General features: G+C 43.2%; 5 protein-coding genes, 1 non-coding gene and 1 pseudogene across 6 annotated transcripts; 3 read left to right on the forward strand and 4 right to left on the reverse strand.

The window, feature by feature from the left end:
* Positions 1–6741: 6741 nt before the first annotated feature.
* Qdpr (quinoid dihydropteridine reductase) lies at positions 6742–27672 on the reverse strand. The gene is made up of 7 exons (XM_076864540.1): positions 27450–27672; positions 24915–25007; positions 21115–21211; positions 18217–18357; positions 12019–12127; positions 10237–10320; positions 6742–7439 (listed from the first exon to the last, which is right to left on the reverse strand). Exons 1-7 carry the CDS (start codon positions 27546–27548, stop codon positions 7334–7336), a joined length of 729 nt encoding a protein of 242 aa, XP_076720655.1. The 5' UTR covers positions 27549–27672; the 3' UTR covers positions 6742–7333.
* Positions 27673–32050: 4378 nt separating this feature from the next.
* Clrn2 (clarin 2) lies at positions 32051–41248 on the forward strand. The gene is made up of 3 exons (XM_076865086.1): positions 32051–32426; positions 38013–38192; positions 40539–41248. The coding sequence occupies exons 1-3, from the start codon at positions 32174–32176 to the stop codon at positions 40802–40804; spliced, it is 699 nt and encodes a 232-aa protein (XP_076721201.1). The 5' UTR covers positions 32051–32173; the 3' UTR covers positions 40805–41248.
* A 36000-nt stretch (positions 41249–77248) lies between these two features.
* On the reverse strand, positions 77249–77329 carry LOC143406584 (small nucleolar RNA SNORD103/SNORD85). Its single transcript, XR_013092230.1, has one exon. It is a non-coding gene; the product is annotated as a small nucleolar RNA SNORD103/SNORD85 (small nucleolar RNA).
* Positions 77330–81363: 4034 nt separating this feature from the next.
* On the forward strand, positions 81364–112265 carry Lap3 (leucine aminopeptidase 3). Its single transcript, XM_076864592.1, has 13 exons — positions 81364–81516; positions 84643–84758; positions 86032–86086; positions 86472–86577; positions 87668–87827; positions 89074–89238; positions 92230–92388; positions 96917–97041; positions 104299–104387; positions 106059–106161; positions 108960–109039; positions 111176–111285; positions 111700–112265. The coding sequence occupies exons 1-13, from the start codon at positions 81415–81417 to the stop codon at positions 111887–111889; spliced, it is 1560 nt and encodes a 519-aa protein (XP_076720707.1). The 5' UTR covers positions 81364–81414; the 3' UTR covers positions 111890–112265.
* A 3840-nt stretch (positions 112266–116105) lies between these two features.
* Positions 116106–122512, forward strand: Med28 (mediator complex subunit 28). Its single transcript, XM_076864217.1, has 4 exons — positions 116106–116280; positions 117057–117123; positions 118515–118627; positions 120328–122512. The coding sequence occupies exons 1-4, from the start codon at positions 116122–116124 to the stop codon at positions 120523–120525; spliced, it is 537 nt and encodes a 178-aa protein (XP_076720332.1). The 5' UTR covers positions 116106–116121; the 3' UTR covers positions 120526–122512.
* Positions 122513–124869: 2357 nt separating this feature from the next.
* On the reverse strand, positions 124870–239968 carry Fam184b (family with sequence similarity 184 member B). Its single transcript, XM_076864700.2, has 18 exons — positions 239822–239968; positions 188977–189732; positions 188137–188272; positions 186660–186787; positions 185942–186148; positions 174214–174324; positions 172719–172826; positions 155904–156007; positions 151737–151866; positions 150341–150553; positions 145416–145569; positions 143838–144001; positions 135334–135506; positions 133015–133161; positions 131065–131182; positions 129790–129894; positions 127828–128027; positions 124870–125910 (listed from the first exon to the last, which is right to left on the reverse strand). The coding sequence occupies exons 1-18, from the start codon at positions 239966–239968 to the stop codon at positions 125817–125819; spliced, it is 3195 nt and encodes a 1064-aa protein (XP_076720815.2). The 3' UTR covers positions 124870–125816.
* LOC143406652 (U6 spliceosomal RNA) lies at positions 228063–228163 on the reverse strand (annotated as a pseudogene).
* Positions 239969–243793: the final 3825 nt, after the last annotated feature.

Consider the following 243793-nt stretch of genomic DNA (forward strand, 5'->3'; position numbering starts at 1 on the left):
AGTCCACTCAATGGCAGCCTCGTTTAGTCCAAAGCACTATGTTTCTGGGCCACACTGGGTCCAGTCTCTTGAGTCACTCTGCTGCAATCCTAGGGCACAAAGATGACAAGCGGAGCTTGCCCGGGGTCTGAAGCTCCCAGACCATCAGGGAAGCATATGATTCAAAGTCAAGCAGTTCCCACCCCCTCAAGGAGGACCACACCCTCCTTTCCCCTCCAGGGCACTCTGCCCACTCAGACTTCATCATACTACAGGCACCGTGCCTTGTGCTGGAGAGACCAGGGTGAGCTGGGGACAAACAGGCAAGGAGCACTGCTCCCAGCTCCTGCAGCTCACAGGCTGATGGGGGCCGACAGGCCACAGCCACAGGAGCGATGGTAAAACTGCTGTTCTGGAAAGTTCTATGGAAGCTTGGCGTATAGGATCTGACTTAGAGCACCAGGAAAGGCTTTCCCCATAAGTGATGCTCGAGCTGTGGGACGGGAAGGTAACGGGGCAGTGGGACAGAGGGAGGAGGCACGTAGAGCCCCTTTGGCGTGGTGGTGGGTTGGGGGAGACAACAGAAAAGGGCAGCCTCCCAGACCACATTCCTCTCCTGCCTCGTAGTCAAAACTTCAGTGAACGCTCAAGAGGAGGGTTACCTTCTACACCTAGGATTTAGTTGCTTATAGCATTTTACAGGGCAGCAAAGCTACGTAAAATCTCATTTCCCAGAAGCTGGGGGCCACAGAGGCAAAGAAAATGGGGAAGGGGAGGGGAGGGAGCATCCGTCACCCATGGAGCTGTCATGGAGCTTCGGCTGTGCCTGGATCAGAAACTGCTGGTGTAGTTCGCGGTCTGTTTTTTAACATCCAGAGTTAGAGCAGATCAGCATTTCTTTAGTCCAAAGGAAATTTCCAAGTGCAAACTCTGGAAAAGGTGGTAAAGAGATTGGCGTTGTCCTTCCAGGAGGGGGCCCTGGCTCTGCCACTGTTGTACTTTGGATGTGAGGTGGCCCCTAAAAGCTCCTGTGTTCATGGATTGGATTGTGAGCACTGTAACCCAATCCTAGCTTGAATGGACTGACTGGGTGGCAGCTGTAGGCAGGTGGAGTATGGCTGGAGGAGGTGGGTCACTGGGGGTGTGCCCCCTGGAAGGGGGCATCTGCCCTACAGCCCCTTCTCCCTCCTCCTGCTTCCTGACCCCACTGTGAGCTGAGCAGCTTCCCTCCACTGGGCCCTTCCACAACTTCCTGGGCACCACACCCCTGTGTAAGCAGGGTGCCCCAGGGTCTCTTCCCAAAAGAGTTTTCATTTTCACACCTCGGAGCCTGCAAGGAGTATTGTCTTGCTGATTCCTAAAATCCCTCAAGGCATCTTTTCTATTATCTCTGAACAAAATACTTAGTTTTTCTTTAGTGAAGGTAATCTCTTCTGAATCCTATTTTCCTTGGTCCCAGTTTTACATGTGCTTTTCTGACCAAACTTTAAGTTTTTAAAATCTTTCTTCTCTGCCTCTGCTTCCCACTGTCACAGTAAACCTGGCTAAAAGCCAGCAGCAATACCCATGCCACAGTTCGATTGCTGTTCTGCCTGGAAATTTTCTCCACCAAACTAATTAGTCCATCATCTTTAAATGCAGCTGCAGTCTCAAGACATGGGCAAAGCACAGACAAGTTCTTTGTCAGAATGCAATATGAATGGCCTCTAATCCAATTCCCAATAGAGCCCTGGTTCAGGAGCAGTCGTTACTGTCCACATTACTATTGGCATTCTGGTCTTCTGACCTTCCACCAAAATCACCCATAAAGCTATGCTCACAACATTTGAGCGTTTTTCCAGCCTGTATCATCAAATATGTTTTCAAACTCCTCCCACAAATCAGTTGTAAAGGCTTCGGAACCACATGGTCAGGTTAGTCACAGCAACGACCCCACTCCTCCTCACCACCTGTATTTGATGAAGGATGGCTGCTGTGCATATTCAAATTTGTGGTTTCGTGGAAGAGGTAGTACCCAGTTCAGGATGGGCAGGTCAGGTCACGTGGCAACTTGGCATTCAACTTTTCACTAAGCTAGGGGCAGGCCAAGAGCAGTTCTCAAAGGAAGGGAAGTTGTATGCAGTTGACATTTTAGACCTTGCTCCAAAATCCCAATGGCACTTGAGGTATCAGTGGCAGATAGAGATGCTGCCTGGAGCCTTTGGCAGCCCCCACAGGTGAATCACAGCGGATGCCATTGGGATTTAAATTTAGCCTCATAGCCCTGCAGTACTTGCATCTCTTAGTAGGAACACACAGGAAAGTTAACTTCTCCAAGTCTGTCTCTTTGTCCACCCGTTCCACATTCACTGAACACCAAGTGTGTACAGAAGCAAAATGAAAAAATAATGCTTCAAGGAGTAAGGAGAATCTGATCTTCATCTTTTCTCTCCTTTAAGTTCGTAACCAATCCAAAAAGGTTAAGAACCAAGACAAAAAAAAAAGACAAGGAACAATAAATCAGTTCTACAAGGAAAGGGTAGAAAAGCAAGACCCATACAGCCCAAAGCCCATGCAGTGGACTTGCCCCTGGTCAAGTCTGCATTCCCATCGGTCTCCATTTCCACTCACTCCAATCGGAGGAGTCCATTCTCTTCCCCAAGGTGGAAGAGCAAGTGAGGAACTCCTCAAGAGAGGAAGATATTCCTGCAAAAACCTTCCCTTCCTGGAGAATGAAGATGTGAGTATTTTAAGATAGATGAAGAAGAGGCACCAAGAAGAATGTGCATAAAACTCCATGCTCAGAGCAGATGATCTATGCATGTCCCTTGTCATTACCACCCGAGGGACCAAGGTGTGCAATATCATGCCACATGTAATATGTCCCCCGCAAAGCATAGTTTGGAGCAGGGCTAAGGAATCCCACGAACTTTGGTGTAAATTCTGGCTTTCTTCTATTCTAGCTATAGCTTTTGGAGAAATAATAGTGAATTTCTCATGACCTTAACTTCCTCATCAGTCTACCTCATCCAGTGTCTCTGTCTAGGTTCCCTAGAACAGTCATAAGCAAAAGTTTAGGTCCTCAATGAAAATCATTAAATCGTTGATGTTTTGGGGATAGGGTTGTGGCTCAGCGGTAGAGCGCTTGCCTAGGACATGAAAGGCCCTGGGTTCGATCATCAGCACCACATAAAAATAAATAAAATAAAGGTATAAATTTTTTTTTTTTTAAAGTTTATGTTTCAAGAGGCACCACTGAAAAGAGGTGAAAACACAACTTGCAGACTAGGAGAGAATTTTGCATAGCTGAAAAGGGTCTTATGTGGATAATATTTATATAAAAATATTAGGATTCAATAATAGGAAGACAACACCATTAAAAATGGGCAAAGGATCTTGTTATAGTTTGGATACGAGGTGTTCCCCCCAAGAGCTCCTATATTAGGCAATGCAGAAATGTTCAGAAGTGAAATGTTAGATTATAAGAGCTGTAACCTAATCAGTGAGTCAGTCCACTTCGTGGATTAATCATTTAAATGGACTACTGAGCGGTAACTGTAGGCTGATGGGACACTGTTGAAGGAAGGTCGCTGGGGGCATGCCTTGGACTGAATCTTGGCCCCAGCTCCTTGCTGCCGTGAGCAGAGCCGCTTTTCTCCACCATGCTATCCATGTTTTGCCTCACCTTAGGCAAAAAGGCAATGCAGTCAGTCAACCGTGGACTGAACCTCTGAAACCATGAACTCAAATAAACTTTTCCTCCTCTAAGTTGTTCTTGTTAGGTATTTTGATTACAGTGATAAAAAGCTAACACGGATCTCAGCAGACATTTCACCAAAGGAGATATGCAAATGCCAAAAGCACAATCAAAACCACAATGATGTACCACTTTACATCAATTAGCATGGCTACAATAAAAAAGACAGACAACATGTGTAGGTCTGGGGATGTAAAAACTGGAACCCTCATATGCTCCTGGTGGGAGTATTAAATGGTGCTGCTACTTGGGAAACCATTCTAGCACTTGCTAAAATGGTTAAACATCTAATACACAATAATTCTACTACTAGGTATATACCCAAGAGAAATAAACATATGTCCAAACAAGTTAGCAGACATGTGCTCACAGCAGCATAATTCATAATGGCCAAAAGCAAAAAGAATTGTCTCATCAATGGATGGTTGGATAGATATCTGTACAAAGGAATATTGTTTGGCAATAAAACCAAAATATGCTACTACATGGAGGAACTTTATCATTTTTCCATATGTTGATGCAAAGACAAGAAATAATAACCAAAATTTTCTGAGCATTTCCATGCGCAAATCCCTGTACTTGCATTCATTTGCTTCATCCTTGGAGATCACCGACATTATTATCCTCATTTCCCCTTTGAGACAGGCATATACACCAGTTGTCATACAGCAAGTAGGTGGAAAAGCCAAGTTCAAATGCACGTAGTCTTCCACCATCTCTCTATTACTCTGACCTACTCCTAGAATTAGGTTAGACTCAAAGTGAAAGTTTCCAAGAAAAAGTTGCAATTGTTTAATGGAACAGACAACAGTGGCTCCCTCCCAGTCCTCTGCAGCCCCAGGACATGCAACAGCTGTAACTGTTGCCAGAAACTGTGTGCACCCTCAGCTTCTAGGAATGTGCAGGCTGACCACACCAGTGATAGCAGTTGAGGAGATGCAGAAGCCACAATCTGCAATAGGGCACAGGATGAGAACCGAGGGGCAAGTATGCTTCAGGCAAGCTCAGGTGGAGAGAACCTGAAAATTCAAAAGTCAGGCTTAAAATTACATTTCAGATCAGCTACCCAAGAAATGATTTAAGCAAAAAGCAGGTCCAAAACCAGGTAGATTTTTCTAGATTCTGGCCAAGGATAGAGTATCTAACAAAGTATCTAAACTGAGTTAAAGAGTGTCTGCACATAATCCCTCTCCTCCCAGGCCCTCTAAAGCCCACTCAAATCTTTGTCCTCCCACTACCCCTGAAAATGCTCGTCAGGATCATGACCCCCCATGACAAGGACAGTGGTCAGTTTCAGCTTCCATCCTACTTCTCAGCCACATTCAGCCTTGCTGTTCACCATCTTCTCTTAACATACTTTACCCCCTGACACCACATCCTTAGTTTATGCCTTATTGGTTCTTCCTCATCAGTGTCTCCTATGGCTTGGATATGGTTTGGGTATGTCTCTCAAGGGTTCATGTGTTAAAACGTAAGCCCCCATCACCAGATGCAGGTCCTAACCTCAGAACTGTGAGCTAAATCAACCTCTTTTCTTCATACAGTTACCCAGCCCCAGGTATTTCTTTATAGTAGCACAAATGGACTATTACAGCATCCTCTATTAATTTTTCTCTTCTTCCTAATCTTCTAGAGAACTCAGTCCTTGATCTTCTTCTCTTCTCGGCACATATTTAGTGAGTGCATTTCCAGTTACCAGGTTTATTTCCTCTATGCTCCAAAGCCACCCCTCCTTACCTTCTCTGTGATAACTAAGCTGGCCTCTGGAAGCAGTTTCCCTGCATAGCAGACATGATGTTGAGTTTTGCTGATAAAAACACACCTCAATCATTACTTACTAGGTCTAGTTTCTAAGTAGAATAAACACTATCAGCTTTCCTGAACCTAACTGTACCCTGAGCAAGTCACATAGGGGACTGTTTCCTCAACTAAATAATGGAGCCATCCATCCTAGGTATTCATTTGTTTTACTTTTCAGTGCTGGGGATGAAGCCCAGGGTACTGCACACACTAGGGAAGTGCTTCGCCACTGAGCTATACCCCAGCCCCATCCTAGATATTCTGAGGATGAGATGGAGGACTGGACACGTGAGAACCTATGTTACTTATACAGGTGCTGTCAACTGCTGGATCCGAGTTCCAGTTCCAGGTGTGATGCTCTCCAGCTGGGGGACCTTGAACAAGCAGTCCTACCTTTCTGGGAGCTCCCAGATTCTTTCCTGTCATACTTAGATAAAACCACCCTGAAGAATAACAACAAGAATAAAAAAAATTCTAAATTTTTTTTTTAAACTCAAAAAGTTAGGCAAAGAAATTACCATAATACCAAGTAACAGTGTCTGAACACTTGTACATGAATGTTCATGGCAGCAATACTCACAGCAGCCAACAGGACAGACAGCCCAATGACAAAACTGCAGTTCACACAATGCCGTACAATAAGGTCTTCAGAGGAGCTCACGGAGGGCAGTGGAAAGGAACTGCTGAAAGGCCCCGGGATTTTATTTTGGAGATGAATATATTTGGGGCCTAGAGGCAGCAGCTGTACAACCTGTGGGTGTGTGAATGCCACTGGATTGCTCAGCTTGACTTTAATTTAATACGTTTGGTTAATTTTATGAGAATTTCACTTCATTAAAAAGAAGAAAACACAGAGTACGGGCCTTTACCCACAGCAGCCATCTGGTGACAGGGGCTCTGGGCTCAGTCCTGGCACTTACTGGCAACAATGGTAATCGTCTCTCTGGACCAATTTCCTCATCTGCAAAATGACTACATTGGATTACACCATGAGTTCCCAACCAGGTGGGCCCAAGCCAGTCACCTGAAGAGCCACTACTAGAGGCACAAGGCCATGCCCCCACCCTCTGAGTCAGATGTGCCCAAGAGAGACAGCTACTGTGTGGAAAAAACCACTCGTCCCCTTTGAGAACAGCAGATAAAAGCCCTCAGGCAGCCTGTGATTCCAGCACACTGTCTATGACAACTGCATGTGACGCTCAGTTTGGTTAAAGAAGACAACACAGTAAATGAAGTGCATTTATTAGGAGAAAACACTCCAAAGACTCACCAGTAGTTATCTTGCACACTTAGCCCTAGGCCAGGGCACACTTGACAACTGTATAAGTACAGGACACCATGACAGAGTCCAGGGGATTTTGCTGACACCACAAAAGTAGTTTTAAGGCAGTTTAATTCAAGGTCACAAAAACTACATCTATGACATAAAACAATAAGTGACATTCAAAAATAACTCAGCCCTGAAAATGACCCAATATCAAGAAATCACTGATCTAGTGGAGGCAGCAGCCTCTGTCAGGAACAGACGAGTGACTCAAGAGCAATCCAGCAAACGCTGACGTAGACGGGCTGTTCCGAGACCGTCTGTGCAGTCGGCACAGACTGGCAGTGCTATTTGCAGGCCCCGATCACGTGTTATTTCACATACACATATTACACAGTCCAGGGAGAGCAAATGAATGTTAGGTGAGAGGAAAACCAGGACTCGCTATCTCGTACCACACACAGGGTTACAGAAAACACAGGGCCAGACACGGTCACACTGAGACAGGTTAGTGACTTTTATGGCAGGCCCCTCCCAGGCACTAAAGATGAAGATTAAAAATACGCTGGGGTGAGCTCCGTCTTTCCTTCTGTGGTCACCACCTGGATTAGACTTCCTGAGCTGGGTCGGTTTTTCCCCGTGATCCAGTCATGGAAGGTTCTAGAACAAAGAAGAAAAGCTTTACATTTTCAAAACAAAAGTCTGGGCATGCTCATGTTCACATCAGTGGCTGCAGGGAGGGTGACATACAGCAGCAGCTGTGAAAGGGCCCCAGGGAGTTCAGTCTCTGGTTCATTCTAACTTCTGAGTGACAATATTTGATGTGACTTTAACATTCATTTTTGTATTTTTCTGCACTGTTGAAATTTTTTATAAGGGTGATGTTATCTTAAGTGAATAAAAAGGACTTTAGTTAATTTAAGAAAAAGACACATGTACAACAGGGGCATCCTCAGTATCTGCAGGGAACTAGTTCCAGGATTCCTGAGGATACCAAAATCCAAAGAGGCTCAAGCCCTTCATATAAAATGACACAGCATTTGCATGTAACCTACACACATCCTCCCAGGCACTTTAGATCACCTCTAGACACCTAACACAATATAAATCTATGTAAACAATTGTCACACCAAATGGTCAGGGAATAAAGACAAGTTAAAAATCTGCACGTGTTCAGCACAGAAGCAAATATTCCTCCAATATTTTCAACCCAAGGTTGGTTGATTCCAAGTATGCAGAAGCCACAGATACGGAGGGAACCAATTGAATTTTACACCTTGGAAATTAATTCTATTTTTTTAAGCAAATATCGTGAAGCACACCCACAGCTGTGCCAAGCAATGAAAAAAGAGATACAAAACCAGACTATTACAATAAAACGCTGAGAGCCACAACAAGAGCAGGCAACAACTGCACTGGGGAGAGGGGCACCTGAGCCTGCTGCAGCAGCCAGGAGGAACCTCTCTGGGAGACACAACTGCAAGAATTCTATGAATTCACAGGGAATAGCCACAACTAGGTGACATTTTTAAAAACAAAACATTGACACTAGAGTACAGCATCCACTTTGATGGCTCACCAGCTGGTCCTCCAGACCTCCTTAGAAAGCACTGAGAGGTTCTAGGGACACTCTCGTGCCAACCTATAACCTTCTAGACTAGATCTGGTGGTCAGCTATAGGTCATCCGAGCTCCTTCTCTGAGGGCTCAATGAGCCAAGAGAAGTCCAGGCTCAGAAATCAGAGCCTGCAAAACTCCCTAAAAACTACAACGTTGTGGTCCTCTGTCCTGGAGCAGGCAGAGCACAGCCCCACTGGGGAAGACCGGTCACACTGGAGGTGTATAGGTTCCCGTGCTCATTGTACATGTCTCTGATTGTCTGTCTTCTTAATTTGGAGTGGATGAGAGAGAACCTTACCATGGATGCTAAGGAAGCAATGTGCTCACAGACATTTCAAAGCAAATTTCACACCAGCTCATCCAGCGAGTTTTCAAATACTGTAAATGGCTGAATATGATTTCTAGACTAAGGATGCCTGAGACAGCCCTTCCTCTGGGGTCTGTGGCTCAGCACAAATTCACACATGGGAGCCCAGATATTCCATCTAGAGTCAGGGTCCTAGATCAATGTCTCTCTCAAGTGCTGTTGGGAGCCCTGGCTTTAAAAAAAAAAAAAAAAAAAATCAGTCAGCGGGGAATATAGCTCAGTGGTAGAGGGCCCATTTAGCAGGTCTGAGGCCCTACATTTGATCCCCAGCACTGTCAAAAAAAGGAATTCAAATGCAATCATAATTCAAAGCTTGATCTGTTCCGCTACTTTGAACTTTTTTCTTTTTATAAACAAAGCATTAAGCATGATTCCCAGCACAGGCAGAAACAACTGTCAACATACCATTTATTAAGACTACAGGTTTGGGGGCCACACTGCCTGGGTCTTATTTCTGGCTCTGTTCTGTGACCTCAGGCAAGTTACTCACTCCCACAATGTCCCCAAGTCCCCAAGCCTTAAATGAGGAAAGAGTCTGCCGTGAGCGTTAAGTAATTGCAATGCAGTGTTCAGAGGGCTGTTTGGCACATAACCAGTGCAATGTAGGTTCTTGTTGCAAACATAAAATGCAAACCCCAAATGTATTCCAATTTAATTTAAATGAGCCTGAAACATTAGGCCAGAAGCACATTCACACTGTGCAAACATCTCTACAACCACCGGAGCATCTAATATGCCAGCTCTGCTGGGCGAGGTCTCAGCCTCCACCTGCTGGGCCCACCGGCTCCATGAGAGAGGGGATTAGATCCCCCTGCGCCCAGGGCTGAGCACGGTACCTGACCCTAGTTAGGGCTCAGTGAATACAGGATTATGAAACAGCGGGGTCTGAGAAACTGAGATGGGAAAAGCAAGAAGAGCAAATCAACCCCTTCTCTAGTGAGCTCTCAAATGCCACCACGTTCACAAACAGGTGGACAGATTTCAGCTTTCTGCAGGTCTATGGCTCGACAGACTGAGAATGTCATCCCAGACCTTCCACCCAGAGTCTCACTGCTACACAGCTGTCCCTGGTCACATCGGCAATGACAGTACAGGAGCTAAGGTCTATTTGCTAAGGGTCCAACACTGTGCCAGGGGCTCAGCACACACCACCACGTTTCATCCTCTGAACCATCAACATGGGCCTCGCCACACAGCCAGACAAACTGAGGCCCAATGCATTAACTCACATTTTCAGCTTAGCGGAAAGTGGCTGGGGGATCAGAATTCACTATAAACCCCTCCACTATTGCTCAGCTCCCAACCCACCTACCCTGAGATTTGGGCTGAAGTGTCACATATCCCCAGAGGCCCAGTGACCTCCCAAGACCACCCTTGGATTACTGATGAACTGACAGAGCATGGGCTTATCCTTTAGCACATAAAAGGCAGAGACTGGGGGCTTAGTTAGTGCCATCTCTGAAATACTCACTCGACTAGGAATTCTAAGGGTGTCCAGGAGCTGAAGTCAGCCTCCGGCATTGATTTCCTGTTCATCGGTGTATCCAGGGTGACCCTGTAACACAGAAAGAGAGATAAGCGTGTCATTTGTGCATCACCTTTATAGCAGGTTCCCAGGCCTCCTGGGCAGGAAAAGGCAAACATGCACCATTACCACCCCGAGCCTCTGGCACCAACAGACATCCATGGGAGAGATCAGAGAGACCAGGAAGCTGTCCACTCTAACAAAAGTCACACCTGAGCGTAACTCTTTCAAGCTGTCTGCCACTCACCCTTGGGGCAGACAAGAACAAAATGGGAAGAGCCACATCCTGCCTTCCTTTTAAAGACAGTCCTTATGGGAGTGAATCGCTTTGTGAAGTCTCCACACGCTCCCTGAAGGGTGGCAGACTCATTTCCAAGGATTCAAGTGGAATGACATTCCTTCAAACATGAGAATACTAAAATATTAAAGTATAAGTCTACTCTCCATGAAATCTTTGGATTTTTTTGGCCTCAGGAATCATTCAAAATAGCTGCCAGATGTTCACAGAGTCACAAAACCTCACAACTGAGAGGGAACTGGAAAGGGGGTCCCTGGGCAGCCTCAGTGTCCCTTCCTAGGACCAGAGGAGAAGCAGGCCAGTTGGTGCTGGAATCCCTGCAGGAGAAGGAACATGCCACCGCCAAGGCAGCTGCCACCACATGGGACACTGACTGGGGACCTCCTTCCTGATCACAGCCCACAGCTGCCACATTCCCCCCAACCCTCCTTCACTCTGCCACCCATGCACGGCCCCCAGCTTCACACACACACACACACTCACACACTGACCTCCTGACAACATGAACATGGGGCTACATATGGTAAAACAGAACGTGTAAACTACTTTTAAAGGAAGCAGGAAGCGGAGAAAGATGGGGGGAAAATGAAACCAAGAAAAGAAGAGGACAGACCCGTCCCACCAGCTAATCAACCACTCTGGACACCCTGATCTAATCCATCAGCTGAAGATGTACTGCTACAGGCTGAATGCCACCCCCTGCCTACTGCCACCCAGCCCTGGTTCACAGGTTGAAATACCATCTGCAGGTGGTATTAGGAGACGGGCCCGTCAGTATTGGTGTGTATGGTAAAGAAAGAGAATAAATCCGTGCAAACTATAACAATTGAGGCCAGAAGGAAAAACAGCAGTGCACTTGGCTTAGCCAGAAATAATGGCTTAACTAAATGCTCTGGTGACACTTAGTTGAGTATAGAGAGTGGGAGAAGGGAAAGGGGACCATGGGATAGAGGTGAGTCCAACGAAGTTTTTAAGAAGCTTACTTTTCATTTACCTCAAAAGTTGGTAAGTGATGAACAATTGATAGATCCAGGGGCAGAAAAAAGAGAGAGAGAGAGAGAGACACCCTTCAGGAGACGATCAGGTCATGAGAGCTCCCTCAACATGTATGAGATTAGAGGCTTGAGGGAGCCCTGTTGTCCTTCCACCATGTGACCTCACAGAGAATGCACCATCTATGAGCAATAAGCTCTCACCAGACATCAAACCGGCAGGCAACTTGAGTCTGGTCTTCCCAGCCTCCGGAACTGTGAGCAATAAACTTCTGTTGCTTATAAATCACCCAGCCTAAGATACTTTGTTATAGCAGCAGGAACAGACCAAGACAAGGGTCTCTGGTGAATTTTGGAATCTGAGACAACCATCAGCTCCTGGCACTGGACAGAGGTGGGCAGAAGTAAATGGCAGTCAGGAAACCCCCAAGCACTTACGGGAGTACAGCGATGGCAGCAGCCCCGGGTGGCATGCCGCTATTCTTGCCCGCGAGGCTCTGGCAGAGCTGATGGACAGCACCCTTGGCCATGCCGTAGCCAATCATTCCTGGGAAATGGGGAGAAAAAACGGCTCAGTTTGGCTTCCAGAGTGACCACAGTACACGTGATCTCCTTTGTGCATCTCTGTTTCCTTAAAATTTTATCAATAGCCGCATCTGGCCGCCTCCTTCAGGCAGGGCACCTCACCCACACACTCACACTGCAAACAGACAGCGAGCAAAGAGAAAGAGGGGACAGGTCAGGCTGTAGCCTCTGGCCAGGTTCCAGGAACACAGGCCTCCTAGAGACTCCCAGGTGTCATTGCCAATTCTTCTTCCCCAGCTGTAATAAAAAGCAGTAGGAAGGGTCCTGGACCTGGAATTCAAATAGTGGGGCTCTCACTCCTATTTTACCAACAACTACAACATCACAGACCCCCTGGGCCTGTTTTTCCATCTGTAAATGGAAGTAGCGACTCAGATCTCTATTTATTCACAAGGCTAAGGACCAAAGGAGACCATATCCACAAAAGGCCTCAGGAACCAGAGGGCACATGGTGCCCAGGGACTGCCCATCTGACGGTGGCGGGGAGTGCAACTTCGTGAGGGGGCACCAGCTACCCCCTTGCCTGGGAGATGCTCTGCTGGGGGCCGGGGCAGACAGGATGCCCTCCAGGCCAGCTCTCCACTACTCACATCATCCTGCAGGCACGCATTGGAAGGTATCTACAGCCTGTCTCCTCACCAGAGATGGGACAGCAGCCTGCACTCCTTCTGCGCAACTGTCAATTCTGGTCCCGACGTTATTTCTTTAGTGTCACTGGGCCCACCTGCCATCACTCCACTGCCTACAAAGCCAGAGTCTGGGAAGCAGCTGCCAGGGGCTGCCACTCCCAGACACGGAAACCCCCCTGAACCCATCCCATTACCGAGCCTCTTCTACGTGTGAATTCACAGATCTAGTGTTAGGAACACAAAGAAACTCCCGGCTCCGAGGAGGAGTCCCACAGCCCACGGAAAAGAACCTAGGTCCCAAGTCAGAGCTTGGGACCCAGGTGTGGTTCCTCACCACTGTGACTCAGGTGAGTGTCAGCGGTCCCTTCAGCCTCCAGTTCATCCCCACCAAATGTAATACTAATGCCCACGTCACTAGGCACTTACACAAAAAGGCATCTTACATCTCAAGCAGGTTCCTTCACTCCCAGAGCTCCCAAGGGAGGGATCTTAACTATTTAACAGTGTAGCCCCAATCCAAAGAGTGGCATTCAATAAGGACTGAAATTACTGTAATCAGAAAAGGGCAACAGGTGAGGGTGGAGAACAGGGCTTAATCAAGGGACCAGTCCTCAAAAAAGTGTGTGAAGTTGAACGAAGCTCTGCTTAGGAGCTCTGCTTCATTAAAACTGTGCAAACGTTTCCCACTACCCTTGGTTTCTCAGTATTCCAGACTAACTTTGAAAGAACAATCTATGAGAAAGTGAAAAAAAGCAAGGCACCAAAATGCCTCTATAAAGCCATGGAACTATTGTTTTAAACATGTGAATGCACCTGGCGTTGTGTGGGTGCACACAGAATACGCACAGGATGCTTCCAGAAGGGTGCAGGAGAGGCGCGACTGGCAGAGCCGGGGAGGGAGAGCGGCAGGACCAGGGGCTGCGTGGGAGGGACTCTTCCTGCTCACTGTACTTCTTTCAACTCCATGTGGATGTTTGCTACATGCATTGGTTAGTTTTCCAATTAAAAAGCTGATTAATAAAATTGTTTAAATAAAAACTAAAGCAACTTCTTATCTTTCTCCTTAAGTTCTACATATTTCACTGCATAATTGTCACAGATTTTATGCCAAAATCTTTAGCAAAAAAGTGGTGCGTCCACAATGTGAAGCTTTAAAAGAAAATTGTGCCAGTATTACTCAAAAATCATTTATTACTAAACTACCTTTGGTACAAGTAGGATGCACAGGATCCTCATGAACATAATTAATGCAGAAGTGATGATTATGTGGTAAAATAGGTTCTTTTCAAATTCCTAGATCCTGATCAAATCAGCTCCCTCCCCAAAACCTCCCAGAGCTGGGGTTCCCTTTCCCCTTTGCTCTCCTCAGAGCATTTTGCTTAGACCTCAACTAAGCAAAGCAAAGCAGTGTCCCATGCTCAGCCACCAGCACCCTGACTCTCAATACAAAGACCAAGTCAATGGATCGATGCAGTACCCACACCAATCTGATACTTACTAGCCACTCACTACTTACTGGCTGAGTGGTCTTAGACAAGTCACCTAGCATCACTGAACTTTGGTTTTCTCACCTGCATGCAAGGGATAACAATTGCACCTACTTTAGAGGTACCTCTGCAGACAGCATGACATTAAGTACATGCAGAGCTTGACCCAATAAGCCTAACACTGGAAGATAGATGCCTAAAAAAATTAGACTTTTTTTTCAAACAAATTTACTGAGATGAACTGATGTACCATAAGCTGTACAATGTGAGAGGCACACCACCTGAGCCAATTATGTATTAGCCTATGCATCATGCTACCTTTAAGTCTTTCTTCCCTCCCACTATTTAATGAGGTTTGCTGCCTGAAGCAAGATATGCCTTTTATGAGGGGAGGTCTGTTTGCCCCACAGACATGTGGCAGGAATGTGTGCTCGCCCCTGCACCCAACGGCAGCTGCTCACTGGATCCTGTCACAGCAACAATGAGCACGGGTGATCCCGTCACACCTCCCCCTTCAGAAAGCTACCATTCCTTCCAGACCTCAGCAGCCTCCCTAAAAACCCCAGCACCGCATGTACTGCTAGTGCCACCGCTGAGGGGCAGCCGGGCCCAGGGGGAGGGACACCACAGCCCAGCCAGGAACCAACCACCAACCAGCCTCCACAACCACCAAGAATTGCAAAAGAGGGTCAAGGTCTCAAAAAGTACTCAGAAGCACAAGGAGAGTGTTTCACCATCCTGCGCTTCTCTGTTTAATCAGGGATCAGGAAGCCAACAGTGAATTAAAAACATGACCAACTCAGCAAAGTCCCAAGAGAGGGAATCTGGGGAAGGGAAGAAAGCAACAAGCAACCCTAATGGCTGAGCCCTACAGAACACCACCTTTGGGCACACAAAGTGGGTAAGAGCTCATCTGCAAAATGCAAAAGTGTACCTCACAAAGAAGAAAAACACTGTCTTCCAAATTATACAATCATCAGTGTAATTCCTACGAAGACTCCAATCACTGCACAGTGATCCATCATTTTAGTAGATTTATCCTCCAATAAATAGCCCTCAAATACAACCCTGGAAAGAGGGGGAACACTTACTCAGTATCTCTCCAAAAGAAAAAAAAAATTCATGATTGAACAGATCTTCTTGGGCTTAAGGGACTATTAAGCTTGATTCATCATTTATTTTCAAAGTATAAATAGATTTCCCCAATCTTTTTTTTTTTTTTTTTTTTTTTTGTCGGGGAGATATCTGAACAAAGTTGAAAGACATCATGACTCTCCAGGCATGGATACCCATGACTGTAACACCCGCTACTTGGGAGACTGAAGCAGGAGATCATAAGTCCAAGGCCAACTTGGGAAACTTAGTAAGACTCTCTCTGAAAATAAAAAGAAAAATTAAAAAAGGGCTGGAGACATAGCTTAGCTTGCCTATCATGAATGAGGCCTTCAGTTCCATCCCCAGTACAACAACAACAAAAAGATCTCATGCCTCAAATTAGCTTAACATCTAACCTAAGAGTTTAGAGATAAATTCATGACTGTTGTAAGCAGGAGTCATTGGGCAAAAGTAAGCTTGGAGCGTGCACTAAGAGTTCATTCACACTGTTATGGACTTGCTGCAATACCCTCTGAGCCATTTACCTCCATCAAGACGTATACAAGTCACAACCACCACATACAGGAGAAGCATTACTTATCCTCATTTTACAGATAACAAGGCTCAAAGTGGTCAAGAAACCTGTCAAATATGTAATGGTGAGAAAGTGTGAGAGTCACCACAGAAGACCAGTGTAGATGCTTTCAGGGTTTGGAGGCACATCAAGAAGGATATAGATGTTTCTCAATTTATGATGGGCCACATCCTGATAAACCCAGGCCACATCCTGTTTCAACTGAAACAGCAAGTTGAAAACGCATCTAGCAAAGAGCATGGCTTAGTCTCACCTGCCTTAAATATGTTCAAATATTTCCATGAGCTATAATCAGGCAAAATCATCTAACACAGAGCTTATCTCATGTAAGTTGTTGAATATTGTACTGAAAGTGAACACCTGAATAACAGGTATGCCTTCTCATACTGCAAAGTCAAAAAATTGGAAAACTGAATTACTATTGAAAGTCGGGGACCATCTGAACTTATAAACCAAAGGAAAAGAGAGAGGACTGCTTTGTCCTTTAGAAAAATTAAGTCTTTCAGTCCTAGGGTTTTGTTTCTAAATGTCAAACTATTATTCATTCTGTGTTTACTTTTTAGTACCTCTGGCCTATGTCACCTTTAATAAAATCAGACCTCAACCAAACATCTAACATCTCCACAGATTTAATTATAACAACAGCCATGAACTTGTACCAGTCATATGCTCTGGGAAATGTAATAAGAAAATGAGTGGCAAGCAATCGCTACTTAAGCCTGACATGGTGGCACACTCCCAGCAGCTCGGGAGGCTGAGGCAGGAGGATCATGAGTTCAAAGCCAGCCTCAGCAAAAGCAAGGCACTAAGCAACTCAGTGAGACCCTGTCTCTATTTTAAAAGACAAAATAGGACTGGGGATGTGGCTCCGTGGTCAAGTGCCCCTGAGTTCAATCCCTGGTACCAAAATAAGAAAAAGGAAGAAGAAAAAGAAATCACTAATTAATAAGGGCCTCATTGTTCAGTGAGTTACATTAAAATTGAGAAGGTGCCCCAGGTCTCCATCATTAGATCCAAAAAACTTCCCTTAAAAAAAAAACACAACAACCAGGAGTTTAGGGGGCACTTTCTTCCCCTCTGTGCACTTTAGCCTATTTCAAGGGGAGTGCATCCCCCAAGTTTACATGTTGAGGTCCTAATCAGCCGTCCTCCCCCAGAATGTGACTATACTTGGAAAGAGTCATGAAGGAAGTAATTAAGTTAAAGTGAGGTCATTAGGGTGGGAACCCAGACCAAGGTGACCCTCCTAAGGAGAGGAAATTAGCACAAACTCATGGAAGATGGTGAGCACACAGGTAAAAGGCAGCCACCTGTAAGCCAAGGAGAGGCCTCAGGAGAAACCGACACTACCAACATCTTGACTGCAGACTTCTAGCTCGAGAACGGCAAAAAAAATGAATTTCTATTGTTTAAGCCACCCAGTGTGTGGCAGTCCCAGCAAATGAATACAGGAAATAACAAATGCAAAGAACGCTGGGGTCTGCACAATGGAATGGAAACAGCACACAATTCGGAAAGGGTCCGAGTTTTTGTTCCAAGCAAGTTTGCATCTTTACTGCATAAACCTAGACTTAACTCCCGAACTTATATATTCAAACAGCAAACAGTGATACCTACCCCAAGATTAAATGAGAATATATCTGAAAGGCAAAGAGTAAATATAATAAGCTCTACCATTTGATGTGTACCTAGTAAGACCTTCCGTGTACTGGTCTCACCCATGCTGGACACTATCCACCCTTCAACAGCTCTACAGCTTTACAGTGACTCTTCAAGTTGGATATTACTGTCACTGTAGTACAACTAGGGAAACAACAACAGAAATTTGGTCAGAGAAAACAGAATGGGGAATCTACTCCTAGCCTCTCATTCCAGAGTCCTCACCACTTCTAGCTGCCAAGCTCCTTCTCTGGGACGAGTGACCACGTGCAATGATAATATCATTGCATTATCAACTAGCGAATACCCACCACACCATTCACTCCTGGGTGGACCACCCCTAAATGGACCAGATAGGGGTGCCAGACTAGTATTCCTTAGGCAGTGTGACATGAGGACAAATGCAAATGAAAAGATCAGGACCCCTCCCACTACAGAGTCAGGAATAAAAGGAAGTAAAATCCATCCAACCTTAAAGCACCTGAGAGCATAAAGGGCTTTAGTAGTCCTCATCCCATGAAGTGTTCAGCAGCCCCAGCATGCAATGCCAACATTCCCATTTCACAGCTGGAAAATAAAGGCTTACCCGGAGTCCCATCCAGGGCGGCCTTGGCACCAGCCAAGGTCAAGAGGCCTCCTTCTTTGAGGTGCTTGGTGGCTAGATGGCTGGAGATGGTTGATGTCCACATGCTCTGCTTCCACATCAGGTCGCAGTTTTTAAAGAGAGCTGAGCAGAAAAACATGTGGGCTCAGTTTCCCAGAGAAGAAAGTCAAAGGAGAGCTCAACATACCAAGCCCTAACTCAAGGAGTCCCTACAGCCCCCTGGTCCCCTGTCTGCATCTACAACAGGGTCTAATACCAACAGCACAGGGCTGGGTAGTCAGAGAGGCAGGCACAGGCTCAAACCCGGGCATGTGACCACCAAGTCTCAGCTTCCTCATCTGCTAACCAGGAAAATTTTAGCCATTAAATTTTAGCAAGTTGGGGCTGGGGATGTGACTCAAGCGGTAGCGTGCTCGCCTGGCATGCGTGCAGCCCAGGTTCGATCCTCAGCACCACATACAAACAAAGTTGTTGTGTCCGCCGAGAACTAAAAAATAAATATTAAAATTCTCTCTCTCTCTCTCTCTCTCTCTCTCTCTCTCTCTCTCTCTATTAAAAAAAAAAATTAGCAAGTAAATCTGGAGTCACCAGACTGCCACACTGGCATTAATTCAAAGATTGTTTTATTTTACAAAAGGCATTAGATTTAAAACAAGAACCTATATGACTATGTGGGCTTTTATCCATGATGAAAATCCGAGGGATGTTACCATATGGCCATAAAGAGGGCTTTGGCAGAGCTACATTGTTTGTGGCTGAAAGGTTACTGTCAGCTAAAGCTCCCAAAGGGAACTGAAATGACAACCCTGTCACACATGTTTTAGCCTCCTGCCAGATAGGCAGGAGGGACAAGTGGTAACGTGTCACCCCACCAAGGGGCAACTAACAGGACACATGGAACCCCATGATCCAGAAAGAATGCCCTCCTCATAGAGGGATCGGCAGGTGCAAACCAGGTGTTGCATTTTCCTACTAAAAAACACTAGGAAAAAATGTGCTGGACCCATATTTATTATTTCTTGCTTCCAAAATACACCCAAGGTCATCAGGCTATGTTGCCAACCTAACTATCCCAAAAAACACAAAATCTCACATTTAAATGTGGCTCACAGAATTTCAATTCCTCTTTAAATGACTTTAGCTAATACGTTTAAAGGGGATGTTAAAATTAGTAAACTACCACTTTCCAGTTGCCAACATATGGCTTTAGGCAGGGATCACCAACGGGTGCTTAAAATCACGGGAGACGCAGTTCTATATATAATTTGATGGGTCATGTACTCTTTGCAAACATGAAAACGTGGAAGTCAGGCACTTACCCCCTTAACCAAGCATTAAATCTGGCATTGACAGGGGCAGGGCCACCTGACACATTGGGCTTTCGTGTGATGTAATACTCAGTGCACGACATCATTCAAGAACTCCCACCTCAAAAATGTTTAACCTGAATCTTATCAAGTCTCTAGATCTAACTTCCAGTTCACAAGGAAACAGCAGGGACAGAGGAACACGTCAAATGATATCGTGGAGGAAACAACAGAGTTCAGAACATGGGACATTCTATTTCTGAAAACTGCCTGCGACTCGACAAAAAGTCTCATGGGAGTAGGGGAAGAATTCTGCATGAAGAGACTAAAAACAGCAACAGTTTGCAACTTGACATCATTAACTATAGAATTACTGTCAATCTTCATAGGTACAATGGTGCTGGGATAATGTAGGAAAACAGGCTCACCGTTGGAAAAGGTGCCTGCTGAGGTGAGGTGACATGTACTTTCCCTCCAATGGTTAACAAAAAAGCCATACACAAAGTGCAGGCATGCAAGAAAGCAGGAGAGCGTTAAGTTTGGCAAACATTAACAACTGCTGAGTCTACTTGGAGGGCGTAATGACTATTCCATGAAGCAATTTAGAGCCTCTTTATAACACTAAGGAGCTCCCTCAAAAGCAGCAATTAATAAAGAAAAAGGAAGTTTCCTAATTTTACCATCTCTTTTATACTAAACAAAGCCATTTAAAGAGGAATTGAAGTTCTGTGAGCCACATTTAAACATGAGACTGGTATTTTGTGCAGTAATCGGGTTGGTGAAATAGCCTTGTGTGCATTTTCTGTGTGTGTGTGAAAAATGTTCCTAATAAAAAGTTGAAAAATGTAATCGAATGCAGCAAAAGATCAAATCTGAGTTCTTTGGACCTGCAGAAAAATCTCTCAAGTTCATGCACATCCCCCAATTCCTGAATAGAATCAACTCTGAGAATTTGGGCAGAAACAGCTTATTTCATTCTGCCTCTATTTTGAGTTTCAAACTCAATGTCTACCTTCCCTCTCTCCCTCTGTGGGACATTTTCTCTTCATCTCTAAAAGACAGGTGTTAATCACTACCTGAGAGTGCTGTGGTCTGAATGTGTCCCCAAAAAGTTTACCTGTTGGAAACTTTGACCTCAGTGCAAAAGTAAAGAGGGTTGAGACATTTAAAAGTGATGATGTCCTCATGAGCGGATTAATGTCATTATTGCAGGAGTTTATTTACTGATAAAGGGATGAACTCCTGTCCCCCCACCCCCCTCCCTCCTGCTCCCTTGCCTATTGCCTTCCACCATGGGATCATGCATCAAGAAGGCCCTCACCAGATACCAAGTCTCAGCTTTGGACCTTCCATCCTCCAGAACCGTAAGAAATAAATTTCTGATCTTTATAACTGACCCACTCTCAGGCATTCTTGTTGTAGCAGCACGAAATGGACTAAGTCACAGAGCTACTGTAAAGATTCTGGGAGACACACAGAAAAACAGCTGGTCTGGCATCTCGCCAACACCTGATCCACATCAGCTGGACAAAGAGCAGAGTGGTATGAATGATTAACTCGGAAAAGAACTCACACTTGGATTTGGCGTTGCCCCCAGCCCATCCTCCAGCAACACAGAGAATGGCGTCTACCTTGTCTTCACCCAGGAGCTTTCCAACCTCAGCAGTCACCTTGAGCAAGGGAACAAGCAGATACATGAGCTATAGGGCAGCCTGAGATAGTCTGTATCCTGACAGTTGTCTTGGTTTCTCTTCCTCTTCCTTTTAAGCTAGTTTATAGTGCTGGCTATCAACACAGGACACCAGACAGAAAGACTCACCTCTGAGGGGTGTTTTGAATAGAGAAGCCCAATTACATTTCAGTGGGATTTTCATTAAGCAATCTAGAGCCTCCATATAATATTTAAAAAGGTAGGGACAGCTTCCCCCAAACAAAACAATGAAAAAAGAAAAGGAGAACAAGGTTTCTCCCTAGGTTTCATGGCCCATAGCTAACATTCTGGCGAACTCCTCTCCAGACTTTCTTTGCAAATCATGGAATCATAATCTGAGAAGAAAATCAATTCTACTCTGTTCCCAGTTAATAAGCCCTTTAACTGCAACTCACAGAAAATGTTAAAGAAAAATTAAGCACAAGAAAAAAAGACAGTCAAGGTAAAATGTTGGTAAATACTGATTACATGGGGTTCATTTTAATGATCCACATTTGTTTGAAATTCGAAAGCACAAAAAATATATTCATGCCCCCTTGTTTCAATTTATTAAAAGAACAGTCTGGCAAGACAGGCCACTCTGGCCAGGAACCATGACTCTTCCTGAGTTCTCTAGAATGGCTGAGGGGATGCCTCCCGAGTGCTCATTAACGTCAATCTTCTGAGGATTTACATCAGGACCCAGGGTTTCTCCAGCATCACCTCCGTCTATTACCTCTTCCCAGGCAATTTCTGTGGGCTCAACTGCTCCTTCAATCGCCAGTGGAAACCAATCTTCCCTCCCCTACATGCCTCACCTTTCATTTTTCAGAAGTTTCCCAAATCTCCCTTGGCCTCCACCTAACCTGATGCATCTTTTGTTGACCTTCCTCCTGTGGCTCTGAGTTGCCCCTTGGCCCCTCTCTCCTCTCTGAAGCTGTGTCCAGAGCTCAGAGTCCATCTGCTTGCCAGAAACTGGATCAGCTCCCTGACATCTGCACATGCACAGACCCCATACCTAACCCAGCACAGTCTACATTTTAGGGACACATGGAGCCAGCAATCATGACCTGTATGACTTCTTTTCCTTTTTAAAGCATCTACATTTCACGTTTACAATAAAATTTAAATGAGACTATTTTAAATTCCCTCCACTTAAATTTTGGCTCTGTGCCCAAGAATCTTCTATACACTTACTGTCTTTTAAATCTTGTCACTAGTTGAATTTCCTACCCATTAGCCAATTTTACATGTCTCAGGATTGAATTTCTTCTTGTGGAGCTTTAAAACCAAAAACTGACTATCATGCTGTTGATCCAGAAATAAATAATTTTAAAAGCTGAGCCATAAAAATTAAGGCATTCCTCAGTCTCTTACAGATGCATTCTATAGTCAAGTTTCAGGTGGGGACAACAGCCACATTCAAAAACCCACAGGGACTTCAGAACCTGCAGATAGCAGGAACTGACTGCAGAGACCCACACCCAAAAGACCCTCTGTCTGCCAAGCCCTGGCACTGCCCTTCCATTTTGTTTTTTAATTACTTTGTTCATATGAAGTAGTTTGCTCTGGGGAAACTCAGCACAATGGCTAAAAACACAGTCATTAAACTAATCCCATTTCCCAGGTTCAAATTCTGACTATGCCACCTCCTACCTGTTTGACCTTGAGCAAATACCAAAGGTCCTTCTGTGCCTCATTTCCCCATTTCTAAAAGGGAGATAAAATTAGAAACTTTGTTTTGAGGGTATTATGGAGACTAGATGTATTAAAGTAAATAATGCACTTAGAATAGTGCCTAGCAACTAAAGAAGCCAGGTCAACTTTATTATTATACTCATTAAGTTCAATTTGTAACATATAAGTAGAGCAAACATTAGGACCATATTAAGAAAAATAAGAACAATGAAAACACAGTCCACCATCCATCCATGGGCTACACATCTGATTCAACAAACCTTGGAAAGAAAATTTTCAAAGGGAAAAACTACATCTGTAATAAACACATATAGACTTTTTTCTTATCATTATAACCTAAACAATACAGTACAACACATATTAACATAGCACCAGCATTGTATTAGTTCTCATAAGTAGTCTAGAGAGGGTACAAAGTATACAGGAAGCATGTAGGTTACTAAAAATGCTATACTACTCTATATAAAGGACTTGAGCATCCGAACATTTTAATAACCACAGAAAGTTCAGGAACCACCTCCCCATAGGTATCAAGAGATGACTATGTTCCACAGTAAGTCATCCGGCTTTTAATTCTATCCTACATCAATTTGATACACTAGAAAGAGCAAATGAGCTGCAAGTTATGCTCAATTTTACTCTTAAATATTTTAGAATTACATGTTTGGAGAAACGGATTGGTGGTGAACTTAAAAATATATTAACTACATTGTGAAACTATCAACAATTTCTTCTTTTTGCTTATCTGTATTTTTTGCATCAAATACACATCACCTTAAAAATTCTTTAAATTTTTTGTCAAAATGGCCAAGAATCAGAAAACATCCATCAGTTGTAAGACCATCAAGGAGAGCACAACTACATGAAAAGGAAAGATGGGAGCTGAGGTTGTGGCTCAGTGGTAGAGCACTTGCCTGGCATGTGTGAGGCACTGGGTTCTATTCTCAGCACCGCATATGAATAAATAAAATAAAGTCCATTGACAACTAAAAAATATTTTTAAAAAAAGGAAAAGGTGACCCACTTAGAAGCCACATTAGTGTCAGGACCCATGTCCCTGATTCCACCAGGAACTAGCTTGTTGACCACGGCACTTAGTGTCTGAAACCCAGTGTTCCCAGCAATAACATGATCCTCTCACCTGCCTCATGAGTGGTTGTGAAAACACAGTACACCGCACAGGATGACCTGGAGATTTCCTGAGGCATCAGGGCTGACCACCAGCATGAGACATTAAACAGAGTCCTCCAGGCAGCTCGAAAGGGCTCCTCCAGAAAGGAAGAGCTGCCTAAGAGCATCTAAGACATTTATACCAAGACATCCCTGCAGTTAACAGTGCTGTCTTACTAAAACTAAATTGAGGAGAAAAGGGAGCATTTTACAGTTTACCTATATACTTATATAACTGTGTTCAGTTTGTTTTATGATATGTATATAGTTTTTTAATTTAACATATCCTATGTTAACATTCATGCTTTGAACTAGATAACTTCACATTGTAGAATGTATACCAAAAATCAGCTTTGTAGACAAAGATATTCACCACACCATTCTTGATAAATAATAAGAAACAAAATGAAAATCTGCAAAAAACTGAAGTGTACAATAAATAGAAATAAGTAAACTGGGGCCAATCAACAATATGAAAAAGTTCACATACCAAAGGTTTTTTTTTTAAGTGCTGAGGAATTTAAATTACAGAAGAAATTTGAAAGAAAAATTAAAAAGCTGATCCTAGTACAAAAAAATACAAAACTACCCCAACTTTCATAAGTAATACTATGGTTTGCATAGGAAAGACAAGAAAACAGGCCACAATGAGCCACTCAGACATGGATTATATAATTAACTTCGTATTTTATCACTTTGTTCAAATTTTCCTCCATAAGCACAAATGGCTTTCTTTCATAATTATAGAAATAATGATTATAAAAAAAAAAAATATACACAGTAAGGGGCTTCCCTGGGGATGTTTCTGGAGTTACCTGGGCAGCCTGCTCGGTAAAGGAGTCCGTCATCCTAACAACGACACTAGCACTGGCCTCCTCATTCTCCACCACATCGATGCTGGCAACCCACTAGGGAGAAGAAAATAGTTTTGATTAGAGACACCAAGTTACTCCCTTAAAGATCCACATCCACACCCAGAAATGAGGGGAGACAAAAAAAAAAAAAAAAAAAGAGGCTCACAGGATGAGGATCCCTGATCTAAAATTCTTGTTTCAGATTTTGGAGATTTTCAGATTTTAGAATATTAGCACACACATAATATATCTTGGGATGGCCCAAGTCAAAATATAAATGTACTTACATTTCATACATACCTTACACCCAAAGCCTCCAGGTAATCTTACATAATATATTTAATAATTTTGTACATGCCGCAAAGTTTCATGGTGTGGTATTTTTCAGCTGGGGTATCACGCTGACCCTCAAAAAGTTTTGGATTTGGGAGCATTTCAGATTTTTTGCTATAAGGATGCTCAACACTTAAATGAAAACCCAGTAGAGAAGCAACTGACCTCTCCCAGGGACTTGTGACTTTGGCCCCAGATTTCACCTCCTCCGTGTGCATTTTCCCTCCAAACACTTCCCCTCCTTCTCTATACTTCTAGAGACACCAGGAGTCAGCAAATCTTCTGTAAAGGCCAGATAGTAATCATTTCAGGCTTTGCTGGCATATGGTCTCTGTCACAAGCACTCAAATCTGTTATGATAGCAGCAGAACACAGCCGGCTACAGACAATAGGGACATGAAGGAGCATGGCTGTGTTCCAATGAATCTTCAGATGCTGAAATATGAATTTCATATAATTTCCACATCACAAAATATTGTTCTTATGATTTTTTTTAACCATTTGAAAATGTAAAACCCTTTCTAGCTCTCAGACTGTACAACAGCATGTGGCTGACCAGATTTCTCCCGTGGAGGCCACTAGTTTGGAGGATGCATGTCTATGGCAGAGAGGTTTGGGAGTTGGACAGATCACGGTGGATGCTGGTTCTGCCACTGAGAGGCTTTTTCAGCCTCAAACACCACAGCCATTCCTCACCCACACAAAGTGGGACGTATGACTGACAAGGTTAGTGTAAGAATTACATAAAATGGAGGATGCTAAGTCTCCAGGCACAGGTGACACAGGTTTCTTACTCAGAAAGCTCCAGGATCCTTCAGTCTGAAGGCCCCAGAATTCAGTGTCTCTACCTTAAGCTGTGACCACAGAATCATTCAACAATTCTCATTACTTGTACTCCAAAAGCCACGGGGAATACTGAGACAAAAAAGACTCCCTCCCAGCCCTCTCTAAGAGCCAACAAGGAAAGGGGAAAAAGACAGAGTCAGAGGCAAATTAGTTGGTCAGACTCCAACAGAGGGGGAGGTAAACTAAAGTGTCCCCTGCCAAGTGAAAGCACAACCCTCCCAGTCTGCAACAACAAGACACTAATAGGATCCACCTCACTAAAGTTACAGGGAGGACTAAAGGAAATTAGCAATCTGGGAGCTCTGATGTGTAGGGCACAGTGTCTAACCCCCAGCAGACATTCCTTCAATGCTGCCATCTAAACCTCCATCTCCGCAGACCTAGGAAGACACCCTAACCAGTCTTCCCAGGTTCTGAGCAGGTGGGTGACAGGAGGGAAAGGTGTGTTTGGAATCCTTTAGAAGCTTATTCCAAGTTTTGAGAGAGAAGAAAACCCTGGGACCCTCCCTCTGATCCAAGGGACTCCCTTACCCAGGCTATTGCCTCTGCTAACTAAACTCCGGGAAGGTGCCCCACAACTTCAGGACAGACTTTTGAGCATGTGGCAGCTGCAGAGAAGACCCATGTGCTGAGCAGATGGCTCAAAAGTCCCTGCCCCTCCCACCATTAGCCCTGTTGCATCTGCCACTCTCTGAGACAGGATACTTGACTACGAAAAGTAGTTGAAATATTCTTTGTTAAAAAGCTAGCTGTAGCTGCGGGCTGTCTTCAAATTGGCAGGTCCAAAGGAGCTAAAGGAACAGGGGTGGTAATAGTAACATCAAAAATAACTGGCATTTAAATAGCTTTTGGCAGTGTGTCAGATAAGTTACCTGCAACAACACCAATTATCTCATTTACTCCTCAAAACTCCCCCGAGGGGTAAACACCATCAGTAATCTCATTTTATTTAAGGGGAAACTGAGGTTGGCAGGCGTTAAGTAATCAATTCACGGTTGTGGGCCTAGTAACCAGAGGCAACAGGCAGTCTAATTCTAGAGGCTTCCTTCTACATTCTCTCACCCCGGCTCCTCTTCCTCCCCCTCTGGAACTGATCTGGACTTTCTGGGCCAGGTGAGAGTCTAAAGGGCAGCCTCACCACCACCTCCTGGCACTGGGGACTGCATGTCTGCAAGACAGAGACCTGCAGACCTGTGTGCGCACGTGCAGGCACCCGCGTCCCAGGTGCACAGGGGTCCTGGCTTCCTCCTGGCTGCCCTCTCTGCTGCACAAGCAGCCCTGGGCCCGGTCCCCACAGTGCCCGGCCGGCCACATTACCCAGTTGCGGGCCCGGAAGGCCTGCACGCATCGCGAGCCCAGCGCGCCCCTGCCGCCGTACACCAGCACCCGGCGCGCCTCGCCCGCCGCCGCCGCCATGCCGCTGCTCCCCGCCGGCGCCGCTGTTCCCTAGGCCCGGACTGAGCGCCGCGCGGGGTACCGCCGCCTAGCCCTCCACCAAGGCAGGCGAGCTCGGCCGCCCGGGACCTGCGCCTGCGGCCACGCCCACATCCACCACGCCCCGGGGGCGGAGACACCGGCAAAGCCCCGCCTTCCGGCCGTCTGTCACTCAGGAGGGTCCAGCCCCGGACAGTGGAGCACAGCGTGGAGGATCTAGAGCGCGCGTGGCGGCAGATCGCTGTTGCACGAGGAGCTGGAAATCCATTGCAAAACAAACCTCTTAAAATACATTATTTATCTAAGTAAGAGTGCGGACTCTGCCTGCCCCACTGTTCCAAAGCTGTGTGGCCTAAGCGACTTCCTTTCTGACTCCATGCCTCAGTTTCCTCGGGAGTGAATTGGGAAGAATATTCTGTTTCCCCGGGGTTTGGGGAAGGATTGCAAAAGGTAATGCTGTTAGCAAACCCAGGTTGGGAAGCACATCCTTGGAAAAAACAGGAGAGGAAGGAAGAAAGGTTTTATTCGGTGACCAAAGGAAAAAAGAAGGAGCTGTCTCGCTGACAAATCAACTTCTCAACTCTAGAGGGTGGAGGACTTGTAGGGTACAAATAATAAGATCGAGAAGCTAACACGGCGAGGAATATTCACGTCTTTTCTGGGAATAGGTGGAGCTCTCCCAGGAACCCAGGGCCCACGGTTTTCCGTTCCTTTCATGGTTTAGTGTTTCTGGCCCTGGTGGCAGGTAGCTGTATTTAGCCCTCAAGCCGGGATAAAGACTGGGGAGTCCATGTCAAGTAAACCCTGTATTATAGTTTTGATCAAAACAGTTCTCAAAATGATCAACATGTCTCCATACAGTGCTGAGTGGAATCTGTCCCAAAGGCAAAGAAGGCAAGGAAGGAGACAGGTGCCTAGTCTTTTCATCCAGTTCCAGTGCCTGTCCGACTCTGCAGGCCCGAGGGAAGAGTTGTTTTCCGCACAAGTGGCCTTCAGTCTCTGAAGAGTAACCCAAGTAGTTGCTGTCATCATAACCCACAGTCAGAGGTGTCATCTGCAATAAAGCTAGTGAGAAACTATTAATATTTTGTCCAGCCATGCAGTCTGCAAAATTAATCATTTTCAAGCCAGCTAAGAGAGGTGTCATTTACATTTTTCTCCATGACAATACTATAGTACTTAGAGGAATATATGGTATAGTTAAGTGGTAGGAGCTCAATAAATGTCAATGCCAGTAAGTGACTCCTGTGTGATGGTTCATTTTATTCCGCCAAACAATCCCATGACCCAGGAGAAAATTTGAACCCAGATCTTCAACAGCCAGGATTTGCTTAAGTACACCTCCAATCAGCACACCATGGGCTCCTTGGGCATCCTGTGTTATCCATAGAAATGATGATCCATTTCCTGGAAATGATTGCTTAATCCCTAAAGCACCAAAAGTTAAGAAGTTCACTATTTAGGGGAAAAAAAAAGTGATACCACATTGGAATATTACTCAGCATTAAAAGAGAATAAAATCATGGCATTTGCAGATAAATGGATGGAGTTGGAGAATATCATGCTAAGCGAAGTAAGCCAATCCCCCCAAAAAAAAACAAAGGCCAAATGTTCTCTCTGCTAAGTGGATGCTGCTCCGGATGGGCCGGTGGAGGAGAGCGTGGGGAAAATGGAGGAACTTTGACTGGGCAAAGGGGATGGAGGGGAGGGGAGGGGTATGAGGGCAGGAAAGATGGTGGAATGAGATGGACATTATTACCCAAGGTACACGTATGACTGCACATATGGTGTGACACTACATCATGTACAAAGAAATGAAAAGTTTGGCTGCAATTGTGTATAATGAATCAAAATGCATTCTGTTGTCATATATACCTAATTAAAATAAATAAATAATTTCAAGGTATTTATTTTTTAGTTGTATTTGGACACAATACCTTTATTTCACTTATTTATTTTTATGTGGTGCTGAGGATCAAATCCAGTTCTCACACGTGCAAGGCAATTGCTCTACCGCTGAGCCACAACCCCAGCCCAATAAATAATTTTTTAAAAGTGATACAAGGGTGTTACGCATATCCTGCTTTCTGAAAGCATATTTAATATTAAAATAATAATGTTAGCTAACATTGTGAATCATTTATTAAAGTTCCAAGAAGTCTTCTTTTTTATTTTTTATTTGTTCTTTTTAGTTATACATGACAGTAGAATTATTTTGACAGATTATACATACATAGAGTACAACTTTCCATTCTTAGGGATGTATGTGATATGGGATTACTTTTGTCTTGTATTCATAGATGATCATAGGAAAGTAATGTCAGATTCATTCTACTGTTTTTCCTATTTCCATTCCCTTCCCTTCCCCTCATTCCCCTTTGTCTAATCCTATGAACTTCTATTCTATCTTCCCACCCCACCCCCCACTCCTTATTGTGAGTTAGCATCACACATCAGAGAGAATATTTGGCCTTTGGTTTTTTGGTATTGGCTTATTTCACTTAGTGTGATATTCTCCATTTCCAACCATTTGCCAGCAAATGCCATAATTTCATTTTCTCTTTATGGCTGAGTAATATTCCATTGCCAAGCAGTCTTCTTAAACCTTTTTTATGTACTATGTCATTTATTACCAGAAACATGTTTGTTATTTCAAGGTCATTGTGTTGTAGATGAGCTGTTATATTTCAAAGACCTGAATTACAATCCCAGTGCTCACGACCAGTTTGCCTATGATGGAAATGACTAAAACAGCATCCTCTCCTCCCTAACACAAAGGGTTATTGGAGCTTCACAGATGATGGAACGTGTGGTAAAGCCACATGCAAGCTTCTGAAATGTTCTTCTTTACATTCATTGTAGAGCAGCCACTGATGTGAGTCCCCAATACGAAGAAGCAAGCTGTTACTTCTATAGCACATCCCTCTGCCACCCCCTCACTCCATGGGGTGCACCTTCCTGAGGCCCCTCCAGGTTTTTGTGACCAAATAAGAAAATTTGCTGTGCCATTTATGCCCTATTTTGTTCCCTGAGGTATTGATAGAGTGGCTGTTGCCAGTCACATGTGACATTAAGTTGACATTCACAGTACCATAAAAGTCAAAATTTTAAAAGCCCAGATGCCCTTTAATAGATGAATGGATAAAAAAAAAATGTGGCATTGATACACAATGGAGAATTACACAGCACTAAAAAATGACACAATCATGGAATTTGCAGGGAAATGGATGGCATTAGAGGAGATTATGCTAAGTGAAGCTAGCCAATCCCTAAAAAACAAATTCCAAATGTTTTCTTTGATATAATGAGAGCAACTAAGAACAGAGCAGGGAGGAAGAGCAGGAGGAAAAGATTAACATTAAACAGAGACATGAGGTGGGAGGGAAAGGGAGAGAAAAGGGAAATTGCATGGAAATGGAAGGAGACCCTCATTGTTATACAAAATTACATATAAGAGGTTGTGAGGAGAATGGGGAAAACAAACAAGGGAGAGAATTAAATTACAGCAGATGGGGTAGAGAGAGAAGATGGGAGGGGAGGGGAGGGGGATAGTAGAGGATAGGAAAGGTAGCAGAATACAACAGACACTAGTTTGGCATTATGAAAAAATGTGGATGTGTAACCGATGTGATTCTGCAATCTGTATTTGGGGTAAAAATGGGAGTTCATAATCCACTTGAATCTAATGTATGAAATATGATATGTCAAGAGCTTTGTAATGTTTTGAACAACCAATAAAAAAATAAAAAATAAAACAACTGGAATTGAGTGCAAAAAATAAAAAATAAAAAGCAACAGAAGACAGGAAGTAAATAATAATTCATTCCTAGTGTCTACAGGTTAAAAGAAAAAGAGAGATCTCCATTTTTAAATACCCCAGTAGTATAACCACTACTTGCTGACATATTAAACACACACACATACACACTTCTCTGTCACATTTCATATGACATGGAGGAAGGAGAGAGGAATGTGAAGTATCAGGGTCCACAAATAGATTCATGTTGCAATTTTACCCTTTTCAGTTTCACCCAGGGATAAATCTGTAACGCCCCAATTTACACATTTTAGTTAAAGCCTCAAGAAACCGGTCGTTTGCTGATGTTTTTAACGGTTCTGGGGATCTGACAGCAGTGACATTTTAGAGAAAGAAATGCCAGGGCACACATCAAAGAGATCGACATTTGATACCGTGCCCTGTTGGCAACGGGCAAGTGCTCATTCTTCCATTTTTGTTTTTCTTCTACCGAATGCATTTTTTGAGACTGGTGAGCATCTCTTCATGGTCAAGTCTGCCTGGTTTTGCTGGTTATTAACTTCTCCCGTCACTAGGAAGTCCAAACGAGGGTTGTTTAAATACTTGAACGGAGGAACAATTAAACCCTGTGCTGAAATACTAGTCTGGTGGAGAGATAGGGTTACTCCCCTCAGTAACACACTCCACTGCACCCAGAAGACGTCTGCATGTGGTTGTAACAGCACCGGCTGTGGAGGCCGGCACTGAGGAGGACGAAGGGATGGACTCAAAATCTTGAAATGGTGTCCAGAAGATGTCAACAACCCCAGATGTCACCGGGAGGCCCTGGGGATGACCTGCACCCTCCAGCATGCCTGGATGGTTCAAAAAGGCATGGTACGGGCTGGCCTCTTTCCTCAGCTTCTCCTCCTTCCTGCTGATCATCGTCGGCCTAGCGGTGCCCCACTGGCTGAGTGGGAAAATCCTGTGTCAAACTGGAGTGGATCTGGTCAACGCCACGGATCCAGAGCTCGTCAAATTCATTGGGGACATTTACTACGGGCTCTTCCGAGGGTGTAAGGTGCGGCAGTGCGGTCTCGGGGGCCGCCGGTCCCAATTCACCAGTGAGTATATTGGGGGCATAAAAACTGACTAAGATGCTTATTATTTCTTTTCATTTGTGAGGGTGCTCATGTGTGCATGTGGAATTTGACTGATGTCTCAGTCTCGGGGGTAATGTCAAAGCCTGCAGTGCGCCAGAAGTTTCATTCAATACCAGAAAGAGACTCGCTTTCTTCCTTTAAAAAAAAAACATAGAGGCATAGAGAAACATTACAAATAGGAATTTGCATATTTTTGTAGTTTATCTCTACTAATAATGCTAATTAAATTTTTAATATTCAATATTAAAATATTGGGTCAAAAACATGGGTCAAACATTCCATCAAAGGCTTCGCCTGGCTTGTCTTTTTTAAGCCTTACAACCAACTTATAAAGAAAGAATCATTAATATTTCTATTCTGCGGAGGAGTATTCTGAGGCTTGGAGAGTTACATACCTGGCCTGAAGTCATTCAGCCAGGAAACAGCAGAACCAGGGGCCAGAAGCATGTCACATGACTCTGGTGCCCTCGACAATTACTTGCGGGTGTAGACCATCTGCAGAAATGAGCCTTGAGGAAATGTGGCAACTGCTTCCACATCAGTGTATATCCAAGCTTCCCAGCCTCAGGAAAAAGCAAGGGGCCTCTGCACATGGATTATGGGATCAGACTCCCCGGGGTTTGTGGCACAGTGGCTGTTTACTGGTGGGGACACCTAGGCAGGGCGCTTGACGGCTCACAGGGAACGTGAGCAGACGCTGGCACTGGCCTGAGTTCAGCCTGGGATCAGAGCCACCCAGGATGTCAACAAAGCAGTCCTCTAAGTCATGAAGCCAGGAATCTAATCTGGCTTAAGAACCGTCCTCCAGGAAGGAAAACCAAAAAAAGACAATATTCTACAAACCTTTAGAATCCAAAAATTAGATTGCCGATGAGAATGGCGGCCCGCAAAACCATCACTAATCGGCCCTGTGCTGGTGCACGAGCATCAGGAACTTTATTTAGTGCTTGATTTTTGTATTTCAGGATTGTCACAGTGTTTAGAAACCTGGCCAGGGCACATATCCTACCCTGTGTAAAGAGGAAAAGCTGGCAACACTGACAATTATAATACAAATTGCTGTCCTTTATATACACGAAGAAAAGACATGTTTCTTATGTTTAGTTAGGAAACATCTCTGAGCATATTTTTATTAACTCAGCAATTAAATTGGACCCGCACATGGGAAAAAGAGATGCATTAAAAATATAACCTAAAACCAGATAGGGCAGTGCACACCTATAATCCCAGCTACTTGACAGACTGAGGCAGGAGAATTGCAAGTTCAAGGCCAGCCTTGGCAACTTAGTGAGACCCACTCTCTAAGTAAAATAAAAATGGCTGTGAACATGGCTCAGTGATAGAGCACTAGCCTAGTATGCTCAAGACCTTGGATTCAGCCCCAGTATTAATGAATCGTAACCTAAAAGGTTTACAAATACAAAGAAATTAGAATAAAGGAAGTGTTAAAAGGGGACCATGAAGATTTTATGCTGTGCTTGATTCTGAACTGCATCCCCTGGCTGCAAAGGATGCCATTGGGACCATCAGTGAAACTGGAATAGATGTGACCAACCGGGCCTCACGTGCCACTGGGGTCTTAAAGATAAGGCCCCACCGTTCCAGGCCACAGAAATTCAAACTGCCAAAGTTATAAGCCATAGTGCTCACTTATGAGCACTTGCTGTTTGCTCTCTGGAGGAACTCAAATCAATGTTCCCTTCCGTGCTGTCTCTTCCTTCTCAGAGAGACAGACACCCTTGGGCCTCAGGCCTCTGGGTTCCTCTAACAGGGTCTGGTCCCTCAGGCATCCAAACTGAGTGAGATGCACAAGGGATGCTGTTTATCTCTGGCTGTGAGTATCCTGAGTGTGCAGCTATTGAGAATGTCTGGTTTCCTGCTGCCCTCCCCCCTCCTCCCAGAGGAGGGGGCTTTCAAGGTTGGAAGTGATTCTCTTTGAAATCTTTCATGGGAACCTGGGGCAGGCTCCTCCTGTGATTAGCTGACTTTACCTCTGCACTTCAGGGACCCTGCGTACATTATCATGTCCTCTGGCGCAAATCTAGTTTCCTTTAGATTTACAGCCCTTTATCCCAGCACAATGTAGCCCCGAGGCAGCTGCGGGGTGTATTAGACTCACTCTCCCACCTCTGACTTGAAGTCAGGATTTACCAACCTCTGCCACTCCATGTTGATCTGTGGAAAAATATCCCTGTTTGCAAGGCCTTGCACAAATCAGGGAAGAGGAGTCTGGGAAAGCGCTCTGTAAGCTGTGATCAGGGAGTTTTTACTGGGTCTCATTTACAAACAGCGTCCTTTCTCACCATCACAGAGGTCTCCCAGGGACCGCCCAAGAGAAACACTTCCCTATCCAGCACAGGGAAAACCCAATTACTATTCATCACAAAAGGTGAAGGTCTCCTTTTATACCTAGACCTTCTGAAACCCAAACAAGTTAGCCTGCTCTTGGGTGGCTAGGGAAAGAAAGAGAGAAACATTAACAGTGTCCACACATTCAACTGTGTTAAGGATTTCCTGACCAGATGCTGCTAGGAAGCCAGGGACAAGTCAATCGGACAAGTGCTTCCCCTCCAGGATCTGGACAAGTGCCCCCCGTCCAGGACCTCGCAGAGGAAGTGTGAATGAGGCACAGGGCACCCTGGGATCTCAGGCTTTTTTCTGAGGTTCATTTCCTTCCATCTTGGTGCACTAGAAGAAAGACTTTAGCACGCTCATTTTGTGAAGAGAATTAATTGAGGATCAAAGAAATCGATACATGAAATAATTTCTGTAAAAGCACTTAACATAATAGGTGTGCTGTGGTTTTTAGTTCTTGGGTTACCTCCCTTCTTCCTACCCCTGAAGTGTTTCTCCAGCAGCCAAGACCTGCTTATTTGTCTTGCTGGGACTAAATAGGCTGTCACACTTCACCGGGATCAGGAGCAGACAAATTATCTAAACTTCAGGTACTGATAGAATGATTAATTGATTCTGGCATTCAAGCGAGCCAACTCTAATATGTACAAAATAAGAACATTTATTCCAATGCAAAATAAAACCTCTCGAATTCAAGCTACGCTATTATTAACATTGTCAACCTTTATTTACCCAAGTTTCCTGACTTTTCAGTGATGAGCTCTACAGCAGAATGATTTAGGCAGCCCTTGCTGGCTGTGTGCGTGCCCTTGGCAAAGCTGCTTAACTTCCTTGAGTTTCAATTTCCTTATCTGTAAGAGTGAGAGAGAGGGTAGCTGTGCACAGTAAAAAGAAAATGTGTATTCAGTGCCTGCACCGTTTGCACCTGATCGAGGTAGCTGTTGTCATTTGTGACTGTGGATCATCTGTGTTTATGTCACGCATTGCAGGCTGGAAAGCTAAATTTCAGAGACACCCAAAACTCTTAGAAATGGGACAGACATGAAGGCAAGTGAGCAGCAGCTTTGGGGGGCAGCACTTGTGACAGGAACACAGGTCGAGTCACCCTCAAAGACAGACGGAAAGAACGGATGCCCTGAAACTCCAGAGGAGAGACTCAGTTTCCACCTAGTGAGTGACACGTGGAAAATAAGTAAGCTTTCAAGACACCGGGACATCTGAGCCCAGGCATGTGTCACGTGAATGTGGGCATTAGATGAGATTCACCCTTTGCCAATGAAGAACTGTTTTTAAATATAATTAATACACTTCCTACGATGGAGGCCTAAGTTCAGGCTCTCTCCCTCCCTCTCCCCGTCCCTCCATATGTCCAAAATCCCCTCCCTCATCATCTAATATGCTTACTTCTCAGTTTTTTAGTAAATTAATATGGATATGGGCTGGGATCATCGTGTGTATGATTAGTTTTGTTTTTTTTTTTTTAAGCTATATTGCATGGTTGTTCCTTAATTTATTAAACCAGTCTCCCGTGGATTCACACGTTGGTTTCTCTCCCGTCTTTTGCTGTTGTGATGAACATCCCACCTTCGCTGCTTTAAGCACCTGTAGAAATGTGCCTGGAAAATAGATTCCTGGAAGTGAAATTGCTTTAACAGATGCTGCCAAATTGCCCTCTTACCGGGATGGAAAATCAACATCCCTACAGCATTTGAGAGTAGGGAGAATTAGCAAATATTTTATACGTGGCCATCTGACAGGTGACTCTTCTCTGTGGGAAGGATTCGGTGAGGATTGATTACTAAGCAGGTCGTGTGTCCTAAGGATTGCATGATCAAGAAAGGGGACAACAGAACAATTAGGTAATCAAGGGTGAGCGACCATTTTAGGAATACAAAGATCCTGAGGAGTTGAAAGGGTGAAAAAAATAAAATCTAAAGGAAGGGAGGTGGAGGGAAGGAAGGTGCCTTAGAAGACCAACTCCCTGAAAGGAGCTCAGCTTCCCAGGTCGAGTTCCCCAGGTCAGTGAGACAACAATACACGGAAACACAAAACGGAAAGAAAGTTCAATCAGAACTAGGGATGCAAGCTTGGAGTATAGACCAAGGGGGTAGAAAGGAGAGCACAAAGCTGGGTTCTCAGGCTTGGCTAATGGCAGCCTTGGTGAATAAGGGGAGGCAGGCGGCCAGCAAGGGTGGAAGGAGTGAGAGTAGAACCAGGAAGGCCTTGGGTCTTGGTCCCTGGAGGGATAGGGCTGGGGAGGGCTGGCCAGTTGAATCAGAGGCTCCCTGCTGGGCCCAGGCTCCCCCAGGAGGTACTCAGCTGAACCCTGGAATGGTTGCAGAGAAATAGGCATGCTCAGGCGTCCTTTCATTGTCCTTTATAATTAGTAAAAACTGACTTGGATTTCTTTATATCATATAGTACTCAGTCTAAAACCCTGTGTAGATTTTAGAGGCGCATTGCCCCAAGACAAGAACCTTCGTGTCTCTGACCCTGTGGGTAAAGGACTTGGTAAGATGATCCTCATTTCATTACCACAAGGACTGAATGAGGTGATGGGTACAAAACGCTCAGCCCGTGACTTTGCTCAGCCAAAGCTGATCACCCTCAACTCATAGTCAATCATCACTCTCTCTTGTACTGATGAAGAAACTGAGGTTCTGAGAGGCCACGTGACCCTCCCAAGTCAGAGGGTAAAAGTGACAACAGCGCCCACTGCTGCCATTGTTGGGAAGCTGTCCTCCCAGGCAACCTTTGAAGAGCTCCTGGCGGTAAGTACGGGTGGCACATAGACAGGAAACAAATAGAAAGGAATCTCTCACTAAACCATCCTGCCACACTCACACGGAGAATTCATATTTTCATAAAATATTGTGCAACTGCAAGGATTAAGTGTCCTTCGTCCTTGGGGGCAATGAGATCCACCTTGCCCTGGGGTGGGCTCCTGTGCCTCAGGGCACAGCAGGTCTCAGAGCTGCAAGGTCAGGGATGTTGTGGTCACTCCAAGGAAGAGAAGATTGCTGGTCACCTGACAACTGGGGACTTGGGGGCCAGGGTTTCACCCAGGAAGCCCCTGTTCTGGAAAACCCAGCGCGGGCCGTCTTCTCCGTCAAAGCCAGGTGGGAGGCAGCTTGGGCTTTCTGAAAGGCACCAAGCTCCGACTGAAATACCAGCTGTGTCCTCTCCCCGCAGTCTTCCCGCACCTGGTGAAGGAGCTCAACACGGGCCTCCACGTGACGGTTCTGCTGCTCCTCTTCCTGGCCTTGGCCCTGGCTCTGGTCAGCATGGGCTTTGCTGTCCTCAACATGGTCCAGGTCCCCTACCGGGCGGTCAACGGCCCTGGAGGCATCTGCCTGTGGAATGTCCTGGCAGGTAAGATGCCCCATGGGGACAGAAATTCAGGTCCACACCATCACCAGGCGGGCTCCACACGGCTGGGCGAAAAGAGTGGAGGAATTTAAATGTCTACCTTCAACCTTCAGCTGTCACTCGGTGGCCAGGAAATGCCCTTTTTACTAAAAGTCCCTGAGGCTTTCAAAATAAAGAACCGTGTTGTTAGAATAGTCTTCACTTAGAGCAGCGAGGGGAGGTCAGGGTGAAGGGGAAGGTAGAGGATGGAGAGCTGGGGCCAGGAGAGGTGGGCATGGTGAGGGGTCAGAAGGTGGCCACCGCTGCAGCTGGGCCTGCAAGGAGCCAGCACAAATGACAGCAGAGAGGGCCAGGGGAGCACCAGAGCCATCTGTGAAAGGCTGTTCCTTCCAGGGTCCAGCAGAGAAAGGAGCAGTAAGTGCCAGTGTCTAGGGCACCCGCCCCCAGGACACCCCCCTCTCCTCCTCAGACACCGTCTCCGTTCCACGCCCTGATGCTAGATGCCAATCGCGGAGCGTCCACTAAGTGCCAGGCATGGGCCTGGGGATTTCCCACACCTTATTCAAGTCTCAGAATCCCTGTGAGGAGGTTTGTCAGACCCGTATTTACCAATGAAGAGCCTGTAAATTACACTCAGAGAAGCTAAAACCCACACAGCGATGAGTAGGAGGAGTGGCATTGCAACCCAAGATGACTGATTCTAAGTCCTTTGACTTTTCGTTGATCAGTGGTCTTATTCCCAAACCAAAAACTTTTCCAAGACAACAGCGTGTGTGTTTGTGGGAGTGTGTGTGAATCTATTGATACACAGAAGTGGATCCACATTTAATTATGCCCTTAACAAATCATCTGTAATGAAAGTAACAAAGTCCCTCAAAACAAGGGCTAATAAAACCATTATGGCAATAACCCCTCACCACCTTTACTTAAGACAAAGTGACCGTCAAGTATAATGTGTTATTTTATCAAATATTATAATGTAGTATCAAGAATCAATTATTAGGGCTGGGGATATAGCTCAGTTGGTACAGTGCTTGATTCACATGTACAAGGTCCTGGGTTCAGTCCCCAGCACCACACACACAAAAAAAAAAATCAGTAATTTTGTATTTTCCTATCCTTCAGGTGCTGACTCCCTGTAGAATTATCTGTGCACATGCTTACCCACGTCTAGACCTAAGGTATCCTGTTCCTCTCTGTATGCACATGGCTGGCATATAAAAAGTTCTCAATCCTGCTTAGTAAATAAATGATTATCTCTGTCAATTTCCCTCCTCAAAGAGACGGGACTCTCAAAATCTACTGATGAGAGTATAAAAAGCAACCAGTTGGACAAAACTGTAGCGTCCAAAGCCATAAAAACATGAACAACTCCACATAAGGTTTTGTGCTAAGGAAATAACAGAACAAGAGCATAGGATGTACATAAAATAATGTTTACTGCAACAACTTATAATATCAAAACTGGAAGCCATCTGGATTTCCAGAAATAAGGTCATACTTAAACATATTAAAGTGTGTGTCCAGAATAAAATACTCTGCACCTATTTCAAAATTGTGCTGCAACAGGACATTTAACAATATGGAAAAATGTTCAAGTGAAGGGAAAAAATTCAAATTTAAAATCCAAGTAAGAGCACCATAATACCAATTGTATGAAGGGGAAAGAAACATGGCCAAATATACTAATGTGTTCAAAGTGTTTATTCCTGGCTTTTAGGATAAAAGTAAACCTGTGTTTTCCATGACCACAGATGTCACTGGTGTCCAGATTCTCTCCTTGGTGCGGATGTAATAACCTCATAAAAGCAGAATAAATGCATTTTTGAAAATATTAATTTAAATCAGAACAGGGAAGGAGATACCCAGTGAGAGAAAGAGAGGAAAAGACAGAGACCCAAGAACATCAAAGTTTCAAGCAAGTGATAAGGAGGTAAATGAGGTTGGGAATTTTGGATTTTTCCCTCCCTACTTTCCCCATTCTATGGCCTTCAGCAGCTGAGAACCTAACAGTTCAGACCCGGGAAAAACCCACCTGCAGAATCCCCTCCCCAGCTCCTCCCACCAGCCCTCAGCTCCATACAGAAATCCAGATGTTCAGAGGCCGAACTTCTCCAGATGTGATCCCTGAGAAAGAATGCTCCTTCTCACATGGGCCACCTGTCACCTTAAGCTGGGTGGGTTTGCTGCCGCTTTGTTAAAACAAATTAAAATTTGTGTTGCTCTAATAGTCTTTTAGACCCAAAGCAAGTTTGTTACCCACGGCACAGAAATGCCACTTCACACAGAGTCTTTAGGACTGCGAGGAGCCGTGGTGACTGATGACTCAGGGCGGGTTTTGGGTTTCAGGTGGAGTGGTGGCCTTGGCCATCGCCAGCTTCATGGCCGCGGTGAGATTTCACCACCTGACCGAGCGAGTCGCCAACTTCCAGGAGAAGCTCTTCCAGTTTGTCGTGGTGGAGGAGCGGTACGAAGAGTCCTTCTGGATCTGCGTGGCCAGTGCGTCAGCCCATGCGGCCAACTTGGTTGTGGTGGCCATCAGTCAAATTCCCCTCCCCGAGATCAAGACCAAAATTGAAGAGGCCACAGTCACTGCTGAGGACATCTTGTACTGAAGGCCCCTCCTGCTCACGCCCTTCCTAAATCGGTCCCCCAGTGGGAGGGGGACCTCAGGTTTTGCAGACTTCCCATACTGTAGTGTCCCTGTTCTTGGTGGTAGGAAGGGTGTGGAAGGAGTAACCTGGGGTGGAGGGCTCTGGTTCTGGGAAGTAAGGCTTCCTGGCAATGTTTCCCCCAAACACTGAGTCTCTTTCAGGCCTCTGGAGTTGGGCTTGGAGACATGACCACTTGCCGTCTGTGTGTGACATTGGACAATTCACTTAGTGTCTATTTTTCAATTTCCTCATCTGTAAAACTTCATAAGTTTGTTATGAGTTTTATATGAATGATGGTGTAGGGGGCAGAGCACTCTAGAAATCCAGGGTACCATATACTCTAGTAAGTGTCCATAGACCCTTGGTCCATCCCACACAGTATTTGGGGGGTGTCTGAAGAGGAATATAATAATAACGTCCTGGTCTTTGAGAAACACCTAATCTTCCTACATGACAGTAATTAGCAATGATAACACTAAGAATGAAAATTTCTAATTTTTGAGTGGCTACTATGTTCTGGACATTGTTCTAAGAGTTTTGCACACATTAACTTGTTAGATCCTCTGCAAACTCAGGTGGTAGGTGCTATTGTAGCCCATTTGACAGATAAAAGAACTAAGATGTGGAGAAGCTGGGTGACTTGTTGAGGTCAGAATTAAGTCCAGGAGGCCTGGAACCAGGATCTGTACTTTTTTTTTTTTTTTAGAAAGAACAAGAGATGGGGGCCCTGGCAGGAGAGAGTTTTTTTTTTTTTTTTTTTTTTAAGAGAGAGTGAGGGGGAGAGAGAGAGAATTTTCTAATATTTATTTTTCAGTTTTTCGGCGGACACAACATCTTTGTTTTGTATGTGGTGCTGAGGATCGAACCCGGGCCGCACGCATGCCAGGCGAGCTCGCTACCACTTGAGCCACATCCCCAGCCCAGGATCTGTACTTTTAACCACTTTGCTAACCTGTTATGGATAGAGGAGCAATCGCAATGCACTATGATAAGTGCTGAAATCAGACAGGTATAAAGGACCCAGCAAGGCATGTGGCATGAAGAAAGTGTCACAGAGCCAACATCTGATCTGCACTGTGAAAGATGAGTGGACTGCTTCCAGTGGTAAAGAAGCAAGGTTGGCGAGGGGCACTGCAGCTTGCGTCAGTACAGAGGATCCGAGGCACAGGCATGAAATTCCAAGAAGGGCACAGAGGCACGTGAATGCTCAGTGGGATGAGAACGCTGCTCTAATTGGAGAAACTCGGTTGCTTTGTGTTGGGCTTTCCTAAGAAATGCTGTGATGATTTATTTCATGTGTCCACTTGGCCAGAACATGGTCCCTGGATATTTGGTCATACACTATCATCGATATTTTTCTGAAGATATCTTCTGATGAGATTCACATTTAAATCTTACCTTCCATAATGTGGGTGAGCCTCATCCAATCAGTAGAAGGCCTTAATGGAAGAAAGACTGACCTCTGGGTGGGGCGGGGAGGACTCTGCTAGCACACTACCTCAGCACTTGAACTGTAACTCTTCCCCAAGTCCCCAGCCTATCTGCACACCCTGCAGATTCTGGACTTGCCAGCTTCCACAACCATTGAACCAACTCCTAACCACCACCCCTTTTCCCTCTCTTTCCCCATTTCTCCCTCCACCCATCCCTCTCTCCCTGTCCAGTTCCTTGGTATCTTCTAGGGATTAATTCTAAGATCTCTGTCAGATACCAAAATGCACGGATGATCAAATCCCCTGTATAAAATGGCATAGTGTCTGCATGTAACCTATATAATCCTCTTATGTAAAAAATCATTTCTTGATCACCCGTAAAAAATGCATAAAACAATGTAAATGCTATGTAAATACTTGTTATATTATTAAGGGAATCATGACAAGAAAAAATTGACCTGATAATGGTACATGTTAATTATCCTAGGCCTAACCATATTATTGATCCTCCGTTGGTTGAATCTGTGTATGCAGAACATGGACATGGAGGGCCATCTGCACATGTGCACATACACACGCACACACATACACACATACAGTCATCCTATATGGCTCCATTTCTCTGGAGAACCCTAGCTAATACAGGTACCCAACCCACCCATTGTTCTGTGACACCAGTTGGGTTGAATCCTTTCCCAGGCCCCCTGTCTTCATGCCAAATAAACATCACCTAAACCTGCCTCCAAATAACCAATCTAAAAGGACACCTGATTTGGTGGCTTCAGGAAGTTTCCTTAGCACCTCTCTGTGCTAAATGCTTATAATTCCCTGCTGGGCCCATCTGTCCCGGTCCCAGCACAGCTTCAGTATTTTTTGTGGACTAATTCAGATGGCATGTGGTTAGAAGGAAGTTAATGTGATAGGAGAGCAACAAAGGATAGCAACAGCACCATGCTGCCTGAAAACATAAAGAAATGTCAGCATCATATTCCAGTTGAACACAAAGTACAGCTGATGGGTTTTAAAAAAACATAAGTACACAAGAATCTCACAATAGTTTACATTCTAAGGATGTAAGGATCTTGGCACATTTATTCCTTCAACAAGTGTTGACACAATTCACAAGAGCTAAACTGTGGAACCAGTCTAGATGCCCTTCAATGGATGAATGGATAAAAAAATTGTGACATATATACACAATGGAATATTACTCAGCAATAAAAGAGAATAAAATCATGGCATTTGCAGGTAAATGGATGGAGTTAGAGAAGATCATGCTAAGTGAAGTTAGTCAATCCCAAAAAACCAAATGCTGAATCTTTTCTGTGATATAAGGAGGCTGATTCAGAGTGGGATAGGGAGGGGGAGCATGGGAGGAATAGACAAACTCTAGATAGGGCAGAGGGGTTGGAAGGGAAGGGAGGGGACATGGGGTTAGAAATGATGGTGGAATGTGATAATCATTATTATCCAAAGTACAGGTATAAAGATACGAATTGGTGTGAATATACAATGTATATAATCAAAGATATGAAAAATTGTGCTCTAGGGGCTGGGGTTGTGGCTCAGAGATAAAGCGCATGTGAGGCCCGGGGTTTGATTCTCAGCACCACATTAAAAAAAATAAAGGTATTGACAACTACAACTAATATATATATATAAAAATTGTGCTCTATATGTGTAATAAGAATGGTAATGCATTCGACTATAATATCTAAATAAAAAATAACAATGACAACAACAACAAAAAAAACAAGTGTTGAGCCAGGAGAAGTGGCACATGCCTGCAATGCCAATTACTTGGAAGGCGGAGGCCAGAGAATCTCAACTTTGAGGCCAGCCTCAGCAACTTAGTGAAATCTTGTCTCAAAATTTAAAAATAAGAAGGGCTAGGGATGTAGCTCAGTGATATAGCACTTGTCTAGCATGTGTGAGAAGCTGGGTTTAATTCCCCATATTGCACACACACACACACAGAGTCTCATAATTGATCCAAGAGCTCAGAGTAGAGCAGTTAACAAATAACAAATCCTTGTCCTTCGGAGAGTCATGCTCTGAGCAGCTGGGTTGGCTCACGCAGAGGTAGCTTGTGATGAAGCTGCTGAGAAAATGAGCAGGGCTGTAGGCTTGGACCTGTCACTGCCCTGAGCTGTGTGCAGACTGTCACTGAGAAAAGGAGGCCTGGTAAACTCAATTTTGCTTCTAAGAGTGGAGTTGGCGACGTGTGCCAAGGAGTCAAAGCACAGGCCTTTGTACCTGTGGGTGTGTCTCTAGTGACAAAGTCCACAGCCTTTGAAAGGGTTTCATCAGCGTCAGTGACACCTTGAAGTCTCAAACCATGATCCATCAGGTAGCAACCACAATGTCCCTGGAGAGACTCAGGTTCCGTCTGGAAGCCCATCTCTCGGGGACACCATGGAACCGATTCCTAAATAGAATTTAGCAGAGAGTGAGGGAGAAGGGAGATTAAACATCTGGGTCACAGAAATCACTTGCATTATTAGTCAAGTGCACAGAGAAAATGTAGCCCCTTGTTTTGACCATGATTAATTCGGTCACTTTACGAGTAAATAAATGCCCAATCCAGTTTAAATGTAACCCAACCTAGCCACACACGGTGCATATGCCTGTAATCCCAGAGTTCAAAACCAGCCTCAGCAATGGTGAGAGGCTTAGCAAATCAGTGAGTCCCTGTCTCTAAATAAAATACAAAATAGGGCTGGGAATGTGGCTTAGTGGTTGAGTGCCCCTGAGTTCAAAAAAAAAAAAAAAAAAATTAACCCAACCTTATCATTGACACCATCCCTCCAGTGATGGTCAGTCTCTCTGGGATAAAATGGCTGCTCCTCAGATGACCTCCCTGGCCTACCTTCTCTTGAAAATTGTTCTAGTCCTGTAGAGGAGGGAGACCCACATGTGTCCTGATTTCCCATAAGGGTCCCCAGGCCTCCTGCTGGTTCTGGGAGGCACACACACTGGCTCTTTGGTTCTCCATCCACCTGACTGCTCCCAGTCTTGCCAGCCTTGCAGGAACAGTCTGAGGTTGGAATCATTTGTGAAATGTTCTTTTGAAATTGGTCAGAGCCCAGTCATGGCCTGGATCCCATTGGCTGGAAGCCCTGGAGTGACCACCAGGTCCTGTCCAGCTCACCTGTCCATCATTCTACCCCCAGCTCTGTTGCAGGGTCACCTCACCCCTGCCTCGCAGCCTAGGAGACCCTCCCAGTCCCGGTCTTAACGCAGCATCCTGCTCCATGGAGTGGGGGCCGCCTCTCCATTTCCTCTTAGCAAGTGATTCACACCTCTTATTCCTTCCCCCAATTCCTTTCCGCTAAGAGAAAATAATCCAGATATGACATAAATTCCATTTTAAAAGTGGGAGGCTGCCCCAAGGCCTTTTGCAAATGACTGTGAAAGTGACACCCCACCCAGAGTGGATGCAAATATGGGTATAATCTAGGCAATAGTCTCCCAGCTTATGTGAACTGTGCCCTCAAGGATGCCCCCACATAGAGGTGGCACCTGCCTGATGCTCACAGACGCATCTCATGACCCAACAGTGCCCCAACCCTTCCAGCCCACTAGTCTGTGTAGAGTTCAAATGCTAAATTTAGGATTATTTTATGACATTGATTGATTTTCACATGTCCTTTGTTTCTTTGCCTTTTCCAGCTTCTAGGGGCCACTACTGCTCAGGGTCCCTTCTGACAATCAGAGGACTCCAGCTTCTCTTTCTGTCATGCAGATACTATCTCTGATGCTCCTGTCAGCCTCTTACAAGGGCCTGTGGTTTTGTTCCACCCACCCACACCATCTAGGATATTTTGGAGGGACATTCTTCCCACCTGCCACAATAGAGCTACTCAAACCAGTATTTCTTTTCCTAACAATATTCCTAAAAAGCAGATAACATTTAGATATAAAACTAATAAACAAAAATTTGTATTAATCGCTAATCATTAATAATAGATTAACATTGCAATTTAAAAAATACTTGCTAGGATTGGAATGCTCATCTACTTCAGATACTGGTATATTATGCCAGGAGCTTCCTTGGAAGCTATAGAGGGAGACTAGGAGAGGCCCAGGGAGTCTCAGAGGAGGAGCAGAGACCTGATGTCAGGTTGTGACAAGGGACAAATCCACATGGGGGACAGAGCCACCAGGAACATCCCAGATGGCCTTTCTACACATGAAAGATTCCTCTCCATCCTCGTCACTCTTCTTTTAGTTGTGGTTGTTCAACTAAGAAACCCGTGTAACTCTGACATAGCTGAAATTCTTGCCCAATAAATGGGGTGTTCTGCTCTGCCTTGCTCACAGGATGTCATCCCCTCTGCCGCAGTGTCAACAGTGTGGACAAACACAGCCACCAGGTGACAGAGGTAAGGCTCCACCCTTGCTGAGAGCCTGCATGTGCCGGTTTGCACCAGGTGTTCCACGTGTGTGTCTCCCTTCATCCTTTTAAAAACCCTGTTAAGAGCTCCTCCTCTTGTTCTCCATTTTTTGTGAGTTAAAAAAATGGGAAACAACGTGTTCCCCTTTGTAAAATAAAGAAATTGCATGAGGTGGCCTCTAATTTTCCTTCCCACTCTAACATTTTAGGATGCTTGAACACTACATAAAATATCCCATTTATAATGAATAGAGCACCTACTGTATGCCAGGCACTAAGCCAGGGGTTTCCATCTATGCCACTGGGTAGTGTGCGATCACCCATGTGATTGGTGATGCTAAGTTCATATTGAAAATTCAACATTGTGAGGATTCCAAGCATCCATCCCCCTACATTTTGACTATACATGCATTCTGTGATAGTCATGGCAGAGTTCTTGGTTTATGTTAGTTTAGATGCAAAGTGTCCCCCTAAAGCTCACATGTGAGACAATGCAAGAGGTTCCAGAGGAGAAATGGGTTGTGAGTGGGTTGTGTCTTAACCCAATCAGTGATTAATCCCCTGCTAGGGATTAACTGAGTGGTAATCGAAGTGGTAGGGTGTGGCTGGAGGAGGTAGGGGGGGTGTGACTTTGGAGTACATATTTTTATCAGGCAAATGGAGACATCTCTCTCTGCTTTCTGATCATCATGTGAGCTGCTTCCCTCTGCCATAGTCTTCCACCATCATGTTCTGCCTCATCTGGAGCCCCAAAGAATGGAGCCGACCTTCTACGGACTAAGACCTCTGAAACTGTGAGCCCCTCAAATAAACTTTTCTTCCCTAAAATTATACCGGTCAGATCATTTAGTCACAGCAGTGAAAAAGCTGACTAAAACAGTTTAATAAAACAAATATTTTTAAAATATATAGCATGTAATTATTTGTTCTAGTGTTTTTTGTTTGGGGAAAAATAATAAGTAACAGTGACAAATGACCATGGGACATTAGCAATTTTTCTTTTGCCATTTGCTCTTGGGGAAGAGCACGCTGGATGTACTACATTCCTTTTTCTTCTCTCATAACAATCTCTCAACCAGGGAGATCTCACCAGGGTAGAGGCAGGCAGGAGCCCAAAGGATACGTTCTGCTAGAAAGGAGAGGGTGGCAGGTTGGCCTTCGAGAACACCCTCAACCCTGCTGTGCTCACCTGGGTTCCACCTGGATTGGCCCACCTGAGAGATGGCTCCCTAGGTGCCTGCTCTTTCTTGGATGTATTGTCAGGAGTCGTTTTTGTTTCCCAAACGAACTACTCAATGTCTTACATTTTTATTATTATTATTATTTCGTAGTTGTAGATGGACAGAATGTCTTTATTTTATTCGTTTATCTTTAGGTGGTTTTGAGGATCAAACCCAGTGTCTCAAGCATGCTAGGCAGGTGCCCTGCCACTGAGTCACAACCCCAGCCCTTACATTTAAAAGTAAAGTTCCTTGTGCTGAATAATCAGCTGAGCCACTTAAAACACCTGCTTTTAAGGGTCCTGCCATGCTAGTACTTTCTTATGATGGGGGCGGGGGGAGGAATCCTTGAAAATGGAGGGATCGCGAGCCTTCACTTGTCTTCTAAGTGGGCTGCCTCTTCACCAAGAAGGCCTCACCTCTTTTTCTGTTGTCACTCTGGTGACATCAGTAAGGCACTTGGAATTTGTTAAACTGTCAAAAATACTGTTCTGTAGCTTAGAAAGGAAAAGTAGAAACGCTCTTATCCCAATACTCCAACGTTTTCAATAGCTTTAGTAAGATACGATTTCCACACCATAAACCTGGGCCATTTAAAAGGTGCAGCTCAGCAGTTTTCGGCATATTTACAGGGGTGCACAACATCATCAGTTTCAGAACACGTTCATCACCCCCACAGGACACCCGGGGCCCATCGGCAGTTTGCTGTTCTCCTCACTGCTCAGGCAGCAACGAGCCCACTTTCTGTCTCTGAAGATGTGTCTGGATACTTTGTAGAAACAGAATCGTGCACTATGTGGCATTTATGACTGTTTTCATTCAGCCTAACGTTTTCGAGGTTCATCCAGGCTGTGATATGATAGAGCAACACTTCAACATATTTTCTATGCCATCCTTGGTGTTCCTTGACCCAGATGGATTCCAATTTTATTTGAAGAATTCTGCATTCTTCAAATAAAAATATCAAGCCTATTTATGTCATGTCGTTGGTGGCTCTATCAGTATGGAGTCCCATGACATCCCCCTGCAGTGGAAATTTCCAGTCTTGTCATTTCAGACAATGCCTGAGCCTCTCTGTTTTCTTCTCATGCCATTGTGAGAGATGATTCTGTTTACAAAATCTGAGCCAAAGGATGACATGTGACAATGACTGCTTTATTACTCCAACGTTCCCTCTTGCAGCTAAATGAAGGTTTTATCCTGGAGAATCTGTGAGCCCCACCTGCAGAGCTGACCAGCCACAGCAGTTGACCTCCTCATCTGGTTCTCCCTAGAAGAGGTGGAAGTCATCACCATTGTTCTCCACAAAGGGCAGCTGTGACAAGACAAAGCAGACCAGCTTCAAGGGCAGCCTAGTTCATTACCATCAGCACTTCCTCCTCACATCCTCCATGGTAAACAAACACGGGTCTGTTTTTGCTTTAGTTTTCATTGGGAAACATGTGGAATGTATTTAAAAGCAGAGGGACTCCAAGAATGCAGCCATGGACTTGATACCAGCACCCACGATGGCTGACTCAGCCAGACTTGCTTCACCTGTTCCTCCGCCTCCGCTCAACTGCCTCCTCCAACAAAAGTCTCTTCATGGACATATTCCCAGATATTTGTTTGCTTGCCCCCTGCCCTGTCCTCCCATAGATAGGACTGTTTCCATTTTCAACAGATATTTTTGGGAGCATTACTCAACGTCCAGCATGACCCTGAGTCCTGGGGATACAAAGATGAATATGACATTGTTTGGAGCCAGAAACACAAAACATCCCATTGGATTATGACAAAAGGTTGGCGGCTGGACAAAGCCAGTCCTGACACAGCCTCGCTCAGGCGGTGGAGGGCTTCTAAATAAATTTATTAATAGAAATCATGTGTTGGGGTGAGCATACGTTTCAAGCAGGGAACATGGGAGTGCTCAGGTGATATTGTTTTCAAGGTCAGACGGGGCTACTACAGTGAGCTTAGCATTGCCAAAATGTGAAAGCAGGGCTAAGCCTCCGCCCTGGATCAGATGTACTGGCTCCAGCCATTACTGTAATACTGCAAAGTCACCAAGATAGCTGTTCTGTTTCCACATAGCCACTCTTCTCCCCTGAGGCCAGGCCCACAACCTGCTTGGAAGGGGAAGGAGGAAGGTGGGTGCAGGATTGTAAACTGGCATCTCTATAAGTTACTGCCAGCTTCACGTATGAGTTACATACAAATATGTAAGTGCATGATAACCAGCCATGAATGGGAAGAGCCTTACCCCAGCCCTGGTCAGTTGGGGCAGCGAGTTCCTAACATCAGACCTGGATCAGCATCTTCTTAACAGACTGCTCTCACAGTAGCTCCTCACAATCTTCCCACCAACTTGCTGGTCCTCCTGGCTGGGAGCCAGAGCCTGATCTGCCTGAAAGACAAAGGACCCCATTCACTGTGCATTTTGAAGAATGAGGAAAAGGTGAGTGAGCAGGTGAGGGCAAAGGTCTCTGGGAAGGCAGGAGTGTAGGTGGGGCCTCCAGGCAGGAACAGTAGGTGTGAAGGCTTCCTTTGTCCTGATAAGGAATTTGGGCTTCACTGAGATAAGACACCTGGGGTTCCTGGACCGTGAGAAATAACAGGATAATAATACCCTCCTGTCTACTAGAAGGCTTGTTGAGAAAGCAAATGAAAATAATGCTGTTGGTGGGAAACTCCTTGAAAACTATATAAAAGCAACATTCTTAAAAGAAAAATGTATAATTATTTATAAACTGTTCCTGAATACCAATTTGTCTCAAAAAGGGAAAATTTTTTTCTCTAGGTTTGATCTGTTTATAAAATTCTGGATATGGTAATAAAATGTATCCAAATCTTTCTTTTTGTTTTATTCTGCTTGTTACTAAAGTTTGTGACTATTTGGTGGCAGTTTTCCATTTCTGGAAATTTAATCACACTGGCTTATAATCTTGTCTTGTGTGAAAAGGGACCACTATTTGTTTAAGATTTCTTAACAGTAGGAATCTAAGTTGTTTCATTTCAAATAATTAGAAATTAGAAAAGTAATGAGCTTTGAGTTCTTTGGATAGTGTTGTTTTTATTGTTAGGATAGTTAGAGAGTAGCTTCAGGACTACATTATGTAACAGTATCACAAATGTGTTATAACAATCAAAGCCCTGATGCAAAATACTTTGTGAAGGAGGCTTCCAGGGTCAACACTACTGAAAACTGAAGTCGCACCACCACCTTTGCCCACTAGGGGGCAGCCGTCTACCGGCCAAACCTCACTGAGTCCCAAGGGCTGGGGGGACGCTGGTTGGATCAGGGACTTACAACTCAAGTCTTTTCATGATTTTCTATTGCGTTGTCTCTCTGTAATTGATTTATTTTTTATATTTTTTTAATATTTTATTTTTTATTTGTAGTTGGACACAATACCTTTATTTTTATTTATTTATTTTTTTAGAGAGAGTGAGGGAGAGAGAGAGAGAGAATTTTAATATTTATTTTTTAGTTTTCGGCGGACACAACATCTTTGTTTGTATGTGGTGCTGAGGCTCGAACCAGGGCCGCACGCATGCCAGGCGAGCGCGCTACCGCTTGAGCCACATCCCCAGCCCCTCTGTAATTGATTTATACAACATTTCTTTATTCTGGATACGAGTCTGTCGCTGATTAAATGGATTATAAATTTTCCTACATTTTGACTCTTAATGTCTTTTTTTTTTTAATAGAAATTCTTAGTTAAATTGGATTCATCAATCTTTATGGTTAGTAGTGTTGGTTGGGTTTAATATTTTTGTACCCTATTTAAGAAATTTTTGCCCAATTTCATCAAAATCTGCCCCAAGTTCATAAAAATAGCCCCCTTTGTTACCTTCTTGAAGTTTTGTTGTCTTACCTTTCACATTGAGCTGGAAGTTATTTTTGTGGGATTAAGTCTCACTTTTCCCGCACAGATGTCCAGCTCACCACAGCCCATGATTTCAGATCATTGGACTTTTTTTTTTTTTAACATCCTTTTAGTATAATTAGTACATCAACCATACTGGAATATATTTGAAATATTAGGAGATTTTACTAGAATTCTAGCCACGATTCCCTGAGTCCACACACATTTAAATTTGAATTCTGCCTCTAGTGGAGAAGGGGAAATTCACCGATGTTCCACCACAGAGCTTTCCAAACTGGTGTCAAGAGAAATTTGTTAGTGGGGAAGGCGAAGTTCAGAAATAAATATGGAAATTAAAATAATAAATTGCCACACAAATGCATTTATTCAAACCGGGAAGTGTTCTTTCTTTCCTTAGGAGTCTGCTAACCCTTTAATTTTCTAACACGTCCTGCAGCAGCATGCAGCTGGCTGGTGGCAGGGCCCTTTCCTCTAACATGTCCTATGGTCCTTCTCTTATTAGTAGAGGGGAGAAGCCCTGGGGTTCCTCTCACTGCCCCTATAAAGCCACCTGCTTGGCCTCACTGTGTGCCTCTTCCGGTTCCTGGATGCATCCTCCGCCCAGGGTGACCCTTCACTAACCTTGACCCCTCCCTGCTTCCTGTGGAGCTGGACTCCAGTGAATCTTGCCCCTTCCCTACGACATTTGAACGTGTGTCACATCCATGTGTCACATCGCCCCCACCTTTCAACAAGGCCACAGGGATCATAAAATTGTACAGCCCCTCTGGAAAAGGGTTTCAGAGTTTCTTAAAAAGCTAAGTATATAATATTTATCTGTCAGTCTAGACGCCTGGGCATTCATCTTAGAGAAGTGAAAACTCAGGTCCACACAAAGCCACCCACAAATGTTGATAGAGACTCTATTGGGAGAAGCCAAAACCCCAAAACAAGTAAAATGTCCTTTAATGGGTGAATGGCTAAAAAGAAAAAAGAAACCCATGATGATTTACCCAAACCATGGAATACAACTCCATGGTAAGAAGGGATGAGCTACTACTGGTGCATACGACAGCGGGGTGGAGCTCAACTACCTGTGCAAGTGGGAAAGGTCAGTCTCAAAAAGTGGCATAGCGCACAATCCCATTTATGTCACTTTCTAGAAAAGACAGCACTGGAAATGGAGAGCAAATTAGTAGTTGCCAGATGTCGGGACAGGGGATGAGCTACAGCTGCCAGGGTAGTGCCAGGAGGTCTCTGGGGAGGGAGCAGACCGGCACTGGTTTATAGTGTGACAACACAAACCTGCACTTGATAAAATAACTAAGAGCCACAGAACACACTAGTCAGTGTCCTCCCCCTGGTTTTGCTTTTTATCACTGTTATCCGCATGTACAAGCAACGTGGGAAACTCTGTGAAGGGTAAAAGGAAACTGTCTTTTCTTTCCAACTTCTGTGAACTGATAATTTTTTCAAATTATTATTTGTGTACAATGAACAAAACACACCATCTTTCCTAGATCTCACATTCCACTGCAAGTACAACATCTTCCATCACTTTTTTTTAGTGAAATATATTGAAAATATTTTCTTTTCTCCGTTTCCCCCTTATCTGCCAACTTTTCTGTGCCTTCATTTATTCATCAAATATTTATTAAGTGCCTTTGTGTTGTAGGCATTATTCTAGGTTCTTAGGACACAACCACGAGCAAAAATCTTTCCCCCTAGTGTAGCTTACACGTGAGAAAAGGTAGGAAGGACGGACAACAAACAAAGTAAATAAATAAAACAGTAATGTTAAACAGTGACCCATTACATAAATTACAAAAAATGGGAAATAAGGGCAGAGCTTGCGTGGGGCGTGTGACTTAAAGTATCAGCTAACGCCTCCCCAAAAGGTGAGGTTGAGCAAAGATCTGAGGGAAGCAAAGAAGTGCATTTGGCAAGAAATCTGAGAGCCTAGTTCCTGGCACAGCAAATAGCAAGTGCAAAGGCCCCGTGGCGAGAAATTTCTTGGCTTTTCCAAGAAACAGCAAGGTGAGCAGTGTTTTAGGAGCAGAGAGAGTAGTAGGTGAAGCCCAGTAGGTAACTGGTTGTACATTAGAGAAACCAGATTGCCCCAGAACCTTGTCGGACACTGGAAACCTGCACAGTGAGTTGGGAAGGCCTTGGTGACTTTTGAACAGAGGAGTGACATGATGTAACCCACGTCTTTTACAGAGTCTGTTGAGGATGGAGTAGACCTTTGGACTTGCTCTTGGCAAGGCAAACAATAACTTCCACGTGGCACAGTCTGTGGGCTCTTCTCCGTCTCTCTTGCCGCTGCTGGGCCTTTTGGCAGCCTGGGTCCTGGTTGACACACTTTCTTCCCCTCCTTGTTGCATAAGAGCTGCACTTTCTCAAGGTCACACAGGTGTTCAAGTCCTCCAAGCACAAGACTCCTCTTGGGTAATCTTTTCCTGTTCCCTGGTTTCACTCCAGCCATGTGCAAATGCTTCCAAAATCAGCATCGTGGTGGGGGTGATTCGTCCCAGCTGCGGACACAGCAGCTGTGCAGTGCATATTTCCCTCAGGTGCCCAGGGTGCCTCAAACTCCACTGGTGCAGATGGAGCCATCTTCCCTGCTGCCTCGTTCCTAACCAAGGCATGGATTTTCTCCTCCTGGGGCCTCCTCTCTGTTAACAGCAGAACCTCCACCGTGTCACTTGAGCTGGAAGTCTAGAGGCATCTTTGAATCTTCCCTTTCCTTCGTTCCTCAAATCCAGTCCATCACCAAGTCTACTTTCCGACTCTCTTGGGTGATTTTCCACGTCTCTTCTTTGCTCCTGCCACCATCTAGTTCGAGCCACCAACAGCTCTCCCCCACATGTCCCAAGCCCTCAACCACTAGACCCTGCTTACCTGTCCAGTCCACTGTGCCCTGGCTGCCCACCTGCAGGGCGAACATCCACCCTCTCTCAGTTCTTGAAAGCCCAGCCACCTTCTTGGCCTGTTCACCAGCCCTCACCCCTGCTCACCGTTGGGTCCAGCCTCAGTGTGAGTCCTCGGGAGAGCTTTCGAAGCCATGAGCCAAAATGAATCTTTACTCCTTTTAAGTTGATTATCTCAGGTATTTTTTGGTCACAGTGATAGAAAACTGATGAGTACGGGAAACCTGCAGAGTATTTATTAAAGGAATGGGATCATGTAACTCAGGACACTTTTCCCTGTCTCTTTCACTGCTGTATCCCCTGAATCGAGATCCATGCCAGACGCAAAGCAGACATTCAGTAAATCCTTGTTGAATAAATAAATGGGCCCACATGGTGGAATTCCACACCAGGGGCCTGAGGAGTAATAAGTATTTGGTGTCTGACACAGTCACATAGATAACCAGACTCTTAATTCTTAATAGAGCAATCATGAGACCATATTGCACAGGAATGAAAAATTATAATCACAGGAAAATATCTCAATAGATCTTTACATTTGTAAAGATCTATGGGTAAATCCATCTTCCCCACCCTCTTCTTTCTAAAGGGTGAAAAATTGGAGATGTTCCAGATTTGGGGTCCCTGAGCCCAGCTGGGGTAGGAAGAGGCACCTAACTGAGAACAGGGAAATTAGGTGAAAAGCTATCCACTGGATCAAAGCACATTCCTCATGACCTGCTCCAAAAAAACAAGCAGGCTACTGAGGGACAAACAAGACAAGTTGATCCTCTGGCGCTTAGGAAGGCAGCCTCAGAAAAAGGCTGTGGGTTCTGACGTCTAGGGATGCACTAGTGAAATGACTGTGTTCCACCGAGTCATTGTAGGTGGACAGCTGCTAATTGTCAGGCTCTTCCCATGAGCCAAGAAGGTCTCCTTAGTCTGGGGATCCAGCTCAGAGGTGGAGCACCCCCCAGCATGCAGGAGCCCCTGGAGGTTCAACCCATAGTATGGAAAAAAAGTCAATGGTAGAAATCTATGTGAAACTGATATGCAGCCTGCATTTTGTGCATAGTAGATTCTTAATATATTACAGCTATTTCCGTCCCACTCAGAAGACAAATTGGTGAGTGATTTTGCAAGTGAGATTTCTTCTAACTGGAATATATCTGCTAGGACTGCTTTATGAAAAAACAAATTTCAAAGCTTCACACATTATTTTAGAACATTGAGCTCAAATTTGCACATAGCAGTGAATTTACTCAGAATGTGTAACATAGAGTGCAATTACATTGATTTAAATAACATTAACTGTCGGAGACCAGCTCCAACAGGGGGTCTCAGGAGAGGAACGAATGGTGAGGAGTTGGCGAAAGGGGGTGGAGAAACAACCCAGACACCAAAGTGAAGGTGCTGAATCCCCATCTTTACTTGTGAAGTTCATCATATATACTTTTCATTTTGGCAGGTTCATAGTACTTTGTGGTTACAAAACAAGAATCATTATTCAAAGAAACAAAATATTACCTAGCTACAATTAGATAAGAAGAATGTCTCTTGGCTTAGACATAAGCAAGCATTTTTACTTTCAGTTCGCGTTTTGCTTTGAGCTGTTTCTGCTTAGTTAACTTTTAATAATAGTTCGAAATGTCCCAAACTATTGGCCTATACCTTGTCTATTCTTTCTTGACTTACTGACTGGAACCGGTGCCATGGTTACGGCAAGTGGTTGACTTGTTATTAATTTTAATCAAACAAGAGCAAGAGCACAAACCATTGTGCACAGGAACAAGAACAAGTTGCCCAGTACTAAGCACTAATCTGTCTTCTTAACATTAATTCTTCTTCTCTAGATTTTAATTTAATTTCTCAAAAACTTCCTTGACTGTTTTTCCTACAGAGGGTTTTTCATTAAACATTAACAATTTACGTTCCACAGCTGAATCATTGCATTTAGAGCAAACAGATCTATTCTTTAGAAGTAGTTGCATTAATCGGGAAAGTCACGTTTTTTTCCCTCATACTTAATGGTCATATGAGAAGTCGCAACTATACTTATTAAAGGAATACAGAAACAAACCAGCCCATTCCCAGAAACATACTGCGCTCCTCCAGAGGATGGACGCCTTGCGCCATCCACCTCAGTAGGGCCTTGCCATTGCCTGAGTCAGGGGAGGGGCGCAGCAAAATAACAACTACTGTTTCCAGCCCCTCCTGAAAAACTCAAAGGTGCATCAAAATAAGCTACTTTTTCTTACCTTATTTATTTATTTTTATGTGGTGCTGAGGTTCAAACCCAGTGCCTCATATATGTGAGGCAAGCGCTCTGCCACTGAACCACAATCCCAGTTCCAGTAAGCTACTTTTAACACCTAAAAATTATACCAGCCATAGGTTACATGTAAGCATGAAGTTTCTACAAGTGTTCAGAATGTATTTCTTCAGTGTTACATACACCTAAAACGACCTCATACACAAAAGCAAAGATAAAATTCAAATTACAAACAAACACGCTAACTTTCACCATATAGAGTAGAAAAATGCAAAGTTTAATATACTCCTTTTTTTAAAAAATATTTATTTATTTTTTTAGTTAAAGGCAGACACAACATCTTTGTTGGTATGTGGTGCTGAGGATCGAACCCGGGCCGCACGCATGCCAGACGAGCGCACTACCGCTTGAGCCACATCCCCAGCCCTACTATACTCCTTGAATTCCTTTTCACTTCCAGATTCACTCTGCTGACGGTAAGATAAAAAATTAGATTTTCATGTTTAAGTAAGAAAAATCTTCACAGAATTCATCAAACATTAGATCAAGCACATATGGGTTTCCAGACAATTTAATTCTCCAAGAATTGATATTTCTCCTTTGGAGACCTTTCTCTTCTCCAATCATTGTTCTGCAAAAGAGTAGATCAGTTGTTCTAATAGCCCCAGAAACTGTTCCAAATTCACTCTACTTGCTTTGTTAGGGTTTAGAATGACCTAATGTAAGAACTAATATTCTAATGCAAGATTAAAACTCAGAATAAAAAAGGCAGTTATTAGAAAACACATATGCTCAGGTGTTTCTCTTCTACTGGCGGAGGGGTTAGAGCTGGGAAATCCATCCTTTATCGATATGGAGGCTGACACTGTACCAGGCTCCAATAATAACATGAAAAAACTGTGAGATGGAAAAAGAGCTGACAGGCGAGCTGCTGTGATATGGGGCTATGCAGAACCTCATATTGGTCGACAGGATTAAAAGAGCATGAACGAGAGTTCTCTTCTGAGTCTTGAGATGAAGTAGTGAAGACAAGTAAATTGTATCATTTGTACCATTCATGACAAGGACAAAGTCCAATTTGCTGCTTTAATGTCAACACAGATTTTCAGATTTCTTTGCCTTATGCTTTCCTGAGATTTCTGAAAATTCTGTGATTTAGGAATTAAAACTACTAACTCTAGGGCTCAATAGGCCAGGCTCCAAATCCCTCCTCCAAGAGTTAGAGCTGGGCCTTGGGCAGGGTGCTTGAATCTCCAAGATACACAAATTTATTAAGATTAGATGTGAAGCTGAGCATGGTGCCCCACACCTGTAATCCCAGCAATTTGGGAGGCTGAGACAGGAGGATCACAAGTCCCAGGCCAGACTAAGCAATCTAATGAGACCCTCAGCAACTGAGTGAGAAACTATCTCACAATAAAAAATAAACAGGGCTTGAGATGCAGCTCAATGGCAAAGTTTCCCTGGGTTCAATCCCAAGTATAAAAAAAAAAAGAAAGGAAAAAAGGAGAAGATTAGATTTGACAGCATGCGATAGTAACTGAGATGTACCAGGACTCATGCTCCCATATTAAAGAAGGGTAGAGGTTGATGTCTAGGACTCTCTGGCACATCTATGGAGCTGCTCTCTCACCCCTAGGGTGTAGCTATGGACGCTCCATTCATTATATCTACACTCCACTTGGCAGAATGATGGAAAAGCCCAAAATGTTGGTTTCTGGCTTCTTCCTGGCGGGAAAAGTCCAGGAAGATGGTCTACTTCTGTGTTTGTGTGTATGGTCTGGGGATGAAACTCAGGTCCTCACACATGTTAGGCAAGTGCTCTACCACTGAACTACTTCCCAGCCATGTTTTTTTTTTTTTCTTTTTTTTTTTTTTTTGCGGAGCAGGGGTGATACTGGGGGTTGAACTCAGGGGCACTTGATCACCAAGCCACATCCCCAGCCCTATTTTGTATTTTATTTAGAGACAGGGTCTCACTGAGTTGCTTAGCGCCTCGCCATTGCTGAGGCTGGCTTTGAACTCACGATTCTCCTGTCTCAGCCTCCTGGGCTGCTGGGATTAAAAGTGTGCTTCACCACGCCTGGCCAGCCTCTTTTTTAAAATTTTATTTTTTGCAGGTTCTCCCTAAGTTGCCCAGGTTGACCTTGAACTTGGAATCATCCTGCTTCTCACCCTCCTGGGGAGCTGGGATCCTAGGCATGTGCCACTGGGTGGGCCTCTACCCTTTCTGTGATTTGCACATTCATTCATTTGTTAAATAACATTTATTGGAGGTCATTGATTTGGACTAAGGTCCTACACTAGTCCCAACAGACCAAACCAAAGAGGGGTCACTTATACAAAAGTTCTGTCACCAGTTCAGTGGGTCCTTTAGCTCATAAAGGATAGAAATCAAACATGACTAACAAAGAGAGGGCTAAGGAGAATTATTTACCACGTTGATTCGCCCAGCAAGGTGGCTACCCCATGGGCAGAATGGCAAGGACACCAAGGGGTGAGCAGCACAGATACATTTTGCATCAAAGATTAACATACTCATAAACTACATCCTGCCTGTGCCAGTTTGCACACAATCAAAAATGCTTTAGATCTCCTCACTGGGCGTGACTTTTAACATGTAAATGCATTTAAATAAGGGTTTTGGTTTCTTTCCAGCAAGCAGTCCTGGTCCCATCTGCCCCACACTGGTTGGATTTCTCCTGTTGTCCTGAACCACGATGTGGTGGGAGGAGGTCCTCCTGCCATTATCTCAAGAACAGAACATGCCACGCTTCTCGGTTCAACTGTCACAACTTAAACTTAGCCCTTTAGCCTCATATTCCTCCTCCCCAAGCCACTTCCGAGAAATCAGGATAGAGAGAGAAAATAGCAAATCCTCCAGCAGGCCCATTTTAGCCAGCATGATAAGCAAGTCCCCTCCGCTTTGACCTAGTTTCAAAGCAACTTTGAAACAACCAATCTACTCCTGTTTCTGCTCTCCTCAGTCCTTTGCTGTGTACAAAATCAACTTCCTTTGTTCAGCTCATTGGAAAACTCATACTATATTACAGAATGAGGCTGTGTCCAATTCTAGAATTACAAATAAGAACCCATTAAGATCTTTAAGTGGGACATGGCAGAGCACACCTGTAACCCCAGTGATTGAGGAGGCTGAGGCAGGAGGATGACAAGTTCAAGGCCAGCCTCAGCAATTTAGCAAGACTCTCAGTAACTAACTAAGAATCTGTCTCAAAGTAAAATATAAAAATAAAAAATAAAGGACTGGGGATGTAACTTAGTGGTAAAGTACCCCTGGGTTCAATCCCTAGTATGCCAAAAAAAAAAAATTTTTTTTTTTTTTAGAAATATACAACATTAAGTTAAATTTGCTGTGAATTTGTCTTTTGATACATTCAACAAAAATTTTTTGAGCACATACTCTGTATCAGTTGTAAGACGCCGCACCGCACTTCGAATAGGAGACACCACACGACACAGATCACCGGAGAGGTTCCGCTTTTTTACCAAAGGCTGTGTGTTTATATAGGTCTAAGGAGAGGTCGCAGGGCTGAGGTAGATAACGGGTCGCCCGTTTATTGGCAAGCTCTTCCGTATGTCAGTTCTGGAGCCCAAGAAGTTAATTCTTATTGGGGCCAAGGCTTCCCACCCGCAGAATTTGAACATTAGCGCCGGCGGGAATGTTTCGCACCAGTGAAAGAAAAAAAAGAGGAGAAAGAGGGTCGTTAGGCGCCATGTTGGGGTTTTTCTCTGGGGTGCTGCTGCCGTTATATGTTTTCCCAATATCAGTAAATGTAACAGAAACTGGAAATACAATCATGTCCTCTTGGTCCATAGAATGTCAAAAGAACCCTAAGAATAATTTTTTTTAAGAAATTATCTCTTTTTTTTTTTTTAAGAGAGAGAGAGAGAGAGAGGACAGAGAATTTTAATATTTATTTTTTAGTTTTCGGCGGACACAACATCTTTGTTTGTGGTGCTGAGGATCGAACCCGGGCCGCACCCATGCCAAGCGAGCGCGCTACCGCTTGAGCCACATCCCCAGCCCTAAGAATAATTTAAATGCCATAGTAATAAGCCTTGTAAGAGATAAATGTAAGGTGTTAAAAATCATTGGCAAAGAGGACCTGATCTGGGGGCACTGGGAAATAAAATTTCTCTGGGAAATTAAATCTGGGCAGGGACCTGAAAGATGAGTAGTAATTACTCTGGGCAGAAATTGCTTGGTGTTTAAGTATACAATCTCCCTTTCTTTGTTAATTTTATTTATTTACTTTTAAAAGACACATTTATTCAGCACCATGATCACACTATTACATTTAGCAATCAACAGCATGGGTGCAAAAGAAAAAGTCTACCCTAAAACCCTTTGTTGGAATGCTTCATACTTTCCACAGAACAGAAACTAAAATAAACTGTTATTCAATTAGTCACAGATACAGGCCTCAAGGCTTTTCTGCCCATACTCTGTGCATTGTCTAAACCATGACTCTTTGTAGCAGCTTGGTTCTGCCACCCCTGTGCGTGGCTGAGTTCACAAATGTGTTGAAACCTGCAGCTTCCCTGGCTCTCCTCTCCTGCTAAGCTTTGTTTCCTGGCCGTTTAGTTAAAACCTTCCACCATGCCATAGCCACTGTTGCTGCTGGAACCGCCAAGCCACCTTGGTTTCATGGTTTGGCCAAGTATTGATCTCCCCACCTTCAGGTCCAGAGCTTCTGACTCCAAAGTTTCCGCCCTTCATGGGTCTGAAATTTGATGTCTGATTGTTGTAGTTGCCAAAACCATTGTAGCTTCCACCACCTCCAAAATTGCTTCCGCCATTACCAAAGCCATTGTAGCCCTCCCTGCTGCCACCAAAGCCACCGCGACCACTGAAGTTCCCTCCAAGACCAAAATTGTCATTTTCACCAAAACCACCTTCATGACCACCACCAAAGTTTCCAGAACTGCTTCGACCTTTGGCTAGATGGAGCACTGGCCGTCTCCTGCTTTGACAGGGCTTTCCTCACTTCACAGCTGTGGCCGTTCACACTGTGGTGTTTCTGAATGACAATCTTATCCACAGAGTCCTGGGCGTCAAAAGTTACAAAAGCAAAGCCTCTCTTCTTTCCATTGCCTCAGTCAGTCATGATTTCAGTAACTTCAATTTTCTCATGCTTGAAGGTGATGTTCTTCAGAGACTTCCTTAATGCCACCAGCAAAGATCTTTTTCTCGGTTAAGTGGGCCCCTGGTCTTTGGGAATCCTCTCTGGAGACAGCTCTTTGGTTCCACATCTCTTCCATCCACCTCGTGTGGTCTTGCATTCATGGCTCATCCACTTCTCCACAGTGACATAAGTGACAGGCCCAAAGCCCCTGGAGCGCTTGGTGTTTGGGTCTGTCATTCCCACACAGTGCAGTCCATCTTGCTGCCTCCTCTCTAGGAACAAAGTGCTGTTCCTCCCAGGGCCCTGCTGCCTGGTCTTCCCTGGTGACTCCCATGGCAAGGCTCAGTGGGCAGAAGAGCTCAGACTCTGCTCCCGGTAGTCACAACAGGTGCTGCTTGCTGGACAGTTTGGTGTGGCGGACAGGTCTCCAAGGACACATACCATGGCATGGTGATAAAAAGTGCTGTCCATCCTGTTGCCCCAGGTTGGTACTGACTATTCCCCTGGGGAGGGGAAAATGGCCTGTCTGAGATGCTGGCCTCCCTCTGGCCATTCTGAGGACAGGCCTGTGATGTCCCTGGTGTCCCAGGGCTCCCTGACAATGGCAGGGAGGTGTGCAGGGAGGATCACCGGGTCCAGATCCCTTTCAGACCTCAAATAAGCTCTTTTTTCACTCCATGGCAACCATCAGTGGCGTTGCTGAAAAACAAAACTGCTGGATTTTTTTTTTTTTCCGACAATGAAACACAAAGGTTCAGGGAAAAATATGGAAAACAGTGTTGTGTGCCCTGGTTGGCGGCACCTCTGTTTGAAAGTGCAATGTTGCAGACCCAAATGACTCGGGCTGAATGGCACAGTTAAGGTTGAGGCAGGTTTGCAAGGTCCTCTGTAGCAGCCATCTGGGAAGCCAAGCAGCAAGCCGCAGCTCAGGAACTGCCTTGGGGACATTTGAACCCTGCAAACCCAATGGAACTGCAAGGGTCTGAAAGTCCCCTGCAGCTTATTGGAGTCTGAGGCACGTAGAATCTGCCACTGGGGTGCACTGACTGTTGGGTTTGGAACACGTACATTGCCAGAGATGCCCCTTTTTAATAATGATTCCTGCCCACCATCAGGAACTGGTAGAGGCAGGGCATCTTATATCCAGAGCACCACATAGAATGCTGTGACCTAACCTGCCCATCCTCACTCTAGTACTTATGAATCTTACCAGAAAAATTAAACAGGTTTAAGAGAGCTTGATCTTCAAGTGGAAATAAATGGTCCATCTAAGATGAGGCCTGGTCAGGACCCCAGGAACCAGCAGGCTCCACAGACAAATAGTTACCTTATCAGAAGGGACCAAGAGACTCACAGAGGATGCTGTATTCCTCTGGTGACTACCCGGGGTTCAAGATTCAAAGATGTGCCTGCTGACAGTATGGCCAGGTTTATGGATGATTCTGTGAAACTAAAAGCAGACAGGTCCCCTGGACTATGGCTACCCTCTGGCCACCAGGTACCTATCTTTTGATGGAGACTGGATATGAACAACCCATCCAATGGGACAAATTGCAGGCCTGATGAAGGCCACCCTGGCCAATCCTCCCACCATGCCTTGCTACATCCTGCCAATTCATGGCCCAAAGTCCCCCCATCTGGTCAGAAGAATGGCGAAGGAATGACTGGGCTATTAAGGGACCCCCGATGTTGGGACAAAGACTACAGGAGAAGCTCGCTGCCTGGGAAGAACGAGTATATGTCACCCACCTGGGTGTTCACAAAAAAGGAAACTCTGAAATAGAACATGAACAGAACTCTGATGCCAAGCAGGCCTGTGCCCATGAGGATCCACAGTCACTCACTTGACACACCAGTGGACCAGACAAGGACGTCTACTTCAGATGTGACCAGGGGCCACGGGCTGTGGGGTGATCCTAGAAGATGTCAAGACATAGGGTGCTGTACAACCATGCTATATTTGCCCACGGACCCAAATTATCCCCAGAGGAGCCCTGAGTCACAATACGAGGACACGCCCAGTCTGGCAGATGGACCACCCTGGGCCCCTGACCCCAGCCAGGGGGCTATCAGTGGTGCCTCTCTGCCATTTCCCCTGCCCGGGCTAGAGCATTGCCATTCCAGCCCGTCATGGGCGTGGGAACTGTCAGAGCCGCCCTTGGACAGGGCCTATGTCATGATTTTGGATGTCTCAGGAGACTGCACTCTGACCTTAGAGGTCTTCACTGCCCAAGTAGCATGACAGCGGGGGCGCTTCCCCGGAGGAAGCTGGACGTTCCACACCCTGTCAGGAGCAGGCCAGCAGAGCCACTGAATGGTGGATGTCCAACCCACATGACACGGGGGGCCCACTGGACATTCAGCACTGACCCCAGTAAAGGGAAATGTGGCACCACAGCACCTAGGGGGACATGCTGAGGCGGGTGGGATGAGGCGTGCCGGCAGCCACCTCCTAGGCTGCACCTGCTACATCCCAGTCTCAGGTAACGACCATCCACTTTCTTCTTCCCCATTAGAGCACGGCCTTGGGGGGGCCTGTGGTTCAGGCCACCAACCACAGTACCCCAGACAGGGTCCCCAACCCGAATCTGGAGGCCAGGTTTACCCTGAGCGCCTCCTTTAATGGGGTTTTATGGGAGTGAAGAACCGGGACCAAGAAGCACCTTTAATGGCTCTGGGGCATCTGGTTATCCCATTTGTGTGGACAATGTTATCGGACACATCAAGGTTGTACAGGATGCAGCCTCCCTTCCTGGACTGCATGTGAGTGAGGTCAAAAGGTCAGGGCCAAACAACAAGGGCAATGGGTGTCCTGAGGAGACCTGGATAGCCTGGGTTGTGGTACCTGGGCAGCTGGCACCCAAGATAAAGACAGAACACCTCTGGCCACAGGAGGGGTACAGGCATCTAATCTCTCCTCTTGTTCCTTCAAAACACCCAGTGGTGCCTGGATTGAGAAAGGTGGGGGTGGGGGTGAGCACAGCCGCCTGGCAGGGAGAGAGTTAAAGCGTGCTGTATTCAGAGCCTGCACCCCAGACCCAGGAAGTCCTCAAGTGGCCAGTCATCTGGCAGCCACTGACAATTCTGATTGAAGGGTGAGCCCCTCAGTATGGGTTCACACACACAGGATGCCTAATAGCCCATGCGAGAGGCTTACCTTGAAAACAGACATAAAACTTTTAAAAACAGTCATAAAATCAGAGATGTACTCCCAACACTGACATGGATGTGGCTGTTTCCTAACCCGTGGTTAGAGCAGACACAAGCTGGGTACAATCAGACTCCTAGCAAGTCTCTCTGACCAGAGTGACCTTTGTGGGGAGTACTGGCCTGCAGAGTGCCTGTCACCCTCAGGTGGGGCGTGCTGTTTGGGATTCTTGGGTCCTCAGGTATTTGACTCTCAGGGACCACGCTCTAAATTGGAAAGGCCACTCACTCTGACACATCACAGGGTTGCCTGAGGCACCCTGCCAGGGTGGGGAGAGCTGACCTCTGGCTCTACTCTGACAGTCTATGCTGTCCTCCCACCCAGCATAGGTGCACATGACATGGGGGAAAAAAATGGCGCACCACTTGACCTTGACTAAGCAGAGATACCTACTATTACTGCCCCAGGTATTCAAGATGAAGAGGACTCAGTAACTATCCTCGGTGGTGGTGGATCTCTCAGTTGTCCTTGATGACCTGCTGGCAGTAGGGGCAGTGTCTGGGTCACTGTCAACACCTTGACTGTGTACATCAATAATTCAGGAAAGGTAGGAATCAGCCTGGAGGAGCTCCAGCTCCAACAGGATGATGGTCAGCTGTCCACCTGCACTTCCCTGACCTGATCACTCTTTACCTCTTTAGCTGGCTCAACTCTGGTAGTTAGGGTTCCTGGAGGAGGATTATCCTCCAAGCAGGACTGACCATCCCCCAGGATCTGGTCTTCCTAGTAATCCTGATGAAGTGCTGTCTCTAAATGACTGAGAGATTCTTGGAGCAAGCCATATCCAGAGGGGTGGCTCCAGGGCCTCCATTAGGCCCCCTGCTGCCTGCAAGTTCTGGGTGGGCCATGGTCCTGCCAGACTGGGTAGATTCTATCTGCTGTTTCAGCAGCAAGGTGAGGTTGGGGTGGGCTGTTGGGAAAGTGTGTGAAGCCTTTTGACTCTCAGGGACCACATAGGAATGGGCCTTGGGCCTGGAACACTTTCTAATCAAGAGATAAAAGAGCCACACCCTGGGCCCGGTTTGGCCTTGGGTGGGAACACCAGCTCCCTTGCAGGCTCAGGGTGTGCTTTGTCCTAGTTAAGCATATGCATCAGTGGCCCTCAGGCATGATCCTACTCTCAGAGTTTCAGACTCAGGGCCTGGGGAGGAGATTAGATAAGGTCATTCTGCTATAGCAGGAGGAGGGTGCATGGAAGCCAATTGACCAGTTGCTGCAGGGGGTTTTCCTTGGCAAATCTAACTCCAAGATGCAGCTGGCAGAAGTGCTTCTGGTGATAGGCTGCAGATGCCCCCTGCTCAACACTACGTATGCTAGAACAGAAATAGAGAAGTCCGAGCTCTGACAACTTTGTGGAGTGGCAGTACCTGCCTTAATCTTCTTTCTACTAGAGAAGATAGTCTCTAATGTGTTTAAGACTGTTTAAGAATTTCTTAAACAATGCACAAAAGACTATATAATAGTAAAAAAAAAAAAAATATATATATATATATATATATATATATATATATATATATATAGTACTGAACTGTATTAAAATGCACTTTTTTAACACAAAAACATACAGATAGACACACACACACATACACACACACATGCATGCATGTATGCACATGCCACTAACTGGAAGTATGTTATATATAAATATACTAGACTGGCAAACTTATTTAGTATATGTAAGAAACTATAAACCAATTTTAAGAGATAAATTACTTGTATTACTCATGATTCTTTAGAAAAACCAAAACAACAGGATAGATACAGATCTACAGAAAAAAAAAATAAGGAAATTTATTATGAGAAATTAGCTCATGAGACTATAGGGACTGAGAAGTCACAGAGTCTGTCTACTGCAAGCCGGAGACCCAGGAAAGCTGGCCTAGTCTAATCTTCTTTACTAAGTCCACTGATTCAACTGCTAATCTCTTCCAGACACATCTTCACAGTCACACTCAGAAATAAGGTTTCATGAGCTATCGGATATACCTTAGCCCAGTCAAGTTGACACATACAATTAACCATCGCAATACCAAAAGATGAATAGGTAAAAGGCATTAGCTAGCAGACATTACCAAAGAATAAGTAGAAATTATGAATAATCTATGAGAAGATGCACAGCCTCCCTAGTTAAAATTGCAATTGTTATGCTCGAATTAAGGACCCCCAAAAGACCACCAGAGACCAAGATCCATGTAAACAGCAAAAAGGTGTTTATTGTGAGCTAGCTCCATCCTCCGCGTGTGCACACAGCAACTGGTGACGCTGAGAGGCCCCGAGCCCAGGGTTTGCAGCAGTTTTATACATTCTTTGGAGAAAGCAGGGACTCCCACATACATCATAGCATCTCTTAGCAAATCATCACACACCTCGGGAAAATCAAATAACAACTCTAAAACATGATTAGCACATTCACTGGTGGAAACAAGTTGGGTAGGGGTGATTGGTTAGTACAAGAGGGGGATTCATTTGAACTGATTGGTTTAAGCCAAGAGGGGTGTTCATGCTGAACTACTTGGTTTCCCAACACCATAAACTACTGGGAGGGTCATCTGGCATCCCAGGTATTTCCCTGTCTCATGCTGATTGGTGGCTGCTAGGGGATGGCTATGGATCCCCACCTAGCCTGACTGAGTCAGGGACACCTGGCCCAGCAGATCTCTCCAATTATTTGTATATAAACCACTTAGCAGGGTGGGAATGTGCCTAGGAGTGCTCTGTGGGTCTTTCTAAGGACAAAGGTCATGTCCCTTCCTTGGACAGGCTTTGCTCTGAGGTAGAGGCTGGTTTTTCACAATGGAATACCACTTCACATCCACTAGATTGGAAAGATAAAGTCTAACAAAGTCAAGGAATGAGACAAATGTGGTAAAATGGGAATGCCTACAGGTGCAGGGAAAGCATCTCAGTACTGTCTCATAAGGTCAAGGACCCATACCCTACCTCCCAGCAATTGACTCTTACTTTTCCTTCTACAAGTATTTTTGAACTTGTGAATCAGGACACATGTTTAATTAATTTTTTTAAATTTTTATTGTTGGTTGTTCAAAATATTACATAGTTCTTGATATATCATATTTCACACTTTGATTCAAGTGGGTTATTAACTCCCATTTTTACCCTGTATACAGATTGCAGAATCACATTGGTTACACATCCATTGATTTACCTATTGCCATACTAGTGTCTGTTGTATTCTGGTGCCTTTCCTATTAATTAATTAATTTATTTATTTTTGGCGATGTCATAGTGAAACTGGATTTTCTGCTCCCTCTGATTTCCTCGGCAGGCCAGAACTGCTAGTGCTACCACCCAGCGGCAGCTCCACCAGCCTTTTCTTCCTGGGTTCCTGTCTCTCCAAGAATGAAATCCATGGAGATCAGAGAGTGAATGTGAAAGTAATATTTATTTGAGCTCTCACCAAGCAAGAGGTGCCATGAGAGCAGGCTGTCACTTAATGCTAGTCTAGAGGTTTTTGTGGCTACTCTTGGGGACGTGGTTTGATATTTATGCTAATCAGGTATTGGGAAATGCTAAGGCCATTGGTCTGGCCTGCAACATCCTGATTGATTTGCCCTTTTAGTTGTTGTGTTTGAGTTTTCTGTAGCCATTGCTCAGGTCCACCCCATTGTCTCTTTTCCCACCTCTCTGGGACAAAGAAGTAGGTGGAAATATTTGGAATGTGTCTGCAGGGCAATCCGATTCTGTGGAGCAACCTGTACCTTCTGTCCTACTGAGAGAAGCCTTTTGGGATGTCCATTGCCTTAACTGCCTGACTATGTTTTACTATCTGACTATCCTGTCTATTGAATTATTTGGAATTAAAAGTAGAAGCCATCCAAATGTCCATTGACAGAAAATGGAGCCACACAAAACTACACACAACAGAATATTACACATAGGTGAAAATGATCCACCTAAACTTGCGTGGGGGCTGGGGATTGGCTCAAGCGGTAGCGCGCTCGCCTGGCATGCGTGCGGCCCGGGTTCGATCCTCAACACCACATGAAAAACCAGCCTCTACCTCGAGCAAAGCCTGTCCAAGGAAGGGACATGACCTTAGTCCTTGGAAAAACCCACAGAGCACTCCTAAGCACATTCCCACCCTGCTAAGTTGTTTATCTACAAATAACAGGAGAGATCTGTGGCGCCAAGTGTCCCTGACTCAGTCAGGCTAGGTGGGGATCCATAGCAGCCCCCTAGCAGCCACCAATCAGCATGAGACAGGGAAATACCTAGGATGCCAGATAACCCTCCCAGTGGTTTATGGTGGTTGATAACATGTTGGGAAACCATGTAGTTCAGCACATACACCCCTCTTGGCTTAAACCAATCAGTTCAAATGAATACCCCTTTTGTACTGACCAATCACCCCTACCCAACTTGTTCCCACCAGTGAATGTGCTAATCATGTTTTAGAGTTGTTATTTGATTTTCCCGCGGTGTGTGATGATTTGCTATGATGTATGGGAAGTCCCTGCCCTCTCCAAAGAATGTATAAAACTGCTGCAAACCCTGGGCTCGGGGCCTCTCAGCGTCACCAGTTGCTGTGTGTGCGTGCGGAGGACCGAGCTAGCTCGCAATAAACACCTCTTTGCTGCTTGCATCAATCTTGGGTCTCTGGTGGTCTTTGGGGGTCCCGAATTCGAGCATAACACACATACAAACAAAGATGTTGTGTCCGCCGATAACTATAAAATAAATATTAAAAAATTCTCTCTCTCTTAAAAAAAAATTCTTTGAACTTGCGTAGAATAACATGGATGAATCTTAGGAATAAAATACTAAGGGAAAAATGTCACCGAAAAACTATATCCAGTATAAATGCCCTTTAATAAAGCTCAGAAACATGATGAGAAAGCAATGATTGGTGACTTCAGTGGTAATGGTAATTTCTAGTCTGGGTTTAAGTAGTGGTTTCACGGGTATCTGATTTACTAATATGCTTTAGAAGTAGCATACACATGATAATTATTCTTCTGATCTATGAAACAACATCTTTCAAAATAGTTTCTAACCATTTACCCCCTAAACCATTTACCCCTCTGGCTGTTTTTCAGCTGCCTTCCCATTTGTTTTCTATGTGTGGCTATCAAATTCCTCATCGGGAAATAAAGGACTGTGGTCCTCTTTCAGATGTGATGGCTTCCCAGCACCTCTTGCACACTCTCTTACATTTAGGAGATGTTCCAACTTGGGAGCCCCAGGGCCCTGGTAGAAAACTGAAGACTCATTTCCCAGTGGGTTGCCCAGCCCAAGGCTCCATGGATCCTTGGGGAGATTTTGATTAGGGGAGAGCAATCTGAGGAGGGAGATTCTTGTGGGATCAGAGCTCCTAGTGGGGTAGAAGCAGAGGCTCCTGTTATTCAGAGGTGGCAGTGGCCTTGACACAGAATTTGTAGGGCAGAAATGCTGGGGCGTCAGCTGTGGCAAAGGAAGCCAGAGTGGAGGAGAGCAAGGCTCCCATCAGATCAGTCCTGAAGCCCTCTAGCCAGTTGCTGGACGCTCTGCCTCAAGTCTTCCCTCTGATCCTCAAAACACCCTTTCAGAAAACTCCATCCCTGCTGAACCAACAAGGGGTGGCATCTGCAAGCTGCTGTCTCCTCCAACTACCTTGGACAGACTTTCCTGCTGTTGTAACAGCCACAAAGACTGCCACCCTGTTCCAGATTAGCTTTACTTTGTGAAATTGTCCATTGTAAAGGGACAATTCATTTCCCCCAACATTGTAACTTCTTTTGAAAGAGCACAAAACAAAACCACTCTTTAAATGGCTGAGATATACCACTATTGTCAACTATTCTAGGAAAAGGGGACAAAAACCAAAATGAAACAAAACAAAAATTTGTCCCAGACCCTCGAATCAGTAGATGTCTTTTAGTTTTTTTTAGAACCCAGAAGAGCTGGTGGTTTTCAAATAACATCAAAATATAGGCCAAGGACTTGCTAATCCTGTTCTCTAATTAAAAGAATAATGTTTAACTTGCATGAATATAATGTGTTTATCTAAAGGATCTTAGGAGAAGAGAGGAAGGTCCTTTGTAATGGCAAGAATGTTCTGACAGGGGCTGGGGATGTGGCTCAAGTGGTAGCGCGCTCACCTGGCATGCGTGCGGCCCGGGTTCGATCCTCAGCACCACATACAAACAAAGATGTTGTGTCCGCCGAAAACTAAAAAATAAATATTAAAAAATTCTCTCTCTCTCTCACTCTCTCTCTAAAAAAAAAAAAAAAATGTTCTGACTGAAGAGAAAGAAAAACATTCCCTGAAGACAGCTGTACAGCAAGAGGCCAGATTTAGCAAAGCACTCTCCCATAACTAACCACTCTCCTCTTTTCCTCCTCATGTCAACCTTTCCAGTTACCTGAATTCTTTGAAAATTGTCACCAGGATGAAAACCCAGCCATTTTCCTGATCAGCTAGTTGATCATAACAAAACATGATTTCCTTCCCACCAACCCAGTCTGTCAATACTGGCTGTCATGCAGTGAACAGAACTAACATTGGATCATTTTTGAACAATCGTTCTGCATTTCACAAACTGAGATCCAACCTGTTCCTGGTATTAGGGATACAAAATATAAAATTATATACATACACATATGAACACACACACACCAACACATTTCACACCCTCAAGGACCACCACGTGTCATCAGAAAGGTGGTGCTGGAGACCACTCTTGGTTAATGGGACATCCACTCATGTCCCTTTCCCTCCTCGCCTGCTTCTGTTACAGGAGCCAAGAAAGGTCAACACCCATCCCACGCAGCAAAGTGCAGCCATGTGACCCAGTTCTGGCCAACAAGAAATGGGTGGAAGTCTGCTGGTCGGGGCTTTATAGAAATTTTTTGCTCTTTTCACCAAAGACAGATGAGGGTGGGAGCCATGACTTCCTCCATCCTGCTGCCTTGGGTGTGACTGTGATCCCTGCACCCTCATGCTACCAAGGAGCACAGGCCAGCCAAGAGCTGGGACAGCTGGCGCTGCACAAGCAGTTGAACGAATCAACTGGGGGTGGACAAAGCCCGTCTCTGGACTTGCTGCCTTGTGAGAAATGGAGGCTGCTATTAGTTTACATCACTGTTAATCAAAACGTTCTGCTACTTGCAGTTGAAAACATTCATAACTTAGAGAAAAATTACAAAGAGCAGTAGGTGTTGTAAACATGTTAAGGAAGGGCCTCTGTCTTGACCAACACAGTAGAAACTTCCATGTCCGTGTGCGCCTTACTCTGGGGAGCACTGGAAACTCTTGAGCACCCAATCACAGCAAAATTCTTTCCTCTGCTGGCGCCATTAATGTTACAAAGCTGAGATCAATGGCCAAGTGCCTAATGCCAGAGCTGTGTGAAGGAACTGTCCACACAGGTACCTCCCAGCACACTCATTCATATTATAAGGGCAGGGCCAGCCTCACGGGCAGGCGGCTCATGTAGCTCCACAGGTTCCCGCACCTACAAGTGTTCTGTGCTTGGTTTAATACTCTGCTATTAGCACCTGAAATTCTTAGTTTTAAACACAGGGCCTCATGTTTGTTTGTTTTTTTTTAAAAAAACAATGGATCTTTTTCTTTCTTTCTTTTTTTTTTTTTTTGAGAGAGAGAGAGAGAATTTTTTAATATTTATTTTTTAGTTTTCGGCGGACACAACATCTTTGTTTGCATGTGGTGCTGAGGATCGAACCCGGGCCACATGCATGCCAGGCGAGCATGCTACCGCTTGATACACATCCCCAGCCCAGGGCCTCATGTTTTTGTTCCAGCCTCTGCAAATTACATAACCGGATCTGTAAAGAGATGCTAAAATATGAGTACAATAGTATCCATGATTTCACTTTCATGGTTTTAGCTAACCAAGATCTGAAAATATTAAATAGAAACTTCCAGAAATAAACAGTTCATAACTTTTAAATGACTTTTATTATGGTATATTGTTATAATTATTCTACTTATTATGTAATATTGCTAATCTCTTACTGTGCCTAATTCATATATCAAAGTTTATCATAGGTATGTTTGGATAGGGGAAAAAAACAGTATATATAGGGTTTGCTGCTAACCTGCCCTCTGTTTCAGACATATACTGGGGGTCTTGAAATGTATTTACTGTGGATAAGGGGCACTACTGTAGACCAAATCAGACATGTGGTACCAATTAACTCAATTTCCCTCACCTCCATCCTCATATATTTGTTGAAATATAAATTGACTTCTTCCTACTGAAGCACATACATGGTACCCTCACATGAAAACCACACTCTCCTCATGATGCTGACTTGGCCCTGGGGGTGGTTTTTTATTATGAATGTACAAGGATAAAGAAGCAGCTCCCTATCTTAAAAACAGCCTGTTTGACAGTTTCTTGGTCTGTAGCCTCCCTGGGAAAAAAAAACAAATAATGCTGCTACATGACGTACCTTATTATCTAATCTCTAACTCTCTACGCTTCACAAGAGTTTGCTCAGTCTGGTAAGGAAAAATTAAACCCAAGTGAGAAAAAGAAACATACAAATTATGAAATGTATTACTAGCTTGAAACCATGGCAAAGGAGTGAAGAGCATATTTTGAGCAAAACCGCGTAAAGTCATCTGTGTATATTAGTTAGAATTCAAGTTCAGCTACTGTACCAAAGATCAAAAATAGTGGCCCAATAAGAGACATGTCTGCTTCTTTAAGTGACAGCTAAGACATAGCTGTTTAGAGGTTAGTCACTGGCCCATTTATGTTACAAAGCTGAGACCCGCTGGTGACTCGGTTCCTTAGTCCATGGTTTAAAATGCTGGGGCTCTGGCTCCCCCCATCATGTCTACCTTCCAGAGAGAGAGAGGAGCAGAGGAGGAGCAAGGCTCACACTCCCATTTTTTGGAAATCTTTAGGTTTCTTCCAAAGCACTCTCAGTTCTCCTCTAGCCGCTGGTTGCTCCTTCTTCCTCCTGGGCTTGTTCTTCCTCCTTGTTCCAGCGTCTTGGTGTGAAAGGCCGTTGAGCTCAATTCTTGGGTCTTTGCCTCTTCTCTCCACTCTGTCTACCCTCTTTCATTTCATGGCTTCAGCGGTCATCTTCATACATGACTCCCAAATTTTTATCTCCATCCCAGAACTTTCTCCTGAACTCCAGACTCATTTATCAAGCTGCTTCCTTCACATTGCCCTAGGTTGACTAGCAGGTGTGGATACCCCGACCTCCCTCTGCAGACCCGCGTGTCCTTGGCCTTCCCCGTCGACACCATCCTGGTCCTCTCCACACTGATGGCAACTTCCTCCTCATGGTCACGAGGGCCAAAAAGTGGAATTGTCTTTAAGTCATCCCTCAAGCCCAACTTCTAGTCTATGAAGAAGGTCCCACAGCTTACCTAGCAGACACCCGGAATCTGATCCGGCTCCCGGCTTCCCTCCGAACACGGCAGTCTGACCCTCATCTAGAGCATCACCGTAGCCTAACTGGTCCTTTCCACCTTGTCCTCCACAGACTATTCTCCACCCAGTGGCCTGAGTAATACTTTCCAAGGCAGATCACGAGTCCCCCTCCGTTCAAAACCCTCTAAGTTGCCAACTGCGCTTAAAGTAAACGTGGAGTCCTCGGAGTGGCTGTGAGTCCTACCTGGTCACCCCTCCCTGTCTCCATTTGTCCATGAATTTACTTCTCCTGCTCCCTTTCATCCCTCGAGGAGCTGTGCAGCCTCCTCCCTGTTCCTCAAGTGTACCGGCAAGCTCCTGCCTCGGGCCTTGGCACCGGCTGTTCCCCAGGCCTGGAAGCTCTTTTCCCAGATCAACTGGGTTTCATGCTCCCCAGATCCCCACTGACTGCTCCCCGCAGCTTCTTGCTCTCTTTTTATCCAGCAATTATCACCTTCTGACATACCATACAGTGTAGCTGTTCTTGTGTGTGTGTGTCCCCCACTTGTGATTCCCCAGAAGCAAGGATCTTGATACCTCTTATTCACTGATGCACCCTGAGTGGCCACAGCCATTCCTGACTTTTAGTAAGTGTTAAACAGATACTTTTAAATGAACTCATGGATGAAGCAGGACCTTGCCTTGAAAGCTGCACATGCGCACTTTACTTCCACTCCTTCCCATTACCTGAAACCTAGTCATTCTAGAAAAAAGTCAGGAAGTATAGTTTTTAATTAAGTAATGATGTGCCTTGCTGAATCTCCCATTGCTAGAGGAATAGGAAGACTCATTTTGGGGTATAGCTCACACTCTCAATATTTTCCTAAGCAAGTGTGACTGAATAACATTTTCTTTTCTTTTCTTTTTTTTAGAAAGAGAGAGAATTTTAATATTTATTTTTTAGTTTTCGGCGGACACAACATCTTTGTATGTGGTGCTGAGGATCGAACCCGGGACGCACGCATGCCAGGCGAGCGCGCTACTGCTTGAGCCATATCCCCAGCCCCTGAATAACATTTTCTACTTATGATTTGGTGGAAAGAGATTGCAAAAGTAAAAGGATGGGGCTGGGGATGCAGCTCAGTGGCAGAGCAGATGCCTAACATGCATAAGGCCCTGGGTTCAATCCTCAGCACTGCAAAAAATAAAAATAAATAAATAAAACTAAAAATAAAATGAGATTTTAGAAAAGTTAAGAGTATACCATAGTTAATACATATACTGACTCCCTTAATCTGAACACAAGAAAGAGATATGTGGGCTGGGGATGTGGCTCAAGCGGTAGCGCGCTCGCCTGGCTTGCGTGTGGCCTGGGTTTGATACTCAGCACCACATACAAACAAAGATGAGTGTCCACCGAAAACTAAAAAATAAATATTAAAATTCTCTTTCTCTCTCTCTCTCTCTCTCTCTCTCTCTCTTTAAAAAAAAAAGTGTTTAGCCTTTCCAGGTGAATTTAAAAAAAAAAAAAGAAAGAGATATGTACAATTTTTGCTACTTGAAAATGTTTCTCCCTGCCTTCTGTAAATAAATGACAACGTTTAATTTTATATATATATATTTATTTATTTATTTTAGGTGTAGATGGAGACAACACAATGCCTTTATTTTTATGTGGTGCTGAGGATCGAACCCGGGTCCTGCCCATGCTAGGCAAGCATTCTACTGCTGAGACACAATCTCAGCCCCCCAACGTTTAATTTTTTTTTAATTAACTAATTTATTCATTTATTTTGGTACCAGGGATTGAACCCAAGGGTGTTTAACAACTGAGCCACATACCCAGCCCTTTTTATTTTTTAATTTTGAGATAGGGTGTCACTAGGTTGCTTATACCTCACTTAGTTGCTAAGGCTGGCTTTGAACCTGCAATCCTCCTGCCACAGTCTCCTGAGCTGCTAGGATTACAGGCATGCACCACCAAGCCTGGTCAACATTTAAAATCTATCTGCTAGAAGCAGCGTTGGATCATTAGCCTGTCCAGGGGTCTGCAATGTGATGTGACTGATATTCATCAATGTTGATGTGACAATTCCCTTCTTTCCTCTCTGATGACTCTCCACTCTGCCTCTCCCTGGGATTCTTCCATTACTTGATGTTAGGTGACTTCTTTAGCTTTTTCCATTCCCTTGCTTATCTTGCTTGTGATGCTCACTTAGGGAAACTATCCCATCTGTTGGCTGTAGAACTCACCCTGTGCAAGTCTGCATCTTCATCTCAAGCCCTCACTGGACATCTTTTTCCCACTTGCTTCCCCTTCAATGTCCCATTCCTGAAGTATGTAATAGCCACTCCCAAATAGCTTGCCTTCACAGCATCTCCCTTCTAAGCAGTAAGGAGGGGTTAGGGCCCTAAACACTGCACTTGGGTATGTCTCCCACACCCACAGGCTTTATCTAGCTGATTCCACCTTTCATTTCTCAAATGGAGTCAGCTATCAAGTTCCATCAGAAAGTCATGCCTCCAGCTAGCTTATTAGAAGATAACCTTTCCAAAAATTTAAAATCCTGACTCTGATAGAGAAATAAAAATGAACACGTCAAAGATTTTATTTCACTCATGAAGGAATTGAGAAACTAACGTGACTCCATTTAAAAAAAATAAAGATTCTCATTACCGAACTCTGTTCTCAGTGAGAGCAAGTGGGTCATCATTGCCAAAAAATAAATAAATAACAGCAGCTTCTATCTCAAGGCCTGTCCTAAGGAAGAGGGCATGACCCTTGTCCTTGGAAAAACCCACAGAGCACTCCTAAGCACATACCCACCCTGCTGAGTTGTTTGTCTGTAAATAACAGGAGTGGTCTGAGGCGCCAGGTGTCCCTGACTCAGTTAGGTGAGGACCCATAGCAACCCCCCTAGCAACTTCCAATCAGCATGAGACAGGGAAAATACCTGGAATGCCAGATGACCCCCCAGTAGTTTATGGTGGTTGATAACATGTTGGGAAACCATGTAGTTTAGCACGTACACCCCTTGTGGCCTAAACCAATCAGTTCAAAGGAATTCCTCTCTTGTATTAACCAATCACCCCTACCCAAATTGTTCCCGCCCGCCGCCATTGAATGTGCTAATCAATGTTAAGAGTTGTTGTTTGATTTTCCTGCAGTATGGAATGATTTGCTGTGTGATGTTGTGACGCATAGAGTATCCCCCCAAACCTATAAAATCTCACTGAACAAAGGACCAGGACTCACTCCCTGGGACCGCTGCATCGCGAAGGGTTGTGAGTCCAGGCTCCAGCTTGCAATAAAGACTCTTGTGTGCTTGCATCGGATTCGGCTCCCGGAGGTCTATTGGGGTCCCACGAATCTGGCATAACAGAATCAAATAGTTGTTATGCTGGGTTCAAAAGAGAATTCTACAATCCCTAAAAAACAAATGCCAAATGTCATCTCTGATATAAGGAGAACAACTAAGAACAGAGCAGGGAGGAAGAGCATGAGAAGAAGATCACCATTAAACAGGGACGAGAAGAGGGAGGGAAAGAGAGAGAGAAGGGAAATTGCATGGTAAAGGAAGGAGTCCCTCATTGTTATACAAAATTACATATAAGAGGAAGTGAGGGGAAAGGGGAAAAAAAACAAGAGAGAGAAATGAATTACAGTAGATGGGGTAGAGAGAGAAGATGGGAGGGGAGGGGAGGGGAGGGGGGATAGTAGAGGATAGGAAGGGCAGCAGAATACAACAGACACTAGTATGGCAGTATGTAAAAAAGTGGATGTGGAACCGATGTGAATCTGCAATATGTATACGGGGTAAAAATGGGAGTTCATAATCTGTTTGAATCAAATGTATGAAATATGATATGTCAAGAGCTTTGTAATGTTTTGAACAACTAATAATTAAAAAAAAAAGAGAATTCTAATAGTGGATATAATCAACTACTGAAATCAACAGGCAAAAGGAGACAAACTGGTTTTTCTCTTCCCTGGACAGAAATGTCCATCAATTGTACATTGTCCCAGCTTCTACAAAGAGCATCACTGGCTCCTTGTTGACTCCCACATCCACAATAAACTTCACTTCCTGCCTTTCAAGATCCTGTTTAACCCAGCATCATCCTGTTTATATCCACCTTTTATTCTAGGCAGTTCTAACATCTCCACCCCAAGCCAAGCCTAAACCTTCCCACATGCTCTTCCTGATATTATGGCCCTCAATCATCTATGTCCTTCTCATTCTGCTGGCTCATTTGGAGCTGTGTGTGTGCATGTTTATTATCTGAAAGCCACAAGCAACACCAATTCTTTAATTACCAACGCTACCTTCACTAGACCTTGATCATGCATTCTTTCAAACATCTTCTGAGCACCTCACATAGCAACTAGGCACAATCTAGACACTAAATCTAGGAACTGAATATCCCAAGATGAAAGCCAAGGCCCCAAGATGCCTGGGGGGAGGGTGGGGCAAAGAGAATAAGGTGACTACACTTTGAGGCAGGCTCCTTTGGGAGCACAGGGAGGCACATAACCTAGTTGTGGAAGGTCAGGAAAGTTTCCTGGAAGATATGGCACTGGTCAAGCAACGCAGTAGACACAGAAAGAACTCGAGCAGATGTGTTAGTCACCTTTCATCTCCATGACAAATACCTGAGATAACCATAGGAGGAAAGACTTATTTTGGCTCATAGTTTCAGGGGTTTCAGGCCATGGTCACTTGGCTCTGTCATTTTAGGCCATACCATGGTAGCAGCAATTAGTTGAAGAGATCTATTCACCTCATGGCAATCAGGACAGAACCAGGGGCCCAATATCCCCTCAAAACCACACACCCAGTGACTAACTTCTTCCCACCAGGCCCCATCTCCTAAAGGGTCCACCAACTCCCAATAGCCCCGAAGGCTAGAGGCCAGGCATTTGACACACAGGTCTTGACACACAGGCCTCGGGGGACACTCCAGGTTCAAGCCATTACATATACCCTCATATAATTGTATAAGTCTTTTTTTAAAAATTTTTTTTAAAGAGAGAGAGAGAATTTTTTTAATATTTATTTTTTAGTTTTCGGTGGACACAACATCTTTTATTTTTATGTGGTACTGAGGATCGAACCCAGCACCCTAAGCATGCCAGGCAAGTGCGCTACCGCTTAAGCCACATCCCCAGCCCAACTGTATATGTCTTATTAAAATTTCTTTCTTAAAACTATCTTATGTTTACTAGATAATTAAGGATAGCAGAATATGACAACCCAAAATACATCACTTTGACATAAAGATTATTTTGAGCCAAAGGCTGTTGAAAAACAACAAATGCAAAAGGGCTCTCTGGCCTCACCTTTTCTTTCTGAAAGTGAGTTAAAACTCACTTGTGAATGATGCTCCCCCCATGCCAGGAGGAAGAGAACACTATGGCCAGAGATAAGGAGTCGAGCAAAGAGAAATCTGCATCATCTAACCTTGTGGAATTAATCCTACGTTCCTTTGGCTTCCATGTATATTTAATTGTTTTTCACAATGATTACTTTGTGCAACCTGCAATATAAGTACTGAATTACTTTTCAGGTCCTCATTTCCCTGTGAGGTCTCCCAGGTATATGCAAATTTTTAAATAAAATTTATATGCTTTTTTCTTGTTTGTCTTATGCCAATTTAATTATAAGGCCCAGTTTAAGACCCTAAAAAAGTAAGTTTTCTTATTTTATAATGAAGTCCTTGGGGATAGGGACACTGTTATAGATACCATTTTACCCCTCGTTTTTTTAACAGAAAAACACAGTAAAAAGCACCTTGAAAACTTGGGGTTTGCTGGATGATCCCACTTTAACTACATAGACGCTGGAAGTTCTAGCCAACAACCAGTCCAATCCTGCCCAGTCTTCCAGATAGGGTGATCAAATCTCCGCTCTGCCTATGTCCAACCCTCAGGCAGTGGAACAGATGTATTTCCTTGTGGCAACAGAGACTTTGGAAGTCTGCTCGCTTTGCTGATGTGTCCCTTCCCTCCACCTGCTCCCAGAGTTGAAATCAAAGATTCAGCTAAAATTATGATCAGATACTAGCTTAATATTAAAGCTGTCTTTTGTATCCCTCTTTGTGCTTTCCTGGGTTCCCAGAGTTGTATGCAGTCGTGTATTTTTTTTTTAAGTGAAATTTTTAAAACGCTTTAAAAAACTAAAGCTATATTAAAACATTAGGTCCTATTTTCAAAAACAGGATTTGGGTTAACTGCCTTACAGTGTTGCATCCTTGGATCAAATGAAAGTTCACAAGCAAGGACAGCAATAAAAATAACTCAGAGCCAGTGTCTTCCCCTTCCAGTTGAGTGTAGTGCAACCGTGACAACCCGCACTTCGCGGGGGTTCCCTAATAGCTTTGCAGCGCTCGCTCCGCCTCCAGGCCGCCTCTCGAGGGACGTCACATGCAGCTCCGCCCCTCTACAGAGGCCTGTCGGGATCCTAAAGCCGGGTCTAGGACCCTCCTGTCTTGGTCCCAGGGACCATGACAATAGTTCAGTGCTCTTTCCAATACTAAGCCGGTCCCCGGTACCGCTCACTGTTCCAGCGCGCTCCCGCCGGGTCCAGGGCGCACCCACTCACCCGGCCCCCCGGCGCGCGCCGGCTCGGCCCAGCCGCAGCCCGGAGGCGCGCACCAGGCCGCGCGCCGAGAGCCCCGCCCCCTTGCACCTGTCCGGCTCCCATGCGCGCGCCCGGCGACCCCGGTGGACCCGCCCCCAGGCGCGCGCCGTCCCTCCCTGCGCCACGTGCTCGCTGGAGGGCGGCGCAAGGGGCAGCGCTGAAAAGATGTTCTTGCTGCCTCTTCCGGCAGCCGGGCGAGTTGCTCTCCGGCGTCTGGGAGTGAGTTGTCTTCGGGGCCGGAGTCTTGCCACCGCCGACATGACGAAGGTGAGAGGCGGCAGTTGCTCCCAGGCCACCGCGGGAGGACTGCCTGCGGGCGACCAGGGTGAGGGGCAGGGCGGGCCCGGGCCGTGGCGTGTGCGGCTTCTGCTCCAAGTTACACAAATCGACTAAAATAAAAAGTTCCCTCCTTTTGCAGGATCGGCCTTGGCAGGGGCTGGGGTGGGGTCGCCGGTGCCCCCTTCCCCGGAGATTTCCCAGTCTGCTGTCTTCTGATGGCGCGATCTTCCTTCTTGTCTGGGGAGTGCCTGGTTCTGAACCCTGGGAAAGAGAATAGCTGAGGCTACCATTTACCGATCGCACTTTACTGAGCCTTCTCCCTCTCACTGAGCTTCAAAAATGACATGCGCTTATTTCATTCATCATCGTTTTTTTTTTTTTTTTTTTAGTTCTGGACGTGACCTAAGAAGGGATGGTGACATTATTGTCCCAAATGTCAGCAGAGGTCCCAGAGTCAGCCAGCCTCAGGGCCTGGGCTGCACACCAAGACCTCCTTGCTGCAGTCAAGGGTCAGAAAACAGGGCCTCTGGGAGCAATTTCCCTGAACTTGTTTCTAGAGGAAACAGAGATCCTCTCTAGGGAAAGGGGCGCTGCAGAGAGACGCGTTATTTCGTGAAATTAAAAGAAAAGCATTTTCCAGAAGAAAAGGCTGCTCCACCTAATTGGGCCCTGAGAAATTAGAGTGAGCCTTTATATTAGGCAATTCAGGTCTGAAACATCTGGAAAGAGGAGTGGCTCAATGGAAGGGGCACAAGCTTGGGAGTTATGCCGGAGGATCAGAAAGAAATGACTCTCCCAGGTGAAGAATTCTCTAGATGGGGCTTGAGACAGGTCTCCTGGAGGTATCAACAGATGACAGAGGGACCACACATTTCCTCAGTGCTCTTTCCAATACTAAGCCTGTAACAGTGACCTGTCTCCTAGGCTCTCCATTTGGTCTGTGGGAGTGTGCAGCCTTAGGAAGGTGAGAACCTGGCAGAGTTATCAATGACAAGGAAAGTGTATTTTCTTTGGTGAGAAAGACAGGGCGGTATTTAATCTAAGTACCTATGTGGCTTTGTGGAAGGACCAAGGACAGGAAGAAGTTATCTGGATTTTCACACGGTTCTACCATCCCGGGGCTAGTGTGTCCCACTAGGTTTCAGTTTCCTTATCTTGTTAAGTGGGAAGTATAGTGCAATAGTGCATGCATGTTCTTTTTACCTCAGAGTGGCCCTAAGGCAAACGAAATTTTTTTTTTTTAATATATATAAAGTCTTTGTAAAAGCGAAAAGCACTGGGTTTACTTCATTCTTTGAGTTTTGGGGCCCAGGGGCTTGTAAAGATGAAGAAATATTGCCACCAAGTGCTTGGCAGAACCCTCTGATCTGCCCCTCCTTTAAGTTGCTTACTTCTTGTCTTTCAGTCTGAGTTGATCAGAGTACCATGAATACAGGTTGAACATCCCTTATTCAAAAGTCTGAAATCTGAAATTTTCCATAATCCCTTCAAGTTATGTGTATATGAAACAAGTGAATGTCAGGTTTAGACTTGGGTCCCATTCTTGAGATGTCTTAAATATTAAAAAACAAACAAAAATAGCAAAAATCTTGTGTGGTAGCTCATGCCTGTTACTCTGCTCTGGAGGCTGAAGCAGGAAATCCCAATTTTGAGGCCAACCTGAGCAATATAGACTGTGTCTTAAAAAATAAAAAGGGATGGGTTATAGCTCAGTGGTAAACGCTTGCTTAGCACGTGGGAGGCCCTGGGTTCCATCCCAGATACTGAAAAAAAGCAAAAGAAATCTGAAGTCAGAAACACTTCTGGTCCCAAGCATTTCAGATAAGGGATGCTCAACCTGTAATGGCAGAATGTCTAAGATTTGCATCTGATGGTTATAGGAGAGGAAAAACAGACTCTCTTCTGCCCTCAGTTCCATGGTTGAGTCTAAGAAAGTAGGCTTGACACTGACCTAAGGTACATGCAATTTAATTTGATATTTTTACATGTACATAGGATCCTGCAGAAGAAAATGAAGACCTGGAGAAGCATTAGGCCCAAAAGCTTTTTATCTTTTCCTTTTTCCTTTTCTGGTACTAAGAATTGAACCCAGGGATGCTTTACCACTGAGCTGCATCTCAATGCCTTTTTACATTTTTATTTTGAAATAGAGTATTGCTCAGTTGCCAGGCTGGCCTTGAACTTGTGATCCTCAGCCTCTAGAATAGCTAGGATTACAGGCTTGGGCCACTGAACCTTGCAGTTTTATACCTTTTTAAACAAAGAAAAATGAAGCGTGGGGGTATGACAAGAGGAAGGAGGTTGGCCTTTGTCTTGTCATTTGGGATAGGCACTGGGAAATATATTGGGGTGCTAATGGAAGATAAGGCGTATTTCAGCAGGTTTGTTTGTATAGATTCATTTTGGCATTAACTTCCAGCCGGTGGTGATGAGAATGCTCTCCCTAGTTTAGTGAGGGCACCTCTCTTATGGGAAATTTTATGCCCTGCTTTTAGGTAAGAAAGGGGGATTTTTGAGAGCCCTGCCTACATTGTCTGTCTCTCAGCTGCCAACAGCTCAAAGTAATTTATATGCCAGGGCAGCATATTATGGAATAACATATTCAGAAGCCCTTCAGGGTCTAACTTGGTGACAACTGGATTTTTTTTTTTTTTAAACCCCTTTCTTTCTGGGGCTGGGGATGTGGCTCAAGCGGCAACGCGCTCGCCTGGCACGCGCGGGGTGCTGGGTTCGATCCTCAGCACCACATAAAAATAAAATAAAGATGTTGTGTCCACCGAAAACTAAAATATTTAAATAAATAAATAAATGAATAAATAAGTAAATAAATAAACCTCTTTCTGCTTTGTGTGAAAGCAGAGTTCTTTCCTGGGGGTGACCATGTAAGACAAGGCATGGGACCCAGAGTCTCTGTAGGAATTTGAATCACTGAGGCAAGTGGAGTGCATATATTGGCCATGGCTGCTGCTTTTTTGGTTTTGTTTTTCCGTCTTCATGGAGGGCACAGTTTTGGTGGAATTATGTGTTCCTTCTGGAATTTCTGGAACTCGGGACTCCTGAACCCCGCTGAGGCATCTACTCCAATTATACTCATCTTTTTTACTTTGTTCTCAGGGCCTTGTTTTAGGAATCTATTCCAGAGACAGAGAAGAGGATGTGCCACAGTTTACGAGTGCAGGAGAGAACTTTGATAAATTGGTGGCTGGAAAGCTGAGAGAGATTTTGAATGTGTAAGTATTACCTGGGGGTCCCAGTTCCTAAAAGTTCCCAAATCAAAGGGGGATATTTTTCTGTGATGTACTGTAGGTAGAAACACCCGGGCCAGGAAATTCTTGGTGGAAGTGAAAGTGCAAGTCTGGAAGCCCTTTGTCACTTTGCCTTTCAGTATGGGTGGGTCTGCAGTTCTGGGAAGTCAGATGGTTTCCAGCCCAATCACAGACCTAGTGTGGAGGACAAATCCTGAAGGATCTGGAAAGTACCAGATTTCCTCAACCCACCTTCTTGGCTCAAATTAACTTTCCTTATTCCCTCCCTTCCCACCAGCCTCTCTGTGTCCTTTAACTAATAGTTAAAAAGCAGCATAAAGGTTCTACCTTTTTATTTTGTGCCTGGAGCTTGAAGGCTTCTCAAAAGTTAAAAGTACAACTGGATTACCCAAAGATGTGGTAAGAATGCAGACTGTAATTCAGTAAGTCTGGGAGGGGCCTGTGATTCCCACCACTCTTAGATTAGCTAGGGTCTGTAGCAACTAGAGAGACATTGGAGCTGCTGGTTCCTTTTGGCAAAAACAGAAGTGTCATTAAAAGCCACTGCAGCTTCATACTATTCAGATTATAGATAAGCCTGTTTGAATCTACTAGATGCAGTCTAATAATTAATTAATGGATGTGTTACAGAATCTGCAGCTCCTCTTAGCTAATTAGTCCTTCACCAGTAGCCAGAACCTTCTCATGTGCTTAAGTCATTAATCCAAAAGCCAACTGCTATAGTACAGATCTCCCGACTGTCAAACCACAGCACTTGTCATGCCCCTGGCTGTACTTGAGTATGCCTTTTATAAGAAACTGCCCTGTCTCCCATCTGTAGATAAGCCCTCACTGACATCCTCTAAACCAGGCATAACTGCTGTCAAGTCAGCCACTCGGGTACCATGGTGTTGTGTTGGTGTGCTGTGTCGTTTAGTAGAAAGGTTGGAGAGTCTTTCAGTCCAGCCATCATCCAGTGCTCAGATCCCCTGTGCAGCGGCGCCAGCATTGCTTCCATTGCTTTAAGTAAATTTGTATTAACTCTAATCTGAAAGTTTGCTATAGTTTTTGAGCTAGAGTTAGAAGTACTGCATCTAGGAAATCCGAGCTGAGAACGTTCTGTAAAAGTACAATGAAACAACGTCCACAAAAGCAGTTAGCAGAATATTATGATAATACTAAAGGTATGCATATATTACTTTCCAGGCAAACAGAGCAAACTGAAAATTTCCAAAACAATTATTTCTTTTTGGTTTAGATCTGGACCACCTCTGAAGGCAGGCAAAACCCGAACCTTTTATGGTCTGCATCAGGTATGAGATGATGATGATGTGCCTTGTGAACCCTCAGTAAGATCACCTCTGGGTGCCTTGTACCGTAGCTGCCCAGTCATGCTAAGAATTTTGTATTGGATTATATAGTTTTATTCCAACGTTAAGCAGAACTATCATTTAAGACTATAAAGAGGCGTATCACTGTCTACTGCCGGTCTTGTGTTCCTCAGTCTGAAGGCTTTGTCCAGCATGGCTCTGTCTTACATAGAATTGTTTGCAGGATTATCCTCACTCTTGTCTATCAGACACACCTTGTAAAAGGTTCCGAACATAAAGTGATAGTGCGGGAGCTCAGTGAGTCTCTCTGCTGGAAATGAGCACTTTCAAGAAACACAGTGGCTGATGGTGTGTTTCTGTGGAACAGGACTTCCCCAGCGTGGTGGTAGTCGGCCTAGGCAAAAGGTCAGCTGGCGTCGATGACCAGGAGAACTGGCATGAAGGCAAAGAAAACATCAGAGTTGCTGTCGCAGGTTACTTTACTTTTTAAGTTTAATACTGGTCAAGGTTCTGGAGTCCGTTCTTTAAGACTGTCTCTTCTCCTTCTTTTGTCCTTTCTCCATCTCTACCCTTATCACATTTGCACAGAAGTAATTCACCTTAACAAACTCAATTTCCATTTTTTGAATGTTTGCCTCTAAGAAGGATATAGAGATTAGCTTATGAAATTTTTGTTTTTAATATTTCTCCATAGTTAACATTTCTCAAATACTTAATATTGGAGGTTTTACTGTGATCTGTTCACTTTGGCCTTAGAACTGTATTTTACCAGAAATTTCGGCATTGGATTTTTTTCCTCTTTGTAATTCTCCCCTGGTGTTGCCCAACTTTTAAGTAACAAGGAGTTAGTTATCTATGTACAACTTGGAGAAAATGGGAGTAGAGTGTGGGGTGCTCATTCATCACTCTCAAAAGCTGTGTGCTGGTCCCAGTTTTTCGGGTGGATGGCTTGAAAGAGTTGAGGTGGACGCTGTTGAGTCACCTCAGCTGAGCAGCAGTGAGAGCCTTCACCTCAGAGACTGTGGCTGAGGTCTTTGAGATCCATGCTGAAGCAGCAGGAATGGGCTTGATTAACACCTGGCCCTGTGTGTATCATAAATGCTTGTTAAACTTACTTTCAAAGTTTATGTTAAGGGTTCTCTCATAATTTTTATATGAGAGTTTTTGCTGACATGATCTTAATAAAATGCTGTGTTAATAATGGACTTTGCTCAGGTGCAATCTCATGGTCATCTTTTCTCTGTCCCTCTTAACTGGGGAAGCCCTGGTGGTTGGGAAGCTTCGTCTGGAAGCACTGATGGTCAGAAATGACCCTGGTACTTGCTGCTTCTCTCTGAGGGGTCTCCCCATGTGAGGAGCCCTGTGGTGATCTGAGGGCCTGTGCCCGGCACTGCCTGTGAGGTGCGCCCCGGCCTCGTTTTAAGAGGAGGAAATGGAGGACTAGAGTTGTCACACTGGGGTTGGAAGCCCGGTGCTTCCTCAGCACACTGCCCACACACTGCCTTCTGCTCCTCCAGTGTCTCTCGCTGACTTCCGTTCTCTGGTTCCTCTGTCCTTCTGCAGCTGGGTGCAGGCAGATTCAGGACCTGGAGCTCTCTTCCGTGGAGGTGGATCCCTGTGGAGATGCTCAGGCGGCCGCAGAAGGAGCGGTGCTCGGTCTCTATGAATACGATGACCTAAAGCAGAAAAAGAAGATGGCAGTGTCCGCGAAGCTCCACGGAAGGTGAGGGGGCAAACCGAGGTACGGTGGTGCTGTCCGGTGTCCGACAGTGTGGTCTTTTGGACGGGAGCCGCCTGCTTCTCAGTGTCCGGCGCTGCTGTGTGCTCTGTCCGTAACCTTCCCACGGCCCCAGCCATTTTAATGTGTGATAACTGTCCCCAGGCTCTGCTCTAGCCTTTGTCATGTGCTCCTGCACGCTTGCTGGACACTGGGAATCTGTAATGCGGAGGAGTAGGGAGGAAGGAACGACATGCAGATGTGTCCCAGTGGGTTTCAGTTCAGATCATTTCCATTGAGTTGGCATCCGCCAGCATTGGACTGATGCCAGAGCTACGTGGGTGTAGGGAACTGGTTTTTGGCCCTGTGGTCTGGCACGGGGGTGGCTCAGTGGATCATTGAACACCTCCTGCATTTCAGTCTTAGAACCTGGGAGACAAGGTCACTGCTGGGAGAGAAGAACAGAGACCTTAGGTATGGGGAGCCGTGAGGGCAGGGGTGACCCTGACACAGCTGGTGCTGGAGAAAAGGGCTCTGTAGTGGTCAGCCTGGTTTGAGTCTTGGCTCTGCCGCTTAACTCACAGTGACCTCGGTTAAGGAGTTGAAATCTCTGGGGAGTTGTACTCTTAACCCAGAGACAAAGTGTGAAGTGTGTCATGTGACGCATGGTGACCCACTGAGCTGTCAACTGTTCTTTTACCCATCTCCACACTGTTAGCTCTTGTGCACAAGAAGAGCTAGGATCATGAACCACGGGCCCACGTGTGTTCTTTTCTAAAGCTGATCCTTACTATCGGGGACTTCGTTGGGATTTAGAGCCCTGACCCAGGTGAAAGAAGGTGGCAGAGCCTCAGTTCCACATCCAGGTGGTTGCTTTGCCTGCTTGGTGATTAGCACTTGGGACTGCGCTATCTGCAATGCAGGGAAGGAGAACAAAACAGAAAGCCCCTCCCTCAGTTTCTCTGGTAGATTTTTAGCTTCAAAGACCCATCTGTGCAGCCCCTTTCTGTTTAGGGAGGATTCTGAAGTGGACTGCCTGGCCAAGTGTCCCCAGGCCCTCACCAGGGCCTGTTCTCTAGCTCTTCACTGTACCGCCAGCTGCCTGGGTCACGTCACAGAGAACAGACCAGGTCCTGTGTGTCAGCCAGTTTCCATCTGTTGTCCTCCTCTTGTTTGATGTGGGATAAGAGCCTCTCCTGGCCACAGGTCAGTGTTGTGGGTCACTGACCAGCAGCTCTGCTTTCTTCTGCAGTGGGGATGAGGAGGCCTGGCAGAAAGGAGTCCTCTTTGCTTCTGGGCAGAACTTGGCCCGCCAGCTGATGGAAACTCCAGCCAATGAGATGACACCAACCAGATTTGCCGAGATTATTGAGAAGAATCTCAGAAGTGCTAGTAGTAAAACAGAGGTCCACATCAGGTAATTCAGGATTACATCGTAGACTTTGGGATGCTACACGCAGGAGCCTTTGAGATCCTAATTCCAGCTCCCTCTCCATTCAGAGCACTAACTGAAGACCATAGAGGCCAGATAACCACCAGCAGCCCCACAAGCTGGGACAGGGCTCATTTGAGATTCCTTGTGTCTGTCTTTCCTTGCCTGTGAGAGACTACTGCGACTTTCTACTCATGTTGAGGTGTCCACGTTTTATATCAGCTTTGTTTAGACAGAATTCACATGCCACATAAAGTGATAGTGATTTGTAGTATATTCAGAGTGGGCTACCATGACTAAGTCAAGAACACTTTTATGACCCCCAGAGGAAACCCTTTACCATTAGCAATCACTCTTCATTTCCCTGTCCCCTGAAGCCATCAGTTGACAGACTTTGGAGGTTATTTCCACCTTTTGGGTAAAATCTGATCATTGTGAACAAGTTTCTGTGTGGACTTGTTTTATTTCTCTTGGGTCTGTAGCAAAAATGTAATCGCTGGACCAAATGGTAACTCTGATCAACTTTTCGAGGAACATACTTATTTACTTTCTTGTTTTGGTGAGTTCTTCCTATCTTTATTTTTTGACACAAGTGAAGAATGTATTATTCCTTACTAGTTATTGAATGAGAATTTGTGCCTCGTGGAGTCCCTTGACTGGACTGCAGGATGGTGCTCCCAGGCCTGCTGAGAGCCGTGATCAGCACTGGGCTATTAACGTCCAGCTCCTCCAGCTTCTGGAATCTCCTGGAATCTCCCCACAGCCCTGTATGCAGCCCAAGTTTGAGTGTTTGGGGATTTATGATTAAAATAAGCTGACAGATATTTGCTTGGTTTAAAGAATTCTTCACTATCAAAGTAGTTTCTCAGGTTTAAAAGAATTCTTCACTAGTTAATTGTGATTAGAATTCATCTTTTTCAAAAAAGTCCCTATGGTCTAGACAGTGAAGAAAACATTGTAGGGCTGAGGTTATGGCTCAATGGTAGAGCAGCTGCCTAGCATGCATGACCTCCTGCCCCGTGTGATACTTTAAGAGCTTATATATTACACTTTTAAACATACTTTTGAGCTTTTCTAAATTATTTTGAAATAAAGGTTCGATCCTCAGCACACATAAAAGCAAAATAAAGGTATTGTGTCCAACTAAAAAAAAATATGTTAAAAAGAAAGAAAACGTTGTATAGAAAGCCCAGGACTTAGAGCTTGCTAGAACAGAAAGGTTCATATAAGTTTAACCTGCCACAGTGCATAGCCTCTGTTGAGGGGTTGTGGCAGACTGTTCCTTGTCTTACAAGAGAAGACACCAGAGGTACTTCATATCAGAAAATACTGGCAATGCTATCACACAACAGTGACAGCACCTCCACCGTGCCAGGAAGTTTGGCAAATGAGTGTACAGTGGTGCTCCTTGTCCTCAAAGAAGGGAGGATCTCATTGGAAGGACCAGGTTGGGGAAGGGAGGATGGGGAGGCCTGCTGAAGAACATGCAGCCTAAGCAGAGCCCTGATGGTTGCTCAGGAGTTAACCAACGAGAATGGGGCTGGGCATTTCAGGTGGGGAAGCAGGTGAACCGTGGCCCCTTGGGAATAGCAAGGCTTATGGATGAGCAAAGGCAAGAGTTGATCAAGATGCGTGTGTGGGTGGCAAATGACTCATTAAACTGAGACATAGCTGCACCACACCTTGTCCAGTGTAGGTGGGTCTCCATTAAAGAAACAAAGACAGACAATTCTTCCAGAAGGGCCGGACTTAATGAAACATCAAGTCCTGAGTTTATGACTAACATGCCTTTATGGTACAGCCTTGTTTCTTTTGACACAAGTTTATTTATTTTTTAAAAATTATTTTTCCTTTGACATTTTTGGCAATCCTAGTTTTATACTTCTGACAAATGGTTGGGCAAGTGCCGGAATATTCCTTGGAAAGGATTGCTGCTGGTTTGTCTGTGGCAGTGGAGGCCTCATTACTGTGGCCAGAAATCAACACAAAGCCCTTTGTACCTTTAGCCTAGAAAGTGGCAATATGGTGTCAATTTTCTAGTTTGCACTGAGAAATGTTTCTTTTCATTAGTCTCATCAATCCTGTGCTAATTAAATAAGAATTAACTTATTTTCCTACTTTAGAGACATCTCAAATGTCAGTTACAGCTGTGAGAAATAGTGTGACATTGTTGAAAAGAGAACTCCAGCATTTCTTTCTTTCTTTTTTTTTTTTTAAGAATTTTAATATTTATTTATTTAGTTATTTTTAGTTTTCGGCGGACACAACATCTTTGTTTTTGTATATGGTGCTGAGGATCGAACCCAGGCCGCACGCATGCCAGACGAGCGCGCTACCGCTTGAGCCACATCCCCAGCCCCCAGCATTTCTAAAAGAGCAAATAAGTAGGTTATTTTACTCCAGGAAGAGTAGTATAGCTTTGTTAGGTTTTTGTTAGTTGGTTGATTTGGGGAGGGGGCATTTTTAGAAATACCAAAAATAATGAGCATCTTAGCTCTTTTTATGCACCCTTGTAGTCTCAGGGCCTTGCTAGTCTCATCTTTTATAAATTAAATCTTTAGAAACATCCGAGTAGGTTGGGGGAGCGTTTTTATTTATTGACTTTACATTATTACCTGAACTGTATTAGTTATCATGTATAAATTCTCCTAAGAATGCTAAAGTCTTTTGATTGAGGAATGCTTAACTTTATGTAGATGAGCAAATTGGCTCAGGATCAAGTGACTTGCCCAAGAATATACAGGAAACAAATGATCAGATGTGATAATCAAAGCCTTACTGTGTGTGATTTGTTTTCCTTGAACTCAGGGCCTCATGCTTGGGAGTGAGTGCTCTATCCCTGAACTATACCTCCTTCCCCATGTGATACTTTAAGAGCTTATATATTACATTTTTAATCATACTTTTGAGCTTTTCTGAATTATTTTGAAATAAAGGTAACCGTATATGTGCTTTTATCCCCTTTCTACCCTATAGACCCAAGTCTTGGATTGAGGAACAGGAAATGGGTTCATTCCTAAGTGTAGCCAAAGGGTCCGAGGAGCCTCCAGTCTTCTTGGAAATCCACTACAAAGGCAGCCCCGACGCGGGGGAGCCGCCCCTGGTGTTCGTTGGGAAGGGAATCACTTTTGACAGGTACTCGAGGAGGGTATCTGAGCTTTGTATTTTGGTGAATGTTTTGTGTGCTCTTTTTAGAGCTTAATTTGATTCATAAGCATGGTATTTGGTCATATTATGCTCCCAGTTATGAAATGCTCATGTGTGTTAGTCATAGGCATTTTACATATATTGGCTCAGTCTTACCCCTATAAGCTGGCTATCATGGCCATTCTATAGTAGCCAGCTTATAGGGGAACCATGACTCAGAGATAGTAAGTATTTGTTCAGAGACCCATAACTAAGAATTAGAGCCAGAGTGAAAATCAGGTCTCTCTTTAAAATATCTTCAAATCTCTGTGTCCCACTCTGATTCTCCCTTGCAAGGCTTACTGCACAGACAGTGCAGCTGCCGCCGCCATCCCCTGCCTTCCCTTGGCTTGCTTCTGTTGCTTCCTGCTGCAGAACAGTCCACTCCCATTAATCTGACTGAACCATAAGTTCCTTAGAAGTGGAAGCCACCTCGGGTTATTCCAGCCAATAAGGGGCTGAATTATTAGAAGTGGAAGCCACCTCGGGTTATTCCAGCCAATAAGGGGCTGAATTGGAGAAGACAGTGTATTTTGGTATTTCCTATGGGAATCATCTGCCACAGAATATGACTGTCAGGGATGCTGGTGACTGTGAAGCATAAAAAGAGTGAGTTGGCCAGAAAACTAGGTTAAATAAACCAAATGAGGTTTGTTTTTGTTTTCTTTAGCTACAGAACTTTTCAGGGCACAGAATGTCACATTTTCTGAATTTTCTTGTGTAAGAATCTTGTTTCTGGAAGTCATGTTCCAGAAATTGGAGAATGCTGCTGAAGAACAACAACAAAAAAACAAATTCCCCAGTACATTTTTGCAACCATTCAGAAACTCCATGTAAAACATGAATGTTCTGTTCTCTCTTTTGTGTTTGTATTTTCATTTCCTTTGGTGCTGAAATCAAACCCAGAACCTCTCATGTGCTAAGCATATACTCTACTACTAACTCACCTCCAGCTTCAACTTCTCTTCTTTAAACATTGATCTCCAAACGCTTTTCATTGTGTAGCCCATCAGAAAAAGATTTCAAGATATGTACATATATTTATGGTGTACGCAAATGCTACACCATTTTATATATACTTAAGTATATATAAAACACGACAGCAAATAAAATTAGGAAAAAACCCTGTCTCAAAATAAAAGTTTTTTAAAAGGCTGGGGATGTAGCTCAGTGGTAAAGCACCCCTGGGTTCAATCCCCAGTACCCCCCCCCAAAAAAAAACTTGCTAATTGTAGTGGTTTTATACTATCAAGTGTTAATGGTTTTAGGGAGATATTTATGTTCAGGGTGAGATTTATTGTTAATTTAAATCCATATTTGTATTTTTTGCTAAAAATATTCAGCAAGATCCTTTGGTTTAGAGAAGTCTTCCTTGCAGAAGCATCAGATTTAACTTAAGATGTGAAAGAGCAGGAGGAATTAGTTCAGTAGGAACTAGGGATGAGTATTAGGGCAGGGGAACATGGGAAGGCTGCAGAGTAGGAAGCTGTGTCAACTCTGGATACTGAAAGAATGTCAGTGTGGCTCTGCACCAGAGCAGGCTGGGAAGATGGGTGAGATGCGCTGGATACTTAGGCAGGATCTATTATTCTGGGCCTCAAAAAGGTTTCTGGCAGAGGGAATGACAGTATATATGCAGTAAAATTCACCCTCTAAGTGTTTGGCTAAGTGAGCTTTAACAGAAGAATCCAACAGGGACCAATACTGAGAAGATAAAACATTCCCTTCACCCCCAAACTCTCTTGTGCTTCTGCAGTTATCCCCCCCCCCCGTCCCCACCGCTCCAGGCTGCCAATTATCTTTCTGTTACTGTAGATTAGTTTTGCCTGTTCCAGAAATTTATATAGATGGCCTCTGTGCTGTCTAAGCCCAATATCTTCAGTATTTATCCATTTCATCAGTCACATCAGTAATTTGTTCCTTTTCATTGCTGTTTAGTACCATTGTATAGAAATACCCAAATTTGCTTATCCATTTATCTGTTGATGGAAATTTGAGTTGTTTCCAGTTTTAGGCTATTGGGAATGAAGCCAAGATCATCTGAAAGCTTTTGTGTAGCCACATGTTTTCCTTTCTCCAGTGAGGTTCAGGTTCAAAGGACATTCTTTCCTATGACCAAAGTGGTCATCCCAGTTTGCATTCCTGTCCTCAGCTGACAGGACTCACATCTTCTGCTCCTTTCCCTTCTTGACATGATCCATCATTCCACTTGTGATGCTGCCACAGGGGATGCAGTGATACTTCTTTGAGGTTTACTTTGCATTTCTGTAATGATTGATGATGTCGAGCATGTCTTTGACTTGTTTTTTTGACCATCAACCTATCTTCTTTAGTGAGGTGTTTAAATCTTTTACCCTTTTTGATAGGGTATTTTCCTTAAAAGTTATAAGTTTTTTTAAAAGTATATATATATATATTCTGAATATAAGTCTTTTATCAGATGTTATTTGGTTAGGAATATTTTTTTCCCAGTGAAATGAACTTTGCATTTTCATTTTTTTAGTAATATCTTATGAAGAACAAGTTTTGATTTGATGAAGTATACGTTCAGTTTTTTGTAGTTCATGCTTTCTTTTGCCCTAAAACAGTATTGCCCATGCCAAAATCTATTTTTTTTGTCAATAAGACATTATAGTTTTGTTTTGTTTTTTTTTTTTTTTAGAGAGAGAGAGAAGAGATGAGAGAGAGAGAGAGAGAGAGAATTTTTTAATATTTATTTTTTAGTTATCGGCGGACACAACATCTTTGTTTGTACGTGGTGCTGAGAATCGAACCCGGGCCGCATGCATGCCAGGCGAGCGCGCTACCACTTGAGCCACATCCCCAGCCCAAGACATTATGGTTTTTAAGTCAATTTTAGCTTTTTAGGCTATGTTCCACTTTGAATTTCTGTATATGGTGAAAAAGGCCTGAGGTTTTCCTCCCCCGCCTGCCTGCCCTCACTATATAGTCATTTATTTCAGCACAGTTAGTTGACAGTACATGAACTACCATTCCATCATAGACATGGGACTACCTTAGCATCTTAGGACAAAATCAGTTAATCATGTAGTTTGAGATCTATCTCTGGACTCTGCATCTAGTCACTGGTACCCTGTGACTAAGCATCTTGATTCCTGTAGCTTTGAGTAGGCTTTAATGAAATCTAGGATGATTTTGAAAAGATAGCAAAGATGAGTCCTGATCCTTGGTTGGTGGCTACTTTGGGACTAGTCGTAGGCATAGGAAGCAAAACTCCCAGAAAACACCTTGGGCTAAGAGTGGCAGGTGGAAGGAAGTATAAATGCAAACCATCTCATTAGCAAGTGTTTCTGAGGTAAGTGAGAATTAGTACCTGATTTCCAAGCAAGCAGACCTCAGAGAAGGGAATAGAAACTTCTCCAGAGTCACCAAGACAAGTCAGTAGATGGCAGAAGTTGAACACCCTGGCTGTGTGCATGGCTTGTGGAACAAGTTGCTTCACAAGATGGGAAGCAGAAGTCACTGGTTGGTTAGGAGGCTGCCTTGCTAATTGCTAATTAAAACTCAGCTCTTATATTTAATGCTGTCTCAGGGGCTTTGTGTAGGTCCCTCCCTGATTCCTGTGCCTCAGGTTGTATTTTGCCATCAGCAGGCTAGAACACACCTGTACAGGTGTCAGATGGCAAGATTATACCTCTGTCATGTGGGTTTGAGAAGAATGCTCCCAGTCCTATCTGAACTTGTTAGCTTTCTTTAATAGCCTGTGAACTTTGGTTTGTTAAGTTGATCCATTCATAAAATCTGCTGAAAAGACAATCTTTGTAGGTATCAGCAGTTAATGAGTGTTAGTCAGGTTTATGTCACCATGATCAATATATCTGACAAGAACAATTTAGAAGAGGAAAAGTTATTTTTGGCTCATGATTTCAGAGGTTAGTCCATGGTCAGTGGACTCCATTACTCTGGGTCCCCTGTAAGGTGGAACATCGTGGCAGAGGGCTGTAGTGGAAGGAAGCTGCTCAGGACATGGTGGCCCAGAAGCAGAGAGAGGGAAGAGAAGGGGCCACTGGAAAGACCTACCTTTCCAGGACACTCCCCAGTGACCCACCTTCTCCAGCAACATCCAACCTGCTTACAATCACTACCCAGTCCATTCAAAGTAGGATGGACTGATTAGGTTACAGCTCTTGCAATCCTGTCATTTTTACCTCTGAATATTCATACATTAACACAGGAACTTTGGGGGGACACCTTCTATTCAAAACATAATAATGAGATGAAACAGACAGCACTGATATTATGACATGGAAACATTTATAGTAGTACTGCTTAAATTTCATTCAAATATAAATTAATTGAGGTATGATACCTATCTAGAATTATTTTGTATCTTTTATAAAGTCTACAACATTAAAATAATTCAACATTGAGATTCTAAGTTGAGAAATATGAGTTTCTTTGGCAGGTGTGTGGTGCTTTTATATGGTTATGTTGCAGCTGTCCTTTTCCTTCACAGTGGTGGCATCTCCATCAAGCCTTCTGCAAGCATGGACCTCATGAGGGCCGACATGGGAGGAGCTGCCACAATTTGTTCAGCCATTGTGTCTGCTGCGAAGCTCAATTTGCCTATTAATATCATAGGTGAGTGGGGCAAGGGATTGTATCTCTGAGATTCTGGAACCCAGCAGATGCTTGAACTGAGACAACAAACATGGCTTTCTCTGATCTGAAAAGATCAAGAGACAATTTTTAAATAGCTTGATGAAAAGCTAAGTGTTTTATATCCAAGCTGATTCAGCTAAATGTGTTTTGCAACTAATAGCTGTAACTGGAATTGATTTTTACTTCTGCAAAAAGTGGTTAGCAGTCAAGGGCATGTATATCAAGTTTGTGGTTTACTCCAGTGGAAACTGCTCAGTAGTCAGGTCAAAGGGCACTCTTGGCTCATTTACAGATGGTCTCATAGGATTGTGGCCAATTAAATGCCTGATACACAGAAATTGCCTGGTACAGAAAAAGCATTTAGTACAATGGCACCTCTTAGCATTACAGAATGCCAGCTTCCACAGCCGGTGATGCTGAGAGTGTGTAGCATTACTAATACCAAGTTTTGAGAAGAAGAGGGGGGAGGCTCAGGTTACCTGACTTAGCCAGTGTCTCATCTATTGCATGGCGAAGGTAGAATGCAAGTGTGTCTGACGTACATGTGTGTGATCTTTTTTTTTTTTTTTTTTTTATGTGCTGAATATTTTAGCATGTCTCATCAGAGCTGGTGACCTAATGCTGGGTTCACAAAATCCAGCTATTCCAATAACTTAAGAAAACATGCAAACACACAGAAGTACCTTTTCAAAATCCAGGAATGGCCCTGTGACCTTAATGGTCCATGGAAAAAGAGAGAGCTACTGAATTCTTTATTCTTATATAGGGGACACACAGGGGAGGTTCCATGGAACATTCCATCCCCAAAAGGGCAGAGGGGTAGGATTACAAAGGAACAGGTGAGCGTAACTCAACCCCATTGGGTAATGCCTCATTATCCAAGAGGAGTTAGGGGGCACAATAATTGTTCAGTATCTCTTGCTCAGGACTTGAGGGTGTGTATTTCCAGAGGGGTTCCCTTTCTTTGAAAAAAATAGGTGATGAGTTGCTATCACGGTCTTGAATTCTTGTTCTGAAGGCATGACATCCTATGATTACAATCAAGACAGAATTAATAGCAAAGAGAACAGTATAATAATATACCATGCAGAATGTTTTAGTATATTTCCAGGATTAAAACCATTTAACTCTAGAAGTATTTGATCAGCTAGAGGTAGGATCCAAAAAAAACACAAAAAACAAAAAACATCAATCTTACTTTTTTGTATATCTTGAATATGATGATATAACTCCAAAAGATCCAAGCGGTTATTATTGTTCGGCCAAATACCTAATAAATGTTTTTTAGGGCTGGGGATGTGGCTCAAGTGGTAGTGCGCTTGCCTGGCATGCATGCGGCCAGGGTTCGATCCTCAGCATCACATACAAACAAAGATGTTATGTCCGCCGATAACTAAAAAATAAAATATTAAAAATTAAAAAATAAATAAAAAAATAAATGTTTTTTAACTTTCTCCTAATCCCATTGAGAAGCATTGTATTTGGCAGCAGTAACACATGCATATTTATAATTGGCATGACATTTTAGCCTTTCCTTGAATTTTAAAGTAGAAAGCTCGGGGCTGGGGATGTGGCTCAAGCGGTAGCGTGCTTGTCTGGCTTGTGTGCGGCCCGGGTTCGATCCTCAGCACCACATACAACAAAGATATTGTGTCCACCGAAAACTAAAAAATAAATAAATATTAAAAAAAAATAAAGTAGAAAGCTCATTTCCAATATTTATGACAGTAGCTTCTAAACATTTAGCTTAATTTCAATTATTTCATCAATATTGATCTGATTATGAAGAGCTTTGGAAGTGTTCTGAGCCAAAATATTAAGAAAATCTGCATGCTGAATATTTTGAGATATGGCCACCCAAGATGTGACCGTGGAAGCAATAAATGAAACTAAGCCAGCCACCCCTAAAATTACAAGTTCAAGAGCTAGCTTAGGTCTAATCAACTGGGCATATATTTGTTGTAAGACTTGAAAACCAGCATCAGCAAACCATGGCCCTGAGATTTTAGCTGGCAATAAGACAGCAGAGGGTTGGTGAAGCATCAGTGTTCCCTTCCTTCTGTTATATCTGATGATACAATTAGTTAAATATCGCTACAAGATATTTATCATCTTTTCTTTCGACTTTCACATCTCTAGTAATTAAAACAAAAAGGGATTGAACAGGCTTGCAAGCCGTAACAAGAACCTTCCTTACAATTTCTGCCTACAAAGTCAGGTAAACGCTTGTTAGTAAAATGTAAAAATTCTGAGGCTGCAATCAAACACCAAACATTTTTCTTGATACCACCTTTGCTGAAGGTCAAGGTGTTACTAACAAATCTTTCAGGGGTCATGGCAGCACCCTTGTGTAATTGTTTTTTGTCAATCCTAGGAGACCAGTCTAAAATACACCACTATTTCTAGATACCTTATGCTGTATTGGCAAGGTATTTATACAATCCATCCATTTAGGGAATGTGCTAATTTCTATTGCAGAACGGTTAGGACAGTGAGGTATATTAGTGGATGTTCTGCTGAAATGATTGGCTTGTTATTAGACAGTCCCATTTTAATAACTGTTCTAATATATGGCTTTGAGTCCCCAAGGCCAGTACGATTAGCTAGTCTAGGCCCTCCAACTGCTGTCTTTTCCTCAAAGACACTTTTAGACAGGCAGCCCGTTTATTGTTCATTGTGGGATCACCACATAGGTAGCTGACCACTATAGCCAGAATAATTAACTCCATTCCCATGGATGGGAGTAATATGGGTGTCTGTAAATCCTCCCATCATGTATGAGTCATTAGTAAATACTGGGATGGATTCTCTAGTACACACCTCTGAGTGTACTAAAGGTGGATCTAGAAATATGTCTATTAAGTTTCTCCCTGTGTCCCAGTTGCCTGGCAGCTCAACAGAGCTAGTATTGCTGCAAGCATCATAGCTGGAGACTTAGTTCTTCCTTGCTGCTGGATCATCCGCTCAGTCTGCAGCCTCAGATTTTTCAACATCTTCCATGAGGGTAGCTTCACTTTTGGGTCTCTCTGGGCCATTTTCTTTCCCCTCATCCTTTGAAGTTTCGTCTTGATGGGAGGAGTCAGGGCTGACATCTCTGGATCGATCCTCAGTTGTTTGAACCTTGGCTTTAGGTCCTTGTCTTAAACAGTAAAAATTACTAGGTAAACAATGACCTTTTTTAATAAAAATAATTCAACTTCAATGTTTCAGTAGGTTTTTATCATGTCAATATATGGGCAAAATTTTGGTTCATATCAGTATAATAAAATCGGGGGGTGGGGGTAAGGCCTGAAACATTGTAAAACTGATCATTTATATATTTATAGTCAATCCAGCTGCATACAAGTCTGTCTTCTGATTACTTTGGCCTTTTATCTCACTTTCTAGATGATCATGTAAAGATTCCTTTATTAAGGAAATCTTTTTTATCATAAAAGTCTTAAACATATAATGATTCTTTTATTTTATCCAAACATGATTTCTTTTTTCCTCCAAACTCTTTCCTTTCTGTTGAAGCATCTTCTATTCCTTTTCTAGAATTCTTTGGTTATACCTTGGAACAATTTCTATAAATCTTAGTAAACAAATTATTGTACATTCATGAGAAGAAATATCTCAATGAAAATATAGTTAAAGCCCTTGGACATTTCTGTTGACAGAATTATATCTGTTTATCATCTTATAAAAGTTTGTACAATAATTTGAGAATTAGAGATTACTTGATGGTTGTATTATCGCTATCTGTAACTATAAACGGCAGAGTATCAGATAAATGCATGTATAAAAGATATACGTTATGTGTTTTCTATTGAAAAACATTTGGAAGCAAATGGACACATATTAAACAAATAGACATTTTAATTATCCTATGGATTAAAGAGTATAGATTATTTAAGTAACTGGAAAAATATATTAAGAATAAAATGTTTAGTTTATAATTATCTTATGAAACCATATAGTTCTTAAAAATATTTGGATCCATTTTAAATTATTTTTAACTAGGAGTGTACTCTTACATGTGACATCACGTGATGTAGTGAAATAAGATCCTTGCGTATATTTTACTTATTTTTGTAATTACATAGTTAGAATTGAAAAGGAAGGATTTCTTGGCCATCACAGGAACATTGTGAGAAAATTGTCTTAAGTTGCCGCCTTGTTACTGTGATGAGCAAAATGCATCCTCACAGTGTCCAAAAGTAAAACATAAGCAAGCATGTATCTCTTATCTCTTATAAGTGTTACATTATTTCTGCAATTTTCTTTAATAATATAACCATAAAGAATTTCTAAGGGGGGCTGGGGTTGTGGCTCAAGCGGTAGCGTGCTTGCCTGGCATGCATGCGGCCCAGGTTCGATTCTCAGCACCACAAACAAAGATGTTGTGTCCGCCGAAAACTAAAAAAAAATAAATATTAAAAAAAATTAAAAAAAAAAAAAGAATTTCTAAGGGAACATGGGATAAAAATCAAGATTATTTAACTTTGAGAACACATTAGGATTAGGGCAGCAACATAGAAACCTGTTGAACTATATTTTGCCTGAAAAAGAAATCTTTCGTTAGTATTGACAAGTGGACATTTTTAAGTAACATGCAGGCTCTGCAGCCCCGTTCACTAGCCTGCAGAAAGTTAGCAATTATAGGTTAGTTAGAAACTACAGGTTAATAATTGGGAGGCTGGCCCAGAAGTCCTGCTTGCCTGACAGTGGAAGGACAAATGGGAAACCTATGAAAAATGTGGGAGGTGGGACTTATCCGCCATGTTATCCTGGCCTTGTGGCTGGAGAGTTTAGTTTGCCTGAAATTTGGGGGGTTTTATTTCATGCATTGTTTTTCTGACCCCAGCAGTCCTGGTTGTATTTCTCCATGCTGGGCAGCACGTGCGCATAGCCTTGCGTGGTGCACAAGGCCTTCCCGTGAGCGGTCGCCTTAGTAACCAGGGAAGCTAGAGTTGGTCGGGTTTGTGGGAAGTAATGAAGGCCCACTTTGGTTGTCCGCATCTTTGCCTGTCCCGTGGCCGCATCTCCTCCCGCGGTGAAAGTCGCTGGAGATGGGCTGGCCCCGCGTTCAGCCGCTGCCATGCCTGCGCCCCAGGCCAATTAGCATTTGACCGTTGCCGCGCCAGTGTCCCCCGCTTGAGTTCCCCCCGCTGGAGCGGGTTTGCGCCTGGGAGAAGGCGCATGCATGGCTGCGCCCGCGGGCGGGCAAGCCTAGGAAGCCAGCGCCAGACCTTCCGAGTAGGTTGCACTCTGTCGGATCTCTAAAGTGGGGTCACAAACCAGTAATGTGTCCCTTCCCTGCCATCAACTCCACCGGGAAGCCACGTGTTGCTCCCAGCATTTCCCCAGGTGTTTGGATTTTGACCGATCTGTTTGTGTTTTCCCGCTTGGAATCTCTCCAGGGCAGCGCCACGTGGGGGCTCCTGAGGATGTTCCTACAGAACCCAGGATTCCTGGGAGAGCCGGCAGCTTGTTGGGCAGCAGTAGTGGTGTCCTCATCTCCTTGAACCCTTGTTGCAGCACGGTCAGCATTTTGTCCCTTCAGGCCGTGTTGCACTGGGCTGCTCTGCTTGTACCTCGTCATTGCAAATGTCCTTGCAGCCGCCTGGGCATCCCGCCAATCCCGCTGCAGAGTCCCAGGCGGACTCCCAGGCGGCAGCAATTGGGATCCCGCCTCTGGGAATCGCGCCAGCTTTAGCGCTCTCCGGAGAGGCGGAGAGCTATGGGTGGTTCCCGTCCTGTAGCTCTTCCTTGTAGGTGCGAGCACTCCAAAAATAAAAAATTTTTAAACCCCCAAACTGGGTCCCAGTGGTAGATGCCGGTGCCAGCGGGCCCCAGGGCAGCCTGCATTTGGCTAGACCAGGCCCCCAAAGGGGCAGAACTAGCTGGTGGCTCCACAGGGAACAGTAGCCAGAGCCCTGTATCTGCTGAACAGCTGGGCCATAGCTCACCTGATTTGATCCTTGGTAAGGATGTAATGAGAGAGGCTCAGCAGATCCACTAGTTCAATTTAAATTGCCCAAACAATTCCAGAAAGTAATAATAAAACAAAAATTTAAAAAAAAACAAAAAACACTTTTGCTCTTTTAGAAGTGGAAAACTTCTAGAATTTTAATGTCCCATAGTGAAAACAATTTTATTTTCTCTCCCTCCATTTTCTAAATATTAATTCCCAGTACATAAATCCAAAAATTCTTATCTAAAACGTTTCAAAACACAAAAATTCCACAATAGTTTCACAGTCATAAAAAAACCTGCTTACGAGAGAGGGCTACCCTTTAACCCTATACATCTTATCAACTACCCTAAAACAATCCAAGCTGTGCCTCCATTTATTACAGTCTATCAGAGTTGGTGACCTAATGCTGGGTTCACAAAATTTGGCTATTCCCAATAACTTAAGAAAACGGCAAAGAAAGTACGCAAACACACAGAAGTACCTTTTCAAAATCCGGGTCAGCTGTGTGACCTTAGGGATCCCTCGAAAGAGAGAGCTATTGGAATTCTTCTTATATAGGAGGCACACAAGGGGAAGTTCCATGGAATATTCCATCCCCAAAAGGGCAAAGGGGTAGGATTACCAAGTAACAGGTGAATGTAACTCAACCCCACCAGGTGCTGCCTACTCCTGGAGCCACACCTCATTATCCCAGTGGTGGTAAAGTTATTGCGGGGCCCCATAATTGTTCGATATCTCTTGCTCAGGACTTAAGGGCGTGTATTTCCAGAGCAGCTCCCAATATCTAAGAAAAAGGACATTCTGTAATGACAATACTCTTACCTTTTCCAAGAGAGAATATAATAACCTAATTCAAATGTCCCAATTACCTAAAAAAAGTATATTTTGCTTATATTTAGTTTTTATTAATCTAGGAGCTAATAAAAAAAACCCGACATTGCATTGGGTTGCCATGTCTCTTTAGTTTTCTCTGTCAAGAATTCTTTTTCTGCCCTGTTTTCTTTTATGGCACTGGCAGTGTTGAAGAGTCTTGGTTGGTATGATCTTCCACAGTTTGCAGTTATTTTTTCTCCATTGAAATCAAGTCAGGCCTGTGCTAAGAATGCTATAAAGGTGGCATGTACTTCCTGCTGTTGATGAACATATGTCATTGGTGTCATTGGTGATAGGAAATTTGGTTGGGCATGCTTCTGGTGGCTCACCAGTGGCCTCCTGTCCCATGGGTGGTGTGTTTGGACCCAGTATAACCATATTCTCTCAAATATTTTTTCCAATAGGTTTGGCTCCTCTTTGTGAAAATATGCCCAGTGGCAAGGCCAACAAGCCTGGAGATGTTGTTAGAGCCAAGAACGGGAAGACTATCCAGGTTTGTGACTGGAGGGTGCACCATTCCCTAACATGTTTCTAGGGAACCCCATTGTGGCCACCTAACTGTAGTGTGACTGGAAGCAGGGCCCCACCTCTCTGGGGAGGGTGGTATCTTCCGTGCAGAGTAGTTTTTCATGCAGAGTCATTGTATTTCTCAATGAGAATTTTTAAGAGTGTTTTTCCTGCCTTGATTATTCCTCTCACTTCCTGTATGCTGTACACGCAAATTACCATGAATCTGTAGCCAGGCTTGCAGAGTTTGGCAAAGCAGTAAATGTGGGCTATTTTCTGGGTATATCTGTGCCACGAAAACATTTTCCAATTCTAAAGGTTCAGGTGGGAAACACTGTCTTGCATCATGGGCTCTGCACTGTGGGGACCTGGCAGCAAGCAGCAGGTCCCCATGGTGTGGGCCTGCATGCTTGCACTCACTGCCCATGATGGTGGGGCCTCTACTAAAAAGAAGGCAGTACAGTTAGGAAGGGTTGCCAAAGAATCTCGGCCCGAAGATCCAGAGCTGCTTAGCTGTATCTTTCTTAGGTACTTAGCCTATTTGTTTTCAGAAATCTTTTTATTTTCCCCCTCATTAAATGAGTTATAACAGTTGCTAGTAAAATGGAAAGGCATTTTTATACTTATTTCAGCTTCCCATGTCATCAGCCCTAAGTTACTAGCTGTGATACAGGGGTTAATGAATTTTATTTGCTTTCCAGATTAGACTGAATAATATTAGGAATAATCAAGGCAGGAACAACACTCTTAAATAGTGTTTTCACTATTATATAAGTACACTTTTTTTTTTCTTTTGCAGTACTGGGGATTAAACCCAGAGCCTCACACATGCTAAGCAAGTACTATACCACTGAGCCTCATCCCCAGCCTTTTTATTTTTTATTTTTGAGATAGGGTCTCGTATGTTTCCCAGGCAGTCCTACAACTTTTAATCCCTCTCCCTCAACCTTCTGAGTAGCTGGGATTATAGGCATGCATGTACCAGGGTGCCCAGCACAAACCTGTTTTTGAATCTTGATGACATGTCATCCAAGCCTTTTCTCACTTTTATATCCAATTCTGGTGTATAATTGCCTGGTTTTTATATTCATTACTCCTATAGTCCCCTTTTTAAAAAAATTTTTAGTTTATTTGTTCCAATTGGTTATACATGACAGCAGAATTCTCTTTGACTCATTGTACACAAATGGAGCACAAATTTTCACTTCTCTGGTTGTACACGAAGTAGGGTCCCACCATTCATGCAATCTACATGTGCCTAGGGTAATGATGTCTGTCTCATTCCACCATCTTTCCTATCCCTATGGCCCCTCCCTTCCCTACCTTTGCCCAATCCAAAGTGCTTCCACTTATCTCATGTCCCTCCCCATTATGGATTAACATCCACTTATCAGAGAAAACATTTGGCCTTTGATTTTTTGGGGATTGGCTTACTTCACTTAGCATGATTTCCTCTAACTCCATCCATTTACCTGTAAATGCCATAATTTTATTCTCTTTTATTGCTGAGTAATACTCCATTGTATATATGTACCACAGTTTCTTTATCCATTCATCTATTGAAGGGCATCTAGGTAGGTTCCACAGTTTGGCTATTGTGAGTTGTGCTGCCCAAAACATCGATGTCTCACTCCTTTTTTGATCTCCCTCTTGGCAGGTTGATAACACCGATGCTGAGGGGAGGCTCATCCTGGCCGATGCGCTCTGTTACGCGCACACCTTTAATCCAAAACTCATCATCAATGCAGCCACCTTAACAGGTCAGACCCCTTCTGTTTTTGTTGGAAGGAAGCTATGATCCCAATTATCATGTTAAATATTTATGTCTTATCATTTTCTATTTAAGTGAAGGTACTACATTTTTGTTTGAGGTTAAGGTTCATCTTTTCTGAGAAATTTAAAAACGGATGAAAAACTTTTATGAAGTTGATAGAAATGTTTTGGAGACAAGTGACTACATTTGTAAAATACCATTAACTTGAAAAGTATGGTATTGAAGACTATAATGTGAACCCCCAATCCCGTCATAGAGATGGAGCATAGACATAGAGTAAGCACCACTTGTCACAGTGCCATATGAACGGTGTTGACACAATCAGCAGGCATTAACACCTCTTATGTGCTGGGACTGTGTTGATGACTGAGGATGCAGCTTTGGGGCAGAACATAAGTGAGGCCTGTAGTCTAGTGGAAACAGTGCAGTAACTAGACATTCACACTGAGGGTTTAAAGTGGCAGGCGACAAGCACAAGGAAGTGGAATTAAAGGAAGCCTGAGGGAGCCTATATGGTTTGGGGATTTGATCAGGTCAGCATGTGCAGGGCCTCTTATCCTAAGAAAGGTGACTTGAGCCTGGGGTCTGAGTGGAGAAGAGGTGAACAGAGAGTGCATTGTGCACAGAGGCCATGTTGTGGGGTGCTGGGGGGCAGAAGTGTTCAGGTTGAAGTATGCTGTGTGGCTTGTGAGGCAGATGCTGCGGTAGGTAGCATATTACAGGGGGAGTCAGTGCATCAGGAAGCTACCAAGGAGGGCTAAGTACAGGGATGATTTGGTTGGATCTGCACCCTGTAAGTTTTCCCAGCATGCACTGTGAAGAATGGGCTGTAGAAGGACTCCAGGAGAAATGTGCCAACCAGTGAGGCCTATGGGCTGGGTTGTGGTTGTTGAGTTTTGTGGATGTGGATATAGGTGTGTGCTAAGGATGAATGATACAGTATCTGCAGTTGGTTTCAAAATAATGTTAGGTGTGGGGTTCTGGTGAAACAAGTTTGCCAGGAGTTGATAATTGTTGATGTGGGGTAATGGGTAATTAGGTGTCAGTTATATTATTTTCCTTGTTTTTGTATATATTTGAAAATTTCAAAAATAAATTTATTGGTTTTTTAAAAAGTGATTACTGTAGTTCAGGTGGTAGATGATAATGGCAATAGCTGTAATGGAAGGAGAGATTTACGAAGCGACTGGGAGGTAGTGATGAAGCTTGAAGGAGCAAATGACACAGACCAATTGAATTTACCCCAATGTCATGTAGAATCACAGGAATTTATATGGGCCATCGCTTTCAAATAGTGATTTGTAATTTATGGTTCTTTACTATTAACTAATAACCAATGGCATTTACCGTAACTTCATGGGAAAAAATGTACAATCCAACACCCCAGTGACACAGAGCAACCCCATACTAAAAAGCACTACTGCTTTCCCTGGAAAGGAATCAGTTTAAATCATTGTGGTACTGTGCAGAACTGCTGAGGGCCACCAGATCAACAATGATATGTGGGTCTAACTAGGTTCTCTAAATCAGAGATATGTACCAGTATTTTTCCACATGCATGCATATGGGATCCCTCAGTGTATGTCATGCAACCACTATTAACCCTGACTGCAAAGAAACATAAGAAAATGGGAAGTTTTACTATATAGTTAAATAAAATTTGTCAAGCAGCATACATACTAGTATTTTGAAGTTTCAGTTTTCCTTGGGGGAAATGCTGATGAGCAGTTTGATGCAAAGCCACAGGTAGGGATTAAGGGGACACCTGGACAAACCTCACATTGCAGAGAGCAGATGCCACCTTGTGAAACTATGGAACCTCTGCCAACTCCAGTGCTTATGTCCTCTAACGTTCCAGGGCCCTAGTGTTGGCAGTGACAGGCTCAGTGCTGTGTACCTTGACTTTCCATGTGGTGTCCCATTTCTGAAAGACAGTGTTGCTCTTTGCTTTTGATAGCTACTTACTGAGCTCCATTATGCCAAGCAGTGTGCTAGACCCTGAGTCTATGGTCAGAATCAGAGACCTTCCCTGGCCCAGAAGTTACAGACGGGACCAGGCAAATAACAAATGGGACTGCTGGAGCTAAGCATCCAAGAGGGCAGCACTAAGCTGCTGTCCCTGGTTGTGTACCTAGAAAACAGAAAGCTTGTTTTCAACTTGTTTTTTTACGAATGTAAATTAATTTTTAAAAAGAAGTCAGCCAATAGGACACAAGTTTGTTGGAGAAGGAAATTAGATGAAATAAATGATACAATAACAACAACTGTTTCTGTTTTTTACAAAAGGCAGCAGAGCCAGATATTTACCAATATGTGTTTAAAAGTACTAAAAAGTCAAGAGATGCGTCTGTGCCTTTAGTATGTAATTATGATACCTCCATCCAAAGGACTGTTCCAAAAGCATTAAAGATACTTTCAAACATTTTTTTATAAAAGAGGAATAAATATTAAAGTATAAAAGGATGAACACATTCTTGTACACATATAGTATGATCTTAAATACTAAAAAAAAGTCTGGAATACCAAAATTGGTAACAATTATCCATGGTGATATTTTATGGTATTTCTTTTCCTTTTCTGCATTTTCCTTAATAATTATAGGTGAATTCTGGTTTGAGAGACATAAAAATATATTAAATATGGAACTGATTTCCTAAGCTTACCTTTCTTACAATGAGAGAGCCATTAAGTAGGGTTTTAGTCCACAGTTTTGTTCTGAGTGGCAGAGGAGCCCACTTGGTCTGGACAGGAGAATGGAATTGACCTGAGAGTTGTTTCTCACAGGTGCCATGGACATAGCCTTGGGGTCAGGTGCCACTGGGGTCTTTACCAACTCATCCTGGCTGTGGAACAAACTATTTGAGGTGGGTATAATATTCATAGACCTAAATTATAAGGATGATGAATCAATTATTGTAACCCTTGAATGATATAGTTGTTCACATCCTGTGCTAAAAGTAATTTTTATGCTGTGGGTTTGCCTTTGAATTGAAAATGGACCAGAGCAACAAACTTGATTGAGTGGCTTCACGTTTTCTACAGATGTCCCTAAATGATGGGCATAATACCACCACCTTCTTCAGTGGCCTCAGAATGAATTAAAAATAACATACAAATAATATGGCTGTGGTTGAGAATCCTTGAGGTAGAAAAGGGTATGAGAGCAGCTTTGTGAAGAAAGGAAGGCCTTCTGATGAATGCATGTGGAGTGGATCAGCCTGTTGTGTAGGTGGACTCACAGTCTTCTCCCATCCCATCACCACCAGCACACATGCACATGTGTGCACACACACAGTCAGTCACCGCCATCAGTTTCCACCTGCTAGCACCCTGTTAATCTAACCTAGCCTGTCTCGAGGTAGCATGTGACCCTGTGACCTCTTGGAGACATCCAGCTCTTGGCTTCTGTGATAATCTTCTCTTCTGGTTTCCTTCTGACCCTGGTGCTTCAGTCTCCCTTGGTAGCTGTTGTTCTTTGTCCACTTCTGACTGGTGTTCAGTCCTTGGCCACATGTTCTTATGCTTATGGGGAAGCTCATCTGTTTCAATGGCTCCCATTTGCATCTTTCCATTGATAGCTCTGTCTCTTCCTGTGTTCCAAAGTCCATCTGACAGCTCATTCATCCTTTTAGCAAGTAGTTAAAGGGAACTTAATTATGGGAAAAAACACAAAATGTCTCTGAACATATTTGTTAAGTTGATTTAAGGTCCTACACTTAGTTTTCACCCTCCGCTGCTTCCCCTGCATAGCTGTCTTCTCATCATTTGTGAAGCCTGCCCTCTCAACCTCTGTAAAATTCCTCTCTGTTTTCTCCTTCCAGGCTGGGCCAGAACCTCTCCTCTGGCCTCCCATGATCCACAGTCCCTCCCTCTCATCATGGCATCACAAGATTGGACTTTTTTTTTTTTTAAGAGAGAGAGAGAGAGAATTTTTTAATATTTATTTTTTAGTTTTTGGCGGGCACAACATCTTTGTTTGTATGTGGTGCTGAGGATCGAACCCGTGCCGCACGCATGCCAGGCGAGCGCGCTACCACTTGAGCCACATCCCCAGCCCAATATTGAACTTTTTAAAAATCAAAGTTATATGTGCATAACTTTGATTTTTAAATAGTCATAAATAAATAGTCAGCAACTTACAGTCTATTTTCCTGGAGTCAGCCATTTTCATCCTTTGGCTGATACATCTGATACATACTCATGTCCTACACAGGCTGATCTGACTCCATAGCTTATATTGCTGCTTCTTGACTTTCCACTTTTGAGTCTTTGACTTCTTGCAGTAGTGAGTTAAACAATGTTTATGTGTACATTTCTCCTGCTAGCCTGTGGGCTCTTTGATGGCTCTAATATTTCAGTACACTTAGTGGTGTGCAGAAATTCAATTAATGATGAAAGGAAAGAGAGAAGGAAGAAGACAGAAATAGACAGAAAAAAGGATTGGAGGGCAGGAGGGAAGTCACCCTGTGTCAGGGACATTAAAGTGGGTCCAGGTGTGCATTTCCCCAGTACACTGAGGTGACCAGCCTCACAGAAACTCTTTCATTCTACTCAAACCTACGAAACCTGTTTCCAACACAGAATACCAGATTATTAATTGAGACTTTAGCAAATTCCTTGCAGATCTGTGGGATTTTTCATAACATTGCTATATAATCACCGCAGTACTGGGGATTGAACCTAAGTGGCAAGTGGCGCTACACCATTGAGCTATTCTCGCCACACATCACCACCTGCTTCTTTTTTGAGACAGGGTCTCCCTGAGTTGCCAAGGCTAACTGCAAACTTTGATCTTCTCATGCTTCAGCCTCCTGAGTAGTTGGGATTATAGGCATGTACCACCACACTCAGCTATAATTCTTAAATAATCAGTAATGACCACTGTTCTGAAACCTGTTTTATAGTTTCATGCTTTAGATTAAAGGTTAGAAAAGCTTCTTCCTTCAAGCACACCATGAATTTTCTAGAACCTAACTTAAGAGTGTCATCTTTCTTTTTAGGCCAGCATTGAAACAGGGGACCGTGTTTGGAGGATGCCTCTCTTTGAACATTATACAAGACAAGTTATAGATTGTCAGCTTGCTGATGTTAACAACATTGGAAAATATCGGTATGGAAAACAAGCTAGATGTTCATTTTTACAATCATCCTTGTTGCCTAAGAATCACTATTTTCAATTTTATCATCTTTACACAAAATTTTAATCTCTGATTTCCTTTGCTTGTAAGTTTAGTTCTAATGTCTACAGTTTTCAAGGTATTTCTCCAACAGGTTCTTAGTATTTCTCACATTTTCACATTTGCTTATATTTTACATGTAAACAAATGATAAGGAAAAGATGTGGAAAATATTGGAAGGTGTTACATAGGAGAAAGGAATCCAAAATTTTTTCTTTACTGCTGAAGTTACTGGTTAACTTCATAATTGGTCCTGTAACTTTGACTCTTGCTCTCTGGTCATAGAACCTATTTGGCAAGAATTGATGAAATCGTTCATGCACCTTGACGTAGGCTTTCTCTTTTAGGTCTGCAGGGGCATGTACAGCTGCAGCGTTCCTGAAGGAATTTGTGACTCATCCTAAGTGGGCACATTTGGACATAGCAGGTGTGATGACCAACAAAGATGAGGTCCCATACCTGCGGAAAGGCATGACCGGGAGGCCCACAAGGACTCTGATTGAGTTCTTACTGCGCTTCAGCCAAGACAGTGCTTAGCTCAGACACTCGGAAATGCCTTCATTTGTCTGAAATTGGACAGTGGAGCTTGAAAATACTTTTGGATGAATAAAAATCTTTTAAAGGCAACAAAAGATGGTATTTAAAACTATAAAACTAAATGAAATTTGTATGCCTTGATTTTTCATTTTATGCAAAGATTTATAAAAGTAAAGCTAATATCTTTTTGGCAAGATTTTTAAGATATTCTACACATCATGATCAGTTTTTTTTTAAAACTTCCTGATCACTTTTTAAAGTATTTGTTTTTCATTGAGAAGAAAAATTGCACTTCAGATTTGTGATGCTAGAAATGCAGCAAATTAAGTTACTATGCAATTGTGAGAAACAATAAATCCAAGTTTTGGTGTTCTGATTTGGCTCTGATATTTACTTACGGTAACTTTACCACAACAGAACTTGTCTCTTTGGCCTAATAACATAAACTGAGTAATTAAATTGGGGCATAGTGATGGAAATATTCAATGCTATCAATCACTTTGGGACACTCGGTGAGTGAGCTTATTAGTTTGTGAAACAGGCCTGGCCTGTGGTTTCCAAAATGAATCAATCATAATAGTATTAACCAAGTATCAACTTCACCAATATGCCAGGCACTGTTCTAAGGGTTTTCATATATTGTTACTGAATCCTCTTAATAACCCAGTGAGGTGGGTGCTATTATCCCTTTTAGATGAGGAAGGTGAGGCATGAGACAGGTAAAATGTCAGTGATGTCAAGGAACAAAGGGTTAAACTCGGTGGCTTCCAGAGCTGGCATGCTTAACTAGTATATTGTAATGCTTGCTTTCAGTTCAGTGACTTGAACAGATATGGAATTTATTTGAAAGCAAGAAACCAGATGAAAGGGACAATAAATGAGTATCTATTTGTTAACCTCGTGGGACTACCACCAGTCAATAGAATTCCATTTGTGCAGACTTAGAACAAAAGGTCTTCCCATTACTTTTGTGTAAGATGGATCAAATTATCCATGAATGAATTATCCCTTTTTAAGGAAAAAAAAAAAAAACTTGGAAACTATTTGACAGAAAAAACTGTTGAGGACAGTTATTTTTAACTTTAAAAATGTTTGTCAGGTAAGACGATATTATGTACCTAAACTGGTTTATAAAGAGGGAATGGAAATGAGTGTACACATTTGTGGTATATTTTAGACTTGAAAGCAGGCAGAGAAGTGAGTAAACAGGGGTTCATTTCCCTTGGGTATCCTTGTTCAGGAGCTACTTCATCAGGAAAGATGGACTCAGAGAGTGGGAACTATTGGCTTATGAAGGAAACGAGAAACACCCCTGAGTGAGTCAGAAATGGCTAGTAAGGCTTTGGTAGAAGGCTTTCTCATAGTCCCAGGTAGCTGATGTGGTTGAAGGCAACATTAAATTGAGGAAAGAAAGCAGGACAAAAGGGATGCAACTGCAGTTTACAGATCTGAAGGAGTTTTCACTGAAGTCTCATATATACTCTGATTATGTCAATCAGAGTAAGCCATAGCTACTGCAATGGAAGGGGGGGGTATACAGAGATTAGCTGGCTGTGTTGCTATTCTAACAGAAGAAGGGGAAGGAGGTAAAGAGACAATTTTATGAACTCTAAAGTTGATCGTGGATTAGACTCCAGATTTGCAAAGTCGAGCATCTATATACTCCCAACACAGCACAGAGCACAAGAATCCATCACTGACACTCTGTAAACCCTTGCTATAAAGGGAGAGTGTGTTAAGTATGATGAGGGTAGGTACCATACCTCTCCAGTTTATTGCTAAATCTCTGCTCATGTTACTTGACTCAAACCACTGATAAGTGTCCATATTGGTTGAATGAATAGATGAGAAAGGATACAGTGTGGTAAGAGATGAACTTGATGGAATCTTGGGAGTGCTTGGCAGTTAAAGGTTTTAAGATTACAGCAGAGTAAATTCCTAGATGTCCTCATACTCTTCAAGGTCGTAGGCTGGGGAGAAGAGTAGTTCTGGAACCATTCTCTTACCACCTGGTAGCAGATCAATCAGATGGAATTAGCCTGACCATTTCTTTGGGGCTCTTCTTGTGTAATGGGCCATATTCTACAGCGGTAGCTCTGCTGTTTAAGAGCTGTGAGCTTCTCCCCTCACTGTGGTCCTAGGGAAATAAGAGCTTAAACCCTATCTTCAAATTACATCAGGCATTCAATTCCCAACTAGATTTCTACCCCCTGAATATCTCATGGAGTTTAGCTGATTATATATCTTACCACCTATCTAAGTGCCCCAATACAAGATAGCACTTTCTTTCTACTCTTCTAAATCACTGCCTCACTGGTCTCCAGAAACCTCTGGTGTGAATCCCAGACAACTACCATTGATGTTGTTCTCAGGCAACTTATATGGCCCTTAGGTAAACTGGATATTAAAGGAATTTGCTAAAAAGCAAAATAATGACAAACTTCTTACCATTTTTTTTTATTTTGCAGAAGTTATAGTTTTAACAAAAACTTCATGTTAATATGTAATGGGTTTATTATTTTTAGTGAATTGGTATTTTTTAAAATTCTCAATTTTAATAGACAAATATTAGCAGACAATACACAAAAAATAAACACTTGGGATCCTCAATAATTTTTAGACATGTAAAGGTGTCCTGAGAATAAAGTAAGATTTTCAGACTAGATCCTCCTAGTCTTTTCTTTTGATTCTTTCTATCAGCAAATACTTATCACCTCTATCTTTGCCAAGCACAGTTGGAAACAGTTGAATATTGGGGACAGGATAAATAAGACCAGCTGGCTCTGATGCCAGGAGAAGAGGGGGAAAGGAGGAGAAAAGTCTGCAATTTAGTCAATAAAAAATTATATGAACAAGTTAATTTCAGATTATGTTTAAATGATGTAAAGAAATTTAAACAGAAGAGTCTGGGAGTTCTGGGTCTAATTTAAACTGGGAGGCTGACTTTGATTAAAGCCTAACAGGCAAAGGACTTTTCTCTGACCTTTTCTACCCTGGCCCTGTTGGGCTTCCTGTGTTTCCTTAAATATGCCAGTCAGGCAGGATCCTTCTGTCCAGAAAGCTCTCCTAACTCTTCAATCATTCCAATTCAGGTCTTCCCCATCACTCATCTCAAAGAACACCACTCCATTACCAGTTATCCCCTCACACGGCTTAATTTTTTCCCTAATATTTACCTTTATATTGATATATATGTATATTTACGTGTTTCTCTTTCTCCAGAAATTTGGGGTAATTGCTGTAACCCCTAGACCATAAAGTAGTGCCTGAGACACGGAGAGTTCTGTATGTTCGATGGTAACCAAAATGAAGGCTTTTAAAATAAACAACAAACGAGTCAAAAAGCAATTGTTGAGATTATCACAGTGACTCCCTCTTCGAAGCTACTATATATATCCCAAAACAATGCCAGGCACACAGGTAGCCTCCACAATGGCAGTGGCTTCTCTTACCTGACTCATTCCCGGTATAACCCACGACTGGATGAGCATTGGAGACAGTGAACTCTCAGTAACTGCTGGGGAGTGCAGGGGTGACTCATTCTACCTAGGGGCAAACTGAGCTGGGAGGGAGGACGTGACTCGGCCCAAGTCCTTCCGCTCAGGTCGCAGGGTTCCACGGGGAACTCGACCTCTCCCGCGGGCTGCTCCACCGGGGTTAGCCATCCATTATCGCCTTGTAACGGGTTCACTTGATGCTTTGACTATTTCCCCTGTGGCTTCTGAATCCCTTGCTTTTTTTTTTTTTTTTTTTCCCAACCTTCTTCTGCTCCCTGATCTTCTTTTCCCTAACATTCCCCACTTTTCCCCTGGACTTCTCCTCCCTGATCTTCTCCTCGCTGATCTTCTTCTTAATCTAATTTTCTCTGAATCACCTCTTTAAAAGTCCCCTGTTCCTACTGATGGGCAGAATCCCAGCCTTTGGGACAAGAGTCCCCTATGTTTCTCCTTTGCTAGCAGAGTAATAAGCCTTTTTGTCAAAACCATGTCCCCCTTATTGGCTTGCTCTCAGGGACAAGGACAGAGCTTTCTGCAACAAACTTAACAAAGACAAGGAAAAGTAAGGGGTCACCCGCGGCAGCGGGAAAGAGCCCCAAACTGGAGAACGCAGCATCCAGTTTCCCCGCGCCCAACCCACACGCCCCAGCGGCCGCCCTGTCACGTGGCCACGCACGACCAGTGGCCGGAGCCGCTCCGCGCAGGCGCAGTGGGCGGCGACCCGCCACCCCAGACATGGCGGCTCCGCTGGGTGGGATGTTCTCCGGGCAGCCGCCGGGCCCTCCACAACCCCCGCCGGGACTCCCGGGCCAGGCTTCCCTTCTTCAGGCAGCGCCTGGCGCGCCGAGGACTTCTAGCAGCACCTTGGTGGACGAGCTGGAGTCGTCGTTCGAGGTAAACCGAGACTTGGAGTCTTCGTCCCCAGCCCTCCCTTCGTCCCTCAAAATGCGAGCTGCGCGTCGGCCGATATTTCATTCCTCCGTCCAACACCCAGTTACAAATGGGAAGTTAGGCTCGTAGATCGTGAGTCACCTGCTGAGCCCACGCTGTGAGGGTGGCCGGTACTCTGCTTGGCTGGCGGAGGCACGTCGCCTTAAAATTTTGCCAGGGACCAAGCGCGGACCCTTCCAGGCTCCCGCGGGCTGTCCCCATCTCTGTGCCCTAGTCGCTTCCCTTCCGAGCGCCAACTTTCCAGGAGCTCCCCTCTGACACTGCCTCCGTTTTCTTTCAAGACTCAGTTTTAAGGTCACGATTTCTTTGGAACTTTTCCTTTTTCCTTGTGACCTAACCCTCCCAGAGGCATCTGCTTGCCGGCCTCCCTTTTCTATTTGGGTGCCGCCCCATGAGATCTGTGGCTTTCCCCAGGGTGCAAGGGGTTTATTGAGATCCTGCCCTGTGAATGTGGGAGGGAACCTGGGAGACCATGGAGTTCCATTGCCTTGTTTTACTGGTGGAGAAACTGAAGCTCAGAGTGCGGGTGGAAGGAAAGAGACCAAATGGTGATGCCAGCTAGTTGGGACTCAGTTTACCGAGTATTTTCATTGGCATATGTTGTCGTCGCATGTGCACCAACTCGTTGAATGACCACAGAAGAAGTTAGGTCTTACTCAGAAGTAAGATTTTTTGGTGTGCAGATGCCATCTTTTTCTTTTCTGATGTTTTGATCCCAGGCTTGCTTTGCTTCTCTCGTGAGTCAGGATTATGTCAATGGCACCGATCAGGAAGAAATTCGAACTGGTAAGAATTCCCTCTTTGTAGACAGTGTTCCTGCCTTCAGCAAGATTCCTTATTGCTGATTTTACACTTCGTCTGTTTCAGTCCTGTGTATATCCTAAGAGAACTATTCTGGGGAATAAGATATATACAGATAGTCCTTATAAACTGCTGAGGTTTTTTTGTTTGTTTGTTTTATTAACTGAGATGTGTGTCATTAAGAATGAACCATTTGGGGCTGCGGATGTGGCTCAAGCGGTAGCGCGCTAGCCTGGCATGCGTGGGGCCCGGGTTCGATCCTCAGCACCACATACCAACAAAGATGTGTCTACGGAGAACTAACAATAAATAAATAAATAAATAAATATTAAAAAAAAAAAAAAGAATGAACCATTTTTTAAATATATATATTTTTTTTAGTTTTAAGTAGACACAATATCTTTATTTTTTATTTTTATGTGGTATTGAGGATCGAACCCAGCGCCCCGCGCATGTCATGCAAGCGCTCTACCGCTTGAACCACATCCCCAGCCCAAGAATGAACCATTTTTAATGATCTTTTCATATTGGTACCAGGAAAAGAATATTGTGAATTGCTTTTTTTAAAAGTCCACAAGTTGTGATTATCTTTTATTTTTTCCCTCCCTGGTATTTGGTATTCGGGATTGAACCCAGTAGGGCCCTACCACTGAACTACTTACCCAGTCTTTTTTATTTTGAAATAGGGTCTTGCTTAGTTGACAAGACTGGCCCCAAACTTGCAGTCCTTCTGACTCAGTTTCCCTAGTTGCTGGAAATGTGCCACCACTTCTAACTAGATTGATATTATCTTTTGAACAGGTGATATAGAAAAAAAATCTTTTTGTGTTTGTCCTTCACCCCAGTGTTGTGTCTCCAGAAGAGTCCGTTCTGAGTTTTTTGTACCATATTTTAAATTTCTGTTTTAACTAGAAATCATGATGATCCCTGAATCTCCATATTCTTAATTAGAAGTCCTCATGGCATTCATATTGTGTAATGTTTCTTTTTCTCCTGATGAAAGCACAAATTATATTTAAAAAAAATTTTTTTCCCTAATATTGGTGCTCTAACTGAACTACATCCCCAGCCCTTTTTATTTTTAATTTTGAGACAGCGTCTCACTGGGTTGCCTAGACTGGCCTTGAAATTCATGTCCTCCTCCTGTCTCAGCCTCCCTGCTGGGATTACAGGCACACACTGCCTCACCCACCTTACAAATTATCTGCTATTCAATATTGCTTAACACCTGGGAAATTTTAAGTTAATATTGCTACAGCTAAGATTAAAATCCCAGATTACATCTATAAGAAGGGGCTTTTTTAATGTATCTGACTATTCATTTATGTGGAAGATATATATGTTTAAATGTTTTTCTTTTTCTTTTTTTTTTTAAGGTGTTGATCAGTGTATCCAGAAGTTTCTGGATATTGCAAGACAGACAGAATGCTTTTTTCTACAAAAAAGATTGCAGTTGTCTGTTCAGAAACCTGAGCAAGTTATCAAAGAGGTACAAATTCGATTTTTCCTCAACTTTTAGGAAGAACACTTGGTCTTATGAGTCCATCTATGCTTTAATGTGAAACACACCTGTGAATTGTATTTTATAGATCAATATGAAATGGTACTGGTTGTACCATTTATGACATCCTGGACAGAAAGGGCCACCAGGAGTAGGAGTGGAGAGCAGATCTTTAGAGTAGCTCTGCCTACTTCTTTCACACACTGGCTTTCACAGTAAATTTTTCTTTCTTTCTTTTTCTTTTTTTTTTTTTTTTTTTTTTTGTTTTTTTAGTAAGTGTTTTCTTTTTCTTTCTTTTTTTTTTTTTTTTGAGAATTTTAATATTTCTTTTTTAGTATTTGGCGGACACAACATCTTTGTTTGTATGTGGTGCTGAGGATCGAACCTGGGCCGCATGCATGCCAGGCGAGCGCGCTACCGCTTGAGTCACATCCCCAGCCCCAGTAAATGTTTTCTTAAAGAGAAAGTTCTGCCTTGTGAAAAGCCATTAATATAGGTAGAGACCCATTTTGGACAGGCACTGTGAACATTTGCCTTGCCCTGTGCCTCACACATAGAAAGGGATCTGTTTAAATTTGTTCAAAGAACCAAAAAGTAAATGGTCTGCAGAGTTCTTTAAAACTTAGGATTTTGGTGGGTCTTAGTGATTCTAGACTGGGGCATTTGGAAATATGTTGGGGTTGCCACAAGGACTAGGAAGCTTTAATGACAATGAATGATCCAACCAGGACCTGTCTCCTCTATGTGGAGGATTGTGGAATCCTCCCACCCTAACTCAGCCTTTGGTGCTCCCGATGAGAAACACTAAAATGAAGTTATCAGGTTTTGATAGTTTTAAAAAAGTATCTCCCAGAAGCTGACCAGTTAATCAGAAAGGTTCTTTTTTTGTTACGATACTGGCTGTTGAGAAGGAGAATTATAAGATAATGACGTTCTTATTAGTCTATTGTGCTAACTTATTTCCTGATAAAAATACTTGAATAACAATGCAGGTGTGGTTAAGTCTGGGCCTTAATAAAAGATATAATGCTGGTGTTTGTAAAAATCTCTTAATCTGCAATTTTAACATTTTGTAATCTGAAATTACAGACAGTGGTATGGATTTTTTTTGTGTGTGGTACTGGGGATTACTGAGCTATATCCCTGCCTCCTTGCTCCCACCTTTTTTTTTTTTTATTTTAAGATTGAGATAGGGTCTTGCTAAGTTGCTCAGTAGACCTCTAACTTGTGATCTTCCTGTCTCAGCCTCCCTGGTAGCTGGGTTTATAGATGTGCACCACAGCACCTGGTTTGATGGGGATTCCTACAAGCAATTGCTGATGTGTTTGTCATTCTTAATATTTTCTAATCTTAGCTGTAGTCTTGGACATGGCTGCTAGATTACTGGGGAACAGGATGAGAAAGTATTCTTTTTTTTTTTTTTTTTTTTACAGTAGCTCTGGGTTGCTTTTTAAATTTTATGACTTTTGTTGATTTAACAAGATGATTAAAAATAAAAGCTCTGATTATTAGGTGGTCAGCTTCACTGAAAGAGTTGCTTTAAATTAGTCAAACTGTGGAGCCAAGTAGAGGAATGGGCTGATATGGTTTAATGGTTTTGAATTTGTTTCCTGGTGCTCCTCACTAATCAGGAACTTTATTATTTTCCCTGCATTTCCTCTGACTTACTCCATCCCTTTCATCTGTAGGACGTCTCAGAACTAAGGAATGAGTTGCAGCGGAAAGATGCGCTGGTGCAGAAGCACTTGACAAAGCTGAGGCATTGGCAGCAGGTGCTGGAGGACATCAATGTGCAGCACAAAAAGCCGGCTGAGGTCCCTCAGGGCTCCTTGGCCTACCTGGAGCAGGCATCTGCCAACATCCCTGCGCCTATGAAGCAGACCTGAGAGAGGTCTGGCCTACAAGATAGCCTCCTGCAGACAGTTCCTCCAGACCTCTCTGTGTGGACGTGGCATTTTAGAACAGCTATTTGCTAGAGAATGAGTTGGTGTTAATTTTATCTCCACCTAAAAATTTCCCCAATTTTTATGAGCTGTTAATTACTTAGTACTTTATAAAGTGCTTGGTAGACAAAGTGAGGTTTTGTTTTGTTTGTTTTGTCTGTAGCAAAGTTTAGACTATTAGTTTTCCACAGATTTTATTTTCTTGGCTTTTTGCTTGTTTTTAAAATTTTAGGTAGATTATATATAGTCCCCCCCCCCCCCCCCCCGTTGTTAGTTTGTTATGATCTGAGGGGGAAAATTAAAGTACTCCTAGAATTCTGGGAGAAGGAATTTGGTTTTTGGTTTTTTATGATTACTACATATCCATGGTAGTAGAGAAAAATACGTAAATTTGCTATCTCAAGACTTTGAACTACCTCAAGAAGAGGAATCTAATGCTACATTTGTAATGCTTCCATAGCAGTACAGAGTGCAGATATTTTGTAAATATGTCAGAAAAAAGGGTTCAAGTATGCTAGATTAGCAGAGATCCTTAAGTTGATGCTGCCTTTTGTTTGGGTGAGTGTATGTGTTGTGTGGTGTTTGCTGTGTTGAGGGAGCTGTGTTGGGAGCACGACATGCTGGAGGCCTCGTAGTAATGAACCAGTGTGAGTAACAGCAGACTCAGTCTCCCTAGCATGACAGCTGGACACAAGTGATGGACAAGGGGTCAAAGCTTGGTCTGATTCTTTTTCTTTTGAGTTTTGTTTTGTTTGCTTGTGTTTTTATTTTACTTTTTGGAGAAAAGGCAGTTTACATGAAGGAAGGTTTTGTTCAGTGGATTTGATTCCAAGAGCCTAGGGCTTTGGGGTGGAGGTGACCTGCAGAGTGATCCCCAGCTCCTTCACCTCCACAGAGAGCATGTGGATCCTCTGTGGGGAAGGTATTTTGCCCTCTTGTCAGAAGAGGTTTTCTATTCTCTGTTTTACGCAACTCTTAGATTATATCTCTCAGCCAATACAAACACTCCTCTGTTTTCTGAATAGTCAGTAGGTCTGTGGCTGTGTCTTGGTTCATTTTGTCCTTTCCAACCCTGAAGATCCCTCCCCATGCGCCTCGATATCCACTTATGTTCCTGGTGTGGCCTGGATGCCATCTGGTCCACAAAGCCTCCACTCCATTCCAGGGAACAGGGCTTTTATTCCTTCCACTGTCTTGTGGGTTAGTGAATGGTATCTTTTTTTGTGCCCCTTGCTGCATTGTAGGCTCATGGGAAATGGGTATTACTCCCCTGGAATATACAGGAACATGTATTTTGTACTCACTTTATGTATACATATTACTCATTTTGTTTGTGACCTGTGAGGATGATACTTGGCTTGTGGACCTATGACCTGTGATGACTAGCCTGAGGCCAGCGTATCTCCCCTTGGTTGGTGTGTATAAGTCAAAACTTAAAAGTTATGTTTTATTCTTAGGGTTTTAACCTGGTCATCTCATGCCAGATAGAAGCTCTGATTGGCAGCTTTAGGTTTCTTGATTAAAAACCTAAATAAATCCCCAGTGTGATGGCACATACCTGTAATCCCAGTGGCTCAGGAGGCTGAGGCAGGAGGATTGCAAGTTCAAAGCCAGCCTCAACAAAAGCCAGGTGCTAAGCAATTCAGTGAGATCCTGTCTCTAAACAAAATACAAAAATAGGGCTGGGGATGTGGCTTGAATGCCCCTGAGTTCAATCCTTGGTATCCCCCCCCAACATCCCCCACAAAATAAACTAAGTTTGAGGCAGTCTTTCAATGATAAAAGTGTTTTTGGTGAAAAGATCAGAAACTATTCTACTTGGTGCTTAATGAAAATGTTTTGAATGAATGTAAATACAAGTTACTGTCATTTCTTTATATTAATTCAGAAGTTATCCGTCAAATAAATAATGATTTTCCAATATTGTCAATTTGTTAACATCTTTTTTTAATGACGCTTTGCTGACTGCTGAACATAGGAATTCTTTGCGCTGCTGTGTCCTTCAGGGAGAAACCAGAGTTCATGCTCCAGGACTTCCTTTGTCTTTCCACCCCATAGACAACCCTTCCCGCCTCTTCAGGGCTTTCCCCTCCTGTCCCAGTTGCTGCAGTGCCTGCATGTTCTAGGTCCTAGATCAGTCACCTACAAGGCAGACAGCTGAGAGCTAGTGGAAGACAGTAGATCAAAACAGTGTCACAGGAGACTGGGGGTGAGGCTTGTTGGTAGAGCACCAGCCCAGCATGTGTGAGGCCCTGGGTTCAGTCCCCAGTACTACTAAAAACAAAAGCAATATTGGATCCTGGGGTAGAGTTATGGGTAATGGTGGAGGTAATTGCCACCCTTAGAAATCTATAAGATACTGAAGGCAGTCCCTGTCACAGCTGTTTAATTTGCCAGCTGATGAGGGCCACAACCAAGTTAAGATGGCGCCTGGCAGTATACTAGGAGGAGTGGTTTCTGAGCCAACGCCGGCGAGCCATTAAGATGATAGAGATTCCTTAATGACTGACTGCTGTGTCTAGATTATGTCAGTTAAGTTAAGCTGTGTGTAATCATTAAGATGATGAGGATTCCTTATTGGTTGACTGCTGTATCTAGTTTATGTTAATTAAGGTAAGCTGTGTGTAATTAGTTAAGTATATATACTTCTGCTGTCCTGCAATAAAGCGGCTCCTGATGTATCAACCTTCGCTTGTCACTGCTCCCCACCTCCCGTTATTTTGCCCAGCCAGACTGCGGCAGCCTCACCCTGCCTCACCTTTACAGAGTCCACAAGGATCCTGGAGAGTGACTGTTGACCAAGAATCTGAACCACATTGACTGTGGCAATAATGCTGGAGCAGTTAAGGGCCCAGGTCTGTGGTCTGCAGCAACTGATGGGTTGAATCTGTTCTTTTCTACCCCCAGTTAAGAAAACAGTTTGCATTCCACCAGAGCCCCAGGAACATGGAACTCTTCAGCCTCTGGTCATAATACAGCCTGAAAAGATTTAGCATCAAACCTGAATCAGTCCGAGTCTCTCAATAGCCATTGTTACCTATAGGCCATTACCATCACCTCTAGGGCTGCTCTTGAGAGACTGGTGGAATCAGATGACACCACCTCAAACAGATGGAATTATATCTAGCATATCTGTTTTGTTACTATAATTGGCTCCCAAAAGGTGAAAATTTCATTTTCTGCTGGTAAAAATAACAAATTACTAGAAACTTTTGGGATGGTTTATTTTGTAAAAAACTAAAAGTTTATTTATGTATCTTTAGATGCCTTACTTCAATATGCAAGGAAATAGTCTCAAAAAACTAATAGAAAAATGTAAAAATTTGGTTAACAAAGGCATAGTTATTTCAGGGTAGAATCTATAAATTTAACAAGTTCTTTCACTTGAAGTAAGAAAGGAGTCAAAAACAGATGTAGTAGCAACATAATTTTGTCCCTGCAAAAGTATTATGCTGAGTCAGAGGACAGTAGTATATAGTGCAGTCTGCTTTGTTAGTTATTAGGAGTTGCACAGGGTTGTGATAATGTTTCAACTCAGAAGTATAACCACCTGTGTATAATTTTTTTCTAAGTCACAAAACAAAACACAATGCTTATGGCCAAGATCTGAATGTTGTTTTCCTAAAGTTCATTTGCTGGAACTTAATACTCACGTGAGACAAGTTCAGTTTCCCTAATCCAAAAGTTTTTGTGCACTGACCTGACACTGCAAATGGAAAATTCCACCCCTGGCATGTAGTCAAAATGCAGGTGTACTAAAAATAATGTATAAAATTACCCAGCAGGCTGTTTAAGGTGTGTATGAAACAAAAGAATTTCATCTTTAGACTTGGGTTCCATCCCCCAAATCTCATATATATGCAAGTACTCCAAAATCTCGAGTTCTTTTTTTGAATCCAGGGCTTTGCACGTAAGTGTATGCTCTACCACTGAGCCACACTTGCTGAGCTCAGTGGTAGAGCACTTCCCAGCATTGTGACAACAAAATCCTATTAGCTTCTTGTTTTGTTTCAATAGTAAATTTTGCCTTTAAATGTTGAGTTTCAATTTTACTTGCATTTCTCTCAAACTGATGTGTGTGAAGTATGTTACTGGCCACTTTTTATTTGTTGATGCTCTGACTGAGCTTAAAGTGAATTTCCTACTTTTCAACTCTGTCTTCATCCAGTTTTACCTTTTTAAGGAAAAGCAATACCAGCACAACCATTCTTACTGCCCAGTTGTTTAAAGTTTTATTCAAAGAGCAAAGATTTGACAGTGCATAGAGTTAACATCTGTTTAGGCCACTTACTGGGCCAGCACCAAAGGACTGAGAAAATATTTTGCCCACTAAAATTTGCATTGAGTCTTTGTCAAGTCACATTGCTCTGCAGAGGGTAGATAATGCATGTGGACTGAGAGCAAGGTCAGCACCGTGAGCAGCCATTCCCAGTGCCCTTTGATCTACTGAGAGTCCATGCAAAGGGGCAGCAACACATCATGAGGCAAATGGCCCAAACCCAAAGACCAGGGATTCCGGAGATCTTTGACTTCAGAGATCAGATGGGCTAGAAACTTTCAAAAATAACAAGTTGACAGGACAGTCATTGAAACAGATGTTTGGTGGGGCAAGGCACAGCTACTCACAGAAAATTCCAATTCTTGATGGGTGTCTTCACTCATTGTTTAATCTTGCAAAGCCCCTTCTGAGGTAGGTGTTAACCCCTCTGTAATCTGCTGCCTGTCCTAGACCCAGGAAGTCAGAACATGCAACCTACGCATGCTGTGGTTCATTCCTAATGGGTCGATTTTTTTTCTTTTTAATTGACTTTCCTGTTTTGAACTTTATTTTTATTCCTCTTCCTATTGAGGTTGGATGTGTATTTTGGAATAATATCATTTTACATAAAAAGCAGCTTTTCAAGTGAAGATGACTAGCATCCTAAGGAAAAATGAAACCACTTTTAAAATAGACCACGGAAACCACAAAGTCTGCCAGCCCACAAAGTGGAGTACCATGTCACGGACACTGGAAATACAAATGGTGTAGGTCACTGGAACATTAACAACATTTTCCTATGGGTGCTTTTTAATAACATTGGTTTGATTTATCTTTAATATCAAGATTTTTTAGTGAACCTGTGTCACAATGAAACAGTATGAAATGTTTTGGTTGGTTGGTTGGTTGTAGTTCACTCCTTCAGACGTTTTAAGTGGTTTTCTAACAGCCTCTCTGAGGTATCTCAAGGCTGAGTTTAGAAGGAGAAGTACTTGGTAAACCACTCCTGGTGTGGGGAGCCCTGTTTCTGCTGGGCTTCTTTGGCTTGGGCTGTTTCACCATCTTGTGTCCTAAAAACAAACAGAAGTTTCTCGTGTGATTTTTGAAATTATTCAGTAGGCAGTGGAATGCTCCCTTACCTTTCCAAGGGAACATTCCAGCCGGAGACCACCTCTTCCTGGCTGGAAACAGGTTGTAAGGAATGGGGTGGTGAGGGAAAGTCCAGTTCCTATTTTGAAAACAAGGTTCTCCATTGTTTGCTTCTCCATTGTGTCCTTAAATCTAGTGGTTACTACAGTAATGAGGTGTATTTTGCAACATTTATTATTTCAGACATGAATTAGGTAAGTTTAATTGTAAAAAAGTATAAAAAAGGTCAGCAGAACATTGTGAGCACTACCAGCTGTCTAGTGAATTCTAGCATCTCAGCGAGGCCTTGAAATTACCTACAGGATTGAAAAGGAGAAACCGTAGTCACCAATCCCAGTACACCTGGCTCACCAGTCTATGCATTTGTGAAGCTTCAAGTAAAACAACAGAAGAGCTTTAAACAGAAGTGGATTTGTGGTGGCAGGTACCCGGGATTGAACTCGGGCATTCAACCATTGAGCCACATCCCCAGCCCTATTTTGTCTTTTATTTAGAGACAGGGTCTCACTGAGTTTTTTAGCGCCCGGCTTTTGCTGAGGCTGGCTTTGAACTCAGGATCCTCCTACCTCAGCCTCCCAAGCCTCTGGGATTACAGACCTGCGTCACCATGTCCAGCCCAGAAGTGTACATTAATGAGGAAAAAAACCATGGCCAGAGTCAAAGACTGGCCTTGGTGGTTAACAGGTATTTGGGGGCTCTGGGCCTGGGCTTCCACAGCTGGGAAACAGGCTGGACCCATACAGGGAAAGCAAGGGGCTCCTTCCAGCGCCACACTCAAAAGCTCTCAGTCTCTCCATCTGTCCAGTCAGCCCTGGGGCAGCAGGCAGGCAGGGCTTCTGGGACAGGACATTTTAGATGGGGCCCTTCCTGAAATGCAAACTTTAAGCCCAGAATTTAAAGTGTGCCTTTTGAATGGAAGACTGGAGAGGAAGGAGAATTAGTAAACACAGGAAGATCAGAAGTGTGTGAAAGATTTCAGAAGCAAGAAACAAGGGAAGATAAGGAAGGTGCATCTGATCATTATGCACAATCAATCAAACTCACAGATTTAGAGGCCTTAAAACTCCAAAATAATACAATAAATCCTGGGAAATAGCCTTAATAAGAGTGAAATTATACTGAGCCCTTTTGTGCCTGGCGTTTGTTAAACATGTCCTATGGGTTAATTCCTTTAGTGTCACATCAGTCTGATGATGCAGGTACTAACTATATGATTTCCATTTTCATAGTGGGAATATAGGGAACCAGAGAGGTCAAGTGACTGGCCAGGGCTACACAGCTAAGAAACATGAGGACCAGATTTTAAATACAGACCTCAAAGCCAGGTGAAGAGAGTCTATCTTCTATGTAACCCACACCAAAGTTCTCAGCTAAGTGATTCCATTAAAAAAGGTTTTCTGGGTTAGCTCGGTGGCACACACCTGTAATCCCAGCAGCTTGGGAGGCTGAGGCAGGAGGATTGCAAGTTCAAAACCAGCCTCAGCAATGGCAAGGTGCTAAGCAACTCAGTGAGACAAAATAGGGCTGGGGATGTGGCTCAGTGGTTGAGTGCTCCTGAGTTCAATACTGGGTAACATCCCCCCACACTCCCCAAAAAGAAGGACCTTCTGGAATTTTATACCAGAAATAGTACCCCTTCCAAAGAATGACATAATTCCCCTCTCTTACACAATCTTCCTGTTTGGCTAATTGTTATTTCTGCAAGACAGGGCTGGTTTTGCTACTCTGTATTTGCCCAAATGTGGAGTATTTAGCATGTGCCAGAAAGAATCCCTAATTCCACACTCCCCACCCTGCCCCATTCATGGAAAAATGCAATAAGGCCTCTGCACCCCTACCTTGTGGCAGTCTTAGCATCTAGAGACTGGGTGGGTTTGTAAGGCCGGCTACAACTGGGGCTTGGGTCCAAGCTGGGTGACTTGGTCAATGGAGGCGCGTTAAGTCTGGAGCTCAGATCCCCACTGAGGAAGTTCTTGGCGTAGGAGGCGAGGTTTGGCACGCTCACCACTCGACTCGGCACCTCCTCCATCCTCTTTTTCTGTTTGTATTGGAGGGAAGTTCTGTTAGTGCTTCCCACAAAAGGCTTTATTGTAAAGGTAAAGAAGGGACACCCAACCAAAGCGATAACGGGAAAAGAGGCAACAAGTTTCATGATATGCTTGCATGTTACTCTTAAATATTTTTATTTATTATTTATTTTTGAAGTTCTGGGGACAAAAGTCAGGGCCTCAAAAATGTTGGGCAAGTGCTTTACCACTGAGCTACACCTTAGCTCTTTAAATCTCCTTTCTTCACTTTATTTTATGTTTTTTTTTTTTTTTAGAAAGAGAGAGAATTTTTAATATTTATTTTTTAGTTTTCGGCGGACACAACATCTTTGTTTGTATGTGGTGCTGAGGATCGAACCCGGGCCGCACGCATGCCAGGCGAGCGCGCTACCGCTTGAGCCACATCCCCAGCCCTATTTTATGTTTTAAAGAACATGTAAGTCCACAGTTTTCTTTATCCAAAATTTCTGGAGAAGACGTGTAATACTTTTTAAGAGCTTAGCGACCATGTACCACCCCACATTAGCTGGACACACCCTGTACTCAAATATATTAATATCTCCTTAGTGAAATTTATATTTTGTTACAGTAAGGATATAAGTAAGGATATAGATAAGATCTTATCAGTTCAGGTCAGTTTAGGTTTATTGTTTTGTGAGCTGTAAAAAAATACTAATTCTTTAGAAGTGTTAGGATATTGTGATAGCAGATAAGAGACTTGGATATGAACAGGCTCATCACTACATATTCCAAAAACATCATAAAAAAATAAAGAAGGGGCTGGGGTTGTGGCTCAGGAGTAGAGTGCTCTCCTAGTACGTGTGAGGCACTGGGTTTGAGCCTCACATCACATGTAAATAAAGCTTTTATGTCCATCTACAACTAAGAAATATTTAAGAAAAAGTAAAGAAAGCAGTAGAAAATTCCCACTATTTCCCCTCTCTCCCATGACCCAGATAGGACTATTATTAATAGTTGTTGAGAGCCACAGCCGAAGGGGCCCCAGCAAACTTCTAGCTGCCAGCAAACTTCCAGACTGCCGGCTGATGATTGGCTCACAGCGGCCCCAGCAACATCTAGCTGATTGGCTCCTCTGCAGTGATGCTCATTGGAGATGCTCATTGAGCTGTTTCCCTGCCCTTTCAGACTACCAGCTGATGATTGGCTCACAGCGGCCCCAGCAACATCTAGCAACATCTAGCTGATTGGCTCCTCTGCGGTGATGCTCATTGGGCTGTTTCCCTGCCCTTTCAGACCACGGAGCTCCTCATTGGGGGACTTTTTTGGCTCCGCCCATGCGACCCAGCCAATCGGCCTCAAGAGCAGGAGGACTGTGGGAGGTGAAGAGGCTGGTGGGTGTGAGAGTGGCTAGGGGGAAGCCAGTGGTGGCAGTTGGGCTCTGAGGGTTTTTTCCTGAGGAGCTGTTTTGTTTGGCATGTGTGGTTCTAAAAATAAAATTAGTTTCTTTTGACAAGTGGCTCCTGAATTGTGCCCAGCCAGACTGTGGGCAAATAGTGACACATATTTGAAAATACAAAGGCTCATGGGAAGTAAAAACCACACATAATCTGCCCAAGCCAGATGTAAAAGCTGTTTGTTAGGACAGTGGACCATTTCCTGTGGGTCTTTTGCCAATGCCTCCTCCTCTCAGTGTACACCAGCCCAGTGCACATCAACTAGCTGCAGTTTCCTTTAGGAGGAAAGAAATCAACAAAGCTGTATGATGCATTAAAATCCGTAGATCCACCTTACCTTCATGGAAGGTGTCAAATACCCTGGGTGAGGATTGAAAGAAAAGGACCGATTCCGATGGGACATCGTGCTAGGAAACGCTGCGTAGTGAAACCTTCTCTCTTCCTGGAAAACCAATACAAGAAGTCTAAATGGGCCTGAGCATATAGCACTGGGCCTGACTTGAAAGAAGATATCTGGGAGGGCAGGACACAGAGAAGGCAAGGCCAGGGGAGGGAGGGCAGTCGGCAATTAAGCTACCAGCCACTGGAGCTGTAGGGAATGCCCTTTATTTCCAGGGTCCTTCAGGGAAGGAAAGAGCAAATTTATACCAAGCAAGTATTCTCAGCGTTTAAAATCTAATGCAGAGAAAGAATACCCTTGAATGCCCAAGAGATCTCGGCTCCTTTCCTCACTACCGCTTATTTCACATTTGTATCATAGATGTATACACAAAAGTAAAGAGGGCACATAAGATCCATCACCCACTTCAGCAATTATAACTGTAATGGGCCAAGGTGGATTATTATGTATGTCATCTACTTTTTTCTCTCCAGCTATATTATTCTTATAGCAAATTCCAGTTGTTATTTAATTTCATCTGTAAAAACTTCAATATGTATTTCAAAGATTAAGGATTCTTTTTTTTTTCTAACAAAAATGATAACCACAATATCCCACACTTAGCAAGTGAGTCATAATTCCTTATTAATATAATCTTCAGTCATTGGTCAAAGTTGGAAGACACATAGAAGTGAGGCAGGTGATCAGGAATAAATGAAGGGAAGGGGCATCTAAAGAAATGACCATCAGGCCTTGGTGGCTTTAGGATATAGAATCAGAGGGAGTTGGAAATAACTTACCTTCAAAGGATCAAGGGAATTTTTTTTTTAACTAAGAAACAGATGGTTATTTTTACAACAGGAAGATCAATAATAGAAATTCTCTTGATACTACAAAAAACTGAACTAATATTCAACATGAAGCAAATGCCATTGGACTTGGGAGCAGACTTGTGCAGAGGCTGGCACAGGGCCACTTGTTGAGTTAGGTGCAGAACCCAGGACCCCATCTTGGGAATAGAGTGGGTTTTCTTTGCCTCCTGTTTTCCTCTACTACTATTTTTAATTAGTGAGTAATTCTGTTTAAGAAAGGATTCTTTGCAAATCAAGATTTTAGGCACTTTTAGAGAAAGGCCGGCACCCAGTGGGGGTTGCTCCTGGACAGCTCTGCAGTGCCCCACCAGGTACATGGGCACGGGGCCTGCTGCTGTCTGCGGGGCCCTGGCAGTCTCACCGTGAGCTGCTTGATGATCTCCTCTCTCTCCTTGAGGCGGGTCTGCAAACGGCCTATGAGCTGCAAGTCCTCAGGCCTGGACGCTCCCTTTCCTGGCTTCTCTCCCGCATCTTTCAGTCTGTCCAAAGCAGGCAGTTAGTCCCCTTTATGGTGATTACTCAACGGGAGGGATGCCCAGTGGACACCAGGTGGATGCTGGCATGTGCTGAGCCTGGCCAGCTGAGGTAGGACAGCAGCAGAGGCTGGCACAGGGTCACTCGTGAGTTAGGTGGAGAACCCAGACCCCATCTCCCAGTATGTCCCCTGTCAGTTCTCCCAAGGCTGCAGGGCAAGGAACTAAAGATCCATGGGTGCACATAAAAGCTGCACTCAGCCAGGCTTCAAGAGACTGGGATGTAGCTGGGGCAAGAGGTCTGAGCAGGAAAATGCCACTACCCACTGGGAGGCCAGCAGGTCCCCTGGATGCTGACATGGCTCTGGTGCCATCTGCTGGCAGACAGGTGCAGCACGAGCCAGTCTTCTGAAGCCAGATTCTCCCGTGGTGAGGGGAGAGGGGAGAGGGGAGAGGGAGGTTTGGGGCTGCAGAGGACCCCTAAGGCCTGGGGCTTTGGGATGAGCTGACCTGGGCTCTAATCCTGATGCTACTTTTTCCTTCTTATGTTACCCTGAGCATAGTATTTCAACCATGGGGTGGTTGTGAGAATTCAATGAAGTAATGGATACCCAGCACATGACAAGTGCCCATTAGATAGATGGTGGCTGGAAAAACCTTTCAGTGAAGCTTTTGGATGATTCTTTTTGCACTGGAGACAGTGGAGACCAGTTTCTAAGAGTGCAGGCTAAGGGCCAGACAGATGACCTCTTTATTTACTTAGTGCTATATAATTTTGGGCAAATGGATTCACCTACCTGCACCTGCATTATAGTAATATCCTCCTAAATGGAGTCCCTATCAATCACCCCAGACCCCTAGCCTCATCTTTCAGCAACCAGAAGTGACTTTTTTTTTTTAGTATTTATTTTTCAGGTGTAGTTGGACACAATACGTTTATTTATTTATTTTTATGTGGTACTGAGGATCGAACCTAGTGCCTCGCATGTGCTAGATGAGCGCTCCACCACTGAGTCACAACCCCAGCCCTAAAAGTGACTCTTTTAAAAGGTAAATCAGACCATTCCCGGGGCTTCCCTGAGGACTATAAACACATCAAGTTCCTTCCAGTAAAGGGCAGATCTCAGCCAGCCACTCCCTAGCACTCACTCTCACTCCATTCACCCAAACCAGCCAACTGACTCTTCCCAGTCATGTGACACAGGCCCCGGGGCCTTTGTACTTGTTCCTTCAGACTGGCTCTCAGATGATCCTTGTCACTCTGTACACTTATCTTGTCTTCTAGAACTTCCACTACCTGCTATGAAGTTAAGTATTTGCCTATTTCTTATCCGAATGCCCACCTGGAACTTGTGAGCACCATGAAAGCATAGTCTTTTGTTCCCGCTTACAACTTTTGAGATTAAAATTGTGCACAGAACACAGAGGCCCTTAACAAATACTTGTTGAATGAATAAATGAATGCATGTAGACATGCACGAGGGACTGTGTTTTCTTCTTCTGAGGGGTGAGGGAGGACAGTTTCCCCATTGTGAACATTAAATGAGATGATATGTGTTCGAATAGGGCAAACACTCACAAAAACGTAGCCCAGGTCCTTCTGATGTTTTTTTCCAAGTGTAAGGGGTAAACCAGGCCCATGAAACAGTGCTCATTTTCACGGATAACCGTGCCCTGCAGCCTTAGAAGATGAAGAGCCATCATCCTCATCTGCCAGGAATGGAGAGGTTTTCTAGCAGGAAAAACTAGGAAAACCTAGGGACCCAGGATGAGTTGGTCCCTTCATAAATGGTACATCTGCTAGTGTCTCCCTCTCTGGGGCCCAGGGTCTTCCTTACTCAGCTTCCAGGGCTGCCAGCCTGGCCTGGAGCCGGGCCTGGGCTCCACTGAAATCAGCCACCATGGCCTGCATCTCCTTCCTGTGTTCCTGGCGAAGCGTCTCCACCTCCCTGGTCCTCTGGGCTTGCTGGTCCTCCTCCAGCATCCTGGGTAGACAGAAGCACAGCCAGGCTCACTCCAGCTCCAGGGATAGCCAGCCCCTCCACACTCCACTGAGTGGGATGGTTTAGGTGACCCTGGGTAGAGGGAGGTTATGAATCTAAGATCAAAACACTCATGAGAGGAGTTGGGTCTGAACTGTAGGGTCCACAGGTTCCTTTGCAGCTCTCTCCCACTCCAGCATCCATGAAGGAGACCCTGAGCAGGAGGCAGGCTTCAGAGGAAAGGGGTGAGGAACAGACCTGGAGGAGAGCCCAGGAAACATTCCCCTCACTTGGAGCAGCTGGGAAGACCCAGTGCCCTGGGACTCTGAGACTTGGAGATCCCCAGTCCAGATGGAAAGGCAGCGTGGGATGGAGTAAGAGCAGCACCTGGGGCCAGGCTGCCTGCATCCATGGCCTCCTCCCCACTAGCTGTGTGACCTCAAGCAAGCTACTTCTAATCTGTGTTCTGCTAACTGGAGGTGACAGTGGCACCTACTTTATGGGGGTCATTGCCAGGAGGACTTGCATTAATACATGTCTAGAACAGTCCATGGCACAAAACCCATGTTCAACTATTAGCTACCATTTGCCTAAAACTAAGGTGGAGTATTAAGGGATCCCCAGGTGAGCCATGGAGGTAATTCACTCTCATAAAGGACATGCAAACTTCCATGTAATTGTACTTACTCCCAGGAGAGGATCTCTTCCTTTCCTCACTGGAAGGGAGGTAGGCCCAGAGTGATTCAGAGTCCCAACCCCGGCCCAACCTCCTTATTCTGGCCTCTTGCCCAGGGTCACTTGGTGAGGCACTGTCTGAATCTAAGGTGTCCCACCAGGTGGGCTCGTGGCCATCCCTCAGATGAGCCTCAGGTCTGCTGCTCACTTGGGGGCAGGTCTCAGGACCATAGCCCAGTTGGGGCCTGAGTTACTTCACAGCCACAGGAGCCTGGTTGGAACCCTCCTCCCCTCACCGTGAGCCGAGGACTCAGAGTGACGCCCCTCTCCTGGTGGCAGCTTCCCTCCCCTGGGCATTAGAACAACTGGGGCCTCTTTCCACATCCAGATTCCAGGGCCCTTCCTCAGCTCTACTGCAATGAGGGGAGGCCAGAGTGGGTGTTTTTAGCAGAGCTCTCTTGGAGGCATCTCTGTCTGAGAACCCATGTTACCCAGAGCTACCTGAGGCTACAGGACATCTCTCCCTTGGTTAATCTCAGTCAATGCTTCTGCCTGGAAAAGGGGGATTCATCCCTTGTCCTGAGGAACTCCAGAACCTTTGGAAAATTCCCTCACCCTATCTGTTTATTGCAGGAAGAGGGAAACGAAGGACTTACACTCAAGATGGATATGGTGACTCTGCAGCAGCAACTCCTTTAGTACTGAAAATCTATTTAATTATACTCCGGCCCCAATGAATCGGAACCAGTAGGGATAGAACCCAGTAATATATGCTCAACAAAGGTTCCAGGAGATTTTATTTTATTTTTTCCAGTGCCAGAGGTTCAGCTCAGGATCTTGTGCCTGATAGGAACGTGCTCTGTACCACTTTTTTTGGAAAGATTAATTGATAAAGTTCATTCTTAAAGAAAGAAATAAAAAGTCTTGCTAAAAGTCCTATTAAAGAAATTGGATTTGTATTAAAAACTTTCCAACAGGGATAAAACGGCAGTGAATTGAGGATTGATAAGTTAGTTACTAACCTCCACAAAGAACCAACACAGGGCTTCCTCCATGCTGGCCCGAACCACCTCTGCACACACCTCGCTGCACCCTACCAATGCCCCAGCCACAGCGGTGGTACTCCATTTTTCGGATGAGGACCCAGTCGGGAGAAATCAGCTGACTCATCAATGTCACAGTTAAAGTGCACAGCACTGTTTGAATTATTCCACCATACTTTCTCCAAAGGCCTGATCTGAGAACACTTTGGGGGTCTTCTAGGTATGAGTCTAGGTCTGATGAATTCCGTGGTTTGCAGTGACATGGGGTTCCCTCTCCTATGGGGCAAATTCTATTTAGAGATCTAGGATTCCCAGAACACCAGTACCTTGCAGGGGTCAAAGGAGTAACATCCCGGATGTGTTAAGGTATTAAGGAGTCTTTTTGGAGGGCGGGGGCGTTTCCCATCTCCCGCCCTGAGCCGCATCCGAGGGGCCGTTAAGCCGGGCTCTGACCCACCTCTGCTGCTCACGGAGCTGCAGCACCTCCTGCTGGTGCTGCTCGGCCTCGGCGCGCAGTCGCAGCAAGGCGTCCCTGAGCTGAGCGCTCTCCTCCCGCGGCCCGCAGCCCTCGCTCTGCCCCTGCTCGGCGACGCCCGGCGGGGAGCCGGCCTGGCCCGGGCCGCCCCCATCCTAGAGAAGCAAACCAAAACCGGTGCTTTTAGGGGTTGCAAAGGTGGACAAGGCACCACAGGCCAATGCGCTGCAGCGAGGATGGAGCCCCGTGCGTGCCCGCCCAGCCTGCAGCCCCCACCCAGGTGCTTTGGGAGTTGGCCAGGTGTGGCCTGCAAAGAGTTTAAAACTGGTGAACCGCGAATGTAGCTCACATCCAAACAAGCAAGGCACTTACTTCACCTGTTGCCTGCTGCTTGCCTTTGCCATTCCCTCCACCTGGAGGCCTCCCCACCTAAGCTTTACTGCCTAAGGGCCTAACCGGGCGCAGCAGTCTGGAGTGCCAACGGGAAGCTCTCCAGGAGCTCGAGGGTGGAGCGGTCTGGGTGTGCAGGAGAAGCTCCCCCCCACTCCCAGCCGCGTGGCCCTCCCCCTGCCACCCAGGGTCAGCTGGATAGAAGAGGGGGCAAGCATGACAGGCTGGAGTTCACAGGCTCCGACGACAAAGGGATGGTGCGGATGCCAAGGGACCCGCTGGGAACGTGGCTGGAGACACAGGCTGTAGCCAGTGGAGGCTTTTCAATGTCAGTCTGGGGGCATTTGGAGCTTACTCCAACGGGAGCCACTGAAGGCTTTTCACCAAGTAGTTCTGGGCTTTTAACCAAATACCCAAAGCCTAGCAAAGGGCTGAAGGAGAGGGCCTGGACTGTTAGGAGGTCCCTGTGCTACCTGGTTGGAATAGGAGTTAAGGACATGCAGGGAAGGGGCTGATGGGCAAGGTCCAGGCAGAAAGTTGGACCTCAATGAAAACAGCCAGGTGTAGATGGGGAGTCTATCTGGGGACGGGTTCTGAGAAATTCTCATGCATATCCCAAGGAGTAACCCAGACTAGTAGTCTGGGATGGGAGGTGTCTGGCTGCTGGGAGCCATCAGCCAAGTAGGTATGACAAATTCCTTGCCAGCTTACTCCCATGCTGTCTAGTGGAAGGACTTCTGAAAGGTGACCTTGCTCAAGGACCAGGGCAGGATCCGTGTTTAGGGTGTTCCCCCTTTAGAATAGGGCAGTTTAGCATAATAGGAGAGTAGGGTGTTTCCCCTTTAGAATAGGGTGGTTTAGTAATAGGAGATTAGGGTGTTCCTCTTTTGGAATAGGGCGTATCCTGCTGCTGAGTTCCTCTTGAGTGCTTAGGGTCAGACAGTATTTTTTGAGAGACAGAAGCCCATGCGGTGTGGATTTAGGCAGGAGAGGATTTGGGCAGAGAACGGAGTGGATTTGGGAAGAGAACGTGGATTCCCCCAGATCGTGTTTGTAGACGGCCGGTGTGAGTTCGGGAATAAAGAATTGCTGTTTGAATCTACAAGCTGTGTGGAGACTCGTGATTTGTGCCCAGCGAGAGACTGCGGCATCTGGTGGCCCGTACGCGGAACGTCTGAAACTTGGAGGTAAGTGAAATTGCTCGCCCCTGAGGGAAGGCGAGAGAATGGGTGACCATTTCAGAAAACAATGTGTTCTTCTTTTGATTTATTTTGTTTTTCTTTCAAGCTGCCTATCCCTAGAAATTTCTCAGGCAAACTGGAAAAAATGGTTGACTAAAGGTTTGAAGTTTGTCGGCCCTGAGGAAGAGAAAATTGATACAACGATTTTTTATTCTGTTTTTGCTTCATTCAGTTTCGGTTTTGTTTTGTGTTATCTTATTGGGTTGCGTTATCTTTATAGTAGATTAAAACAAACTGAAAAGATGTTAAGTAAATTGTTAGAGGTTCAGAACATGGTGAAAGACATTTTAGATCAAGCAAAAGAGAAGGTCTCTCCAGCTAGTCAGACAGAGGAAGAAAATTTAAAGGAAAAGGGGTTGTTAGGAAAAAGGCCACAACAGGAGGCTGTTACTAACTCCGTTTTATCACAAGAGGCTTTAATTCAACCAACAGCCCCACCGATAGAGACAGCTGAGTGGCCCTCAAACCCCGTAGTTGATAATTGGGATCCTGAGACAGGACCTCGAAGATTAGCATGCCCTGTACTTGAGCAGGCAGGAGGGCAGCGAATTCACCGTGCTTTAGATTTTAAAACAGTGAAGCAGTTAAAGGAGGCTGTAACAACCTATGGTCCCCAAGCTCCCTTCACGGTGAGCATGGTCGAGTCCATTACTAACTTGGACATGACACCAGCAGATTGGGCTAGCATGTGTAAATCTGTGCTAAATGGAGGACAATATTTGTTATGGAAGGTTGCCAATGAGGAATTTTGTGCAGAGACAGCTAGGAGAAATGCAGCAGCCGGTTACCCTCAAAGAAATTTAGAAATGTTGCTAGGAAAAGGACCTTATGAGGGTCAGCGGCAACAAATTGAATATGATCCTGCTATATATGCACAAATTGCTGCAGACGCAGTTAGGGCATGGAAGACTTTACAAGGACATGGAGATTTACAAGGTCAGCTATCTAAGGTAATACAGAGAGCTAATGAACCTTACGCTGACTTTGTAGATAGGCTAATTCAAACGGCTGCCAAAATTTTTGGGGATACGGAACAAGCAATGCCATTAATAAAACAACTGGCTTATGACCAAGCAAATCGTTGCTGCAGAGAGGTTATTAGACCATGGAGACATGAAGATTTAAACACATATATTAAATTATGTAGAGATATTAATGAACAAGGGCAAGTCTTGGCAGCTGCAGTACAACAGGCTTTAGATACCAGGCCAAAAACATGCTATGATTGTGAACAAACAGGACATTTTAAAAGGAGTTGCCCCATAGGAGGAGGATTTAACAAAACTAGGTATCAAAGAAATAGAATACCGGGTATTTGCCCACGATGCCGTAGAGGGAGACATTGGGCTAATGAATGCCGTTCTCAAACTACCATAGAGGGTACTCCCTTACCAAAAAACGGAAAAGGACCAGGTATTTACCCACGATACCGTGGAGAAAGGCATCAGGCTCCGTTGCCAAAAAACGGACAGCCGGGCCCAATGCTCCGGGGCCCACAACCACAAATATACGGGGCAGTGGAGGAACCCAGCAACACCATCAGAGTAGTGCCCAGGACACATTGTCCATTAAATCCCTCATCAGACAAACCCGAGGGAGCGCAGGGTTGGACATCTGCGCCTCTGCCAGAGCAGTACTAACTCCAGAGATGGGAGTTCAAATCATTCCCACAGGAGTAAAAGGACCTCTTCCCCAAGGGACAGTAGGCTTATTATTGGGACGTAGTTCATCTACATTAAAAGGACTTATGATAAGTCCCGGGGTAATTGATCCCGATTATGTAGGTGAAATAAAAATTATAGCTAGTTCTCCAAGAGGTATATCAGTAATTTCACCTGGAGACAGAATAGCACAGTTGTTAATAATACCCAGCCTACATAATAAATTTCCTAGTCATAGTGTAAAAAGAGGTTCCAGGGGATTAGGCTCCACAGGTGTAGATTGGGCTATGTTGTCTTTAAATTTAGATTCTCGCCCAATGTTAAAACTAAATATTCAAGGACACGACTTTAATGGGCTACTGGACACAGGTGCAGACCTTAGCATCATATCTAGTAAGGAATGGCCAAAACATTGGCCATTACAACAAGCCACTCAAACGCTTCGAGGCCTAGGAGTGGCTACTAATCCCCATAGAAGTGCAATGATATTAGATTGGAAGGATCCTGAAGGTTGTGAGGGAACTATACAGCCCTATGTATTGGATCATCTTCCTATAAATTTATGGGGACGAGATGTCCTAGATCAATTAGGTTTGACATTAACAAATAACATCAATCCTAATGCGCCCACTACTAGGGCTAGACAAGGTTTTAGGAAAGAAAAAAGATTAGGAAAACAAGGACAAGGTATAGCAGCACCAATTCAAATAGATCAAGGAACAGACAGACATGGGTTGGATTTTCAGAAAGGGCCACTGAGACAATCAAAATTACTTGGAAATCAGAAAGACCAGTGTGGGTTCCTCAGTGGCCCCTGACTAAAGAAAAGATACAAGTAGCCCATGATCTGGTCAAACAACAATTAGCGGAAGGACATATACAACCTTCCATATCTCCCCATAATACTCCCATTTTTGTCATTAAAAAGAAATCTGGTAAATGGAGATTATTGCAAGATTTAAGAGCCATTAATAATGAAATGGTTATTATGGGACCTGCTCAATCAGGGATTCCTCAATTGTCTGCTTTGCCAAAAACCTGGCATGTTTTAGCCATAGATATTAAAGATTGTTTTTTTTCAATTCCAATTCATCCCGAGGATAGTCCACGTTTTGCATTTACTATCCCTGCATTAAATCATGAAGGTCCTGATCAGAGATATGAATGGAAAGTACTCCCTCAAGGGATGGCTAACAGTCCAACTATGTGTCAAATATATGTTAATAAAGCAATCCAGCCACTTAGAAATCAAAATCCTGAACTACAAATATTTCACTATATGGATGATGTATTATTGGCACATAAAGATAAAAACATATTGCTGGAATGTTATGCCATACTTACAAACTTATTAAAAAATTATAATCTAGAGATAGCAATAGATAAAGTACAATTAAATTTTCCAATTAATTATTTAGGAGTTCTATTATCCTCAACCATGGTCCGTCCACCAAAAATTCAAATACGAGTAGATCAACTCAAGTCACTTAACGACTTTCAAAAGTTATTGGGAGACATAAATTGGATAAGGCCTTATCTAGGCATACCAACAGGAGAGTTGGGACCTTTATTTGATATTCTAAAAGGTCCATCAGATCCAAACTCACCTCGCATGTTAACTCCTGAAGCAAGAAAGGCATTGAAAATTATTGAAACATATATGGAAAATATACATTTGGATAGAATTGATATAAGTTTGCCTTTATTATTTATTGTACTACCAACAAAAAATATTCCTACAGGAGTATTTTGGCAAGAAGGTCCATTATTGTGGATACATTTATCTTATTCTCCTAACACTATTCTTACTAGGTATCCTGAGGCTGTAGGACAATTAATACTCAAAGGAATAAAAGCAGCGAAGGGAGTGTTTGGAATTTCTCCCAATAAAATTATTACTCCATATACTATGGATCAAATTGATGAGTTAGCTAATGAGTTAAATACTTGGGCAATAATCATGTGTAAATCTAATGTTTCATTTGATAATCACTTACCATCTAATCCTTTGTTGTCTTTTTGGTCTAAGCATCCTGTAGTTTTTCCAAAAATGACAAGAAAAACCCCTATCATGAATGCTCCAAATATATTCACTGATGGGTCAAATAATGGTACAGCAGCAGTAGTTACCCCTGATCAAACTTTTACATTTTTAGTACCCAAACAATCAGCTCAAAAGGTAGAGCTTAATGCAGTATTACAAGCTTTTTTAATGTTTAAAGATTCTGTATTTAATTTATTTTCTGATAGTCAGTATGTAGTTAATGCTATAGTATCTCTTGAAGATGCTGGTAGGATTTCCCCTTCTTCTACTGTTTTCTCTTTGTTTTCCACTATACAAAGTCTAATCTGGGACAGAAAAGATCCATTCTTTATAGGACATATTAGAGCACATACAGGATTGCCTGGAGCCCTTAGTTTGGGCAACGATTTAGCAGATAAAACTACACATGACATACATATTTTCTCTACACTAGAAGAAGCTATGAATTTTCATAAAAAATTCCATGTTAATGCTAATACTTTACAAAAGCGTTTTAAAATAACTAAAGAACAAGCCAGACATATAATAAAACAATGTCAAAATTGTGTGACCTTTTTACCACAAGTTAATCTTGGAGTCAATCCTAGAGGACTGATACCTAACCATATTTGGCAGATGGACGTCACACACTTGCCAGAATTTGGAAAATTAAAATATTTACATGTTACAATTGATACTTCTTCCGGATTTTTGATGGGCTCCCTTCATGCCGGAGAAAAAACTAAAGATGTTATAGCTCATTGCTTACAAAATTTTGCCACTGTGGGTGTTCCTAAACAGTTAAAAACCGATAACGGTCCTGGCTATACCTCTACCTCTTTTAAACAATTTTGCTCATCATTTGGTATTACTCATATAACAGGAATTCCATACAATCCACAGGGACAAGGCATAGTTGAAAGAGCTCATCAAACTATTAAAACGTACTTATTAAAGCAAAAAGAGGGAATTGGAAAGGGGTATATATCCCCCAAAGATAAACTTAAAATAACACTTTTTACTCTAAACTTTTTAAATTTGGATTCATCAGGACTTAGTGCTGCAGAAAGGCATATGTATCCAAAAAATGTGCATAAGCCTAAAGTTCTTTGGAAAGATATTCTAACAGGACAATGGAAAGGTCCAGACCCAGTGATTGTCTGGAGTCGGGGCTCTGTTTGTGTGTTTCCACAGGGAGAACAGCAGCCGATTTGGATTCCAGAAAGACTAACTAAAGCAATTTCTACGAATCGAAAAGAAGATGATTTGACTCAAATCCATAACAGCTGATATCCAGAACTCCAGCTTGGCCATTCTTACATCTGCAACAGTGATTAACAAGGATGCTTTTTTCAATATCTATTTTATTATTGCATTTTTCCACATCATAAGGTTCTATTTTTATTTTTTGAGCTCACACAAACCTAGGTTAATGTTTTTCTGATCAGTTTTATTTTTTTTTGACTATAGAGTTTTTAAACATTGCAATGGAGATTTCACCTAGGTAAAGCTACAAGGCCTTTATTATTATCTTATGTGTTGTACGTTTGTTTGCACATTTGTGTTTTGTGTTATATGTCTGTGTGTGCGTATGTTCATATTTCATATATGAGGAGCGCTCATGAGAAAATGGATCCGAATTATTTACTTTTTATTCACGTGATTTAAATGGCTTAATTTAAATTAGGTAAACAGCTGTTAAAGATTGTTTTTAAAGGTGCTTAACATATCTGCTTGTTTACTAATTTAAATCAGGTAAACAGCTGTTAAGGATTGTTTTTTAAGTAGGTTAACAGATCTGTTTGTTTACTTTCACCTTTCCTTTTCATTATATTTAATAATTCTTTTCAGGTTAATGTCTTTTTAGCATCATTGCCAGAATTCCTATCTTCATCCCAATGAATATAACTCAACAAGTATGCTCAATCAAGGAGTCAACTTACTTTGGGAGGAAACGGACTTTGGGAGGAGACGGACAGATTGATAGATTCCTCCCCTTTGAACTGCTTACAGAACTTGCCTGGACTATGTAACTACGTTTAGTGCAGCAAATTGTGGTAATGCTGGCATATCTTTGCTGATGGTGTCACCAGTGATCTTTGCTGATGGTGTCACCAATGATGCAATTTTTCCAAAGGAACTGTCAATTGGCTTGGTGTCGTGGCATTTCTGTATCCTCCTCCCTTCTGCTAGTGATGGTCTAAATTTGGGGGCCAATGGCTATATGCTGGACCGGCAGTCAGTGACGGGTATGATCCAGTTGCAGTGGTATCAACCTAAGACAGGAGGCTGACGCCTAAAGGTCAGTTTTCCAATGACGGGTAAGAGCCATATGTTGAACTGGACAACCTACCAGGCACGGTCCTTAAGCCACATTACTTGTTGTTTAATTAATCAGAAGGGGGGAGATGCTGGGAGCCATCAGCCAAGTAGGTATGACAAATTCCTTGCCAGCTTACTCCCATGCTGTCTAGTGGAAGGACTTCTGAAAGGTGACCTTGCTCAAGGACCAGGGCAGGATCCGTGTTTAGGGTGTTCCCCCTTTAGAATAGGGCAGTTTAGCATAATAGGAGAGTAGGGTGTTTCCCCTTTAGAATAGGGTGGTTTAGTAATAGGAGATTAGGGTGTTCCTCTTTTGGAATAGGGCGTATCCTGCTGCTGAGTTCCTCTTGAGTGCTTAGGGTCAGACAGTATTTTTTTGAGAGACAGAAGCCCATGCGGTGTGGATTTAGGCAGGAGAGGATTTGGGCAGAGAACGGAGTGGATTTGGGAAGAGAACGTGGATTCCCCCAGAACATGTTTGTAGACGGCCGGTGTGAGTTCGGGAATAAAGAATTGCTGTTTGAATCTACAAGCTGTGTGGAGACTCGTGATTTGTGCCCAGCGAGAGACTGCGGCATCTGGCACCACACCCTGAGATGCCACTGTGCCTGAATTACAAATAATGTGCAGCACTTAAGCACTATTTTTTGCTTTTCAAAGATGAAAGTCAGTTCATCAAGTATCCCCCCAGATCCAGGGAGGAGAAGGGTCTTGCCATTTCAGGCAGGGGAATGAGCCAGTCAGTACCAGTGCCTGTTGTCCATGGGCTCATGCTGTGGCCCAAATGCTGCTCCAGGAGGGCAGAATGGGGTAGAGTGGGGTGGGCTATGGTGGGGCAGAGGCACTGACCTCTATGATGATGGCAGGGTCCTTGCTGTCTCCTGTGCATGGGCCAGTGGCCTGCCGTCTGCCCAAGCTGCCCAGAGCCTTCAGCTGAGCCTGCAGTGCCTCCAGCTCCTTCTGGTGCTCAGAGCACACAGCTCGCTGCTCTGATAGCTCCTGCCCCAGGGATTCTGCAGAAAGAAGAGCAGCAAAAGGTCACGGTCATGGCTGAAGTCTGTCCTGCAGGGACAGTCTTTGGGGTGGGGTTGAGTGGGTAGCTGCTGAAGGCTTCAGGCTGAGTCCCCTGAACTTATTCCAAGACAACAGAAACATAGTAACATGTATGGAGCACTAAATATGCTGTAAACCCTTTGAGAACTGTTCTCATTTAAGCCCCACAACCATCTTCTCTGGTGCATATTACCCCCCCCCCCCCCCCCCCCCCCCCCGCACATCCTCTGCTCCCATTCATCCAAGCTCCATTTATGATGAACATCCCAGGGTAAGTTGCCCAGAGCCACACAGCTAAGTGGTGAGTGGGGATTCGTCTTTACTCTGAACCCCCTGCTTGGACACTGCTCATTGGTAGGTTGGGTAGCAGGTTAGAGTCGAATGGCTGAGCCCAGAGCCCAATCCTGAGGGAGCAGTTGGTCTCAGCACACATCAGTAAGCCACAGGAAGAACAAGGAATTATCAAAGGACCCAGGGACTTCCTCTGGGGTCAGTGGTCTCAAGTTGAAAAGCTTGAAGTTTATATCAACTCTTGAGACAAAGCATTTGCAGGTTCTCCATCCCACGGGCCTGGGGTCTTAATTGGATCATGGAGGCAGGAGATGGTGTGTCATCCCAATAGGATCGGGACCAAAACCAGGAGAAATTTACTCATTTAAATCAGTATTGGAGGGCTGGGGATGTGGCTCAAGAGGTAGCACGCTCGCCTGGCATGTGTGCGGCCCCGGTTCGATCCTCAGCACCACATACAAACAAAGATGTTGTGTCCGCCAAATACTAAAAAATAAATATTAAAATTCTCTCTCTCTCTCTACCTCTCTCTTTAAAAAAAAAATAAATCAGTATTGGAGCTGGACTGGGAAGTTTGGCTTCAGAATTCTTCACTGCCTCCATTAACTTTCAGAATCCTTTTGAGAGTGGTTTTTGATGTGGAAACAGATGAGGGGCTGAATATCACGTTGAGAGCACACAAAGGAAGACGAGGAAAGACTGGATAAACCTTCAGTGAGAGGCTGAGGCAATCCCATAAAACCATGGGAAAGCTCAGAGATCTGACTTACATTCGATATTAATAATGATGTTAATATCTATATTCCCTGGGCTCCTATTATATGCAAGACACTCCTATTATATAGAATTAATATTTCGTTTAATTCTATATAACTACTCTATGAGGTAGGGACAATTGTGACTCCATTTTATAGAACAGGAAAACGAGGCTCAAGGTGGTCCACCCTAAGTGGCACAGCTGTTGGAGGCAGAGCAAGGTTGTTGCTCTGGCCTGCATGCCTTTAGGCCTGAGTCCCTGCTGGCCACTGGTTTCACGTGGCCCTGCAGATGACCAGGCACTTGAAGGCTGCAGGTGGGATGTACCTAGCAGCAGAGCTTGCTGTGCCTGCATCCTCTCACGCTCCTCTTGCAGCTCTTGCCTGGCCTTTTCCTCCAAGGCCTGGAGCTCCAGCCGGTGGGCCTGGTGTTGGATCTGGAGACTGTGGCTGGATTCTTTCTTCAAGCGCTCCTCTATGGCCTATGGGCAGAAGCAGGAGGAAGGAGGCATAAAAATGGGCATTCATTACTCAATTGTGGAAGGCTTGTTAGGCTACAGGGGATGCTCTAGCAATGGACTGGCCATTTTGTACCACATGAACTCACCCCCATCCACAGCTGATTGGACCAGAGAAGATAACTGTTGCAAGGGGGCCCAATCAGAATTCTTTCATTGGAAATTTAGTGTTAGGACACGGAGGAGGAAGGGAATGAGACAAAGGGACAGGTACAGACACTGACTGGGTGGCTACAGATTTAACACACTCAGAAGCACTGAATTGTTATGGTGTGGACATGAGGTGTCTCCAAAAAGCTCCTGTGGATGCAGGAATAATCAGAGGTAAAATGATTAGACTATGAGAGCTATAACCTAATCAGTCCAACTTAGTTCAAATGGACGGCCTGGGTGCTAACCATAGGCAGGTAGGGTCTGGCTGGAGGTGTGCCCTGGGAGGGTGCATCTTTCTGTGACCCTTTCTCCTCCTCTCTCTGCTTCCTCACCCCATCACGAGCCAAGCAGATTTCCTGTGCTAGCCCCTTCTGCCATGATATACTGTCTCTGTACACTGTGGGCCCAGAGCAATGGAATCAGCCCATTTATGTACTGAGACCTCTGAAACCATGAGCCCCAAATAAACTTTCCCTCCTTTCAGTTGTTCTGTTCAGGTATTTTGGTCACAGCAATGCAAAAGCTGACTAAAACACTATCTTCTATCTTTCCCAGGATGAGTGGGCAGAGGCACCTGTGGTAGGTACAGAAATGACCACTAAGATGTTCATGTCTGAATCTCTGGAAACCAAGTATGTTACCTTTCATGGTAAAATAAACTTGGCAGATGTGATTAGGTTCAGGATCTTGAAAAGAGATTATTCTGAATTATCCTGTGGGCCTTAAACACAAGAGTCATTATAAAAGGGATACAGGGGTTTTGTGGTGGAATTGAGGAGAGAGAGGGAGAGAGATGTGAAGATGCCTTTGATGATGCAGGATGGGGCCAGGAACCAAGGAAAGCAGGCAGCCCCTGGGAGCTGGAAAAGGCCAAGAAACAGACTCTCCCTAGAGCCTACTGAAGGGACTCGGCTCTGCCAACACCTTGATTTTCAGATTTCTGACCTCCACAACTGTCAGGTAACAGGTTTGTTTTGTGTTAAGTCCCAAGTTTGTGGTAATTTGTTAATAGCAGCAATAAGAAACAAATACAGTTTCTGCTGTGTTCTTTCTTTTTGCAACCCAGAGAGTTCCAGTTAAAACAGGAAGCTAGGGCTATTAGAGATGACTTGGCTTTCTTTAAGTCACACAGAAGAGATGCAGGAGTTTTAACCCCAACACCTTTTAATAAAGGAAGAAACCGTCTTAGAAAGTAAAGGATCTGCCTGAAGACAGGTAGGGGGTGTGACCCCTGGGGGGCAGAATCCATGAGTCTCTTGTTGGGGAGAACTCAGCCATCTTCCAGTCAAGCTACTGAACCCAGCAGGAACTCAGAGCCCGCTCTCCCAGGCTCTGTCTCTGCTACTCCCCAGCAGCAGCAAGAGGATGTCTTATTCCATGGGAAACTCCGTCTTGTAGTGGCAAGCCTGCCAATGAGAAGACAGAAAAGCCTCCTGGCCTCTTGCTTTCAAACCATCTGACTTCCCTCCTTTGGCACTTACACTTGCTGCAAGGCTCAGAAAATGCTGATCGGTAATTTTTATGTCCAGGGAAGTGGGAACACACAGGGTTGTAAAAGAGGGAGGCAATCTACATCCTGGGAACAAATCTTTACTCCTCACACTTCAGATAGAGCCCTAATTTCCAGAATATACAAAGAACTCAAAAAATTAAACAATAAGACAACAAATAACCCAATCAGCAAATGGGCCAAGGGCCTGAACAGACACTTCTCAGAAGAAGACATACAGTCAATTAATAAGTACATGAAAAAATGCTCACCTTCTCTAGCAGTCAGAGAAATGCAAATCAAAACCACCCTAAGATACCATCTCACTCCAGTAAGATTGGCAGCCATTAGGAAGTCAAACAACAATAAGTGCTGGCGAGGATGTGGGGAAAAGGGTTCACTTGTACATTGCTGGTGGGACTGCAAAATGGTGCGGCCAATATAGAAAGCAGTATGGAGATTCCTGGGAAAGCTGTGAATGGAACCACCATTTGACCCAGCTATCGCCCTCCTCGGACTATTCCCTGAGGACCTTAAAAGAGCATGCTATAGGGATACTGCCACATCCATGTTCATAGCAGCACAATTCACAATAGCCAGACTGTGGAACCAACCTAGATGCCCTTCAATAGATGAATGGATAAAAAAAATGTGGCATCTATACACAATGGAGTATTATGCAGCACTAAAAAATGACAAAATCATTGAATTTTCAGGGAAATGGATGGCATTGGAGCAGATTATGCTAAGTGAAGCTAGCCAATCCTTAAAAAACAAATGCCAAATGTCTTCTTTGATTTAAGGAGAGCAACTAAGAACTGAACAGAGGGAAAGAGCATGAGGAAAATATTAACATTAAACTGAGACGAGTGATAGGAGGGAAAGGGAGAGAGAAGGGAAAGTGCATGGAAACGGAAGGACACCCTCATTTTTATACAAATCACATATACAAGGTTGTGAGGGGAAAGGGGGGAAGGGAGAGAATGGAACAACAACAGATGAGGTAGAGAGGGAAGATGAGAGGGGAGGGGAGGGGGGATAGTAGGGGATAGGAAAGTCAGCAGAATACAACAGTCACTAAAATGGTATTATGTAAACATTGTGAATGTGTAACTGATGTGATTCTGCAATCTGTATTTGGGGTAAAAATGGAAATGCATAACTCATTTGAATCAAATGTATGGAAGATGAAAAAATAAATAAATAATTAAAAAAAAAAAAGAGGGAGGCAATCTCTAACTCTGTGACCATGTCCCTGTCTCTAGGGACAGCAGGGATTCAGGTCAGCTGCCCACTGTCTTGCAGAGAAGCCCCTGACAGTGATGACCACTCAGGGTGCTGCACCCAGACTTTGTATCACATCAGACACTCATCTCCGGTGAGTGCTCCAGTCTCCATGGGAATTTTATTTGTCCTTTTTGTGGTCACTCTGGGGCTTCCCAAGGGTCCTGATTCCATCTGTCTTTCACATCCCGTACTGTATAAAGTCTCCTTTCTCTGTGCTCCCCAAATACTCTGGACAACTCTCATGGCTCTGGTCTGCTAAATTACAGCAGTCTGTTTTAGTGGCTACCTGTGCCCTTGGTGCTGAGTCCTAGGAGGACAGGGTGTTAATCATCTGTTATCTTCCACGCTCAGCACCATGGTAGCTCACAACCACGGCCTGATAAGTATCTGTAGAATAAATAAATGAGTAGCAAGAGTGGACCTTTTAAAAACTGAGCTCTTAGCCATGTCTTAATAAGTACTTTACATGTATTATGTCTTTTAATCTTCTCAAACATGCCATTTGATACATACTATTATCTATCATTTTATAAATGAGGAGACTGAGACCCACACAAAGGAGCTAGGTGACCTGCCCTGGCTCACACCTTGTAAGTGGTTAGGTCCAGAGCTTGAACCCAGATGGGGTTACTCTTAATTACTAGTCTGCACCAGCAATGCTGGATGTTGGCTCCTTCCAATCAGAATCAGCACTTAACCTCTTTGGTCTCATTTTGGAACCATCCCCATGCAGACTGAAGCTGCAATGAAGATCCCTGAATCTGGTTCTAGAGTTTCCAAGCACTAGGACTTGGAGCCTGTGATGAGCAGAGTACCCTTTCCTCTGCCCTGGCTGGGCCTCAGATCCTTCTTCATGTGCCTCCCAGAACCCCTGGAGCTCTTCCCTTACAGGTGAGCAAAGCCTCAGGCTTCCTTGCCTCTGTAGTGGTTTAGGGTCTCTGCAGCCCCCAGGGGAGGGGAGAAGTCCTGACAAACATGAAAGCCAGAGCTACCCATCAGCGGGTAGACTTAGAGGGTCTCACTGACCAGACTGTTCTGTCAATTGCAAACCAAATTGGAAAAAGATAAAAAAATAAAAGAAGTAAGGGAACTTTTTTCCTTGAGTACCTGGTAAATGTCAGGCAGTCCAGCGCATTATCTCCCTTCCTTCCTTCCTTCCTTCCTTTCTTTCTTTCCTCCTTCTTTCCTTCCTTCCTTCCTTCCTTCCTTCCTCCCTCTCTTTCTTTCTTTCTTAAAGGTTGTTTTGCTTTTTTATCAGGGCAATATGGACATATATTACAAAGAACCTAAAAGTTAGAGGTGGAAGGTGCTAGATGAAATGTGCCTAGATGGCCTGATGGATTCAACATCATTTGGGCTGACCACCACCTGGCAGCTTCCCACAGCCTTGGGGGAGCTCTTGATGCTAAGCTGATCCTTCTCAGCGTGGAGCTCCCCTCCCCCCTTTAACTGCTGGCCTGGGCTCACATTCCCAGCATGCGCCATGTGTGACATTGCTCAAGTCAGGAAAGCAAGTTGTTCTTACCAGGACACATGCGTTAGGAGAAAGTGGCACCAGAAGCCTAAAGGACCAAGTCTGAGTCCCTGCCTTGCTCCTTACTACTATGTGACCTTCTGCAAGTCACTGAATTTCTCTGGGCCCCTTTCCTTGTATGGAAAAGGTAATAGGATAATAGTGACCTTGTGTGATCACGTGGGTGCTGGAGATAATGGACAAAAGGCACCGGGCGTCAGGTGGTGCGCAACAGGGGCTGACATGGCAGGGGCCTGAGAACTGCACGGCTCCGCTCACGCAGTTGCCCCTACCTTGAGCTCCTGCGTCTTGGCCTTGTCCAAGGCTCGCAGGGCGCGCTGGTGGGAGGCCTCGAGCTGGGCCTTGGCGGCCTGGCTCTGCTGGAGGCTGTCCTGGAGCTCCCGCCGCAGCCGCTCGCGCTCCTGGTCCGACAGCTGCTGGAGCTCGCGCAGGTCCTCCCTGTAGCTGCTGGTGCACTGCTCCAGGGCCCGCTGCATCTGCGAGACCTGCCCGCCAGCGCGCGCCTCAGGACGGCCGCCCCTGCCCTCCCGGCTGTCCCCCTAACCAGAGCTTTCTGAGTAGTCTCACTAGCTGAGCCTCCTGTCTGGGGCAACTCGGAGGAGTGGAAATGCCAGCCGAAGAAGAAGAACCCGGTGGCAAGTCCTCCAGGGCAGGGGCAGAGGGCTCTGCTAGAGCCACCCATGAGGGAAAGTGAGGATGTTCTGGGACACAAACCCTCTAAGAGAAATCAGGAGGGACCAGAACATTCTCCCCGCACAGAGGCCTCCCTCACCTCCCTCAGGGGCTTGATTCTCGATCTTGCTTCTTCCTGAGGCTTTTCCTCATGAGTCATTTAGAGTGGCCTCCAAGCCCCTCCACCCTGCCCTGCTCCTTTCCTAAAGACCCATCTCCTTCTAAGGTACTGCAGGATTTGCTTATTTCTTACTCTAGTACTTTCTGTCTATTCCAAACTCCTCTGCTAAAGCACAAAACACAATTGTCCCTCTGTATCTGCAGGGGACTAGATCCAGCACATCTGTGGATACCACATAAAATAGTGCCGAATGTGCATCTAATCTGGGCACATCCTCCTGCATACTTTAAGCCATCCCTGCATTCCTTACAATACACAATAGCATGTAAATGCAATGAATAAGGGCAACTATGTAAACAGTTGTCAAACTCTATTGTTTAGAAAATATCAAGAAATAAAAGTCTGTACATGTGCAGTACAGAAGTAGTTTTTACCCTTAATTATTTTCTATCTGTATTTGATTAAATTCAAGGTTGCAGAAACCAAGGATATGGAGGGTGGTATATTGTATGTTCCCGCCACTGTTGCTAATGCGTGTGTGCCTTATATATGAAATTCCAGGAGTTTTATCTGGAATGTTCACTGTACACTGATGTATCAACAGTGTGTCTATGAGCACAGTAGGGGATTTTGGGGGCCAGTACGAGGGAGTGAACCCAGGGCCTGGCACATGCACCATGATTGCTCTACCACTAACTTTTGAATAGGGCAGAGTTTGAATAAATAAATTAACAAAACCAAGAATCCTGCCTCGTCCTGGACTCTAATGCCCTCTCCAGCTTGAATGGCAGCCTGCCCTAGTGCTTTCCCAGAGTTGTCTGAAGAAGGAGGCAGGTCTCACTCCATGGGAAGTCCCCACAGGGCTGCCCTTCTACCTGGGCTTGCAGCCTGGCCTTCTGGCTTTGCCAATCCTCCTGAAGATGCTGGATTTCAGGTGCCTTTTCCTTCAGCAAAGAGCCCAGTGGAAGTCGTGGGTCACTTCTCTCCTTGAGGGGCATTTCAATCCTTGGAAGACATGAAGATCACATCACTAAAGATCCTAGGGCTCAGAATGACACAGCACACCATCTCAGCCACTCTGCCTAGAGGAGGTGGCTCCGGTAGTAGTTGGTATGGGTGAAAAACATCTTGTCTTTCAAAAAGCAATCTGACATAGACATCCTAAATGTTACTGCACAGGATTCTGCAGGAACTACCTGATACCCATTTTAATGGATACTTAATAAATGATGACTGACCGTCAGAATGTTTGAGAGCTTAGAGTTCTTTTGGGGGTCCCCGGGAGCTCCAAAAGAGAGGTTTCTATGGTCTAAAGGTTTTCACAACTTTTCCTTCATATGAAAGAAAATGAAACAACCACACAGTACTTTACGCTTTTCAAAGCATGCTCATAACTTATACTGGCTGTCCCCAGGTATAAATTGACGGATTATAAAGAAGCCTCTACATATGAAAGCATGAACCAAAATGGCTATTGAAAGCCACAATAGTTTCTTCATTCAAGATAAGACGCTGATGAATGCCTTTGAGGGAGACCCTCCCCCATTCCCAGCTTCCTCAGTTCTGAATTTTTGATCTACTGAGAAATTCACATGTTTGGATTGGGCTGCTAAGTGTTTGTCTGTTTGACAATGTACAAGGATGGCCTAGGGTGATGATTTGCTTCCCCTGGCAAGGACTTTAGGCCAGAGGACCAGAGTTCAGGGGTTTAGGGGCCTGGGCTGTGATGGAGGACATAGGAAGAGGTCTCTGCTTAAGAGGGCCCAGCAAAGGGTCTCAGGTGGGGGGTTAAAGAGGAGACAGTCAACAGGGACCCTGAAAGGAAGAGCAGGGTGGTGGGAGCAGCAGCACAGCCACGTGGCTAAGACCTTGGGTGCTAGGGTTGAACTGCCCAGCATCACATTCCAGGGCTACTATGTCCCAGTTGTCCCAGTTATGTGACCTTGAGTGAGATCTTCAAACTATTTGGACCTGAGCTGCCTCATCTATAATAGGGGCCGACAATTGTATCTTTTACTTGGATTGTGATATGGCTAAATAGATTTAATATCTACAAAGTACTTAAAACAGTGTTTGCTACACAGTAAGCATTATATGAAGAACTAATTAAATATTTAAAAAGAGAAGTTCTATTTCTTTGCATTCTAGTTCTCTTAGGTTATCTTCAAGCTTTTTGAAGATGTACTAAATACAGTTTAAGGAGCAAAAACAGGGCATATCTGGATCTGAAACAAACCTAGGTTAGGAGAAGGCTGGAAAGGCAGAGAGGACAGCCCAGAGCAAGAGTGACAGGTGGCCCCCATGGCCACTGTGTGGAGCAGGTGAGCTCTCCTGGTAAATCCTGGGGAGGGGACTGGACTTCCTCCCAGGACATGGGCTCATGTATTATTATTTAAATGTTTTATTGAAGTAAAATCTACATATAGTGAAATGCAAGTGTATAATTTAGTGAATTTTAACAAATATATACAACCATGAAATTAACATCTCAGTCAAATGATAGAGCATTCAGATCTTTCCATTTATTGGGAAAGTTACTTAGGCAAGTTACTTTGTACTTTTCTATTCCTCAGAAATCTTCCAAATGAAGTACTTTAATAATGGGATCTACATTTGTTTTTTTTTTTTTTTTTTTTTGTGATGGTAGGGATTAAACCCAGGGCCTTGTGCATGCAAGGCAAGCACTCTACCAACTGAGCTATAATCCCTGCCCAATAATGGGATCTACATTTGAAGATTAAATAGATTCATGCTTTAAATGTGCTTATCATACTTCACCATTCAAAAACATTATTATTTCACCATTATTATTATTCCCTGGAATACCACAAGTGGCAATTTCCCTTTCTGTACTCATTCCACTGCCTCCAATTCCCTCTCATCCTAAGGAACTGGTCCCATCTCGCCATCCCACTGTCCTGCCATCTTGCACAAAGCAGGCACAGCTGACTGACCTTACCCTTTAAATTAGAATGTGACCTGCTGTCCCTCACTTCATGTCAAAGCCAATGGACAAGCTGCTGTTCTCTTAAGAGCCGCTGTGCCCAGAAGGTCAGTTGTCTGTTCCCAGTTCTCATGCCTCCTGGGAATAACTCCAGAACATGCAAAAAGGAGTCCCACTTCTTTTATATTGCTTAGCTTTTCTACCCACCCCCCTCCAAAAAAAAAAAAAAGTCTGTGGGAACAGTCTCCAGGGCCTGGCCTCCCTAATCCCTAATTCTTCTGTAGTTGGGTGTCCTTCCTCAGTGACATAGCCTCAACAGGAGAAAGAGAAGGCTGCTGTGACCACAACATGCTGCTGGTCTGCCCAGCATCCTGTCATGGGAAAGCCTGTCCCCCTTCAGTGGTGACCCTGTTTAGTCCATGGGGTTGGGTACAGCTGGCCCTGGGGAAGGGCATATGACACATGCCTGGCCAAACAAAGTGGGATGGTAAGAATGGCTGTCTTGAAGATACAGGTCACCCAGATGGACCCACTAGGTACCTCTTTGAAATTTCTGCCAGCGTTCTCAGGGAAAGAGAGCTTTCTCTCCCTCCAATATCAGGAGTTCTACACAGAATAAGGTTTATGGCTGCCAGAGACTAAGTGGCAGAGCCAGGATTTAACCTGGAGGCCTGACTCTAGAGTCTGTCCTTGTTAACTGTTTTGCTCATGTGCTCCTAGAGACTGACACAGAAGCTAGAGAGTGTATGGGACTCTTCTGAGCCGGGGAGTTCACTGGACTGTCTCAAGTGAACTGTCAATCATCTAGAGAACTTCTAGATGGCAGGAGCATACAGGTCATCTGCCAGGACCCCACACATGTCGTGTGTTAGTACAGGGCAGTGGGACATAACTGTGGTGTCCTCAGAAATACCTGGGACATGTTCTAAAAATAACATGATTGAGAGGTACCCTAGACTCTGTGTATCAGAATCTTATGAGATGCTGTAACAGACTGTTTCATGTTGTATCTACTCAGAAAATACTCACTGTCCTCTTCCCCTGCTTGTTGTGGCTATTATAGGTTACATTGTATCTCCCCAAATTCCTATGTTGAAGCCTTAATTGCCAATTTGATACTAGTTGTGATGGAGCATTTGGAAGTAATTAGGTCACAAGGGTGGATCCCTCATCATAGGATTAGTGCCCTTATAGGAATAGACGTGGGAAATTGATCTCTCTCTCCCTCCCCACTCTCCTATTTGAGAAGATGGAAAAGATGGTCATCTGTAAAGAGTGTCCCAATCAGGCACTGTATGGTTGGTACTTTGATCTTGAATTTCCCACCTTTTAATATAAAATAAATAAATTTCTCCTCAGCCACCCAGCTATGATATATTGTTAAAGCAGCCCACTGGACTAAGATGCATAAAAGTAAATGCTTCTCTGCTCATTAATGTGAGTTGTGGTCCCACGACTTATGCTGGCCCATGGAACAAGTGTGGAATAGAATGCAATTCTTAAAGTACTTATCTTTAAGAGGCATTGCATGTTCCTCTTAGCCCTTTTGAGCTCTTTCCCTTAACCATGACAATAACCTGGCCTCAATAGGGCTAATCCCTCAGTCTGGGTCCCAGGATGAGAAGGCACATGGAACAAACTTGAACTCTAGTCTGTAGGAAAGCAGTAGCACCTAACCCTCAGCTAGCACCAACTGTACATAAGCCCCTAAGAGCCTGGATGAATCAAGAATAAAGATAGCTCACCTATAAAATCACTGATATCTGAGGATGCTTGTTATAGCAGCAACAGCTGACTAGTACAGGTGATGCAGAGGGGCATTTCCCCCCAAGGAAAAAACTCCCTACCTTTCCAGGACTGGATCTTGGGGAGGCTTCCTAATCTCTCTGAGCTTAAACTATACCATGACCTCTCTGGGTTGGTGTGGTAATTGGCTATGTAAAGGCCATAGCTATGCCTTTGCAACACACAAGATATGTCTGTTCCCTCCCTGAGCATGGTGCAAAGAGCAGGGATAAATACTTGAGGACAGAGGGAATGAATGAATGCCTCCTTCCAAATCTGAGTCCTCATCCGTTAGAGCGCTCAGGGTCTGTACCTTTCTTCTTCATCGCTGCTGGTTCCTTCTTCAGCTGCTAACTTATCTTGATACTCTTCTCTGGGCAGTGTCTGGGAGGGCTCCTTCTGCTCTGAACATGGATCCTAAGGCAAAAGACAATGACACAAAGAGATTAAGCACAGTTCCCTGATTTCACCTGGCTTCCTCAACCAGAGAGCAGAGGAGACAGAGCCCCCCCGAGATCCACTGTCTGTGCCCAGCTCAGAGGCCTGGAAGGACGAGGCCATGACCCCACAATGGCTGGAACAGTGCCTGGTTCTGACCTTGGCAGTGCTTATGCTTGCGTCCTGTTTTGCATTCTACCAAGCAATTCATATAGCAGGCGGGACTCGAGTTGGAGAGAATGATAACTGGCCCAGGGTCCACCCTCACAGTCGTAGAACTGTGGGACTAGTCTGACCTTAACCACTTCAGCCTGCAGAGGGATCCCTGCTGGGCCTGATTTGTGGGGCTGTGGTGAGGATCCCAGTACACTACTGACCCTCGGCCAGGGGTCAGTAAAAGTGAGCAACTTAGTCTTGGTCGTCAGGCCCATCGTGTAGATTGTGGTGTGCTGCACCTGCTCACATAGGGTCAGAAAACAGGGAACTTGCTGAAAGGCCAAAAGCATTGAGAAATGGGACCCGGGTGGAGAATCAGAAATGATGGGGGAACAAAGAGGTTTCAGAATTTTCACTCAGTTGAATTTTCTCATTTTCTCATTCTCTCCTTTCCACAGAGACATAAGGGTACAAAAGACTTTTTAATTTTATACTTGTAATGGTAACCACTGTCCATGGAAAACAGTACGTTAAGACAGGGTAGGAGCAGATTTGTTGATGTCAGATCTCAGCAGTGATAAACTACAACCTGGATTTCTCACTAATCAGGAAGTGTGACCTTGAACCAGCATCTTCCCTTTCCTGAATACACTCACCAACTATAAATGAACTGGTTAGCTTGCACATGTGATTTTCAAACTATATGAAACCTTGGGGGACAGGGGTCTTGGGGTCACTTAGGTGGGAAGGGGCAGAGCTGAGCTCGAGGGTGGGACCTTGAGCTCCCAACCCCACTTGACCTGCAACAAAATGGTTTGGTGCCTTTCCACATACTGAAGTGTCTACACGTCAACAATGCTGAGGCCAACAGTGACATTCACATTGCACAGTGCTCAATCCTCCAGCCTCAGCTGGTTGGACCTCTCAGCAGGATTGGGGTATCTGGCTTCTGGGTCTCCTTTGTCCCACCAGCACCTCCTTCTCAGTTTCCTTCAATAATACTCCCTCCTCTTCTGCCCCAGGCCTCAGAATCTCATCTAGTCCCATGGCATTAAATGCCACACGGATATTGGTGACACATGGTTATTTATGACAAATTTACTTTTCTATTTCCAACCTTTCCCTCAGTATTCAGACGTGTATATCCAACTGTCTTTAATGTTGAATAAACCCCTCCAATTGTGACACGTCCAGACTCCAAACAACCGGACCTGCCTCAGGGCTTGCACAGGCTGATCCCTCTGCCTGAAATGCTCTTTGCTCTGCTGCTTACATTCTTTGCTTCCTCACTTTAGTCTCTGATTTTGGACTGTAGCAGCAGGCTCCCTGTGATCAAATCCCAGTTCTTATTGGTGATGCAATCTTGGGAAAATTACTCAGGTTGTCACCAGAGTTAAATGAACCAATACGTATAAAGACCCCAGGATAGTATTAGGTGCATAGCAAGCACTCACGTTAATGTTCTATGAGATTATTGCTCCCTGACCACTTTCTCTAAAATACTACCCCTTGCAGTCTCTCTTCCCACCTTGCTGTATGTTTTTCCCAAAATACATCACATAGCCTGATGTTATTTGTCTACTTATTTGTTCTCAGCTTCCCTCACTGAAAGGTGAGCCCCATAGGGCAAGGACTCTGCTCTGTCCACCAGTTTCCCTGATGCCTAGAACAACGTGTGGCTTGTAGGAATCACTCAGCAAACACCAAATGAATAATCCCAGATATGTCATGGGTCCCTCCAGGAGAGCAGGAGGACCCTGAGTGACTCTGAGCCCACCTTATGTCCTCTGCAGTGAATGGCCTCCATGTATTTCGTGTATGTGAGAAGTCTCCCAGGCCAGTGGCATTCCACCCGAGCCCTCATCTTCCCCTCTGGGATGAATGTGTCCTGGGTCAACTCATCTAAGGCAAATGTAGTCTAAGCAAACAACTTCACAAGTCACCTGCTATAAATACATGTTCTGTATAAACCTGGAGAACTTGCCTGGTGGAGTTGGAGACAACAGCAAATCAGAATAGCATGCATACCACTGTGCTGTAAATACATATAAGATGTGCAATTGATCACATGCAGGTTTCAAATTTGGTTACACAGAATTCTTGGTTATGTTGTCAAAACAGGTCTAATTCCAGTAATCACATCAAACATGAACTGATAAAGTTCAACATGTCAACCTATCCTGATGAAAGAAAATCATTCATTAAAAAGTTCTAATAGTGAACCTATAGGCATCTAACAACAGAGCCCAAAAACATAAGGCAAAATGATCAAAATTGTAAGGGAAAACTTTATAATTATTATGGGAGATTTTTTAATACACATCTCTCAGAAACTGATACACTAAACTGACAAAATGATCTAGGATAAGAAGATATGAAAAACAATATTAATAAACTGAATCTTATAGCTAAAAAGAACTACTAGTTTTTAACTTTTATATGGTGCATGGTATGTTAGGCCCTTAACTGTATGAAAAAGATACTATCATCCAGTTTAAAGGTGATAAAACTGAGGCAGGAGAAGATATACAATTTGCTGCAGAGACTATAATACAGAGCAAAGATTCAAATTATATATATATAAAATATCTTCATAACCAAATCAAGAATATATACTTTCTTTCCATCAGATAAGGAACATTTTAAAAACTGACCCCACATTAAGCTTCAGAGTGAATCTAAAGACAGTTGAATGTATTGATATTCTATAGACTGTGCTATCTGATGACAATGCAATAAAATTAAAGAGCAATAAGAAAGTAGATTAAAGGGTTGGGGTTGTGCTCAGTAGTTAAGCACTCGCCTAGCATGTGCACACCCTGGGTTTGATCCTCAGCACCACATAAAAATAAAAAAAGGTATTGTGTCCAACTACAAATATATATATATATATATATATATATATATATATATATATAGAGAGAGAGAGAGAGAGAGAGAGAGAGAGAGAAGGTTAAAAACAAGATAAGCTTCAAAACCCTGAGACATAGATAAAGATATACAGAGGGCAATTTATAGACAAGCATATTTGTTGGAAAACATTCAAGAAGTTAGAAAAAGATCAATGGAATAAACCCAAAGTAAGTAGAAGGAAAGAGATATGAAAGACAAAATAAATGAAACAGAAAAAACAGAAAAAATAATAAATCTGATCAACACATCTGAAGGGTTTTTGGAAAAAAAAAAAAAAAAAAAAACAAACACACATCAAACCTCTGGCAGGCCTGATCAAGGAAAAGGGAAGAAAGAACCGAGAGCAACATGAATAATGGACAAGGATCTCATGACAGAACAGAGATTAAAAAGAATTCCAAATGTACTCTGAGCTGCACGGAGATGTGAAAGGGAGTCTGCAGGATGTAATTTCCGGCCTGATTTATTAACCACTGCTATATTTAAAGGAGCCCTGGGCAGAAGTCCAGAAACAGGAGTGAGGTGAAAACTCCAAGAGCTGATTCATCAGGTACCAACAGCAGCTCCCAGCTACATCACGTTTGCCTATTTCCATACATTGTCTCAGGTTTGCTCAGGACGTTGTGAGGGGGAAAGGAAAGGCCTGTCATCCTCCTTTACATTTGGGGAACTACGTTTGGAGATGTGCAGTGATTTGTCCCAGGCCACAGGAGGTGGCATGAGGAGTAGACCCCTCTATTCTCAGACTCCCATCCATGTCATTCCATGTCACTAAACAGGCACTCGGGTGTGCCATGTAGGCATGATCCCCAGCTGCTAGCATCAGGGCCTAACTGGATGTAAGTTCAAAATATTTTGTGCAAATATGCTGTTAAGAAATATCTACAAAGAGGAGACTCAAAACCAACCAGAGAAAAATGACATCAGTGATGCGGTAGAAGGAAGCCCCAGACCCTCTTGCCCCCACAAAACATCAATTCAGCAATGATTCATGAACAAATTCCCTATGTGAGAAATCAGAAGCTAGAAAAAAAGGCTCCTATACCCTGAGAAAATGCAAAACCAAACTCATCAATGCTGGTAGGGATATTTAGAACTCCTTCTTTCCAGAGTTATTGCCCCCGATACAGCTCAGGCTCCTTTAAATACAGCAGGGGTCATACAGTGGCCCAGAAATTACATCCTGCAGATTCCCTTTCACAGTCTTCATGGCGGCTTGGAAAACACTAAGAGCTGATTCATCAGGCACCGACATTAGCTCCCAGCTACATCACATGTAGAGTACATTTGGAATTCTTTTGAATCTCTGGTCTGTCATGGGACATTTGTCCATTATTCATGTCGCTCTCAGTTCCTCTTTCCCTTTTCCTTGATCAGGGCTGCCAGAAGTTTGATGTATTTTTTTTCAGAAAGCTAGTTTTCAAATGTGTTGGTCAGATTTATTTATTTTTCTTTTGTCTTTCATATCTCTTTCCTTCTACTAACTTTGGGTTTATTCCATTGATGTTTTTCTAATGTCTTCAATGTTTCCTGATAAATCAGTTTAAGTCTATAAACATACCTGGCAAGATAAAAACATTATATTTCCCTGATATAATAAGAAAGATGCCCTCAGTTTCCAACTTCACCCAGGAGAGGGAAGGGGTTAGTCTGCATGCCAGGCACCCCAACTTTACTAAGGAGGCTCCCTAGAAAACTGGCTTCCATCTGACCAATCGTGGAACTCTGGCAGGCCTACTACAGTCTAGCTACCCAGGGGAAAATTGGAGGCAGAGGCTTAGACGGCCAGATACGTAGCTCTCCCTTGGCTAAGAACAGAGTGAACAAACAAAATTCAAAGCTGCCTGCTTTTTGTAGGGAGAGAAAGAGTTGGTAGATGCCCTCATTCTTACAATGCTGATTAACAGGGGATTCTCTGGTATAGCCAGTTTGTAAAGACTGCAAGTACCTGCCTTTTCTACAGGGCAGACAGGAGGTGGCATGAGGAGTAGACCCCTCTATTCCCTTACTCCCATCCATGTCATTCCATGTCACTACACAGGCACTCGGGTATGCCATGTAGGCATGATTCCCAGCTGCTAGCATCAGGGCCTAACTGAATGTGAGTTCAAAATATTTTGTGCAAATATGCTGTTAGGGATATTTAGGGCAAACAGTCCCAAATAAAAGAACAAGCTAAACCTCTGCATGGTTGACCCTAATGAAACAGAATTATATAATTTACCTGACAGAATTAAAACTATCTATCAAGAAGATGCTCACTAACATATGAAAAAAAAATGAATGAACACAGTGAGAAATTCAACAAAGAGACAGAAAATGAACATATTTTAAAAGTGCCAAAGAGAAATAATGTAGCTGAAGAACACAATAATTGAATTGAAAAATTCACTAGAGGAGTTCAACAGATGATTAAGCAAAAGAAAGGATTGATGAACTCAAAGGTCATTGGGAATATGCAGTCACAGAAGCACAATTAAAAAGAAGTGAAAAAGTTAAAAAAAAATGCTTAAGAGAATTATGGGAATCATCAAGTGGGCCAAGGTATGCATATGAGAGTTCCAGAAGAGAGGGAGGGAGGGGGAGAGAGAGAGAGAGGGAGGGAGAGAGAGAGAGAGAGAGAGAGAGACAGACAGACAGACAGACAGACACAAAGGACCAGAAAGCCCATTAAAAGAAATAATGGTTAAAGAGCTGGGGGATAAAATGGACATCCAGATCAAAGAACCTAAAGAACACTATATAAGATGAATCCAAAGAAGTCCACAGTGAGACACATTATAATCAAATTGTCAAAGGTCCAAGACATGGAATTTTCAATAGCAGCGAAAGAAAAGCTACTTGTCACATATGAGAGAATCCGCATAAGAAAATAAGTGTATTTTTCAGCAGAAGTCTTCTTTTTTTCAGGTGTATGTGTACACAATGTCTTTGTTTTATTTAATGTGGTGCTGAGAATCAAACCCAGTGCCTTACACATGGGAGGCAAGCGCTCAACCACTAAGCTACAACCCCAGCTCCTCAGCAGAAATCTTGAAGGCTAGAAGGGAGTGGGATGATAATACTCAAAGTAGTAAAATAGGGTGGGGCGGGAAACCTGCAAACCAAGAATACTATACCCAGCACAACTTGCCTTTGAAAATGGAGAGATAATTTCCCAGCTAAATAAAGCAGATGGACTATATGTGTCTTTCAAGAAATGAAGAAATGAAGAAATTAGAGGGCTGGGGATGCAGCTCAGTGATAGAACACTTGCCTAACATGCATGAGGCCCTGACTGATCCCCAGAACTGAAAAAAAAAAAAAAAGAAAGAAAGAAAAATGAAATTAAAATATAACTTGGGATAGACAAAATTTCCAAAAGCAATACTATGGAGAAGAGTTCATAGGTATTAAAAAAAAAAAAAAAACTTCATTAAAAAAGAAGGATCTCGCGGCACAATTCACAATAGCAAGACTGTGGAACCAACCTAGATGTCCTTCAATAGATGAATGGATAAAAAAATGTGGCATTTATACACAATGGAGTATTACTCTGCATTAAAAATGACAAAATCATAGAATTTGCAGGGAAATGGATGGCATTAGAGCAGATTATGCTAAGTGAAGCCAGCCAATCCCTTAAAAACAAATGCCAAATGTCTTCTTTGATATAAGGAGAGTAACTAAGAACAGAGTAGGGAAGAAGAGCATGAGAAGAAGATTAACATTAAACAGGGACGGGAGGTGGGAGGGAAAGGGAGAGAGAAGGGAAATTGCATGGAAATGGAAGGAGACCCTCAGGGGTATACAAAATTACATACAAGAGGAAGTGAGGGGAAAGGGAAAAAAATACAAGGGGGAGAAATGAATTACAGTAGAGGGGGTAGAGAGAGAAGAGGGGAGGGGAAGGGGGAGGGGGGATAGTAGAGGATAGGAAAGGCAGCAGAATACAACAGACACTAGTATGGCAATATGTAAATCAATGGATGTGTAACTGATGTGATTCTGCAATCTGTATACGGGGTAAAAATGGGAGTTCATAACCCACTTGAATCAAAGTGTGAAATATGATATATCAAGAACTATGTAATGTTTTGAACGACCAACAATAAAAATTAAAAGAAAAAAAAAGAAGGATCTCCATCATTGTACTGTCATGTGTAACTAATTAAAATAAAATAAAAAAATTATACATTCAAAAAAAAAGAGAAGGATCTCAAGTAAACAACCTAAGAGCTACTGAAAGAAAAACAAACTAAGCCCAAAGATAGTAGAAGGAAAAATATGTTAAAGCAAAATAATTAAAATTGAAAACTGAAAAAAAAAATCAATGAAACCATGAATTGTATTTGTTCCTTTCTTTCATTTTTTTTTTTTTGGCACTGGGAATTGGACCCAGGGGTGCTTAACCACTGAGTCACACCCCCAAACCATTTTTTTAAATTTTGAGACAGGGCTCTCTGAGTTGCTTAGGGCCTGGCTAAGTTGCTGAAGCTGGTCTTGAACTTGTGATCCTCCTGCCCCAGCTTCCTGAGCTGCTGGGATGATAGGCGTAAGCCACCATGCCTGACTGAGTTGTTTCTTTTAGACAAAATAGCCAAAACTAAGAGAGAAGACTCTAATAAAATTAGAAGTGAAAGGAAATACTACAACTGATGCTACAAAAATAAAGATTATAAGAGACCATTATGAGCAACAAACTTGATAACTAAGCAGAAGGGATAAATTAGAAAATTTGAATGGACCAATAGGAAATAAGAAGGTTGAACTATTATGCAAAATCTTCTCAACAAAGAAAATTACAGGACCAAATGGCTTTATGGGTGGATTCTACAAAATATTCAAAAAATTTAAAGAATCCTTCTTAAACCCTTGCCACAAAAACAAAAATAAAAAAGCAAAAATAAAAACACTTTCAAAATCATTTTATGTGACAAATATTACCCTGATTCCAAAGGCAGACAAACACACCTTGAGAAAGCTACAGGTTCCCTGGTGAACATAAATACAAAAAAATCCTTAACAAAATATAGCAATCCGAATCTAACAGCATATTTACAGGCATATACATCCTGACCAAAAAGAATTTTTCCTAGGATGCAAGAATTGTTCATTATACAAAAGTCAGTTAATGTGACACATCATATTAATAAAGGATAAAAATCACAAAATAGTCCCAATAGATTTGGTACAAGCATTTGACAAAATCTAATGCCATCTCATTGAGAAAAAACTCAACAAACTAGGAGTAGAAGAAATGAACACAACATAAGAAAGCCCACATATGGCAATCCCACCACTAATATCATACTAAATGGTGAAAAATAAAAGCTTTTCCTATAAGAGCAGAATCAAGACAAGGATGCCCACTTTCACCACTTCAAACATAGTATTAGAAATCCTAGCTATAGCAATTAGTCAAGAAAATTAAAAAAGGAAAAGAAGAAGGCATTCAAACTAGAAAGGAAAAAGCAAAACTGTCACTGTTTGCAGATAACATGAAATTATATATAGAAAACCCTAATTAAGATGCCATAAAAATTGTTAAAACTAGCTGGGCATGGTGGCAGATACCTGTAATTCAAGTGACTTGGGAAACTGAGGCAGGAGGATCACAAGTTCAAGGTTTGCCTTGGGAACTCAGCAGTACCCTGTCTCAAAATTAAGATAAGGGCTAGGGATGTAGCATGCCTGGATTCAATCCCCAGTACAATTAAAAAACAATTATTAGAACCAGTAAACAAATTTAGTAAAGTTTCAGGGTACAGAATCAACCTACAAATATTAGTTGTATTTCTATACATTAACAATTGAACTGTCTAATAGGGAATCTGGTAAACAGTTCCACTGACAATGGCACCAAAAAGAATAAAATATCTAGGTATAAATTTAATCAAGGAGGTGAAAGCCTTCTATATGCAAAACTATAAACGCTGGTGAAATAAATTTAAAAAGGTACAAAAAAAATCTGCGATCATGGTTTGGGATACCTAATATTGTTAAAGTGTCCACACAACCCCCAAAACTACAGATTCAATGCAATCCTTATAAAAATACTATTTTTTACAGAAGCAGAAAAAACAATTCTCAAAATTCATATGGAACCATCAAAGACTGTGAATAGCTAAGTCAATCTTTTAAAAATTCTTTTTAGATATACATGACAGTATATTTTGACATATTATATATGCATGAAACAATAGATCAATGAAATAGAATTAAGTTCCGAGAAGTAAATTCATAATTTATAATCAACCAATTTTTCAACAAGGGTGCCAGGAAAACAATAGGGAAACAAATGGTGTTTGGAAAATTACATATTCATTTGCAAAAAAATGAAATTTGATTTTTTATAATATACTATATATAAAAATCAATTCACAATGGATTAAATACTTAAATGTGATGGCTCAAATGATAAAACTCCTAGAAGAAAATATACAGAAAAAGCTTCATAATGTTGGTCTTAGCAACACTTTCATGTATTTCAAGTATATGACACCAAAGTAAGGAAGCAAAAACCACATATGAATATGGCATAATGAATCCCACTAGTATGTATAATTATAATGCACCAACAAAAATAAGTTTAAAAAATTAAAAAAATAAACTGGTGGGATTCTATCAAACTAAAACTTCTTCACAGCAAAGGTAACAACCAACAGAGTAAATAGACACCTAAAAAAATGGAGAAAATATTTTCTGAATATGTAACACATATATATTACTACAGCCAAACACTGTAAGATTAAAAAAAAAAAAACTAATAACTCAAATTTTAAAATAGGCTCAGGACTTGAATAGACATTTCTCCAAAGAAAACATAAATGATCAACAGATACATTAAAAGGAGATGGACATTACTAATCATCAGGGAAATACAAATTAAAACCACAGTGAGATATCACCTCACACCTGTCAAGATGGCCATTCCAAAATAGGTACGTGTGAGGATGTGGAAAAGCTGGAACCCTTGTACACTATTGTCGAGAATGCACAATGATGTAGCTAATAAAGAAAACAGTATGGAGGTTCCTGAAAAAAATAAAATAGAACTACTGTATCATCCAGCAATCTTATTTCTGGGCATTTATCCCAAAGAATTGAAATCAGTATTAAATTATACTAGCATTACTGTGTTCAATGCAGCACTGTTTACTGTAGCCAATATATGAAACAACTTAAATGTCCATTGACAGTTGAATGGGTTAAAACATGTGGTATGTACATATAGTGTAATACTATTTATCTTTTAAAAAGTAGGAAATTCTGCAATATGCAAACAACATGGATGAGCCTTGAGGACATTATACCAAGTGAAATAAACTAGCCACAGAAAGAGAAACAGTGTATCATTCCATGTAGATGAGGTATCTGAACTGATCAAATTCATGGAATCAGAGTAGAATGACAGTCTCTAGGGGCTCAGGTGAGATGGAAGTGGGGCTTTACTATCAAAAGACATGAAGTTTCAGTCAAGCAAGATGGGATCTGCTGTGCAACCCTGTACCTATGGTCAACTGCACTGTATCGTACACTTGAAACTTTCCTTAAGATGGTAGATCTCTTTTGTTGTGGTTCTTGCCACAATAAAATAAAACAAAGTAAGTAAAAAATAAACCTGAGAAATGAAGGTTGTTGAGTTTTCTCCAGTTGAACAGGGAAATGAATGCCACAGTCCTTTTTCTGTTCTTTTCCAGCCTCCAGGACACCAGAGACAAGGAAGTCCGTTACGGTTGGGATGTGTTTTGCCCATAAGGACAGCCTTTATTGTTTCCAACCTTTATTGTCAGAAGCTAGTTCCCGAGTTAGGCAATATGGGAAAGAGTGGACACGCTAACAGGTGGGGTCTAGTGGGAGGTCCTTACACCTGAGTGCTGCCCTGAGAAGGAAATACTCATTCTCTGAAGTGAATTCTTGAGAGCGACAGCCTAATCCCTGAGTCTCTCTGGCTTCCTGTTTCATGATGCACTTTCTTCCTCCTGCATACGGTCCTGCCACCTCTCATATGGCCTTCAACGGAGTTTGAGCCATGCTGTTTGGAGTTTCAACCTCCAAAATAATTTTATCTTTATTATTTTCTTTATAAAGTTAGCTTACTTCATTGTAGCTAACACAAAAGAGACTAATACAAAGTCTTTCCCAAAGAAAGAGAAGATTACTCGCTCCCACTGACACCAAGTCGTTAGAAAGAGATCCCAGTGACCTAAATTATCCTCCAGCCAAGGCTCATTTTGGAAGGGGTTCCTAATCTAACCTTTTAATTACTGAGACCCAAAATGGTACCCTCAGTTCCATTCATTCTATAGTCATGTCTCAGTTTTTGTAAAAGGAGAGGTTAAACGTCTGCCACGTGTAGATATGTTAGATGCTAGAAGGATAAAGATTAATAAGATATAGTTCTTGACTTCAACTGCCTTATGGGCCAGCAATTGGAAGAGATGCCTGGCCTGACAATTCCGTCAGACCACACAAATGACAACAAAAAATTATCTCTTCTCTTTGACTTTGTGCACCTGGTATTTCAGGTCAAAATATATCATTCAAAAGATGCTACAGTGCCATTTTATTATTTCATAAATGAACTTGACCCTGGAGATAATAAACAGTTGGCTGAATGACTACTTTCAAGCCCAGTAATGCTGATTCAATTATCTGCTTCTCTGAACTCTAACTAGAATAGACTCCCCTGCTACCTTTTTTTTTTTTTTTTTTTAAATCACAGGGAGCCTTCTAATAAAAATAACCCTGAGCTACTCCCAGAGTTTCTCATGTCGTCCACCCTTGACTCAGACTCTTGGGTTCTTCATCAGGCATTCTGCTGAGATTCAGTCCAATGCTCTCTCTCCAGTCCTAAAGTGCCCTGAGTATAAATAGTGTGCACAGAAAAATAAATAGATCCATTTCTCTAAACCATCTACCACAAAAGGCTCCTCCTAACTCCTCCCAAGCAAATAGTTGGTTATTTTAAACCTAGGTTCACATTAGATCTCCATCTTTCATCTTTCAGTCATTTTAAACTCATCTGGATTGTTTCTATTTTAAAGAAACACCCACTACCAGGAAATCTCATGGCAGGAAACATTCAAAGTCATTTTCAAGTTCAGTTCATAATCTTCCAGAGGTAGCATTCTGTACATCTTAAAATAGAGCACCTAACGTAATGGAGTTTTGCTGAAATGATTGCAGGGGATGGTAATAGATATTATAAAGACACCTTACATTTATAGAAGCTTGAATGGTTTTGAGAAGTGCTGTCATATGCTCTCTTTTGTTCATTACCACGAGTCTCTGTGGTAGGGAGACAGGGTTTACTGCTGCCATGGCTCAGGGCACAGGCTCTGGTGCCTCTCTTCAAGCCTCAGTTTCCCTGTCTGTAAAGTGAAGAAGATAATACTAATATCTGCCTTGCAGGGTTGTGGAGGTGGTACCCCACGGACTTTCTTTTTCCTTTTAAGGAAGGTGTAAGCAGACACATCCATGAAAACTTCCACCCCTCTCTGTCTCTATGTCAGTATGACCCAGGTACAAAAGGAGTCTTCTAGAAAAAGGTTTTCTTTCAGAATTATGAAGACCAAAATGGCTTTCTGCAAACCAATGAATGACACTGGGAATCTAAGAAAATTGGGGGACTGGACATAAGAAACAAGAACAAAAGGTTCAATGAGGTCCCAGCTAACTTTGGAGGAGACAGAGCCACACCCAGGTTTGGCAACCCTCTCTGCATATTCAGGGAGTGGCGCGAAAATTCTGTCCTCAATTGCTGTTATTATTTTTATCTCTCTTGACTCACTGAAGTGCTTTAGTAGGACAGCATAGAGCCTGAGCTCAAACCCCCTTAAGTCTTTGAACAAATTTAAATCTTATAGCCCCCAACCCAGCAAGAACATCACAGGGAGGCTGTTACTGAGCACCCTGTTCTGGTGGCCCTGACACCCCAGCAGATCAACCTTTAGATTGTTCAAGCCCCTAACCTCCTTGGCCTAACGTCTACCCCTGTCTCCTCCTGCAGGGTTGCAAGTCTGCTGCACTCAGGGTGCTGCTCACACATCATCCAGGGTGAGGCACAGCTGCCTGGCAGGAGGCTGCCCCAAATATTTGAAGTAAACTGTAAGTTTCTGACTGGCAAAGTTTATAACTCACTATGTTGGTGTGCTGCTTGTGGCAGGAGTCATCTCAATGGGAGGCAAGATATCAAAATTGAACACTCACATGCCACTGGACCCAGCAAGTTCCACAACAGAAAGAGTTAGTGACTCATGCCGAGTGCCATATGCTTACTCATTTAGCTCTCACAAACCCTCTGAGATAGGTGGTATCCCATTTTACAGATGAGAAGGTTGGAGCAAAGAGCTGTTAAAATATTTGTCTAAGGTTATCCATTAAGCAAGAATCCAGGCATTGCTGTTCACTGGCGAATGTGCCCATCTACTATACTATACCCTCTACAGTGCTATCCACTGAAGTATGATCTGCAACAGGGAAACAATCTAAATGCCCACCAGAAAGGAAAGACTGAATACATTGTGGCTATTCTGTACACAGGATAATTAGACAGTTTTTTTTTTCTTTAAAATGAAGTTGTGTGGAAGTTTACCTGTTATAATTTCCAAATATGAGATTTAATTTAAAAAAAGCAGAGCACAGAAAAATATGCCCTTATTTATGGGAAAATACTCATAATTATGCCTGTAAATATATAGTATAGCTCTAAAAGGGCATTTAAGAAATAAAACAGAACAAAACAAGTAGTTTTCCGGGGACAGGAAGCATGCGGAAGGGTAGATACTTTTCTATGTATATCTTTGAATTCTGTACTATGTACATGGATTACTTATTGGAAAAGGGAACTTAATTTGAAGGAAATTTCAGTACCTGCAAATTGCATAATAGTTACCTAAATGAAAACACAGCACATGTTTAATTCTATACTAAATGTACACATCGTTTTAAAGTTATTTGTTTATGCATATTTATCTAGTATTCAGCTCAGAGGCTGGTACATTCCAAATATTCCACAAATGGCCCTGGAATAAATGAGTAATGTGAATATTGTATTGAACCAAGCAAGCCTTGGATTTGTTAAGGTCCCTCCTGCAACTCCGTGTAGGAGGAGTCTACACTTCTCTCTAGACATTGAGCTCAGCAAGGGACCAGATGAGGGCTGCTCTCATGGTTCAGCAACCTGAGGTCCTTTACGTGCATGTGTGTCTTGGGCTTCCCCAGGATTTGCTGTTTCGGTGCAGCATTAGTTTTCCAATGGAGGTAATTTTGCTCCTGGAGACATCTGGCCATGTCTAGGGTCATTTTTGGTTGAGTCAGTTTGTTAGGGGCGGGGTCTACTAGCATCTGGTGAGTAGAGACCGGGAATGCTGCTAAACACCCTACGATGCACAGCATAGCACCCACGCCCAAGAATGATCCACTACGAAAAGGCAAGTGCTAAAGCTGAGAGGCCCTGAGCTGCAGTGACAGTGCTGGCTCAAGGACAACCTGACCTTGACAGTGAGACCCTTGATCAGTAGCCCTGGAACATACCCAGAGCGTCCACGAGTTTGTGCTCCCTCCTAAAAACACAGCCTGCCATCCATCCTTCCTGGGCTGCCCTGTGTTCACTCTCCAGTATACCGGCCTTGCTTTAAATCCAATCTCATCAGTGAGGCCCCAGCCAACTCTGGCCCCTCCTCCTGCAGCAGTCACTCTGAGGAGCTAAGAGATACTAGAATATTTGAGAAACAACTTTTCTGAGAAATCCCACACAAAGCAGTGCAGAGTTCAGCTGCCCCTGGAGCCAGGAGGTATTGTCTTGAACGCTAGCTCAGGAGGCTGGTTCTTAAGAAATGGAAAGAGAATGAAAATATCTGCATGTTTGTCAGGCCGAATCTTCAGAAAGGATGGTGAGGGACTCAGGTCCGGAAGGGAACACCCCTGCCAAAGAAGACGCCTATGTTCCTTGAGGCTCCTCCAGGCTCACACAGGGGTGAGGGTGCTACTGAAGGACTCTCCTCCGGTTTGGTGTCAGAAGGAACCCCAGGGAGTCCTGGCCACTCTCCTTAACCCTGAGACACACAGTTGGGGGCTATTGTATCTGAAAGGCATACTGGTTGTATTATCTCTCTCACAGTGAGATGAGGGACAAGAGTCAGTAGTCCTGGCTCAACTCTATCTCTAGTGACATAGGAAAGTCACCTAACTACTCACCTTTGGTTCCCCCTATGTAAAATGGGTACACTGCAGGTTTGTTGTAAAACTCCAATGAAATTATGGATGGGAACAGTGTCCTATCACTGACCAGTTCCCATATAAATATTAATTATTATAAAATCTATGTGCATTAGATTTTTGGCTCACTTCTTCCCTGGTGAGTAAGTGCTTGCGTAGGGATCATCCTAGGAGGGCATGCCATGGGAACTGTCATAGAACTGGGCCTGAGCCCTGGAAGACTGGGGTCAGTGGTGAGGAATTACATTTCCTAAGGACACTGAGCTGTACAGACATGGGTGATTAAGAGATCGAGGAGGCTAACATGGGAAGATTCAGACTCAGCAACGTTAGTATATTCCTACCTAAAGTCTGAAGTGGGCTGAACTTTTGGGGCAGCAATAAAATGAGTAAAATTTAAGGCAGTGGGTTTTTTATGACTTGTACTGCCAAAAATAGGAACCAAAAGGGTTATTTAAGCCAGATTACTCAAACACCAACTTTGAGGGGACTATTTACATCTCTGACATCACACAATGGATGTCAGTGAGTGTCCATGAAGCATCTGTTGTGGATTGGGTTATGCCCCCAGGAAGATGTGAAGTCCTAAGTCCTGGTACATGTGAATGTGACCTTATTTGGGTACAGTCTATATGGATATCATACATTAAGATGAGGTTGTACTGGATTAAGGTGGGTCCTGGATCCAATGATTGATGTCCCTATAAGAAAGAAGAAGACCCAGTTGTATAGGAAAGGAGGCCATGAGGCCATTGATGACAGGCAGAGGTTGGAGGGCTGGGTTTGCCAGCCAAGGAGCACCGAGGATTGCCAGCAGCCAGCCACCAGGAGGTGGGGGAGATGCCTGGGTCAAGCAACCCTTATAGCTTCCGGGGAAACCAACTCTACTAACACCTTGATTTCAGATGTCTGGTGTCCAGAACCATGAGAAAAAAACTTTCTACTGTTTAGGTCAACAAATATGTGGTGATTCATTATGGAAGTCCTAGGAAAATAACAGCTCACCATGAACAGGACATTCAGAAGCCAGTTTCTACCATCCAGAAGCTTCTCTGAAAGGCACCTTCACATGGGAAGGCTACCATGAGAGTAGACGGGATCCAGGATCTTGGGGTTGGTGGAGAGAAGCTGTTACTGTGGCTAATGTTGGGCAGAGTCAAAAGCCCCTCCTATCTGCCAGGCAGACTGCTCTCAGACAAGATTAATCTGACCAGCCTTTTTCTTTTTTAGGCCACAAAAGATAATTACTCCAAACTCTATTTCCTTCATGGTTTTTGCAAATGGATTTTGTGGTGACTTCCCTCCCCCTCAGGCGCTTGGCAGTGCTGAGAGGGGACATGCAGCCCGTGAACATCAGCATGTGTCACTGAGGATGTGGAAATATCCTTAATTATGACAGAAAAAAACTAAAGGTTACCTGGGTCTCCAAAATACTGCAGTGCTGGCAGTCGGATTCCTGGGGGCTTTCCTCTGCTCTTCGGGGAGTTACCTTGTGCTGTTGGATAAATTCTTCCAGCCTTAAAACCTGAAATGGAAGACAAGAAACGCGAGGTGATGAAATGAAGTCCTCCCACCTGCATATGGTTATTAATTTTGGAATCAATTCTGAATCTCTATGATGTGGCCCAGGTGTCCCATTCAGAATAACGGGGCTGGTCTCATATGCATATATGAAGCCACCTTAAGACCAGCAGGGTAAAGTAGCCCAGGTACAATATGAAGATTGGCATCAGGGCTCAACAGGAAGGGAGGAAGTAAAAAACAGGAGTGAGCAGTAGCAGGAAGGGAGGGAAGGGGGAGAAATGGGCCTCTTTTCCGTGCAGCTTCACCTTAGCCTGGGTTAGGATAGAAGCCTCTTTACAGAGACTTTTCACCACAACCCATTGCTTGATAGGTCAAGTCTCAGGCATGGCATGCTCATTGGTTTTAAATGATAATTTCAGAAATATAAAAAAAAAAGCTAGAGAAGAATATAATCAGCACCATATGCTCATGGCTCAGTTGAAGAAGTAAAAGCACAATGCAGTTGTGACCTCTTACATCTTCCTGATCCAGCATCCTCCCCCACTTCTCCTCTGTCACCCTCATTCATTCTTTGGATTGACCTCCATGGATATGTACTTCTAAAGAATCTACATTCTTTTGCCCATGGCTTCTTTTATATAAGTTCCCTATAGTACATGCTGGTCTAGCAACTAAGAGGCACTGCAACAAGAAAAGAGAAAGAAAAACAATTTTCCCAGAGGTTGTGGTGCATGGCCAGGGCTGAGGAACCAGTCCATGGCCCCTGGGGATGGCAGGAGACACGGATCTCATCTGGGAGGGTGAGGGAGAGTAGAGAAAGAAAAACCTCTTTCTATTTTTTTGGTCTAATCAGGCTCAGAAATGGCCCTAGGGACCATGTTTTAAACCTCTTCTGCTAGTTCTTCTATACCCTTAAGGGCTCATAAAAACATTTTCATTTCTTTTAAAATGAGAAGGAAAAAAAAAAACACAGCCTGGACTATTTCATCTTGCAATCAACACAATCATAAAGGATGAATGTCATTCTTTATAAAGGAAGGCATCCAGGAAGGCACAGGTGCCTCGGGCCCACAGAAGTGATAATGGTGCCCTGGAGCTGGGGAGACTGCAGATGCGCCACTGCTGGCACTAGAGTCGGCCAGCTGCCTCCTGTGTCCTTCTTTTATGTGAGAAGTTACAGGCCTCTTTGTTTAAGCCTCTATAAATCAGGCTTCTGTTACTTGCAGTTAAATTTATGCCCCTAAGACAGTCTTCCTGGCCCAGTGCCCTCCTCTTTATTCTGAGGATATAAGGAGGTGGGGCCAGTTCCTGACACTCCTGGCGTCTCAGCCAGAAACTTCCAGGAGCCAAATCATCATCCCCAAGCATTGCATTTTGTGGGGGTTTACCTCAAGCAGAGAGTTCTGAAGCTTCACATTTAGGGCTGTTTTCTCTTCCTCCAGCTGCCTGATTTCCTTTTCTGATTTCTTCTTCACCTCTTCCAACTGTGCTTCTACTTCCTAAGCAGTGATTAGAAGGATATTAGCTACCCCAGGCATGAAAATAGGACCCTTACTTGTCCACACCCTGACGTATTTCCAAGGGGATCAAAGAAGATTAGTCAGAAAACACTGTCAGAACATGAACCAGAAGTGTACAAGAGGTCAAAAGAAAACATGCCTTGAATCATATCAAAATGTACGATATATATGAGGGTGGGCTAAGATGGGGTAGACACTTGATGGTTTTCTAGCATCAAATAAGAAAAGAAACTGTTCATTGCTAACAAAAGTCTCAGTATCGCATAAGTCAAAAACCCAACTACATTCTCAGATGAGGGGAAATGTTAAAAGTAAAACAGAATCTCTCCATCTCAACAGTATTCGATTCATACATTGGTCAGAATGATGGGTTCACAGGGCTGACTCCCAGGTGGTCCCTCCCGACAGCCTGTGAGCCTCAGTACAGATTGGATCTAGATGAAGGGAAATTCTGGATGAATGTCATCACCCATCTTAGTACATTCTTACCTTGTTGTGACTTGCTGTGTTACTTACATGCTTAGCAGTAAGTGCTCACAGGCAGTGAGCACCAGCTATGGCCAGCTGGAGCCTACTATGCCAGCATGCCCCAGAGGCATGGTGAGCCAGGTCTAAGGCTGGGCAGGGTGTGCCGAACTGTTGCACTGGGAACAGCCTGGGCCAGAGGCCTGCTTCACACACTGTTGCAGCCCAGAACCCCCAAGCATCCATGATCAGACTTCAACCTCCTGTTTTCCAAGAAGCAGTAGGAAAATGGAAGTGGAGCAAATCTGAATGGGATTGCAGGACTAACCAATAGCACTGGTACTCTTCCAAACCTGATTAGCATAGATTCAAACTGATAGCATTTTCCCAAGTGCTAAATAAACCCCTAGATTAACACACTCAAGCAGCAACCCCTATTGGGTTCCCTCCTGCCCTATGAGAGTTGTCTCTTTTCTTCCCACACAAATAAATCCTACTCTTTTGTACTCACTCTTCCTTGTTCATGGATTTCATTCTTCAAATTCATCCAAAAAGAACTTGGAAAGAAGTTGATGGAAAGCTTCTGGGATCTGCTGCACCACTGGAGGGCATAGCCTGCCACTACGACACACCCCTTAGGGTAGTGAAGGAGAATCCGGCTTTGCTGGTTGCCACCCTCAGAGCTGAGACCAGTAGGCCTTCCCTGCCCTGATTAGCTGCTAACAGCATACCACACTTTCTTGGCTGCAGAGGCCTACAGTTATGAAGACCCCAGAAGCTCACTTCCAATTTTTTTCCAGGTTCTTGTCTTATGAATTCAAAGAATTAAATACACAGATGAGGAAGAGCGAGTGCAAAAGAGTAGGATTGATTCATGTGGTAAGAAAAGAAACAGAGCTCTTAGAGGGCTAGAGGAGACCCAACAGGAGTTGCCACTTGTTTGTTTAGGGGTTTATATGGCACTTGGGTCAACACTATTGGTCCAAATTTATGCTAATAGAGTTTGGAAAGTATCATTGCTATTGGTCCACATTTATGCCAATCAGGATTTGGAAAAGTATCAACACTGTTGGTTAGCCCTGCAATCCCATTTAGGTCGGGTCCACTTCTGTTTTCCCACTACTCCTTGGGAAGCAGGAGGTTGAGGTTTTTGGATTGTGGATGCTTGGGGTTCTGGGCTATGGCACTATGTGGAGTGGCATCTACCCCTGGATACTGCCAGTGTGACAGGTCAGCAAACCCTGGCTTGCCTCAGCTTGGCTCACTGTGCCTCAGGCCCACACTGGCACAGTGGGCTCACATAGTCACAGTCAGTGCTTGCCAAAGCTGCCCCAGCTGGCTCAGACCAACACTCCACTGCTCCAGGACCAGGGCTTAGATTCACTATCAGGTGCAAGGCATGGTTCTTGGAGTAAAAGGAAGCAAAGTTCCTATGTGCCAAGGAGCTTAAATTTAAGTTAAAAAAAAAAGTCAATAAGTACAGTATGACAAACACTATGTTGGATGGAGAAATAAAAAAAAGCAGAGAAAGGCTAGGAACAAAATCAAGCAAACTATATTGTTATTGTGTGTATATAAGAGTACGTAACAACAAACCCCATTATTATATATAATTATAATGCATCAATAAAACACAAAGTAGGGAAGGAACTATGCAGTATTGAGGAGGGGTTAAAATTTAGATAATTTGGTCAGAGAAAGTGACTTTTGAGTAAAATCCTGTGTTAATGAAATGCTAGTCAAGTAGATGTCCGGGTGTGAGCTTTGCAGGACCTGCCAAGACCCTGGCACATTCTCAGGACAGAGGGGAAGGCCACTATGGCTGGACTGGAGAGAAGGAGAGGGAAAGTGGTAGGGGATGAAGTTAGAGGGACATTGTGCAAGGCCTTACATATCTTGGCAAGATTTACAAGAAAAATGAAGGTCATGCAATATCTGGGCAGAGGAGTGACATGGTTCAAATTATATTTAACCAGATCACTGCCAGTTTCTATCCTGCGGACACATGATGAAAAGGGTAGTATGGGAGGAGCAGCAGGGGCAGTGGGAAGGCAGCAAGGAAGCTGCTGTAATAACTGAGGGGACAGCTGGCGGTGCCTGGACCCAGGGCCCCAGGGTGGGTAGTGGGCAGTGGCAGAGCTCTGGGTAGATTTGAAATGTAGAGTGACATGACCTGCTGAAAAGAGAGGCACCTGCCATAGTTTGTACCAGGAATGTTCCCCAAAGGCCCACGGGTTAAAGACTTAGTACTCAGCTGGGCTTTATTGGGAGGTGGTGGAAACTTAAGAGATGGGATCTGTGGGAAGTCCTTAGGTCACTGGGGACATGCCCCTGAGAGGGATTGTGGGACCCTAGCCCTCCCCTTCCTCTCTCTCACTTCCAGCTATGCGGGGTGAGCAGCTTGGTTCCACTAAGTGCTCCTGCCATGGTGTGCGGCCCCACTACAGCCCCAACACACGAGCCAAAATAAATCTCCTCTTTTTATAGGTTGACTACCTGAGGTATTTTGATATGGTTATGCAAAGCTGGCTAACACTGCATCAAAGAGGACACCACTGGTTTTGACCTGAGCAAGGGGAGAATGGTGTATCCATTGACTAAGATGGAGAACAAGAGAGAAGGAGAAGGTTTGGAGAGTCTGAAGAGTTTATTTGCATGTGTTCAGTTTGAGACATTTGCTAGATATCAAAGTAGATAGTTGGATATACAGGTCTACGTTATGAGGAGAGTTCTAAGTTGGCTATACATTCAGGAGTAAAGCGTCTGTTTGGAGGAGAAGAGGTAGAGAGAGAACATAACGGAAAGTACAAGAGGTTTAATAAGGTTTAAGAATTAAGCCCAGGGTCACCCCAGCATTTCCTATGAATCTGAGGCTATGGTATCTGACAGCATCTCTTCTATGCTGCCAATTGATTATGGACCTTTATGATCTAATTTAGAGTAGATAAACACAGTAATTGTGGCTGACATTTACTGAATGCATATATTTAGTGGGCACTTTACAGATGATCTATCTCTTCAACCTTTATGAAAAACTCCTGTTTTAGGTTCTACTACTAAATCTTATTATAAAGATATAAAATGGAGCTTAGAGATGTTCAATGACTTGCCCAAGGTCATGCAGTCAGTAAATTTAGAGGTCAAGATTTGAACTTGGGAAAGGCTTGCTTGGCTGTGCTTCTTTCCTGATTTCTTATGGAAAATGTGGCACCCAGTATAGAGGCATGCCCAACTGAAAGGTTTTTTGATTCCAGAGAAGCTGAGAGGGTTCCCAGAGGCAGGACCCTGATGCTTCTCAAAGCAGGGTGGAGAAGCTGCTTGAACTGGACTCTGTTCTGTTTCATAGCGGTGAAGGGCATTTGAGCCAAAATACAGGAAACTGTGGGCGAAAGTCTATATAACTGGGGCTGCTCTGGGATCAAACGGAAACCTGTCATTTATTCATTCAGCTAACCACTATTAACTGAATAGCTACCATATGCCAATTACCATGATAAAGGGCTAGGGATAAGGTCAGTGTGTTCAGATAAATGACTAACAATTGGCTTTCTAAACAAATAAAAATAAAAACAAATCATTGCATTTGGTGATTCTCATGGTATGAGTCCTCTTACTGTGGCCAATGTCAAATTACTACAATGACCTTACTGAACACAAATTTGGGATCAGATATGACAACTGCCTTTCATGATCCATTGTTACCTGGCTCCAACACACTGCTGGACATAGTCATGAACAACACATCTCAGTGAAAAATGCACTGTGAACAGCAATTAAGTACTGCCATTACAGTTTTTATAGATTAAGAAATGAAGACAGTGTGATAAGAGCTATGCTAATGGAGGGGCAGGGGTGCCATGTAGGAGACCCCAGCAGCACTAGGATGGACAGGGAAGACTTGTAGAAAGTCTTATATTTAAACTGGGAATATTAGATTACTGAGATCAGTAGGTCAATAAGTACTTGACAGGTGAATTTGGGAGTGGGAAGATAAAGCCATGAATAAAGGCCCAGAGGGAAAGAACATGGAATGAATGAAGGCTGGAGTGGAGAGGTGTGGAATGAGGCAGGGGAGGCCAACAGGAGTCTGTCTCTGGGGGGTCTTATAAACCATGTTAAGGAATTGGAACTCCACTGTGGAAATGATAGGGAGTTGTTGAATCGCTCGAGACCAAGGGTGAGTTTTCAAAAGATTCTGTTGTGGGAGGAACAGACAAACTCTAGATAGGGCAGAGGGGTGGGAGGGGAAGGAAGAAGGCAGGGGGTTAGCAAAATGATGGAATGTGATGGACATCATTATCCAAAGTACATGTATGAAGACATGAGTTGGTGTCAACATACTTTATATACAAACAGAGATACGAAAAATTGTGCTCTATATGTGTAATAAGAATTGTAATGCATTCCACTGTCATACATTTAAAAAATAAAATCAATTAAATATTTTTAAAAATAAATAAAAATAAAAGATTCTGCTGGAATGGAGACTGGATTTCATGAAGTAGAGAACTGCAGACAGACAGGTATTACCTGGTCCATCAAGAGATGAAGCTGACTAGGTCAGGAACCACTGAGGACAGAGGGATGTGGAGATACTCCAGGACCATCAGAATAGGACAGAATTCATAGACTTGAAGACTGATTACATGTTAGGGGTGAGAGAGAAGTCATGTTTGCTTCCCTGGATTCTGATTTGAATATCCAAAAAATGTGCTGTTGATCATTTGAACGACATTTTTACATTTTCTGTGGGGCGAAGCCTAGCCCAGGCCAATAACCCTGGGGTGGCCCTTAGCATTGTCCCTGAGTCACATGATAAGATTATTAAGTCACGTGACAGAGATGTACAGCACCAAGGCACATATAGTCTCTTAAGGAAACCTGAAACCCTTATGCAGAGCTTTTCGTTTGGGGGAGTTCATTTCATAAAAACAATGTCTATCATCCTTTGATACCTAACAAGTTGAGATAACTTAAGCAGCCATCAGAACCTCCCAGCAAAAAATTCTGATTTTTAAAAATTTCATTAATAGCCAGGCTTGGTGTCCCTGCTTGTAATCCCAGCAGCTTGGGAGGCTGAGGCAGGAGGATTGAGAGTTAAAAGCCAGTCTCTGCAAAAGCCAGGTGCTAAGTAATTCAGTGAGACTCTGTCTCTAAATAAAGTACAAAATAGGGCCGGGGATGTGGCTCAGTGGTCAAGTGCCCCAGAGTTCAATCCCTGATACTGTCTTCCCCCTCCCCTGCAAAATTTCATTAATTACTTCTCATCTACCAAAGCTCTGTATTAAACAAAAGTTTGGTTTAAGATGCTTTCTGATCCAGATATTAACTCTGCCAAGACATGCCCATTGTAACAGTACATGAAAATACCCTACCACGGTGATTTTTGGTGAAAAGGAATGGCTATTTCTATCTTCTCACAGCACAACTTCCAGGTCACAGTTACCTTGACAAATAGACCTAAAGTGAAAAAAAAAATCCCCTACAAATAGATATAACTGATTTTATCAATAGTTTTTGTTATAAATAAGCTTTGCTTTAGGTGCAGAATCATGTGGGTTACTGTCAGAAAACAAAATTTCTGAGTCATCTGAAAAACACAGGCTAGTAAGAAGCATGTTCATGTACAGTTCAGCTCAGAGTGAGCAAGAGGATTTCAACAGGAAGTGTTAATGCTCTTCCAACTGCAGAGGAGAGAAAAAACCACCACCAAGTCAAGGAAAGAGATGAATGCTATCAAATATATGAATTGCTGCACCCTGGAGAAAAGGGCTCTCTATAAGCCTCTGATTTACAGCATTGATAGAGTATTTCCATAAAGCCTCTTTGCACTGAACTCTCATATAGGCACAGGAAATAGACTTTCTTGCACTCACAATGGGGATTAATGCCAACCTAATTTCTGGAGGGAGCAAACGGTATTCAAATCATAGCATTCCATCCCTGGCTCCCCAAACTCATTTCCTTCTCACATACAAAATATACTCTATCCAAATAATCCCAAAGTCTTATTCCAGCATTGACTCTAAGGTCCAAATTCTCAACTGTGACTCGAAGCAAACTCCTGGCTGTAAGTCTGTAAAATCTGAACAAATCATCTACTTCCATTATACCACAGAGGGATAGGCACAGGATATACATACCCATTCAAAAGGGAGGAATAGGCAAGTCAAAAGAATTAACGGGCCTATAGCAAATGCAAAATCTATCAGGGTAGACATTGCATCTATTTTTTTTAAAAAAACAATTTTTAGTTGTCAATGGACCTTTATTTTATTTATTATATGCAGTGCTGATAATCAAACCCAGTGCCTCACAAATGCTAGGCAAGTGCTACACCACTGAGCCCCAGCCCAGTCCCAGACATTATCTTAAAGCTCCAACTCTCGCATTCTGTGTATACCAGGTGGAAGACAAGGCCACGTGAGGCAGCTCTGCCCCGTGGCTTTGCTGCTTGCAGAGCAAGTGGCTGCTCTGTATGTAAACCTGTGGCTTCTCAAGGCTGCCACTGCACACTGCTGGTGGCTATACCTTCCCGGATCTCAAAAGCAGCGGTCCCACTCCCATGCTCCACAGGACATTTTAGTGGAGAATCTCTGCAATGGCTCCACGCCTGCACAGACCTTTCCTTTGAAATCTCAGCATCTCAAGAAGCTGTCATAGCATAGCTCCTGATCCTGCGCACATTCAGGATCAGCACCTTGTGGACACCAGGGACTGCACCTGGGATCCCTTCAGAGTAGTGGCACCAGCTGTGCCTGCACCTATTTGAACCACAGCTGGAGTGACCAAGGAGTGCTTTGTTGGAAAGCAGGAAGCAGAATCCCGAGGGGGGCCTGGGCAGCAAGCCATGGAAAGATCCCCCGGCCTGTTCACTGAGTCGGTTCTGCTCTTCTAAGCTTCTTGGCTGTGATGGAAGAGGTAGCCTGGCAGACATGTCAGATGCCCTCCAGTCCTCCTTCCCATTGTCCTGATGAGGAGCAGCTGGGTGGCTTCCTTCTATCTACGCTAATCCCTCACAGGCAGATGCAGGGCCTCTCCCTTACCTGTTTTTTCTTTGTTCGTTCCCTAGCCAAGCTGCAAAGTTTTCACATATTTTCATTCTGCTTCCCTTTGAATTTCACCTTCCACCTTCTGGTCACGCCCTTGCTCCTGATGCCCACAGTTCAAAGTAACCAAGCAGCAACATCAATGCTTTGTTATTTAGATATTTCCTCTGCCAGAAATCCCACTTCATCACTTTTAAATCTGGTTGTCAATAAAGTTCCTGGGTGTGGACACAGTTCTGTCAAATTCTTTGCAATGATGTGACAAGAGAGACTTTCACTTCAATTTCCAAAGGAATATTCCTCATTTCCATCAGCAATCTGTTATGATCACTTATCCAATGCTAAATATTCTAGCTCTTCCCTAGTCACCTGGTCTTCCTCTGAATCCTCCCCACAAACAGCCATTATGTTCCATTTACAGGGTTCTAAACAATTTCTAGCTGCCTCTCCAAATTTTTCCAGTGTCTTACCACTAACTCACTCCAAAGCCACATCCACATTTTCGGGTATTCATTTTAGCAACAGTCCCACTTCTCAGTACCAATTTTCTGTATGAATCTGTTTTCCCTTGCTATAATGGGACATCTGAGGCTAAGTGCTGCAGTTGGAATGCTGAATGTTCCCCAAGGCCCATGTGGTAAAGGCTTGGCTCCTAGGGTGATGCTGTTGGGAGGTGGCAGAACCCTCAAGAGAAGGGGCCTAGTGGAGACCTAAAGGTAGTGTTCAGATTCCTGGGGGCATGCCCTCAAAGGGGATTGTGGGACCCTGACTTCTTTTCTTTTGCTTCCTGGCAGTGAGGTGAGCAGTCTTCCCTACCACATACTTCTGGTCATCACCATCAACACCTCGACAGAGGCCCAAAACAATGGGTTTTCCTGTTCTTAGACTGGAACCTCCCAAACCATGAGCCAAAATAAACATTTCTTCTTTACAATATAAATTAACTATCTCAAGTATTGTGTTATAATAACTGAAAGCTGACTAACACACCAGGTAATATATAAAGAAAAAACATTTACTTAGCTCACACTTTTGGAGTCTGAAAGTCCAAGATCAGGCTGCCATATTGATTTGTCCTCTGGCTACATCACACCATAGTGATGGCATCATGGTGAGATCATGTGCAAGAGGGAGATATCATATGGCAAGGAGGAAGCCAGAGAGTGGGGAAGAGCCAGTTACTCTAATAACCCTGTTGTGAGGACCTATGAGAACTACATCAATTCCTTCTAAGAGTAGTACCCCCAATTACCCAATCACCTTGCATGAGGCTCTACCACCAAAAGTCACCACCACCTCACAACACCACTGCTGCACTGAGAACCAAGTGTCCAGCATATGGGGAACACATTCAAACTACATTCAAACCTTAGAAATTTTAAGGGAACAACAAATGAGCCATCAGAGAAAATTACAAGCAGAGACCTCAGATGGGGTTTAAAGGGAAAACATTCTAACCTTTTTCAAGAAGAAAAAGTATTTGTTCATAATGCATTTATAATAAAGTTTGTGATGCATGCAGCCAGTATACATAGTCTCAAATGTCACTCAGAATCAGTCATTAGCAATAACACCAACATTAATCTTGATCAACACATGTAGCAAGGCTTAATTAGCACTAAAGCAAATGCTACTCTAGATTTCTCTTAAGCTTAAAAATAAGTCTAGAAATGCTAACTTTTATGACACACACACACACACACACACACACACACACACATATATATATATATATATATATTCTCCATGATAAAAGATAAGTCTAAAAAGCTGTTTCACAAGTAATTTAGTCAAAATGAAACTCAACACAAAAGGCTGACCACAAAATACAGATTAACATTTCAATGACCAGCATTCGATGAAAGATTACTAAACATGCAAAGCAGTGACTGTGACTATAATCAGAAGAAAAATCAGCAATAGAAAAAGATTCAAAATTATAAAAATGAGGACTTTAAATGAGCAATTATAAATATGCTCAAGATTTTTTAAAAATAAACATTATTGGGGCTGGGGTTGTGGCTCAGTGGTAGAGTGCTTGCCTAGCATGCTTGAGGCACTGAGTTCAATCCTCCACACCACATAAATGTAAAATAAAGATATTATGTCCACTTAAAAAACTAAAAAATAAATATTTAAAAAGTAAACATTATGAGAAGACAAAGAAAACTGTACATAAGAACAGAAAGAAATTAAATCTGGTTGTCAATAAAGTTCCTGGGTGTGGACACAGTTCTGTCAAATTCTAGAGCTGAAATATATGATATCTGATGTGAAAAATGTACTGAATTAGCTTAAAAAAGAGTAGATGATGCAGAAAACAACATGAGTAAATTTGAAGACAGTGCAATAGAAACTATCAAATTGAAGCACAGAGAGAGAAGGAATCTGAAAACAGACAGGGCCTTGAGACTGTGGGACAATATCAGAAGAGGGCAGAGCAGAAAAAATGGAGAAATGATTCCAAATTTCCAAACTGCATGAAAACTCTAAACACACAAGTTCAAAGAAATGTGAGCAGAAACAAAACAAAACAAAACCCATTGAGTTTTATACAATCAGTGTCAGATTTGGCCATCAGGTTACTAGAGCAACCTGTAATCTGGAAGAGCAACTGTCCTTCCTGCCAACTGTAACTAAGGATGGAATAAGCACTAGACTCTTTGTCTGAAGAAGGGAGTTGTGCAACTGGTCACACCTCACAGGAAGATAAATGCTTCTAATACGGTTGTCTACCCTTCCCAGGGCTTGGGACCAAGGGCTCTGTCCGGTTAGAATTGCCAGGTTTGAATTGTAGCTCCAACACTCAATATCTGTGTGACCTAATACATCACATCTTTGAATCTCAATTTCTTCACTTCTAAAATGGGAACATGAGCACCACTTTTATAATATTGCTAGAAGAATTCAGTGTGTTTAAGTATTAAGTAGAAAGTATAGTGGGTATTAGGCAATATTTTTATTTTACATGTCGTTACCCAAAGCACATAATAATTAAGAATAGCTATTGAGCTTTCACTACATATTGTATACTGAACTAAGGGTTCATAAGTAATATAATATTTAATCTACATAACAAACCCTTAAAGTATTTATCACTGTTTTAGAGTTCAGCTCTCACAGAGATTAAGTGACCTGTTCAGATTTACACAGCTTGTGGAAGAGAAAAGACTTAGGCCCAGGAGTAGCCTGGGTCTTTCATGAGACCATGTATTTATTCAGTTCATATGTGTTATGTACTTTACTACTCCTAGCTACCACAAAAAACTGCATCCCACAGAGATACAGACTATATCTCAGTGTACACTTGGTGCTGGAACTGTACCTTCTTGGCTTATAAAGAGGTTTTCTCAGAAGCGTTAAACAAGCATTCACCCACATTCATAATATATTGATCTACACTTCGTTCTTTTCCTAAAATCTCCACATATGTTGTTGCTTTTCCTGGCAAACAGGAGAGATGAGGCTTCACAAGCCTTCTCTGCAGAAAGCTGCCTCTGCTGAGGAGGGAGGTGGAGCCGCAGAGCCTGTCTTCCCTCACAGGACCCATCAGGACCCAGGCACTGGGAGATGCTGTACTTTTTCAAATAAATCCTCTCATTTATTCCCCAAAGTACTGTAAGATGTTGTTATTATCATCATCCATCTCACAGATGAGAAAATTCAGGCATGCAGAATTTCCCTCTGGAAGGGCCCAGATTAAGCAGCTCTCCTTGGGTGGCTGGGTGGGGATTTAGATCTAGGTAGCCTTTGAGGCCTGAGTTTTGGTTATTGGAATTTCTGGTTTTTTTCTGGGTGAGCAAAGATGAATTCCCCTAAATTCAATGCTCACTGGAAACAAGTGCATCCCATGTCATCAACTCCAGGTCCCACTGTCTCACAGTCTCAGGGGCATCTCCTGGTGAGGCCAAAGACCCTGACCTCCCTGTGGGCAGGGTCTGTGTATTTCATCTGTGTGCTTAGGGTGCACACAGCAGGAGCTCAGTCAATGTTTGGGCAAGGAAAGAAGAAACTCAAGAGGAAAGGAAGGAGGTGTAAGAAAGGGAAAGACGGGGACTTACAGCTGTGGAAGAGGGTCTCACCTTCTGCAGCTTCTTTCTTTCAGCCTCCACGGACGATCGAACAGCTTTGATTTCCACCGTATGCTTCTTCACCATGTCTTCCAGGCGCTTCACCAGCTGGTCTTTGAGGTGTTTCTTCTCCTCTTCAGTCTGATGTTTGATTTTACGAAGGTCCTCTTCATATTGTTGCTTCACATATTCTGTCTCAACACTTGCCTCTCTCTTAGTCTATTGAAAGAAATGGGAGTTTGCGCAATTATCCAGGGAATTATCACTTCTCTTTCATGCAACTCTTGCAACATTTAAATATGCATATATCAGAAAGGGAATAAATTTTACAAAACTAGATATTTGTCAGACTTCACTTTGTCAATATTGGAGAGGGCCTCTTTGGAAGGGTGTATCTTTTGCAAATGGGATCAGATGTTCCAGTCCATACTACAGCAGCTTCTAAAGAACGCTTGTTTGTTTTGATTGGGAATATGGAGTAGAATCCTAAACAATTTTCAGTTTCCCAGAAGCTGGCATAAAAGCTGGGAAAATGCTACTACATGTCCCAGTGTCCTACTTCCAAATGACAAGGGGTTGACAGAAAGCTGGCTAAAACTCCATTCTTGTTTCTTCTACTCTTGAAATCATGGATGTGATGATTCCAAGTGGTTGGGGAATGACTTCTACCTGAAATTCATGCCAGTAAACCCTCCTGTGACTTTCCCCTCCTGTAGGGTTCAGACACTACCTGTGTATCTGTGCTTCCTTTGGTGCGGGGACATTCCTTGGGACAGTTTTGATCCTGCTGAGGATGAAGACTGTGGACCTCCAAGTCATTCACTTCCCCCAGAACTTCATTCTCAGGCTTCATGTCATCTGCAAGCATGAGTTTCAACATCATCTGGGATGCTCTAGACTTTGCCCTTGTGTCCAGGACAGGTCCTGCATTCTGCTATTCAACCGTTTTGGTGACTACTCCTCTACTTAATCCTTGCTCCGTGCTCTGCTCATAAACCCAGTGATTCTCATCTTTGCTCAAGAAGCATGCTGAGCTTAATTAATTGCTATGCTTTCCCTTCCTAAACAAGTAATCTGATTTTTTTATTGCACTTTTTATTAGTTAAAAATATTAAGCATGGGGCTGGGGATGTGGCTCAAGCGGTAGCGCGCTCGCCTGGCATACGTGCAGCCCGGGTTCGATCCTCAGCACCACATACAAACAAAGATGTTGTGTCTGCCGAAAACTAAAAAATAAATATTAAAAATTCTCTCTCTCTCCCTCTCTCTCTCTCACTCTCTCTTTAAAAAGAAAAAAAAATTGAGCATGTTGCCCAACATAGGTACATTCAATGAGAACTTAAAGGATGAGAAAAAAATAATTATAATAACAACTGCTAACTTTTCCCTCCCCTGATACCTGAGCATATTTGCCCTATATTTGAGCATCTCTGTTCTAAACCTTCAGCACTCTTTTGGTTCTAATTTATGTATCTTCCTTCTCACATTTCAGCCTGCGGTAATTTCTTCTATTCAGACACCTTATTCCCCTGCTCCCTGGGTCACGCCCCTGATGCCATGGGCTGTGGTGTAACATTCCCATAAGCTCCTGAAGGCAGAGCCCATGTTTTCTGCCTGTTATCAAGCTGGTCAAGCTGCAGGTATTCAGGAACTTTTTGGTGAGAGAGCCTAATGAAAGGCACTTGGAGTCAAATATTCTTAGCTACACATACCTGCTTTATTATCGAACATTTGGCTGACTTTGTACTAGCTTTCTGAGCCTCATTTTTTTTTCATCTGCAATATGAAAGAATGGAAAACCTATCTTACAAAGTTATTGGGAAGACACAATAATGTAATTGTATGAAATGATGTTCAAAGTACAAAGTTCTGTCTAAACATGGAGGGGGAAGCCTGAGCCAAGAAGGGAACAGGCACTCAGATGGGTCAGATGGGGAACTATTTGGAGGCAAAGTCTTTTCACATCACAACTTTTAGGTGTCTGGCTTGTGCCAGCTCTAGGTGAAGCAGCTCTAGTTGTCAGCTCAGCCTAACTCTAGGTGTCACCTGTGCCCTGGCAGGGAGTAGACTCATCCACCTGAAAAGTCAGATGAAACAGCCCTGCCCCTTCCCCCTGCTCCCTCCGCAGTCTCATGGCTGCCAGAAGAACCAGGCTGACCTAGTGGCTAACTGCCAATCTTTAAGGAACTTGTTCCAGGGCATCTCACCAGTTTTCTGGGGCACATGACACTCCTGTAGCATCAGTCTGTCTTTGGCAACTGTCAACTTCTCCCCAAGTTTTTTTGCAGTGCTCTTCAGCTCTGAGTTCTCCTGGCGAGCCTCCCTCAGCTGCACATCCAGGTCCTAAACAGACAGTATGGGTCTCAGTTTCTGTATAAAGACACGTTCTGGGTGCAGGACGGTCATCAGATCTGAAAGGTGGGTAAGTGCACGCAGGAGCCCTGAGTCTCTGGAATTAGTGGCTTAGGGTTCATCAAATGCCTACTCATCCTCTGACTGACTGTTAGTTAATCTTTTTCTAGTAAGGATTAAATGAGATTAAGCGTCTGGTACAGAAGAAAATGCTCAGGAAGTATTAGAAATATTAGTGACTGCTACTTCTTAAAAATGGGGCTCTGCGTTTTTGTAGGGCTCACCAGCTGACTCATCAATGGAACACAAATGTACTGAGGATTTTAGGAGACTCACGTTGTTATGGAATAAACCCAGGCTTTAGAGTTAGGTTGTCCTGAGTTCAAAAACATTCACTGCATGTTCAGGGAGGCCAGTCTTTAAACTTCTCAATTTCAGTCTTGTTATCTTCATCTGTAACCTGAAAGTCTTTAAGTTCTCAGAGCTGAAGGACTAAGTCTAGCTCATCATGCATCCTCTGCCCATAGTCCTGGGCCCATCACCCTTAGGTGTTTAATAAATAATGAACTTTAATAGAGATAACAGTGCTCACTCTGGTAGAAATCAAGTACCCAGCACAGTACCTTACACACAGTAGGTGTTCAAAATCGGCAGCCTATTAGCCCTGGGGGAGGTATGAAGAGAGGCCACTTTACCTGAATCCTTTCCTTCAGCTTCTGGGCATACTTCTTCAGGTCACTTATCTTGCGACCCCTGTGCTCCAGGTCCCCTTCCAGCTTCCTGACCTGGGCCTGCAAGGCCGACTCCTGGACCTGGAAGTTCTTGCGGAGATCGGCCTCCTTCTCCTGCCACTGCCACAGGGCCTCGCTCACCGACTGCTGCATGGCCTGGCGGATGGCCTCGTTCTCCCGCTCGTAGGTGGCCTGCAGCTCCTCGGCCTTGCGGGAGTAGTCCTGGCTCAGCTGCTGGTTCTCCGCTCGCAGCCGCTCCACCTCCAGCAGCACCTCCTGCATCTCGGCGTCCGGGTCCGGCTCGGCCTTGGTCTCGGGGCTCTCCTGGGATCGCCGGCTCCACTGGGGGCCCTCGTGGCTCAGGTGCCGGAGCCGCTTCTCGTAGTCGGCCTTGAGCTCCAGCATCTCCTTGGAGAGCGTCAGGACGCGCTCAGCGTGCTCGGCCTCCACCCGCAGCTCCCGCTCTCTGGTCTCCACCCTGCACGTGGCCGACTCGGCCTGCGCCTCCTGAGTCAGCCTCTTCTGCAGCTCCAGGGCGCTCTCCAGGGCCTGGATGCGCTGCAGAAGGGCCTCCTCGTCGTCGCTGTTCCTGCCCTGTTCCTGCAGGACCCTCGCCTTGGTCTGGGCCACCGCGCTCTCCAGCTCCTCCTGGTGCGCTTCCCGCAGCGCCTCCAGGCTCGCCTCCGCCTCATCCTGGCGGGTGTTGAGGGCATAAATGACCTGCAAGCAAACAGCAGAGCCCAGTTAGGACAGGGGAGCTGGGTGCGTGGGAGGGCGGCTGTGACCAGAGACGCTATTCCTCTACACTGGGGACTGGGTAGAATGGCACAAGGAGGGCCTGGGAAGATTTGGGTGGCGGCCGCTTATTGAAAACTGTAGAGAACAGGGAAGTGGCACAGGGAGGTGGTGGAAGCGAGGCCATCAAGTGACACTGCCCAAAGTTCTCTGAGAGGGAAATCCACAGGGGACTTTGAGAGGACAGCAGGAATCTAGGGGAGTTTTAAAGCAGAGGGGTGATGTGATCTTCTTTGTTCCAAAGGAACACGTAGGAATGCAAAACACCAACAACACCTTAGAAAACCCAGCCCACAGTATTCTCCACAGGTACAGGAAGAAGATTGGAGAAAACTCCACATGGAGGGACCCTCCTGAGCCTGACAAAACGTATCTGTAAAAAATCCAGTTGGCATCACACTTCTCCCCCCTCATTGAAAGACTTTTCCCAGACCAGGAACCAGACAAGGATGTTGGCCTTTTCTACTTCTAAAACAAAAGGGGAAAAGTACTATTTGCTGTGTGGAGAATGGGATGAAGGAACCCAGGAACACAGCGGGAAGCCCAGATCCAGGATGATTCCCAGGATGTTGGCTCCAGCAACAGGTAGCTGTTTACTGAGATGGGAAAGACTAGGTGGAATAGATATGGAGAAGAAAATCAAGGATTCTCTTTGGATGTATTAAGTTTGATATGCCTCTAGACATCCCAGTGGAGAAGGCACCACAGCAAGTGGGTACATTGGTTCCCTTGGGTATTTAAAATGCTGTCCTGTGCCACAGTCATTCACATTGGTTTACCTTTAGCCTTGGTTGGTGGCTGGTGTTTCCTTATTCATGAGTCTGTCTACTGAACTAGACTATAATGTCATTGTCAGATTCCTACTAGTGTCTAATCCATGGTTTTCACACTGTATCCGCGTGGCCCTGAGTTCCTTGGAGGTTACAGGTCATTTCAGGAGTCCGGTGGAAACTAAGCAGGTGAGAACCCCCTCTTCAAGCAGAGGAGGATAGCATTTGCACTGGGGATTCTCCGACACGTAGTTTGGAAAAAAAACCAAAAATTTTTCTGTTACTTTCTTAAAAAGTTGAAAGTGATGCACAGGAATTTAGGCATTTATAACATAGAGAACAGATCAATTAGAAATAGTCAATGAGAGAAAGCTGTGCATGCGTGTGTGTGTGTGTGCATGTATAAAATTAATATTCTTAAATATTCAGAGAAGTTCAGTAAAAGGTCATAAATAAGAAGGTGTGATTAACCCGAAGCACACCTGCATGTATAAAATGAATATTTAAGAAGACCAAAGAGCACCACTAGAGGTGACATGTGTTATAGATTTAACAATATTTTGAGACTGCAGAGATTGAAGGAAGAGTAACATACCTCCAGGAAACAGCCTAATGTCTTATTTTCCATTGTCTCCATGTGATGTAGCTCTTGGTTTATTGTGTGTCTTCCACAACAGAATGTAAGCTCCATGAAAGAGGAGCTTGGTCTTCTCTGTTCATCACTCTTGGTCCCCAGTGCCCAGCTCAAGGTGGACACTCCAAAAAGATTTAAATAGGGAAGGAAAAGGGTAGATGAAACTTTCAAGGTGTAAGATGAGCTTGGCATCTTGTGAAGCCTTGGGAGAATAAGCATCAGATAAAGAATCATGAATCTGACATCTTCCATGCAGGGACCAGGGAAACTAGCCTTTTTGCCCTCCCAGGAAGACACCACGATGAAATGAAGTTTCGTCTCTAGAACTCCTCTGCATCACTCTGTGCACGGAATTCAGCCAACTTCTGGTGTTTTCTATGGCTTCCTAGTGATTACCATCCAAGAGCGTGTCTGGAGCTAAGTAAATGTTGAATTTGGTACCATGTTGGTTATAATTTGTATTAATAATAAATACCATTTTTTATAGAATCTATCATGTGCCTTGTACAGGGACAGAAACCATATATCCACTCATGATTTCAGAAAATTCCTATGGCAACTCTGTAATTTAGTGTTTTTCTTCCTGTTCTAAGAATGAGAATTGCACTTTCAGAGAAGTTCAGTAAAAGGTCATAATTAAGAAGGTGTGATTAACCCGAAGCACATGCTCACCACACAGGATCTCACTGCATCTTGCTGCCTCATTCAGTCATTTATTTATTCATGAATTCACTGTACATCTTGAATGGGCCAAGTTCTGTGCTGGTCACTGGAGGTAATTTCTGCTCAATAAGACAATTAGATTTGTGACCTCAAAAATACAATTCAGGGTTTTGGTTGTGGCTCAGTGGTAGAGTGCTTGCCTCACGTATGTGAGGCACTGGGTTTGATCCTCAGTACACATAAAAAAACAAGTAAACAAAACAAAGTTATTGTGTCCATCTACAAATAAAGATATTTTTAAAATACAATTCAGGACTAGGGTTGTGGCTCAGTGGTAGAGTGCATGCCTAGCGTGTGTGAGGCACTGGATTCAATCTTCAGCACCACATAAAAATAAATAAATAAAATAAAGGTATTGTGTTCATATATAACTAAAAATATTTTTAAAAATACAATTCAGTGAGACAGACTAGAAAATGGAAAGTTTAAATGCTTTCTTATAAATGCTCTGAGAGGATTCAGCACCAGTTACTATGGAAACACAGAGGCAAGGTCTGGTAGGAGAGAAGAGTTACTGGAAAAAGCAAGCCTTCCCCCTTTTTCATTTGGGTGGTCAATCCCCTTTTGCATGTCAGTTTCTGCTTAGGTAAGAACAGTAGCACTTCTGCATGTTGCTGCATAGTACTTGGTATGAAATTGAATGCACAGTATATTCATATTAAGTATCTATAATGGGATTGTTGCAAGTTATCATAGTTACTGCAGGGCTCAGACATTGAGCAGAAACTACATTCCTAGCCCCCTGCATTAAGCAGGACCATAGCTTAGCAGTTGCCAGTTGAATTCATTCAGGTGGATGGAGTAATGCGTGTTATCTTGGGGTCAACACAGACATTAAGGTTAAGAAGGATGTGTATCCTTCACACAGCCTCTTTACCTATCTGCAGACAATGGAGAGGACTTAGAGGAAGATTAAGTTCAAGATGGAAGGCATCTGAGCCCTGAATACCCGGTAGGGCTGCCCTCTACTGGGAGGACCTGAGCCAGATATAAATTACCATGCTGAGACTCTGACTTGCTGTTATCTGTTATCACATCTGTTAGTTACCCCAACATGTTGGCGGTCCACAAGACTACCCTAGGATTTGTGACTCACTAGAGGAATCACAAGATTCAGCATAAAGTCATACATATGGCTATGATTTATTATAGCAAAGGACACAAAGCAAAATCAGCTAAGGGTAAGAGTGCATGGAGTGGAATCTGGACAGCAAGCCAGGGGTAAGTGTTATGGGCCTGGCCATATAGGCAATGCAAACAGGCTCCATTTTAGCCTGAGACTCCATGTCATGTAAGAAATGCTTCCCCCATGGGAACACTCCAGCTCTGTACCTATCAACAGTTGCTTATCATAGCATGTTTGGCAACACAAAATGGCAATTCTTATACAATGTAAAATTGTTCTATCTTTGGTTCCCATTTTTCTTGTGCTATGTACCCTGACAGAGATTGATTGTCTAGACGTTAGTAACAATTCTTTAACTTGTACTCAAGTAGAGTCCTTTTGAGGCCCACTTCCCTTCTGCTTGCTTGCTGCTATGCCAACCTGGAAAGTCTTGTGGGAAATACCAATGTACCCATTACATCGTTTCGCTAACTGCTCAATTCAGCTTCTGTACCTCTGCTTGCTTCCTGCTTCACCAGCCTGGATGTGGTTTTTGCGGGTTTTGCCTTTAAAGACCCTGAAATGCTCAGGCTAGGTGTTGTTCCTCGCAGTTAAGTGTTCTGGGGGAGCAGTCTCTGCGAAGGCTGACTAAATAGAGTGTCTCTCCAATTTGGACAAAATGGATTTGGTACATTTTCTGAGAGGTCTGCCCTATAATAGTAAACTTCCCTTTCAATGGAGTTAATTCACCTATGAAGGAGTTGCAACAGTGCCAGAAGCCATCCATGACCCATATGTGAACTGTGCTTGAACTAAAACGATGTTGAAGCCATTAGGCAGGAAAGCCTGATACTGGGAACTCCTAGCAGCAACCCTGCTGGTTTGAGAATGCCGGGTTCATGTGGCTTCCTACCCAGCTCCACCACAAGTTCAGCACAGCATCAGAGATGGGGCGGTCCGCTGGAGCCACACAGCCTCTTAGAGATGGGTGTGGCTTGCCAAAATGCCAATCAACATGTTTATTCCAAGACCCCTGCCACACCCAGAAGCAAAAATCCTCCCACTGAAACCTTATCTGTGCCTTTGATGTACTCACCTTTAAATAAAGAATCAGGACTGGAAGACCTATCAGGGGCTCTGCTTTTAACTAATTTCTGGCTCTGTCTCTATTTATTAGTTAATTATTTCAGACTTTTTATTTCCCAAGCAGCTCACACCTCCTGAGCAGGAACCTACCACGGCAGGGTGCTGACCATCCCACAGTATGACAACACAGGAAACTTGTCAAAGACTTAGCACCCAGGGATTTTACTGGAGGATCCTCAGCCAGGCAACCTCTACTTGGCATGTGTCCAATTTCCAAATTCCCAGAAGGAAAGCAGGTACTTTGCACAAACCATGTTTTTTTGCACATTTTAGGCATAATGAGAAACCCTTGTTAGTTTAAGTAGTGGGATTCCTCTGGAAATTGAATAATTTCCCAGATGCTAACTGAGGGCCAACCTTATAGGCAACCTGTTCTAAAATTCCCTATTCCTTTGTCCTCATAGAAGTGATTTCAATTCTCTACCATGTTTCTTGAGACCCTGACTCTAATTCTTGGCCCACTCCTATACTCCTAGCATAAATTATTGTTTCTTGCTTTTTGTAGGAGAAATGATTAAGAGCTTGGGTTACAGAGTGGAGTACCAGCTTCTTTGTCTTCTAGCTAGAGATTTTAGGCAGGTGATTCAAACTTGGTGGAGCCCAGTTCTTTGTCTTTAAAATGGGAGTAACAATAGCATCAACCTTCTAGGATTGAACTGAGAGCTAAATAAGGTAATGCACAGGAATATCTTCTATCCAATGCCTATATAATGAACACCACCTCCTATCCTATCCTAACCTACCCTATCCAGAGAGAAAAGATTTGAGACACTTAATTGTGGGTTGGCAAAAAGCCAGAGTATTTGGTAGCATTTAGTCTATTGTAGGATCAGAATCCAGGCTGCTGTGGTTAAGAGAAAATGGAATTTAGGGAAGGGGTGATCATAAGGGAAGAAGGACAGAGAGAGTAGATGGCTAGATAGGCAAACAAGACCAAAGTGGGAGTAAGAGTAGGGGGGAAAACTGAGATGAGAGAAAGGCCAATGAAAAGAGTTCAGAAGAAAAAAAGATACAAAAACAAAATGGTACAATTCCAGGCAAATGAGTTTTATTTTAAACAATTGAGAAAATATATAAGGAATTTCACTTCTTTTATAAGGCATTTCTTATCTCCTGTTTTACCTGTTGTAGTCTGTGATGCTATAGCAAAATACCACAAATGGGTAATTATAAATAATAGAAATTTATTTAAAGTTCTGGAGGCTAAGAGTCCAATATCAAGGTTCTGGCAGATTTGGTGTCTGGTAAGGGTTGTTCATTACTTCCAAGATAGTGCCTCGTTGCTTTGTCCTATGTGGCAGAAGGGACAAACATGCCTGCACATAGTGGAAGGGCAGAAAGGGCCAAACAAACTCCCTCAAATCCTTTTATAAGGGTCCATATCCCACGCAGGAGAGTGGAGCCCTCATCTCCTAATTAACTCCCTATTAACATTACCACGTTGGGGATCAAGTTTCATCTTAAATTTTGGAGAGACAAACATTCAAACCACAGTTGCTCCCTGCTGATACAGAAAGTTATACCATTCATCTGTCTTCTCAGGAAATTTTGGACCATTTGGAAAAAGCGGTTATGGCTCTTTCATGTCATATTATGGACATTTAGGCACAGTGAATTAGAGTGAGAGCTTCCTAAGCATGGGGAACTCAGCTCACGGTTTTTGTAGCTCCTTGTGCACGTAGCACAATGCCTGGCCTGATCCACACTCCTAGGTGTTTACCATTGGCTTGAAGAAGGATGCTGGGCCACATAGTGTAGATCCCATTTGCCCCTGTAAGGATGTCACACATACAGATGTATGCATACAGATGCTGTCTGCTAGCTGTGGCCTTGCATGCTATGTAATCTTATTGGGCCTCAGTTTCATCATTTGTACAATGGGAAGAGTAAAGTTTCTGTTTTATAAAGTAACTGAAGGGTTAAATGAGGTAATACTCGAAGCATGTGGTATGGTGCCTGGCTCACAGCAAGAACCTATAGAACCAAACTCTTCCTATTATGGTTGTTCATGGGGCACATTCAGCCCAATGGAGATTTCTGTGGCAACAGCATTTCTTATGAGGAAGGCTGAGGTCCTCAGCATTCCTTGTAATGGAAGTTGCTGATGTACCAAGTATCTGTTTCTCTCTTCATCCTTAGAAATAGAGTCCTAGCTTTTCTGTGGGTGGGTTGTCACATGTCACAGCCTCTTTTCCAGCTCAGAGTGGCCGTGTGACCAAGATCTGGTCAGGTGGATATAAAAAATGTCATTACTTCTTCTAAAATGATTCTTTTATTTCCAGGCAGTCATCTTGGACCATCGGCTAAGGTTGATTTGAATGTGGTATAAGAGGAGCCAGGGTCTCTGCACAGTAGAAAGCAACACCTACCCTGGACTCATTCCAAATGAACTTTCATTTTGGTTTTTGCCATATCCATCTCTATAACACTTATCTTTTAAATGCTCAAGTTATTGTACTTCTCTGAGCCTCAGTTTTCTCGTCTGTAAAATGGAGATAACCCATACCGGGTTTCTGGGACAATCAAATAGAATTTCATTGCTAAAGTGGCACATAGTAGGTACTCATTACATGTTTCTTCCTTCTCTCCTCTCACTCCATCCCCTCAAAAGGAAAACTCCTTGGATTTCAGAGACACAATCTCCACAACCTGCTCTGAACACTGTTGAGCACATTCTGAGCCACCCTTCTGGGCGGGGTGCCTCAGGGGTCACGTGGCAACCTTCCCCTGCCATCTGGTTGCCTGCTACTACTACACTAAAGTATCAAAGAAAAGAGTTCAGGCTTCATTTGCAAATCCACTTCCTCAGGGAAGGCTGACCAGCATCTATCAAGGGACATAAATAATTTAGCAGCCAAGAGAAATACTGAGAAAGCTGGGAGGTCTTCCCAGGAGTTTTACAAATCCACTGAAGATAGTTTGACTCCAGAGAGAATTTTAGCACGGAGCCTGTTGGGGTCTTTGAGGTTGAGCATTATAGACTTAACTAGACTACAAGCATCAGATCCTAAAAAAAGTTTCCATCAAGTTTAGCAACACGAGTTAGAATTGAAATGAAAAGGGGACAAAAAGGCAATTCTATGTGCTGAGTATGCAGAGTATGACATTCACTGGGCCAGGCAATTTATGTTTTTTCAATTACTCATGTAACACTTTTACAAATTGGACATTCTTACATTTGATCCTATTTTGCAGAGGGGTTAACTTCACATCTAGGGGCCACATTGCTTTAGAGCCTGCTAAACCTGGGCACACATTGTAGCCCCACCTCTTTCTAGCTATGGTAATTTGAGTAAGTTTTTGAGCCTCTCTGAGCCTCAGTTGCCTTATTTATGACATGGGGGAGCAGTGTGCACCTCTTAGCTCTCCTTGGAGATTAAATGGCATAATGAACCTAAAACCCGTTACGGCATCCCAGCACACATTTGCCTACCTTCTCCCCACCCCCTTCATTCATCTTCCTTGCCATGGCTCCTCCCACTTGGTGGATGGCATTTCTTTTACTTCTCTAATGATGTTGAACTTGCATTGGCCAAGACAAAAGGAATGGACTGGTTGCAAGCAGAGCCTTTAAATGTGTTTGTGTGTGTGTTTTGGATTGTCCTCCTGTGCTTTCACTATTTGTCACAAGAAAAGTGTGTGCAGCATAGTCACTGGTCCCAGAACAAGAGACACATGCAGTAGCCTGGACCCCAACTGGAAGTCTAGAATTAGCGTGGTTTAGTCAAACACAGCCGGGAGCAGCTGAACAGAGCCAACCAGAGCATGAAATGAGTCACCGTTGTCAAAGCCACTGAGACTTGAGAGTTGATTGTTACCCAGGATTATTGCAGGAAAATATGCCTAATACACAAAGAAAGATCAAGAATAACATAATCAATACATTTAAGGGTATTTGGAGTTCTGAAGAGGCACAAGTAAACATAGGGGAAAAGATCACATTACTCAAGTAATTCCCTTTTCTCCTGTGTCACCATTAATGGGTCAGCCCCATCAATATATAAGTGTGCTGTGATTTTTATCATTACCAAAAATACTTCTTTTGATCCCAACTCCCCCATTTTCCTTCACCACTTTATAGCAACTTCTCAAATGCTTTTATACCCACTGTCACTAGTTTGTCTCCAGTTCCTCTCTCTTGAATCTTCTCCAATCAGCCTTTCACTTCAATTAATCTTCCCAAATAGCCCATCAAGATCACAACTGACCTCCACATTACTAAAACAAGAGTCAAGTTTCAGGCTTCACTGGTTCAACTTTTTGGCAGCATTGACCTAATAAATCATTTCCTGCTGCTTAAAATATTGTCTTTACTTGGCTTCTAGAATACACTACCTTTCTACTGACCACTGCCCACTGCCTTCCATCTCTTTGGTTATTTAGTTCCTCCTCATTCTCATCCTTCAAATAGGAGTGCCCCAAAGCTTAGGTCTTGGACTGTTTATCTTCTCTATAAACATTCCCTTGGGATCTCAACCAATCCCATGATTTTATGCATGTTTCATTTTCTACTGACTCTCAGATTTGTTTGACCAGGTCAGACCTGTCACTTGAACACCAAACTCATATATCCTGTTGTATACCAATATCTACACTTTGATATCCAACACGCTTCTCAAATTGAATTCTGGATATTTCTGTCCAAACATGCTCTTCCCACAATAGTCCCCATCTCATTCCACAGCAACTCCTTTCTTCCCATTGCTTAGGTAAAAATTTTGGAGTCCCCCAATAAACTCATGAAAAGATACACAACATCTCTCATCCTTAGAGAAAAGTAAACCAAAGCCACAATGTTTTAGCACTTCACACCCATTAAGATGAATGTCGTTTAAAAAAGAGAAAACAAATGCTGGGGAGGACAGGGAGCGTCTTGTGAATTGCTGGGGATGGGGGTGGGGGGGTGTAAAACAATGCAGCCACTGTGGAAAATGATACATACAATTACCATATGATCTGGCAGTTCTACTGATTTTCTCTTCTTCTATAATATGAGTTATCTGCAGGAGGGGGTTTTTGTCTGCTGAGTTCACCACTAGATCCCAGAACAGTACCTGGAATGTGCAAGGATTCTGTAAATATAAATTTACGTTTTGCAAATATAAATATTTGTTGAATGAATAAAATATCATTTCATCCTAGCAGAAATGTTATCAGAGTGCAGAGAATACTTGGGTTAGGTTAGAAAGATGAGCAAATGTCAGTCATGTAGAAGGAGTCTGAGGAAAAGACAGGTTGGGAGCAGAATAAGACCAGGAAGTAAAACAGGCATACAGTAGACCGTGGGGGTACATGCAAAGGCTGTCCTTTTAGCTCTAACCAGGAGAGGGGAGAACAGTATGATACAATGCTGGACAGGTGGGCAGGGGTCGGACATTCCAGGTTAGGGATTAGGCTTTATTCTCTTCATGTAGCACTTGGTGCCCACGCAGACGCCCAGGCTTTGTACCAGAGATCCTGATGTGGGTAGGTCTTTGGGCTTTCCAGAGATCTGCATTTTTTTTTTTTTTAGAGAATGAGAGAGAGAGAGAGAATTTTTTTTTAATATTTATATTTTAGTTCTCGGCGGACACAACATCTTTGTTTGTATGTGGTGCTGAGGATCGAACCCGGGCCGCACGCATGCCAGGCGAGCGCGCCACCGCTTGAGCCACATCCCCAGCCCTGCATTTTTATATTCAGTTGCAAGAGATCTCAGCGTCTGAAAGCCACATGGGTGTGTACAATGGGAAACCTGTGGTGCATGTTCCAGGCAGGAAGTCTTTCTTTCTTTCTCACAAGGTTTGTGCCCTTTCTAGCAACTAAAACTCTCCATTTCTTAAGTTTTGGGACTGTGCCCTGGCTGCAAAGTACGGTCTGGGTATAATGGAAGCTGGAAGAGAACTTAGGGGAGTAAGAAAGCTGGATTACAGCCGGGGAAAAGGTATGGGCTTTGAGAGCTGTAGACAAGAAGGAGCGGCAGGCCAGTGATTCTCAGGTATGGGATAGAGGACAAGGAAGAATTCAGAAAATAATTTTGCCCTGCCTGGCGGCAGGGTAGCTACACACCCCTACTCAGAAACATGGCATCCGGAGGCACCAGACCATAGAAAGGCCACGGTCACTGCTTTGGATTCTTCGTTGGGCTCAGAGAGGAACTTCAATGTTTGGGAATCTCCTGAAAGCAGCCCAGAGGGGCAGAGGTCATGTGGTTGCTGCCTCTTCCTTTATAGAAACAAGTTGGACAGGACCCAGACCAGGCTGGGCTCACACAAATGAGCTTGGAATGGATTTCTAGACAGATCCAAGAAGCTAATTAAAATCTCATCATTGCCCATCAGAGAGCTGTTGCTAGGTGCCTCACTGCATGTGGCACTGAATTGTGAGACATAAGCTCCTGAGTAATTGGAATCCAACTGTCTCCCAAAGCAATGTAGACTGGGGCTCAGCTGAAAGGTGAGGGCAGTCCCTCAGGAAGGCTTTTAATTTCAGCTTCTCCAATACTCACACAGGGACACAGACCTGCCTTCATTTTGAGTAGTTTTACAGGCTTTAGAAGATGTGGGGACTGGAAGGGGACCATATTGTCTGTCTCAAACCTCAAGTCACTTGTCTAGAGCTTTATATGGAAAACTCCGTTGATTAGCCAACCTGCTCAATACATATGCATATGTGTGAACGATACTTCTTGTGTTGGTCAGTTTTTCAACTCTGTGACCAAAATACCTGACAGGAACAATTTAGAGCAAAAAAGTGCATTTTGGCTTATGGTTTCAGAAGTCTAGTCTGTGGTAGGCTGACCCTATTGCTCTGGACCCAAGACAAGGCAGAAAGGCCTGGTAGAGGAGTTGCTGCTCCATTCATGGCAGCCAGGAAGCAGAAAGAGAAAGAGGAAGGGGCCACAGGAAAGATGAATCCCGGGCAGGGCACAGCCCAGTGACCCACCTCCTCCAGCCACACCCCACCTACCTGCCTACAGGTATCTACCAGTTAGTCCATGAAAATTAGGATGGACTAGTTAGGTTACAGCTCTCGTAATCTAATAATTTTGCCTCTATTCTTACATTAACACAGGAACTTTTGGGGGACACCTCATATCCAAACCATGATACTATTTTATGAATGAAAATAAAGAAAAGTTAATACTTCTCCTTGAAACTATTTTGGCAGACAAGCAATCCAAGCAGGAATATCAAAACCTATAACCACATGCATAGAAACAGAATTGTATGATTGCAAAAGCAGACATAATGGTTCTGCAAATTCACCCGTTTAGATTACAATTTTATATACTTAAATTCTAAAAGCAGACTTTGTATGCTCACTGACATAGATATACATATCCATTTTTTCCAAATAAATGACATAATAATGGGTGCTAACATTAGTTTTACATAGCACTTTCTGGCTCACAAAGCAGCTTTACAAGGTAAATCCCACATCATGATAAATATAAATACATTAATGCCCGTTCTAAATAAATTTTTATTTTCTCTACCATTCTCTGGGGAGAGAAAAATCTCTTGTAACATTTTCCAATCTGTTTATTGTGCCATCTACAGATCTTCAATAAACAGTATGTTTCAAGCTAAATATCCCCTGCCAACAACACCTGAACAAAACCCAAACCTCCATTTATGATCCCAATTATCTTTGCAGATTGTTTTCCCAGCCATGGCTGAATTTCTGTGCTCTTACTGCATGTAGCCTCGGGTACAGTGGCAGGAGTTTTGCTAAATACTCTGTCAGATTTTTAATTTATTGGTGATGGGGCAGACGCTGCCCACTTAACCTGAACTCCAGAAATGAAAGGGCCACACTGGGTACAGTTCACAATCAGTCTTTTATCCCTGACTCGTGCTGCCAGGAGAATCTACAGGAATACACAGTCCATGACAGATCACCATGGCAAGGATCTCAAAAAACTAGGAAGAGGTTAAGATAAAAATTTATAAAATTGAGAGATTCAAGTTTGTTTTAAAATTACATACACATGATTACTTACATACATGTTAATACACATTGACAAAGAAAAGGGTCAAGAAGATACCAAAACATGGCCAGAGTTATTTGGGGGCAGATTAAGGGTGATCATTCCCCCCTGTAACTTTTGTTTCTTGTGTTTTCTCCAACTTTTCTCTGATGGGTGTGTACCTCAAATATAATCAGAACAACTCTAGTTTTTGTTATTGTTGTTGTTTTTAAGACTAGAGAACATACAGAATGTTCTGCATCAGTTAATCCTCACGTACATCAGCTGAGACACAGCCTGGAAGGAGAGACAGATGCTGAGGAGGAAGGCCAAGTCCTGAGGCCTCCTGGAGGATTTGGCTTTGGCTCTGCTGCCTCCATCTGACTGGTGAGAAATAGAAATTGGCCTGTTTCAGTCTGAGCAGCCTAGTTACAGCAAATGTGTTGTTTTTTGCACTGAGGGCCTCTGTTCCATGGAGAAGCACGTAAGCTAGTGCTGCTGCTGAGAATGTCGTGAGGTGTGCAAGGCACTCCCTAACCTCAGGTCGCAGGTGAGGAATGGAGCCCGTGTTGGCTACGGCTAGTCGGCGCTTTCAGAAATGATCTCCGAAACTCAACCTTACATAAGCCTCTTTTGGGAACAAATGTTGACAGCATTGAAAAACATTTGATACAAAGACTGCTGTCTAGAAATTTCTGAAATAATTTCCTCCAGACTATCCTTTTTATAACTCATCTACTTTATGTCACTTTTTCTCCTTGCGTCTAAGTGTTCTTCTAAGAGTGTTCTTGCTTCTATGAGTGTTCCTTCTAAATCTAGGGACTGACTCAAGACAGTGATGTTTAGTACTCCCAGAAGGCTCCTCACCAACCACACCCATGACTCTCAGCCTTAATCTGCCTTGGCATACCTGAGGGTAGGACATGGTCAATGGGGACTCACCATTGCAAAGCCTGCTGGCTTTGTGGGGCAGAGTCATGACAGATGAACCTTTTGTCCAAAAGCACAACATTGGGCCAGACAACTAACAGGCACACAGTAGATCCTAAGTAAGAGGTGTTAGTATGGGTGTTTGCTACTCCCCACTGTATCCTCAATACCTGGAAAAACCCCTAGCCCAGAATTCAACAGGTGGCAAGGAGTGAAAGAGTAAGTGATGAAAAAGCAAAGAAGAATTCTGAATTCCAGAGAGGAGGCACCAGTCAGATGTGTTATACCGAGAGGGACTTATTCAGAACTGCCTGGAAAAAAAGGCATGTCACTACTGGTTAAAAAAAAAAAAAATGCAATTTGGGTATTTTACACATCCCAGAGGGTAAAGTCAGAAATCGGTAGAAACAGTTCCTCAGTGAGAATTCAGTGAGCACTCCGAGTCCAGAGCTCTTTTCACTTGGTTCAAATCTGGTAGCTGTCTGTGAGGTTACATGAAATCCTATTAACACATTCTGAAGGTGAGGAGCTGGGAGGTTGCCAAGGTAGAGCTGGATAATAGAGTTACGTGAAAAGTCATCTCCATTTTCACAAATGGTGACAGTTTCCTTTCTCTTGGATGAGTTCCCTGAGCCAATCTTATACTGTCTGTCAGTCCTGGAGGGTAGAAAATGAATTTTAGTATGTGCTCCTGAAGAGCCTTTCATTATTTATGAAAAGGGAAAAAAGATCCAGTGGTTACGAGATAATGCCTTTGTAGCATGTCTTGGCAGATCTTTTTTGTCCATTAAAAATGTGTGAAATCTCTTTTAAAATAATTACTTTTTTTTAGCAACTGAATCCTAGCTACGTGCAGACTTACTAATCAGGACTCGTCTAGGTATGAAAACAGAAGCCCACATCTACTAGCTTGAGTTAAAGGAAATGTATGGGTTCATGCATGGGAGAAGCCCAGAGCCATTGCTAGCATCAGGTACAAGCTCTTAAATGGTGTCATCTTGACTCCATCTCTTTCTATGTCAAAGTAAAACTATTCCTCTGCACTGACTTTATTCCTTGGTAGAGTCTGGACAACATAGTCATAGGCTGCTTTCAGATTAGATTTTACCAGCTCAGCATACCCTTGGAGAGAGAACTTGTCTCTGACAACGGTTCCAACAAAAGCCTTAAAGCTAACTCTATTCACCTGACCATGGTCACATGTCTAATGCTGACTGGTCTTTGTGGCCAGTGGGGTAGGTTGCATAGCCTGGCTACTTTCATGTCATGTGGGGACCAGGGGAAGGGGATGGATCTGCCTCAACCACATGGTCTGAAGATTGAGGCTATACATGGCCAGTATTTAGAAGTCTGGGTCCAGAAGAATGGGTGCTATGTCAGTAAGAAAAAGTGTCCATAGAGCTGATGTCATGATCCTTCTAAGTAAACCCAATGTAGTTCACTGGCACCAGCATCAGAACTGGAGGAGAGAGAATAAGAAATGAGGACTTGGTTCCTACTTTGACACAAAACATGAGAAACACATGAGCACCCGAAAGGATCACATAAAACATCCAACCAAGAAGATGGTACAGGCTGGGAGGGCTGGCAGGAGGCCCAAGGCCAGCCAACAAACGACCAGAGTTCTGAGGCTCAGCTCTGCCCTGTCAAACACTGTGACCTTAAGTAGGTCCCTTAACCTCACTAGAAAATGAAGTTGCCTCTCCTAAGAAATGAAATGGTCAAACTAAACTGGCATTTCCCAAGGGAATAGATGTGAGTCCATGGTCAGATAAGCTTGGGAAGTGTTTGCAGCTCTTTTAAAGCACAATTGTTTAGCTCTCTTTACTCCAGCAGTTGGCCATTGAGTTCTTTTGTTATCAAAATAACAATCATTATTATTCCAATTACTATCCTCATAACACATTTTGGGAAGTGCTGGGCCTACAGTGCTTTAAGACCTTGAGTTTGGATCTCTGTTTGTTAGTGTCAAGGGCACATGAGATCAAGTCCTAGAAGAGCTTATTGGTTTGCTGGTCGCCTTTCTCTGGGCAGAATTAGTGCACATACTGCAGTGACAGCCAGTGTCCTGAGTGAGGGAGAGAATGGGAACCCAAGGAGAGCAGCAAGGAAGAGCTCTGGGGACAGAATCTAGGTGGAAGAGTGGAAGGGAGCAAGTGCCACTCCTGGAGAGGTAGGAGAGCGCTGAGGTAAGACTCAGAGGAGGTGTCTCAGCATGCTAGTAGTAGTTATCTCTAGGTAGTGGGGTTATGGATAATTTTAATTTTAAAAAACTATTATTATTATTATTATTATTATTGGTATTGCTATTGAATCCAGGATGCTTTCAATAATAATAATAAAAATAAACTAGCCCTTTTTTTTATTATTTTGAGACAGGCCCTTGATAAGTTGCAGAGGCTGGCCTCAAACTTGTGATCTTTCCTCCTGCCTCAGCCTCCTGAGTTGTTGGAATTATAGGCATGTGTCATGGTGCACAGCTGGAGATTTCAATTTTTGAAAAAATGTTTCTTTGTCATATTTCATAACTCCCTATAACATATGTATAATGGTTTTAATTAAAATGATGAAAGAAAAATTTAAAACTATTTTAAGATTCCAAATCTAAATGAACCAATTAACTATGAAGTTTTTTTTCTCTGTCCTGTATTATATTTGATTAAAAGGGAAAGTTTTCTTGTTGATGGCTTTTAAGCTTCTTTCATTGGGATTTTTTCATAATCAAGAAGCAACTATAAAGATGACAATTATAAAAAACAAACCATTCTCTATTCCACTTTTCATTTTTCCTTATTGCTACCTACCTTTTTCATTTTTCCTTATTGCTACCTACCTTTTTTATTTTTCCTTATTGCTACCTACCATTTTTCCTTATTCCTACCTCATTCAGATGGCCGAGATCCTAAGAGATGCTCAACGTACAAAATTGTAGGCACAGCTAATGCTATGTTCATCCACACTGCAGACAAGAGCACAAACAGAATACATGAAAAGGCAGCAGGTCTCTTTAGAATGTGGATCATACATGGCACTAAGTGCATCCTAAGTCAAACAGATGCTCAGAGAATCCCAGAGTGCTGAATGAAGGACAGGTGACTGTTTATATTAGGTTCCCCAATCCCAACTCAGCAAACTAGTTTTGCAAGGACATGAATACATGATAATGGTGGTGACATAGCAATGACGATACTGATAATAGTGCTAATAACTGCATGAACAACTAACATCACCTGAGGGTTTACAAAGCACTTGGTAACATTTTTTTTTAAAGAGTGAGAGAGAGTGAGAAAGAGGGAGAGAGAGAGAATTTTTTAATATTTATTTTTTTAGTATTTGGCAGACACAACATCTTTGTCTGTATGTGGTGCTGAGGATCGAACCCAGGCCGCACGCATGCCAGGCGAGCGCGCTACCGCTTGAGCCACATCCCCAGCTCCTTTTTTTTTTTTTTTTTTGGGTAACATTTTTATACACCTTCTCCCATTAGATCTTTTTAACCATCCCAGCGGGTAAGTCTTATGGTTGCCCCAGTTTTACAGATAGGCAAACCAAGACACAGAGAAGTGAGTGTTGTGCTTGAGGTTATATGGCTAGAAGGCAATCAGACCATTATTCTACTCTGTTCAGGTTCCAGAGCCTGTATTCTTCACCACCGCAAAAACCACTGAAAGAAAGCAGGAGTGACTCTTCAGTAAAAGTGAACCTGAATTCTGTAGTTGGTAGGATCTTAAGTAAAAGTATTGATAGGGAGCAGGCTAAGCTACTATAAGAAGATCCCCCCAAAATATAGAGGGCTAAACAAAGTGGAAACTCATTCTTCTCTCAACAGTCCCCAGGGTGCTGGTGATCAGAACTGGGTGGACCACTTTAGTGACCACTCAGCTCTGCTATCCTCCATCTTTGTCAGTTCTCAACATGCACCTTCCATTATCTGGGCCCAAGGCCACTGCTATGCTTGTCACCTTTCCTGTCTGGTAAGAAGGGAAAATAGGGGAGGCTCAGGGTGGGCAGCTGGTGCTTAGGTTGGGGATGAACTGAAAGGTGCATTCATCACCTCTGCTTACCTCCCTCTGGCCTTCACTAATCCCATGGCCACATTCAGCCTCAAGGAGGCTGGGAAATGCCATCCAGGACTGGGCTGCCTTGTGTCCAGCAAAAGCTAAAGATGGCCCAATTACCAAAAGAAAAAGAGAGACCTCTGGGCCCATTACTTACAAAGTTAGATCTTGGCTTTTACCAAATCTACACTAGCTGGGTTGTATACAAACAAGGAATCTGAGGCTCAGAGAGTGGAAGCCGATATCCCTCATCTCTTCCTGGGAAAATGAATCTATAGCCTGTCCTCTGATTTTCAGTTTAGTGTTCTTTTTTTCTTTTTTTCCCCCTAAATTGAGTCCTCTGATTAAATTGAAAAAGGAATCATGAAAGTTCTAAGTTGTACCAAGTAAGCACAGTGACCTTTAAACAATTGATTATAACATTGCTCAAATGTTGAATGGAGGTTCAAAAATAGCTGGAAAAATGTCAAAAAGAAAGATAAATATGTTTGTTGAATTTTAAACCTGGGGGGAAGTTATCCCCATGATCATTCTCATTTCAAAAATAAATCAATTTTGGCTTCAAGATTTTTACAATCACACAACTTTCATGGAAGTGCCAGGACTGTACCTTTATCTCTTGGTTTTCAGTGTTCTTTCTACTGGCCTTGAAGTTCTTCATGAGACGGACAAAGACTTTCTGAATACTTTAACATTGGAGCCCATAAAACCCCAGGGAACCTCAATCTATCTCCTGGGGAATTATCTACAGAATCTGTTATTTTCTGATCTCTCATTCATAAACCAGTCAGTTCCAGTTAAAAAGCCTCCATTTATAGAAGTCTTCCTTTATCAAGTACCATGTTAGATGCTCAAGAATGTGCAGATACAGAAGCCATGGTCCCTGCCTCCAGGAGTTTTTAATTTATCAACAAATTGATTAAAACAATTAACCACATAATCACACAAAAGGACATAACAGCTGGATATACAGTGACAACTATTTTATTTATTTCCCCAGAAAACATGATAACCCACACACTATCAGGATCCAGCCAACCCTTGTCTCTGACCACGGGTGTGAATACATGTCCCAGACTGGGCCGATGATAGAACTCCAACCTCTGACCATAGTGACTGGCACAGGCCAGGCAAAGCCCCTCCTGAGAGTTATTCCCTGAGGTTAGAGAGAATATTTCATCTCCTTATTGGGTCTGAATGTTAGAGATATGTAAACTCACTGACCTGTGACCTGTTCTTTATCACATGGGGAAAGCCTGTTATTAGTAGGAAGAATGACCCTGCCAGGCTGACCAGTGTGGAGAGGTGAGTAGGAGAGATAGGTATGTGTCTCACAGCAGCTTGTACCCATCATCATCATCATCACCATCATCAATGCTTGTAATGTTTACTTTATGCTAGGAATAGTGCCTGTATAAAATGTAGGTATTTGATATCATCTCACTGAATAATGCTAACAATAGTAATGCTAATAAAATAATAGTAGTATTATTCTCCCTTATAGAGGAGTAAACTGAGAAAACAAAGAGGACTAATAATTTGTCACATGTCCCAAAGCTAGTGAAAGAACTGGGCCATGAACCCAAATTTGTCTGACTCTAAAATCTTAGTTCTTTCTCCTGCAACATATGGCCCTGTGCCTGCAAGGATCCAATTCTCTGAATTAAGTCAGATGGCTTGAGTCTCCTGTATAGAACCATCTTCAAATATTCATACTGGATTTGATTCTGGGTGTTTCTTCTCTGTTGGCTCCTGACCCAGCCCTGTCCTTCCTTAATGACTGTGGGTGGAGTCCACTCTCCAGGCCGAGGAGTCCCAGGTGCCCAGTGCAGAGTCAGCCTCCTCAGATCCCTCCTCCATCCAAGGTAGCCGGCCAGCACAACAGCTCCTCAGGTGTCCTTATTCTAGATTCAGGAAGATGCAAGGGTGGCCAGGAAGCAGACATCTGGGGGAGCATTCTAGGCCAGGGCAGCATGGCAAAGCATGAAGATAAAAAGAGCCTGGCTCCCAGCCCCAGGTATACTTTTTATATAAAGAAGATAAAAACTTCATATGTGTTACAGCTACTGTTATTGGGGGACGGAGGCGGGTGTGTCCTACTAGGTATAACCAAACCTAAACTTAAGTAATAAAAGTCCCTTTGTCTTTCTCCTGCTCCCTGTTTTATGGTGTCTGGCATAAAACAGAAGCTCATAAAAAATTTTTTAAAAAAACCCTGCTGAATCAAATAAATGGGTGTAAGTCAAATAATTCACACCATAAGGACAATAAAAAATGAATATTACTCATACACATATAAACATAGTAGATATTTCTAGTTCTGAGAATATTTGGGGGATAGCTAGGAATGTTTCACTGTAGCTTTTATTTTTTAATTTTTTTTTTGTAGTTGTAGATGAACAGAATGCCCCTTTTTATTTATTTTTATGTGGTGCTAAAGATCGAACCCAGCACCTCACACATTCTAGGCAAGCGTTCTACCACTGAGCTACAACTCCAGCCCTGTAGCTTTAAAACAAAACAAAACATTTTTAGTTGTAGATGGACACAATACCTTTATTTTATTTACTTATTTTTATGTGGTGCTGAGGATTGAACCTAGTGCCTCCCGTGTGTTAGGCAAGCACTCCACCATTGAGCTACAACCCTAGTCCTTACTGTAGCGTTTACAACCTGGTTGGTCTGTTCTTTTACTCCTCCCTTATTGAAATAAAGCACATAATCTCACCTTGGGAAGAGTGCTGTTACCAGGTTGGTTTCATTGTTCAAGTCACAAAAGATAGACAAGGAAGAGTGGCAGCTGCCTAGTTGGAAGCAGGCCGGGAGGGATGAGTGAGTGGTTTTGAGATTATACTTATTTAATATTTATAAAAGATAACTGTCATCAAGAGCCAACCTCCAGGCCCCCAGGTGCTTTGTATCATAAAGCCACATGGGGGGTTATGTTTTATATCATGTATTTCTTTTCCCATCATAGCAGTCTACACTGTCAGCTCCACATGAAAAGCAAGCTGCGAGTCCTCGTTGTTCTTATCCTGGATTCTTGTAGCTAGTGGGAACAAGCAGCTAACCCACCATTTTTTCTTCAAGGATATGCTCACCACCAAATTCTTTGTAAAGAGAAAGAAGTTACCCTTAGAAGATAACAGTATGTCTCTCCTTATGCACACGTCTCCCTTTTGATCAATCATTTAGCAAACATTTATGGAGTGTCCACTATGTGACAAGCTCTGCTCTTGGCATTGGGGGCATGGCAGGCTTAAAACAAACTCAAGTCCTTGCACGCACAAAGCTAACATTCTAGTGGGAGAGTCAGAAAAAATAAAGGTTAAATAATTAAACAATTTGTTAGATAGTGACAAGTGCTAATTAAAAGAATATAAGCAAGGAAGGAATATTTCAGGGCATGGAGTTGCAATTTTACACAGGGTGGTCAAGGGAGGCTTCTTTAAAAAGTAACATTTGAGTAAAGATCTTGCAAAGATAAAGAGTAGTGAGGTATCTGAAGGATGAGCATTCCAGGCCAGAATTTAACAGCTAAGCCCTAGCCAACATGGATGAACCTGGAGGACATTTTGCTGAGTGAAATAAGCCAGTCACAGAAAGGAAAATACTGCATGACTCCACCTGCATAAAGAATTGACACATTTGGAGAATCAAAGAGTAATATGGTGGTTACCAGGGAGCTGTGACAGGGGGAAATGGGGAGTTTCTCCATGGGTATAAAGTTTTACAAAGCAAGATGAGTAAGTTCTAGAGAATGGTGACATAACTTTGTACCTACAGTCAACAATAATGTGTGGTACACTGAAATTTTTGCTAAGAGGTTAAATCCCTTGTCAAGTGTTCTTACTGGAATCATTTATTATTATTATTATTATTATTTTAAGATCAAGTCCTACAGGCATAGGGAACATATGGTATTGGTGGTTTCACAAGGAGGTGAGTGTGGATGGGGAAGAGGGGACAATGAGAGGACAGGGAGATGTGGCAAAGGTCCTTTAGGTCAATGAAGAACTTCATTTCATCCCTTGGGAGACAAGAAGACCTGTATAGTTTTGAGCAGGGGGACAGGATCTGATTCACATTGTAGAAACAGCACTCTGGCTGCTGTGCTGAAACAGGGGAAGCTGGAAGACTAGTCAGGAGACCTTTCTCTTTTGGGTCCCCAGACACCGTCTCCTGTCAGCCATTTCCTCCTATTCTGCTCTTCATTCCTTCAATGGCCCTAGCTTATCTTAGAACCAAGAACCATCCTGTGTTCCCTCTGATTCCATTAAGATGCAATTTTTGGAATCTTTAATCACACTAGATAGTCAATAACAGATCCACTGCAGCAGATTCATACCCAAGTAAAACAGCAAAGAAAAATAGTTTCTAGAGTCTTGATGGGAAGAGTAAAAATGAGCCTCTGTTCTCCCCAGTGGTTTGGTCTGGACTTCTTGAGGTAAAGTAAACAAACTCACTTTCTATTGCTAATTAACAAATCACCATGAACATAGTCACTTACAAGTTCTGTGTATCAGAAGTCCAGGTGTGGCACAGCTGAGTTTTTTGCTTAGAATCTCAAGGACTGCATGAAGCCAAGGAGTTGTTCTGGCTAAGCTCAAGTCTAAAGACCCCGGGAAAAACCTGTTTCCAATAAGTTAAGTTCTGTGGCTGTGAAACTGCCATCAGGGGAATTCTCTCAGCTCCCAGAGGATCCCTTCATTCTTTAGTCTATAACCTCTCCATCTCCCTCACTGAGCTTTTCTCACTTCAAATCTGATTTATTTTTAATCCCTAGATTCAGCTTTATGGGCTCATGTGATTAAGTCAGTTTCACCTGAATAATCTCCCTCTCTTAAAGTCATTTTATTTGGGACCTTGATTATAACTGCAAAATCCCTTACTGCAATACCTAGATTAGTGTTTGATGCAATAACTGGGAAACGGTGTGTGGTCCAGGGGCTAGGAATTTGGGTCATCTGAGAAGTCTGCCTACTACACCAAGTAAAACAGAATACACTGACCCATGTTTCTGAGGAAGCTCCCAGTGCAGGAGGCACTAGGCAGGGTCTTGGGGACTAGGACTAAGGACACCATGTGCCCATTACAAATATACAAACTCTGTCTCTCTGCACTCACCTTCAGTGCTGCTGGATTCTACGAGAACTCTTTATTCTGAGGAGTTGCTCCTCTCATGTAACAAGAAATAGGAAATTACCACCCTACCTTGCGATTATAGGTTTGCCATTCAAGTAAGAAGACAATTTCTTTCTTCTAATGTTTGAATTTTAAACCCAAGAGTCTAGTTGGCCCAGCTTAAGTCATGACTGAGATGGGAAGACAGGAAGTACAGCATTGAGATTGAAGGCCCTATGCAAGTCTCTTTGGAAAGGGGAGGAGGTGCCTCAGTCTGGCTGGGCACAAAATCATGAGCGACTCACAGCCTTGTAGATTCAAACAGCAATTCTTTATTCCCGAACTCACACTGGCCCTCTACAAACACGTTCTGGGCCAAATCCACCAGGCTCTGAATCCCAAATACTCTCTGAATCCCACGAGAACTCAATGAGAACTCAACGGGAACTCAAGGAACGGGTGTGCCTGAGGCAGCAGGATACGCCCTATTCCCAGCAGGGTACACCTTAAACCTGGAACCTCCCTAAACCCAAGGAGAGCCCTAAACCCTGATCCGCCCTAAACCCGGATCTGCCCTGGTCCTTGAGCAAGGTCACCTTACATGCAATGTCACTGAAAATGACCTGGGTCCAATATGGAGAGTCCTTCCTCTAAGCACTTGAATATTTAGTTTTAGCATTGGGCGAGAATCTAAATTTAAAGACACATTGGGTAGGCTGACAAAGAAATGCCATGTGTCATTCCTACTTGGCAATGGCTCTCAGCAAGGAGGTATGCTGTTCAGATTTCCCTTCAAGGAAACCTGATGTCGGGAGTATATTTAGTTGACAGCTTCTATCTTTCACACCTTTTGATCCACGGAGATATTCACAACAAAGTAATGACTCCCCTTAAGATACTTCTAGCCAACAACTCAGCCTGTTGGGGGCAGCAAGACTGGGCTATTTCTGCCCAACATGACTCCTCTAATCTTCCATCTTTGTTCAGGAACTCCTCATTGGCCTGGCCAAGACCTTTTCGTGGGTGTATGGCAGTCTGAGGACTTTCCTATTGTGAAAGTTAGCTTTGCATCTCTGTGACCAAATACCACACAAGAACAAGTTAGAGGAGGAAAGATTTATTCTGGCTCATGGACTCAGAGATCTCAGTCCCTGTTCAGCTTTCTCCACTCTTTTGGCCCTAAAGTGAGGCACAACATCATGGCAGAAGGCATGATGGAGCAAAATTGTTCAGCTCACAGCAGCCAGGAAGCAGAGACAGAGAGACAGAGAGAGAGAAAGAGACCAGGACAGATATAGTCCCCAAGGACACACCCCCAGGGACTTACTTCCTCCAGTCATGCCCCAACTGCCTACTGTTACCACCCAGAAGCTTATTCAAATTATTAAGCTGCCAGACAGATTGACCCATGGATGAGGTTAGAGCCCTCATGATCAGATCATTCCTTAGCCTTACCCCGGGACATTGCTGCATTGTCCAGCACGTGAGCTGTTTTGGATGCCATTTCAGACCCAAACCATAACACCATGGACTCCCCTCCTTCCTTCTCCTCTCACAGGTGTCAGACCTGCAGCACGGTCAACAGATGCTTTCTGCCTCCTCCTGTTCCCTCCTCTATTATCTTTTAGAGACATTTCTCCCCATAAATCTCTTGTACATCTAAATAATCTTGTTTTCCAATTTGGGGATGACTGAAATGGACACAAGTGGAATCCTTTATTTAATCTCATCTGTAGCATTGAGGTTATTGACCTGAATTTCTGCGGTCCCTTCTTCCTCACAACTTCTGTTTTTTAAGATTCTAGAATATTATCCCCATTTTATCAAAGAGAAAAATTTGGAACGTATATTTAGATCTCTGATCCACAGCTCTTTGGGGCCTGTGATTCTTTGCTAGACTTGGCATTTGTCACTATAAAGCAACTCAGCGTTGATGATATCTTCTTAGATAAGGTAAGTAATTCTGCACATAGTTCCAGATGGCAATAAACAGTTCCTCCATGACTGGAGACTCTACGGATGATGTGAGCCACTGTTTTTCCTTAGCCAATGGTTCTTATAATTCAGCATACAGAATTGCCTTTTCAGAACTCTTTGGAAAAGGCACTTCCTGAATCCAACCCTCTGAGAACTTTGCTGAAGAGGAGGGTAGCTCCTGAGACTTTGCCTTTTTTGAAGCTCCCCTTTGATACGGGTAGTACATAGAATAAACTCCATAAAATGTTGATATACAATAACTTAAATTCAATATTTCCTTAATTTTTATAAAAGTCACTTTTCTGGTTATCAATAATGTGTTGTGAGAAGCCATGGAAGTCACTGATTATGCATGGTGGAGGGCAGGATGTGCCAAGGTGATTTCTTATAGCTGGTAACATTACAGTAGGTCATAAAAAGTGAGAAGAGATTTGTTCCTCAGGCAGCAACGTGGTGAAGATATTCTCAGTATGTTTAGACAACAGCTAGGAAGCTGAGTGCCGCAGTCTGGCTGGGCACAAAAATCACGAGCCACTCAAACAGGTACAAATTTTATTTTTGAAACTCCCGCCAATGCCCTGTAAGCTCCCAGGAAATATGCTGACCCACACACACGGCGTTCTCCCGGACCCCAACAGGAAATCCCTCCTCCGGAATTCCCTCATACTGCACTTCCCCAACCAATGGGAACTCTCCAGGAGTCCTGTAGCAGGCCAAGGTGGACAGCAGGGGTCTAATATCCATATGAATTCAGATCTTAACATAATCATATCATCTCAATGGCTTGCTGGCGTCACCTTTCAACCAAAAATGCCATACATCATACTACTTGGCTATGGCTCTTAGCAGCTGAGGAGTCTGGAGTTGGTCAGCCATGGAAGAAAAGACTATGGGAGGCAATGTGAACCTCAGGCTTATCTATATTTCTTTATTTTACAGATCTATAATGTGGGTAGGGGATGTCACTTCAGAATTTTAGGGGATAGTTTTTTTTTTTTTTAACTAAGCAAAACATGAAGTAAACAAGAAGTCGAGAATGAGTCAGAAGTACAAAGGCTTTTTGTTTTGTTTTTTCTCTCCCAGCATAATATATGCCAGTACTTAGAATGACACTTGACAGGAAACTCTCTGTGACATTGTGAAATGTCCACTCTTGATCTTTTGGGGTGTGCTGTATTCTAGACTATCTCACAGACCCAGGAGGGTACAAATAACTCACTGGCCTTTGGCAACTGCCTACCTAACTGGAACCACCTAAACTCTCTGTCTCCCAAAGTTAACCTGGCCCCAAAGATCCAGGTATCAGCAGGCCATCCTCAGGAGGGCTCAGGGTCCTTTGGTCCACTGTCAGTTCTGGAGTTGATCCACAGTTATCCTTAGATCTGACATATGGCTTTGTCCCTTCAATATTTCTGTGTAATTTTTTTTTAGAATCATTCTATTTTCACTATAAAGTAGTATACGAGGTAAAAACAAATCAAAAGAATAACAACAAAAACTGTTCCAAATTAAACATTCTTCTTATTTTTTTAAAGAGTACATACATCCTGCAACTTTAGGTAGTTAAGGACCTTCTGAAGTGTATCTCTAATGTCTTAATGTCTGTGGACTCTAGTTCAGGAATTCACGGGATAAATAAAAAGGAAACCAGAAAAGATCAGAAAAGAAAGAACTGTGAATGGAAATGGATCTAAAGTTGAATTGTCAGTATGAACTATATGTTCTCATTTGTTGCCTAGAACATAATAAGCTTAATGTCATTGCATAACCTTAAAAACTCAGTTTCATTGTCTTAAAAGGTAAACATGGGTGCATTACCCTAAAGAAATAAAAACTAGAATAAAAAACCATCTCTGATCCCACTAGAATGAAGGAACAGTCACACCAACATGCTGGTGTGTCTCCTGCCAGATCTCTTTTGTACATATGTACTTTAAGGCATTTATTTTCATACCTACACTCATGGTTTATCTTCAATTTTATTTCCTCATTTTTACATTTACCATTGTAATATCAGTGTCTTTCCTTCATAAACATCACACTTAATGCTGACATAAAATTACATCATTACTTCAAGAATATTTTATTGCTATTTATACCTATTGATGGAAATGTTATTTTCAATGTCGTCTTACAAATGATGGTGTTTAGAAAACAAGATCTATATTAAAGCTTTATTCATAGTTTGGATTTTCTTTTAGAACAGACTCTCAAAGCAAAAATTGAGTGGGTAAGGGTACAAACATCTTTAAGAGTCATCACACATATTGTCAAACTGCTTTTGAAAATAGTCATACTGTTTCGTCTTACCACCAGCCTAAAATGGTATCTGCTTCCCCACACCCTCACCATCATTGTGTATCTTATTCTTTAATCATACTTGTTGGAAAAAAATTATTGATTTAATGCTTATGATTCTATTTTAATTTTACAGACCTTGACCCTAGGGATGCCAGTAAGACATTACAAATCAGTGTTATATATATGCAAAAAAAAAAAAAAAGACTAAAACATTTTACAGACATTCATAAAAGAAGCTTCTTCTTCTTCTTTTTTTTTTTTTTTTTTTGATACCAGGTATTGAACTCAGAGGCACTTGGCCACTGAGCCACATTCCCCAACCCTATTTTGTATTTTATTTAGAGACGAGGTCTCATTGAATTGCTTAATGCCTCACTTTTTGCGAAGGCTGGCTTTGAACTTGCAATCCTCCTGCCTCAACCTCCTGAGTTGCTGGGATTACAGGCAGATGCCACTGGGCCCAGCTAGCTTTATTCTTTTTATTAATCATGCTTCATATTCTTATATTTTAATGTAGGGTTTCACCTAGATCACTGTTGACATCTGGGGTCGAATAATTTTTTGTTAATGTGTGGGTTGTCTGGCTGGTAGCAACATTCAAGTCTCAGCAATATTTGGGACCATCTCTGAGCAGAGATGTGGCTCCAGTGAGATCCAGTCTATTGAAGGAGGTCAGCCTAGACTGGAAGACTAGAGAGTGATTCTGGTCCTAAAGAATCAAGCAAGCAAGTTCAGAGAGGTGCAAGTATGGTGGGATAGAATCTGCAGCTTGAGGGCCAACATGAATTCCAAGCCCACCATGAAAAGTAACTGTTGGTACAAAACGACTGGCTGCATTTTCACTGGGGAGGACTGAAGTTGGAAGCCTTTATTGTACTAGTAGCTTGGAGGAACTATAATAGGTAGAACTGATTGGGGTAGTGCTGCCATTGAAGAGTTTGATGGTACAAGGGAAGGAACCAGGAATTTGGAACTGGGGTTTAATAGGTTAATGGGTGAACATGGGTGTATTAAAAGGTAAACATGGGTGCATTACCCTAAAGAAATAAAGAGTAGTTGGTTAAGAGGAAAGATAGAGGAGTGGCTGCTAAAATGGTTGGATGGGCACAGGAGGTAATACAAAGGATGGATGTTTGGGTGGTTCCATAGGATGGATGGATTAAAGAGAAATGGGTTATTAGATGAACAAATGAGTAACAACAACGTTCTGAGTTTTTCTTTTATCACAGAGAGTTGTGTTCTTGAAGTGGGAAGGAACCTCTAGAGATCTCAATAGGCTACATTGCCTTTTTAAGTGTTCACCCTATTTCCAGGATTGAGGATAGAGGTGCATCCCAAAGTAGGATCACAGAAGGAGTCTCAGGGCATTGCACCAGTCTGCCACACAGAATTTGCAGAAGCTATTTTTTTTTTAAAGGACAGAAAGATACCTTCTACAAGTCAGGTATGTAAATGAGAATTGCAGATGAATTTCCAGAATGATATATGACTGCACTCATACATCTAATATCATCACCAAAAAAAGCTTTGGTCTGCACTGAATCCAAGATAGCTGTACTTGTTAAAATTAAAAGAACACCAAAGACTCAGGCAGTGAACATATTTCTCAACTGGAATGCAGTGTGATCGATACCCTTATTCCTCTCTTAACTTCATCATTTGCCCTTGAAGGTAGCAGTTATTTCTAATTTGTCTGCAGTGCTTTAGCCTGCTTACACATCCTTCAGTTTGCAATGCTAAAATGTCCTTTTAACTTCAGTAGCTGGGTTTTTCATGAAGTTTCCTCTCAAATCTGTTTGACCCCTGCCCTGACATTTTGTCATTCCTCTACCCAACTAATTGGTCCCCCTCCTTTACGCCCCACTGCATTCCACACAGCCCTGCATTTCTCCATTACACCCAGTGATGTCTATTTGCAATTGCTGGTTTTTCAAAAGCTCACATGTGAGATAATGCAGGAACACTCAGAGGTGAAATGATTAGATTATGAGAGCCTCAATCTAATCAGTGGATTAGTCCACTGATGGATTAACTGGGTGGTAGCTGTAGGCAGGTTGTGGCTAGAGGAAGTAGGTCACTCAGGGTATGCTTTTGGAGTTTATGTTTTGTCCCCTGGCGAGAAGAATCCTTTCTCTGCTTCCTGGTTGCCATGTCCTGAGCTGCTTTCTTCTTCCACACCCTCCTGCCTTCTACCCTTTTATCATACCCCCACTAAACCTTCTCTATTAACCTGCTGTGTGACCTCAGGGAAAGCTCAGAACCTCTCTAGTCTCCATTCTGTAAACTGGTGAAATGACTAAATTATTTCTATGTTATTTGCAGCCCAAGAAACACAAAGGACTAAACCTTTCCCTTTTGCTAACATTAACATTAAGGCAGAACAATCATGGCAGAAGGGTGTGGTACGGAGTTGGCCAACCATGGACTGAACCACTGAAACTGTGAGCTAAAATAAGGTTTTCCTTCTATGTTGTTATTATCTGATCTTTTGGTTACAGGGACAAAAAAGCTGACTAAAACAACTGCTAACCACATGCGCGCGCGCGCGCACACACACACACACATAATCTAACAATATGTGCCTCTTGATGGATGTTCACAACAGTTCCCATGAAGTTTTCTTGCCGAAAATTTGAACCCAAATCTAACCAGTTTTCTAGATATAACTACCTACTTATAGGAAATATCGTGACAGGACAATGTATTAAAGAACATCTAAGGATGCAATCAGCAAAATCCAAACTTTTGGAAATTACAGGCAATGAGTATGTATGTGTGTAAAGAGACACCTTAAAAAACACTAACAGACATTATCAACCAATTGGAACATACAAATTCTTATTTAATTCTGATTTCAAAAAAAAATCTGTAAAAACACTGAGATAAAATTATGTAAGTACTAGAAAAATGTTGGTTAAATACAAACACTGACCAGATATTTTGTGATGTTAGGGTTTCTATTGTTTTTTTCAATGTGCTAAAGGTAATGTGGATGTGCTATAAAAAGAATGCTTTTCTTTCAGAGATGTACACTGAAATATTTATGGACAAAATACTTTAAAATTTTTTTATAATTTATTTATTTATTTATTCATGTGGTGCTGGGGATTGAACCCAGTGCCTCACACATGCTAGGCAAGTGCTCTACCACTGAACTACAACCCCAGCCTGGATAAAATACTTTTGAGAATGCTATAAAATATTTGGATGTAGGAAGTAGGTACTGGTATAAATGAGGCAAGATTCACATGCGTTGGTGATTTTGGAGGCTGAGCAACAACCCTTTCTAATGTTATGTATATTTTAAATTTCATAGCAAATTGTTGTATAAACAACAACAAATATATTGTTTGAGAGCACATGGTTTGTATAACCAAAATCACACCAAGAAATTTAGCTGCAAGGAATTCTGGGAAATATAATTTTCTTTTCAGTCTCTGCAGCACACTCTGGAATCCGGTAGAATATGTGTGTGTTAGGTAATCAATAGTGTCCACTCCTAAATTTATAATTCAAACTGACCTCTCATTTGAAAGACTATTAAAAATATCCCACTGTCTTCTTGACTTTTAAACTTGGATGTCTCACAGGATTCCTAAACTGAGCATGCTCAAACTAGAACTACTGATATTCCTCCACCCCGACTAAACATTCTCTATTAACCTGCTGTGTGATCTCAGGGAAAGCACTGAACCTCTCTAGTATTCATTCTGTAGATGGATAGAATGACTAAATTATTTCTATGTTATTTCCAGCCCAAGAAACACAAAGGACTAAACCTTGTTCCCTTTTGTTAGCATTAACTTAATTATATGTTGGTTTTTAAAATAGGCCACTTTAAAAGGGACGTAGCTGGTATATTTTTAGAAGCAGCAATGCTTCATGAGAGATATGAGTGTCACTTTAGCCATCAGGGATCATTTATTCAGCATTGGCAGCAAGTTCAAACAGCCCAGAGTTGCTTTCAGTATGGGCTTGTGCATCCTATAGCCAACTAGCCACGGAACTAACCAACCACCTGCCTGCCTCCCTGGAGCCACAGCCAAGGAGCTGTCTGTGCTGGGAAGATAATTTAGAAGGCCGGTTTTCTCTGGTCCTGGCTTTTGTGTCTGTTTTAGAAATGTGACAGCTGCAATTTTTTTTCCAAGGCAAGAGGAAGAGATGGTTTGACCTCTAATGCTTACTGAAGCATCTGCAGAAGGCCACGTTGTCATTTTTATTGCATAAGTGACGGTGCTCCCACAGAGAAGTGAAAGGGGTTATAAATAAGATTCTTGGAGGCTGTTAAATGGCACTTAGCAGGAGGGAGGCCTGAGTGACAGCTGCACACTGCTAAGGGATCACAACTTCACAGTTAAGAAACACTGGCACGTGGATCATGCTATTTGACTATTTCACTTCATTTTCTCTCTCTGCTCAGGTGGTTTACCTGGTTGCAGAGGGTTCATATTTTGGCTTCTGTACTCTCCAGTCCCTTCTAATGCCACCTTCTTGCTTTGGCTTACTGATAAACTCATTGTTCCAATGTTCTGCCCTTCTCCTGTTAATGCTGTCCCATGGTGGACACTGTCCAGATGCTACACTCTTAAAGATCACCTTCATAGGGGTCTGGAGCAGCAGACTTTCTGCAGCATTGGTGGAGGTTTACATGCAAAGTGTCACAGCTCACCAAGCAGCTTACACTTGATATTGGGCTCTGGGTTCTCAAAGATCATTCAATAGAATCTTCAGCCATTCTCAGCAGTGATTTACAGCCATCCACGTGGCATTTAGTTACCATTCTACACACCATGGTGGATATTGGTTCCAATACCTGAACAGTGAGGAGTCTAAGGAATCTGTTAGGTGACTTTTGGAGGCTCCATAAGGACTGTGGCAGTCATTGATGTGACTCAGGCATTACTACACAGCTGGGCTCTTTCACTACATCACACCGAGTTCCCTAAACAACCCAGCATTTCATGAAATGCTCACTTTGTTAGTAATTCATGTATAAATTCTCACCTGAGCCTAGAAACACCCCATGGAGGATGTGGATATTAATACTTCCATTACTAAATTAATAAATTCATCAATACTGTAGATGAAAAACTGAAGCTCTAGAAAAAAATGAAGGTTCAAGATCAACCCTATGCTCAAATCCAGGCCTCTGACACCAAGCCTTTCTGGTGGCTCCCATTCCTATTCTCATTCTCTCTCTTTCTTTTTTCTCTCTTTCCCCAAATAATTTATTATGTATTATCATTACACAGGCTATGCATGTAGCATTGTTGGGTATTGCTAGTTATATGTGAAATGTTCTTTTAATTTTCAGAGCACTTGAATCCTAAAAGACTTCTGGGAAAATAGGACTCTAATCCTAGACTCTTCAGAAAATCTGACTGACCAAAAAGGGCCAATACAGTGTAGCATATTTGCATAAGAGTCAATTGGGTTTTCTGTAACAAATGTCCTTTCTCCAAAGGACTCTGGGATTTCCAGTTGAGTCCTGCCATAGTAAACCGAAGGCTCTTCAAAATCAATGCCAAAGACTGCTTCAGCTCTGAATGATCAAGGACTTTGCCGTAAGTCAGCAGTTTTCAACAGCTGAGAACAGCACAGCCCTCTGTCCCTGACCAGGAGAAATATGGCATTATCTGGAGACATTTTTGGTGGCTACAACTTGGAGAAGGCCATTGGTATTTGTGACTTCAGGCCAGGGATACTGCTAAACATCCTATATTGCACAGGAAACCCCTACAATCAGGAATTCATTGATCCCAAATGTTAGTAGTGGCTAGACTGAGAAGCCTTGCCCCAAACCTAAGGTAATACCTCAATTGGCCCCTGGATCACTGTCAGTAGGAAGGGCACTCAGGATGGTGGCCCTCATGTGTTGTCTGACCTAGGTGCTCAGAAACCTCAGGAACAAGATCTTGTCCCCCCAGAGAAGGGCCTGTAAGAAAACAGAAAGCCTGAGAAGGCCCTTAAGGCTCTCACTAGGACAGCTGGAAGCCAGAGGGAGAGGCGTCTTCCCCTTCCAGACTGCTTACTCTACAACAGTAGGCAGATGCAGCTGAGGAGCGCCTCTTCCCAAGGCGGACCCCAGGAATAGCAGTGAAGAGGCAGAAGTGGCTTATACATTCAGAATTGGCAACCCTAAGGAAGTAATTCTTGTTCAACAAGGTCATAAGGGTGGGGCTCAAACTAAAAAGGATTTGTATCCTTTTTAAGAAGAGGAAGAGACCCCAGAGCTCTTTTTTCTCTCCATGAGTGCACAGAAGAAAGGCCACGTGAAGACACAGTGGGAAGTCTGCAAGTCAGGAAGAGACCCTCACCAAAAATCAGCCCTGCCATGCCCTCATCTGGGACTTCCAGCCTCCAGAAAGGTGAGAAATAAACATGGGGTTGTTTAGGCCATGTTGTCTGTGGTTTTCTCTCATGGCAGCCTGTGCAGACTCATACACATCTGCACCAAGCTCTCTGCACCAGGCTCCTAGCCCTGGGCCACCATGGTTCCGGCATCCAGACTAACAATGACTAGTTCAGGCCTCAGTCCACCTCACCTCTCCACACAACCTGTCCCTGGTAAACACTCTTTCCTCATTAAAGGTTAATGGCTCTCTTCCTGGGGTTCTGAAGCACCTCCCTCACTTGAGTCTCCTCTTAACCTCTCCAAAGTTTCCTTCATGGGCTAGCAATCCCTGAGGTTCTATTTTGATGGCCTTCTCTTCTCACTCTGCAAATTCACTCTAGGAAACCTGTCAAGAGGCCTGCTCCTATAAGGATCTTGAACTGTATCCTCCATATCAATAAATGAAGGTACTCAGCAGAGAGTTAAGTTTGAACTAAATATTTGCTGAGTAAATGAACAAATACACTTTTTCTAAAAACAATCTCTAGACTAAACATCTTTTCCAAGTTCCAGGTCTACTGCAGAAGTCAGTGACTGCCCACAAGTATGCCACATAAAAATTAAACTCAGTTACCTCCAGTTAGAAGCACTTATTCTCATAGATGTTAACAGTGGCTGACCTGATTGATCCTGACTGAGCTCAGTTGAATGGATCTGCTCTAGGCTTCAAGTGTCAGGTCATTTAGGTCTGGTTCAGGCTAGAAGCCGGGTACTGGTCTGCTCTGTTAAGGCCTGGCTGTAGGGCAGTGGCTACTTTGCCTACTCTTCTCATGGCAATCACCAATCTGCACCAGCTCAGGCCTCTTCCTGTGTTCACTTCCTTTAACATCCCATAGACCAAAGTCTCAGAGAAGCCCATCACCAAAGGGATATGGAAGTAATCTCTACCCACAGGGTTAAAGAGGATGACAGGAGCAAACAAATATTTGCTAGATATACAAACATACAAACTAGCACAACTATATATCACATTGCCTTGTAAGTCATCTTTGTGAATGTCTTACAGGCTCCTTAAATTCTCTGCTATTTGCTGAGAATCTGGCAGCCTGCTTACTCCCTCCTGTGGCATTGGGTCTTCGTGTCCGTGTTCTGCTAGGGGATGTTGCTGAATTTGGACAGAGCACCTACTTCCAACTTCCCACTCCCCTGACTTCTGAACAATTCCACCTGGGGAAACCTCACTGCCCTACCCTGCCCAGCTGGACAGCTCTCCCAGGATAGGCATGCACCCCACTCACTCCTGTGTTGTTTTTGGACATTGTCCGTGGCTACTCTCAATTCAGCTCCCAGCTCCCATTTTGTTCAGCGCTAGTTTTTCCCCCGCCCGTCAACCTTGGCAACTAAGGTCCCTCCAAGTACTGTGCTTCAGCTGGCCTAAGTCACAGTGAGGAGAGAGGATGCTGCACAGACCTTGTGAATGCTGACCTCCCACATAAAAAACAAGTTTCTCTATATTGGCTCTTCCTGGGGACAGCACCTCCTGGATTTGGCAATGAATCATGCACGTCTCATGAAAGTGATATTAGGACCCACCAAAAGAGAGACAGGTCAGCAAATGAGTTACTGATTAGCTTTGCTTTTAGTGACCTGGTTTAGATTACAGTCAGTATACATGCGAAAGTGTGTGAGCATAGGCATACTTTCTCTCTCTCTCTCTCTCTCTCTCTCTCTCTCTCTCTGTCTCTCTCTCTCTCTCTCTCTCTCACACACACACACACACACACACACTCACAGAATACTCAGTTCTAATCTTCCCTCTCATATTTATTTAGGCTGTCGCCAGATAATTTGATAGTCTTCCTCAGGACAAATGGGCCTTGCTCCAGGAGGCTGAGGACAGGAATAGCAAGTCTGGATGAATGCACTTTGGCAGCAAGAAGAGGGAAAGCTTTGCAAGATGAACGTTGGCAGTATTGCTGGCTCTTGCCTGCTGTATTAATTTCTCCCTTAAAAGAAAGCTGACCCGTTTTTTCCAGCCCACAGCCCTAATGGACTCTTATTCAGAGGCCATCCTTCTCCCACATAAAGAGCTGCATTGTATTTAATGATAAGCCTTTTAATGGAATTTGCTATTTCTGGGTCTCTGGGAAAATGCCATTAATGAGTTTGCAGTGCAAGGAATAGCAGATGTTTGAGGGGCATGCTTTTTCAAGGGCAGACTGCCCTGGCAGGAAAATGAACAAAAATCAGAAAAAGGTTCTTTTTCACTTCCTTGGCTCTGGCTTGTCCTTACCAAAATGATGATCTACACAATCTAAGTGTTCACAATGTGAATAGATTACTCCACAAACTCTTCTTTACCCAACACCTAACTAGATGTTTCTTACCCTACCATTACCTATACATGTTTCTGCCATCCTAAACACAATAACATCAGCAGAGTGCACAATTAGACTGATACTGCGTAAATAGAGCAGGGAAACATCCTTCAAACCTGTATTTGGTTAATGTCTGTTTAAGAGACAGAACACAACATGTGGAGAAAGATAGAGGACCGCTCAGGGGAAGTTTAATCCTTGTACTGCCTTGACCAATTGAGCTCTTGCCCACAATCTCACAGAGCTTAGGGTCCTCTGGTGGTCCATCGTTTTTTTTCTGTCTCTGTCATCTACTTGTGGAGTCACTTTGTTTCTGACTCCAGGGCTTGTCTTGGACTGGCAGGCAGCAAGGTGGCATGCAGCAGCATGTTTGTGAAACACAGGTGGCAATTCTCCTGTTAGCCCCCTTCTGGCTCTTGCTGTTGCCCTGGGTATGGGCTGTGGTCCCACCATGGTGGAGAGAGAGTTTTCTTCTTCTGATGTATCCTGGTAGGACTCGCTGCTCTCCCATTGCTGCTTGTCCAGGAACTGGGGTTGGTGCAGGGAAATGCTGAGGGGAGAGGGCTATGCTGGGAGTAGGGGGCCTCACCTACAGCCCGCAGAGGGGAATGGCAGGCAAGCTGGCTCCCCCACTCTCTTTTTCCTGACTGCTTGTCTCCTCAGGCAGCTGATGCACAGAAGGTGAGGAGAGGGTGCAAAGGACAGGCTCACTGGCACTCCTTTGTTTGGGGAATGAAAGTGGAAAGACCTGTGGGGATGGGCAGGTTCCAACTTCTGGATGCACAGGCTTAACTTGGAATGTGCAGCTTGCCTCCCCATATTGTCTGGTGCTGAAGCATCAGCTATGCAGCCATTGCCTCATCAGATTTTCTGGTTACCAAAGATACCCAGATATCGTATGGGTTGTAATCCGTGTCAAACATGATTTTCATTATTGTGGGTCTGGGTGGTTGGAGAGTGACTCACTAGAATGAGTCTGTGAATACTGCTCACCGAGCAGAAATGAACTTAGAGAAGTGAAGGTACAAGAAGGCTTGAGCATGTGACTTCAGTGATGGATCTGGAGTGAATGGAAAGCCAGACAAAGGTCACATCAGATCAAGGTCACACTCTGAGTTGGGTGTTCTTGTTTTTACTTTGCAGATGAATAAACAGGCTCAGGGAAGTTGAACCATTCTGCTGAGGTCCTTCTCTTAAACCTTGGTCCCAAAGTCCTCATTCCCCCAAACCCTCTACCTGGCTCAGACTCACTCATATATTGAGTCACCACCTTCTAGGTATCTATTTAAGACATGGTTGCAACAGACATATCTCTTCAGACAGGCTAATTAAATACATTTTATAATTAGTCCAGTCTCCCTTCAGTAAGCTTCTTGTTCCTCCAAAAATTTCTGGCCTATATTCTAAATAGTCACCAGAGGAATTTTCTAAAGTACCTATTCAGATGGGTATTTCACTCATTTTGAATTTGTCTTGAGTCTGATTCCTATAAGATTTTTATGTTGTTGATGTAAGGGGGAAAATGATGCCTCCAGAATAAGGCTGAACCCATATAGACCCTTCCAAGAGCACCAGGACCACATAGCAGACTAGACACAGTGAAAGGAAGTATTAGTGAACTGGAAGATCATCCTGAGGAAATTGGTCAGATGCACCACAGAGAACCAAGAAGAAGAAAAAGTAGAACACAGGCTCTGAAAGTAAAGAATTCCCCCCAATAGCAATGAAAATCTGAGGGGGAGAGAAGGAGGCATGAAAGAGAGCCAATATAGAGCTCATGCCAAACTGATGTTAGCATTTCCCATTCAAGCCAACATGAGCTTCTCAGACCTTTCCTTGACATTTGAAGAACTGATAATCCAGAGACTCTAGTGCAGAAGAAGTAAGAAAAGGAGAACAAAATAGATGTTGATTGAATGCCATTATGTGTCACATACTGTCCCATATTCTGCTTCACTAAATTGGTCCATTGGCCTCAAGGCTGAAAACTTTGCTCTCATTTCATTACAGAGCAAAGTTTCACTATATTTCATTGGTTTGTGCGCCTTTAGTTGTTAGCACAAAGACATGCACACAGTGGGTGCTCAATAAATACTGTTGAATGAGCATTAACTTTAAGGCTTGCTGGGTTTGGTATCAGGTTCACAGTGACATAGAGGGTAAGAGAAGAATGGATTGAATTCAGAATTGTTTGACTCCAGTGCCTGCACTGATTCCGCAAAGCAGGCACTGTTCTCATGTCTCTTGTTATGGTTTGTATCTTAAATGCCCCCCAAAAGTTCGTGTGTGGAAGGCTTGGTACCCAGTGTAGCAGTGTTCAGAGGTGGGATCTCTGGCAGGTGATTGTATCACAGGTCTCTGACCTCACAACTGGATTAGTAGGATTCATACCGGATTTATAACTAAATGCGCTATTGGGAGGTGGTAAAAACTTTAGGAGGCAGGGCCTAGTTGGGGGAAGTAGGCCATTGGTCCCTGCCCCCTTTCTCGTCCCTGTTCTCTTATTCCTGGAAGATTGCTCCCTCACCTTCTCCTACCACAATGTTCTGCTTTGCCAGAGGCCCCAAAACAATATGGCTAAGCAGCCACAGATTGAAATCTCTGAAATTATGAGTCAAAATAAATCTTTCCTCTTTTTAAACCACTTTTTTTCCTTGGGTATTCTGTCACAGTGAGGGAAAACGAGGTCACTGGCTCAGCCTTCAGTGAGGCACCATGGGACAAGTTTTCAGGAGAAAGCCCCAGCCCCTCTCTCTGACTCAGAGTCCTTACAGTCCATCCCAGAGGCTGAGAGAATAGCTCTCAGCATGGCAAACAGTCTCAGAAAAGTATGAAGTGCTTCACAGATTGCAAAAGCTCCTGCACAGGAACCATGCTAATCTTCTCTATATTGTTCCAATTTTAGTACATGCACTGCCAAAGTGAGCACAGGGTATAACCTTTTAGGAACACCTGCTTAGTACTTATTGTGCCTCAGGAGTCTGATAATAGCACCATTCCTAATGTTAATATCAAGCATTCACAAGTAGGTCTTTCTGCTTCCTGTCCTGAAGTTTTTACAACTAAGAAAAAGGTTTTCTTAGGAAACAGGGGCAGTGTCTTATACCTGAGAGAATTACTGGAATGTCTGGTTCTACTGGACCCCTGAGTTATGAGAGAAGCATTCATTTCTCTGATACCTTGAGCTACCTGGGAATGTTCTCCAGGGACATCCTTTTTCCATAGAGGCTAAGAACTTCAAACAGATCCATTAAGCAGAATGTGAACAAATAGCTTGGGCTGTGTCTATGTCAATGTAGTTTGAAAGTAATTATGCCATTATTTCTGTAACTACCAGAGTTACTCCCCCCAGGTACTATTCCAGCGTTAGGATTGTAGGAGAAGAGAGCTGTAATACATGCCTTCTATGAAGTCAAGCTTTGCAATTAGCAAGTCAGGACCTCAGCATATCTTGTGTATTGGATTGCTTTTTTTTTTTTAAACTAACCACTAAATAATTCTCTTTCTCAGCTGCTCTTTTCAATCTTCCTGGCATTCCTTCATAGGAATCTAATGGCAACAAAGATGAGTTATGCTCACAGGAATCTTTAGGATTATTTCCAGGAAGTAATCTAGCAATTGTGTAAGGACAGAGGCAAAAGGGGAACCACCACAATATTGATTATAATAATGACCAACTGGAACCAACTAAAATGGCCAATAATAATGGACTATCTCAAAGCAACATCCTTAATCCTTCAGATTGTTCAAAGTTTTCAAAGTTCTTGCTTATTATCTTAGCAACATTGTAATTTAATTTTTGTATAAGAGAAGCAGAAAATCTTTCACCAGTACCCATTCAACCATTATTCACAGTGTCCCCTGTTTAGGCCAGTTGTAGTTGTAATTATGTAACCAAACACAATAGTACATCAATTATATATACATATGGAAAGAAAGTTGCTGTTCTTATGAAAACTGGGTTGAAAGTTTTGGACTCAGTAAAGGCAAGTAGCTAAAGAAAAAAAAAAACCTGGTATCAAATTAGGTTTGACAGAGAAGTGAAGACCTGGGAACCAGTTTTAATGGTTTAGAATGTTTCTGAGCTCAGAGAGTTTTACTTGTGTTTTAGATTCTCACTCTCCATATGAAAGACACCAAAATGGGAAAATTACAAATGGATTATTGGTAGGTAATCTTACATTTGAAGGCTTGAAATAAGGTGGGTGTGCTGAACGGAAAGACACTGAGAGGTAGATAAGAGCCACCTCAAGTGACCATGATGAAGAATTTATTATAGATGAACGTATTTTATTCCAATGCAAACTGAAATTTAATCCCAGGGGAATCCATTGGTGAGTTTTAAATAGAAGAATGGTGCTGTGGTTTGCATTTAGAAGATAATTCTTGCCACATGGGAGGGGGCAAGAGTGAACCACAAGGCCAGTCAGGAAGCCATGGAAGGAGTTGGAGGCCAGAAGTGAAGGTGCTTGGGCTAGGGTGGAGGCAGAAATGGAGAACAGATGTGAACTGACTCATTATGTGTTGATGGCATAAAGTCACCAGGACTTGTTTCAGAACTAGATTTAAATAGGAGACAAATAGGACTCAGTTTTTGCTTGCTTTAATTTTAATACCTTTATTGACATATAATTAGTGTATCAGACCACTCACCTATAAAGTATACAATTGTGGCTTTTGGTATATTCAGAGATGCAATCATCACTACAATCAACCTTAGAACTCACTATCTCCCCAAAGAAACCCTACACCCCTTAGACAGTACCCCCTCACTGTATTTTGCATATCTTATTTATCCATTCCTCAGTTGATAGACATTTAGTTTCTTTTCACTTTTCAGGTATTATAAACAATATTTTTATGAACACTCCTGTTCAAATGTTTCTGTGGACACAAGTTTTCATTTCTCTAGGGTGCATGCCTAAGAGTAGCATCATTATATAATCCTCTGTTTAACCATTAGAGGAACTATCAAGACTATTTTCCAAAGTGGCCACACCATTTTATATTACTACCACCCAGGTATGAGGGGTTGCAATCATTCTGGTTGTGTGGAGAAAAGACTGGAGAAATGCTGGGGTGGGATGGGGTTGTGAACAGAAAAGAATGATTATATAAAAGTCCAGGTATAAGTAGAGTTCAAGAACACCCAACTCGAAGAACACTTCAATCTGTTTCATGGTATGACACAAAGATTAATGAGAGATAGCTGCCCTTACTCAGGGCATTACATTGTTAAGATTCCAACAGAGAGAGCTTGTTAAAACAGATCTGCAGATTTCAAATCTAAAGTAGTAAAACAGACTGGCCCAGAACTGTTTACACATCTGTCCCCAGACACGCTTCTGCAAGTAGGAGGATATCTTCAGAGATGCAAAGGAGTCAGTGGGTGAAATAAAATTTCCACACCTTTAAATCATAAAAACTCAGGCTCAAGAGGCAGGCTGTTGCTGAGGACGCCTGTGGCAACAGACCTTCCTACCAACTGTGACACTGCCCTGGCCTCTCTGTCCTACGAAAGGACTGGCTTTGCTCTAGATTACTGGTGTGACCACTGGGTAGAAAGAAGTCCTTACCCTCTGCAGTTCCTGCAGCTCAGGACGTAAGGGAATTGAATATCTGTCCAGCTTAAGATCTACTTGGCGTTGGATTATGACCAACAGATTTCTGACCTTCCATGTTAGAAAGCTCTTGACCAATTACCAAGGAAGAAATCACCCCTGCACCACACACTTCCAATGAGGAAAGTTGTCCCCTTTGGATTGGCAGGTGGGCCCCTCTGAAGACAATGTATCTTAGCTGAAACTGGCCATATAAGGATCAGGAAGAACTCACCAAGTTTAATCCCCAAACAGTTTATCACTCTCCAGGTGCCTTCATTCCTGCTTAATTTATATTCATAAGTATAAATAAGGGTTAAAAAGTAGCCCTTTTAAAAAAGAATAAAATTTACATACCTTTAAAAAATAACTAAGCAACTTAGTGAGACTCTGGCTCAAAATAAAAAGGCCTGGGGATGTGGCTCAGAGGTTAAATGCCCCTGAGTTCAATCCTTGGCACAAAAACAAACAAACAAACAAACAAACAAAAACCACATAGAAATTGTAATTTTCTTTCCCGTAATATCTCTGATTTATATGCAGAGGCTGTTCTCCATTACATCCTCTTCCCCTATACCGCCCACCTCCTACTGCACCCCACACCCAATATCACTCTTCTCAGCTAATCTGTCTTCACAGACCATGGTTGAGATCTAGGACAAGGGACACACAGTCCCCGTGCTTGGGTTGTACAACTGTGTGTGAAGTGGTGACTTTGACTTCCACAGCTTTGTATGGAATGTGTATTTAGATAACTACTACACTGCAATTCAAAAGTTCCCTATAAGGTTAGGATGCTTTCCCAAATGAAAGAATTAGTTTCTACTACCATACTTTATCATATTCCTTAAAACTGGCCCCATCCTAAGATCTGTCTATTGGACTCCAAAATAAAATCCCTCTTTCGCACTGAGCTAACTGAAATACAAGGCCAAGGCATGAGGCTGTTTGAAACCAAAACATCATTTTATTACCAACAACACTAATATTGGAGATTGTGTTTTATGTCCCTGGCAAAATGAATTCCTGATCCTTACCAATCCATTCACAATGTCAGTCTGGGGCAGCTCCTCCACCAGCACTGCACCTCCTTGTAGAATGGACGGGTAGTAGAACATGTGCTTCTGTAGGCAGATAGGTACATGAGGAAGAAGGGAGCAGGAAACAAGAGCTCCACAGGCCCAGTTGCTTCACCAACATGACTAATCAGATATGTCCACCCCCCTTGCATGGGAAAAGTAGTAAAGATGATTGAGAGAGGCTTGAAAACATAAGGACAAACAGGAGGGAAACATCTCCCAACTCCACCACCCCCACCCCAGCACTGGGTCTTAATGTCCTAACTCTGTCAATACATACTAACATGATATCGGGCAAGAATGCTGAACCCAGACCCTGCACCCGCACATTGGATTCTCCTTCTATCAGAGACCCTGCTCCCTTCCCTGCCATGCAGAATTGCTATGCATACGAGGAGTAAGTAAGTATGTTAAAGGCTTTGAAAAGTACACAAACATAAGGACCATAGTGTGGAGAAGGTGTGGGCACTTGGTTGAACCTTTGCTCTTGCAGCATTGTATGGATTCAGATCCATATGACCATAGTCATGATTGCCCCTGAGTTACCCTAGCTGGCTTCTCTTGCATACTTTCCTAGAAAACAATAAATAGATAAAGCCATTAGAGTCACATGTGGGCTTTACAAATGGATCTGGGGTCCAGGGATGTGCCTGACTCTGATATTATCTTAAGATAAACCAAGTGCATTACAGGACTTATTGCCACCCAGACCATGCTTCCCTCAGTAAAATACCCTGACAAATTGTACTCTGTGCAATTCATATCTGTATGCTTCCTTTTCTTTGATCTCATGGCACCTTGGGGCCAGCTCTCACATACTAGGACTGGGTTGTTCCAGAACAAGGGTCTTCCAACAAACTGGCAGATGTCTGAAACAAGAGTGACCAAGAGGGTCCCATTCTACTCCTACTTTGAGCTTGATGGTTTCTGGCACTAAGAAGTCTGCTCATTCCCTCCAAGGTACCTTTCCTCTAATTGCTCCAGATGAGAGGTACTCCACAGGTCTGTTCGCCTCTCTTGCTGTGGTCAGGATTCCCAAAAGTCAGCCTGTAGCCATCAAAATGGGGTCATGGGGAGAAGTATAGGCTCTCCCACTCATTTTCTTGTTTTAAGACAAAAGGCTCTTCATTAAGATTTGTATCTGGGGCAAGACTTTCCCTCCTTGAAAGTTGGAACCAGGGAATCTTGGGTAGGAGAGAGTTGGCCTTTCCTGGGGTGAGGTTGTGGTGAGAGCTCCACATGGAAAAAATGAGCAAGAGATTGCTGGGAGAGTGCAAACAGAAGCCCACAGGTGCAGGCATGGGCTGAGAAAGCCTGCCTCATGCTTCCAAGACCAAAAGCTTCACAGCGGCTTTAGTGTGGGGGGTGGGGATTTGAATTCTCCTCCTCTTCCAAATAACTCCTCTATGAACACTTTTCTGTTTAAACCTTTGCTTGCTCCAAAGACAGTGGTTTCTCAACCCTGTCTATGCACTGGACACTTTTGAAGGGCTTTGAGAAGAACACCAATGCCTGCTCCCACTTCCTCTGTTCCTTGTCCAATGGCACCTGGGTGCACCAATGCTTTCTGTTTCTTTGCTTTTAAATTTTGTGCTTAGAAATAATCTCACACATAGGAAAAAATGAACAGATAAAGACTAGTACAGAGAACATCCACATTCCCTTTACTCAGAATCATCTAATTTTTAACATTGCATCCCATTCATCATTTATTCTATAAATATATTTTATAGTCTACATTTTATTATAACATAAAATGCTTTGTAAGGTATCGCATTTCCTTAAAAGTAAGATATACTTCAATATGCATTTCCCAAGAATGTTTTCCTGCAGAGCCATCATATAGTTGTCAATGCCAGTGAATTTATCATTGATACAGATGCTTTATTCTCTTTACTATCAGTATTTCAATTTTGTCAATTGGCCCAATTATCTCATTGGATAAACATTGTAGCATGTTTTTCCCCACCAGGATAGAATCCAGTCTAAGATCAGACACTGCATTTCATTGTCAAGTCTGTAATGGCTGTGTGTTTTAAAAAGCTCTGTAGGTGATTTTAGTGTGCATCCTGGACTTTGGATTGCTGTAAATATTTCCTGCAAGACTACCATTGAATGCCTGCTAGTTGTCAAGTATCAAAAATAAAAAACTAAGGCACTTATTACTTTGAGAGACCTACTATACACAAATCAACTATAATATGTTAGGAATAAGTATCATGCAAAAAATCTTAGCCAAATATGTGGAAGGAAACTTTGATTGAATTTAATAGACTTACTTTGGGCTTACTATGTACCAGACATTGTATAAACTACTAATGAAACAGATGGATAAGAAAAAAGTAATTAATATTTATCAACAATTAATTGACACATTTTAACTCACAACAGTGAGGGTTTTTTTTCCAAAGGCTTTTCTTAGAGGAAACAGGATATGATTTTTAGAGATGAAGATATTTCAGTCAGAAAACCTGAAGAGGAAAATGGATGAATATATATTCACAATACTAAGGTATGAAATCAAGCTAGGTGTCTATCAGTGGATGAATGGACAAAGAAAATGTGGTATATATACATATGAAATATCACTGTTTTAGAAAACAATAATATCTTGTCATTTGCAGCAGTAGTTGGAATTGAATACATTACGTTAAGCAAAATAGATCAGGCACTGAAAGACAATACTGTATGTTCACACTTATAAAGCCAGGAAGCTTAGATGCTAAGAAAGTTGATGTCATAAAGGTAGAAAGTAGAATAGTGGAAAAGGTGAGGGGAAGAAGAGAGAATGGCTATTAGATACAGGGGTGCACCTGGAAATGAGGAATAACCTATACCGGAATGAGGTAAATATGGTTGGCAATAATTAATTGTATATTTCAAAACAGCTAGCAGAAAAGGTTTTAATGTTCCCACCACAAAGAAATGCTAAATGTTTCAGGTAATAGATGTACCAGTTATTTTGATCTGATCATTACACATTATATACATGAACTGAAATATCCCACTGTACCCCATAAATATGTATACGTTTTATATGTCAATGAAAAAATTTTAAAATAAGTACAAAAAAGAGAAAGATGGGTGTAAAGTAGAGTATAGAAAGAAGTACATTTCACTGAAATTTGAGAATTGAGAGCTTGGATGATAGAAGTTAGAGAATATAAGATAGTACAGTCACTTTGAAAAACAATATCAATTTTTTCAAAAGTTAGACATAAATTTAGTATGCAACCAAACAATTCTACTCTTATGTACCCAAGAACACACAAAGACCTGCAGATTAATGTAATGTTCATAGCATTATTATTGATAATAGTTAAAAAAGTGGAAACTCAAATATCTATCAATTGGTGAATAGATAAAACATGACACATCTGAACAAGAGCAAAACATGGAATGAATTATTGATGCATGCTACAACATGAATGATCCTCAAAAATATTATGCTAAAATTTAGCAATTAAGTAAAAAAAAGAAATACAAAAGTCAGAGGTCAAGGATCAAATATTGTATGATTTCATTTATTTGCAATTTCCAGAAAAGACAAATATAAAGAGACAAAGTAAATTAAAGGTTATAGGGTTGAAAGTATGAACAAGGACTGGGTACTAATGGGCATGAGGGATGGATTTCTTGGGGATGAAAAAAGTATTCTAAAATTGGGTCATAGTTATGGTTCAATGACTATAAATTTGCTATAATATATTGAACTGCACACTTAAAACAGGTAAATTTTATGATATGTAAATTGTACTCCAATTAAGCTATAAAAATTAAGGATGAAATTATCAATCATAACAGGCAGAATAGGAACAGTGATCTTAGAAATGAAAAATATAATTATTAAAATTCTAAAACTTAACAGATGGGAAAAAGTCTGGAACAGACAAATTATTTATAAGATTGACAAATTGGAAGACATGATTAAGGAATCCACCAGGAAGCAACAGAGAGACAAAATAATTTTTTAAAATAACCTCTCAGGGATTTCATCTCACCCCATTTAGAATGGCAATTATCAAGAATAAAAGTAACAAAATAAATGTTGACGAGGACGTGGGGGAAAAGGTACACTCATACATTTCTGGTGTGACTGTACATTGGTGCAACCACTATGGAAAGCAGTATGGAGATTCCTCAGAAAACTTGGAATGGAACCACCATTTGACCCAATTATCCCACTCCTAGGTTTATACCCAAAGGACTTAAAATCAGTATACTATAGTGATACAGCCACATCAAAGTTCATTGCAGCTCAATTCACAATAGCTAAGCTATGGAACCAACCTAGGTGCCCTTCAATAGATGAATGGATAAACAAAATGTGGTACATATACACAATGGAATATTACTCGTCCATAAAGAAGAATGAAATTATGGCATTTGCCAGTAAATGGAACTGGATATATCACGCTAAGTGAAATAAGCCAATCCTCAAAATCAAAGACCTAATATTCTCTTTGATATGCAGATGCTGACTCACAATGGGGTGGGGGAGTAGAGATTCACAGGATTGAATGGGGGAAGGTGGATCTGGAGGAAGGATGGGAATGGATAGGACCGTAGAATCAATGGGATATAACTTTCCTATGTTTATCTATGAATACACAACCAGTGAAACTTCACATCATGTACAACCACAAGAACGGGGAGTTATACTCAATGTATGTATGATATGTCAAAATACATTCTACTATCATGTATACCTAAAAAGAACAAATAAAAAAACAGCCTCTCAGGAGCTAGATGGGGAAGCTTCCTCATACAACATAGTGGCACTTTCAGAAAAGAGAATAGAGGCAATGGAAGGGAACAATATTTTTAAAAAATCATTGATAATTTTCCAAAATTAAAGATGGCATGTGAGTCTTCATAGCAAGTACTCTCCTATATCTGCAGAGGACAAAGATAAATAAACACCAACACAGTTCTAGTGAAACTTCTGAACATTGAAGATAAACAACAATAAAAATTTGAAGTGTTATAAAGAAGAAAAAAGCAGATTATCTACAACACAATCAAAATTAGATTGGCAATAGAATTTTTAACCAAAACAACAATTAGCAATAATTTGTTACAGAACACAACAGAGTACTGCCATCAATGTGCTATGGGAAAGTAATGGTCCAGTAGAATTTTATATCCAAATACATTGTCATATTACAATGAGAGCAAAATAATTTCAAGAATACAAAGAACTGCCTACCCAATCACTACTCCCTACAGAAAGAATTAGTAAAGGATGGACTTCAGCCAGAAGAAAAGTGAACCCAAAGTAAGCACTTTGGATTCAAGGGGGGGGGGAAGAGCAGATAAATTGATAGAATGTCAGTAAATTCAATTAACTTTTGACTATAAAAACATTTTAAATTTAAAAGGTAAAGCTACAACTAGTCATTGATGTCAAGATGAGAAAGGGAAAGATTGTTAAATGGGTAAAGTATGCAAAGCTCCTTTGTAGGAAAAAAACAGATGATAGATTTGTTAGGAAACCGTAAAGTTAAAAATCTATGTTGAAAAAGACAAATCTGAGAAGAATAAAAATAAAGTCCAGAGATCTTAATCCAGTTGTGGAATATAGATCATGTTATTAATCCAATAGAAGGCAAGAATGGAGAAAAAGGAAGCAAAGAGAAGAATTGATAAATGAAGAACAAAAAATATGATGGAAGAAAAAAAATGATGGAAGGATAGGCCCAGATATATTAATAATCACAATAAATGCACCTGAATTAAACTCACCAATGAGAGACACAAAATAAAACTCATGGAAGGGTTAAATGTGCAGATAGGGAAAATATGTTCAATTCAAAGAAAGATGGCTTATCAATACAAAAATTCCTAATTTAAACAATTGTATGAAAAAATGGTAAAGAAAGGCACTACATAATATTCAACCATGACCTGTAGTTAAGAAACAGAGCCTACTGTGTGCCAGGGATCATGCCTGCCTTCTTTACTGCTATATCTTCATTGCTTGGCACATTATAACTAAACCATAAATATTAATGGGTGGAACGATAACTATGTAATATTGAAGTGATCTATTTATATGCTGACATACTCAGAAAGGTAGGAGCTGTCTTATTAAATTTTATGCCATCCATATTCAATATAGTGCCTGGTACATACTAGGCACTTCATAAATTCACATAAAATTCAAGGATCATGTTTGTCCAAAAAGTATCACCCAACTGTTCCTGTTCATATGACATATCCTATCCATTTGAATGTATTCAAAGGACATAGTCTTTTGTTTCTACTTCTATAGTAGAAGCAAATACCCAATTTGAAATTTGAAATACCCAATTTAGCAACTGACAAAATAGCAATGTCTTAGTTCTCCATATTCAAGCCTTTTTCTTCAAAAATATTTTAGATTCTTTGAAGGTAGAGAAGATGGCTTACATTGTGCCATGTGCCTTTCTAGGTATTTGAATTATTTTTTTTTCTACTGGGGATTGGACCCAGGGGCACTTAACCATCGAGTCACCTCCCTATCCCTTTTTGATTTTAAGCCAGTGTCTCGATAAGTTGCTTTGGGCCTCACTTGAGTTGCTGAGGCTGGTTTTGAACTTGCAATCCTCCTGCCTCAGCCTCCCCAGTTACTGGGATTATAGGCAGAATAAATGTTTTGATTGGTGTCACTAAGTAGATGAATGTAGGTTAGATCCATAGTGCCAGTCATACATGCCAAGTTCTCCACTGGTTATCTACATTCCCATTTTTCAGTCTTTGACTAGAGACCACTGTTTGGAGACAGTTTTATGTGCAAAGAATGAGGGGAAGTTAACTAGAGAGGCAGGAGAAGGTAGCTAGAGTAGTTCCCACTCTGTGCTTTATTCCTTTCTGCAAAATAGTGTGTGTCTGGTGGTGAGAATGCCCATGATTCCACAAAAAAAGTGGGTATGGGAAGTAAGAAGGAGATAGTGAGGAAAAAGTATGTTCTATATATTTCTGGACAGAACCTGGCTTCCACCTTCCACTGGCAGGCATACTCTAAGGAGTTTATTAGGAGACTAAAAGGAAAACCTGCACAAACAGCTAGCTGCATCCACTTCAAACCCTGTGCAAAAGACAGAGAGGAATGGAGTTCTCCATGGACAGACAAGGCACATGAGGGGAACCTATGACAAGGAGCTCCTTAATCGGGAAGCTGAAGAGGGTTAACAGCCAGCACTGGTGGCAGCCTCTTGATAGTTTTCATGAATATGACACAGAGTCCAAGCAGGTTCAACCACTACTCTGAAATGAAGTAGGGAGAAGGTCTGGCTGACTTCCCAAGGTCCTTTCTAATCCCATAATTATATAGTGAATTGTACTCTTCCCCATTTATGCTCCTACACACGTCTGCAGCCAGTTTGATAGTAAGTCCCCTGGGCTGCCTTCCAGGGTTAGTGCGGTGCCACGGCAAGCTGCTGGCACTCAACAAATGACTCAAATATTTGTTGAATGGAAGGAATAAATGAATCAAGTGTTTAAATAGTGCTCACATGACCTCCCAGCTGTAAAGTACGGCGTTGAAAAAATTCACAACATTCCTGGCACCATCACTTAAGCATTGATGGCAAAGGAACGAAAACACACACACACACACACACACACACACACACACACACACACACAGAAGATTCATTCATATTCCCACCTTGGTAAAAGCACAGCCCACCTGCTCAGCAGGCAGGCTGCGGGAGTTTCCTTGGCAAAGGTTCTCTCTGTTTCAGAATGGTGCCTCCAAAAGGTCAAGTCAACCAGATTTAGCACCGTTTCCTTTCTGGTTGGCTTCAGAGACAAAGTTTGTCCGGATTTGGCACGGGCCTCCCGGGAGGCGCGTCTGCCCCCACTCCCTGGCTCTAGCAGCCCCGGGCGCGCAGCTCGCCAGCTTCAGCGCCCTACCTTACCTTGGTGAGCTGGGCGATCTTCTTGCACATTTTGACGTGCATCTCGGGATCACAGTCCATTCTCCAGCCAGTGCCACCGCGGGAATCGGCTTTGGAGCTCGGGCAAATCCCTGGCGGGTGAATTTTGCTGTTGAGGGCAGATGCCATAGCTACAAGGCGCCCAGCACTCAAATGCTCTCGCTAGTGCTTTCCCTGCCTACCGTGTGCACGTGCGTACGCGCGCGGGCGTGTGAGCTAGCGGGCTTTCTTGGGAGAGGTGGCACTGCAGTCCTACTGGCAGCACAGCCGCGTAGCCCCTGCTTTTCGGAGATGTCTGCTTCCCAGACCCACCAACGCGCCCACCCTTCCTCGGTTCGCTCACCCACCCTCCCTCTGCTCGCGCTCGCTAGCTAGCTGCCTCTGCGGGCACCCGCACCCTGCAGCGAGGCGCCGGCGCCCGGCACGTGCAGCTCGCTATCTGTCCGCGGCTTGCGGGCGGGTGCGAGGTTTCTCTTACAATCGGAAAGCTTTTGCGGCCAGGAGCCGCGGTCCTTCGGTTTTTCGCTGGCCTGGCACTGCGCTCTTGTACACGTGGGTGGTGCGGGGCTCCGGACTCGGTGGCGAGGGACCCAGCCCGAGACGGGCATTCTGGGGCAAAGAGGAAGAGGCAGCCTTGTTCTCTGGCAGCCAGACAAGTATGGAAAGGACACCGTGGCAGTGTGCAAGGGGTGGCTGGGAATAGTGGTGAGGAACCCAGCACCAATACCCCGAGCTGAGGTCACAGGTTTGTGGTGTGTGTCTATGTGTGTGTCGGGGTGGGACTCTAAGGGAGCGGTGGGGAGGTGACAGCGAGCGACCCGGATGCGAAGAGATTGTGGAGTCTCCGGCGCAGTAGCGGCGAGTGCCAGAACTGCGGAGCGCTCAGAGGGACTGGGAGTCCACCTCCAGTGGAGCCGGGACTAGCGGGAAGACTGCGCGGGGGGGGGGGGGGGGCTCCCTCTTACGAGTAGCAAGGGGGCGGGTGACCAAAATCTGGGACGAGAGCGCGCAGAACGCACATAGTGCAGGATTTGGTAAGAATGCGGCTAAAACGTCATCAGAGGAAGAAAGGAAGGTGGCAGGTGTGGGAGAAGGACACAAAAGGGATTGGAGAAGTATTTGAGTAATAGATAGAGCTTAAAAACAGAGAGTCCGGTGAAGTTGAAAGGATTCGTCTAAATTCACGAAATTGCCTCGGGCCGACTGGAGCCAGAATCCTGTCAAGTTTTCAAAGCTGATGCCTCTTTAGTTTGTTTGGAAGGGAGGGGTTAACGGGCTAAGGTTTTCCTCTCATGCTTTTCTCTGGTTTTTAAGCAGTGGTCTTTCAGGAAAGTGAACCCTGATCAGATTTTTCTAAAGAGTGAAAATGCTGTTACCATAATAAAGAATTTACATGGTTAATACATTTCATTTTGCTGCCTTAATTATTGAGAATTTTAATAATCTTTACAAACAAAGCAAACTTCAATGGGTCTCAAACACAGTCTCACCCCTCCATGCTGCAGGTAACAATACCCATTTTATAGATGGGGAAAACTGGCCCAGAAAATTTATACCAAGTCAAAGCAATTAGAAATAGTTGTGTCTGACAGCCACATCAATATTTATAGCAGCACAATTCACAATAGCTAAAGTATGGAACCAACCTAGATGCCCTTCAGTAGATGAATGGATAAAAAAATATGGCATATATACCCAATGGAATATTACTCACAATAAAAGAATAAAATCATGGCATTTGCAGGTAAATGGATGGTATTGGAGAAGATAATGCTAAGTGAAGTTAGCCAATCCCAAAAAAACAAATGCCAAATATTTTCTCCCATATAAGATGACTGACTCATAGTGGGGTAGGGAGGGGGAGCATGGGAGGAACAGAGGAACTCTAGATAGGGCAGAGGGGTGGGAGGGAAAGGGAGGGGGCAGGGGGTTAGCAAGGATGCTGGAATGAGATGGACATCATAATCAAAAGTACATGTATTAAGATACAAATTGGTGTGGACATACTTTATATACAACCAGAGATATGAAAAATTGTGCTCCATATCTGTAATAAGAATTGTAATGCATTTTGCTGTCATTTATTTTAAAAAATCAATAAAAAAATTTAAAAAAAGAAATAGTTGTGTTTGAAACTGAGTGAGATACTCCTATTCTAGATCACTTATTTTCCCTTTACTACATTACAGTGAAGGAGAACTGAATGGCAAACCTGGGTTTTTGGTTTGTAGTGTTTCATCTTAGGTACTACTCTTCAGGACAACCTTCCTCCTCAGAGTTGATTTAGATAACAGAATGTCTGACTCAGAATCACCAAAAGATTCTTGGGCCATATCCCGTACCCCTAGAGGCAAACACCTCTGGGCATGGGGGCCAAAAATCCACATTTTAAACAAGTTCCCTGATTAATTCCAAATTGTATATTTTCAGTATTTTCTGCAGAATCTTAATATACACTGAATTCTGCAGGAATTTAACCACTGTGTAAATACAGGAAAATTAGCCTTTGTGGAACAGAAACACATCATCAATGGCCATGTAACTACTGGTATTTGGTTGTCAATAAGCACACTTCTAATTGCCATGTTCACTATATTCATGTAACTCTATTTGTGTGCAAGTCTCTGAGTACTATACTGTCATAAAGTTAGTCATTCCAGACTATCTAGATATTGAAGTACATATTATTTAATTGTAATTACTTCCTTTGCATTTGTCATTTACAGTATTGTCATGAAATTATACCAATTTTTAAAAATGTGTGTAAGCAGAGTATATTATCTATAAATTTCAAGATAGCAACACAGATGTTATGAAAAGGTGATGTTGGGTCTGAATAAACCACTGCTTTAGATGATTTTATACACATTCAAGTTTGTAAAAGTGCAATCTAATCCCAAGTTTTAATAACTGAAATTTGATTTTATTAAGTCCTAGAGCCTAAATCTTTTCCAATAGCATGTTATACTTTCAACTTTAAAATGGAACACAGTGGGAAAAAAATCAGATTCCCTTATCAGCTCTGTTGGACCACAGCACTCTAATCAAGGTATCTTGAGCTAAAATACCTTGGGAAAGAGTTCTTGCAACTCCCAGAATTTGCCAGCACTATAATCTGCAGGTCCTTTTATGCTACCAGGTATGAAACAGAGGGTAGGACAGAATTAAGTACTATGTTAAATATAGGGGTACAAGAATATTTACTAGACCACTAATATGATTTTTGCACTGTGTCTCCTCTAAGGAACTTATTGTCCTTGCTCTCCAGACTAGGAAACTGCAGGTAGGGATGGCTAAGTACACAACTTTATACCACTAATAAATGGGCTTGGATCTATCTGACTTCAAAGATTATATTCTTTACAGAGAATAACACTGGCAATCTAAAAAATTTAAAACCATAATTGTCTTTTCTTTAGATTATAAATGGCAACAGCTTCTTATGGTATCCCTCCAACTTCACCTGTAATAATACAAAAAATGAGAAGCAAAAACCCTAAATCCTTCACTCAGAAAATTGCCATTAATATTTTGGAGAAGATCCTTCTAGACATTTCTCTGTATATACAAAGAAATAGATATTCTAACAGCCCATATCCCATTTTATATAATAATTTATTCTATATTGGATAATTCTTTAATACTTCAAGCAAAATATTTCATGTGTAATGTCTTATGAGAATATTCAATTCTCTTCTAAAGGAAAGCAAGATATATGAAACTCATGTATAGTGGGTAAACAAGTAGCTTGTGAGACAGGCAGAATACTAAAGATATGTTAGGTACAGATAGGACAAAGAGAGCCAATGGATCATATGTTAAAAAATGGAACAAATGAGAGTCTTGCTAACAGACAGAAGAAAGGCCAAGTGATGAGGTACATATAATGCTACCTTCACACTAACAGCTATTATCATCCCTAACATGTATTCATTACTGACATCCAGTTTGACT

This window comes from Callospermophilus lateralis, chromosome 8, assembly GCF_048772815.1.
Source record: "Callospermophilus lateralis isolate mCalLat2 chromosome 8, mCalLat2.hap1, whole genome shotgun sequence".
Lineage (NCBI taxonomy): Eukaryota > Metazoa > Chordata > Mammalia > Rodentia > Sciuridae > Callospermophilus > Callospermophilus lateralis.

Bases quoted from the DNA above. Each gene is read 5' to 3' on its own strand.
- Med28 (XM_076864217.1), top strand. From the start codon at position 116,122: ATGGCGGCTCCGCTGGGTGGGATGTTCTCCGGGCAGCCGCCGGGCCCT. The intron at 117,124-118,514 runs GTAAGAATTCCC...TTTTTTTTTAAG, and splicing joins TCAGGAAGAAATTCGAACTG to GTGTTGATCAGTGTATCCAG. The intron at 118,628-120,327 runs GTACAAATTCGA...TTTCATCTGTAG, and splicing joins CTGAGCAAGTTATCAAAGAG to GACGTCTCAGAACTAAGGAA.
- Clrn2 (XM_076865086.1), top strand. From the start codon at position 32,174: ATGCCTGGATGGTTCAAAAAGGCATGGTACGGGCTGGCCTCTTTCCTC. The intron at 32,427-38,012 runs GTGAGTATATTG...CTCTCCCCGCAG, and splicing joins CCGCCGGTCCCAATTCACCA to TCTTCCCGCACCTGGTGAAG. The intron at 38,193-40,538 runs GTAAGATGCCCC...TTTGGGTTTCAG, and splicing joins CCTGTGGAATGTCCTGGCAG to GTGGAGTGGTGGCCTTGGCC.
- Qdpr (XM_076864540.1), bottom strand. From the start codon at position 27,548: ATGGCGGCGGCGGCGGGCGAGGCGCGCCGGGTGCTGGTGTACGGCGGC. The intron at 21,212-24,914 runs GTAACTCCAGAA...CCCTTGCTCAAG, and splicing joins TTACCGAGCAGGCTGCCCAG to GTGACTGCTGAGGTTGGAAA. The intron at 18,358-21,114 runs GTGAGTTCTTTT...TTTTCTGCTCAG, and splicing joins GGGCAACGCCAAATCCAAGT to CTCTCTTTAAAAACTGCGAC.
- Fam184b (XM_076864700.2), bottom strand. From the start codon at position 239,968: ATGGCATCTGCCCTCAACAGCAAAATTCACCCGCCAGGGATTTGCCCG. The intron at 172,827-174,213 runs GTAAACCCCCAC...CTTCCATTTCAG, and splicing joins TTCAGAACTCTCTGCTTGAG to GTTTTAAGGCTGGAAGAATT. The intron at 129,895-131,064 runs GTGAGACTGCCA...TTGGTTTTCCAG, and splicing joins AGATCATCAAGCAGCTCACG to GAAGAGAGAAGGTTTCACTA.
- Lap3 (XM_076864592.1), top strand. From the start codon at position 81,415: ATGTTCTTGCTGCCTCTTCCGGCAGCCGGGCGAGTTGCTCTCCGGCGT. The intron at 89,239-92,229 runs GTAATTCAGGAT...TCTACCCTATAG, and splicing joins AAAACAGAGGTCCACATCAG to ACCCAAGTCTTGGATTGAGG. The intron at 109,040-111,175 runs GTGGGTATAATA...CTTTCTTTTTAG, and splicing joins TGTGGAACAAACTATTTGAG to GCCAGCATTGAAACAGGGGA.